This window comes from Oncorhynchus nerka, linkage group LG9b, assembly GCF_034236695.1.
Source record: "Oncorhynchus nerka isolate Pitt River linkage group LG9b, Oner_Uvic_2.0, whole genome shotgun sequence".
Taxonomy (NCBI): domain Eukaryota; kingdom Metazoa; phylum Chordata; class Actinopteri; order Salmoniformes; family Salmonidae; genus Oncorhynchus; species Oncorhynchus nerka.
Window position 1 is genome coordinate 23,102,599 of NC_088424.1, and position 205,526 is coordinate 23,308,124.

Below are 205,526 nucleotides of genomic sequence, written 5' to 3' on the forward strand. Positions count from 1 at the left end.
GACTCAACATGGGCCAGCATCCCTGTGGAAAGCTTTAGACACCTTGTAGTTTTGAGGCTGTTCTGAGATCAAAATGGGTTCATCTCAATATTAGGAAGGTGTTCCTAATGTTTAGTACACTCAGTGTAAATGTCTATGGCTGCGTTTACACATGCAGCCTAATTCTGATCATTTGACCAATCTCCTTTTTTCAATAATCTGTCAAATGATCAGAATTGGGATGCCTGTGTAAACGCAGTTTATGATACCTTTTTGAAGCCAGTTAAAGAATAACCAGCATTCTGTCTGCCAAGTGTTTCCCAAGAGAGTTAAGTCAGGGTTTACTAGGTACAGCCAGGATCAAGGTCGGCTGGGTTTCTGGGAAAAGGATACTTTCCATCTCAATAAGAAAGGGCAAATCCACATGATGTTTCAAAGAGGAATGATTATGGACTTTTACATAAGTTGTCAGCATAGTGCAGATAGAATGACCAAGGGAAAAAAACTACTGCTCTCTGTGTGAACTCAGAGGCAGAGGACAGACATCAAAAGGCTACAGCCATGGTCACACGCTGAGGAGCTGTTGAATTGGTGCTTTTCACAATCTGAGTACTTTATCCTGAAGGCACAGGGGTGCACGCTCACCAGACGTGACTGCTGCTGGGGTAAGAGGGATATCACCATGAATGAGAGAGAGAAAGAAAGAGTGATTTTATAATGTCAAGGTAAATGATACATGTGTCATCCTAATACACAAAAGGGTTCCCAAAAGGGTTCTTCAACTGTCACCATGTGGAAAGGGTTTTACCTGAAACCCAAAAGGGTTCTACCTGGAACTAAAAAGGGTTCTTCAAATGGTTATCCTTTGGGGACAGCTGAAGAACCCTTTTAGGTTCTAGATACACACTTGTAAAAAAAAAAAAGGTGTTATAGATACAGTTGAAGTCGGAAGTTTACATAGATTGGGAGTCACTAAAACTTGTTTTTCAACCATTCCAAATTTCTTCACAAACTATAGTTTTGGTAAGTCTACTTTGTGCATGACACAAGTAATTTTTACAACAATTGTTAACAGACAGATTAATTCACTTAGAATTCACTGTATCACAATTCAAGGAAATTCAACTCAATTCACATCAAGGAAACAGGTACAAAAGTATCTATATCCACAGTAAAACAAGTCCTATATCAACATAACCTGAAAGGCCGCACAGCAAGGAAGAAGCCACTTCTCCAAAACCGCCATAAAAAGCCAGACTGCGGTTTGCAACTGCACATGAGGACAAAGATCATACTTTTTGGAGAAATCTGGTCCTCTGGTCTGATGAAACAAAAATAGAACTGTTTGGCCATAATGACCATCATTATGTTTGGAGGAAAAGGGGGGAAGCTTGCAAGTTGAAGAACACCATCCCAACCGTGAAGCACAGGGGTGGCAGCATCATGTTGTGGGGTGCTTTGCTGCAGGGACTGGTGCACTTCACAAAATAGATGGCATCATGAGGTAGGAAATTAAGTGGATATATTGAAGCAACATCTCAAGACTACAGTCAGGTCGTTAAAGCTTGGTTGCAAATGGGTCTTCCAAATGGACAATGACCCCAAGCATACTTCCAAAGTTGTGGCAAAATGGCTTTAGGACAACAAAGTCAAGGTATTGGAGTGAACATCCCAAAGCCCTGACATAAATCCTATAGAAAATTTGTGGGCAGAACTGAAAAAGCGTGTGTGCGCAAGGAGGCCTACAAACCCGATTCAGTTACACCAGCTCTGTCAGGAGGAATGGGCCAAAATCCACCCAAATTATTGTGGGAAGCTTGTGGAAGGCTACCCGAAATGTTTGACCCAAGTTCAACAATTTAACGGCAATGCTACCAAATACTAATTGAGTGTATGGAGACTTCTGACCCACTGGGAATGTGATGAAAGAAATAAAAGATTAAATAAATCATTCTCTCTACTATTATTCTGACATTTCACATTCTTAAAATAAAGTGGTGATCCTAACTGACCTAAGACAGGGAATATTTACTAGGATTAAATGTCAGGAATTGTGAATAACAGAGTTTAAATGTATTTGGCTAAGGTGTATGTGAACTTCCGACTTCAACTGTAGGTGTAATGAAAACTATGTTCTCTGTCTCATCTAACACACAGGTTCTAGTCAGTAGTCTTTATTTAGAGGTTAAACTGTTCAGTACATAATCTCAATGTGCAGAATAGGTCCAATTGCCAGCATGAGGAGGAATTGTTTTTATTATTACAGTATTTCAATTACACTACTGCAACAATGTTGATACCAGAGCAAACATTCAATCGCCACCTGTTGGCTCGATGCGCTTTGCGATTTCAGCACCACTGACAGCTACCGAGTAGATCTGATTTTGCGGATTCAGGACCTTGGATAGCCACTGAATGAGTGCAACTAACATTCGCTTGAACAGGTTACTATAATATTGAACTAATTTATATAATATCATAACAACAATCAGTCACATTCAGCAATACAAATCACAACATTATAGCGCAGAATAATTTCATAATAAATGACCAAAACAGCCTACTTTATCTCATTCAGTTATACATTTCTTCATAATTAAAGTCCAAAGGGTGGCCAACGTCCTTGAATAAAATAAGGATCACTTGATTTGAGACTTAGAGTGGAAAAACCAAGAATCCAGAAAACGTAGAGTACCTCCATCCACCGATTAGATTTCCCCGCTCAAGCTTCAAGTAGAGTTTGTCCTCCCGTTCCATTTGCAGAAGAACTGAATTGCTCGCAGCCTCTCGAGTGACATCCTGGTCCCCAGCGAAAGCTGATATGATAGGGTATTCGTTGTGCATCAAGTTCACCTGCAGAATGCAATGCCATGGATATGTGATACAAAAAAACAAGTCCACAAGTCCACAATTGGTGTCTCAACTAAATCAAGACCTCTCTGTGCACTCACCTGTATAGTCTGCCGGTTGTAAACCTTCACCACATGGAAGCTGAAACTGTAAATGCCTCTTCTTGGTGCTTGAAATACACTTGCTTGCAGATCAAAATGGTTGCCAATGTTTACTAGTAACTGAAAAAAATACAATAGTACACACGTACATTATCAAAATTATGCTAATTTGTAAACACAAATAATAATGGACAGAATTAATCCCTGACCTGATCAAAGTAGATGGTCAGAGACGTATTGCTCATATCAGAAGGTTCGTGGTTGGTTCCTCTGAGCGCAGAGAAAGCCACTTTAGCGTCGCCTGCCCGGACAGATATCCCGAACGAAGAGGTGGACGCTCTCTCTGCAGACGGGTTCGCGTCACAAACCACCAGACACTTTCCCTCCAAAACAAGAGGCCCCGTGTCATTCTGTCCCAACGAAAAGGCAACGCCAAAACCTAGAAGGACCAATAGCAGCATGGCACAAGATCGACTGTTACAGTTTATGGGGTGCGACTGCTCTGCTTCAGGCAATCAGTCCCCCTTCACCCCTCTCTCTCCTTACACACACACACACACACACACACACACACACACACACACACACACACACACACACACACACACACACACACATACACACAGTGTCAATGCTGTGATATGAGTTGCACTTGCACCATCAAGTGGCTGACAAATGCAACAAACATGTAGGCCTGCAAGTTTCTGTCTATATAATAGGAGTTGACAATATATGGTAGTAACAGTCTGTTCTCAAACAACGTTACCCCTCAGTTTGGCCCCAGTCGGGCTCTGAATCCTTCATCCAGTCTGCAGACTTTCATTGTCTCTGTGTGTAGGTATAACACAATGTTCTGACATTCATAGAATGTCCAATGGAGACTGATCTGTATTATATCACATTTACTCTCAATATGACCTACCTTTTATTCTTAAAATGATTGCTTACCATATTGAAACAGATGGCATGTCTGGCAATCATTTTGTTTCTTCTCAAATCTCTGAAGTCTATTAAAACAAGACTTCAATCTCTGGTTTTGGATTAGCTCCATAATAATGTTTAGTGGGGAGAGTGGAGGGACTCCTGAAAGATACACCACACTTGCCCTGATAGTCCAAGCTTGCTGCAATTGCATGTGGCTCCTTAGAGATAATATTGTGTAATTACAGATGTGATACTTAGTGTACATGCAGGGGTCTCGGATTGGCTAGACTGTGCATGCAGGGGTCTGCACCAGCACTCATGGCTATTTTAGGTTGTACCGGTATATCAGATTAGCTCAATCACCAAGTGATCAGCCTCTGAGTATCACAGAAACACTTTGAATGATTAACAAAAACATTTGCATAACAATTGGCTATGGATGAAATTGAACAAATTAGCTGTTCAAAACATCTATAGTACCAGTCAAAAGTTAGAGAATACATTTGTTAGTTTAATAACAAAACAGAAGTATTTGCAGATAAATGATAACTGAAATTAATACACTGTATAAATACACACAACACCATGCAACAATAAAAAGCTAAACATTAAATCATAACAGGTGCAAACACATTTAGATTGACTGTGTACAAGAAACATATACAAGAGGTAATATGGATAAATTAAAACACTAAATATTCACAACATACATTAATTCAAATCAAGGGGACACCAGAGATCAAATCAGAATGTTATTTTCTTTTTACAAAAAATAATAATAATTCACAAACCACAATGATATGCCATGATATTACTTGTGTGAATCCAAGCAGAACAAAAAATATGTACAGTGCATTCGGGAAGTATTCAGACCCCTTGACCTTTTCCACATTTTGTTACATTATAGCGTTATTCTAAAATTGATTAAACAAGTTTGCCTTTTTTTTTGCAAATCTAGAAAATAAAAACGTAAATAACACATTTAAGTATTCAGACCCTTTACTCAGTACCTTGTTGAAGCGCCTTTGGCAGGGATCACAGCCTTGAGTCTTCTTGGGTATGACGCAACAAGCTTGGCACACCTGTATTTGGGGAGTATCTCTCATTCTTCTCTGCAGATCCTCTCAAGCTCTGTCAGGTTAGATGAGGAGTGTCGCTGCACAGCCATTTTCAGGTCTCTCCAGACATGTTCGATCGTGTTCAAGTCAGGGCTCTGGCTGGGCAACTCAAGGACATTCAGAGACTTGTCCCGAAGACACTCCTGCATTGTCTTGGATGTGTGCTTAGAGTCGTTGTCCTATTGGAAGGTGAACCTTCGCCCCAGTCTGAGGTCCTGAGCGCTCTGGAGCAGATTTTCATCAAGGATCTCTTTGTACTTCGCTCTGTACATCTTTCCCTCGATCCTGACTAGTCTCCCAGTCCCTGCCACTGAAAAACTTCCCAACAGCCTGATGCTGCCACCACGATGCTTCACCGTAGGGATGATTTCTGGCTCTCACAGACCTGTAACTTCGTCTTTAAGAGGCTCCTCTGTCCTCTACTCGTTACCTGTATTAATGGCACCTGTTTGAACTTGTTATCAGTATAATAGACACCTGTCCACAACCTCAAACAGTCACACTCCAAACTCCACTATGGTCAAGACCAAAGAGCTGTCAAATGACACCAGAAACAACAGACCTGCACCAGGCTGGGAAGACTGCATCTGCAATAGGTAAGCAGCTTGGTTTGAAGAAAACAACTGGGGGAGCAATTATTAGGAAATGGAAGACATACAAGACCACTGATAATCTCCCTCGATCTGGGGCTCCACGCAAGATCTCAACCCGTGGGTTCAAAATGATCACAAGAACGGTGAGCAAAAATCCCAGAACCACACGGGGGGACCTAGTGAGTGACCTACAGAGAGCTGGGACCAAAGTAACAAAGCCTACCATCAGTAACACACTACGCCACCAGGGACTCAAATCCTGCAGTGCCAGACGTGTCCCCCTGCTTAAGCCAGTACATATCCAGGCCCGTCTGAAGTTTGCTAGAGAGCATTTGGATGATACAGAAGAAGATTGGGAGAATGTCATATGGTCAGAAAAACCAAAATAGAACTTTTTGGTAAAAACTCAACTCATCGTGTTTGGAGGACAAAGAATGCTGAGTTGCATCCAAAGAACACCATACCTACTGTGAAGCATGGGGGTGGAAACATCATGCTTTTTGGGGCTGTTTTTCTGCAAAGGGACCAGGACGACTGATCCGTGTAAAGAAAAGAATGAATGGGGCCATGTATCGTGAGATTTTGAGTGAAAACCTCCTTCCATCAGCAAGGGCATTGAAGATGAAACGTGGCTGGGTCTTTCAGCATGACAATGATCCCAAACACACCGCCCGGGCAATGAAGGAGTGACTTCGTAAGAAGCATTTCAAGGTCCTGGAGTGGCCTAGCCAGTCTCCAGATCTCAACCCAATAGAAAATCTTTGGAGGGAGTTGAAAATCCGTGTTGCCCAGCAACAGCCCCAAAACATCACTGCTCTAGAGGAGATCTGAATGGAGGAATGGGCCAAAATACCAGCAACAGTGTGTGAAAACCTTGTGAAGACTTACAGAAAACGTTTGACCTCTGTCATTGCCAACAAAGGGTATATAACAAAGTATTGAGATAAACTTTTGTTATTGGCCAAATACTTATTTTCCACCATAATTTGCAAATAAATTCATTAAAAATCCTACAATGTGATTTTCTGGATTTTTTTTCTCTCATTTTGTCTGTCATAGTTGAAGTGTACCTATGATGAAAATTACAGGCCTCTCTCATCTTTTTAAGTGGGAGAACTTGCACAATTGGTGGCTGACTAAATACTTTTTTGCCCCACTGTACAGTGGGTGATGTCATCAGCCCTCATTATACCGTTGGAGAAAATATGCTCCTAGCGTGTGAGGAATGTGTTTCCTGGCCTCATAAATGCTAGTCAGCTAGCGAATATGTTAACCTGTTTGCTATACCTTTAGCGTTGCTTGCGAGTTTGGTGGCTAGCTACAGAGGTTACCTGGCTAGTTAGCTACTGCATTCAGTTATTGTTGTGTTATCATATTTTGCCTATTCCACCGTTTGTAGAGTACTTACTGGCATTTGAATATAGTGCAGGAATGGGAACCCGGACACGCTGTGGACACGGTAGACACCTTTAAATGTAGGTGTAGAGGCATGACGAGTTCAGAATTTCAAGATTAGAATTCTATTATCAGAATACTAAAGCTACATGAACTTTCAAATCTAGACATGGCCATAAATATGTTATCCATGAGTTCATCTGACTCTGGGTAAGTAGATAAATGGCTTCATTGCTAAAATCACGTAGTATCCCTTTAAGACACAACAGAGCCGGCATGATACATGGCTCGGGAAACGTACCTCAATCCAGGGATAAGAATTCTGTTGTACTCCAAATTGTCATATTATTCCAACTGTTACACCAAGAAGATGAAACTAGCAGTCGTTCAATCTTCTTGGTGTAACAGTTGGGATTATGAGACAATTCGGAGGACAACGCATTTCTCATCCCTGGATCGAGATACATTTTCCGAGCCATATCTCTCGCCAGCTCCACGGTGTCTCAATCTACATAGGAAGTCTGTCCGACCCTAGCTGTAAGCAAGAGGGTCAGATCTGCTGTCTAGCTAACATGCATTTTTTTTGTAAATGATGTACCCAGTGGTGGAAAAAGTATCCAATTGTCATACTTGAGTAAAAGTAAAGATACCTTAATAGAAAATAACCTAGTAAAATGCTACTTGAGTAAAAGTCTAAAAGTATTTGGTTTTAAATATACTTAAGAATTAAAGGTAGATGTAATTGAAAAACTATTCTTAAGTATCAAAAGTAAAAGTATCAATAATTTCAAATTCTTTATATTAAGCAAATCAGACAACACTATTTTCTTGTTTTTAAGAAAATGTAGCCAATACCCAATACAGGGAACAACTGTTTGGTCTTTCATTTATGGTTATGCCCTGGTTCCCAGTTCAGGTCAGTTTTGCTCAGTAGGCCTACTAGAATGTTGTCATATTTGGAGTACCTCAGATGGAGAGATTTGAACTGTTAATTCTTTGCCAGTCTTGATAACAATAATGGTAGTTTGTTATTTTGTAAATGCCACCATGCATGGCACTGCATCAACAATATGACCCTCAATAGGATGTTTGATTGTATGACTTCACAGATGGATCAATTGGAGGTCAAATTGCAGGCAGAACTACAGAGCGCAGCTAAAGTGGTGGCCTGCCATTTCTTCTTTCCCAACCGGGCACCTGATGGCACCACTGGAGAAGGAATAGGCACTGTGTGGGTATATGATGCAGTCGTTCAAAACAGAAAGAGGAACACATCAGGGACATATTGTAATTCCACAAACACCACAGCAGACCCCGGGCACTGGTGGCACTATCTAAAAGTATTTGGTTTTAAATATACTTAAGTATTAATAGTAAATGTAATTGCAAAAATATACTTAAGTTTCAAAAGTAAAAGTATAAATAATTTCTTATTATTTATATTAATCAAACCATAAAACACTCAGACATGATTTACAAAAAAACGTGTTTAGTGAGTCCGCTAGATCAGAGGCAGTAAGGATGACCAGGGATGTTCTCTTGATAAGTGTGTGAATTGGACCATTTTCCTCTCCCGCTAAGCATTAATTTACAATTTAGTCATTTAGCAGACACTCTTATCCAGAGCAACTAGGGTTAAGTGCCTTACTCATGGGCACATTAAACATATTTTTCTCCTATTTGGCTCAGAAACTCAAACCAGCGACCTTTCAGTTACTGGCCCACCGCACTTAAACGCTAAACTATCTGCAACCCCATTCGAAATGTAATGAGTACTTCTGAGTATCAGGGAAAATGCATCGAGTAAAAAGTACATTATTTTCTTCAGGAATGTAGTAATGTAAAAGCAGTAAAAAAATATATATAACTGGTAATGTAATGTACAGATACCCCCCAAAACGACTTAAGTAGTACTTTAAAGTATTTCTACTTAAGTACTTTACACCACTGGATGTAAATGTAAATTTAAAATAATAACAAATAATTGTGATAAAAATCTATGCAAATTCCCCTTCGTGCATTCGTCACTACCAACACAATTTATTTAATTTGACTTAATATGAACTAAAACTGTCCTAAAACGTATTTGTTGAATGTTTATTTTTGGAATAAAATTATACTCTTTTGGCGTATTTCAATACCGTAAGCATACTAATACTTGCTGTGCATTTCTGTTTTTAGCGGAGCTAGTCTAGCCTTCTAGCAGCAGTAGTAGTGCCATGATGAAGTGTGCCCAATAAATAGCTTCATTGTGTCACAACGGGGAATCAAATAGACAGGTTACATTGTATTCCGGGGATCGTTGGTGTTCGAATCGAACATCATTCTGAGATGTTATGTTTATTTTATTTCGCTGGCAGCTGGGCATTCCACCAACTAGTCAGACGGTGTTTCGTGTTGTGCTGACTGTAAAGAGGACAGTGTGCGTCAGTATTCAAGATGGACACCGCCGAGGAAGGTAGCTAGCAAGCTCGTCAACCCATATCGTTACATTTACGTTACAGTATTGGTTAACTTCCTGTTGTGACACACATTTGATTGACCCTCAAGGAATCTGTTTTGTGGACATTTAACAATAACTGTTTATTTCTGTCGATTCTGCTACCTGCGTGTAGTAGCTAACGTAATCGTCAGTTAGCTATGCTAGTAAGCTAACTAACTTAAGCTACATTCACTCACCACTAGGTCCGAGATATAGCTAACCAACATTCGTGACTGCTAGTTAACATTAGTGGTGCGCTAACTGCACTGCTACACGTTGTTGTTAAATGTCAATTCAATACAATAGTGGCGTAGTGCTCAATGATTACAATCAACATCGCTAGCTAGCGAACTAAAATAATAGCAACATGATAAAATGTTAATGTTTGTTTGCAAACCCTCCCAGTATGTGCCACCCACCCATTACATTAGTACTGTCACTCACTTGATTGGTGTCAGTGACAAGTAAAGCATGTGCACGATTAATTTCTGAATGTAATGTTAATCAAAACCCCCAGACTATTTACAAATGAAAGCCCTTACATAAAGAGTATTGAGATCACTGAAATATCTGCAAGGTTGTTATCATGCAGGTTTCTCATAACAAAGCCGGTCTGATTTTCTGCATACAGAATCAGCATCAGGCCTTTTTCTTTGTTGGTAGAACCCTGTTCTCTGTGATTTTGTCTAATTCGTGTCCTTGTTTTCTGCAGGGGATATATGCCGGGTCTGCCGGTCTGAAGGAACCCCGGACAAGCCACTATATCACCCGTGCGTTTGCACAGGAAGTATAAAATTCATCCACCAAGAATGGTATGTGGTGTTGGCAGTATACTCAAACACAGGGCCAGTGGCATTTCTTTAGAGACAGACTGTGTTCTAGCCAGAGCATGATGCATTCAAGATTGGGATCGAGCCAAGTATTACTAAGGAAAAGTAATACTTAGCAAGAGATGCACTCTGATACTAAACTCAGCAAAAAGAGAGATGTCCTCTCACTCTGTTATTTTCAGCAAACTTAAATATGTGTAAATATTTGTATGAACATACCAAGATTCAACAAATGAGACAAACTGATCAAGATCAAAAAGGTAAAAAAATAAAAAGTAACAGGTCAAAAGTAACAGTATCTGGTGTGGCCACCAGCTGCATTATGTACTGCAGTGCATCTCCTCATGGACTGCACCAGATTTGCCCGTTCTTGCTGTGAGATGTTACCCCACTCTTCCACCAAGGCACCTACAAGTTTCCAGACATTTCTGGGGGGAAAGGCCTTAGCCCTCACCCTCCGATACAACAGGTCCCAGACGTGCTCAATGTGATTGAGATCCGGGCTCTTCGCTGGCCATGGCAGAACACTAACATTCCTGTCTTGCAGGAAATCACTCACAGAATGAGCAGTATGGCTGGTGACATTGTCATGCTGGAGGGTCATGTCAGGATGAGCCTGCAGGAAGGGTACCACATGAGGAAGGAGGATGTCTTCCCTGTAACGCACAGCATTGAGATGGCCTGTAATGACAAAAAGCTCAGTCCGATGATGCTGTGACACACCGCCCCAGACCATGACGGACCCTCCACCTCCAAATTGATCCCACTCCAGAGTACAGGCCTCGGTGTAACGCTCATTCCTTTGACGATAAACGCGAATCCGACCATCACCCCTAGTAAGACAAAACCGTGACTCGTCAGTGAAGATCACTTTTTGCCAGTCCTGTCTGGTCCAGCAACGGTGGGTTTGTGCCCATAGGTGACTTTGTTGCCGGTGATATCTTGTGAGGACCTGCCTTACAACAGGCCTACAAGCCCTCAGTCCAACCTCTCTCATCCTATTGCGGATAATCTGAGCACTGATGGAGGGATTGTGCTGTGCGTTCCTGGTGTGACTCGGGCAGTTGTTGTTGCCATCCTGTACCTGTCCCGCAGGTGTGATGTTCGAATGTACCGATCCAGTGCAGGTGTTGTTACACGTGGTCTGCCACTGCGAGGGCGATCAGCTGTCCGATTTGTCTCCCTGTAGCTCAGTCTTAGGCGTCTCACACTACGGACATTGCAATTTATTGCCCTGGCCACATCTGCAGTCCTCATGCCTCCTTGCAGCACGCCTAAGGCATGTTCAAACAGATGAGTAGGGACCCTGGGCATCTTTCTTTTGGTGTTTTTCAGAGTCAGTAGAAAGGCCTCTTTAGTGTCCTAAGTTTTCATAACTGTGAACTTAATTGCCTACCTGTCTGTAAGCTGTTAGTGTCTTAACGACCATTCCACAGGTGCATGTTCATTAATTGTTTATGGTTCATTGAACAAGCATGGGAAACCGTGTTTAAACCCTTTACAATGAATATCTGTGAAGTTATTTGGATTTTTACAAATGATCTTTGAAAAACGGTCCTGAAAAAGGGATGTTTCTTTTTTTGCTGAGTTTATATCTCTCCCCGTGCTAGATGTACTGACCTTAGGCATGGTCAATTTATCTTTTGCATTGCTGCACATGTGACACTGCACTTATATAATCCGTCTATGTGTTTCACAGCTTGGTACAATGGTTAAAACACAGCAGAAAAGAATACTGCGAGTTATGCAAACACAGATTTGCTTTTACACCAAGTAAGTCATTCAATTTCTTTCTCTGTCTGTCTATGTGCCTTCTGTTTTAACATACTATTCAATTCAGCATATACTTCTCGTTAGAGTGATGCTGCGAGCTTGTCTGAAGACTCTCACTGAATTATTAGATTTTGGTCACTGTCAATTTATCCATTTCTCAATACTGCACCTTTCTGTTGGAGAATGAGCTAGCGCTCTGCTGATAATTTTTTTCAGATAGATTTTCCTCAGCATTGGGCCGTGCTCATGGCTCAGGCGGTGTGGTTGCTAGCATAGCAGCAGCTTATATCGGTCCGATATATCGGCTCGGATGATTATCGGTCGTTCTCTAGTCTGAATCTGCTATCGTTGAAGTTGTTTGTGGTGATGAGGGGCGTTGTACAAAACAAAGTTCTCAGCAATTGGATCGTCTAACCAATCCGAGTATCAAAGACAATAAAGAATTTTCAAAACTTTACCCATGTGTGTTCTGGCTTTGGGAGGGAGTCAAATCCAGGCTCATTGTGGCGAAGAAACAAATGTTTGCAGGCGTGTCGTTGTGGCGGAAACAATGAGTCTGGGTAGCCAGGCAAGCTGTGAGCTGCCCCGGGTCGTTATCATACAGTAAAGGTCTAGGGGACAGACACACAGCCCTGTTTAAACTAATCAATTTCTCTGGAAGTGTGGCTCAAGCTAATGTGCATGCAGCAGCCTGCTCTTACTGGAGTCTGTCTGCCATATTCATTCACATAGTGAGTGATTTAGCAAGCGATTAGCATGCTTCTTGTGTTTTGAGATTATTAATATCTTGTTTTTTGAAATATTTTTTGTGTGGTTTTCTCAGATGATTAGATTGTCTAAAGGACAAGGATAAACAGTCTGTCATGATACCAATAGAAAATGGTACGTTTTCTGACCAGGCAACAGCTGACAAATCTCAGGATAACCTCTAATCTGATCCAATGCAAGTTTTTGTTAGTTCAGAATGGACCCAATTAGGACCAGTAAAGGAGTGTTGGCATTTGAGGATGTGAAAATGAAGTAGCCTATTTGATCCTTTCTTTCCTCTGTTCTTTTCCAGTCTATTCTCCAGACATGCCTTCCCGGCTGCCTGTCCAGGACATATTTGCGGGGTTGCTGACGAGTGTAGGCACAGCTATTAGATACTGGTTTCACTACACACTAGTGGCTTTTGCTTGGCTGGGAGTGGTTCCTCTCACAGCATGTAAGTACAAACGTCCTAAAACAGACTGGTGGTACATGTTGTTCAGTAGGTTATCCATTGTTAGCCCTTTGTAACTGTTGCCCGACTGTCTTATTCCTGCAGGTCGCATCTACAAGTGTCTGTTTACCGGCTCTGTGAGCTCACTCCTCACCCTGCCATTAGATATGCTTTCTACGTACGTTTTTCCTTTTTCTTCTTCTCCCAGACCTGTACAAAACTTTACACTGTAAAAACATGAACAAATGTTGTTTTGTCATTTACCAGATAACATTCGGACTCATCGTGAGACAATTGTCATGTCCCTTCATCCACAGAGAGAACTTGCTGGCGGACTGCTTGCAGGGTTGTTTCGTGGTGACGTGTACACTCTGCGCCTTCATCAGTCTGGTGTGGCTGCGGGAGCAGATTGTTCACGGTGGCGCCCCCCAGTGGCTGGAGCAGAATCAGCAGCAGCAGCCTCAACATGCACCAGCTCCACAACCTAATGAGGTAGCCAAAAATGCCACTGTCAAGTCACTCTTTAAAGATATACTTCTCCTTAATGCAACCGCTGTGTCAGATTTCAAAAAAGCTTTACGGAAAAAGCACACCATGCAATAATCTGAGTACAGCGCTCAGAGACCAAAACAAGCTATGTTGTGGAGTCAACAGACGTCAGAAATAGCATTATAAATATTCACTTACCTTTTATCTTCATCAGAATGCACTCCCAGGAATCCCAGATCCACAATAAATGTTTTTTGTTCGATAAAGTCCATTTATGTCCAAATACCTCCTTTTTGTTCGCATTTAGTTCACAAATCCAAATTCACAAGGGGCAGGCACTTAAGTTCAGATGACAGTTCCATTACAGTTTGTAGAAACATGTCAAACGATCTATAGAATCAATCTTTAGGATGTTTTTATCATAAATCTTCAATAATATTCCAATCGGACAATTCCTTTGTCTTTAGAAAGGAAAAGGAACGCAGCTAACTCTCACGGGTGCGCGTGAGACTGAGCTCATGGCATTGTGCCAGACCCCTTAGTCAAACAGCTCTTATTATCTCCCCCTTCACAGTAAAAGCCTGAAACAAGGTTCTAAAGACTGTTGACATCTAGTGGAAGCCTTAGGAAGTGCAATCGGACCAAATTTCTACTGTATATTGGATAGGCAAAGACAGGTTTTTGCCTGCCATATGAGTTCTGTTATACTCAAAGATATCATTCAAACAGTTTTAGAAACTTCTTCAGAGTATTTCCTATCCAAATCTACTAATAATATGCATATCTTAGCTTCTGGGCCTGAGTAGCGGGTAGTTTACTCTGGGCACCTTATTCATCCAAGCTACTCAATACTGCCCCCCAGCCATAAGAAGATAACATAATGATATAATAATCGTAGCATTCATTTAGTGCAACTTCATAAGTTGAGTGTTTTGAAGCACTCAATACACTCTTTCTTAACCACCTATTCTGATGTTTTGGAGCTACCTGCCCCCACCTTCATGTCCCATGTCCTTTCCCTATCAGCAGGCCCCTGCTCCTGGGCAGGGGGCAGCTGAAAACCAGCCTGCTGCAGCTGAGCTCCCGGCGGACAATGGTCCAGCGGCTGAGGTCCCCGACATCCAGATGGACCCAGCAGAGGATATGGAGCTGGAGGACGAGGCTGGGGCTGAGGATGTAGCGGATGCCAACAATGGAGCACAAGGTACAAACCTCAGAATGGAAAGGTTCTAGCCTGGTCACAGTTATGTTGTGCTTTTGCCAACACCATTGCTCATTGTCAGTGACTAGGAATTGGTTTAATAGCACAAACAGACTGGCACTCGGGCTATAAAGGTCCAAGATGCTAAGCTAATACAGCCTTATTCAAAGGCTTATTAAGGATGTTGCATTTGCATTTAACAGTATTCAACATCATATTCTCTATATTTGATAATTTTTCATGGACTTTCATCTGTTGGCGATATCTGTTTGTTTGTCAAAGTATGTTCCACAGTTGGTGTCAGTGAGTGAGGTGATGCTTTTGTCTTTGTAGATGACATGAATTGGAATGCCCTGGAATGGGATCGGGCAGCAGAAGAGTTAACATGGGAGAGGGTGAGTCTGGCTTAGAATTCCCTCAGGCCTATTTGTGTTATACCCATTGGTCATTGTGTCTTTGAAAATTAGAGTGAATTATTATAATTTTTTAAATCACAGATGCTCGGTCTTGATGGCTCCTTGGTTTTCCTGGTAAGTAGCTCATTTTTGGAGGGGGAAAAATAGCATTTGAAGTTTTCCCATGTTTGATGAAATAGCACACCCTTTTGAGAAAGCCTTCAGTTTGTGTTCTTCCTTTTTTAGGAGCATGTCTTCTGGGTGGTCTCACTAAACACACTCTTCATTCTGGTGTTCGGTATGTATCATTAAACTAATACTAAGAGAATGTGCAATTGATTAATTAACAATATAAAGATACATATTCAAACACCTGACTTGTATTGTTAATTATTTTCAGCTTTCTGCCCGTATCATATTGGTCATTTCACAGTTGTGGGACTAGGCTTTGAGAAAAATGTAAGTATCAGCTTAAATTAAATGTTTCGATTTTCTCTCACCCGTGTAACCATATAGATTTTATTTAAAATCTATATGAATTGATTTTGTGAAGTTTGTTTTGGAATCTGAATGACTCGTTCCATGGAGCGCAGAACGAAGAAAATCCGATTATTTTGATTGTGTAATTTCCTGTTGCAGGTGCGGGCTTCCCATTTCGAAGGCCTCATCACCACCATCGTGGGCTACATCCTCCTGGCCATGCTATTAATACTGTGCCATGTATCCTCTGGTGTCTTTCACACAAGTGTTCTAGCCTAGTTTCAGTCTGTAATAGACATGTACTACCTGTGTTGTACAGTATGTATTCGTGTGTCTTCCTTAACAAAAATACCAGGGATTGGCAGCGCTGGTGAGATTTCAAAGATCCAGACACCTTTTAGGAGTGTGCTACATTGTTGTCAAGGTATCTAAAACGATGCTAATGATTTATCCCATGATTGGGAATGCAAAGCTATATGGTATATGGCTTTTTTTGTTTCTTATGGACTCAGAAGTATATACATATAGAATATTGTGTTTGTCGTCCATATGTTCTGAACTGTTACATAGCAATCGGGATTACATTCCAATCTGCCTTCTATTGCCATAAAATAAATACCAGTTATTATAACTATTGATATTATTATTAACCAGGTATCCCTGCTGGTAGTCGTGGAGATCGGTGTATTCCCCCTCATCTGTGGCTGGTGGCTCGACATCTGCTCACTGGTAAGCCAACCATGTTCTTCTGCTTCAATGATTCCTACTTTCGAAATAATAATTGATAAATCACTTAGAAACCAAGTTGTTTTCTGTGTTGCAGGAGATGTTTGATGCCTCTCTGAAGGACAGAGAGCTGAGTTTTGACTCTGCTCCCGGCACCACCATGTTCCTCCACTGGCTTGTAGGGATGGTCTACGTCTTCTACTTTGCCTCGTTCATCCTCTTACTGCGAGAGGTGAGATGGTATTCTCTCATACCTTCATAGCTGTCATTTGCCATGATATTTCTGCTGTAGAATTATTCTATATATATATATTATCTCCCCATGGCTGATCTGTTTCAAATTTTCGATCTAGGTGCTGAGACCCGGTGTTTTATGGTTTCTCAGAAACCTGAACGATCCTGATTTTAATCCTGTCCAAGAAATGATTCACCTGCCAATATACAGACATCTCAGAAGATTCATTTTATCGGTGGTGAGTCGCAGGTCGCAACTCATTTTTTTTCTTGTTTAATGTTAAATGCCATATCTGTGGGTGTCTGGACAGGACATTTACAGAACCAGTAACACTGGGTTTCTCCTGTCTTTCTCCACAGGTGGTGTTTGGCTCCATAGTTTTGCTAATGTTGTGGCTTCCCATAAGGACGATCAAACTCATCCTCCCAGCCTTCCTCCCATACAATGTTATGCTGTACAGGTACGTCTAGGGGCCTAGAATGACTTCACTTAAGATCCTGGCTCATAGTAATGTAATAAAGCTGTTATGGCCCAAGACTCCCATTTTGCATTTACCGGAGGACAAACCATGGGCCGCATTAATGCATGCCTCTTTAGTAATAAAAAAAGCCTCTTCAGTAACTAACGAATACCCCTCTAATGTACTTTTGTGAGTGATGGTAATGTCTCTGTTGATTGGATGATGTGTTGACGGTCTCCATCTCCCAGTGATGCTCCAGTCAGTGAGCTGTCTCTAGAGCTGCTGCTGCTGCAGGTGGTTCTGCCTGCGCTGCTGGAACAGGGTCACACACGCCAGTGGCTCAAAGGCCTGGTCAGAGCCTGGACCGTCACCGCCGGATACCTGCTGTGAGTGTCACACACAAACAACACACTGTAGACTGTGTGTGCGGTTTATCATTTACATTGGAAATCATTATTCTACTGTGATATTGTTAATGCAGGCTCTCATCGTTCTCCAAGGTAAAGACCCTGAATTTAGGTATTATAGACTGACACACATCCTTGGTCTCATCTCAGAAAGCCCCATGTTAACAGTGCTGTCTGTGCCACAGAGACCTCCACTCGTACCTGTTGGGTGACCAGGAGGAGAATGACGATGATGCAGACCAGCAGGCCAATAACAACCAGCAGAGGAGGAATAACAACAACGCCATCCCTGAGGGACTGCACGCTGCCCACCAGGCTATCCTCCAGCAGGGAGGCCCTGTGGGTGTCCAGCCCTACCACCGGCCCATGAAGTTCACCTTTAGGGTGAGACATGACTATCACTCTCACCTTTTTATCATACAGCGCATTTGGAATGTATTCAGACCCCTCTTTGATACATTACTGCCTTATTCTAAAATTGATTTTCCCTCATCAATCTAAACACAATAACCCATAATGACAAAGCGAAAACAGGTTTTTAGAAAGTAGTTTACATAAGTATTCAGAACCTTTGCTATGAGACTCGAAATTGAGCATCCTGTTTCCATTGATCATCATTGAGATGTTTCTACAACCTGCGAGTCCACCTGTGGTAAATTCAATTGATTGGACATGATTTGGAAAGGCACACACCTGTCTATATAAGGTCCCGCAGTTGACAGTGCATGTCAGAATACAAACCAAGCCATGATGTCGAAGGGATTTTCCATAGAGCTCCAAAACAGGATTGTGTCGGCTCAGTAAAAGGCACATGACGGCCTACTTGGAGTTTGCCAAAAGGCACCTAAAGGACTCTGACTATGAGAAACAAGATTCTCTCTCTGGTCTGAGGAAACAATGATTGAACTCTTTGTCCTAAATACCAAGCGTCACATCTGAAGGAAACCTGGCACTATCCCTGCTGTGAATCATGGTGGTGGCAGCATGCTGTGGGGATGTTTTTCAGCGGCAGGGACTGGGAGACTAGTCAGGATCGAGAGAAAGATGTACAAAGATATCCTTGATGAAAACCTGCTTCAAAGCACTCAGGACCTCAGACTGGGGGCAAAGGTTCACCTTCCAACAGGACAATGACCCTAAGCACACAGCCAAGACAACTCAGGAGTGGCTTCGGGACAAGTCTCTGAATGTCCTTGATGGGCCCAGTCAGAGCCCGGACTTGAACTCGATCGAACATCTCTGGAGACACTTGAACATAGCTGTGCAGCAACACTCCCCACCCAAGCTTACAGAGCTTGAGAGGATCTGCAGAGAAGATTGGGAGAAACTCTCCAATACAGGTGTGTCAAGCTTGTAGTGTCATACCCAAGAAAACTCAAGGGTGTGATTGCTCGCAAAGGCTCTTCAACAAAGTACTGAGTGAAGGATCTGAGTACTTATATAAATGTTTTTGCTTTGTCATGATAGGGTAGTGTGTAGATTGACGGGGGGGTCCATTTTAGAATAAGACTAACGTAACAATGTGGAAAAAGTCAAGTGGTCTGATGACGATCACTCTCTCCTGCAGCAGTAGACTCTTCACTTGTTTCCTCTAAGCCATCTTTGTCTTCTTTCTCAGAGCATGATAATGTAGTGTATTCTTGTTTTTCTAGATTGTGCTCCTGATCGTGTTCATGTGTGTGACACTGCTGGTGGCCAGTCTGGCGTGCCTTACGTTGCCAGGTGAGTTTTCTGTATAGTCCACACAACCCACTCACTGAATTACACTATCCACTCCACTGTCTTCCTCTTTCACCTACTGTCACCCTCTCTCCCTGTCTCCCTGTCCCCTGTCCCCTCCCGCCCCCTGCTACAGTATTCACCGGCCGGTACCTGATGTCCTTCTGGACAGGCAGTGCTAAGATCCACGAGCTGTACACGGCAGCGTGCGGCCTATACGTGTGCTGGCTGTCCATCAGGGTCATCACCGTGCTGCTGTCTTGGATGCCCCAGGGCAGGAGGGCCATTCTACTCAAGGTCCAGGAGTGGACCCTCATGGTAATGCTCTGCAACACGGTAATGACAAGCAACACCCACCGCCCACATCTGTCATGAGTCAATTGGTCTTCATAACTATTTTTGTTTTTCCCCACGTACTGAATTAGAAGGAGAATTATGTGATTTTTATACAACAAAATCTAGTGTGGGAAGATGGTTTAAAACAGATATATTGACATGTAAAGACCCATAGAGAGATTTAAGTACTGTATGTTCATATTGTTTATGCTGTTTCTATTACACTGTGCTTTATGTTAGTTTGCAAGGGCTCACCTCCTTTGTGAGTGCATGGCTCTGGGTGATGAATGTCCTCTACATAGGCTGAACCAGAATACAAATTCAAGATGGCTCAGTAAAATGACACCCACTAGGTGTGTAGGAGAGGCCTGTGTTTCTAGCCCGTCTGTGTTGCCTTGTACTGCACTGTAGATCCTGAAGACAGTGGTCGTAGCTGTGTTGCTGGCTGGCGCCATCCCTCTCCTGCTGGGCTTGCTGTTTGAGATGGTCATAGTAGCCCCTCTCAGGGTGCCGCTGGACCAGACACCACTCTTCTACCCCTGGCAGGTACTGTAAGGACCACTCATCTAACACCAGTGTCCATATACCGTTATGGTATTGCAGTACATTAGATGAAAATGGAAATCTTAATATTTGAAACTGTACCTAAAACATGTATGATGCTGTCGTTAGATTGCCTCAATTGGATCTACAGCCAACACTACTGTTTTGTGCTTTGTTTCAGGACTGGGCTCTCGGAGTGCTCCATGCCAAAATCATTGCCGCCATTACTCTGATGGGTCCCCAGTGGTGGCTGAAAACAGTGATCGAGCAGGTCAGTCCCACAAGATTGCATTTTACGATGATTATTATCACCTTAATTCCTCTGAAGATGCCATTCATGATATAGCTCAGATTCATGTTGAATACGTGTTGGCATCATTTTGACTTCCTTGTGTTTCCTCTTGTAGGTGTATGCTAACGGAATTCGCAACATTGATCTCCATTTCATCATCCGTAAGCTGGCTGCTCCGGTTATCTGTGTGCTACTGGTGTCTCTCTGTGTGCCCTATGTCATCTCTGCTGGCATCGTCCCCATCATAGCTCAGTATTCCCCAGGTACGGCAAATATCAGTTGATGAAAGTTGAATTCGTGATTTCAGGTGTGAGAGAGAGAGAGAGAGAGAGAGAGCTGTTATAAGTGAGCCAGTTAAAGGGATGATCCTCTGATTGCTCTCTCTGCAGGAGTTACCATGGAGATGCAGAATTTGGTGCAGAGGAGAATCTACCCGTTCCTGCTCATGGTCGTCATGCTGCTGGGAATCCTCTCCTTCCAAATCCGTCAATTTAAGCGCCTTTACGAACACATTAAGAATGACAAGTGAGCACCATGACATTAAGCTCAGCACAACCACACTTGTGACTTATACTTATTGCCAATGCTGACCTGACAAAATGTCTTCCGGATGTCTGACTGTCATCACAAAGTCTCCATTATTACAATGGACCACCATAGTTGCCAGTAAAATCATCAAATAACATCTCCAAGCCTCTGAGGATGTACTTGTTGGCATTTTTACACTTTTGTAGCCAGTATCCTTTCATGGCATGGTATTTCTCTCTGAAACTGTCTTTTTATTTCCCAGGTACCTGGTTGGACAGAGACTGGTGAACTATGAACGCAAGGCGGCAGGCAGAAGCAGTACAGCCACACACAGCAGCTCTTCCCAGGAGTAGGAGCTGTTAACACCTGATCTGAGAACAGCCTCTAGCTGTGTAGCCTCTCTCCTCCACTGCCTCCCTTTTGATGTTTCTTCACATTCATGACTCAAGCACTCGCCTCTCACCATGCCTTATTTCACTCCTTGCTCTCAAGCACAGCTGGAGAAAGGAGTGCGTTTTACTAAATAGATTAAAAGGCTAAATTACCTTGAAAGCCAACCAACATGGATTCAAAAAAGAATGTTTCATCTTTGTACATCTTGAAAGAAAATACATGTATTTTGTTAATTAAATCTAGATGTCACGTTATTCTTTTCCAGTTGTTAGGTCTAGATGCGTTCCTGTTGTTAGGCCTGGATGGACTACTACATTATTTGGCCAGGAGGAGGCAGAGTCCTGAGAGGCCTCTGTACAGCTCTATGGGGTAATCCCATTGGAACACATGACGGAGGCTCCGCTTTAGAGGAGTGATGAGCAAGTGACAAGTCAGAAGAACTTTGGGATCAGTTTTTGTAGTTTTTATTTATTATTTTGGATTTTCCTTTAAGGGGTTTAGTATTACAGTGTGTGGGTGAGAGGTTATCTGCAAGAAAGACAAGTTCCTATTGGAATGGGTGATTTACTCTTTCTGCAGCAGGGTTCAAAGCCAGGTAATACAGATTCATGCATTTCGGTTCACTGTCTGACTGACTGGCCACAGAGGAGCTGTTGAGTGTTTCAGGCTTCCCTGAATAGCTTTATACTGGCTTGATGGTCTCCTGTCTCAGGCTGGTGTTATTAATGAAATCCCAGCTAGCCAGCTATTAGTATCATGTAGCTCCAATATTTGGTTTCATTTGAGGGAACCCTGAAAGGCAGTCTGCTTTTTAGTTAGAAGTTACAAGATTGTAACTGTGCTCATGACATCTGTGTAATTTCTGCTCTACATTTCTTGCTACGCCTGTTGTACAGAGTAACATAGGTTGTTACATATGCATGAATATCAGTATGTTGCACTTAAGCTTTAACATAGTGGCAGTCATTCATTAACCATTTTAGTGAAATCAAGTCAGTATTTCAATGTGGTGGTAATGACACTACAATACAATGAAATATGATTAGCTTGACAGGAGTTTTGGATCAGGTTTGACACTTCTTCTTTTTTTGTCTGTGTTAATGATATTGGTACAATTTTTGTAAATAAAGCATTTCTATGGTTTGGATTGTTTACCATGGCAACAAAACCTATTTTCTTCTTTTCAATGTGTAAAATTGGCTGTGTCAGTTGCAGGCTTAAGACTGGATTTCTGACTGTTTTAGAGGGTATTAAATGCTGAGATTCTATGTGACCATATAGTATCTTAACAAAACTGGGTACTGTCGTTAGCCTGTTACCCGGACCCAATTTTTTTTTTTTTAAACATTTCCTATTTTTATATGTGCGTATAGTGTTTAATTGTGTAGGTCTTGTGTGTGTGCTTAGTGTTGTTTTTCTGAGTTAAGTGTGTATTGGTCATCTTAATAAATGGCTGCTTTCTTTCCTCACAGAATGTCACCTTGACCTGTTTGTCATATTCACAAGTTTCAGTTAAATTGGACTCTGGAGAGATCAAGCAAAAGCCAGCAGGCACATGACAGTCCGGGAATTGAATAGAAAAACGCAATGGTTGTGAATAGCATAAAATACATCCTCTTGTGTTGTATCATGAAAGTAAGCCTTGCTCAATCACCTCTCCCTATAGCATGTGTGGTTGATGGGGAGACATTGGTTATATAACAAATCCCTCCAGTACATGTGAGAATACACATTTTTATTTGATAAAAAATAACATTGTATGTTACTTGTGATAGGGAATTTTGGCGATGTGGAAATTTGATCCTCCAATGAGGAGCTACTTTTCACCTCTCACCACTTTTCCCTTAATGATGGCAGCAGTGGGTTCAGAACAGACCGTGATACTGTCATTTCATAGCCAATAACATAATCACACCTGATAGCAGCTGTATATCTACATTAATGCTGAATAATGCCAAGTTAATGGCACTCAAAACAACAGTTTATCCTATAGAGATATCCTGGTTGGCTAGTTCGTAAACCCTTAACCCTGATTGTCTTGTCTCATCCCTCGAAAGCATGCCTTGTCATTTTAACCAATTGATTACCATCCCATATCTTCCAAGAAATGTATGGCATGTTATTGTAGGCTGTGAAAACTAATGGTATGACATTTCCATCAACAGGTGTATAGAGCTCAAGTATGGAAATACAGTGAGCTCCAAAGTATTGGGACAGTGACACATTTTTTGTTGTTTTGGTTCTGTACTCCTGCACTTCATATTTGAATTGACTATGAGGTTAAAGTGCAGACTGGCACTTTAATTTGAGGTTATTTTCATCCATATCGGGTGAACCACTTAGAAATTAGAGCAATTTTATGTCATCAAAAGTCTTGGGACAAATGGACTTATATGTGTATTAAAATAGTCAAACATGAAGTATTATATTCATAGCATGCAATGACTACATCAAGCTTGTGAATAATGATGAGTAAGAAAGTTACAGAGGCATAAATATTATACCCCCCTAAAAAGCTAACCTCCCCTGTTATTGTAATGGTGAGAGGTTAGCATGTCTTGGGGGTATGATATTTGTGCGTCTGTAAATTTCTCACTCATTATTCACGATTCATTCAGGACTATCCATAATTATGGAAGCATCCATATTAATGTAGAAGAGTTTAGAAATATATTATATTCTTATTTACAATCAAATGCACCCCAAAATGACACAATACATTATTTACCATTAATTTCTATTGGGCACAAAATAATCTGAAGCACAACTAAACCAATCGGCAAAAGCATCCAACAAGTTTGTAGTCAAAAACTTGACATAATCATTGCGTGCTAGGAATATTGAACCAAATACTAAACTTTTGACTACTTTATTACACACATACAGTAACAGTCAAAAGTTTAGACACACCTACTAATTGAAGGGTTTTTCTTTATTTTTACCATTTCTACATCGTAGAATAAACTATGACATAACACATGGAATCATGTAGTTAAACAAATCAAAATATATTTTATATTTGAGATTCTTCAAAGTAGCCACTCTTTGCCTTGATGACAGGTTTGCACACTCTTGGCATTCTCTCAACCAGCTTTAAGAGGAATGATTTTCCAACAGTATTGAAGGAGTTCCCACGTATGTTGAGCACTTGTTGGCTGCTTTTCCTTCACTGCGGTCCAACTCATCCCAAACCATCTCAATTGGGTTGAAGCGTGGTGATTGTGGAGGCCAGGTCATCTGATGCAGCACTCCATCACTCTCCTTCTTGGTCAAATAACTCTTACACAGCCTGGAGGTGTGTTCGGTCATTGTCCTGTTTAAAAACAAATGATAGTACCACTAAGGGCAAACCAGATGGGATGGAGTATCACAGCAGAATGATGTGGTAGCCATGCTGGTTAAGTGTGCCTTGAATTCTAAATAAATCACAGTATCACCAACAAAGCACCCCCACACCATCACACCTCCTCTCCCGTGCGTCACGGTGGGAACCACACATGTGGAGATCATCCGTTCACCTACTCTGCGTCTCACAAGGAGACGGCGGTTGGAACCAAAAATCTCAAATTTGGACTCATCAGACCAAAGGACAGATATCCACCGGTCTACTGTCCATTGCTAATGTTCTTGGCCCAAGAAAGTCTCTTCTTCTTATTGTTGTCCTTTAGTAGTGGTTTCTTTGCAGCAATTTGACCATGAAGACCTGATTCATGCAGACTCCTCTGAACAGTTGATGTTGAGATGTGTCTGTTACTTGAACTCTGTGAAGCATTTATTTGGGCTGCAATCTGAGGCTGGTAACTCTAATGAACTTATCCTCGTCAGCAGAGGTAACTCTGGGTCTTCCTTTCCTGTGGTGGTCCTCATGAGAGCCAGTTTCATCATAGCGCTTGATGGTTTTTGCGACTGCACTTGAAGAAACTTTCAAAATTCTTTAAATTTTCCACATTGACTGACATTCATGTCTTAAAGTAATGATGGACTTTTGTTTCTCTTTGCTTATTTGAGCTGTTCTTGCCATAATATGGACTTGGTCTTTTACCAAATAGGGCAATCTTCTGTATACCACCCCTACCTTGTCACGACACAACTGATTGGCTCAAACGCATTAAGAAGGAAAGAAATCCCACTAGTTAACTTTTTAATTGAAATGCATTCCAGGTGACTACCTCATGAAACTGGTTGAGAGAATCACAAGAGTGTGCAAACCTGTCATCAAGGTAAAGGGTGGCTACTTTGAGGAATCTGAAATATACAATATATTTGAATTTGTTTAACACTTTTTTGCTTACTACACGATTCCATATGTGTTATTTCATAGTTTTGATGTCTTCACTATTATTCTACAATGTAGAAAAGAGTAAAAATAAAAATAATAAACCTTGAATGAGTAGGTGTGTCCAAACTTTTGACTGGTACTGTATGTTAATTTGTCCCAATACTTTCGATCCCCTAAAATTAAGGGAATATCTACTAAAAGTGCTGTATTTTCTAAAAGATTCCCCGAAATGAATGAAAATACCCTCAAATTAAAACTGAAAGTCTGCACTTTATTCTCATAGTCGTATAGTTTCAAATTCAAAATACTGGAGTACAGAGCCAAAACCACAGAAAATGTGTCACTGTTCCAATACTTTTGGAGATCATTGTGTGTTGAGATTGGAAATACTGTTGGCTGCATATCTAATGTTGATTGACCTGGGTTGCTGAATTCTTATTCTAACACCCTTTTCACGCTATAGTGCCGACCCAAACTTTAGTTTCAGAATATTGTCCCTTCCAACACAGTTCTAAGCCAGCACGGCTCAGCCCTATCTGGCACAATAAGATGCCTTCAGAAAGCCCTCATACCCCTTGACTTACAGTGCATTCGGAAAGAATTCAGACCTGTTGACTTTTTCCACATTTTGTTACATTACAACCTTATTTTAAAATTGATTAATACATTTTTGCAAATGTATTAAAAATAAAAATGGAAATATCACATTGACATAAGCATTCAGATCCTTTACTCAGTACTTTGTTGAAGCACCTTTGGCTGTGATTACAGCCTTGAGTCTTCTTGGGTTTGACGCTACAAGCTTGGCACACCTGTATTTGGGGAGTTTCTCCAATTCTTCTCTGCAGATCCTCTCAAGTTCTGGCACAGCTATTTTCAGGTCTCTCCAGAGATGTTCCATCGGGTTCAAGTCCAGGCTCTGGCTGGGCTACTCAAGGACATTCAGGGACTTGTCCCAAAGACACTCCTGTGTTGTCTTGGTTGTGTGCTTAGGTTCATTGTCCTGTTGGAAGGTGAACCTTCGCCCCAGTCTGAGGTCCTTGGTTTTCATCAAGCATCTGTCTGTATTTGTTCGGTTTATCTTTCCCTCGATTTTTCCTTCTCCCAGTCCCTACCGCTGAAAAACATCCCCACAGCATGATGCTGCCACCACCATGCTTCACTGTATGGATAGGTGCCAGGTTTCCTCCAGATGTGACGCTTGGCATTTAGGCCAAAGAGTTCAATCATGGTTTCATCAGACCAGAGAATCTTGTTTCTTATGGTCTGAGAGTCCTTTAGGTGCCTTTTGGCAAACTCCAAGCGGATGTCATATGGCTTTTACTGAGGAGTGGCTTCCGTCTGGCCACTCTACCATAAAGGCCTGATTGATGCAGTGCTGCAGAGATAGTTGTCCTTCTGGAAGGTTCTCCCATCTCCACAGAGGAACTCTGGAGCTATGTCAGAGTGACCATTGGGTTCGTGGTCATCTCCCTGACCAAGGCCCTTCTCCCCTGATTTCTCAGTTTGACATGGTGGCCAGCTCTAAGAAGAGTCTTGGTGGTTGCAAACTTTTTCAATTTAAGAATGATGGAGGCCACTGTGTTCTTGGGGACCGTCAATGCTGCAGAAATGTTTTGGTACCCTTCCCCAGATCCGTGCCTAGACACAATCATGTCTCGGAGCTCTACAGACAATTCCTCATTTTTTGCTCTGACATGAACTGTCAACTGTGGAACCTTATATAGACAGGTGTGTGCTTTTCCAAATCATGTTCAATCAATTGCATTTACCACAGGTGGACTCCAATCAAGTTGTAGAAACATCTCAAGGAGGATCAATGGAAACAGGATGCAGCTGACCTCAATTTTGAGTCTCATAGCAAAAGATCTGAATACTTATGTAAATAAGGTATTTCTAAAACTCTCTTTTCGCTTTGTCATTATGGGGTATTGTGTGTATATTGATGAGATTGACTTTGAAAAAATCTATTTTAGAATAAGTCTGTAACGTCACTAAATGTGGAAAAAGGGAAGGGTCTGAATACTTTCCGAATGCATTGTATTCTACATTTTGTTGTGTTACAGCCTGTATTCTAAATGGATTAATAAATCTTCTTTTTCTCTCATCTACACACAATACCCCGTCATGACAAAGTGAAAACACGTTTTTTGAAGTCTTAGCAAATGTATTGAAAATTAAATAGAGAAGTATCTTATTTACATAAATATTCACACCCTGAGTCAATACATGTAAGAATCACATTTGGCAACGATTACAGTTTTCAGTCTTTCTGGGTAAGTCTTTAAGAGCTCTCAAATTGGTTGTTGATCACTGCTAGACAGCCATTTTCAAGTCTTGCCATAGATTTTCAAGCCGATTTAAGTCAAAACTGTAACTAGGCTTCTCAGGAACATTCAACATCATCTTGGTAAGCAATTCCAATGTATAGTTGGCCTTGTGTTTTAGGTTATTGTTCTGCTGAAAGGTAAATGTGTCTCCCGGAGTCTGTTGGAAAGCAGACTGAACCAGATTTTCCTCTAGGATTTTGCCTGTGTTTAGTTCTATTCAGTTTATGTTTACCCTAAAAACTTGACTGCAGTTCCTACCAAGACACCGCCATAAGAACCGCTATGCGGATTTCGGCTAAAGTGGATCTGATGAATAGAGCCCAAAATCTCTCTGGATAAGAGTGTCTGCTATGAATAAAATGATGATTATGATTAAATAAGTACTGAACCAAACTCACTGGAAAGTGAGCGCAGTTTGGTTTGAGACAGTAACGGTGAAAAGGGTACACAGCCTCAGCACAGGATGAACCTTTTTCAGATAACGCTTGTGAGATTTCTAACTGCGTGCCAGGCTGCCAATCCAGACAGTAATCTGGCAGGAATTATGTTATAAAGTGATCCTGTTAAAGGTTAAAAAAAATGCCTGTGGCGTAGACCCTAAATACTGGTCCATACATGAAGCAACTGACCTAGTTCAATTCTATAACCTGGACTGACCAGAGCCTACTGTACTATTTGGTTGTTGGCAGAACTACTAATCTGCTCACCACCCAGATAACATAAAGACTAGGACGTTATCTTCAAGCCGATTTAAGTCAAAACTGTAACTAGGCCTCTCAGGAACATTCAACATCATCTTGGTAAGCAACTCCAGTGTATAGTTGGCCTTGTGTTTTAGGTTATTGTCCTGTTGAAAGGTGAATTTGTTTCCAAGTGTCTGTTGGAAAGCAGACTGAACCAGGTTTTCCTGTAGGATTTTGCCTGTGCTTAGCTTTATTCAGTTCCTTTATATCCTAAAAAAACTCCATAGTCCTTGCTGATAACAAGCATACCCATAATATGATGCTGCCACCACCATGCTTGAAAATATGAAGAATGGTACTCAGTGATGTGTTGTGTTGTATTTGCTCCAAACATACTGCTTTGTATTCAGGACTTAAAGTTAAATTCTTTGTCACATTTTTGGCAATTTTACTTTAGTGGCTAATTACAAACAGGATGCATGTTTTGGAATATTTTTTATTCTGTACAGGCTTCTTTCTTTTCACTCTGTCATTTAGGTTAGTATTGCTGAGTAACTACAATGTTGTTGATCAATTCATTAGTTTTATCCTATCACAGCCCTTAAACTCTGTAACTGTTTTTAAGTTACCATTGGCCTCATTGTGAAATTCCTGAGCGGTTTCCTTTGTCTCCGGCAACTGAGTTAGGAATGACGCCTGTATCTTTGTAGTGACTGGGTGCTACACCAGCCAATGTGTAATTAATAACTTCACCATGCTAAAAGTGGATCTGATGAATAGAGCCCTAAATCACTTTGAATAAGATCATCTGCTATAAAAAATAAAAAAGTCTGAATAATAATTAAATAAACGCTGAACCAAACTCACTGGTAAAGTGAGCTAAAAGAGCGCAGTTTGGGTTGAGACAGATATCTTCAACACAGGATGAACCTTTTTCAGATAACACTTGTAAGATTTCTACCTGTGTGCCAGGCTGCCAATCCAGACAGTAATCTGGCTGGCACTCTGTTATAAAGTGATCCTGTTAAGGTAAATATAGTTTGTGGTGTAGACCTTAAATACTGGGCCATACATGAAGGGCTGTACTCTTTTAAACAGCAACTGACCTAAGGTCAGTGTTTCAACCTGGACTGACCAGAGCCTACTGTACTATTTGGCTGTTGGCAGAACAGCTAATCTGCTCAACTCCAAGATAACATAAAGACTAGGACGTTATCTTCAAGCCGATTTAAGTCAAAACTGTAACTAGGCCGTCGTCTTGGTAAGTAACTCCAGTGGATAGCTGGCCTTGTGTTTTAGGTTATTGTCCTGCTGAAAGGTGAATTTATCTCCCAGTGTCTGTTGGAAAGCAGACTGAACCAGGTTTTCCTCTAGTATTTTGCCTTTGCTTAGCTTTATTCAGTTTTTTTTTATCCTACAAAACTCCCTTGTCCTTCCTGATAACAAACTCCTCTCTGGCAACTGAGTTAGAAGGCACCTATATCTTTGTTGTGACTGGATATATTGATACACAGCAAACTGTAATTAATAACTTCACCATGCCCTAAGCCGATCTGATCTTGTTGTTATTGATTTACGCTTCATAAGTGTTTTTAATCTTATTTTAACAGCCACTTATTTGAATGTTAATACATTAACTTTACTACATTATTTTGCATAAGGCCCTACTACACTATTTACTACATAGCAGATCAGGGTTGCCTGGTTTTAATTGTGTACTGATTTGATATTGGGAATGAAATGTTACACTCATAAGTAGTTTAGCATTGACCTGACATACAACATATTGCTAAAGGCTTACCAGTTCAGGGGCCTAATTCTGAGGCCTACTTCAGTTGACAGCATCAACTAATAGGAATCAACTACGGAAATGATGTATTGCTTAATTAAGATCAGGTCCAGGGTCTACCATACACAGTAAGCAATCAATCATTTCAAGATCTGTAGATTGCAGCTGGATTTGCATAGCCCCCGCCAGAACAATCTGTAAATCCAGCATTTGAACGTGCCATTATTTTTTACATCTGATTTTCTCATTATACTGAGATCTTGAGTTTGATTGTTAGAATTCTCACTGTGTAATAGAGTGGATAGGCGTGTGTGAGGAGCAATGAACAGAAGAGACTTTCAGAAGAGGGCTGTTTTTGCCACCCACATGATCACATACAGTACAAATCACTAAGACTTTGGCGCTCAGACAACGTGGGAACTGCACTGTCAAAAGGTGCATCGTAAAACTGACACATCCAAGCTACACCCAAGCCTTTAGCTGCTTCTAAAATAATGTCAAACAACAACCAAAATAATGTGAATTAGTGGCAAGAAGTGTAACTATACACTGTGAAGGAAAATGGGGGGGGGGGGGGGGGGGGGGGACGTATGTAAGAGGCCATGTTATTTTTGCTGAATCCAATTACCAGTCAGTTAAAACAGATCTAACAGCAGCCACATCCAACCGTAGATTAGGGTCATGGACAAATGTTGCACAACTCGTAAGGGTTGGAGGTAAGGAGGTAATGTCATGAAGTCACTTTTATGGGGGATACCCATGTTACTGTTGGAACCAGATTTAGGGTATGGGTATTGGATATGACGCAAAACCAGTATAGCATGAGACAGGAATGCAATGAAAATGTAGTTGATGTGGTTGCACAAAATCAAAGATATGTGGTTGTACAAATTCTAAATGATCTGTGAGTTGAGCTTTAGCTATGCAGACCAAGAAAAGTCAATGCAAACGATGCATTGTTCAACTATGCATTTTGGGAGAGAGAGAAAGAGAGAGAGCAGAGAGAGAAAGAGAAAGAGAGGAAGATAGGGAGAGAGAGGCAGAGAGAGAGAGAGTGAGGACTGATTAAAGGGATTAAGTAGCGTCAGTTTAGACAATTCTTCTCTTCCACATCGGTATAAGGAAACAAAATGATTTACAGCAGGGGAATAGAAGATTAGGGTATCAGCACAGCAGGACGTAGACACTATCTAAAATAATGAAGTGCCTTTTGTTGAACAGCATTTTGTGGGACAACTTTGGCAACAAATGCATTGAAGAGATGAATTCTGTCACACCGTTGTTGGTTGTTGCCATTTGGAAAGTGAGAAATAGAGAAGGCAAATGAAGAGCTAATGAGAACAAGAGGATCCTTTGAGGATGACAAGGTCTTTAATGTCCTTCTAATACTTCAGAGAACAAGCTTTATTGATGGATTAAAGGGGACATTCGGAGACATCCTCCTCAAGTGGCTTTTGAACCAGAACAAATGTTCGATCATGTTCCAGTTAGGGGTCATACTGACTTCTGCTTCCTCAACAAGACCTAGCTAAGTATTTACACTTTGAATGAGAGAGAATTGGTCAGATGAGATTGGGATTTTGGTGCCTTGTTCTTGTTGTTGTGGTGGATTTTAACCCGCAAGTTAAATGGTGCTGATCATAGAGGACTCAGGTGGAGGTGGAGGGACGTTGTTAAAAGTTCAGCAGAATGGGATCTCTGGAGGTCAGGCGGGGGCTGTCAGGGGTCCCATAAATGAGGAGTTGGAGACGGTCGCAGACGACAAAAATGAGGATCCTAATGTGGGAGACACTGAGGACAACAACTATTACGATGACGACGACGATGATGTCTATCAGGAATTTGAAGAGTTTGACTTTGACACATTGCCAGATCGGCCAGAGGATAGCAGGAGTATCGCCTCTGATGACTCCTTCTATCCACCTGATGAGTCTCTCAAATACAGGACTCCCAGCCCAGTCACCCCTGAACCGCTGTCTTTCTTCATGGCCTGCTCCAATAACAATTCCATCATAGTGAAGATTATGATAAGGCAAGGGGTGACAGAGGAGGAAGTGAGAGAAACAGATAAGAACAACAGAGTATGTTTGCATTGTCATTAAAGAGATGAACTAGTCAATGTTCTCTGTGATTTAGAGTATGTCCATATTATCAAGTAAAGGCTAACTGTACAAACTTATAACATGGTCTCTGTTTCAATGTCCACACGAACATCCTACTTAGAATTAAGCAATGTATAATGCTTTCTACATGGTATGCTAGTATGGACATTGGAATATAGATCTTTGTAAACGCCGGTTTCCGCAAGATGAGGAATAAGCTTTATGTTGATTTGATATGAAAGACAGCACACATTTGAGGCTTTTTGCTCCCGTTTCTGCATTTGTACTAGACACCCAAACTGTGTCATTTCTGTGGACAGTGACAATATCAGAGGAATACTCAGAGCGGTTGGTTAAGCCCTGGAACAGATGGGGGGGGGGGGGGGGGAGCGTTGAAGCAGCTCGTAATCATGGCTGAGCTTTTAAAAGGTTCACCCAAGATATCAGGGTGCAGCAGGACAATACTAAGAGCGGGTTGGTGCTTCAAATCCCTTATTCTCCACACCATTCATGACCATCATGGGTACCCAACAGGTGTCTACCATCATTGGGGTTAGGCATAATGCAATTTTGGTTGTGTTTCTCACTGCTGTATCCTCATCAGTGGTAAAGCAATAATACTAGGGATATAACATAGCAGCCTACACATTCAGTGACTACTATTGATCATCATATTCAAAAGGTGTTGCATGTAGATTCCATAGAGAGAAGTTCCGTGATTTTCCTCAGCATCTGATCAAGCTGAGAAACAAGGCTTACCCACTGACCTTTTAAATCCCTTCAACGTGTTGTGAAGAGACAGACTAATACAGTATAAATACGTGGAGAACTCTGCTGTCATGCTACACCTACAGTAACGGTATGTGTCTGGATGGATAAATGCAAATATCCTCAGTTGTTTCACGTACATCCAACACTGGCATGACATGAGCCCTAATGTGTGTTTGTATAGATGTTAACAAACACACACACAGCAGTGTTTTTAAATCAAACCCTCTGAATGCGGACTGTTTGAGCAGAGTAGAACCTTACTTTGGCAAATCTAAAACTGTACGTGTCTTTTTTCCAATTGACTCAGACAGATGATGTTCTCCCATGGTTTGTTTATACATGGGGTGTTGAATATGGAAACTTTCAGTTTTAATTCCTCTTTGGTCCCAAAGCTTTGGTATAGGCCTACCTCAGACCTTTACCTTAGAGTTGAATATGGAAGCCATAAGCAGTGGGAATACTGGAAGCTCTGCTGATCCTTCAGGTTTTCATGATTAGTGGGCAAAATTCTTTGTTTACGGTACACATTTTCTAAGGTATTTTCTTCAGATGGCTTAATCGTGATTTGTTTCACAGTAGCCTTGGTGACTGGGCATTTCCCCAAATCCATAAACCGGGTCATTGAGCCACCCTTGTATACTGTTACCTATACGTCATTATGCTATCTTACCATAGGGCTGGTGGACTGTGATTAGTACTGTAGGCAGCAGCAGGCAGATGGTTCAGAAAGCTCCAGAAAGACAATTAGCTGAGACTTAACTTGGAATTCCCTTGGGGATCATTAGGCCTGTCGGTTGGGGGATCATTAAGCCTGTCGGTTGGGGATCATTAGGCCTGTCGGTTGGGGATCATTAGGCCTGTCGGTTGGGGATCATTAGGCCTGTCGGTTGGGGATCATTAGGCCTGTCAATTGGGGATAGTTAGGCCTGTCGGTTGGGGATCATTAGGCCTGTCGGTTGGGGGATCATTAGGCCTGTCGGTTGGGGATCATTAGGCCTGTCGGTTGGGGGATCATTAGGCCTGTCGGTTGGGGATCATTAGGCCTGTCAGTTGGGGGATCATTAGGCCTGTCGGTTGGGGATCATTAGCCCTGTCAGTTGGAGATCATTGGGCCTGGCCGTTGGGGATCATTAGGCCTGTCAGTTGGGGATCATTGGGCCTGTCAGTTGGGGATCATTAGGCCTGTCAGTTGGCGTCTCTGGCTATAAGTCACCCTCCAAGCATATACGTTTATCAGTGTTGCTCGAAGTATTTGTTTATTTTGATATAGTTTCTATTCTACCGTGTCAACACAATTCTAACACCACACACCTAGAACTAGAATAGCTGTTAATGTGCCTCAAAGACCAGAGATATTGAGCACTGAGACCACGGCCTTAAGACCATAACGCTCCAGGGAGTGTAACAGTGGCAGAGTCTTGGGTTGGTAAGCTTGCCTTGTGTCCTTAGTTAGCTACATCGTCATTTGTAAGCACCAGCAGCAGTAACGCCTGAACTTTGAGATCTAATGTAGACAAGTGACGTACCGGTAGTTGTGTGATGTACTATACCTTATGTGCAAGGTCAAATGTTAGAGTTGAACAGTACAACACTGTGCGTTAACAGATTTACCTTAAGGGCAAATCTTTTTTGTTGTCATCCAAAAAGAGAGATATGTCATTGACCTTTGCATGTGGTTTGTGTTTTTCAGAATGGGCTGATAGTAGCCTGTTACATGGGCTGGGTGGATGTGGTCATAGCGCTCTCTCAGTGTCCCCACATCGACGTCAACTGGCAAGACAACGAGGGGAATACAGCCCTCATGACAGCTGCTCAAGCTGGTAAGAATCCACAGATGTTTTAAAGTTGAAGGTTTGTTGGTTCCTAGTACAGTATATTTTGGGAATGTGTCAACACAAATATGATTATTCTCAATGAAAACAGACAGATTAAGCAAACAGATAAATTGATCTGGAAACAATGAGTATAATTCCACGTAGTTCATTGTGAATAAGGTGAATAACACATTTGGTTTATTTTTCAATGCCAGGTCACATTATGATATCCAGCTACTTGATCAACTACTTCTCTAACCTGGACCTAGAGCGTAGGAACTGCCATGGATTCACCGCTATGATGAAGGCAGCCATGCAAGGGAGGGCAGATGTTGTTCGTTTGCTCATGTTATCAGGTAGAGCTAAAATATTTAGTATTTCTATGTCATTTTTTACAACGTTTTCATTGTCTCTATTTTGTTGCTGGACTGCCTTTATCTGTGTATTTCCTATAAAAGGAGCGGACGTGGAGGCGAGGGACTACGGGCGCAAGATGACCTCCAGGGAGTGGGCTTTGTTCACATGCCGCTACGAGACGGCCTACCTGATGATGCGTCTGATGGCCCAGCCATGCGCCGAGCAGTTCTGTGAATCCTACAAGCTGGAGTGGCCCATGCTGCAGGAGCTGGTGGCCCAACGCCAGGAACCCAAGAACTGCTGGCAGAAGGTGGCAGACAAAGCCTGCTGTAGGTTCTCCCTCCGCATGAAGACGGACCCTGTGGACGACGGTGTGATGGACCACATGGTGCGCATCACCACCGCCCTGTCCAGCCCATTGATCGCCACCGCCTGCCACACCGTGGCCCTGAGAAGCCCGCCCTGCATTGGGAAGCGGCGCTATGCTGTACCGGAGATCCTCAGGAAGCAGCGAGTGGACGAGCTGAAGCGCCTGGGGCCCGACAGGATCAACAACTACAAGAAGCTGTTCAATAACTCCCGGGTGCAGTTGGTTCCTAAGAAGACAGACCGTAGGGCCAGCCTGCAGACCCAAATGTTGCAGGAGGTTGCGGTGGCCGGTACGTCTGCCCTGAGGCGTGCCAGCTTGCTGCCCCTTAACATGATGAGGAGGAGCAGCGTCAGGCCGGGCATTGTAATCCCCAAGGTGAGGCTGTGCAAGGCCCCCTCGGGGCCTGCCTCCGAGAAGAGAAGGAAGAGCAAGGACGCTGCGCTCCTCCAGCTCCCCAAGTGGAGGTACAAACAGGCCAAGGAGGAGAGGAGGAGGCAAGAGGAGGAGGAGAAGCAGAGACGTTTTCCCACAGTGAGGAGGCGGTGAAAGAATTGAGCTATGAGGAGAGGGAAAAAATGTCAGGAGCCTTGGGAGGTGAGCCAACCTTTTATTACAATTGGTACTGAGCTGAAGAGTTGAAGTGATCACCTGCATTCGAGATTTTAAGGATTTTGCTACTAGATTATATTGTAGCCATGGAGCACCATGTCTTCCTGTCCTACATTTGGGTGCTCTGTGTTGGGATGGGAACAATTGGCTTGAACTGTGCACTCACTGTGAGGAATTAATACTTGAACTTTGATCCAGATTTATTTTTGTATGCATTCTTCAGATTATGACTATGTTTGATATTTCCATTGTGAAAGGATAACTCACGCTAACACAATATTACCTCTGCACATTGTTTATTGTGTCAACGTTTCAGTCAGACATCCCCTAAAAATACTGACACCTACTGCATATTTAGGTTTATCTGAATGTTAAGGATATTCTCAAGGCAGACAGTACACTAATCAGTTGGATGTTTCCTCAGCTGTTAATAAAGGATACATGTACGTGCACTCCCCTATGTGTACTCCAGCATTTTGGAACATAATGTTAGCTTTTATTTGAGGGTATTTTCATACATATCTGTTTTACCATTTAGAAATGATTGCACTTTATGTATCTAGCCCTGGCTGTCATAAATATTTGTACAAATTAGTGATGTGATCATGATTAGATATAAGGAGGGGGTATGGCCATTTCTACTGTAACACTGAAGGAGCAAAACCACCTTCTGCAGGGTAATGTGATTTCACAATACAGATATATCAGGACAGGTGGGGAATTATCCATTAAAAGAACACAGCGAGGGCTGTTAAAGCTATCCCAACAAAACACTGAGCGATGTGGAATGGGATGTTCCGGTACCAAATGAGTCTCAGTTTCCCAGTGGGTAGTCATTCAGGTAGATTCAGCTGGAAGAATGCAAATGGACCGTTTGACTGGACAATTAAAAAGGTGACTCAAGATTAATTCAATGCAATGAATAGGTGTTGTAGGTCTCTAACAGTCGGCTACAACTATTTGACTTCCTATCAGTCAGAAGGATATATTACGTAAAACAATGCTCCTTGTCTATGTCACAAAGGCAATCCACCACAGGATTCGCTGCCCCTCCACACGAATATCAGTGAATATTGAAAATGGTCCAGGTGATTATATAACTGCTCTAAATTCTCTGCAGCATCACATATTTGCATAATCACAACATTACATAATGTTAGCATTTTCACATTGAAGAAGAAATAAAATAATAAATTTCCTTTACTGTTCCAAACGAATATCAAATTCATGGGCCATGCGGTCAGTATCTTGAGCACATTTCTGCTTAGTTGCATCGGTATCTGTATCTGCTGTGTGCATGCAGTAGTACTAGGATCGTCACTAGTTACCACAGCCAAAAAGTCATAAACCCCGCCTATTTCTAAAATGTATCTTCTTAAAATGTGATTTTAAACCTAACCTTAATCACACTGCTAACTTTATGCCCAACCCTCACCTTAAATTAAGACTAAAAAGGTCATTTTAGTTTTCATTAACGCTTAGATAAAGCCAATGCTGACTTTGTGGCTGTGGTAAAGAGTGTAAAACAATACTAGACCAAAGACATGTATAACTAAACCAAGATAGACCACAGCCCAACGTTTCAAATGAGAACAAATGAGTCATAGTGGGCTGAACAAGCAAGGCCAAGCACGAGCTAGCGAGATCCCATTGGATCCCCGTTTCCGTTAGGGAACAGCTAGTCTGTAAAGTGCGCGAGTGCAATAACTCAAATCGCCTTTGCGCTCCTAAACAACGATTAAAAAAAAACGTTTTACTTTGGCAAGGGGTAAAGTCTACAAAACTTTGTCCACTCTGTTCGTAAGAGTTCTAGTTTTGGGAACAGAAAACTGTATTGATGTCAAATGTTTAATTATGAGAAAATTAGCAGAATGTCGGCCAAAATCCATCTCGTTCAATCTTATCCCACTGTCGGCCACTGGGCTTCCTTTCACTACCATGTTTGGTAGTGAGTGGAAAAGCCAAGCGGATGCATCACATTCATACATCCTGGGAAATTTCTGTTCTATCTGTAACTAGGCCTTGCAGAGTAAAATGGCAGACCCGACCTGCATGAGGAGAGTTGTCCCCAAGATACCCACTAGAGGGCACTGCAGACTGGTCCAAACAGTTGACATACAGTCAGGCTACACACCGCGTGCTCCTTCCCAGCACACAGGCCTCATAATGATGGATTCTCCCAGGATTAGCGAAGCAATTAAAAATTAAAGGGATACAATGGAATATTCAATCGCTTACATTCTAAAGTATAGATCGCTTCTTTTCAGATACACTAATGCTGTATCTGGCACACTGGTGAAAAATGTTAGCATTTTCACGGAAACAGCATAGGCCTTCTTGTGCCTTCATTCATCCATTCATAATCTATGTTCTTAGCTTTTAGAGTGCAGTTTTGGGAACTGTGATGATCCTAAGGCAGATGACAGAGAGAGGCCAGGCCACACATTTCAGATGGGCGCCACAGTGGCACGACAATGGATGGATGGTAACCTCGGATTTAGCATTACCCAACTAGGCCAGCAGCATGGCAATTAACACCTATCCCAGTGGTAATTTCACAAGGCTGCAGCTCACACAGAGCTGTCAGCATTACCTCCACTCAATGTCAAAGAGAAAACATTTAGAGAGAAACTGTAAGGGCACCCCTCAATCAGTCTGCTGCCCTCAATCCCCTGGCTGAGCTGGTTGTGGAGGATTTCTATCAGATTCTGATTGGCTTGAAACTCTTCACTAAGCCTTGAGAATAGGAACATGTGGATTGGAATAAGAAAACAAATTCTTTATACAATTATTATTATTATTTTTAAATACTCTCAAAGTAACTGTAACATGCTGTCGGCACATCTAATAAATATTGGTGTAATTTTTGAATTAGCGGAATGGAAGCTACAAAACAAAGCTAGGAGTTTTGTATGGTGGTTTTGACTTCTTAACAGTCACATTCCATTAGCAAAATGAGTTCACTGCACTGAAATCATTTGGGAAGTGTCTGGTTGGAATGTTAATTAAAATCTCACACTTTTTTGTTACACCGGTCTGTCTCCCTTGGTTACAGGGGAAGTTTAGGAAACACTATGTTCTGAATCTGGAACGTCACCTCATCAAACCACCATTCAGACACACAGGGCATTGTCTCATCCACAACCGTGTCTCATCCACAATGTGCTTGCAGATCAAACTTTCTATTTGAGTTGAGTTCGGTTACTTCAAAGAATCAAAATATTTTCTCTATTACTTAACTATATGCACATATTGATGTAGAGGAGTAAACATCATTCTTCTGGCTGAACCAAAAGTTTTCGAACACAGTGAGCACAGACAAACCACACAAAGAGTTTTTGGTAACGAACAAACAACCCCCAAAACAGTGACTCTTAGATGGTCAGTTTATATTTTTGTAGCAGTTTCAATCTGTTGAGGCAATAAAAAGTTTCACTTCTATAAAACACGTTGTCTAGCAACAAAAAGGTTACTGGCATAGTTCAATACAGTTTGTCAGGTATGTCTACTTTTCACAAGGACTGTGTCTGTTTTCAGATGCTAACTAATGAGAAGGGGTATCGTTTTAGGATATGTTGAACAATTTGGGTGTTTGCATCATTTATTCATTGTTCAAGCATCTGAAAGATAAGCCAGAAACTTCTAAAACGATATGTAGGGGAGACCAGAGCTCGTTGTCAACTTTTAACATACATTTTTTTCTCTCCTGCATTCAGTTTTAGTGTGTAGTCTACCACTATTTTAATTCACATCGACTTAAATAAGATTTGTTCATGCATTAGTGGGCAATGTCATATATTTTTCTCTATGTTGCCACATAACGTTATCGTAACATTTGATCAAAAGGAGGACTCACTATGAAACCGTGTGTCATGCTGGGGGGAAGGGCGCTACAGGGTTGGTAGAAAACGACCACTTTTGTTCTTTCACAGATAAACACACACACAGACTGGATCATCAGCTCCATTGTTGATAACTGTTCACCACATTGACACGTTTAAGGAAATACAACAAGGATAAAGGGGATCATTTTCTTAGTCGGTGATGAAATACATTCACCTGTGACAATTTCAATATTCAAAGCTAGGGACATGAAGTGGCAAAATACGTTCTATAAACACCAAAATACAAAGTTCTGTAGGTGTAACTTTTAGAACCTTGTCTTGTAGTTACGAGGTCTGTGACAACTTCCGTAAATTGTGGATATTCAGCCCCTGGTCTCCCCTATTTCTCATAGCAACAACATGTCTACAAAGTCAACATTTTAGTGTGCAGACCAGAAAATGAAGGTGAACAAAACCCTACATGTATTATGAAGTCTTTTCCATAATGTTGCTGCTTTAAGTGACATCCACGTCCCCACATAAAAAGTATATATTTATATATAATATATATTCATACTCTATTAACAGTTTAGTCTACCATTAACTTAATTCCCACCCATTTCTGAAGAAGAAAAAAAACGGACTTTCTTAAACATTGATTATCTTTCAACACAGATTCAACTAATTTGTACATATTTGGAGGGAATTAAGCTCTCAAAGATATTATCTCTGCCCCCTGGTAATGTTCCAGTCTTGTTACAGTGTATATATAGCTTTATTCCATTGAAACACATAAAAAAAAAGCATTTACAAACTGGCATCATTAGAACCAACAACTTGCTGTTGAATGTAAACTTCAACAGAAGTTCAACGTTACCCCTCAGCTTGGATATAACCATGTTTGGCACATTTTAAAAAACTGACAATGAGCACAATTCACTAGGAGGCTTGTGGAGGAAAAAATTTGTTTTCATGTAACAGAGCGTTTTAGGAAATAAAACGTATTTTGAGTATATCTACCGTCCATCCGTAAACTGTTTTAGGCAGTGGAAGAGCACCAAGGAAGTGGAATGATGCTGTTGAGCCGCTTAACTCATTTAGGTCCACCAATTCACATAATCAGATTAGCAATAACTTTGAAATCCGTCCTTCATTTCGCTGCGAAAACATGTTTCATTGCTTGTAGTGGTTTGCTTGTGTGCAGACATTGTACTCTCTATTATCCCCCAGAATGTAACAGACAGACTAACATTATGCTGAGACAATAAGGAAAGGGACACAGGCAATTGTGTAATATACACAATGCACATGTATCTCCGTAATGTACATCAAATATTTTACATCAGAATTAAGGATTAAAAAAGTAGAAATAAAAAAAGAATTATAACAAATCAAAAGATACAAAGTCTAGAAGCAATTATTTTGCCCAGAGATTATACTCCTTACACACAACACAGGTTGAAGCCGTACGTTAAAACCTAATAAGAGTTTGTGACTGACAACTATTCTCTAGCTTGTGTAAATGACACTTCATTTTCTTGTGCTTCACATACTAATCTCTTTACTATACCACATATTTACAGTTGTCTTCCTTCTAGAATACTGCTGATCATCTCCAAGATATTCCGTTCCTTACACTCCAACGCTCCAAGCTTTTGGTGGTGACCCCATCATTTAATACCTTCCTTTCGCCTTTTGTGAGTTGTTTCTTAACAATATCCTGCTCTTTCTTTCTTCCTGTCTCTTTCCCTCCTTCCTTCTCTCTTTCGGACTCTAATTCTATTCCTTCTGCTCTGTGACTCTCTCTCTCTCTCTCTCTCTCTCTCTTTCTTCAAAGACACATGGGCATGGGACCTCTCTCTCTAGGACAAACTAAACTCGCTGAAGAAATGTCTTGTAGTATGCATGCACATGCATGGCCTGTCTGTCTTAGACTCTCTCTCGGCTCCTCTCCCCCATCACAGCACACTGCTGACGACCAGTCCTTCCTCTATAGTCCACTAGACCCAGGAGTCCGGGGAGGCTGGGTAGTGACTGGTCTCATAGTTGAGTTCACTGTAGGGGCGGGATGCTGAGTAGAAGTCCACATAGTTTCCCGTGGACTTGAGGCCCAGGTGCATGTTTAAGTCTGTGGCCTGAGGAGGGCGCTGGTGCACCTGGTCCTCGTAGAACGCCTCCTCAAACTGTACGCCAGGAGGGTTCTGAAACGGGGGGTAGGGCTCCTGGCCTGGGTTGGGCCCCTGAGCAGAGACCTATGGAACACACAGAGGTTAGATCACTACTCTGCTACTGGAGAGAGAGTACCTAACAGTGAGTGTTGCTCTTATAATGATATCAAGTCATTTCTTCATTCCTTACCTGGTTGTGTTTGATGTCATCACTGGGAGAGACGTAGGCTCCTCGGAACAATGTTGAGGTTCCACTTGAGATTTCAACTATAGGTGGGAGAGAAACAGAGAGAAAGTATGTGGTCATTGTAATGAAGTTGATTATTATAAAATGACCAAAAGGCTTCACACAGGTTTTAGAGTACACCTTATCTGATGAAAACACACTGACTCCAGAAACGAAGAGGAAACTGACGGAGGCCTTGAAATTCCTTCCTACCTGCCATGGTGTCTTTCCTCGAAGTGTGCTCACCCTTGTTGCCATGGTAACTGGCATTGGTGCCCGTTGACTCGTAGTCTGTCTTCCTCTCCTTAAGGCTGATCATCTCTCGGGGAGAGGCAGGGGCACTTGCTGCAAACACACAGATGACACATCACGTACACCATTACCAGGAAAAGACGTTTGACATCCACTTGACTCCCTTCGTCATTATTAATCCTCCCACTCTCCTACATTGACACATTCTGTTGATACAAGGCAAGGAAGCTGAGAATAAAGCAGCTGATGACAACATCAGATAACGTTACTGTGCCATAAAACGGCATGAAGAAAACACGCATGTAATGAAAACAAATACATAACTAACTAGACGGGGATCTAACATCCAGAAATAGCTCTTCTATGAAATCTTTACTTAGAGAGTTTATTGCTTTCTAATAGGATCCATTAAGTTCAGCATTTCCAGTTTAAATTTAATTAAACTCCAATTAGAGCACCATGTAACCTTAATGTCCCGAACGGAATCGACAAACACCCTCTCGTCCAAGAAGATCCTCCTATAATCACCATTAAACGCAGCCAATGGCTGGCTACAGTACCAGGTTCTACGTTTTAATAACAGTAGTACCAATACCTCTTACATTTAAATTTGAGTCATTAAGCAGATGCTCTTATCCAGAGTGACTTAGAGTCAGTGCATTCTGACGACTATTCAGGTTTGTAGGCGTATTCTGCATTGGCCCTAACTGCCCCCGGAGCTAACTGTGCCTCCCAAGGTCTTTTCCATGAGGCTGCTGTGGTGACGAACAGAGACTCAGCTGTGGCATTCAAACCAGCCGTGAAGAAATCTGCTGGTGTATGTTATCCGAGTCATCCCTCCCTCCATCCTCCTCCTTTCCTCTCCTCTTCTTTCATCTTAAAGGGTAAGTGAGTAACTGGCAGTTGCTTATTAGTGTCTGTGCACCTCCGTGTCTAAGCAGATACCACCTCATTCTTCATTCATCCTATCTTTTATCTGAAATATTACTAAGCTTCCCAATTATTTTTGTCTGAAATTCATGGACAATTTTTGGGGGAAATGTCTGGCAATTAAAGCTCTAAAGCCTTGTGAGTTTGCAAAAAATGTCCAATATTGTAATACTATGGGGTAAAGATAGAATACACTAACCTGAGCGATTATTGGGAGATGTCCGTACAGGCGAGATGGATGGGGTGCGGGAGGAAGAGTATGGTCTTTGTCTATCTCTTTCTATTGTAGAGGATGAGCCAACAAAATGATACTGAAAATATCCATCCTGGGGAAAAAGAGATTCATAAGGGAACTACCGATAATGGACTGATCTATACTGCTTACTATGCTGTAGGATCATACTCTATGACCATACTGTAAGATTTAAGATAATCTGGTCAAATACACATGGGGTTGGAACTATACACACATGTAAATGAGGCCAAATCGTACAGGAGAACAATATGATACTGACTGGCTAACCATTAAAGTAAAGCATGCAACACCAGTCTTGCAGTTGATTTTTTGTCTCCCCCTCTCAAAGCCCTTAAACCTTCAAATTCTTAATCTGTCTTTCATTAAAGCATGTTTATCTACTCTCCTCAGGTCAACATTGAGAGATTCTTAATTCATTAAACTGCAGCCCAGAGGGATTCCAGCTTTACTTTCACTATCGATTCATACACTTAATGAGCTCGCTGAACTGTGTCACACATGACGCATGAACTGCTGTACAGCATACATTTTTGCCCTTTACCTCCTCTCCTTTACCCCCCTCTCTGGAGGACACTCCAGAGACTAATGCGTTACACTTCCAGCAGCGCCTTCGGCAGAGTTCTTGTGGTGGCAGCAAGTTCTTTTGTATTACACACCTTTTTGTAGAGGCTGCGAAGGTCTCTGTACTGCCACATACTGTTGAGGACTTGAGAGGCTGCCTTCACCACTTTGGGTGTGTGTCTGGGAAGAGAAAAACGACACTTTATTTTCCTTGGATGAACAGAACAAAATGTTCTAATCAAAAGGTATTGAATGCTCGCTGCTGGGTGAAAGGTCACGAGCACAAAACATTAAAAAACACTAATTCAATAACAACTAAAATCTAAGCCAACATTAAATGGAAACAAGGTCATTCTGCACTTCAGCACCATAGTCATTCTTGCAACAAAAAAAGAAACGAGAAAAATTGGAATGGATAAACGCAATTAGCAGAGACAAAATCCAATGAGTTTTGCATCAGAGGCCCCTCTCTCTCACACAGCACCCATCCTCTCCTCTATCTCAGCACAGCAACTCCACAAGCCACAAATGTCAGCGCTACAGGTGATTCAATTCACACCAGAGATATGGAATAATCATCAAGTTATTACATCATAGCACTGCAGATACTGTATAGCAACACTTCTCTTCTCTCAAGACTCAAAGAGTGTTTTGTAATTTCTTCTCAATGGGGCAATGCATTCTTACAGTTGTCCAGAGTCCCTAATCCTTGGCAACGTTGAGTAAGTGCATCACAGGACTATGAGGAGAGATAGCCAATTACAATACCCAATTACCTTGCTAATTGCAAACTAAAAGGTCCTAAGGGAGAACTGTTTTCATAAAATCCCAAAACAGAAAACCCACAATTAGCTACATTTAAAAGGCATGTCTTTACACTGGTGAGTTATAGGGAAAACATCAGAAAAACATCTACTAAAATACATTCAGAGGGAAACTAACAGAACAGTGCTTATGCCCGATCAGCAATTACATTCATTTACATTAGGGTTGAAGGTTAGGGTGAACAGAGTCTGTCTTGACAGTGGGATAACATGTTATATAAAGTAGCTGGCCAGCACGCATGCAGCATTTGGTTCCAGGTTAGAAGATGAGAGTGAACAAAGTATGACTTCTGGACACCTACTTGTCTCCTTTGCTCCTGGCGATACCGATGAGTTTCTCGATGCCTCCAGCGTCACGCAGAGCCTTGGTGTTCTCCATGTTCTTAGTGATGACCTCGTGCAGGGCACAGCAGATAGCCGTGATGGTGTCGTCTGACATGGTCTTCCCAATAGCACCGGCAGCAGTCCCACCACTGCTGTTGTTGTTGTTGCCCCCGGGCAAACGGTGGACCAAGTCTCTCATTGCGTACTTGCCTGTTGTGGAGAGAAAGAGACCTCATGGTTAAGTTCTACTGTACATGAACATTTAAATCTATGTGCTACCATTTAGGAAACAGATTATGAAAACCATGGGTGCAGAAAAACAATATTCTTCGATTTGATTTGAAATAAATATGGCAAACATGCTTTCCAAAAAGCAATGTTCTGTTTGTGACCAAAATACTTTGCAAGTCACAACAGCAATATAGGGGAAAGGGTAACAAATGGTCAAGATATCAGAAACGGATAAAGACACACAGTATTTACTAAACTTCACATGATATGACTGCTGTAATCAAACAGTAGTGGCTTACTGGCTGGTCTATGACCCCTTGTCTAACCTTGTCACCACTCTATGGACACTCGGGAGGAGAGCCTTCAAGATCAGAGATGTGCACAAGCCCCTTGTCCTATAGAGGCTACGTCCCCAATGAGCACTGAATGACTGAGCTAAAGTGGCCCTCTTGACTTGACAGGAGAACCATAAATACTGCACTTGACACTGAGGCATCTCACTTGAATCATTTTAAGAAGACAGTGCTCTAAAAACATTGGATATACTGTCGATAATAATGATGTTTCAGCATTTACAGTAGTACAGTACACCTATGGGGCTTTAGTCACAGACAAGAGATCATAAAATACTAGAAAAGACTAGATAGGAATAGAGAGAAGGATAGAATAAGAGAGAGAGAGAGAGTGGAAGGAACGATGGGTATCAGCATATGCGAAAGGCAGGAGAGAGAGAGAGAGAGAGAGAGAAGAAATTCAGAGCATGGTGCTTTTAATAATTCACAATACGGCCTCAAACTCCCTGCCTGACATTCACAGCTATATGATGAGGCTTTAATACATTGTCTGGTCAATGGGTCTTTTTTAAGATCCCGCTCAGCACTCCTACAAGACTGTAGGCCTGAGGACACTACATTTGCAGCTGGGATGGAAATGTCAATCCCCTCACGTTTAAAAGAAAGGCCTGGGAATGGGAACGACAGGGACGGTCTAGCCCTGCCAGGGCACAGTCACTATGCTGCGATTCATAGTAAAAGCATTAACAACTACAACAGATGTGTGTAATGTAGATAAACAAAGAAACAGACAATCCTTTGGAGCACATTCCATGATATTCAAATATAATATGCCCATTTTAGCAGCTATGACGTCAGAAAAAAATGTAATATGACAATTATTTTTAAGAAGCATCCCTCAATAAAATACTCTTCTAAACTAAAGCTATTAAAACTACAGTAAAAATCCCACCAAGTATACCCAATCATTGCTTTACAAAGTTCTTAGATGTGTCATATATAGCCAGACATAACATTGGTTTAACATGACTTAAGCATGTAAACAGATACTTGTGGGTTACTCTATTCTATCCACAGAGTAGGACGGCTGAAGGCCTGCGGCTCTACGACATGATGCACACGTCTACTTAACACAGAGCACCAGCCTGAGACGGCAAGAGCAGTTGCTATGGAGATGGAAGTTCCAACAGAAAACCAAGTTTATCAGAGAGATCAATAGTCTTTTAGTGCTGTTATGAGGAGAATTTCACCCATGTGAACACAGTCCACAAAGAGAGCTCTGCACACCCATCTCAGCAGAGAAAGATGCTTGTATAGCTGGCTGCAGAGAAATGCATGGATATTAGCATATGCACACACGCGCACTCACGAGCGCGCACACACACACACATACTTGTGCACCAAACACACAGCAAACACACACAGAGAAAAAAACATTTGAATGTTTTCGAATACTGAATAACTGACAGCCGAACTAACCGATGAGGTCTTTGTTTCTGACGTCTAAGGCCATGTTTCTTAAAGCTGTGGCCACGGCACACACCACCCTGTCGTTGTCAATCCTCAGCAGCTCCACCAGGATGGGCAGACCCTTCTCTTTCCTCACTGCCGCACGGATATACACAGACCACTGGAGAGAAGTGGAGACAGAGAGGTCTGATTCACACATGTTTATGTTCTATGCTATCAGTCAGAGTAGGATGACTATCTTATAGGACCTGGTATCTCTTTCTCAACTAACATTACAATAAGGGAACAGACCAATGACTTAGACCATATCTATCTGTAAGAGTTATGGCATCTTGGCAACGGCAGTTGGACAGCTCTGAGGAGGCCACAGCTTACTGTAGTGCTCCAGCTTTCTTGACTAATACAGTGAGTTAACAGTCACCAATTAGCTCTCTGGTTCAGGAAGTTCATTTACATGACAGTGTGAACAGTTAAATGACTGCCGTTGAGCAGCTCTAAGGAGGGAGACCATAGCTTACTGTACTGTGCTGTACCTTCCAGCTGCCTGCAGCCAGGTTCTGCAGGGCACCAGCCGCCCCCTCCAGGGTGTCTGGGTTGGAGCACTCCGACAGGAGAGTGAGGTAGGGTTTGACAATGGTGGGGTGCCACAGCATCTGAATGCCTTTGGGCGGGTCAGCAGAGTCCGGGAAGGGCCCCACACCATCCCACTGGGTGACACAGGATGGTGGAATGTTACTACTGGCCAATACTACAGGCATAATACGGGACATCAAACTGTTTGGCAACACTACTTAGTGCCACTGAAAATTGCTTAGTTATCACAAAACAGTGAAAAGGTGGAAACATTGAATATGGTTGAGACTTGAGTGACAAGTGAATTGCTTTTTGAAATATGAACTTATAGGATAAATATAATTAAGAATGAAGTAGTTAGTTAAAATCTCTGGGGCATATCTCACATACAAAAGCATCACCACCAAGCCAACCACATGAGCATCTAATGTATGCCAGAGTAGATGAGTTGTACAGTTAATAGCATAATCCAACTCAGATGATAATCAAATCTTGGCTTTTGCCTGGTTATTGTCCCAGACATGGCAGAGAAAACCATGACAAATCTCTCCTCTTCACATTATATTTATGTTATTTAGCAGACACTCTTATCCAGAGTGACTTACAATTAGTGTATTCTTCTTACGATAGCTAGGTGAGACAACATATCTACAAAAGTACATTTTCCCTCAAAGTATTAATCAGCAAAGTCAGTGCTAGAAGGAAAGGTAAATGCCATTTTTTTTAATGAAGGGCGTGTCAGGGGTGCCGTGAGATAGAGATACTGAAGATATATACTCTTCAAAGGTTTCAGACGTTTTCGGAAGATGGGCAGGGACTTTTGACTTTAGGGAAAAGCTTGTTCCACCATTGGTGTGCCAGGACAAAGAAGAGCTTTGACTAGGCTGAGTGGGAGCTGACTTCCTGTACTGGTAGAAGGGCCAAGAGACCAGAGGTGGCGGAACAGAGTGCTCGGGTTGGGATGTAGGGTTTGAACATAGCCGGAAGGTAAGGAGGGGCAGTTCCCCTTGCTGCTCCGTAGGCAAGCACCAGGGTCTTGAAGATGATACGAGCTTCGACTGGAAGCCAGTGGACTGTGCGGAGGAGCGGGATGATCTTAGGAAGGTTGAACAACAGGCGGGCTGCGGCATTCTCTTCAAGCCCCTCTTTCAGAACTAAACCCAGTAAATGAGTAATTACCCATAAGATAGACCCCCCTCCCTAGCCAGCTTCCAGCACCACTGCTCTAACACGCTGGCTAATTGCTAACAGCTGCAGTTGAGATGTAGAGAGGAGAGGATAGAAAGGAGATGAGCCCACCTGATCATGGGTCTTCTTTTTCTTCTTCTTCTTCCCCCAGCAACCTGAGCTCTCAGAATCCTTGCCGTTGGCATCGCCACAAAGCAATCCGTCAAGCTCATCCGTGCCTATCTGCTGTCCCTGAGATGTCTCTGCAGCTAGTCGATATGAGAGGTTCCTCAAAATGCACACACAGTTTTCAATGGTCTGCAAGGACAAAAGAGGGAGATGATGAGAGATGAAGGGAAGGAGTGGGTGAAAGGAGAGAGGGGGAGACGAACAGAGAGAGAGAGAGAGAGACAGAAAGAGAGAGAGGAAGATAAATAGAGAGCAGTATTTCAATTTGAGGAGTGCCATGAGATGCTTTGCTTGTCGGCCTTGTAGCGAACAAAGTAAAGTTGTGACTTTATTTCCTCCAATGTGAGCGGACAGGATGTTTTAGGGATGCTATAAACTGGGGCAAATGCATGAGTTGCTTTCAAATAGACAGAGCATGCAATGCAATAGACCATGACTGCATTTGATACAACACACACAGACCTTGTTACTAAATATTGCCTACTGTATGTTACACTGTTGACAGTCTATTATTTCATGACATCTTCCACAGCGAAATAGAGCAGATGCCAACCCTTCAATGGAACAATTAACAGAATTAAAGTATGGCTCTTTATCCAGTCTAGAAAGGCAATTCAATTGGAACATTAATTGACCAGTCTGTTAAATGCAATTGGTACAGTAAAGTCAGGTGCATCTCTTTCAGATGAATGACTAACTCCTTGTACTCGTTAGATTGCTGTGCTGGATCCAGGCCAGAACAGTACTGTAGTGACAATCCCATTGTAGTAAGCAGTGAGGCATTCAACACCATAGTGGGGGACTCTGATCTTGTAAAGAATTTTCAGTGGGATTAGGGCTGCCAGATCGCCTTCAAACTGGTTGGCAGAAAGTAGTCCAGACATAACAAAGGCCCTCGGAAATCAAACAAAATAGGCTTTACGGTACCATAACCTACTGCACATAGTTATGAGTGTGGTAGAGAGGACAGATATGGAAGGCATTTCAACAGGGAAGAACAGTTTGTCATGGTTACTGCTTGACATCAGAAAAATGTAGATGGGCTGCGCATCGCTCGAGGTTATCATGTACTGTATGTGTAACCGGTGTGAAATGGCTAGCTTGTTAGCGTTGGTGCGCGCTAATAGTGTTTCAATCGGGTGACATCACTCGCTCTGAGATCAATGCTTCCTAGTACCTAGTCCATTTTCTCTCAGATTCACAAGGTCTTCTACAAGCCATAAACAGGTGAACTTGAACCACATTGTCTGACATTGACAGTGTGTCAATTTCTCCATGCATGACCTGTGATTGAATCCTTCCAATAGTTGAACACTGACTAGTACTTATAGAGGATCAAATCTTAACATAATATACATAGGCTTTGTTTCAATTATACTAAATAATGCATTTCAAAGCAGGATAAAAACACTAGCTCCATAGACTTTGAGGCATTCATTCGCAGGAAATTGGACATCTGGTATGAGCTTTTGGGAAATGACCAGTGTAATCAGAGCTGTTGATGATCTGTGCTAGCGTCTAGCGTCTAGCCTGACTGCACTGTACTGTAGATCATCACCAATACCAGGAAGTCAGCGCCCCCTATCTCTCCATGCAGAGCACCAGCAAGGACAGGATAGGTGTTGAGCAGCTAAATCATGAATAAAGAAGGCCATTTACAGGGGATGATGAGGTGGAGAGAGCCAGGGAGGCAACCTTGACAACACACTGATCCAGATCCACAACATGGGACGTTCGTGTGTGTGTGTGTGCTGTAATGATGGGCAGCCCCTGTCTGTGATTCCCTCAGCGTCATGTTAAAGGGTCTGCTTTATGAAAGGAGATGAGAGGAACACAAAGTCAAACCTTGCTATCGATCTCGCTGCTGCCCAAGGCGGTCTGGATCACGTAGAGCAGAGCGTCGGTAAGGCCCTCGCACTCCCTCATCCTCCTGCGAGCCTCCTCCCCCGCAGAGCTCACATTCCTGCAACAACAGCCAGTCAGACATTTCTCTTCAGCATTGTATCACTGTCATATTGTACAGTCATATTGTAGTTAACCATCATCATGATTTTTCAGTTGAATTTCAGGACTAAATATTGTACTTCTTCAGTGCTTGCCATCATAGTTGGTTGAATATAGGATAACTAAATAATGTTAAAGATGTATAGTTTGACACCATGACAAGCCTGGCCCATCATGTACCCACTCTGGGTGCATCCCAAATGGCACCCTATTCCCTATACACTGAGTGAACAAAACATTAGGAAAACTTGCTCTTTCATTACATTTACATTTACATTTAAGTAATTTAGCAGACGCTCTTATCCAGAGCGACTTACAAATTGGTGCTTTCACCTTATGACATCCAGTGGAACAGCCACTTTACAATAGTGCATCTAGGTCTTTTAAGGGGGGAGAAGAATTACTTTATCCTATCCTAGGTATTCCTTAAAGAGGTGGGGTTTCAGGTGTCTCCAGAAGGTGGTGATTGACTCCGCTGTCCTGGCGTCGTGAGGGAGTTTGTTCCACCATTGGGGGGCCAGAGCAGCGAACAGTTTTGACTGGGCTGAGCGGGAACTGTACTTCCTCAGTGGTAGGGAGGCGAGCAGGCCAGAGGTGGATGAACGCAGTGCCCTTGTTTGGGTGTAGGGCCTGATCAGAGCCTGGAGGTACTGAGGTGCCGTTCCCCTCACAGCTCCGTAGGCAAGCACCATGGTCTTGTAGCGGATGCGAGCTTCAACTGGAAGCCAGTGGAGAGAGCGGAGGAGCGGGGTGACGTGAGAGAACTTGGGAAGGTTGAACACCAGACGGGCTGCGGTGTTCTGGATGAGTTGTAGGGGTTTAATGGCACAGGCAGGGAGCCCAGCCAACAGCGAGTTGCAGTAATCCAGACGGGAGATGACAAGTGCCTGGATTAGGACCTGCGCCGCTTCCTGTGTGAGGCAGGGTCGTACTCTGCGGATGTTGTAGAGCATGAACCTACAGGAACGGGCCACCGCCTTGATGTTAGTTGAGAACGACAGGGTGTTGTCCAGGATCACGCCAAGGTTCTTAGCGCTCTGGGAGGAGGACACGATGGAGATGTCAACCGTTGTCAACCGAGTTGTCAACTTTCAATGACATAGACTGACCAGATGAATCCAGGTAAAAGCTATGATCCCGGCAGGTAGCCTGGTAGGCAGGGGCATTGGGCCAGTAACCAAAAGGTTGCTGGATTGAATCCTCGAGCTGACAAGGTAAAAATCGATCATTCTGCCCTGAGCAAGGCATTTAACCCACTGTTCCCCGGGTGCCATGTATGTCGATTAAGGCAGCCCCTGCACCTCTCTGATTCAGAGGGGTTGGGTTAAATGCCAAAGACTTGTTTCAGTTGAATGCATTCAGTTGTACAACTGACTAGGTATCCCCTAATCAATGTCACCTGTTAAATCCACTTTAATCAGTGTAGATGAAGGGGAGGAGATGGGTTAAAGAAGGCTTTTTAAGCATTTTGTGTATGCGTGCCATTTCAGAGGGTGAATGGGCAAGACAAAATATTGAAGTGCCTTTGAAAGGGGTATGGTAGTAGGTGCCAGACGCACCGGTTTGAGTGTGTTAAAACCTGCAACACTACTGGGTTTTTCACACTCAACAGTTTCCTGTGTGTATCAAGAATGGTCTACCACCCAAAGGACATCCATCCAACTTGACACAACTGTGGGAAGCATTGGAGTCAACATGGGCCAGCATCCCTGTGGAATGCTTTCGACACCTTGTAGAGTCCCTGCCCCGACGAATTGAGTCTGTTCTGAGGGCAAAAGGGAAATATTAGCAAGATTTCCTAATGTTTTGGACACTCAGAGTTTATTTTTATTTAACTCTTATTTTACCAGGTAAGTTGACTGAGAACACATTCTCATTTACAGCAACAACCTGGGTAATAGTTACAGGGGATGAACAAGCCATTTGTAAACTGGGGATGATTAGGTGACCGTGATGGTTTGAGGGCAAGATTGGGAATTTAGCCAGGACACCAGGGTTAACACACCTACTCTTACAATAAGTGCCATGAGATCTTTAGCGAACACAGAGAGTCAGGACACCTGTTTAACGTCCCACCTGAAAGACGGCAACCCTACACAGGGCAATGTCCCCAATCACTGCCCTGGGGCATTTGGATATTTGTTTTTAGACCAGAGGAAAGGGTGCCTCCTACTGGCCCTCCAACACCACTTCCAGCAGCATGTGGTCTCCCATCCAGGACCAACACCGCTTAGCTTCAGAAGCAAACCAGCAGTGGGATGCAGGGTGGTATGCAGCTGACTGTAGGGTATAGTGCACTACATCCTGTCTCCTCTCCGCTGCCCTTTAAATGTCAGGTCATTAAAAGTCTGTAATGGTGCAGCCAGCCTGGTCTTATAACAGGCCTTTGTATGGACAACATGGCCTATCTGTGTCTCCTGTTAGAGGTTTGGCCCAATTGATAGGGAGATTATTCTGCCATACCAAGAAAAAGAGCAGTAACTGCACATTTGGTCAAAATTAGTTACTGACATTTTTGATACATTAAATACATGCTTATCATGTGGACAAATATCCTGCCTCCACTGTGTTGAGAAAATTGGGCTCATGTTTGCAGTAACTGAAAAGAGTTGCAGTGAAACCAGGGACAAAAGCAGTAACTGCCATCACTCACATCAGTTACTGCCTTTTACCTTGGTTTCACTGATCTTTGGGCTGCAGTGTCTACGGTTTACCTTGGCATTATTTATTGTCCTTTGCTGATACAAGTATCAAACTATATGACACTGACAGCCACATACAAATACATTTATGAACACAAGTTGTGTGTATTAAAATAAAATAAATCATAATGTATTCCAGTGGGTGTACCAAGCAAGAAGGCACTAACTGCCGTCTAGGGTCACAGGTCATGTCAGAAGTCAGGGTTAATATGAATAAAAAACTGCCTCATGTTAAGACAACAGATAACCACATTTCTAGTGATCTGCCTACAACTCATTTGGCTGGACAATTTAAAAACTATAAAACCATTTTTCTCAGTTCCACACTATGAGCAGTTAGGGCTCTTTTGCTTGGTAGGTCAGTATGGATGGCCTGTTTGTGACTCCGTCGGCACCTCCAGAACTGTGTAATGGGCCTGATAAACAAAGCAGATCATGGATCAATCTACCGGATCAGTATCTGTTCTGGAGGTGCTCTTTCTAGGTCAGTGATGAGTGACTTGACTGTATAAGTGAGAGACGGGCTCTGGTTAGATAGAGACAGGGTCCATTATCAGGTAGTTCCTAAAACACAGCAGTCACTGCCCACTGACCACCCCAGAGTGATACAAACAAGGAAACATGGAGCATCTTCAATAGGCTTGTTGACTCTATTGTGCATTGACAATCTAACGGTAAGGGCTTGTTGACTTTATTGTGAGTCTGATCGATAGTGATAATTAGTATATTCTCTTGCTGTCAAGGTGGGCTATGGTCCTTTTGACACTCTTCCTCCCGTTAGACACCAGCTGATCCCTGGCAGAGAGGCACCCTGTGAAGAATGTCAGTCAGCTAGCGTGCTGCGTTCGCTGTTAGCCATGGTGATTCTGTTCTGAAGACAGCCAGCGTGAGTGTCACAGGATGAGAGACAGGTGTGTGATGAGGCGGCAGGTGGCGAGGCATCTTAGTCCTGCACATTACATATTCAATCAAAGCTCCTGTTCTGTTGTTCCTTAACGACCGATGAAATTAGCCTGCTGAGCTCAGGGATTTAATGTACAGTCATTCATACCTGACAGGCAGGCATTAAGACTCAGCACATTTCACTTACAGTGGGCTTCCTCCCACTCCACGCTGCTGCAGTGCTGATTGGATGTGTTGCAGAGAACTACCTGTCTGATGGCCAATGGGAACGGGGGGGCGTGCCCACAAAAGTCCACCTCCCTTTCATGAATCACTTCCTGCTTTGACAAGGTAATGTGTGGGCATATTAATGGTTTCAACTATTAGCAGATAATACCACTAAAGAGAAGCGGTGACATATTGCACAGAGAGGGTAATGCACTGTAGGTAGAATGAATAAACCCAAAATTAACAGACAAGCAATGTATTAGCTAAGATCTCATTATTCTCCCTCTTCACAGATGCTTCTCTTGCTGGTACGCAGGAGACGAGGGCCCAGATATAAAAGAGTAGAAACACTTGACACATAGCCAATTTTCTTCCGGTGCCAGCGCTATAATCAGAAAGTCTTTGACAATATTCCAGAATTATAGAATGCTTTAATGGAATCCTGCAGGGAGCAGAGCAGACAGTTTTAAGCCTCACAGAGTGCTGACATGGCGTTTTCACACAACATCCCTCATAGTGAAGGTAATTATGGGGAAGAAGCATGTTACATGGGCTCCCATAATCAGTCTGACACTTGTGGCATTCACTGTCTGTGATAAAACTTCCTTCATCAATAACCCTCATTCGTCAAGTCAATACTCACAATACGTAGAAAGCTTCATGAGTATACTCTGTTTGAAAGAGCAATGTGTTACATCCTGCATCACCAACACAAAGGAACTGGGTGCAGGCAAGCCAGGCAGGGACAAAGCAGGGAGACATTCACCTGAAAGAAGCCGACCGCTCTGAGTGAAAGCTACACCAAGAAGAGGAATAGTCTCCAGAAGACACCTTTACAACCCAGTGCATGTAACCTCAGGTTGACATACACTGTCATGACTTGTGACTTTTAACCTCTAACCCTGCCACTGTGCTGTCATTTCTGCTTTGCTTGCACTTTGGGGTCTTGGCTGGGTAAATGTAAAGAACCTTGTGACTACTGCTGATGTAAAAAGCTAGCAAACTTTATTAAATACATTTGATTGATTGACCCGAGGGTCCAGTAACAGTACTGACCTGAGGCAGCCGGTGGCGTTGCGGAGAACCTGGGAAGAGTGCAGGTGCAGTTTGCGGTCCTCCTGATGGGGCGAGGTGTCCCAGCCCGAGTGGGGGATGATGACAGCGTTGGTCAGCACGGCCAGGGCATCCTGGATAATGGGCATCTTCAGGGCATCACACGACGACAGGTTCCACAGCACACCTGAACAGAGAACATCAGATAGGACAGGACGTTGACGAACAGTGATTTAACGTGGGAGAATGGTCAGCTGTAGAGATCCCGGGAAGGGAATGGTGATATATTGTTGGATTTTTTGGGGGAACAAAAGTTGAATATACTTCCTCTGAAATTAAAATAAGGATCATGTTGGACCAAAACTGTTCAAAACATTAAAAAGAAAATGGAAAACTGTAAGGCTCTATAACTGTTTAATAACTTGTCACAAAACAGCATATTTCAACCCTATTTTTGAATTAGTGAGAGGTTGGCGTGATTGTGCAATAAACTGGGCACCTGGGGCTTCATAGATTTATCTATTTTTCCCAGTAATTTAATGTGCAAACCAGCCAACCTAAAAAAATGAAGGAATTTTCTCTCGCCTACCAATTACATTCAAAGCCAGCGGCTTTGGCACAGGCTGTATGAGTAAACCACAAAGAGACAGAGGGAGGAAGCGCTCTCTCTCTGCAGCTGGGCTCTCCTCTCTCTTTAACCACACTGACTACGACTTCAGTCTTCCTCCTCAAGCTGGGGTGCTTTACTAAACACTGAACAGGGGCAATACGTGTCCACAGATAGTATACCATCCCAATTTACATATGACTTAAAAAGACAACCGACTCGTGTGTCACTATAAATTACTTTCAGTAGGATGTGGTCGGAACATGGTGACTCTGCCATGGATGGTATTAAGAAGTGAGCAGAAGCTGTCAGCCAAAGATCGAGATACACACACAGCACAAGAGCTGGCCGGTTATCTACAAGAGGACAGAGGAAGAAGAGGAAGGAGGAGAGGGTCCTTCACTCTACAACCCTTCATACGCCATAAAAAAAAAAATATATATATATATATAAATAAATAAAGCAACACCTCACGGCACAAAGCCTCTCGCCCATGTGACCTACTTGTTGTGTGTACTGACATGTACTGACATGTACGTGTAACTGATAGATGCACACACACACACACACACACACACATATACTACATGTTCATGTTTTTAAATGTATGTAAATTGTAAACTCTTTTGTTCTGTAATGTATTTTTAGTTCTTGTGTCAGACCCCAGTAAGACTAGCTGTCGCCACCGGCGTCGGCTAATGGGGATCCTAATAAATCACATCAACAATCAAACCAGAGGGCACACACACACAGACACACACACACACTCAGAGCACTGATTGTAATGACCTTGACAGCTGGCCCAACACATTATAATTCTTGTTGACCTTCACCACATCATGTCCCTCCTAGGACACCGTAGCCGTAGCATTTATGATTGCAATTACCAGTGGTGAGGCCGTCAGTCACTCTTCACCCGTTCCTCTCACAACAACAATGTAATTACATAGATCTACTTTAGTCTTATCAGCCACGTTGGGATGTTTTCCTTGTGGTCTGCTCTGCTCTAAATAACTAGCTGCGTGGCTCATGATTAGCGGAGACAGTAATCTTGCAGAGAGCATTACTTTACCGCGCTCGGGGCAGCGCACAACATTTCTGTTTTTTTTTTAAATGAAAGAGCTGCTGCCTATAGCGGTGGCGGCGTTGGGCTCGGCCGATAATAACCGCCTATAACATCATCTTGTTCCAGTGGGGAAGAAAAGATGGATGTTTTATTTCGCTGGATAGAGGAAAGAGGTTAATTGCCTCAGCCTTACATCATCAGGGAGGCGGGGGGTGCGAGAGCATCATTTCGTGGGGAGAAAGCAGGTCGTCTGCAGAACTAAATTATCTCTATGGGGGGTAGTGTAAGTTGAGGGCACTGTGCAGGTTGTCAAGGTGACAGAAATGGCATTTTAGGAGCATGACGTTTTTATGTGGTTCAAGTGAGGCAGCCGCTATGTCGTGAGCCGACAGTGATTCAGTGCAGATGACATTCCAATCAAATCAGGTCAAATCAGCCACTCTTTACAATGAGTCACTGTGGTACCGAAACAAATGTGAAGAAATAAACTACATCCCAGCTCTGATGGGATAAGACATATAGATAGATGTCTGTACATCTATGTTTGTAGATGGCTGTACATTTCTACCATTCTCCTCCAACTACTACTACTTTTAAATGAACCTACTCCGATAACTCCTATCCCTCCATCCCTCCACTAGATTAGAATCATTTTTTACCTTGGCTGTGTAAGAGCAGCAACAGGGGTTTCTGTTCGACATCACATGGAGTCCAGGATACAATCTACATCTTTAATCTCAGAAGAAATTTGCGATTAAAAATAGTTGTATTTTTCGGAATAATCGTCTTTGGCTCCTCTACAATGCAAGGGGGGCTTCTTAGAACAGCGGGGGAAACAACAACCTTGTTTGGCTAACTGTGATGTCATAAACCACCGCTGCCACCGCTGCCACCGCATGCCTAAGAAGGGCACCCCTTGGCAGTTGGTGACACGGGGAAGGCTCAGGGAAGGCTAGGAGACAGAGAGAGACTGGTAAATGGTCCCGTTAATCCATGCCCAGTCACAGGAAGGGGAGAGGAAGCTCAGGCGGCCACTGTGACTGATTTAAACAGCCAGAAGAGAAGATGTGAAGAGGCAGAATTCCTCTGGGCCGGGAAAGGTTTTCTGCAGCCTGATTCATTTGTGACAGGAGGGACTGTGTTCCAAGCGTTGAATTGTTTTCTAATTTATATGGTAATCTCCGTTAAGACAGTATCAGCACAAATCATATATTTCCTAAGCATTTCCTGTTTTAAAAACCTCTCTACAAAATACATCATAAAAGGATGCAGCAGCATGCTCTCTCTAAACATGACTAGGGGATATAACCTCTGACTTCTTATTTCCTTTTTGGCAATGTTGACTTTTAGAACATCGTCATTTAATAGATATCGGTGGTGCCACACCCCAATGAAGTTTCACATCATATTGTATGTCATCATGCATTTTCTATCCAGTCATGTCATTTGTGGATATTCGTGTTTTCATATTCAGTGTTTAACTAGCTGACTTATATTGATGAGTCACTACTATGGATGTTGATGTGACACGTCCCTTTGGGATTCTTTGCCTCTACAGCCTACCGTAGTTCACCAGCCCCCAGTAACAGTGACAGTTAAACATTAGATAACACGCCCATACGCATCCAGGTATAATCATTTATAACTTGTTTTAAATACTTTTTATAATATATAGCAAGGCTATGTTATGTCTCTCTATGTTATATATTGTCAACAAACTCTGTTTACCTGTGAGCAACTCCCTAATCTCCATGTCTGTGGTCTTCCTCAGCAGGCGGACCAGGGCTGGGATCCCCCCACAGTTCTTCAGGGCGATCTTGTTGTCATCGTTGGCCTTGCCGTACACCAGGTTCCTCAGAGCTCCACAGGCGCTGCGGTGCACGTCGGTCATCCTGTGGTCTAGCAGATCCACCAGCAGCTGGATCCCTCCTTGTCTCCGGATCTGGTGAGAGGAACAGCGAGAGGAAGGATGTAAGTGGATCCACTGGATCAAAATGAAAAGATAGAGCAAGAGCAGTACAAATATACATGCACTAGTGTAGCTACTGTTCTTTACTTTTCAATTGTCTACAGCAAAAGTCATAGTTAGTCATAGTTTTCAGCATTGACAACAATATCCCTAAAGGCATCCCTATATAAATACTATTCTTCAATAAACTAGAGCCATGTCAAACACGTGGCTGCACACAGACAGAAAGGCCCAGGACACACTGTCACAGTGTTCTGCCATATTAGTGACAGAGTGACAGGATGACCTGGCAGAGTGTGTGTGTGTGTGTGTGTGTGTGTGTGTGTGTGTGTGTGTGTGTGTGTGTGTGTGTGTGTGTGTGTGTGTGTGTGTGTGTGTGTGAGAATGCGAGAGAGAGAGAGAGAGAGAGAGAGAGAGAGAGAGAGAGAGAGAGAGAGAGAGACACACACACACACAAGAGGACTGGTGCCAACAGCAGATGTGTGCTGCCAGGTCCAACAGAATGGATCAGCATTGCTGCTGTTTCTGTACCTCTCAACTTCCATTAAACACAGAGGAGAAACATGATTAAAAATCAGAGACCCTGTTCATCTGGGTGCTCTGCTTCAATTTACTGACAATTCATTTAGTGACAAGGTTTACCCCATCATGGCTTCTGTTATTACACTACACGTGCCATTTTATGGCTGACTCATAATCAGTCAAAGCACAAACAAAGAGGTGTTGGCAAAGGCGATAGACACTGGCTCACTAGATTGCAGGCTACATGCTATCATTATTCAGTACATGCTGTACGCACAGTTGAAGTCGGAAGATTACATACACTTAGGTTATACAGTTGAAGTTTACATACGCTTAGGTTGGAGTCATTAAAAGTTGTTTTTCTACCACTCCACACATTTCTTGTTAACAAACTATAGTTTTGGCAAGTCAGTTAGGACATCTACTTCGTGCATGACACAAGTAATTTTTCCAACAATTGTTTACAGACAGATTATTTCACTTATAATTCATTGTATCACAATTCCAGTGGGTCAGAAGTTTACATACATTCAGTTGACTGTGCCTTTAAACAGCTTGGAAAATTACAGAAAATGATGTCATGGCTTTAGAAGCTTCTGTTAGGCTAATTGACATAATTTGAGTCAATTGGAGGTGTACCTGCGGATGTATTTCAAGGCCTACCTTCAAACTCTGTGCCTCTTGGCTTGACATCATGGGAAAATTTAAATAAATCAGCCAAGACCTAAGAAAAATAATTATAGACCTCCACAAGTCTGGTTCATTCTTGGGTGCAATTTCCAAACGCCTGAAGATACCACGTTCATCTGTACCAACAATAGTGCGCAAGTATATACACCATGGGACCACACAGCCGTCATACCGCTCAGGAAGGAGACGCATTCTGTCTCCTAGAGATGAATGTACTTTGTTGCGAAGACAAATCAATCCCAGAACAACAGCAAAGGACCCTGTGAAGATGCTGATATAACCTGAAAGGCCGCTCAGCAAGGAAGAAGCCACTGCTCCAAATAAAATCCCCACAAAAAAGCCAGACTACGGTTTGCAACTGCATGGGAACAAAGATGGGGACAAAGATCGTACTTTTTTGAGAAATGTCCTCTGGTCGGATGAAACAAAAATAGAACTGTTTGGCCATCGTTATGTTTGGAGGAAAAATGGGGAGGCTTGCAAGCCGAAGAACACCATCCCAACCGTGAAGCACGGGGGTGGCAGCATCATGTTGTGGGGGTGCTTTGCTGCAGGAGGGACTGGTGCACTTCACAAAATAGATGGCATCATGAGGCAGAAAAATTATGTGGATATATTGAGGCAACATCTGAAGACATCAGTCAGGAAGTTAAAGCTTGGTCGCAAATGGGTCTTCCAAATGGACAATGACCCCAAGCATACTTCCAAAGCTCTGTCAGGAGGAATGGGCCAAAATTCACCCAACTTATTGTGGGAAGCTAGTGGGTTGCTACCCGAAACGTTTGACCCAAGTTAAACAATTTAAAGGCAATGCTACCAAATACTAATTGAGTGTATGTAAACTTCTGACCCACTAGGAATGTGATGAAATAAATAAAATATTAAATAAATCATTCTCTACTATCATTCTGACTTTTCACATTCTTAAAATAAAGTGGTGATCCTAAATGTCCTAAGACAGGGAATTTTTTTAATTAATTAAATTAAATGTCAGGAATTGTGAAACGCTGAGTTTAAATGTATTTGGCTAAGGTGTATGTAAGCTTCCCACTTCAACTGTATGTGTATTCCCTACTGTTTATGAAAACACTTACTAGACTCATCTCCCTCGCTCTGCTGTTATCAAAATAAAGCACCCAGTTAGTCGTCATTCCGTTCACACAGCCTCCTGGTCCAAAAATAACCAAGATACCACTGTAAAGAACACGATGGGAGACAGAGAGCTGGTTTCAAGGGCAGGGCGCAGCAGGTGTTTATTGTAAAGAACACGATGGGAGGCAGAGAGCTGGTTTCAAACGCAGGGCGCAGCAGGTGTTTATTGTAAAGGACCACAGGAGGAGGCAGAGAGCTGGTTTCAAACGCAGGGCGCAGCAGGTGTTTATTGTAAAGGACCACAGGAGGAGGCAGAGAGCTGGTTTCAAACGCAGGGCGCAGCAGGTGTTTATTGTAAAGGACCACAGGAGGAGACAGAGAGCTGGGTCCAGGGGCAGGCAGAAGGTCATACACAGGGGGTCCAAAAAGGCAACAGTACAGGCAGGGAAAAGGCTAGTAACGTCGTCCGGGAGATCAGGCAATAGGTAGATAACAGGAAATCCGATAAAGTACAGGCAGGGAAAAGGCTAGTAATGTAGTCTGGGAGATCAGGCAATAGGTAGATAACAGGAAATCCGATAAAGTACAGGCAGGGAAAAGGCAAAAGGCGTCGTTAGTGAGGCAGGCAAAAACTATCATACACGGGAGGAGTAAATCACGCGAATAACATCGCTCCGAAAGAAGTGTGTCACAAAACAAACAATACCTCACAGTGACAGGGTGCAAAGAACTGAACTTCATAGTGTGTGATAATGACATACCTATGTGTGATCAGGTGATTAGAATTCAGGTGATTGGGATCTGGAGAGTGAGCTGCGTTCAGGGGATCTACGTGTTTGAGAGTGTGAGTTGGAAGCAGATGTTACAACCGCTAGGCGAGAAGGCACCATCATGACACACACAGCTAACGTGGATTGCCTTGCAGTACTCAGTACTATACATAGTGTGTGGGTGTGCCTGTGTGTGTGCATGCCTATGGGGTGTGTATGTGTGCAATCACGGATATGTGTGTGTGGGTCTGCCCATGTTGCCTGTGTGATGTATCTCATAGTCTGAGAGAGGCAATGGGATGAGCGTCAGCAGTGTTCCAGGGGAAGCCATCAGCTGACCTAATGACTTTCTTCCAATCCTTCCCAGAGGGCATCTGACCTGCAACTTATCCCTCCATCTTCCCATCCCTACATCTCCCCATCCTGCCATCTCCCATTCCTGGCATCCCTCCATCTCCCCATCCTTCCATCTCAACCTCTCCTCATCTCACCATCCCTCCACCTCACCCAGCCAAAGTCCCCACATATCACGCACACAACAAGCTATCCAACATCCCTGCATACAGGTGAGGCAAATCAAGTGAGGCAAGCGTAGGCAATACTATCTATCCACTAATGTGAGGAGAATTCACAATTCCAGCACCTGGAATTTATCTTGAGCTAGAATGGTGAACTATGAATTATTCTCGCAAAAGGCTTCACAAAAGGTATAAACTTTAGATAATGTACTGAACAGAGCAGAGGCATACTTTTCTATGTTTCATAGGTTTCAACTGAAGCAGGCCCCAGCTGCCCAGGGCCCTCCCACTGATATGTTAGCCACTGATTGTACAACTTCATGGGGCCTATACATTTCATAATGTATAAGCAGTGGATGCAGGTGTCCCAGCTAGCACACAGCAGTAGAAACTGTATGGATCCGGACCCAACCGGTGCATGGTTACCTCAGACTTGATCTTGTTGTCTCCGAAGCACAGGTGTTGGAGGTAGGCTGCAGCGTTGGACTGGACCGAGGGGAACTGGTGCTGCAGCATCTGGATCACCTCAGGCAGCTCTGGATCTCTCCAGCCAAACTCCCTGCAGAGGACCATGGGAAACACATGGATGAATACAGAACAGAACTGGATGGGTAAAAGGCTTCTGCGTCCCAAACGGCACCTTATTCCATGCCCTCATAGGGCTCTGGTCAAAAGTAGTGCACTATATAGGAAATAGGGTGCCATTTGAGACAGACACAAGCATAGAAATACAGTGCTAAACAAAACGATCACTCATTGTGTATTATACTGCAATCTTCAACCTATCTTTTCAGATGACTGCTGTATGCATGTCTTTGTGTTGTTTCATTTTCATGGTAGATTGACATAGCAGTTGTGGTGGTAATTCCTCTAAGTGGTGTTGTGGTATAATGCAATTTCTGCATTAGGCATCTCTGTTCTCTCTTTCTTTTAAATGCCATGCGTTTGGCTTATTGTGTGTAGCTATATTGATGTTTAATACTACAGTATGTTCAAATCAAATCAAATTGTAATAGTCACATGTGCCAAATACAACAGGTGTAGACCTTGCAGTGAAATGCTTACTTACAAGCCCCTAACCAACAACGCAGGTTAAAAAAAAATACAGATAAGAATAAGAAATAAAAGTAACAAGTAATTAAAGAGCAGCAGGAAAATACAATAGCGAGACTATATACAGGGGGGTACCGATACAGAGTCAATGTGTGGGGAAACCAGTTATTTGAGGTAGTATGTACATGTACTGTAGGTAGAGTTATTAAAGTGACCATGCATAGATGACAACAGAGAGTAGCAGTGATGTAAAGAGGGGGTGAGAGTGGGGCACTGCAAATAGTCCTGGTAGCAATTTGATTAGATGTTCAGGAGAATCTTATGGTTTGGGGGTAGAAGCTGTTTAGAAGCCTCTTGGACCTAGACTTGGCGCTCCGGTACCGCTTGCCATGCGGTAGCAGAAAGAACAGTCTATGACTGGGGTGGCTGGAGATATGACAATTTTTAGGCCTTCTTCTGACAACGCCTGGTATAGAGGTCCTGGATGGCAGGAAGCTTGGCCACAGTGATGTACTGGGGCCTCCATCTTGGACTCAATCATGGACACTCTTGCTGACAGTTATGGCTGCTTTGTGTGATGTATTGTTGTCTCTACCTTCTTGCCCTTTGTGCTGTTGTTTGTGCCCAATAATGTTTATACCATGTTTTGTGCTGCTACCATGTTGATGTCATGTTGTGTTGCTAACATGCTGTGTTATCATGTGTTCCTGCCATGCTATGTTGCTGTCTTAGGTCTCTCTTGATATAGTGTTGTGTTGTCTCTCTTGACATGATGTGTGTTTTGTCCTATATTTATGTTATTTTTAAAATATATATTTTTTAAATCCCAGCCCCCGTCCCCGCAGGAGGCCTTTTGCCTCTTGGTAGGCCGTCATTGTAAATAAGAATTTGTTCTTTGACTTGCCTAGTTAAATAAAGGTTCAATCAAAATAAAAATAAATAATAAACTGGGCCGTTTGCACTACCCTCTGTAGTGCCTTGGGATCAAGGGGCCGAGCAGTTTCCATACCAGGCAGTGATGCAACCAGTCAGGATGCTCTCGATGGTGCGGCTGTAGAACCTTTTGAGGATCTGAGGACCCATGCCAAATCTTTTCAGTCTCCTGAGGGGGAATAGGTTTTGTCGTGCCCCCTTCATGACTGTCTTGGTGTGCTTGGACCATGTTAGTTTGTTGGTGATGTGGACACCAAGGAACTTGAAGCTCTCAACCTGCTCAACTGCAGTCCCGTCGATGAGAATGGGAGCGTGCTCGGTCCTCCTTTTCCTGTAGTCCACAATCATCTCCTGTCTTGATCATGTTGAGGGCAAGGTTTTTGTCCTGGCACCACACGGCCAGGTCTCTGACCTCCTCCCTATAGGCTGTCTCATGTACTGTTGTGTCATCGGCAAATTGAATTATGGTTTTGGCCGTGCAGTCATGAATGAACAGGGAGTACAGGAGGGGACTGAGCACGCACCAATGAGGGGCCCCTGTGTTGAGGATCAGCATGGCAAATGTGTTGTTACCTACCCTTACCACCTGGGGGCGGCCCGTCAGAAAGTCCAGGATCCAGTTGCAGAGGGAGGTGTCTAGTCCCAGGGTCCTTAGCTTAGTGATGACCTTTGAGGGCACTATGGTGTTGAACGCTGAGCTGTAGTCAATGAATAGCATTCTCACATAGGTGTTCCTTTTGTCCAGGTGGGAAAGAGCAGTGTGGAGTGTAATAGAGATTGCATCATCTGTGGATCTGCTGGAGTGGTATGTAAATTGGAGTGTGTCTAGGGTTTGTGGGATGATGGTGTTGATGTGAGCCATGACCAGCCTTTCAAAGCATTTCATGGCTACAGACGTGACTGCTATGGGTCGGTTGTCGTTTAGGCAGCTTACCTTAGTGTTCCTGGGCACAGGGACTATGGTGGTCTGCTTAAAACATGTTGGTTTTACAGACTCAGACAGGGAGAGGTTGAAAATGTCAGTGAAGACACTTTCCAGTTGGTCAGCGCATGCTCGCAGTACACGTCCTGGTAATCCATCTGGCCCAGCGGCCTTGTGAATGTTGACCTTTTTTAAATGTATTTTTATTTAATCTTTATTTAACCAAGTAGGCCAGTTGAGAACAAGTTCTCATTTACAACTGGCACTTAGGCTACATTGCATTGAGATACACTTACAGAGCAGAAAAACAAAGTGACACGTGACATTTGCATTGTCCACAACCAGCCGTGGCCAGGAGCCCCATAGGCCGCGCACAATTGGCCCAGCATCGTCCGGGTTAGCGGAGGGTTTGGCAGGGGGCTTTACATGGCTCATTGCGCTCTAGCGACTCCTTTTGGCGGGCCATGTGCATGCAGGCTGACCCCAGGTGCCAGTTGAACAGTGTTTCCTGTGACACATTGGTGCAGCCGGCTCGCGGGGGTTAAGAGCACGGTTAGGCAGGTCATTTCTCGGAGGACGCATGACTCCACCTTCGCCTTTCCCGAGCCCGTTGGGGAGTTTCAGCGATGAGACAAGATCGAAATTGGGGAGAATTATTTTTTTTAAAGGTAACAAACATGTGTGACAGATTTGCCAAACAAACATAAGTTCTCTCTATCTGTTCCAATAGCACATGGCCTAGCGTTAAAAAAAACATTTTAATAAGATATATTAAAATCCAAAACAAGGTTGTTTTCTACACCCACAAGTTATGAATGAAATAATTTGGCAAAGAATGTTACAGACTAGTACTAGTACAAGAGTCCCTACTCTTGGAGAATGAGTGTGTTCATACAGCATTATCCTCTGGTGATGCAAGCTGTGGTTCTCCAGTGTGGTAGCCTGAGGCTAGCTAGGTGGCTGTCAGAGACCCCTGTCATCCCCACCATTATTTTCACCACCCCCACCACTATCACCCCCACCCCACGCAATTCTTATCGGCAACAAAGAGAGAGAGCAAGAGACACACACTGGTGTGAAGGCTGTGCTCTCCCTGTGTGTTAAACACCTACCAGCAACTGTTTAACCTCCAACCATCACAGCTGTCCGCAATCAAGCCTTTCAGTTTGTCAGCTCTCAAAGACTGAGAATCAATTATATTAACGGCTGAGATCACGTGTGAGAGAGAGAGAAATGTGAGAGAAAAGGAGAGATGTGTTATGAGAGCGAGAGAGAGAGCCAGCGAGAGAGGGAGAGGAAAACTAGGAACAGAGAGCTAATTCTGATCCATGGGGCCACAGTCAGTGATGTATACACTACGAAGGCTAAAAGTGCCTCAGGACCATTTAATCTCCCCACAACCCATCTCCCAACAACACCAACCATCACTAACATGAGCCAGGGAGAAATGGAGGAGGCCATGGCCATTTACAGAGAAAGAGAAACGTTAACTTTCAAAAATGTCAACAGAACGATGGGGCTCTAGCTGGGATTCTCTCTGACCTCAATCACATAAAACAAAACCCAGCGAAATAAAACAACAGGGAGCCCAGTTATGGACGTCTCTCCTGAGCCCCTTCAGAACTGTTACATAGAAAATGGAGTTTCACACAGTAGGTGGGGAGTGTACCAACCAAACACAGTGGGACATCATTCCATTTCCAGACTACACGGGCAGCTGCCAAGTCTTTCTGCACCCTTCTACCAAGCAGCAGAACCCCACACTAGTGGGCACTGGGCATGCTCAGTTCAGGCAGTAGCTAGGCTGCACTGAGCACGTATTGTTGAGTTATTGGAGCTGACTGGTGTGCAGTCGTCAGAAATGATTTCCTTGTGAATATAAGGCATCAAAGGGAACGAACACAGAGGAGCATGGAGGGATTGAAATCCTTTTGTTTCAGCAAATGGACCAATGGGAGAAAATATTTTTCAAAATGTTGTTTTTTCCCCTCTCATCGCTGATGATTATGAAGCTTGTTCACATGCTCTATGGTCTGCCCCTGTGAGGCATGGTTGCATTAGCAAAAACATTCATCCACAGTCATATTCATCTACTATAATGATGATCATAGCTGTGCATCTAAGTATTTGTAGATCAAATACAACTTCATAAAAAATTATCTAAAGATGATGTAACCTTGCATAAGTTACCTTTGGGTAATTGGGAAATCAAAATGCTCAATCAAAATGCTCAATCAAAATGCTCAATCAAGAATGCTCAAACAGTTTGTGCAAACTACTGTATGCTTAATCATATCCAATTCGGAAGTAGGTCGCTTGCTGAAACATCGCCTTTGGTCAAATGAAGTCGGAATGCATTACAGTACATAGGGTTTTAAGATATTTTCTCGCACAAACATTTCAGAGACACTGTTGTACATACTGTATTTTTGTGTTAGCTTATCAGTTAATGTATACCGAACAAAAATATAAACACAACATGTTGGTCTCATGAGCTGAAATAAAAGATCCCAAAAATGTTCCATGCACACAAAAAGCTTATTTCTTTCAAATGTTGTGCACAAATTGGTTTACATCCCTGTTGATGTCCTTTGCCAAGATAATCCATCCACCTGACAGGTGTGGCATATCAAGAATCTGATTAAACAGCAGGACCATTACACAGGTGCACCTTGTGCGGGGGACAATAAAAGGCCACTCTAAAAATGTGCAGTTTTGTCACACAACACAATGACACAGATGTCTCAAGTTTTTAGGGAGCATGCAATTGGCATGCTGACTGCAGGAATGTCCACCAGAGCTGTTGCCAGAGAGTTTAATGTTTATTTCTCTACAATAAGCCGCATCCAACATAGTTTTTGAGAATTTGGCAGTACAGTTGAAGTCGGAAATTTACATTCTCCTTGGCCAAATACATTTAAACTCAGTTTTCACAATTCCTAACATTTAATCCAAGTAAAAATGCCCAGTGGAGGGCATAGGCCCACCCACTGGGGAGCCAGGCCAACCCTTGGCTGTGCCCCTGCCCACTCATTTGAAATCCATAGATTAGGCTCTAATGAATTTATTTCAATTGACTGATTTCCTTATATGAACTGTAACTCAGTAAAATCGTTAAAATTGTTTCATGTTGCGTTTATATGTTTGTTTCTGTATATTTGGTGTGCATTCGAAATTGCACCCTATTTCCTATATAGTGCACTTCTTTTCACCAGAGCCCTTGTCCCTGGTCAAGGGATGCACTATAAAGGGAACAGGAAACCATTTCAGACATATGTACATATGTATAAAGTATGTCTGTGTTAGTTTAGCTGTTTAGTCCACATGTATTGGGGTAAATTGGGAAGCTATATGAAAGGGTCCCACAGTGGGAGCTCTCAGGTCCCACAGCCAGCCAGCCAAGCAGGCAGCACAGCCAGACAGACACTGATGCTGGGCAGATCGAGAGGCACTATGTGTCTGTAATGAAGTGACCACAAAAGGACCACTACAAGAGTGTCCAGGTCGAACCATTAAAATGGAGGTTATGGCTCTTATTTACAGCACCAGAGAGAGGGTAGGTCCCTGAATAGGACTCTAGCGGCTGTGTTCATTGTTGTAGTGTCTGAGATGTGGCCGATTAGGCCGGATTAGCTTCAGCAGGGGAGTTCTCAGGCCGACATCCCCAAGCACTGACACACACACACGCACGGACACTCATGCGCATTCACACAAACACACACACACACACACACACACACACACACACACACACACACACACACACACACACACACACACACACACACACACACACACACACACGCAAATATAAACTCAGCAAATATAAACTCAGAAAAAACGTCCCCTTTTCAGGACCCTGTCTTTCAAAGATAAATCTTCAAAATCTAAGTAACTTCACATATCTTCATTGTAAAGGGTTTAAACACTGTTTTCTATGCTTGTTCAATGAACCATAAACAATTAATGAACATTCACCTCATGAACAGCTTACAGAAGGTAGGCAATTAAGGTCAGTTATGAAAACGTAGGACACTAAAGAGGCCTTTCTACTGACTCAGAAAAAATCCAAAAGAAAGCTGCCCATGGTCCCTGCTCATCTGTGTGAACATACCTCAGGCATGCTGCAAGGAGTTCATGAGGACTGCAGATGTGGCCAGGGCAATAAATTGCAATGTCCGTACTGTGAGACGCCTAAGACAGCGCTACAGGGAGACAGGACGGACAGCTGATCATCCTCGCAGCGGCAGACCACGTGTAACAACACCGGCACAAGATCAGTACATTCAAACATCACACCTGCGGGACAAGTACAAGATGGCAACAACAACTGCCCGAGTTACACCAGGAACGCACAATCCCTCCATCAGTGCTCAGACTGTCCGCAATAGGCAGAGAGAGGCTGGACTGAGGGCTTGTAGGCCTGTTATAAGGCAGTTCCTCACCAGACATCACCGGCAACAACATTGCCTATGGGCACAAACCCACCATCGCTGGACCAGACAGGACTGGCAAAAAGTGCTTTTCACTTATGAGTCGCGGTTTTGTCTCATCAAGTGTGATGGTTGGATTTGCGTTTATCGTTGAAGGAATGAGCGTTACACCGAGGCCTGTACTCTGGAGTGGGATCGATTTGGAGGTGGAGGGTCCGTCATTAAAAAAAAAAAAATCTTTATTTATTTAACTAGGCAAGTCAGTTAAGAACAAATTCTTATTTTCAATGACGGCCTAGGAACAGAACTGAACTGCCTGTTCAGGGGCAGAACGAAAGATTTGTACCTTGTCAGCTCGGGGGTTTGAACTTGCAACCTTCCGGTTACTAGTCCAACGCTCTAACCACTAGGCTACGCTGCCGCCTGGGAAGGTGTGTCACAGCATCATCGGACTGAGCTTGTTGGCATTGCAGGAAATCTCAACGCTGTGCGTTACAGGGAAGACATCCTCCTCCCTCATGTGGTACCCTTCCTGCAGGCTCATCCTGGCATGACCCTCCAGCATGACAATGCCACCAGCCATACTGCTCGTTCTGTGCGTGATTTCCTGCAAGACAGGAATGTCAGTGTTCTGCCATGGCCAGCGAAGAGCACAGATCTCAATCCCATTGAGCACGTCTGGGACCTGTTGGATCGGAGGGTGAGGGCTAGGGCCATCCCCCCAGATATGTCCAGGAACTTGCAGGTGCCTTGGTGGAAGAGTGGGGTAACATCTCACAGCAAGAACTGGCAAATCTGGTACAGTCCATGAGGAGGAGATGCACTGCAGTACTTAATGCAGCTGGTGGCCACACCAGATACTGACTGTTACTTTTGATTTTGACAGTGAGAGGATGTTTATTTTTTTGCTGTTTATATATACAGTTAAAGTCGTTAGTTTACATACACCTTAGCCAAATACATTTAAACTCAGTTATTCACAATTCTGACATTTAATCCTAGTAAAATTCCATGTCTTAGGTCAGTTAGGATCACCACTTTATTTTAAGAATGTGAAATGTCAGAATAATAGTAGAGAGAATGAATTATTTCAGATTTTATTTCTTTCATCACATTCCCAGTGGGTCAGAAGTTTACATACACTCAATTGGTATTTGGTAGAATTGCCTTTAAATTGTTTAACTTGGTCAAACATTTCGGGTAGCCTTTCACAAGCTTCCCACAATAAGTTGGGTGAATTTTGGACCATTCCTCCTGACAGAGCAGGTGTAACTGAGTCAGGTTTGTAGGCCTCCTTGTTCGCACACGCTTTTCAGTTCTGCACACAAATGTTCTATAGGATTGAGGTCAGGGCTTTGTGATAGCCACGCCAATACCTTGACTTTGTTGTCCTTAAGTCATTTTGCCACAACTTTGGAAGTATGCTTGGGGTCATTGTCCATTTGGCAGACCCATTTGTGACCAAGCTTTAACTTCCTGACTGATGTCTTCAGATGTTGCGTCAATATATTCACATAATTTTCTCCTCATGATGCCATCTATTTTGTGAAGTGCACCAGTCTAGGACTCGTTTTACTATGGATATAGATACTTATGTACCCGTTTCCTCCAGCATCTTCACACGGTCCTTTGCTGTTGTTCTGGAATTGATTTGCCCTTTTCGCACCAAAGTACGTTATCTCTAGGAGATGAACCCACTGGAATTAGGATACAGTGAATTATAAGTGAAATAATCTGTCTGTAAACAATTGTTGGAAAAATGACTTGTGTCATGCACAAAGTAGATGTCCTAACCGACTTGCCAAAACTATAGTTTGTTAATAAGAAATTTGTGGTGTGGTTGAAAAACTAGTTTTAAGGACAGCAACTTTAGTGTACAGTATGTAAACTCCCGACTTTAACTGTATATGCAAGCATGCACGTACCTGTGCGCGCACACACACACACACACACACACACACACACACACACACACACACACACACACACACACACACACACACACACACACACACACACACACTGACATTTGACAATTGTCTCTCTCTACTTAGACCACAGACAGATACATGCATTACTTTACCACAAGAATTGTGCATGCCAATGCAGAGCAGCATATTAAAACATACTAATGCTGCTTAGCTTGTACCGTAGACTAGTGCTGGCCTGAATAGATGCACCGTATATTCTTTGTACTCATTTATTGCCCTCAGCAGAAGTCGTGTTTTTCAGCTACAATGACTGTTCTTCCTCAAACACATCTTTCTTTCAAGAGGGCATGGACGGAAGTACGATTTGCCCTCATCACTTCCTCCAGAGCCATATCGCCTCAGAGGATGGGTAGGCTCATACATTCCTCAGGGCTCCAGTGCTGTGTTGGCCATTTCACTTCTTCATTAGAGAATTACCCAAAGACAATTATCCATCCAAACGGCCGTGTGACCGCCCATGATAATGCCACTGTTCTCACATCTCATCTCGTCCTCCCTCTTCAATCCCACACCACAGCCCTGACCGCTATAAAAGGGAGAAGCATCGTTCAGCTCAGCTCAGTCAAATGACTTGAAAACATCATATGCCAAGTATGGGCAGTGGCTAGCAAATAATGTTTTACTCTAATTCCATATATTTATCTATTTGTCAAGGTTGGTACTGTAGATTCTTAACATTCTCTAAAGCTATTCTGTATGTATTCCCATCTCGGCGCTCTCAGAGCTTTAAAGCAGTAAAGAGCAGTTTGCATAACACTTCACATAATGAGTTAAGTATCTGGGTTCCAAATGGACTGGTTCACAGTGATGATTTCTCTCAGGATGCAACGACGGCCTGATCAAAGAATCTGCTGATTCACAAGCAAAATGCCCAAGACAATGAGCTCTTTCTGTATCTTTCTTTCTCTCTCTGTCCCTCCCTCTCCCACGGCACTTGGATAACATACTGAAATGTCTATAGCATGCATGCTAGAGCAGTGAAGTTTGCCTTTAGCCCTCAACTCCATAAGCTGGCCTTTCAACAGCCTTTCCTGAGGGCAAAAATGTCAGCTTTTAACTTTGAATGCCGCTCATTTTGGAAGATAGGAGGGTGGTCTTCTAGTCATTTTCACAAGGTCTCCATGTTATCTCGAAAAATCACACTGCACAAGGATCAAGGTTGGCAGGGGAGCTGAGCTGAGGTTAAATCCCCTCAGTAGAAAGTAATGTAGCATTTGGCGACTCACTGGATTGAAACTAACTCTCGGGGTTGCAGACGGATCGTCATTCAGGGCTTTGTTCAAGAGCAGCCAGGTGAACATATCTGTCGGCCCCATAGCTGGGAACATTTACACCAGAATACAGAGTGCCATGCTCGAGGCAATCAAACAATTCCCCCCTATAATAGAGTTATAAATGATGTATTCTAAATGCATGGCTCTGCATTCTAATTAAAGACCATTGGGGGTATACATTTTAACTGAGTATGTTGTTGACTAGTGCCAAAAATTATATTTACAATGACTCAAGGCTTGTACAATAGAGTGAACACAACACACAGGTCAAAACTGTAAGCAAACACTGCTGCCTCACACCACAAAGGAATGATACAGAGGGGAAAGAAGCATTGTTGATGACTCAGGCAACCAATCAAATAGACAGACAGACAGGGGCCTTTCAGATAGGAAGACACACACAGTCATTCAATGTGCATGACTTCATTCTTCAGCAGAAATTAACATCCGTTTCCGAAGTAAAAACAATATAGTGCTATTGTCAATGAGACACAATGATATAAAATCATCCAACAAACATTTTCGCAAACATTTTGGTTCAACTTCACAATAATCTGACAGACCTTTCCAATTTGAAAAAGATGGCCTTTCCATTTCAATACTAATTAGTGCCATTAGAAATATGTTAGTATCTGTAATTAACCACGTGTTAACTTGGCCACAATATCAGATGAAACCTGGTTGTGCAGAATGACAAAACTAGTCTGAAGAGCAGTTAGCGGCATCAACGTTGTACAAGGGAACACAGTTGAAGTGCAATAGTCCATGTAATTGCCCTCATTCAATGTTCTAGTTTAGTTTAGCCAGTCAAGTGTGGACGGTGTTTAAACAAACACTTTCATGAGCAACTTGTTTCTCTGCTTCCTTAAATGATTTAATTCAGCCTCCATCCACAGTCCACCTGTCTAAATACTATCCAATATTAGACACTCTCAATAAGCTCCAAAGACTAAGCTTTTAAAAGCACTGCAAATGCAGAGTGCAAAGGGTTAAATCCTGGACTTGTATGACAGATGTCAAATGTATACAGGGGCGTAACTTTGGTTTCAGAAGTGGGGGGGGGGACATAATATTATTATGATACCGTTACATGTCAAAAGTTTGGACACACCTACTCATTCAAGGGTTTTTCTTGATTTTTACTATTTTCTACATTGTAGAATAATAGTGAAGACATCAAAACTATGAAATAACACATATGGAATCATGCAGTAACCAAAAAAAGTGTCAAACAAATCAAGATATATTTTCTTCAAAAAAATAAAAAAAATAAAAGTAGCGACCCTTTGCCTTGATGACAGCTTTGCATACTATTGGCATTCTCTTAATCATGAGGTAGTCACCTGGAATGCATTTAATTTAAAAGGTGTGCCTTGTTAAAAGTTAATTTGTGGAATTTCTATCCTTCTTAAAAGTGTTTGAGCCAATCCATTGTGTTGTGACAAGGTAGGGGTGGTATACAGAAGATTGCCCTATTTGGTAAAATACCATATTATGACAAGACCAGCTCAAATAAGCAAAGGGAAACGACAGTCCATCATTACTTTAAGACATGAAGGTCAGTCAATAAGGAACATTCAAGAACTTTGAAAGTTTCTACAAGTGCAGTCACAAAAACCATCAGCGCTATGATGAAACTGGCTCTCATGAGGACCGTCACAGGAAAGGAAGACCCAGAGTTACCTCTGCTGCAGAGGATAAGGTCATTAGTTACCAGCCTCGGAAATTGCAGCCCAAATAAATGCTTCACAGAGTTCAAGTAACAGACACATCTCAACATCAACTGTTCAAAGGAGACTGCGTGAATCAGGCCTTCATGGTCAAATTGCTGCAAAGAAACCACTACTAAAGGACACCAATAAGAAGAAGAGACTTGCTTGGGCCAAGAAACATTAGCAATGGACAATAGACCGGTGGATATCTGTCCTTTGGTTTAATGGGTGCAAATTTGACATTTTTGGTTCCAACCGCCGTCTCTTTGTGAGATGCAGAGTAGGTGAACGGATGATCTCCACATGTGTGGTTCCCACCGTGAAGCATGGAGGAGGAAGTGTAATGGTGTTTTGCTGGTGACACTGTCTTTGATTTATTTAGAATTCAAGGCACACTTAACCAGTATGGCTACCACAGCATTTGCAGGGATACGCCATCCCATCTGGTTTGCGCTTAGTGGGCCTATCATTTGTTTTTCAACAGGACAATGACCCAACACACCTCCAGGCTGTGTAAGGATTATTTGACGAAGAAGGAGAGTGATGGAGTGCTGCATCAAATGACTTGGCCTCCACAATCACCCGACCTCAACCCAATTGAAATGGTTAGGAATGAGTTGGACCACAGAGTGAAGGAAAAGCAGCCAACAAGTGCTCAGCATATGTGGGAACTCCTTCAAGACTGTTGGAAAAGCATTACGGGTGAAGCAGGTTGAGAGAATGCCAAGAGTGAGCAAAGCTGTCATCAAGGCAAAGGGTGGCTACTTTCAAGAATCCCAAATATAAAATATATCTTCATTTGTTTAATACTTTTTTTGTCACTACCTGATTCCATATGTGCTATTTCATAGTTGTGATGTCTTCATTATTATTATACAATGTAGAAAATAGTAAAGTAAAGAAAAACCCTTGAGTGAGTAGGTGTCTCCAAACTTTTGACTAGTAGTGTATAGGGTTTATCCAGTCGATAAACCCTCCAAACAGCCTCCCCGACCGCTCGGAGGCCTTCGCATTGTCCTAAAGCACACCGTTGCCATGTTTTGTAACACATTCTAATGATAAAACTGGTGGGTTGCGCCCATGAATGTATCAGTGCATTCGGAAAGTATTCGGACCTCTTCACTTTTTCCACATTTTGTTATATTAATTACTTCCGGGTTGGAGCGAGCGGTCGCATCCGCGCTTCGGTCTGCTTCGGTCTGCAGGTTGTATAACTTTTCATTACATTTCATTACATTTCATTATAGTACAACGGTTTGATTTGTCTAATCTTAGCAATTTCTTCTTAGCTAGCTACATAGCCGTCTTTGTATCAAAGATAATTGCGTAATTATCGTATTTCGTCGTCCTCCTATCTGCCCAGCAGCTAGCCAGCTAGCTAACGTTCACCGTCTACCGTAGCACTGTAGTAACTATCACACTCAACTGAACGACTTGATTAGTGTAGTGTTAGCTAGCTACATAGTTGTCTTTGCTGTCTTCGTATCCAAGATAATTGTGTAGTTTAGAGTGTGTAGTCTTAGAGCGATTATCTTAATTTACCGAGGTTAGCTAGCCAGCTATTTGTCGTCCTTAACGTAGGAGTCACTCCTAGCTAGCCAACAGCTAGCCAACGTCTACTGAATAGAACTTTTGTTTCAAAGATAATTCCGCATTCCGGTAATTATCTTTCCATTTCATTTCATTACAGCCAGCTATTCCGCTTCGCTCCACAGGTAGTATCACATTTTCATTTCATTTCATTACAGTCCCAACGGTGTGATTTGTTTGATCGTAGCTAGCTACATAGCTAGCTACATAGCCGTCTTTGTTTCAAAGATAATTGTGTAGTCTAGAGCGATTTTCTAGGTTAGCTAGCCAGCTATTGTCGTTCTTTTAACGCAACGTAACGTAATCAACACTGCTAGCTAGCCAGCTAGCCCCGAATAGCAGCATTGTAGAAACTTTACACTCAACGGAACGACTTGATTAGTGTAGTGTCAACAACGCAGCCACTGCCAGCTAGCCTACAAAGTCAACAACGCAGCCACTGCCAGCTAGCCTACCTCAGCAGTACTGTATCATTTTAATCATTTTAGTCAATTAGATTCTTGCTACGTAAGCTTAACAAAATTTCAAAACATTCGAGACATTAATAATGTAGTCCACTTGTCATTCCAATCTCCTTTGCATTAGCGTAGCCTCTTCTCTAGCCTGTCAACTATGTGTCTGTCTATCCCTGTTCTCTCCTCTCTGCACAGACCATACAAACGCTCCACACCGCGTGGCCACCCTAATCTGGTGGTCCCAGCGCGCCGACGACCCACGTGGAGTTCCAGGTCTCCTGTAGCCTCTGGAACTGCCGATCTGCGGTCAACAAGGCAGAGTTCATCTCAGCCTATGCCTCCCTCCAGTCCCTCGACTTCTTGGCACTGACGGAAACATGGATCACCACAGACAACACCGCTACTCCTACTGCTCTCTCTTCGTCCGCCCACGTGTTCTCGCACACCCAGGTCGAGAGCTTCTGGTCAGCGGGGTGGTGGCACCGGGATCCTCATCTCTCCCAAGTGGTCATTCTCTCTTTCTCCCTTACCCATAACTGTCTATCGCCTCCTTTGAATTCCATGCTGTCACAGTTACCAGCCCTTTCAAGCTTAACATCCTTATCATTTATCGCCCTCCAGGTTCCCTCGGAGAGTTCATCAATGAGCTTGATGCCTTGATAAGCTCCTTTCCTGAGGACTGCTCACCTCTCACAGTTCTGGGCGACTTTAACCTCCCCACGTCTACCTTTGACTCATTCCTCTCTGCCTCCTTCTTTCCACTCCTCTCCTCTTTTGACCTCACCCTCTCACCTTCCCCCTACTCACAAGGCAGGCAATACGCTCGACCTCATCTTTACTAGATGCTGTTCTTCCACTAACCTCATTGCAACTCCCCTCCAAGTCTCCGACCACTACCTTGTATCCTTTTCCCTCTCGCTCTCATCCAACACTTCCCACACTGCCCCTACTCGGATGGTATCGCGCCGTCCCAACCTTCGCTCTCTCTCCCCCGCTACTCTCTCCTCTTCCATCCTATCATCTCTTCCCTCTGCTCAAACCTTCTCCAACCTATCTCCTGATTCTGCCTCCTCAACCCTCCTCTCCTCCCTTTCTGCATCCTTTGACTCTCTATGTCCCCTATCCTCCAGGCCGGCTCGGTCCTCCTCCCGCTCCGTGGCTCGGGACGACTCATTGCGAGCTCACAGAACAGGGCTCCGGGCAGCCGAGCGGAAATGGAGGAAAACTCGCCTCCCTGCGGACCTGGCATCCTTTCACTCCCTCCTCTCTACATTTTCCTCCTCTGTCTCTGCTGCTAAAGCCACTTTCTACCACTCTAAATTCCAAGCATCTGCCTCTAACCCTAGGAAGCTCTTTGCCACCTTCTCCTCCCTCCTGAATCCTCCTCCCCCCCTCCTCCCTCTCTGCAGATGACTTCGTCAACCATTTTGAAAAGAAGGTCGACGACATCCGATCCTCGTTTGCTAAGTCAAACGACACCGCTGGTTCTGCTCACACTGCCCTACCCTGTGCTCTGACCTCCTTCTCCCCTCTCTCAGATGACATCTCGCGTCTTGTGACGGCCGGCCGCCCAACAACCTGCCCGCTTGACCCTATCCCCTCCTCTCTTCTCCAGACCATTTCCGGTGACCTTCTCCCTTACCTCACCTCGCTCATCAACTCATCCCTGACCGCTGGCTACGTCCCTCCCGTCTTCAAGAGAGCGAGAGTTGCACCCCTTCTGAAAAAACCTACACTCGATCCCTCCGATGTCAACAACTACAGACCAGTATCCCTTCTTTCTTTTCTCTCCAAAACTCTTGAACGTGCCGTCCTTGGCCAGCTCTCCCGCTATCTCTCTCAGAATGACCTTCTTGATCCAAATCAGTCAGGTTTCAAGACTAGTCATTCAACTGAGACTGCTCTTCTCTGTATCACGGAGGCACTCCGCACTGCTAAAGCTAACTCTCTCTCCTCTGCTCTCATCCTTCTAGACCTATCGGCTGCCTTCGATACTGTGAACCATCAGATCCTCCTCTCCACCCTCTCCGAGTTGGGCATCTCCGGCGCGGCCCATGCTTGGATTGCATCCTACCTGACAGGTCGCTCCTACCAGGTGGCGTGGCGAGAATCTGTCTCCTCACCACGCGCTCTCACCACTGGTGTCCCCCAGGGCTCTGTTCTAGGCCCTCTCCTATTCTCGCTATACACCAAGTCACTTGGCTCTGTCATAACCTCACATGGTCTCTCCTATCATTGCTATGCAGACGACACACAATTAATCTTCTCCTTTCCCGCCTCTGATGACCAGGTGGCGAATCGCATCTCTGCATGTCTGGCAGACATATCAGTGTGGATGACGGATCACCACCTCAAGCTGAACCTCGGCAAGACGGAGCTGCTCTTCCTCCCGGGGAAGGACTGCCCGTTCCATGATCTCGCCATCACGGTTGACAACTCCATCGTGTCCTCCTCCCAGAGCGCTAAGAACCTTGGCGTGATCCTGGACAACACCCTGTCGTTCTCAACTAACATCAAGGCGGTGGCCCGTTCCTGTAGGTTCATGCTCTACAACATCCGCAGAGTACGACCCTGCCTCACACAGGAAGCAGCGCAGGTCCTAATCCAGGCACTTGTCATCTCCGTCTGGATTACTGCAACTCGCTGTTGGCTGGGCTCCTGCCTGTGCCATTAAACCCTACAACTCATCCAGAACGCCGCAGCCCGTCTGGTGTTCAACCTTCCCAAGTTCTCTCCGTCACCCCGCTCCTCCGCTCTCTCCACTGGCTTCCAGTTGAAGCTCGCATCCGATACAAGACCATGGTGCTTGCCTACGGAGCTGTGAGGGGAACGGCACCTCAGTACCTCCAGGCTCTGATCAGGCCCTACACCCAAACAAGGGCACTGCGTTCATCCAGCTCTGGCCTGCTCGCCTCCCTACCACTGAGGAAGTACAGTTCCCGCTCAGCCCAGTCAAAACTGTTCGCTGCTCTGGCCCCCCAATGGTGGAACAAACTCCCTCACGACGCCAGGACAGCGGAGTCAATCACCACCTTCCGGAGACACCTGAAACCCCACCTCTTTAAGGAATACCTAGGATAGGATAAAGTAATCCTTCTCACCCCCCCTTAAAAGATTTAGATGCACTATTGTAAAGTGGCTGTTCCACTGGATGTCATAAGGTGAAAGCACCAATTTGTAAGTCGCTCTGGATAAGAGCGTCTGCTAAATGACTTAAATGTAAATGTAAATGTAAAATATTACTGATTTGGCAAACTCCAGATCGCCAAATCAGCCAATAGATGGTATGGCCATACTTGTCTAGAACACATCCATCCATTTATATCCTCATGACAAAGTACAGATTTCGCTTAGATGTGCTCAATCTAAACAGTGTACCAAATTATTCAACTCCGTCACTCCTTCAAGTACCGTGTCGCAATGCGCCCTGTGTCTGTGGGAAACAGAGATGATACATAAAGGGGAGATAGGAATCCTATTGGCAACGAATGAAGAAACGCCCCACCCAACTGACTGTCGGCCCATCACATTCACGTTGTCATGCTGAGTCAAGTGGTTTCTTAGCTAATCGTCACGCAATCCCTTCTCAAAGTGAGGGTATGAGTCAAGAACCCTGCCTATTTTCCTCGAAAGTACGTAATGTCACGATTCCAAAGCTATACGATATTACAGATAACAAGTTAATAATCTCACATCTTGGAAAATATTTGCAATGCTATGCGTGTGGTATGCCATGGTAAGGTGAGGTGCGTTACCGTGCTTGCCGTTAATGCCTCATTCAAACCACCAGCGGGCATCGTTGAGCACATCTACTCCATTTATTAAGCAGGGCTTTTGAAGCCGAGCAAACAACACCATGCCATGCAATTGTGAATACGCATCATGACTAAAATGTAATTATATATTTCATTGTAGGCCTATAGGAAGAAAAACAAACTATCAGTCCCGATATGGGCCAAATATTGTATGAAATATTTGGATGGTTAAAGGCTGACATTTGATAGCACCCATTTGACTCCCATTCACTCATTGAAGGAGAGCTCTACTTGTCCCAGAATCATCCAAAATGCACCACGTGGCCCATTGACAACTTATGGGCAACATACACAATGTGCGTTAATACGATTCTAATGGAGTTGCCCTATCTCCTCAAAAGTACCTCTCTGGGAAAGCAACATTACTTTGCTCTCACTCTGGGCAGAGATGCCATTTCTTGCTCAGTGGCAGATACAAACTGCAAGTTGAACTAGTAAGACACCTAAATTGATAGTGCAGTTTGTTTAGGCAATTTTACAGCTAGCTAGCTACTTCACATGCTGATATTGACTTTGGTATTATTGTATGTGGCTATGTTTTCTAGCTAGCTACCTAGCTAGCTAGCCAGCCAGCCCAGAGAGAGAGAAAGCATTGCAGGTTTTTTAAGTCGTCTTAGCTGCAACAGATTTCCCAAAACTATTTTCACATGTTTCTACCAACCTTGTTATAACAATAAAATTAAACATGTTCACAGAAATGATTGTTTTCACATATTAGTGTTATTTAACACTGTTAATCATAGGACTTTGTGGTTTGGATTGGATTATCCCTTTAACATACTTCGAATGCCGGGCATCACTGTAGTCTTGGGGAAAAGACTACAACCTTGGGGCTTTAAAATCTCACCACTATAATACTGTATAAAACGTATCATGTGGTAATCGGCATGATTACCATTTGGTGAATGGGAATCCTATATTGTCTATGTAATGGCCTGTGTGGGCCATGGATGTCAGTGAGTTATACTATAATGACAGACAGGAAATACATAGAGCATTTGGGGGCTCCCGAGTGGCACAGCGGTCTAAGGTACTGTGTCTCAGTGCTAGAGGTATCGCTACAGACCCTGGTTCGATTCCAGGTTGTATTACAACCAGCCGGTGTATGCCGTCATTGTAAATATGAATTTGTTCTTAACTGACTTACCTAGTTAAATACAAAATTTATTTATTTATTTTTTTTGCTGACAGCAGCATATATATCCACACATATATTATCAGAAGTACAATCAGATAACACTGAGTTAAAGGGGTGACCCTTGTGTGACACCACATTGAGAATAGTGCTTTCTGTGTCTGTGAAAAGCCAAAGTGTGAAAATGCATGACTGCCCTTATGAGCCTCGTCTCTGGTCGGGTCAGGCTGTGGTAACGGTCAAGAAATGTCAGTCTTGGGCTTCCATTTCCATACACTATTCATCTGAGATACTTTAGGTATGGATGAAAAAGTTCAGTGGCTTGGTTGTTGGTATTTCGATATATATCATACAATTAAAACTTGTGGCGTATTGGTTGAGGTATGCTGTGGTATGGTAAAATGCGTTACGGTGCTTGCCGTTAATGCTCATTTGAACCACCAGCGGCATCGTTGAGCACATTTATTAAATCAGGGTTTTGAAGCCAAGCAAAGAGCACCATGCCATGCAATTGTGAATACGCTCCATGATTAAAATTAATGATATATTTCATTGAAATATTCGGATAGTTAAGGACATTTGGTAGTTTCAATTAAATCTGGTCGTTTCAATTCAAAATGTGACTCATTCCATTCTCCATTCTCTTGCTGATATTATATCCTGGCCTTTATTTTCAATTATTGTAATTGTAGCCCGTTCTCCGGTTCACAGTGCTGTATGGGTTTTGACTGACAGCCATTATAAACTTCAGCACTGTGTGCGACAAGAAGATGCCCTCATCCCTCCTGCTAATTGGGCTACTTTTGCACATTTGTTTTTGTCTGAGTGAGGGAAATGCTGATGCTTATTTCTATTGTCTCTATCTATTCGGTACCATTCCATAATCATTCATTCAGACGGTTAAAAACTGCTCTCGCTCCTATCCTCACTCAGATGACTGACCGCAGCATCTATTGGTAGCCTAAACTGTGGAACAAATTGGCTGATGTTCAGACCTAGCAGAGCTGTTAGATTATCCTTTTGTAAATTATTGGAGGTGTGAATGTTTCAGTCCGAGAGTCTCTCTCCTCTCGCACTATAGAGTCCTGGCGTGTGGAAGAATACTTGGGGATCTTGCTGATTTTCTCTATCGCTTCAAAGAGGCCACACTCGCCTTGGAGGCAAGCAAGCAGCCTACTCTTCACCTGGTAAGTGTGTGGTTCTAAAGGATAGAGACATAATTACAGCTGGATAGGCCTGGAGTATATCTACCTTTTTTTGAATCAACTGAAAACAATCTGTAATTCTGCTAAGCCTACAGACAAAGATGAACTTGTGAAGGCCATCAAAATGTTTTGGCTCGAGAAACTGACGATTCAACAATGCAACAAATTCATCAATAGATGTTTCTTTCTATTGGATATATATATATAAATCATTACCTATTATAAGGTTGATTTGCTATTTGCTATGCAAAGTCGAATCACAGACACGCAGTCTCCCTCCTCTCACGATAGCTCATCTTGTGTGAATTATTATGTGGATTCTAATAAATTGACATATTTGTAAGGGGTTGGTGCATTTTTCATTGGGGCAAATCAGGTCTGAGATATTGAGTTAGAAATGTAAAACTTTAGTCTTGTGTCAGGTGAGCTGTTGTGTCCTCACCTTTGGTCTGATAATTTCCCAATAATCTCCTAAGTGTTCTCTTTCAATTGCTACTTCAATATAAACCATTTATACAAAAGTATGTGGATACCTTTCAAATGAGTGGATTCGGTTATTTCAGCTACACTTGTAACAGGTGTATCAAATAGAGCACATAGCTATGCAATCTCCATAGACAAACATTGGCAGTGGAAAGGCCTTACTGAAAAGCTCAGGGACATGGCACTATGATAGGATGCCACCTTTCCAACAAGTCAGATCGTCAAATCTCTGCCCTTCTCCAACTGCCTCAGTCAACTGTAAGTGCTGTTATTGTGAAGTGGATACGTCTAGGAGCAACAACGTCTCAGCCGCGAAGTGGTAGGCCACACAAGCTCACAGAACGGGACCGCCGAGTGCTGAAGTACATAGCGTGTAAAAAATAATCTGTCCTCGGTTGCAACCCTCACCACTGAGTTCCAAACTGCCTCTGGAAGCAATGTCAGCACAATAACTGTTATTTGGGAGCTTCATGAAATGGGTTACCATGGCCGAGCAGCCGCAAGATCACAAGCCTAAGATCCCCATGCTCAATGCCAAGTGTCGGCTGGAGTGGTGAAAAGCTCACCGTCATTGAACTATGGAGCAGTGGAAACACTTTCTATGGAGTGATGAATCACGCTTTACAATCTGGCAGTCCGATGGACAAATCTGGGTTTGGCGGATGCCAGGAGTATGCTACCTGCCCCAATGCATAGTGCCAACTGTAAAGTTTGGTGGAGGATAATTAATGGTCTGATTTTTTTCATGGTTAGGGCTAATGGTCTGTTTTTTTTCATGGGTCGGGCTAGGCCCCTTAATTCCAGTGAAGGGAAATTTTAAAGCTACTGCATACAATGACATTCTAGACAATTCTGTGTTTCCAACTTTGTGGCAACAGTTTGGGGAAGGCCCTTTCCTGTTTCAGCATGACAATGCCACCGTGCACAAAGTGAGGTCCATACAGAAATGGTTTGTCAAGATCGGTGTGGAAGAACTTGACTGGCCTGCACAGAGCCCTGACCTCAACCACATCGAACACCTTTGGGATGAATTGGAACGCCGACTGCAAGGCAGGCCTAATATCCCAACATCAGTGCCTGACCTCACTTATGCTATTTTACCTGAAGTTCCCGCAGCAATGTTCCAACATCTAGTGGAAAGCCTTCTCAGAAGAGTGGAGGCTGTTATAGCAGCAAAGGTTGGACCAACTCCATATTAATGCCCATGATTTTGTATGGAGATATTTGTTTGTCTTGTCGTGGTCATGTAGTGTATATCAATCATTCATTCAAGCATTTTAGTTATAAAACAAAATAGTAGTGCACTTATAGTGTACTTTCCCTCCATTCTCAGCCTGACTCTCTACCAATGCCACCAGATGCTTCTATTGTTGTTATCTATTCGGTGACATTCCACTGGTAAATATAATACATACAACTAATCAATTAAATGACTTCCTGCGCCAGATGGCTGCCTCGCTTCGCGTTCCTAGGAAACTATACAGTATTTTGTTTTTTCCTGTGTTATTTATTACATTGGTACCCCAGGTAATCTTAGGTTTTATTACATATAATCGGGAGGAACTACTGAATATAAGAGTAACGTCAACTCACCATCATAACGACCAGGAATACGACTTTCCAGAAGCGGATCCTGTGTTTTGTCCACCACCCAGGACAATGGATCGGATCCAAGCCGGCGATCCAATACAATGACGCCGAAAAAGGGGCAGATGAAGCGGTCTTCGGGTGAGGATCCGGAGACGGGCACATCGCGCACCGCTCCCGAGCATACTACTCGCCAATGTCCAGTCTCTTGATAACAAGGTTGATGAAATCCGAGCAAGGGTAGCATTCCAGAGAGACATCAGAGACTGTCACGTTCTTCGCTTCACGGAAACATGGCTCACTCGAGCCTCGCTATCGGAGTCGGTACAGCCAGCTGGTTTCTTCACGCATCGCGCCGACAGAAACAAACATCTTTCTGGTAAGAAGAGGGGCTATGGGGGTATGCCTTATGATTAACGAGATGTGGTGTGATCATAACAACATACAGGAACTCTAGTCCTTCTGTTCACGACGCATTTAAGGCCCTCCCCCGCCCTCCTTTCGGAAAAGCTTACCACAAATCCATTTTGTTGCTTCCAGCCTATAGTCCAAAACTAAAACAGGAAGCTCCCGCTCTCAGGTCATTTCAACGCTGGTCCGACCAATCTGATCCCACGCTTCAAGATTGCATCGATCATGTGGATTTGGATATGTTCCGCATTGCGTCAAACAACAACATTGACGAATACGCTGATTCGGTGAGCGAGTTCATTAGCAAGTCAATTGGCGATGTCGTACCCAACGCAACTATTAAAACATTCCCAAACTAGAAACTGTGGATTGATGGCAGCATTCGCGTGAAACTGAAAGCACGAACCACTGCTTTTAACCAGGGCAAGGTGACCGGAAACATGACCGAATACAAACAGTGTAGCTATTCCCTCCACAAGGCAATCAAACAATCTAAGCGTCAGTATAGAGACAAAGTAGTCTCTCAATTCAACGGCTCAGACGCAAGAGGTATGTGGCAGGGTCTACAGTCAATCGAGGATTACAAAAAGAAAACCAGCCCCGTCGCGGACCAGGATGTCTTGCTCCCAGAAAGACTAAACAACTTCTTTACTCACTTTGAGGACAATACAGTGCCACTGACACGGCCCACTACCAAAAGTAAAACATTTAAAAGTGTTAACCCTCGCAAGGCTGCAGGCCCAGGCGGCATCCCCAGCCGCGTCCTCAGAGCATGCGCAGACCAGCTGGCTGTTGTGTTTACGGACATATTCAATCAATCCTTATACCAGTCTGCTGTTCCCACATGCTTCAAGAGGGCCACCATTGTTCCTGTTCCCAAGAAAGCGAAGGTAACTGAGCTAAACGACTTCCGTCATCATGAAGTGCTTTGAGAGACTAGTCAAGGACCATATCACCTCCACCCTACCTGACACCCTAGATCCACTCCAATTTGCTTACCAACCCAATAGGTCCACAGACGACACAATAGCAACCACACTGCACACGGCCCTAACCCATCTGGACAACCTATGTGAGACTGCTGTTCATCGACTACAGCTCAGCATTTAACACCATAGTACCCTCCAAACTCGTCATCAAGCTCGAGACCCTGGGTCTTGACCCCGCCCTGTGCAACTGGGTACTGGGCTTCCTGACGGGCCACCCCCAGGTGGTGAGGGTAAGTAACAACATCTCCACCCCGCTGATCCTCAACACTGGGGCCCCACAAGGGTGCGTTCTGAGCCCTCTCCTGTACTCCCTGTTCACCCACGACTGCGTGGCCATGCACGCCTCCAACTCATTTACATTTTACATTTAAGTCATTTAGCAGACGCTCTTATCCAGAGCGACTTACAAATTGGTGCTTTCACCTTATGACATCCAGTGGAACAGCCACTTTACAATAGTGCATCTAGGTCTTTTAAGGGGGGAGGGGAGAAGGATTACTTTATCCTATCCTAGGTATTCCTTAAAGAGGTGGGGTTTCAGGTGTCTCCGGAAGGTGGTGATTGACTCCGCTGTCCTGGCGTCGTGAAGGGAGTTTGTTCCACCATTGGGGGGCCAGAGCAGCGAACAGTTTTGACTGGGCTGAGCGGGAACTGTACTTCCTCAGTGGTAGGGAGGCGAGCAGGCCAGAGGTGGATGAACGCAGTGCCCTTGTTTGGGTGTAGGGCCTGATCAGAGCCTGGAGGTAGTGAGGTGCCGTTCCCCCTCACAGCTCCGTAGGCAAGCACCATGGTCTTGTAGCGGATGCGAGCTTCAACTGGAAGCCAGTGGAGAGAGCGGAGGAGCGGGGTGACGTGAGAGAACTTGGGAAGGTTGAACACCAGACGGGCTGCGGCGTTCTGGATGAGTTGTAGGGGTTTAATGGCACAGGCAGGAGCCCAGCCAACAGCGAGTTGCAGTAATCCAGACGGGAGATGACAAGTGCCTGGATTAGGACCTGCGCCGCTTCCTGTGTGAGGCAGGGTCGTACTCTGCGGATGTTGTAGAGCATGAACCTACAGGAACGGGCCACCGCCTTGATGTTATTTGAGAACGACAGGGTGTTGTCCAGGATCACGCCAAGGTTCTTAGCGCTCTGGGACGAGGACACAATGGAGTTGTCAACCGTGATGGCGAGATCATGGAACGGGCAGTCCTTCCCCGGGAGGAAGAGCAGCTCCGTCTTGCCGAGGTTCAGCTTGAGGTGATGATCCGTCATCCACACTGATATGTCTGCCAGACATGCAGAGATGCGATTCGCCACCTGGTCGTCAGAAGGGGGAAAGGAGAAGATTAATTGTGTGTCGTCTGCATAGCAATGATAGGAGAGACCATGTGAGGTTATGACAGAGCCAAGTGACTTGGTGTATAGCGAGAATAGGAGAGGGCCTAGAACAGAGCCCTGGGGGACACCAGTGGTGAGAGCACGTGGTGAGGAGACAGATTCTCGCCACACCACCTGGTAGGAGCGACCTGTCAGGTAGGACGCAATCCAAACGTGGGCCGCGCCGGAGATGCCCAACTCGGAGAGGGTGGAGAGGAGGATCTGATGGTTCACAGTATCAAGGCAGCCGATAGGTCTAGAAGGATGAGAGCAGAGGAGAGAGAGTTAGCTTTAGCAGTGCGGAGCGCCTCCGTGATACAGAGAAGAGCAGTCTCAGTTGAATGACTAGTCTTGAAACCTGACTGATTTGGATCAAGAAGGTCATTCTGAGAGAGATAGCGGGAGAGCTGGCCAAGGACGGCACGTTCAAGAGTTTTGGAGAGAAAAGAAAGAAGGGATACTGGTCTGTAGTTGTTGACATCGGAGGGATCGAGTGTAGGTTTTTTCAGAAGGGGTGCAACTCTCGCTCTCTTGAAGACGGGAGGGACGTGAGCCAGCGGTCAGGGATGAGTTGATGAGCGAGGTGAGGTAAGGGAGAAGGTCACCGGAGATGGTCTGGAGAAGAGAGGAGGGGATAGGGTCAAGCGGGCAGGTTGTTACGGCCGGCCGTCACAAGACGCGAGATGTCATCTGGAGAGAGAGGGGAGAAAGAGGTCAGAGCACAGGGTAGGGCAGTGTGAGCAGAACCAGCGGTGTCGTTTGACTTAGCAAACGAGGATCGGATGTCGACCTTCTTTTCAAAATGGTTGACAAGTCATCTGCAGAGAGGGAGGAGGGGGGAGGGGAGGAGGATTCAAGAGGGAGGAGAAGGTGGCAAAGAGCTTCCTAGGGTTAGAGGCAGATGCTTGGAATTTAGAGTGGTAGAAAGTGGCAGCAGCAGAGACAGAGGAGGAAAATGTAGAGAGGAGGGAGTGAAAGGATGCCAGGTCTGCAGGGAGGCGAGTTTTCCTCCATTTCCGCCTCGGCTGCCCGGAGCCCTGTTCTGTGAGCTCGCAATGAGTCGCCGAGCCACGGAGCGGGAGGGGAGGACCGAGCCGGCCTGGAGGATAGGGGACATAGAGAGTCAAAGGATGCAGAAAGGGAGGAGAGGAGGGTTGATGAGGCAGAATCAGGAGATAGGTTGGAGAAGGTTTGAGCAGAGGGAAGAGATGATAGGATGGAAGAGGAGAGAGTAGGGGAGAGAGAAGCGAAGGTTGGGACGGCGCGATACCATCCCAGTAGGGGCAGTGTGGGAAGTGTTGGATGAGAGCCACAGTGGTCGGAGACTTGGAGGGAGTTGCAATGAGGTTAGTGGAGGAACAGCATCTAGTAAAGATGAGGTCGAGCGTATTGCCTGCCTTGTGAGTAGGGGGGAAGGTGAGAGGGTGAGGTCAAAAGAGGAGAGGAGTGGAAAGAAGGAGGCAGAGAGGAATGAGTCAAAGGTAGACGTGGGGAGGTTAAAGTCGCCCAGAACTGTGAGAGGTGAGCCATCTGGAAAGGAGCTTATCAAGGCATCAAGCTCATATGAACTCTCCGAGGAACCTGGAGGGCGATAAATGATAAGGATGTTAAGCTTGAAAGGGCTGGTAACTGTGACAGCATGGAATTCAAAGGAGGCGATAGACAGATGGGTAAGGGAGAAAGAGAGAATGACCACTTGGGAGAGATGAGGATCCGGTGCCACCACCCCGCTGACCAGAAGCTCCTCGGGGTGTGCGAGAGCACGTGGGCGGACGAAGAGAGAGCAGTAGGAGTAGCGGTGTTGTCTGTGGTGATCCATGTTTCACAGAGCCAAGAAGTCGAGGGACTGGAGGGAGACATAGGCTGAGATGAACTCAGATCGGCAGTTCCAGAGGCTACCTGGAACTCCACGTGGGTCGTGCGCGCTGGGACCACCAGATTAGGGTGGCTGCCCATGCGGTGTGGAGCGCTTTGTATGGTCTGTGCAGAGAGGAGAGAACAGGGATAGACAGACACATAGTTGACAGGCTAGAGAAGAGGCTACGCTAATGCAGAGGAGATTGGAATGACAAGTGGACTACACGTCTCGAATGTTCAGAAAGTTAAGCTTACGTAGCAAGAATCTAATTGACTAAAATGATTAAAATGATAGAGTACTGCTGGGGTAGGCTAGCTGCGTTGTTGACACTACCCTAATCAAGTCGCACCGTTGAGTGTGAAGTTTCTACAATGCTGCTTATCAGCTAGCAGTGTTGGTTACGTCGTAGGAGAACGACAATAGCTGGCTAGCTAACCTAGAAAATCGCTCTAGACTACACAATTATCTTTGAAACAAAGACGGCTATGTAGCTAGCTATGTAGCTAGCTACGATCAAACAAATCACACCGTTGGGACTGTAATGAAATGAAGTGAAAAAAGTGATACTACCTGTGGAGCGACGCGGAATGCGACCGAATGCAAAGTTCTATTCAGTAGACGTTGGCTGGCTATTGGCTAGCTAGGCTCCTACGTTAAGGACGACAAAATAGCTGGCTAGCTAACCTCGGTGAATTAAGATAATCACTCTAAGACTACACACTCTAAACTACACAATTATCTTGGATACGAAGACAGCAAAGACAACTATGTAGCTATCTAATACTACACTAATCAAGTCAGTTGAGTGTGATAGTTACTACAGTGCTACGGTAGCCGGTGAACGTATGCTAGCTGCTAGGCAGATAGGGGAGGGCGACGCAATTATCACTCTAAGACTCCACACTCTAAGCTACACAATTATCTTGGATACGAAGACAGCAAAGACAACTATGTAGCTAGCTATGTAGCTAGCTAACACTACACTAATCAATCAGTTGAGTGTGATAGTACTACAGTGCTACGGTAGACGGTGAACGTGTTGGACAGATAGGAGATTTACCGATAATTACGCAATTATCTTTGATACAACGACGACTATGTAGCTAGCTAAGAGGAAATTGCTAAGATTAGACAAATCAGACCGTTGTACTATAATGAAATGTAATGAAATGTAATGAAAAAGTTATACAACCTGCAGACCGAAGCGCGGATGCGACCAGATCGCTCCAACCCGGAAGCAAATGTACACAAACAGTGAGTGCAGCCGAACTCTAAAACAGGCACCATGTACACACACACACACACACTTTGTTGTGTGTTTATAAGTGAGAGAGAGAGAGTGAGAGAAAGTGTGTGGAGGCTCATCTCATGGTCTGCACCTCTCCTTCCACTGGGGGTATGCGTCGAGTTTGCAGACGACAGTGGTAGGCTTGATTACCAACAATGACAAGACGGCCTACAGGGAGGAGGTGAGGGCCTTCGGAGTGTGGTGTCAGGAAAATAACCTCACACTCAACGTCAACAAAACAAAGGAGATGATCGTGGACTTAATGAAACAGCAAAGGGAGCACCCCCCTATCCACATCGACGGGACAGTAGTGGAGAGGGTAGAAAGTTTTAAGTTCCTCAGCGTACACATCACGGACAAACTGAATTGGTCCACCCACACAGACAGCGTGGTGAAGAAGGAGCAGCGCCTTCGGCTTGTCACCAAAAGCACTCACAAACTTTTACATATGCACAATCAAGAGCATCCTGTCGGGCTGTATCACCGCCTGGTATGGCAGCTGCTCCGCCCACAACCTTAAGGCTCTCCAGAGGGTAGTGAGGTCTGCAGAACGCATCACCGGGGGCAAACTACCGGCCCTCCAGGACACCTACACTACCCGATGTCACAGGAAGGCCATAAAGATCATCAAGGACAACAACCACCCGAGCCACTGCCTGTTCACCCTGCTATCATCCAGAAGGCGAGGTCAGTACAGGTGCATCAAAGCAGGGACCGAGAGACTGAAAAACAGCTTCCATCTCAAGGCCATCAGACTGTTAAACAGCCACCACTAACATTGAGTGGCTGCTGCCATACATGTAAAAAATGTATCACTAGCCACTTTAAACAATGCCACTTAATATGATGTTTACATACCCTACATTACTCATCTCATATGTATATACTGTACTCGATACCATTCACTGCATCTTGCCTATGCCGTTCTGTACCATCACTCATTCATATATCTTTATGTACATATTCTTCATCCCTTTACACTTGTGTGTATAAGGTAGCTGTTGTGAAATTGTTAGGTTAGATTACTCGTTGGTTTTTACTGCATTGTCGGAACTAGAAACACAAGCAGGTCGCTACACTCACATTAACATCTGCTAGCCATGTGTATGTGACAAATAACATTTGATATGAAATAGGTCAGGTCTTGAAAATGTGTAAAATGTGCGTAAAAGAGGCCCATATAGACGACTTGGGTTTTCCTCGCCGTACTCTCTTTCATTCAGTTTCTTCTTCACATCAGCAAAGAACGACTCTGCATTGTCTGCTTCATATGAGGCTTTAGTTTAGGAAGGTCATAAAAAACATCATACTAAGACAACCTATTTCAAAACAACAGAATAGCATGTTTTACGTTTTATTTATCTGGGCTTAGTAGCCGAGGCTATGTGGCTGCACCATCAACTTGTTCATTTAGCAGACATCACTCGTGTATATTCAGTCAACACATATGTTTAAAGATTATAATGGAATATAACAGAACATTTTTGTTTCTCTTAGGATAAAAACCTTACCGTGTAACAACAGTTATAGTAAGTAATGAACTACAGTCCAGTTACAGCTCCTTCTGACAGAATAGAAACAAAAAAAAGCGGTGTCTTATTCCGAAAGTGCACACGGGATAGAGGAAGAGCAATTCTTACACTATTGTTTTAAATTCAATCAGCTTCTTCTTCCTCATTCAGTTCATTCAGATTAAACCGTGACATCAGGTACACAATTATCTGTTTCTATCACCTGTTCATCAATTCACGTCATTCATTCAGTGATGTGAGAGACACATTAACGCCTCGGTACTAACGCTTTAGACTGAACCCAAAGGCATAACCAGCGTTCTAAACTCTCCCTTGCTGTGACACAATGTACTGCACTATATCACAATCTACCTCAATGCGCTGTGCCAAAAACTCAAAACGTTTAGTTGAGGAACCACTGTATATGTACTAAAATGTAACAGCTTATGAATCGGCAACATTATTCATGCGTAAATTGTCAACTACATCATAGATATCAGTTTGAGTATTACTTAAGAAAAATAGCATAAAGGTAGTATGATCAGATACTGCAAAAGTGACATTTAAGTAAATGGATTCTGCCCCTTAATTACTGCACATGTCACAGTAAATCTTGGGACGATGAAGCACATTTAGAAAATGATGAGAGACAAATGATGATGAATGATGTAAAATGAAGGAGAAAATGTATGATTTTTGGATAATGGATTCCTACTGTTGCTCTCCTCACACAATCAGCAAGTACCCGTAACCTACCCAAAAAGCTTCCAACTGCTGTCACTTTTAGAAAGCCATAAAAGCTTAACTAAAGAGTAACTTCACAACATCACATCTTACCTTTAATTACTAGACAACCTGAAGAGTAAACTTGAGAAATTTGGAGGCAAATAGATACATAACCTAATCTGTGAGAAGACACTGTATATAAAATTGTGGACAGCACCAATGGCACTACCTTTACTTTACTTTTCCTGAGGAAGTCACATGAAGCTTTCAGTGAAGTAGCTACTGTAAGTAAATGGGAATCAGAGGACAATGCAATGGAAAAAAGAACTGAACTATTGTCATTCATGCTCTTTCATTGGTAAGGAAATGTTCCTGGTATTTGTATAGTAGACATGAAGGACAGATTCAGTGAATGAGAGATAGAAATATGTAATAAATGCTGGATTACTTTGTCATTCTTTGCTCGGCTTGATTTTGATTCCAGACAAGGAATTCAGGGTCGTACCTATCAGGAGACAGGCAGAAAGGAAAAAAAGGTAGGTGGGTGTCTCCGCACAAAGGAGCTTGACAAGAATAAAAGAATACTCATTTGAATGTCTTTCTTTCTCAACAATTTTCCTATTACACACTTACACTGGATTCAGAACATGCACTAGATGATTTGATTGTGGTGGATGGGGATCTTTTAAAGAGGGGGTCTTACAAAACCAAGAAATATGGAGATCAATTTGCTATCAGCTAGGTCAATTATGGATTGTTCAGTCATCAGAACCATTATCATGGTTTGTGGAGAGACACATTCCAGTGAACTTGTCATTGTTTTTCTTAAATATGAATATATGTATTTAGGACTATGCTTTCCTATAATTTAGGACTCTGCTAAATAGTGACATAAATTATATCACGCAAACAACCATTGGACATTAGGACAGTTTTAACTTACAGCTACATAGCCAAATATAACAACCTTAATTGTGGTTGAGTATTTATTTTATAGAGTATTGTTTTGGTCGTTGACTTTGAACATGATTCATTAAAACATTTAATTAATCTCTTTCTAGAATTCCACTGATTTGCTACTCACAATACAGGCCTAGTGTTTCCACAATTAATTGAAATTAAGATCGATTGAAGACCTGCTTTGGTGAAACCCGCCCTTTAACAATAATGAATATGAAGTAACCAAAATAATAGGGAGTCATTTCTAATTTGGGGATTACTGTAATTGACTGTGCATGTTGTGAAGTTGGTTGCAGCCAGCAAATCAATGCATCACAAGTCAATCCACTGAAAGCGTGTACAAACGCCAAAAGTAATGCCAGAGCTACAGCAGATACAGTGCAATGTGGAAAAGGAAAGAAAGATAGAGAAACAAATAAATAGTACAGGGGATGGTGAATGAAGAAAACAGAATGGGATAAATCAAAAATAATGAACTTGTAGAGTATTGCAAACATACAGTTAAAGTCGGAGGTTTACATACACCGTAGCCAAATACATTTAAACTCAGTTTTTCATAATTCCTGACATTTAATCCTAGTAAAAATCCCCTGTCTTAGGTCAGTAAGGATCATCACTTTATTTTATGAATGTGAAATGTCAGAATAATAGTAGAGAATGACTTATTTAAGATTTCATTTCTTTCATCACATTCCCAATGGGTCAGACGTTTACGCTCAATTAGTATTTGGTAGCATTGCCTTTAAATTGTTTAACTTGGGTCAAACGTTTTGGGTAGCTTTCCACAAGCTTCCTACAATAAGTTGGGTGAATTTTGACCCATTCCTCCTGACAGAGCTGGTGTAACTGAGTCAGGTTTGTAGGCCTCCTTGCTTGCACACGCTTTTTCAGTTCTGCCGACAAATTTTCTATAGGATTGAGGTCAGGGCTTTGTGATGGCCACTCCAATACCTTGACGTTGTCCTTAAGCCATTTTGCGACAACTTTGGAAGTATGCTTGGGGTCATTGTCCATTTGGAAGACCCATTTGTGACCAAGCTTTAACTTCCTGACTGATGTCTTGAGATGTTGCTTCAATATATCCACGTAATTCTCCATCCTCATGATGCCATCTATTTGTGAAGTGCACCAGTCCCTCCTGCAGCAAAGCACCCCCACAACATGATGCTGCCACCCCCCGTGCTTCACGGTTGGGATGATGTTCTTCGGCTTGTAAGCCTCTTCCTTTTCCCTCCAAACATAAGGATGGTCATTATGGCAAACAGTTCTATTTTTGATTCATCAGACCAGAGGACATTTCTCAAAAAACTATGATATTTGTCCCCATGTGCAGTTGCAAACCGTAGTCTGGCTTTTTTATGGCGCTTTTGGAGCAGTGGCTTCTTCCTTGCTGAGCGGCCTTTCCGGTTATGTTGATATATGACTCGTTTTACTGTGGATATTGTCACGACTTCCACCGAAGGTAGTTCCTCTCCCTGTTCGGGCGGCGATGCCGACTACTAACCATCACCGATCCCTTTTTCCTTTTTTGTTTGTTTTGTCTTTGGTTCTTTTCACACCTGGTTTCATTTGCCTTAATTTCTGTGTGTATATATTTACACTGTTGCCTGCCTAGGTTTGTGCAGAATTATTATTTTATTGTGATGTAGCTCGATGAGGTTATGCCCTATTTCTTGTTTTCACGGATTTAATAAGAGTGTGTTACTGTCAGAGCTTTGTTTGTTCCTCTGTGCGTTTGTACAGGTTCTCTGTTGTCGAGGGATTTAACTTTTTTGATTGTGCCATACCTGTGTTGGTGGACTTGCCAATTAAAAAGTACGCTTCTCAGACATCTCTGCTCTCCTGCGCCTGACTCTTTCACCTACCTCCTAACGCAACATTATCACAGAATCCCGCACCACTTCGATGGAGTCAGCAGGAGCGGACGCGCTCCCAATATCAGGTGATGGCGACGATGGAAAGATGGGAGAGAGGTGGCCTTCCCACACCTCCATCAGCCACACTCCAACCAGTACCACAACCCTCTGCCTGGGTCCAGTGGTATTCCTGAGGGAGTACGATGGAACGGCGGCCGGGTGCCAGGGATTCTTACTCAAAATGGAGTTATACCTGGCAACCGTTCACCCGACTCCTTCGGGAGGTGAAATCGTGACGCCCTCGTCTCCTGCCTCTCAGGCAAAGCCCTAGAGTGGGCCAACGCGGTATGGAACGATCCTGACTCGGCGAGGCACCACTACCCAGAGTTCACCCACCACTTTCGGGCCGTGTTCGACCACCCACCTGAAGGCCGAGCGGCGGGTGAACAGCTGTTCCATCTAAGGCAGGAGAAGAGGGGTGCTCAGGACTTCGCCCTAGAGTTCCGGATCTTGGCCGCTGGTGCGGGATGGAACGACAGGACCCTGATCGATCACTATAGGTGCAGTTTGCGCGAGAACGTCCGTAGGGAGCTAGCCTGTAGAGACACCTCCCTCTCCTTAGACCAGCTGATAGACATGTCCATTCGATTGGACAACTTGCTGGCGACCCGCGGGCGTCCGGATCGGGTCCTGTCAGTTTCATCCCCCAGCCCCTCCACTCCAACGCCCATGGAGCTAGGAGGTGCTGCAGTGAGGGCAACCAGAGGAGGGGGCCTTTCCCGTACCAGCTGTGGTCGTAGAGGGCACAATGCTGACCGGTGCTGGAGTGGTCCTACAGGGAGTGTGTTATTGTCAGAGCTTTGTTTGCTCCTCTGTGCGTTTGTACGGGTTCTCTGTTGTCGAGGGCGTTTAACTTTTTTGATTGTGCCATACCTGTGTTGCCAATTAAAAAGTACGCTTCTCAGACATCTCTGCTCTCCTGCGCCTGACTCTTTCACCTACCTCCTAATGCAATATTATCACAGATATAGATACTTTTGTACCTGTTTCCTCCAGCATCTTCACAAGGTCCTTTGCTGTTGTTCTGGGATTGATTTTCATTTTTCGCACCAAAGTACGTTCATCTCTAGGAGACATAACGTGTCTCCTTCCTGAGCGGTATGACGGCTGTGTGGTCCCATGGTATTTATACTTGCGTACTATTGCTTGTTTAGATGAACGTGGTAACTTCAGGCATTTGGAAATTGCTCCCAAGGATGAACCAGACTTATGGAGGTCAAATACATTTTTTCTGAGGTCTTGGCTGATTTCTTTTGATTTTCACATGATGTCAAGCCAAGAGGCACTGAGTTTGAAGGTAGGCCTTGAAAAACATCCACAGGTACACCTCCAATTGACTCAAATTATGTCATGGCTTTAGAAGCTTGTGATAGGCTAATTGACATCATTTGAGTCAAAAGGAGGTGTACCTGTGGATGTATTTCAAGGCCTACCTTCAAACTTTTTCTGAAATTTTCTGGAATTTTTCCAAGCTGTTTAAAGGCACAATCAATTCAGTGTATGTAAACTTCTGACCCACTGGAATTGTGATGCAGTGAATAATAAGTAAAATAATCTGTTTGTAAACAATTGTTGGAAAAATTACTTGTGTCATGCACAAAGTAGATGTCCCAACTGACTTGCCAAAACTATAGTTTGTTAACAAGAAATGTGTGGAGTGGTTGAAAAACGAGTTTTAATGACTCCAACCTAAGTGTTTGTAAACTTCCGACTTCAACTGTAGATAGTCCTGTTTTCTCTGATCTTTCAATAGTATGTATTCCTAGTGATTAAACATGTTGTTGTTTACAGTATTGTTTTTTAAATATTTGCTCTAAAGGAATAAACTCCTTGATCAGACCCACACAAAAGCAACTCTGATAGTACAGCAATACAGCCATAAAGCTTATGACTCAAGGCCACTCCCAGTCAAACACTTTATGACACACACACACACACACACACACACACACACACACACACACACACACACACACACACACACACACACACACACACACACAACAGACAGCCCAGATAGACACACCCACACACACACAAGTAAAAGTTTAAACAACACAAGGTGAAGGAAGGTGAGGTTTAACAAGCTTCATGTGCCCTCCAGAAAACAGTGGCTGTGTCATTCAAGGCGTAGTGGTACCGACAGGCCAAACAGTGGCTGTGTCATTCAAGACGTAGTGGTACCGACAGGCCAAACAGAGGAGCGACTGGTAAGCAGTGATGTGGATGTGTGCTTCATATTCAGTGGTCTGACTGAAGGAGAGGTGAGGTGTTATAAATAACAGCGCTAAAGTGACACTCACCTGGGATCCTTCTGGATGCTGTCGACAGAAGGTGAGCGGGCCAGTGCGGCCTCCGGGGGCAGCACGGGGCCAGACTTGCTGTAGGGCAACTCGGTGGTCGGGCAGAACTGGAGGGTGCGGTACGGGTTGGCGTAGTCCGAGCCAGTGGCAAAGCTGCTTCTCTGGTAGGGCAAAGTGCCTGAGGCGTTCTGGCTGCCTGTACGCTGCAAGGGGATGGAGTCAACACCAGGGGAAGATGGGGCTACGGCAGGAGGGAAGTAGGGACAGAGCAGAAAGTTCAGGACCTCTTCACAAAACTGGTTTACTGGGTCTAGGCAGAGGAATGAGCGAGCACACAGTGAGAAGAGAAACAGAACAACCAAACACCAGAGAAATAAGAGGAGGGGAAGAAGAGGGTGAAAGCAAAATCAAAAGAAAGACAGAAAGGATCATTCATTTAATTAATGTTTCAATACTTCCCTTGGCAGCCTCTGCCAAGAACTATAAGGAAACAATACACAGAAAAACATACCGTGTCACAAAAGATTCCGGTAATTTTCAATACATTTCATAACTTTCAGTACATTTATCATGTATGAATTATGACGAATGCACTAAATGTCACTTTGTCAAATTACAGTTAGATAAACACAATTGACAAATGGCCAGAAGAAGAAGAAGTAGGCATTCTGTAGATGAATGATTATTTACTCCAATAGAACACAACAGATGTACCTCTCTCAGAACACTGAAAAGACCTTAGGCAGTCAGTTTATTGTGAAATGTATTTCTTTACTAACTTTGTGTTTTCATAATCTACCATGAGGAGCATTGAACATGATCTTAAACACAGAACACCTTAATTTCCACACAGTATTGTGTTGGTTAAAATGAATTTCAGAAGAATTCATGGAAGACAGCGGTGAATGGCTAACGATTTCATGTCAAACAAAGTCCAATGGAGGCTCCTGAAAAGTCATTTTTCTGTCTGAAAAGACTGCTTTTCAGGAAAAATGAATGACAGGTATTAGGTTAGAATCACTGTGAGGCCAACATAATATAGTGAAAAGTCACTGTTATTCTGAATATATACATATACAATTTGTTGATTTGAGCAAAGCCATGGAATGAGACACGATTCTTTCACTCATTGCCATTTATCTTTGAGGTATGTATCACTGTAGGGCTGCAGACTACTGTGCTGCATTCCCTGGTCAGGGCAGAGCTGCTGCTGCTACTGCTAATCGTGATCATGTGGAAGGCCTCTATACATCTCTAGGGAGCCCTGCCTGCCTGTCAGTTTAACACAGAGTGAGAGGTAAATAGAGTTACCGTGTAGCAGCTTTTACACTGCACCCGCCTCCCTGGCAGCCATGACCTAGGCTCCACACATGAAACTCCCACCTGGGCAGTTCTCAGTTGTACTATGGTCGGATAAACATTTTACACAGAGTGTACAAAACATTAGGAAGCTAATATTGAGTTTCACCCCCTTTTGCCCTCAGAAGAGCCTCAATTCTTTACAGACTTTAATGTCCCCGTGGGGAAATGTTGTTGCAGTGTCATGTACACATTTAAAGTGGCGTTTAAATAACAAAACAAATTGAAAATCCAACTTTCATAACAGTTACATGCCAAACTTCATTTGCCACATGCGCCGAATACAACAAGTGTAGACATTACAGTGAAATGCTTACTTACAAGCCCTTAACCAACAGTGCAGTTTAAGAAGAAGAAACATTTACCAAGTAGGCTAAAATAAAAAGTAATAATAAAAAGTAACACAATAAGAATAACAATAACGAGGCTATATACAGGGGGCACCGGTACCGAGTCAGTGTGCAGGTATACAGGCTAGTTGAGGTAATCTGTACATGTAGGTGGGGACGAAGTGACTATGCATAGGTAACAAACAAACAGCGAGTAGCAGCAATGTACAAGAGGGGGGAGGGTATTAATGTAAATTGTCCAGTGGCGATTTTTATGAATTGTTCAGCAGTCTAATGGCTTGGCGGTAGAAGATGTTGAGGTGCCTTTTGGCCCCAGACTTGGTGCTCTGGTACCGCTTGCCGTGCGGTAGCAGAGAAAACAGTCTATAACTTGGGTGACTGGAGTCTTTAACAATTTGATGGGTTTTCCTCTTACATCGCCTGGATGGCAGGAAGCTTGGCCCCAGTGATGTACTGGGCCGTTCGCACTACCCTTTGTAGTGCCTTATGGTCAGATGCTGAGCAGTTGCCATACCAGGCGTTGATGCAACCGGTCAGGATGCTCTCGATGGTGCAGCTGTAGAACCTTTTTAGGATCTGAGGACCCATGCCAAATCTTTTCAGTCTCCTGAGGGGGAATAGGTTTTGTCGTGCCCTCTTCACGACTGTCTTGGTATGTTTGAACCATGATAGGTATTACGGACTCAGTCAGGGAGAGGTTGAAAATGTCAGTGAAGACACTTGACAGTTGGTCCGCGCATGCTTTGATGACACGTCCTGGTAATACGTCTGGCCCAGCGGCTTTGTGAATGTTGACCTGTTTAAAGGTTTTGTTCACTTCGGCTACCAAGAACGTTACCACACAGTCATCCAGAACAGCTGGTGCTCTCATGCATGCTTCAGTGTTGCTTGACTCGAAGCGAGCATAAAATGAATTTAGCTCGTCTGGTAGGCTCGCGTCACTGGGCAGCTCGCGTCTGGGTTTCCCTTTGTAGTCCGTAATAGTTTTCAAGCCCTGCCACATCCAATGAGCTTCAGAGCCGGTGTAGTAGGATTCAATCTTAAATCTGTATTGATGCTTTTGTTTGATGGTTCGTCTGCGGGCAAAGTGGGATTTCTTATAAGTATCCGGATTAGTCTCCCGCTCCTTGAAAGCGGCAGCTCTAGCCTTTAGCTACATGCGGATGTTGCTTGTAATCTATGGCTTCTGGTTGGGATATGTACGTACAGTCACTGTGGGGACGACGTCATCGATGCACTTATTGATGAAGCTGATGACTGTGGTCAGATTTGCCAAATGGAGGGCCTGGGAGTGCTTTGTATGCATCTTTGTGTGTGGAGTAAAGGTGGTCAAGGATAATTTTTTCCCTGGTTGCACATATGACATGCTGCTAAAAATGTGGTTAAACTGATTTAAGTTTGCCTACATTAAAGTCCCCGGCCACAAGGAGCGCCGCTTCTGGGTGACCATTTTCTTCTTTGCTTATGGCCTTATAGAGTTGGTTGAAAGCAGTCTTAGTGCCAGCTTCACTTTGTGGTGGTAAATAGACGGCTACGAATAATACAGATGAGTACTCTCTTGGTAGATAGTGTGGTCGACAACTTATCATTGTCACGCCTTGGTCATAGTGTTTTGTGTTTTCGTTATATATTTGGTTAGGCCAGGGTGTGAATCATTACAGAATCACCCACCACACATGGACCGAGTGGCGTGGTAACAGGCAGTGACAGCAGGAGCAGCGAAAGGAGGATGAATTGTACGGAGAAGGACCCTGGGATCAGCCGGGAGAATATCGGGACTATACGACGTGGGAAGAAATAGACAGGTGGGCGGCCGACCCAGAGAGAGTGCCTGAGCCCGCCTGGGATTCACTGGAACAGTGCGAAGAGGGCTATAAAAGAATGGAGTCGAAGAGAAAGACACGGCGGCGCAGAGCGAAACCCGAAAGTCACCCCCAAATATTGATTGGGGGAGGGCTCAGAGGGAGAGTGGCTGAGTCAGGAGTCAGACCTGAGCCAACTCTCCCTGTTAATCGTGAGGAGCAGCTGCAGTGGGAGAGGCTGCACCACTTGGAGAATTGGACATGGGAGGAAGAACTGGACGGAAAAGGACCCTGGGCTCAGCCTGGTGAAAATCGACTCCCATGGGAACAGGTGGAGGCACTTAGGAGAGCAGAGGCAGCCGGAGACAGGAGCCGACGATACGAGGGAACACGGTTGGCAAGGAAGCCCGAAAAGCAGCCCCCAATAATTATTGGGGGCTTAAAGGGAGTATGGCTATGCCAGGTAGGAGACCTGCGCAAACTCCCTGTGCTTACCGGTGGGCTAGAGAGACCGGGCAGACACCGTGTTATGCTATGGAGCGCACAATGTTTCCAGTGCGGGTGCATAGCCCGGTGCGGTTCATACCAGCCCTTCGTATTGGCCGGGCTAGAGTGGGCATCGAGCCAGGTAAGCTTGGGCAGGCTCGGTGCTCAAGAGCTCCAGTGCGCCTGCACGGTCCGGTCTATACAGAGCCACCTCCACACACCAGTCCTCCGGTAGCAGCTCCCCGCACCAGGCTTCCTGTGCGTGTCCTCGCTCCAGTATCACCAGTGCCAGCACCACGCATCAGGCCTGCAGTGCGCCTCTCCTGCGCTCTCCTCTCAGCGCTGTCGGAGCCTCTCCCTCCTGCGCTGTCGGAGTCTCCCGTCTGTTCAGCGCTATCAGAGCCTTCCTCCTCTACAGCGCTGCCTGTTCAGCGCTAGCCTCCTGCCTGTTCGGAACAGCCTGAGCTGCCAGTCTGCAGGGAGCTGTCAGTCTGCAAGGTGCTGTCAGTCTGCATGAAGCAGCCAGAGCTGTCAGTCTGCAAAGAGCTGTCAGTCTGCAAGGAGCTGTCAGTCTGCAAGGAGCTGCCAGTCTGCAGGGTGCTGTCAGCCTGCATGGAGCAGTCAGTGCTGTCAGTCTGCATGAAGCAGCCAGAGCTGTCAGTCTGCAAAGAGCTGCCAGTCTGCAAGGAGCTGCCAGTCTGCAAGGAGCTGTCAGTCTGCAAGGAGCTGCCAGTCTGCAGGGTGCTGTCAGCCTGCATGGAGCAGTCAGAGCTGTCAGTCTGTATGAAGCAGCCAGAGCTGTCAGTCTGCATGAAGCAGCCAGAGCTGTCAGTCTGTATGAAGCAGCCAGAGCTGTCAGTCTGCATAGAGCAGCTAGATCCGCCAGTCAGCCATGATCTTCTAGATCTGCCAGTCAACCAGATTCTTCCAGATCTGCCAGTCAACCAGATTCTTCCAGATCTGCCAGTGAACCAGATTCTTCCAGATCTGCCAGTCAACCAGTCTCTTCCAGATCTGCCAGTCAACCAGAATCTTCCAGATCCGCCAGTCAGCCATGATCTTCTAGATCTGCCAGTCAACCAGATTCTACCAGATCTGCCAGTCAACCAGAATCTTCCAGATCTGCTAGTCAGCCTGAATCTTCCAGATCCGCCAACCAGCCAGGATCTACCGGAGCCTACTACCTACTTGAGCTTCCTCTCAGTACTGTGCTTCCTCTCAGTACTAGGCTTCCTCTCAGTACTGGGCTTTCTCTCAGTCCCGAGCTTCCCCTCAGTTCCGGGCTGCCCCTCAGTTCCGGGCTGCCCCTCAGTTCCGGGCCGCCTCTCAGTTCCGGGCCGCCTCTCAGTCTCGAGCTGCCCCTCAGTCCCGAGCTGCCCCTCAGTCCCGAGCTGCCCCTCAGTCCCGAGCTGCCTCAGTCCCGAGCTGCCCCTCAGTCCCGAGCTGTCCCTCAGTCCCGAGCTGTCCCTCAGTCACGAGATGCCCCTCAGTCACGAGCTGCTCCTCAGTTCTGTGGGGTTCTGGGTGAGGACTATTAGGCCATGGTCGGCGGCGAGGGTGGATTATCCCAGGACGCGAAGGGGAGGAACTAGGACATTAATGAAGTGGGGTCCACGTCCCGAGCCGGAGCCGCCACCATGGACAGACGCCCACCCGGACCCTCCCTATGGTTTTGAGGTGCGTCCGGGAGTCCGCACCTTAGGGGGGTTCTGTCACGCCTTGGTCATAGTGTTTTGTGTTTTCGTTATATATTTGGTTAGGCCAGGGTGTGACATGGTTTTATGTGTTGTGTTTTGTATTGGGGTTTTATAGGATTTGGGATTGCGAATGATTAGGGGTGTGTCTAGTTAGGCTTGGCTGCCTGAGGCGGTTCTCAATCAGAGTCAGGTGATTCTTGTTGTCTCTGATGGGAAACCGTATTTAGGTAGCCTGGGTTTCACTTTGTATTTCGTGGGTGATTGTTCCTGTCTTTGTGTAGTTTCACCAGATAGGCTGTAATTAGGTTCGTTCCGTTTGTTGTTTTGTATTTATCAGTTATTTCATGTATCGCTATTTCATTCATTAAAGAACATGAGTAACCACCACGCTGCATTTCGGTCCTCTCTTTCTACAAACGAAGAACGCCGTTACAATCATAAGGTACTCTACCTCAGGCGAGCAATAACTCGAGACTTCTTTAATATTTGACATCGCGCATCAGCTGTTATTGACAAAAAGACACACACCCCCACTCCTCGTCTTACCAGAGGTAGCGTCTCTGTTCTGCCGGTGCATTGAAAATCCCGCCAGCTCAAAATGGTCCATTTCTTAGTTCAACCACGTCTCGTTGAAACATTGTTACAGTTTTTAATGTCCCGTTGGTAGGATAATCTTAATAATAGAGTTGAAGTCGGAAGTTCACATACATACTCTATTATTGAGTGGCAGACGTCCAGGGATTTATTTAGGATGGCTCATAGAGAGAATCAGATCCAAGATGGTAGTGTCTCGACCAACTGATTTAGATACAGTTGAAGTCTTAGCCAAATATATTTAAACTCAGTTTTTCACAATTCCTGACATTTAATCCTAATAAAAAATCCCTGTTTTAGGTCAGTTAGGATCACCACTATTTGAAGAAAGTGAAATGTCAGAATAATAGTAGAGAGAATGATTTATTTCAGATTGTATTTCTTTCATCACATTCCCAGTGGGTCAGAAGATTACAAATACTCAATTGGTATTTGGTAGCATTGCCTTTAAATTGTTTAACTTGGGTCAAATGTTTCAGGTAGCCTCCCACAAGCTTCCCACAATAAGTTGGCTGAATTTTGGCCCATTCCTCCTGACAGAGCTGGTGTAACTGAGTCAGGTTTGTAGGCCTCCTTGCTCACATACGCTTTTTCAGTTCTGCCCACAAATATTCTATAGGATTGAGGTCAGGGCTTCGTGATGGCCACTCCAACACCTTGACTTTGTTGTCCTTAAGCCATTTTGACACAACTTTGGAAATATGCTTTGGGTCATTGTCCATTTGGAAGACTCATTTGCGACCAAGTTTTAAACTTTCTGACTGATGTCTTGAGATGTTGCTTCAATATATCCACATAATTTACATCCTCATGATGCCATCTATTTTGTGAAGTACACCAGTCCCTCCTGCAGCAAAGCACCCCCACAACATGATGCTGCCACCTCCATGCTTCACAGTTGGAATGGTGTTCTTCGGCTTGCAAGCCTCCCCCTTTTTCCTCCAAACATAACGATGGTCATTATGGCAAACAGTTCTATTTTTTTTCATCAGACCAGAGGACATTTCTCCAAAAAGTACGATATTTGTCCCCATGTGCAGTTGCAAACCGTAGTCTGGTTTTTCTATGGCGCATTTGGAGCAGTGGCTTCTTCCTTGCTGAGCGGCCTTTCAGGTTATGTCGATATAGGACTCAATTTACTGTGGATATAGATATTTTCATACCTGTTTCCTCCAGCATCTTCACAAGGTCCTTTGCTGTTGTTCTGGGATTGATTTGCACTCTTCACACCAAAGTACGTTCATCTCTAGGAGACAGAACGCGTCTCCTTCCTGAGCGGTATTACGGCTGCGTGGTCCCATGGTGTTTATACTTGGGTACTATTGTTTGTACAGATGAACGTGGTACCTTCAGGCATTTGGAAATTGCTTCTAAGGATGAACCAGACTTGTGGAGGTCTACAATTTCTTTTCTGAGGTCTTGGCTGATTTCTTTTGATTTCCCCATGATGTCAAGCAAAGAGGCACTGTGTTTGAAGATTGGCTTGAAATACATTCACAGGTACACCTCCAATTGACTCAAATGATGTCAATTAGCTTATCAGAAGCTTCTAAAGCCATGACATCATAATCTGGAATTTTCCAAGATGTTTAAAGGCAGAGTCAACTTAGTGTATGTAAACTTCTGACCCACTGGAATTGTGATACAGTGAATTATAGGTCAAATAATCTGTCTGTAAACAATTGTTGGAAAAATTACTTGTGTCATGCACAAAGTCCTAACAGACTTGCCAAAACTATAGTTTGTTAACAAGAAATGTGTGGAGTGGTTGAAAAATGAGTTTTAATGACTACAACCTAAGTGTTTTAAAATGTAAATAAATAAGTGCAAATAAATTTCACGTTAGCAAGGAGAATGGAAGGCATTGGGAGCTTACTCGCTCGCCTCAGCCTTCTCAGAAGGATCCCCTTTTCTGCCGTCTTTTCTTCACGCAAAAGGCGTGGATCTGGGCCTGTTCCAGTGAAAGCAGGATTTCCTTCTCGTCGGACTCGTTAAAAGGAAAAAATGTCTTCCAGTCCGTGGTGAGAAATCGCTTTTCTGATGTCCAGAAGTTATTTTCGGTCATAAGAGACGGTAGCAGCAACAGATATTTGTATTCCTCTACAATCTCTATGTTCTGACCTCTGATAGATGTTGCAGAGGTAGGTGCTGTATGCTTCCTGAAGTCTATGCACATCTCTTTGGTCTTATTGGTATTGAGGACCAAGTGTGATTCGTCACACCACTCTACAAAGTCATTTAGGACCGGGCCATGGTGTTCCTTGTCATCATGCAACAGGCTGATCAAGGCAGTGTCATCAGCGAACTTAACTTTCCCATCATCTGTCAGGATGGGAACTAGTACAACTATTAGTGTACAAGATGTACAGGCTCACCTGTTTGTCGGGACATGGACTACAAGGTGACGAAAGCGTTCCACAGGGATGCGGGCAAATGTTGAATTCAATGCTTCCCACAGTTGTGTCAAGTTGGCTGGATGTCCTTTGGGTGGTGGACTATTCTTGATACACACGAAAAACTGTTAAGTGTGAAAAAACAAACAGTTTTGCAGTTCTTGACACACTCAAACATGTGCACCTGGCCCATTATACCATAAACCATACCCCGTTCAAAGGCACTTACATATTTTGTCTTGCCCATTCCTCCTCAAAATCACACACATACACAATCCATGTCTCAATTGTCTCAAAGCTTAAGAGCTCAGTAACTTTCAACGCGGCACCATCATAGGATGTCACCTTTCCAACAAGTCAATGCGTCAAATTTCTGCCCTGCTAGAGCTGCACCGGTCAACTGTAAGTGCTGTTATTGTGGAGTGGAAACATCTCGGAACAACAACGGCTCAGCCATGAAGTGGTGTGCAACACAAAATTGTCTGTCCTCGGTTGCAGCACTCACTACTGAGTTCCAAACTGCCTCTGGAAGAAAAGTCAGCACAATAACTGTTCATCGGGAGCTTCATGATATGGGTTTCCATGGCCGAGCAGCACTACAGCATACAATGACATTCTAGACGATTCACTTTGGGGAAGGCCCTTTCCTGTTTCAGCATGACAATGCCCCCATGCACAAAGCAAGGTCCATACAGAAATGGTTTGTCGAGATTGGTGTGGAAGATCCCATTGGGATGAATTGAAACGCTGACTGTGAGCCAAGCCTAATCGTCCAACATCAGTGCCCGACCTCACTAATGCTTGTCACCCCAGCAATGTTCTAACATCTAGTGGAAAGCTTTCCCAGAAGAGTGGAGGCTGTTATAGCAGCAAAGGAGGGACCAACTACATATTTTGGAATGACCACACACTTTTGATCATGTGGTGTATATTCCCGTCACAAAATAATTGATTAAAACACACTGTTTTGCAATGAAGGTCTACAGTAGCCTCAACGGCACTCTGTAGGGTAGCACCATGGTGTAATTGGAGGACAGCTAGTTTCCGTCCTCCTCTGGATACATTGACTTCAATACAAAACCTAGGAGGCTCGTGGTTCTCACCCCCTTCCATAGACTTACACAGTAATTATGACAACTTCCTGAGGACGTTCTCCAACCTATCAGAGCTCTTGCAGCATGAACCGACATGATGTCCACCCAATGAAAGGATCAGAGAGTTAATCTAGTACTGAAAGCATAAGCTACAGATAGCAAGCACAGCAGTGCATAAAATGTGGTGAGTAGTTGACTAAAAGTGAGAGAAAGACAATAGTTGAACAGCTTTAAACAAATGAATTTCTTAAATTATGAAGGAGAAGCAAGAGAGTGAGAAAGAGAGTATTTCTTTTTTTTTGTTGCTTTCACTTACTTAGCTAACAAATGCAGCTAGCTAGTTTAGCCTACTCAAACACCCGGCTCAAACAGAGAGGGATGCTATGTTAGCTAGCTGGTAAGCTTATGGTTCTAAGAATTTATTGCCACGGGGGCCTGCCGGTGTAAGTGCTAAACTGCTTGATGACTGTACACTGTAATGCATGATTGTATCAGAGCGGATTTACTAACGCTTTAGTTCTAGTAGCTATGTTGACTTGGCGTTAGCTAATATGTTGACAAATGTAGGCGGTGTGTAGTTAGTGATTATGATATGAAGGTTTGGCTTGGAAAGGTTTTTTCGCCTGGCCACAGACAGCTGATGTGTTGTGCACTGATGTCCAAAAGCAAAGGAAAAAGGTGAGAGGAGAAGACTGCGTAGATGCGAAAAGGAATTATCCAACAATCAAAGGGAGATCATGCTGTTTATATATATATATTTTTTTTTTACCTTTATTTAACTAGGCAAGTCAGTTAAGAACAAATTCTTATTTTCAATGACGGCCTAGGAACAGTGGGTTAACTGCCTGTCCAGGGGCAGAATGACAGATTTGTACCTTATCAGCTCGGGGGTTTGAGCTTGCAACCTTCTGGTTACTAGTCCAACGCTCTAACCACTAGACTACCCTGCCGCCCCGGCTGTTACGAAAGTGAACTGTGTTTGAGTGTGATCAGGGGTGTATTCATTCCACCGATTCTGTTTCTTAAAACTTTCTTAAAAGGAAGCAAACGTAACTAAAACATACCTGAATTTGTCCAATAGAAACTCTTGTTTGCAACTGCTGGACTAATAATTAAACCCTAGATCAGCTAGATGCAGGCAAGATTGTGGAAAGCACTATTGAATGTGTCAATGTCTGTCACCTTGATTGCTCAAATGTGTCTTGACCTGTGCACCTATGTTGTAAACTTGAATTCATAGCCTAGGTTGTAGCAGGGAAAATCGAGTATCATGTAGTAGACTTAAACCTGTCAATGTTACTTTGAGCTGGGTGAATGGAATATGAATGACAGTCATCCAATATGCTGTAATATATAAAGCCATGCTCATAAAACAAATTCTCGTCCTCCCTCATCTTAAACAGCACTGACCGCCACAGCACACTGTGTATATCAGATCAATGAATGTTGGTTGACTGAAATAAATATTATCACAGAAACAACATTGTGGCACTGTCTGAAATGTGAATAGGCCTACAAAAAGGTGTCCCATTGCAATGTGTGATTTCATTATATATTTGATGTTGATGCAACATTTTTGGACAACCAAAGAGGCAAAAAACAACATTGAACCACCAGATGTGAAATGTTGCCCTGGGGGTTGCCTAAAGGCCCACACAAACTGTACAATTTTAGCCTTCTTATGCTACGACTTTACCACCTCAGACAAAATGTCCACATTGTGGGCAAAGTCTTAGGTCATAAACGATTGTTGGACATCTTGGCTCGTTCAGTGTGACAGGGTCTAGGTCTGTGGATTAAGTACCACTTTGTGCGGTCGTAGGCTTTGAAAAAGTTCTGGCACTGTCAGAAATGTTGAGCCTTTATCCGTGTAGTGTGGTTGGTGTTACGAGCCGATACCAGAAGGAACAGGTCTGGAAGGAACAGGCCCAATACAAACAGGTCCGGCACCTGTGAATAGCTAGATTAGTATAATAGTTTGATTTAAACGTTTACATGCTTTGCCAGAACAACGATTTCCCTAATAATCTTGTTTACATGGACATAAACCAAAATCAGACTACCTGATGGGATCGGCAAGAATGACCTTCTACCGCGTTATTTTTGGGAAGCCTCTGACATATTTATATGTGAAAACAATTTCTAAGGTGCATACTTTCAGTTTTTCCGAACTCACATGCTCATTAAAGAAAGCATTAGGCTAAATACTGTGGAGTGAATTTGACCATGGTGGGTGCCTCATACTCAGTTTTCAATGCTTGAGCATAAATCCTGTGAGATTAATTGAGATTAATTTCTGTCTAATATCTAATGATCTGTGACTACAAAACAAATTGCCATCAAGATACTAATCGGATTTGCATACCTGACCTGAAAAAATGTAGATAAGCTAAACAATCTGATGGAGCGATAAAAATTACGTTAAAAAAAAAAAATCATTAGTGTTATTTGCAAGAAAACCACAGTTTAAAGGCCCATCTTCTGAGTTCTACCTGAATGATAAGCTAAATGTGGGGCATTGACTGTTGAAATTCCTGCTTCCTTACCTTTTTGGCTTGTTGTGTTTGCTTGATTCCCATCTAATTCTGACATTATACAATTTTTTGTTGCATTGAGTAATTTCTCCTATCAAGGATGAATCCAGTGCTGACTCAGAACCTCAAAGAGCCAATAAAAGATTAGCAGCTATCTAAAAACGCTTTTTCCTCTTGAACCTCTCATTGAATGATAACCTACTGTGAAACAATAACACTTGGTTGGCTAAGAAGTGACAAAGCCACAAAGTTATAGTATAATATAAGGGGATGCCCAGTGCTGTGGGGCAAGGGCTCCGGACCAGCTGACTCACCCTGGTTCTGATTGAGATTCCTGAGAGAGGGCTTCTGGTAGACCCTGTCCTCGTAGATGGGGTCAATGTGGTGCTCAGGAGATTGGAGAGGTCGCAGCTCTGAGCCCAGGTGACTGTGTTGGCTGCTGTAAGAGCCTCTGGACCCTGACCACCACAACACAAACACAGGAAACATTGTTAATTGATTCCAAACATGGTTAATAACGACATCTAGTATTATCAAGCCTATTAACTACAGCATTTAAAACAATTTGAGAGAATATTTATTTATCAATATATAGACAGCTGAACTCATCGAAAACACAATTTTAGACATAATATATATAAAGATATTATCTCTCTGTCTGAACATGTAAACCCACCTGCCATGCTGCCAGGCCTCCCGAGGGTGGCGTTGGCGTAGAGCTCGTGGGAGATCTTGTACTGGTCAGAGGAGTGCTGCATGCGCTTGCTGGGGGACAGGGTGGCGTAGTTACCCACAGTGGAGCTGAACTGATGGAGAGGGGACGAACCCGAGGCATTGCCTGAAGAGGCCATGTGCAGTGGAGACGTGGAGGACAGCCCGGCAGACCCCACCACCATGTTTATGGGGGAGCTGGTGCTATAGGACTTTGCCAGCCGGCTGGGGGACTGCTTGGGCGAGGAGACCCTCTGCAGGGTGGCGTAGCTGGGCATGTCGGAGGCTGAGCCAAGGCGCTGGAGCTTGGTGGGCGAGCCCACGGCCTGTATGGAGTGGGGGGAGCTCACGCGTTGGGCGGGCAGGGTGGAGCAAGAGTAGTACATGGAAGGAGTGGGTGGGGCGTCAGGCATGTGGAAGGCGCTGCCATGGCTCTGGGCAAACAACTCTCTATCTCTGCACTGGGACTGGGAGGAGTCTACACTGGCAGCCAGCTGGGCTGCACGGCTAGATGTCACCTGGAGAAACACAGGAAGAACCTTATTATTGTTTCAACTGACATTTACTCTGTTCCCAGCCCCAAAAGGACATGTATCATTGTTACAGCTGTAAATATAGTGAGCTCTAAAGGTATTGGGGCAATGACACATTTGTTGCTGTTAAGGCTCTACACTCCAGTACTTTGGATTTGAAATGATACAATGACTATGAGGTTAAAGTGCAGACTGTCAAATTTAGTTGTAGGGTATTTTCATCCATATCATTTAGAAATTACATCACTTTTGTACATAGTTCCCACATTTTAGGGGACCAAAAGTACTGCGTAACTTGACACTTTTAATGTCAATAAGAATATAATATGTTTCTAACACGTCTACATTAATGTGGATGCTTCCATGATTATGGATAGCCCTGAATGAATTGTGAATAATGATGAGTGAGAAAGTTACAGACACACAAATACCATACCCCCAAGACATGCTAACCTCTCACCATTATAATAACATGGGAGGTTAGCAATTTTTGTAACCTTCTCACTTACCATTATTCATGATTCATTGAGGATTATCCGTAATCATGGTAGCATCCTCAAAGTGTTTGGAAACATATGATATTCTTATTTACAATAAAAATGACAATACATTATTTACCATTCATTTCTACTGGGCACAAAATAATCAGAAAAACAACCAGAACAACCAGCAAATGCATCCAACAAGTTTGTAGTCACAAGCTTGATGGGGGACTATGTACAAAAGGTGCTGTAATTCCTAAACGGTTCACCTGATACGGATGAAAATACCCTCAAATTAAAGCTGACAGTATAGGAGTTGCTGGAGTATAGAGTCAAAACTGCAAAAAATGTGTCACTGTCCCAATACTTTTGGAGCTAACTGTATGTATTTATTATTATTATTATTATTATTTTATTTTTTATTATTGTTTCATTTACATCTCTTTTTGACCTGCACTGTTGGAGCTCGGAGCTTAAGAATTTCACTGTACCCTGCAAATACATCTGCGAGTGCGACCCTGTGCATGTGAGTAATAAACTAAACTAATTTAATCTTCTACCTAGATCACATGCCATCTTGAAATCCAGACTATACAGCGAAAAGGCTAAATTATCTTTGACCGTGGCAATCTAAGAGCCTGTTCCAAATGGCACTCTATTCCTTATATAGTCCATTACTTTTGACCAGGGCTCTAAAACTAGTGCACTACTGTATATAGGGAACATGGTGCCATTTGGGACACACATTAACCTCACCCACCTGGTTGTAACTGTGGATTGCCCCTCCCACCTGACCCCCGCGGGGTGGGGCCTCTAGTGTCTGGTTGCTGTGGTAACCGGCTGGGTAAGGGAGTGTTCCATCCTGATTGTTGAGCTTAAGTGCACTCTGGGATAGCAGGCCTTGTCCTGTTTTGGAAGGAGAGTGGAGCTGAAATATTGAGACAATCTCTTACCCTCTGTGTCTGTATCCCCCATACTCTCTTTCTCCTCTGCCTCTCTGCGTCCATCACACTCTCCCTCTCTCTGCCTCTCTTTCAGCATCTCTCCCAGTCTCTCTTTCCCAGTCTCTCTGTACGTAACTACCTTTCTATCTACCAACCTCTATCTGCCTCTCTCTCTCTCCCTCCCTCTGTCTCCCTCCCTCTGTCTCTCTCCCTCCCTCTGTCTCTCTCCCTCCCTCTGTCTCCCTCCCTCTGTCTCTCTCCCTCTTTCAGACCCAGAGAGGGAAAGCATGTATAATGGATCAGGAGGAATTGGGAGTCACTGAGCACAAGTGGTGCAGAATGAGGCCGACAATAAAGGTAATCAGACTACAGAGTTGTTTGGGCCTCACTACTCTCATACGGGTAATTTCAATAGCATGCAGAAAAACTAACGCTGACCTGCATTTTTGTGCTTTGCCAGAACTCCTGTAAATAACAGCACAGTTAGCATTCAATTCAAATAGTAACACTAACATCAGCATTTTATTTCCATAGGCCTACATTTTCATTACATTATCCAAGCAATATTATGCAGTATATTGTATTATATACTGTATATAAGCCACAGTGTTGTAAATCAAAAATAGAATTACTGCACACAAAAATAAATACAATTTACTCCACACTACAGTATAATAGCACACAATCTTCAGCAACATAGCTGTGAGTACTGTGCGTGTCATTAAATAAAATGCTGTGAACCTGTTTCTGTGTGACCTGTTTTAGTGCTCTACACCGCTCTCAGGTCAGTGAGGCTTCCTGCATTGACTGCCTTCACACCTTCCTCTGTGTTTACTCTCACATCCATGTTGTTCTGGCAACACCCAACTCATTTTCACATTAGCGTGGAGTAACTGGCCCGATGACTGCCTTTGTCACACACACAAGCATCTCATCTCTCACCAACCCCCCCATCATTTTCATTCAGGAAAAGTGAGCTAGCTCACTATGAAAATTATGATTGTAACTAGCACTGAAAATGCTGTCGTAAGTGACTCTATATTATTTATCTTGTGACATTTATCTATGAGCGGCTATATGAAAATGACCACAGAAATGTTTCTGCAACAACTTCATACTGTTACATATGTGCACTGGAGCATTTAAGTAGTTGAGTATTTCATAAATACATAATCATGTCAATGGTATCGAGTTTTTGGTTGAGGATTTCTGGAATTTAAGTGAATACTACAGGGTCCTTCTTAGAAGAGTCCGTGTGCGTGCGCGTGCGTGTGGTAAAGTAAAGTAGTCCAGCAGTCCAGGGGAATATCCCTGGCAAGGTGGTCGCTCAGGGTGCTTTAAATATGCAGGGTGTGGCTCCTTTAATTCATCTAGTCTATAACACATTTCCATTTTTCATCAAGACGCTATTTTTAGCGTAACTGATAGAGAGGGAATGTAGAGTGCAGTGCACGTGCAAACACAGTCTATGACACACACGCATGTACGTACACACATAGAAATACAGACACACACACACACACACACAGACAGCATATACTATCTGCATATGTTCTTTCTTTCTAGCCCCAAAAACCTCTCTGCTCTTTTCAGCACATTGAATATGAATGTGATTGCTTTATAGTGGCTGATTTGAAACCATATTCCTCGTACACATGTGTACTCTGCTGTGCTCAAAGGAAGCTGACATCATTTCCATATCAAACCCTTGACATACGCTGAATCTCTCCTGACAGCTAATACTCTCTTAGTAGGTCATAGTAAAAAGATGAAGATCATTGCTTGGATCAAATGAAGTGAGGGCATTTGGGATCAGAAGAAAAGGGGAAACAACTGTTTTGAATGCAGAACGCAAACGTGATAAGAGACTTGAACACCTGCGGTATCTAGTTCCTGATTGAAACGTTCAAAGTCACTGACATCACTCAGTGCTAAAAGAGAAAGATCCTATCACCGAGCATTTCTGTATCTGGTTGATTTTGTATAGATCATTCTTGACATTCTTCTTGACATTTAGACTATTGATAAGCATTAAAAGTGTTGCAGTGAACTTATGCTATTTGTGTTGGCTTGAACAATATCTTCCTGCCTGTTTCATTTGGGACGACATGATATTTGTGAATTCATGAATCGTAAAATACACTATATATACACAAAACTATTTGGACACCCCTTCAAATTAGTGGATTTAGCTATTTCAGTCACACCCGTTGCTGACAGGTATATAAAATCGAGCACACAGCTATGCAAGATCCATAGACAAATATTGGCAGTAGAATGGCTTTACTGAAGAGCTCAGTGACTTTCAACATGGCACCGTCATAGGATGCCACCTTTTCAACAAGTCAGTTTGTCAAATTTCTGCCCTGCTAGAGCTGCCCCGGTCAACTGTAAGTGCTGTTATTGTGAAGTGGAAACGTCTAGGAGCAACAACGGCTCAGCCGCAAAGTGGTAGGCCACACAAGCTCACAGAACGGGACATTCACTACCGAGTTCCAAACTGTCCATGGAACCAACATCAGCACAATAACTGTTGGTGGATCATCATGAAATGGGTCTCCATGGCCGAGCAGCCGCACACAGCCTAAGATCACCATGTGCAATGCCAAGCGTCAGCTGGAGTGGTGTAAAGCTCGCCGCCACTGGACTTTTGAGCAGTGGAAAAATGTTCTCTGGAGTGATGAATCACACTTCACCATCTGGGCAGGCCGACCGACGAATCTGGGTTTGTCGGATGACAGGAGAAGGTTACCTGCCCCAATGCATAGTGCCAGCTGTAAAGTTTGGTGGATGAGGAATATTAGTCTGGGGCTGTTTTTCATGGTTCCGGCTAGGCCCCTTAGTTCCAGTGTAGGGAAATCTTAACGATACAGGATACAATTACATTATAGACCATTCTGTGCTTCTAACTTTTGGGGACAGTCCTAATCGCTCAACATCAGTGCCCGACCTCACTAATATTCAGCGATATTCCAACATCTAGTGGAAAGCATTCCCAGAAGAATGGAGGCTGTTCTAACAGCAAAGGGGGGGACCAACTACATATTAATGCCCATGATTTTGGAAGGGGATGTTCGACAAGCAGGTGTACACATACTTGGTATGGTAAGGATACAATGTCTTTCAGCTTGGAAATCAACATTTTGATTCACGTTTCAACTTTTGAAAAAGGTGACATTCAATGTATATCTAAAATTGTGTGAGATCTGTCGACGTGCCCTTGAGCAGGGTGTTGACCCTAGTTGCTTCTGTGGGTCGCTCTGGATGGGAGTCTGTTAGATCACTGAACGTAATGTAAATCGGCTTCACTGCAAGTAGATGGTACGTTTTAATATATAAAAAAATGTATCTGCACTGTATAACGTAAGGAGCGCCCATACTGTCACCCGTGGAGAATTCCTGGGAGTCAAGGATCCCAGATTCCTGGAGTGACCTAATGCAGGAGTCCACCAGCTCCAAGCCAGTCGTCAGTTCCTCCTCAATGTCCTTCTGTCCATCTGTGGAGACACAGCAATGAATGGAGAAGCAGGATTATTGTCCCGTTACCTCACAAATAGTAAAATGTTTACAAGCAGCTGAGGTTTACTACAGGCACACTGATGGCAAAGTGGTAGTGACCATGTTAGATAAGCCAAAAGCTATGTAGCTTCACTGTTTACTGAAACGTGTCTCTGCCATGCTGTACCGTCTCCTTGTCTATCTGTCTGTCCGTGCCTACAGAAACGGACATACTTGTCCTCTGTCTTCAGTTTGGCAAACAGTGCCAAGGGATAAAGCCTTACACAAGAGGGTTAAGATCAGCATTAATCTCTCTTCTACAGTGGCAGGCATGGAGGATGAAGCTACTAGCAGTAGACACTTAGTCCTCTACCGTATAAGGATGATTACTAGCGTTTTAACTCAAGGATAATTATGTTTGTGCAACCTCCCTAAACTCATCCCAAACATTTCTAAACTCATCCATCGGTCCTGTGTGGCTCAGTTGGTAGAGCATGGAACTTGCAATGCCAGGGTTGTTGGTTCGATTCCCATGGGGGATCAAAGCGAAAATGTATGCGTCGCTCTGGATAAGAGCATTTGCTAAATGACTTAAGGGTAATACAAATCAGTGGAACTTTCATAGAGTAGATGACTAAGGGGAATCAGAAACCTGAACATGACTTGCAGTCATAAATCTTTTAGCACTGCTTCAATCAAATCCTAAACTACCTGTGTTTGATACTTTAGAAGACAAGGTTGCGGTCTGTGGTTCATACTTTGCTCGAAGCTCATCAATCTAGTCTCAACTAGATGTGCATATTTCACACTGGACAGACAGCTCTGTTGCTGTTCTGTCTGACAAATTATGACAGCTGTCCAGACGTAGGAGCAAGGCATGGTCCACACCACTCCACCCCCAAGATGCACCTATCATTACAATATGTACACAATTCAATGGAGGGTTCCGCATGCTCTGTCACATAATATAGAACAAGATGCATTGGTGCAGGATTTAGTACAACGTACCTTGGTTATTCCAGCGAAACTTCTCATCTGCTGAACTGAAAGAGAGAAAGAAACAGATCATGGTCAGAATAGAAAAGCAGCAAACCTTCATTTTCATCTGCCGTAGCATCCTAATGCCCCAGACCTGAGCACTACCTGATGACTGGAACATTTTCATCCATTTGTCTGTCTGTCTCTGTGTGTGGTGTGACTAGGCTACAGTACTGTAGAGCAGAGCACAATGGGAGTGGGGATGACTAAAGGGATCCCTTCCTCCCTTCCTCTGGTCAACATGGGGTCATCTGTCAGAGCAGCCCAGCCAGCCAGCACTAAGCCTGAACAGGTTCTCCCTCCAGGTGGAGGTGAGGGGTGTGCACAACACACCTTCCAGAGAGACAAGGGACACGTGGTCTGGAGAGAACAAGCTTTCAGAGCCACCAGTGCACCCCTCTCCCCCTGCCCCTTCAGAACCGCCACCCACCCCTCCCCCGAAGCACTAGGTGGGTGACAAATATTAACAATGTAGCCATGAAAGCACCACCTAGCTAAAGCTTCTTAGGAATCGGCGTCCCGTCAAGGGGACAGTTGTAAATCATGCAACACCTTGTGTCATGATCGCAGATTTTAGAGAAACAACAAATGTCGGTACATATAAGTGTCTTATATCGGCTGAAAGCTTACATTTTTGTTAATATAACTGCACTGTCCAATTTACAGTAGCTATTACTTCAAAAAAAATGCCAAACTATTGTTTGAGGAGAGCTCCTAACCGCTATAGGTTTGATAAATTCACCTCTGAAGGTGAAATGTGTACTTACATTCTGAAATCTTGCACTGATTTCTCATCCAAAAAGTCCCAGAGATAACATGAAGTGTCGTTTTGTTAGATAAAATCCTTTTTCATATCCTAAAAAGGTCCATATAGCATGCACAATCGATTTTGTATTTCCACTCGTTCAATTTGCAAAGAAAGGAATCTGTGAAAATCTAACCCTAAACGTTGTTTCAACCGGTCAAATCACGTTCATATGTATTCCTCAGAGATCCTAGAACGTAACCAGACTTCACTATATCATTAGGGGTGTAGTATATCCTATAGGACACCATATTTGGTCAAAGATCAATGACGCGGGCATTCTTCACTTGAACGACTCTAACTTTGTCAAATAAGCACCAATCGGGGTCAAACAAAGCTAGTTAGATAGCCAATGAGCCGGGCTTTACGGGAGTATCCGGAATCCATGTATATGTCGTAAAATGTAGCTACTAACCTAGTACGACAGCATGCCTTTTCCTTTTGGACAAGAATTATAAGAATATTCAGAGTTATGAAGTTGTTGAACTTATAATATGGCTACTAATACTGGAAAAGCTAAATCAAAGTCCAAGTATACAGATTTGCCTATATTCTGAAAAATGTCATACGAACGCAAATGTCGCCTTCACGATTTGCACACATGTACCTGGGTGACTTCACACTAAATGTCATGTAGTTCGCTCATACTTCAAGTTATCCGTCTGAAACTTTGCACATACACGGCTGCCATCTTTTGTACACCATCGGAATTACAACCAGAGTGTTGGCTAGAACTGGGACCTTTCTCTTGCATTTCAAGGATTGTGGTAAGAAAACAATTTTTGTCTTTGTATTTTCTTCTACCAGATCTATTGTGTTGTATTCTCCAACATTCAATTCACATTTCCACAAACTTCAAAGTGTTTCCTTTCAAATGGTACCAATAATATGAATATCCTTGCTTCAGGGCCTGAGCTACAGGCAGTTAGATTTGGTATGTCATTTTAGGTGACACTTGACAAAAAAAAGGGTCTATCCCTAAGAAGATTTATTAACACATCACAATGAATTGCAACTCACTGCTGTTCATGGAGACCTGATTCTGCCAGGTTACAGCCAGGGGTGCTTAATTCTATACAGGCTATATTTCTAATTCTACATGAGTGGATGACTATTCCAGGTGGTAAAATGGCTCCCCACTGAGAAATCAACTGCTGCCCTCTCATCAGAGCAGAGTCTGGCACAGAGTGCTGCTTCTGCCAGCCAGCCTTTATCCTTTTCATGGGGCGATATGTTGACGTAGTCGCTAAGCCAGGGCCGTCACATGGACTCAGATAACCACACTGGGATCGATTGGAGATTATCTCTGATCTGGAGCACACAAACAACAATCATAATAACTATGGAGTCACTGGAAATGGGAGCTTGAGTGGAGTATCGGGATCTGCTGTCCCCCATCACATGATTAATGTGAGTGTCCCAGTGAAGGTCCGGCCCAACGCTAGCTGCCTCAGAGCTCAGCCGCCACTGTGATCACTAGACTAAATGGTCATTCACTGGCCCTTTGACCAAGTAGCAGCTGCTAAATCATCCTATTGATTTCTCCTTCACAGTTCCTATTGTGAGGCTGTCTCCGTTTACAGTGGGGTGACGAATTGCCAGAGAAAACAAAACTAATAGGGGCTCAACATCGGCCCGCAAGTGCTCATTCATCACCCGTTCTTTATTGAACAATAAACACATACAGCACCGCACCGGCACAGGGCAGGGGAGGAAGAGAGGAAAGGGAAGAGGGTCAGTGTGTTGGGCATGAGTGGCCTCTCACAGAGACACTCTGATGGTCTGAAAGGATTGATGATAATAACCAGTGCCTCCTATCTCACTCCTGTGTTTGCCTCAATAGTTTTCCCCTACTTTTTAAACTATAGCATGCCTGTAGGCCTACATCTCAGTCTACAAGTCTTAAGCTCTAAAACTACTAGGATATACAGTGACATGACTCGAGAGAAATAGAAGCAATTAAAAACTAAAAACTAAGTTTCAAAGATGCACTACGCAGAAATCGCTCCCCCATTTCCAGGTTGCTAAAATTCTAATAGTTCACCTAATTTCATTTTATGTGACAAAACAAGCAAGTACAGTGTAGAAAATCATTGTACCATCTAAACCGCTGTGAAATATATTTTCCATAACCAGCAATATTGTATTTTCAGCAGGTGTATAATAACAAAAGTAAAAGATGCAAAAACAAAACTTAAGAATTAGAAGCATATATAACAGTATAGCTTCCGTCCATCTCCTCACCCCTACCTAGCCTCAAACCAGGGACCCTCTGCACACACTGACAACAGCCACCCTTGAAGCATTATTACCCATCACTCCACAAGAGCCGCAGCCCTTGCAGAGCAAGGGGAACAAATACTTCAAGGTCTCAGAGCGAGTGACGTCACCGATTGAAACGCTATTAGCGCGCACCACCGCTAACTAGCTAGCCATTTCACATCGGTTACACATAGAAATAGTGCACATAAAACAGATCTACTGCCTCTTAGACTTGCTTTCAGTGAGAATGATCTATATTACGCCCAAAAACTTTCATATTGCAGCTTTAAGTGAGAGGTAGCCATTGGACTGAAGCCGAAAAATGAAGGAAATTCACATGAGCACTACAATGCATACTTCACCCATGCTCTACCAAGGTTTTCCAGCACACAGCTTCGACCTACAATAGTAGCTATGTTGGTCTATTGTACTTCCAACAATATGTAGGCAGGTTGCTTATGATTCAAACCTTCTTAAACAGCCTAATTCATACTCTTCAGAGGTATAATGAAAAGCCAACTGACATTTACTCCTGATGTGCTTACCTGTTGCATCCTCTACAACCACTGTGGTTATTATTTGACCCTGCTGGTCATTTATGAACGTGTGAACATCTTGAAAAACGATCTGGCCTTAATGACCATGTACTCTTATAATTTCCACTCAGCACAGCCAAAAGAGGACTGGCCACTCCTCAGAGCCTGGATCCTCACTAGATTTCTTCCCAGATTCCAGCCTTTCAAGGGAGTTTTTCATAGCCACCACGCTTCTACATCTGCATTGCTTGCTCTCTGGGGTTTTAGGCTCGGTTTCTGTATAAGCACTTTGTGACAACTTCTGATGTAAAAAGGGCTTTACAAATTAATGTGATTGATTGCTTGATAATGGACTTTACAGGGTACTGCTATTAAAATAATAAAGTATAGTCTCAACGTCAACAGTGAAGAGGCGTCTCCAGGATGCTGGCCTTCAAGGCAGAGCTGCAAAGAAAAAGCCATTTGTCAGACTGGCCAATAAAAATACAAGATTAAGATGGGCAAAAGAACAGACACTGGCCTTCCCGACTCCAGGAAGGCATGCATCCCAGAGTCGCCTTCATCACTGCTGACGTTGAGACTGGTGTTTGCGGGTATTATTTAATGAAGCTGCCAGTTGAGGACTTGTGAGGCGTCTGTTTCTCAAACTAGATACTCTAATGTACTTATCCACTTGCTCAGTTGTGCACCGGGCCTCCCACTCGTCTTTATATTCTGGTTAGGGCCAGTTTGCGCTGTTCTGTGAAGGGAGTAGTACACAGCGTTGTGCGAGAGCTTCAGTTTCTTGGTAATTTCTTGCATGGAATAGCCTTCGTTTCTCAAAACAAGTATAGACTGACGAGTTTCAGAAGAAAGTTCTTTGTATCTGGCCATTTTGAGCCTGTAATCAAACCAAACAAATGCTGATGCTCCAGATACTCAACTAGTCTAAAGAAGGCCAGTTTTACTGCTTCTTTAATCAGCTGTGCAACATAATTGCAAAAAAAGGGGATTCTAATGATCAATTAGCTTTTTAAAATTATAAACCTGGATTAGATAACACAATGTGCCACTGGAACACAGGAGTGATGGTTGTTGATAATGGGCCTCTGTACTAGAGGTCGACTGAATTAATAGGAATGGCCGATTAATTAGGGCTGATTTCAAGTTTTCATAACAATCGGAAATCAGAATTTTTGGCCGCCGATTTTTAAATTATTTATATACCTTTATTTAACTAGGCAAGTCGGTTAAGAACACATTCTTATTTTCAATGACAGCCTAGGAACGGAGGGTTAACTGCCTAGTTAACCCAGCTCGGGGGATCCAATCTTATCCAAAGTTAACTAGTCCAACGCTATAACCACCTGCCTCTCGTTGCACTCCACAAGGAGCCTGTTACGCCAATGCAGTAGAAGCCAAGGTAAGTTGCTAGCTAGCATTAAACTTATCTTATAAAAAACAATCAATCCATAATAATCACTAGTTATAACTACACATGGTTGATGATATTACTAGTTTATCTAGCGTGTCCTGCGTTGCATATAATCGATGCAACGCTGGGGGATGATTTAACAAAAGCTCATTTGCGAAAATAGCATAATCGTTGGACGACTGTACCTAACCATAAACAGCAATGCCTTTCTTAAAATCAATACACAGAAGAATATATTTTTAAACCTGCATATTAGCTAAAGGAAATCCAGGTTAGCAGGCAATATTAACCAGGTGAAATTATGTCACTTCTCTTGCGTTCATTGCATGCAGAGTCAGGGTATATGCAACAGTTTGGGCAGCCTGGCTTATTGCGAACTAATTTGCCAGATTTGTACATAATTATGACATAACATTGAATGTTGTGCAATGTAACAAGAATATTTAGACTTAGGGATGCCACCCGTTAGATAAAATACCGAACGGTTCCGTATTTCACTGAAATAATAAACGTTTTGTTTTCGAAACGATAGTTTCCGGATTTGACCATATTAATGACCAAAGGCTCATATGGGATAACTGCCTGTTCAGGGGCAGAATGACAGATTTGTACCTTGTCAGCTCAGGGATTTGAACTTGCAACCTTCCGGTTACTAGCCCAATGCTCTAACCACTAGGCTACCCTGCCAGCCCAGCAAGCAACCTGCAGAAGGACGAGGAGGCTACAATTCCCCATCGTTTATCAGTTCGGTTTTGATGGCCAACTAGCTGAAAAAGTTAGTAATGTTCCTTCGTTAGATTTGTGTAAAAGGTCTACTGTAGCTCTGATTGGCTATTGCGCATCGGTCTGTGTAGACTCTCGTTTTGGTTTAATTTACTGCAGTGTCTATCAATTGTCCAAACGCAAGGCCACTTTCCCAAATGCCCTAGTATAGTTCATTCCCAAATATTCTAAGAATTTATGAAAATGTGAAAATTACCATATCTAAGTGGTTGCTTGTCAGATATATATTTTTTTAAAGTGCCATATTCATCCTGGGGGTGTGGATCTGTGGCGATTCCGGCTGAGAGTCAGACTCGGCCGACGTCATGTGGCCCGAGTCTGTGCCGCCTTCGGCAGTATTTCTTATGGCTTGGATGCGGGGATTGAGCTCGGGCCGATTCTGGTGTGAGTTATCTGGCCCAAATGTATTACTTGGAGCTCGGGCAGATTCCGGTGAGAGAAAACTGGCCCAAATGTATTACTTGGGGCTCAGGCCCACTGGGGCTACTCTCCGGCAGATGATTACACGGGCTGCTTTATATAATTAACATTTCATTATCTATTTATTTTTCCATATTTTCCTCATTGTTTCTGTGATCAAAAAATACAATTAACATTTAAATGAAATTCTTAAAGAGTCCTGTATAGTATTTTAGCATTTTGATACTTTGTGCAAGGCCATTGATAAACATTAAAAACTTTGTAGATGGAACTTCCCGAGTGGTGCAGCGATCTAAGACACTGCTTCGCAGTGCAAACTGCGTTTCTACAAATGCTGGTTTGAGACCAGTGGGAGACCCATGAGGCGACGCACCAGCGTCGTCCAAGTTAGGGGAGGGTTTGGCCGGCCCGGAATGTCCCTGTCCTATCGCGCTGCAGCGACGCCTGTGGCAGGCTAGGCGCATGCACGCTGACACGGTCACCAGGTGTATGGTGTTTCCTCCGAGACAAAATTATTTTTTGTGGATGGGTATAATTTGTATGTATAAAATGTATAATAGTAATATTTTAAATGACTAAATCTGGTAATTTTGTATACATTTATTTAAATTTGCATCAGGCCGCTTCTGGGGGGATTCTGGTAAGATGCCGCTGAATTCTGGTAGACTGAAACGGCCGATGTACTTGGGCCAATTCTGGGCAGTCGTTCATTCTGATTCCGGGCCGAGTCCAACACCCAATTCCGGGTCGATTCAATCAGTTCCGGCTCCCCGGAAGAGCACCACTTCTGGGCCGATTCCTCATTGCTAACAGGGTATGAACAGATTTGAATAACATTCCATGTTGCAAAAATGCTGTCAGTTCCACTTTAAATGCAACAATTTTTCACATAAAAGTTATTTTCAAAGAGGTGGCGCACGCTGCATTAAAAAATACAGTTCCACTCATAGCTGGTACTCTGACATCAAAGCAAATTTAATCTAAAATCTAGTTAAACACTTCATGAGAACCCATGAGACGTTCTATAGGCTATGCAATTGTGTGAGAAAACAGAGTTTTGATTGACTCTTAAAAAAGGAGGACCCCATCAGTTTTCTATAGGCTAGGCCTACATTTATTTCATATTTTCATCGACACTGGTGTCATATTGGAATAGATATGATGGTAATATATTAATATATTAATATTTGAATTTAACATTTCGCTTCAAACAAATGCATACTGTAATGTTGTTATGTTCTGTTAATTACTGATGTCCCCTTTAAGGATGGAGCACCCTTGGTCATGCGCAGTATTGTTCTATGTTATTCTGGTACTAACTAGTTTGAGTAAATGTGAAGCTTCAGTTCAATTGCTTGTATTCCGAGTCTTTCTTATTACATAAATAAGTACTAAGTGTTAAGACACTACAATGGCGACGAGGATGATTACCTGCAGTGTGCATCATGAATACAGATGGAGTTCGTAGGAAGAGAGGAAGATTTTGACCCTGTAGCACAACAGCTAGCAAGCAGTGAAAACGAGGGGAGAGCTGACGAGAACGAGGCGGCAGATCAAAGACCCGTGGAGCCGGAGGTAAAGAGAATGGCTAGCATCGGGAAAATAGATGTGTTTGATGACACGCAAGAAAACTGGGCAACTTACATTGAACGACTGGAACAGTACTTCATTGCAAACGACATTGCTGATAACAAAAGAGTACCAGCGTTGTTGAGTTTAATTGGCCCAAAAACATACAGTTTGCTAAGAGATCTGACTGCCCCTCTGAAGCCCTCAAATAAAACATTCACAGAGATTGTGGAGATATTGCAAAATCACCTATCACCTAAACCACTCCTCATCGCGGAACGTTTTCGTTTCCACAAGAGAGATCAGAATGAGGGGGAGGGGGTTAGTACATATGTAGCAGTGTTGAAGAAACTGTCGGAACATTGCCAGTTGGGAGAGAACCTAAATGACACATTAAGGGATAGATTTGTTTGTGGACTGAAACATGAACACATTCAAAAACGTTTGCTCACAGAATCAGAGCTCACGTTTGCAAAGGCTGTTGAAATTGCTGTGGCTATGGAAATCGTAAAGATGCATTTGAGTTGCAAAGTAAAAGAAGTACTGACCTGTCACAAATTTCCCTGCACAAGTTTTCACGCAGTCGACAGCGCCCCCGTGTGGCCGAAAAATGCAACAGGTGTGACAGAGATGGTCACAGAGCAGAGGATTACCGTTTCAAAGACGAAATTTGTCACAAATGCAGTAGAAGGGGGCACATTCAAAGAGCATGCAAAGCAAAATTCAGTCACAACAGGAAAACTGAGAAAATTAAAGGGTCTGTGAATGCACTAGCAGAGAACAGTGGCAGTGATTCAGATGAACGATTAATTGGTACAATGGAGTTAAACACAGTGACTTCTCCCAGCAGTAGCATAATATGGGTGACACCAGATATCGAAGGCAAACCCCTCAAAATGGAGCTGGACACAGGATCTGCAGTGTCTATAATTTCCACTACTGTCTACAATGAGCATTTTAAGGCTATCAAGCTGAAGAACACAAATGTGTTGCTGAAGACATACTCAGGAGAGAGATTGAGCCCAATGGGGGCGTTGCAAGTCAGAGTGCATTATGGGGGCAAACACAGCAGTTACAGCTGTATGTGGTGCCTGGAACTGGCCCCCATTATTTGGCAGGGAATGGCTTTCAAAAATAAAGCTGAATTGGTGTGACTTGAAAATGCTCCACACGTTCCAGTCCAAAGAGAAAGGCACAGACCAAACACTGGAACACTTGCGGAAGAAATACAACACAGTTTTCAGTGATCAGATGGGAACAGTAAAAGGCTTCACAGCAAAACTTGTACTAAGAGATGATGCAACCCCAAAATTCTGCAAAGCCAGATCTGTTCCATACTCCCTGAGACCAAAGGTGGAAGCGGAAATCGATCGCTTGCAGGATACAGGGATCCTGACGAAAGTGGACAGAAGCGAATGGGCCACACCCATAGTTCCTATTGTGAAGAAAGACGGGTCTGTTAGAATGTGTGGGGACTTCAAGGTAACTGTGAATCCAATGTTGCATGTGGACCAATACCCCTACCACGTCTGGATGACATCTTTGCTGCACTAGCTGGTGGGAAACACTTCAGTAAAATCGATCTGAAACAGGCTTACCTGCAGCTACCGGTTGAAGAGAGTTCCAAACAGTACCTGACAATAAACACACACAAAGGTCTATACAGGTATAACCGCCTGGTTTTTGGCATTGCATCAGCCCCAGCCATTTGGCAACGAACTATTGACCAGATTTTGCAAGGAATCCCAGGAACCCAGTGTATCCTGGATGACATGATCATAACAGGACGCACCGACAAAGAGCACCTGGCTAACCTGGAAGAGGTCCTGAAAAGACTGAAAGAGTATGGTCTACAGGCAAACTTAAAGAAGTGTGAGTTCTTCAAAGACAAGATTGTCTTCTGTGGATATGAGATTGACTGCAATGGATTGCACAAAACACAGGACAAAATCGAGGCAGTGGTACAGGCACCACGACCACAAAATATCACAGAAGTGAGATCTTTCACGGGACTGATCAATTACTACAGAAGATTCCTCCCAAACCTTTCAGCAGTACTCCAGCCTCTAAATCAGCTCCTGGAAAATAATAGGACATGGCGGTGGACAGAGCAGTGTGACAATGCATTTCTGGAGGCAAAACGGCTCATAACATCTGAACAGGTCCTGATGCATTACGACCCTGAAATGCCAGTGAAGTTGGCTTGTGATGCGTCCCCTTAAGGCTTAGGGGCTATCCTTTCACACACACTGAAAGATGGGTCAGAGAGGCCAGTTGCATTCGCGTCACGAACATTGAATGATGCAGAGAAAAACTACTCACAAATCGACAAAGAAGCACTGGCACTAGTGTGGGGCGTCAAGAAATTCCACGCATACCTATATGGCAAGCGTTTCACACTGGTTACAGATCACCAGCCGTTGCTTTCCATTTTCAGTCCAAAGAAAGGCATTCCGGCAATGACAGCAGCCAGGTTACAGCGATATGCCCTGTTCCTTGCCAGTCATATGTATGACATTGAGTTTAAGCCGTCATCCCTCCACACAAATGCAGATGGATTATCCAGACTGCCGTGTACAAGAGAAAGACAAAGGAGGGTGGATGCAGTGGACATGTTCCATACCGCTCAGCTTGAGGCCCTACCAGTCACAAGCACAGTTATCAAACAGGAGACAAGGAAAGATGTGACCTTGTCAAAAGTGTACACCTACACCATGTCAGGATGGCCAGCTACTGGCAGAAAGGAGCTGACTCCGTATTTCCAGCGGAGAAACGAAATTACAACGTACCAAGGATGTTTGATGTGGGGAATGAGAGTCATGATACCCCAGAAATGCCAACATCTAGTCTTGCAGCAACTACATGAAGGTCATGTTGGAATTGTCAAAATGAAGCTGCTCGCAAGGAGCCACTTCTGGTGGCCAGGTCTGGACCAACAGATAGAAAATATGGCAAAGAACTGTAGTGGATGTTTGGAAACCCTTCACATGCCTGCTCCTGTCCCAGTCCACCCATGGGAATGGCCCGCAGAGCCATGGCAGAGAATTCATGTGGACTACGCTGGTCCCTTTGAAAAGCACATGTTTCTGGTTATAGTTGATGCCCATTCCAAATGGCCAGAGGTGTTTTGCACTGACTCCTCCACCTCAGCTCAGACGATAGAGTGTCTCAGAACAACGTTTGCACGCTTCGGTTTGCCACTGCAGCTGGTAAGTGACAACGCGCAAGCTTTTGTAAGTGACGAGTTTACAAGATTCATGTCAGTAAATGGAATCAAACACTCAACCTCAGCTCCGTACCACCCTGCCACCAATGGGCTGGCAGAACGCTTTGTGCAAACCCTAAAGCAAGGACTCCGTGCAGCAAAACGAGACGAAGGGACTTTGCAAACAAAACTGGCCAAGTTCCTGGCCTCCTACCGAAACACCCCACATGCCACGACAAATGAAAGCCCAGCCGCACTGATGTTCGGGAGGCCTCTCCGCACACAGCTGGACATCATGAAGCCAAACAGGCGTAATGAAGTGCTGAACAAACAAGCCAAGATGCTCTCCGGTGGCCGGGAGCGCCATCTCCAAACAGGACAGGAAGTGATGGTGCGAGACTACAGAAGAGGAGGAAATGGACAAGAGGGACCGTACACACACAAACGGGACCCAGAACTTACCAGGTTCAAGTGAGCCCAGACATAATGTGGCGGCGTCACATTAACCAAATGCATTCCACGGAAAACAGCACAACAAGAGAGAGAGAACAGGCACAGAGAGCTCCTGAGAGTGACACACAGGGAACTGTAGAGGACGGTGGGGCAGTAGAGAGACCCCAGGCTGAAAGAAGGGAACGTGTTGATGAAGGTGCTGCTATAGCAGACGCTATAATGGAACAAGCACACACTGAGGATGTTCAGGAGCCTCCAGACAATCCGAGGCGCTACCCAGAACGAAGGCACCGTCCACCAGACAGACTAGACTTATAAACAAACAAACAAAAACGAACTGTTCAAGTTCAAATTAAAAGATGCAAAATAACTACAAGAAGTTCTGGGAAATGTTTCAGTTGTGGTTTGGTAAAAGTAACTCTGATTGTATAAGAGAAGGAATGTTATGTTATGTTAATTACTGATGTCCCCTTTAAGGATGGAGCACCCTTGGTCATGCGCAGTATTGTTCTATGTTATTCTGGTACTAACTAGTTTGAGTAAATGTGAAGCTCCAGTTCAATTGCTTGTATTCCGAGTCTTTCTTATTACATAAATAAGTACTAAGTGTTAAGACACTACAAATGTAATGAAACGGGCAGGGAGCAAGCCTCGGACCTTCTAGACCGAAGTCCAGCGCGCTATCGACTGTGCCCCAAAAGCATGCTCAAGCGACAGTCGATATCAGCGTTTATAAACCCAGGGTCGTTACACTACTCCCTACTTTTCAAAGAGCGCGTCGTCGCGCTAGCTTGCGACTCGACATATTTTATAGGAACGCGTTCACCGGTCAAGCACACGCACGTTCGTGGATGCAAGGTCCGATCACTTCTGACACCAATGCAATGAAACGGGCAGGAAGCAGGCCTCGAACCTTCTAGCCAGAAGTCCAGCGCGCTATCGATTGTGTCCCAAAAGCATGTTCAAGCGGCATAGTCGATATCCGCGTTTATAAACCCAGGGCCGTTACAATAAGAGCAACCTACTTTCATCAGCGATCTGTTGCACCTACAATTCTTTATTCTATGATCTTGATACACACTACTCGTGTGTTACGACAGGTTATATTTCAGTCTATCTCTAAAGAGCTAGTTGAACTTTAGCTCAAAAGAGTTTCTCATAATGATTTACTACTACACAATCAATCCAATCTGTCTGGATAATAACTTTAAAAGAGAGCGTAATTGTTGGTGTGATTAACAAGTGCTGCAGCTGCAGGTCACCATCTGTAGACTCAGTTAATCACACTGCTGTTATCTCGATGTGCTGGTTATTGACAGATAATCGAATCTCAGGTTACATTCCCATGATGAGATCATCAATATTAACCCTCTCTCATATAATTAGGTTGGTGGAAATTAAGAAAATATGCATATATAAGCTACTATAATTGTAGCAAAGTGCAGAGCTGGTGTGTGTGTGGATATTGTGTGCTAAGAGCAGCACTATAAAGTGAGGACAAGAAGAGCAAGGTTGAGTTCAGAGTGTTAGAGCAGTTAAAGATATAACTGTAACCAATGGCTTATTAAACCGGAGGAGGTTATGCAGCATGGCAGCAGAACACTCTCCTGTTTAAACAACATAGCTATTTTATCACCATTGAGACCATGGTCTCTTTTGCAAGGGAACCCCCAAGGGAGCCCTGTTACAACACCTCTCCACCCCAAACAGTCTGCTCGTTCTCTACCACCAATTCTTACATCTTTTATTTACAATGGAATCATCTAGCAGACACTCTTATCCAGAGCAACTTACAGTAGTGAGAGCATACATCAAAGCAAAGTTCTCATGGCAAACCACAGTAAGACTTCGTAATGCAAGATGGCAGCCAATCAGTCTGTCCGTTTGTATGTCTGATCTTTCAGATTTGAGTTTTAATGACCCTGATCCTGTCTACAGAAGTAAACACTTTTGATGTGAAGGTGGATGCTGTACATAACAACTATTCTTGAGATGTATAGTTATGCTTTTATTGTTGATCTCTGGTAATGTGAGATGAAACTCTGGGCTGGTAGATACCATGCAATCTCTACCGACTCCCTATGATTTAAAAAACAGAGGAGGTTTTGGCCTTTTGCATGTAAATGTCTGAAGTCTATTTCCAAAAATAGACATGATTAGAACATGGGCCAATACGACAAATGCGGACATAATGGTTTTATCAGAAACTTGGCTAAAGAAATCTGTTGTCAAATAACTTGATTTCTATTGATATGTACACAGTTTTTAGAACGGATCGGATGAGTAAAGGAGAAGGGGTTGCAATATATGTGAAATCCAAGTTTAACACCTCTGGAATTCTCTCAATTACCAAAGCCAAACATTTTGAATTGCTTGCGGTTAAAGTGAACGTATACAGTGCATTCAGAAAGTATTCAGACCCCTTGACTTTTTTCACATTTGGTTATGTTACAGCCTTATTTAGAAATTGATTAAATCATTTTCCCCCCTCATCAATCTACACACAATACCCCATAATGACAAAGCTGGAAATGTTTTTGGGAAATACTGAAATATTACATTTACATAAGTATTCAGACCCTTTACTCAGTATTTTGTTGAAGTGCCTTTGGCAGTGATTATTTACATTGGAATCATCTAGCAGACACTCTTATCCAGAGCAACTTACAGTATTTTGTTGAAGTGCCTTTGGCAGCGATTACAGCCTGAGGTCTTCTTGGGTATAACACTACAAACTTGGCACACCTGTATTTGGGGAGTTTCTTCCATTCTTCTCTGCATATCCTCTCAAGGTCTGTCAGCTTGGATGGGGAGTTCACAGCTATTTTCAGGTCTGTAAAGCGATATTAGATCGGGTTCAAGTACAGACTCTGCCAGGGCCACTCAAGGACATTCAAAGACTTGACCCGAAGCCACTCATGCACTGTCTTGGCTGTGTGCTTAGGGTTGTTCTCCTGTTGGAAGGTGAACCATCACCCCAGTCTGAGATCCTTAGCACTCTGGAGCAGGTTTTCATCAATGATCTGTCTGTACTCTTCTTCGTTCATCTTTACCTCGATCTCCCAGGCCCTGCCGCTAAAAAACATCCCCGCAGCATGATGGTCCCACCACCATGCTTCACCGTAAGGATGGTGCCAGGCTTCCTCCAGATATGACGCTTGGCCTTGAGGCCAAAGAGTTCAATCTTGGTTTAATCAGACCAGAGAATCTGGTTTCTTATGGTCTGAGAGTCCTTTAGGTGCCTTTTGGCAAACTCCAAGCCAGCTGTCATGTGCCTTTTACTGAGGAGTGGCATCCATCTGGTCCCTCTACCATAAAGGCCTGAATGGTGGAGTGCTGCAGAGATGAGAGAACCTTCCAGAAGGACAACCATCTCCACAGAAGAACTCTGGAGCTCTGTCAGAGTGACCATCGGGTTCTTGGTCACCTCCCTGACCAAGGCCCTTCTCCCCGGATTGCTTAGTTTGGCTGTGCGGCCAGCTCTAGGAAGAGTCTTGATGGCTCCAAACTTCTTCCATTTAATAATGATGGAGGCCACTGTGTTCTTGGGGACCTTCAATACTGCAGAAATGTTGGTACCCTTCCCCAGATCTGTGCCTCGACACAATCCTGTCTCGGATCTCTACCGACAATTCCTTCAAACTCATCGTTTGGTTTTTGCACTGACATGCACTGTCAACTGTGGGACCTTATATAGACAGGTGTGTGCCTTTCCAAATCATGCTCAATCAATTGAATTTACCACGGGTGGACACCAATCAAGTTGTAGAAACATCTCAAGGATGATCAATGGAAACAGGATGCACCGGAGCTCAATTTCGAATCTCATATCAAAGGGTCTAAATACTTATGTAAAAATTAGCAAAAATGTTTTTGTTTTGTCATTATGGGGTATTGTGTGTAGATTGATGAGGAAAAACATTTATTCAATTTTAAAATAAGTTGTAATGTAACAAAATGTGACTACTTTCTAAATGCACTGTATAAGAACTCCCACATCACTGTAGTCAGCTGCAACAGCTTCCCTCAGCTTCGGGAGACACACTTAACTCTGTTTCTGATTTCCTACACAAGCTAAATGATTATGTATTGGACTCTTTTAAATAACTGTATTACTCTCTGAATCTCGGGCAAATTAATTAATGTGCCTACAAGACCGATTCCCAGAGCACCTAACAAATCAATGCTATTGGACATTCTTCTAACAAATACCCATGACAAAAACACATCGACTGGGATATTCTGTAATGATGTCAGTGTTCACTCAGGAGGCTGAAGAAATTCGGCTTGTCACCAAAAGCACTCACAAACTTCTACAGATGCACAATCGAGAGCATCCTGGCGGGCTGTATCACCGCCTGGTACGGCAACTGCTCCGCCCTCAACCGTAAGGCTCTCCAGAGGGTAGTGAGGTCTGCACAACGCATCACCGGGGGCAAACTACCTGCCCTCCAGGACACCTACACCACCCGATGTTACAGGAAGGTCATAAAGATCATCAAGGACATCAACCACCCGAACCACTGCCTGTTCACCCCGCTATCATCCAGAAGGCGAGGTCAGTACAGGTGCATCAAAGCTGGGACTGAGAGACTGAAAAACAGCTTCTATCTCAAGGCTATCAGACTGTTAAACAGCCACCATTGAGTGGCTGCTGCCAACACACTGTCATTGACACTGACACAACTCCAGCCACTTTAATAATGGGAATTGATGGGAAATTATGTAAATATATCACTAGCCACTTTAAACAATGCTACCTTATATAATGTTACTTACCCTACATTATTCATCTCATATGCATACGTATATACTGTACTCTACATCATCGACTGCATGCTTATGTAATACATGTATCACTAGCCACTTTAACTATGCCACTTTGTTTACTTTGTCTACATACTCATCTCATATGTATATACTGTACTCGATACCATCTACTGTATGCTGCTCTGTACCATCACTCACTCATATATCCTTATGTACATATTCTTTATCCCCTTACACTGTGTATAAGACAGTAGTTTTAGAATTGTTAGTTAGATTACTTGTTGGTTATCACTGCATTGTCGGAACTAGAAGCACAAGCATTTCGCTACACTCGCATTAACATCTGCTAACCATGTGTATGTGACAAATAAAATTGGATTTGATTTGATTTTAATTGATTGTGTTATAAATACAAAAATTGGGACTCCCAAGTTGCGCAGTGGTGTAAGGCACTACATCACAGTGCTAGAGGCGTCACTATAGATCCGGGCTGTGTCGCAGCCGGCCGCATGAGGCGGCGCACAATTGGCCTAGCATCATCTGGGTTAAAGGAGGGTGTGGGTGGCTGGGATGTCCTTGTCCCATCGTGCTCTAGCGGCTCCTGTGGCGGGCCAGGTGCATGCACTCTGACACGGTTGTCAGTTGGGCGGTGTTTCCTCCGACACGTTGATGTGGCTGGCTTCCAGGTTAAGCGAGCAGTGTGTCAAGAAGCAGTGTGGCTTGGCAGGGTTGTGTTTCGGAGGACGTATGGCTCTCGACCTTCGAGTCTCCCGAGTCTGTACGGGAGTTGCAGCAATAGGATAAGACTGTAACTACCAATTAAATATCACAAAGCAAAACCCCATTATATTTTATTAATACATTTTTGACAGTTTGATGAGCAAGCGTTCTTACATGATCTGTACTCGAATATTGACAGAGTAAGTCTGATTCCTGATGTTGACACTGCCTGGGACTATTTTGACATGAAATTTGTGTCCATTTGTGATAAGCATGCCCCTATGAAGAAATGTAAAATCAGTGGAAGGGACAATCCCTGGTTTTCAGATAACTTGGCAGAATTAATTAGAAAGAGGGCCTTGGGGCCTCCAGAGTGGAGCAGGTGCCTGTGCTAGCTGTGCCACCTATAGCTTCTGGGTTCGAGTCCAGGCTCTGTCGCAGCCGGCCGTGTCCGGGACACTCATGGGGTGGTACAGAATTGGCCTAGCGTTGTCCGGGTTAGGGGAGGGTTTGGCCGGCAGGGATGTTATTGTCCCATCACGTATTAGCGACTCCTGTGGCTGGCCGGGCAAAGTGCACGCTGACATGGTCGCCAGGTGTACGGTGTTTCCTCCGACACATTGGTGCGGCTGGCTTATGTTTTAAGTGGGCATTGTGTCAGGAAACAGTGTGGCGAGGTTGGGTTGTATTTCGGAGGGTGCACAGCTCTCGACCTTCACGTCTCCCGAGTTCGTACGGGAGTTGCAGCGATGAGACAAGACTGTAACTACCAATTGGATACCACGAAATTGTGGAGAAAACAGGGGGGAAAAAATAAGAAAAAGAAAGAAAGAGGGCCTCGATCAGAGCGCTAAGAAACAAATGTACAGGATTGATCAGGAAGTCCAAATCAGATTTCTATCTAAGTTCTGGAAGCTAATCAAATACAATCTAATCAAATCAGTGTCAGGATCTCATGTATCCTCTGTCCTTCCTGACCATTTAATGATGGATTCTAATGAAGTGAAGGATAAAGTTGATGTAAGTTATGTTACAGTAAACCATGATATAGGCCCTCATGTGAACCATTTTAACTTTGAGCCTGTTTCTTATGCTGAGGTCTATAAAGCACTAAAGGCAATAGACACTAAAAAGTCTGCAGGTCCAAACAACCTGGATCCCTACCTCTTAAAGATAGCAGCTGGTATTATTACTGAACTTGAGTCTCTTGATCCATTCCATACCCAGCATTTGGAAATCAGCTTATGTCCTCCCACTGCTAAAGGGTGGAGATCCCTCAGATTCTAATAACTATTGTCCTATCTACAAGCTCCCTATCCTGGCCAAAGTCTATTAATCCCTAGGGAACTCGCAGTTAAAGAACATCTTAATTGAAAAGAACACAACTAAGTGGGTTTCAGTCTGGCTTTAGTCTAGCTTTCTTGAGATTAATAGAGGTGTGCCCCAGGGTTCAAATAATATTTTTCTTCTAAAATGTGTATTAATTATTTGGGAAATGGGATGCAATTAGCAAAGTTACATCTATATACAGATGATACAGTCATATTAATGTGCTTTTTCTCTGATTCAGGCTGTTGAAAAGCTCCAGACTGCTTTCAGTCACTGCACACATCCCTTTAAGGTCTGAAACTGGTCCTGAATGTACAAAACACTAAATGTATGACCTTTACCAGAGTTCGCACTTAGACAGAGAAGGTTAGCATTGTCACATCTGGTGGCTTATCCATTGAAAATGTGTCATCCTACAAATACCTTTTATATGGTTGGATGACAAGTTGTCCTTTAAAGTTCATATGGATAATCTTGTGAGGAGGCTTAAATTGAAATTAGGTTTTTATTTTATTAATAAGGCCTGTTTCCCGCTTATGGCTGGAAAGAAGCTTGTTCAGGCCACTTTTCTCTCTGTAATTGATTATGGTGACTTGTTGTATATGCACGCAGCCTCATCGGTCTTACAGAGACTGGACTCTGTTTATCATGCATCCTTGTGCTTTATTACAAATGCCAAGTCAATCACCCAACATTGCATCTAGTACCAAATGGTGGGTTGGACCTCATTTTATATGCACAGAAAGCTACATTCGTATGTGTTCATGTACAAAGCCCTTTTGGGTAAACTTCCTCTTAACCTCTGTAGTCTTATCTCCTTCACCACCAGCAGTTACCATACCCGGTCTGCTAGGTGGTTGCTACTTTTGCACCAGTGGTATGGAATAGTCTACAATCCAGGCTTCATCTAGATATGTTAGCGCCACTGAATGGAAAAAAACATGTTGATGGGGGACTGTTACAGAGGATTGCTTTTTCTTAGGCTGGATCATGTTGTTGTATGTTTTAATTCTGTAATGTATTGATTGTTGCTGCTTTCTTGGCCAGGTCTCCCTTGAAAAAGAGACTCTGGAGCTGCAGTCAAAACACTTAAAATACACCCTATCCCCACTTCTGATGACGTATCATGACGCCTGACGAGAATACACTTGCAGGGCAAGGGGCGAGGGAGGAAGGAGTGATTTCTAAATGGCCCGCCCTTGCCCGGAAAATCGCCATCCTTCATCCCGCTATGATTGTGTTTTCAGCCACCAGTAGCTTGTGGGTGCTTTATATGTGCTACAGTCAATTATGATTTCATGTCTACTTACATTAAATATATAATTATTAATATAGCAAATTAATTAGCTTAATAACATTAGCCCGCCAAGCTGGAACTTCGGAAGAAGGAAAATGTTTTATTTTTACAATTTCCAAAAGATAACCAAACAAAAACATCATTACTTTTACGAGACATGTTTGTACCGTCATGTGCATTAGTAGCACAATTTCTAACTGATTTACATTCGTTTTTACTTACACTTGTATGTTGACTCCATATTGACGTTGAGGTTTTAATTTTTGGCTGAACATATGAAAGCTGGTGGTTCCTTTTAACATGAGTCTTCAATATTCCCATGTAAGAAGTTTTAGGTTGTAGTTATAGGAATTATAGGACTATTTCTCTCTATACCATTTGTATTTCATATACCTTTGACTATTGGATGTTCTTATAGGCACTATAGCCACGGCCCTTGCAGAGCAAGGGGAACAACTACTCCAAGTCTCAGAGCGTGACCGTCACTGATTGAAACGGTATTAGCGCGCACCCCGCTAACTAGCTAGCCATTTCACATCGGTTACACCAGCCTAATCTTGGGAGTTGATAGGCTTGAAGTCATAAACAGCTCAATGCTTGAAGCATTGAGAAGAGCTGCTGGTAAAACGCACAAATTTGCTGTTTGAATGAATGCGTACGAGCCTGCTGCTGCCCACCATCGCTTAGTCAGACTGCTCAATCAAATATTATCCAGAGCGACTTACAAATTGGTGCATTCACCTTATGACATCCAGTGGAACAGCCACTTTACAATAGTGCATCTAAATCTTTTAAGGGGGGTGAGAAGGATTACTTTATCCTATCCTAGGTATTCCTTAAAGAGGTGGGGTTTCAGGTGTCTCCGGAAGGTGGTGATTGACTCCGCTGTCCTGGCGTCGTGAGGGAGTTTGTTCCACCATTGGGGGCCAGAGCAGCGAACAGTTTTGACTGGGCTGAGCGGGAACTGTACTTCCTCAGTGGTAGGGAGGCGAGCAGGCCAGAGGTGGATGAACGCAGTGCCCTTGTTTGGGTGTAGGGCCTGATCAGAGCCTGGAGGTACTGAGGTGCCGTTCCCCTCACAGCTCCGTAGGCAAGCACCATGGTCTTGTATCGGATGCGAGCTTCAACTGGAAGCCAGTGGAGAGAGCGGAGGAGCGGGGTGACGTGAGAGAACTTGGGAAGGTTGAACACCAGACGGGCTGCGGCGTTCTGGATGAGTTGTAGGGGTTTAATGGCACAGGCAGGGAGCCCAGCCAACAGCGAGTTGCAGTAATCCAGACGGGAGATGACAAGTGCCTGGATTAGGACCTGCGCCGCTTCCTGTGTGAGGCAGGGTCGTACTCTGCGGATGTTGTAGAGCATGAACCTACAGGAACGGGCCACCGCCTTGATGTTAGTTGAGAACGACAGGGTGTTGTCCAGGATCACGCCAAGGTTCTTAGCGCTCTGGGAGGAGGACACAATGGAGTTGTCAACCGTGATGGCGAGATCATGGAACGGGCAGTCCTTCCCCGGGAGGAAGAGCAGCTCCGTCTTGCCGAGGTTCAGCTTGAGGTGGTGATCCGTCATCCACACTGATATGTCTGCCAGACATGCAGAGATGCGATTCGCCACCTGGTCATCAGAAGGGGGAAAGGAGAAGATTAATTGTGTGTCGTCTGCATAGCAATGATAGGAGAGACCATGTGAGGTTATGACAGAGCCAAGTGACTTGGTGTATAGCGAGAATAGGAGAGGGCCAAGAACAGAGCCCTGGGGGACACCAGTGGTGAGAGCACGTGGTGAGGAGACAGATTCTCGCCACGCCACCTGGTAGGAGCGACCTGTCAGGTAGGACGCAATCCAAGCGTGGGCCGCGCCGGAGATGCCCAACTCGGAGAGGGTGGAGAGGAGGATCTGATGGTTCACAGTATCGAAGGCAGCCGATAGGTCTAGAAGGATGAGAGCAGAGGAGAGAGAGTTAGCTTTAGCAGTGCGGAGCGCCTCCCTGATACAGAGAAGAGTTGCTCATGTTTCTTGGCCAAAGGAAGTCTCTTCTTCTTATTGGTGTCCTTTAGTAGTGGTTTGTTTGCAGCAATTCGACCATGAAGGCCTGATTCACGCAGTCTCCTCAAAAGTTGATGTTGAGATGGGTCTGTTAGTTGAACCCTGTGAAGCATTTATTTGGGCTGCAAGGTAACTCTGGGTCTTCCTTTCCAGTGGCGGTCTACATGAGAGCCAGTTACATCATAGTGGTTCATGGTTTTTGTGACTGTACTTGAAGAAACATTCAAAGTTCTTGAAAGTTTCCGGATTGACTTACCTTCACGTCTTAAATTAATGATGGACTGTCATTTCTTTTTGCTTTTTTTGAGCTGTGCTTTCCATAATATGAACTTGGTCTTTTACCAAATAGGGCTATCTTCTGTATACCACCCCTACCTTGTCACAACACAACTGATGCTCAAATGCATTAATAAGAAGGAAAGAAATTCCACAAATGAACTTTTAAGAAGGCACACCTGTTAATTAAAATGCATTCCAGGTGGCTACCTCATGAAGCTGGTTTAGAGAATGCCAAGAGTGTGCAAAGCTGTCATCAAGGCAAAGGGTGGCTATTTGAAGAATCTAAAATCTAAAATATATTTAGATTTGATTAACATTTTTTTTGGTTACTACATGATTCCATATGTGTTATTTCATAGTTTTGATGTCTTCACTATTATTATATAATGTAGAAAATAGTCAAAAGAAAAAAGAAAACCTTGAATGAGTAGGTCTGGCCCAACTTTTGACTGGTACTCAACATGCACATCGTTCATGGCACGAGGGATCATCAGAATCTTTCCTATTTTTTTCTGTGCAAATACAGTACAGATGAGAGCATCAATATTGCAGTGTGCCTTTTCACGTCTGGCATTTGGACACCGCAACTCACCTTCAAGGCAGATCTTGATCAAACATTCAAAAAATGGATACTGTGCTGGAGTAGTGAGGAGGAGTAGTATTCAACTTCCCAGCCACTGCCCCCATGATGTGTGAGAGGCTGTGACAGTGTATATAACAGAGGCAGGGAGACATCCATTGTTCTCCACAGATGAATGTGAAAGGAAAGAGCAGAGGAGAGTAGGGCCACACACTGATGGGGGTCACAGTGGCAGGCCCACACAGAGGACAGAGAGAGAGGGACGCACCAACTTGGAGTAGTGGAGCTAGACACTGACTGGAGATGTCAAATCTAGTACAAACTAGTCCCACACTATATATCCTATAAATACGGAGTAGCTAGTTACTCACTGACTGGAGTGACCAAATGTAGTTCAAAGTAGTCCCCCAATCTTTCCTATAAAAATCTTTCCTATAAAATATAGCACTTCTCATATAGCCTACCTTTTTATAGGATAGAGAGGGGGACTACTTTCACCTAGTAACACCTTGTGGTGGAAGTGGGCATAGAGTTCAAAATGATGTGATTAGATAGAAATAGCAATAGAGTAGCTAAATACATAATATTGTGTTGAACTAAATTGTTAGGATATCTATTTTTGCAGGTGTGGTTGCCCCTCTCATTTGATCAGAGAGCATGTTGCCACCAGTGAGAGGATTGTTAAGATGCTTGAGAGAGGGGTATGGTTTTACCTAATCACTTAGTTCCCCCCACTCAAAGTAACATCCACTCAATGGGCGATGCACTACACTGGTGTGGTCAGTGTCATGATGTGAGAGGGATTCCATGTCATAAATGAGTACATCCCAAAGGCACTCATCCGCTAAAATAACTGAGACACCCCCAGCATCCATTACAGGAGTGGGCGAGCGAGAGATCATGCTCATCATACCTCCCATTGTGCCCTCCTATCAGGACTGGGCACAATGGCGTCTGTATCCCTAGTGTGCATTAGTGCATTGAGATAATAGGTGGAAAAACACGAGTGAGAAGCTTGGTCTGTGACTGTGAGAAGAGGTAAATAGCCCTGATGGAAATGAATTCTCCCTCATTTAAATCCCAGGAGAAACAGATCAACTGTAGAGTGGGGAAATCTGCTGAGTCAAGGGAGAGGGAAGCTTCATTACAGTGAAGGTTTGCCAGGTAGCTCCTGTGAGGGAGGGGGTAAAGTAGCCAGGCACATCCCTGGATCGCCATAATGACTCTTAATTATTTGTTAACTGCACAGATAAAACACCCTGGCTGTGTCCCAAATAGCACCCTATTCCCTATGTAGTGCACTACCTTTCACAGGGTAGTTCAGTATATATATGAGATCTCTGATTAGGTGCTCAATCCTTTATTTCAACAGCCAAAACTAACAAAACTTCATGTCACACAGGCTTTGGATATTAGTAATAATAGGTTCTACGAAGGTCATAGGCCAGGCTTTGGATAATGTTCATGTTGATTGTAGTATCCTAGATGCTACAGTAGCCTTGTTCATGTCTCAGAAACACACACGGTCTGACTTAGGCATTATGATTCATCGGAATAGGATACAGCATAATGGTGTGGGAAACCTAAGCTTACCTCCATTGGAAGTTTGACCATTTTCTTTCTTCTACACTTTCACTGAAATTGGATTTCAGCTATTTGTCTCCCCTCATTAGCTTCAGTAAATCACATTTTCCTTTGTTAGGGAGCTGTCTGTGTTCCTGCTGTTTGATTCACTGTCAGGTTGAAAGGGTTTCTATTATCCTAATGTTAGTACGGAAGACACCTAACTGTCAGTGCGCCCAGGTCCCCCTGGCCAATTAGTTTTGAAACAAGACGACTTGGCCTGCGTGTCTATGTCACATACTCCAGGCATCGCATTTATAACTCTCATTGAAGTGGAGGTTGATGATTAGAGGCCCTGTATGACGAACGGTAGGAGGTCTGACCAAATTGTATCCTGTGAACCTTTAAATTGGGGAAAATGAATTAATATCCTGCCAATTTGGACCTTCTTTGTTGATAATGGTCCAAGAAGAACTGAGCCTGAATCAGAAGAGAAAACCCACGTTGGTTTTCACCATGAGATTCAAATCCTACTGAGCCACGACCCCTCCACTTGGCTGAGTCTGGTGTGACAGACAGACCCCTGGTTCCGGGCAGAGAGGGAAAGTCTCTCTAGCTGGCCCTGGCAGACACATGGAAGGAGGCTAAGCTGTCAGATGGTTTTGGGCCATAACTCTTTGCTCCATTAAGAGATCTAGGACATATTCGTTATCAGTAGTGATGAGCAACGGCCAACCTGTATTATTGAGTGGCAGACGTCCAGGGATATATTTAGGATGGCTCAGTGAGAGAATCAGATCCAAGATGGTAGTGGCTCGACCAACTGATTTAGATACAGTTGAAGTCTTAGTCAAATACATTTAAACTCAGTTTTTCACAATTCCTGACATTTAATCCTATTAAAAAATCCCTGTCTTAGGTCAGTTAGTATCACCACTATATTTTAAGAATGTGAAATGTCAGAATAATAGTAGAGGGAATGATTTATTTCAGCTTTTATTTCTTTCATCACATTCCCAATGGGTCAGAAGTTTATATACACTCAATTAGTATTTGGTAGCATTGCCTTTAAATTGTTTAAATTGGGTAAAACTTTTCAGGGGGCCTTCCACAAGCTTCCCACAATAAGTTGGGTGAATTTTGGCCCATTCCTCCTGACAGAACTGGTGTAACGGAGTCAGGTTTGTAGGTCACCTTGCTCGCACACGCTTTTCAGTCCTGCCCACAAATTTTCTATAGGATTGAGGTCAGTGCTTTGTGATGGCCAGTCCAATACCTTGACTTTGTTGTCCTTAAGCCATTTTGCCACAACTTTGGAAGTATGCTTGGGGCCATTGTCCATTTGGAAGAGCCATTTGCGACCAAGCTTTAACTTCCTGACTGATGTCTTGAGATGTTGCTTCAATATATCCACATAATTTTCCTCCTTCATGATGCCATCTATTTTGTGAAGTGCATCAGTCCCTCCTGCATCAAAGCACCCCCACAACATGATGCTGCCAACCCCGTGCTTCACGGTTGGGATGGTGTTCTTCAGATTTCAAACCTCCCCCTTTTTCCTCCAAACACAACGATGGTCATTATGGCCAAACAGTTGACCCAGAAAATATAAAAAACTATCGGCCTACATCGAATCTTCCATTCCTCTCAAACATTTTAGAAAAGGCTGTTGCGCAGCAACTCACTGCCTTCCTGAAGACAAACAATGTATACGAAATACTTCAGTCTGGTTTTAGACCCCATCATAGCACTGAGACTGCACTTGTGAAGGTGGTAAATGACATTTTAATGGTATCGGACCGAGGCTCTGCATCTGTCCTCGTGCTCCTAGACCTTAGTGCTGCTTTTGATACCATCGATCACCACATTCTTTTGGAGAGATTGGAAACCCAAATTGGTCTACACGGACAAGTTCTGGCCTGGTTTAGATCTTATCTGTCGGAAAGATAACAGTTTGTCTCTGTGAATGGTTTGTCCTCTGACAAATCAACTGTAAATTTCGGTGTTCCTCAAGGTTCTGTTTTAGAACCACTATTGTTTTCACTATATATTTTACCTCTTGGGGATGTCATTCGAAAACATAATGTTAACTTTCACTGCTATGCGGATGACACACAGCTGTACATTTCAATGAAACATGGTGAAGCCCCAAAATTGCCATCGCTAGAAGCATGTGTTACAGAAGTGGATGGCTGCAAACGTTCTACTTTTAAATTCGGACAAAACAGAGATGCTTGTTCTAGGTCCCAAGAAACAAAGAGATCTTCTGTTGAATCTGACAATTAATCTTAATGGTTGTACAGTCGTCTCAAATAAAACTGTGAAGGACCTCGGCGTTACTCTGGACCCTGATCTCTCTTTTGAAGAACATATCAAGACCATTTCAAGGACAGCTTTTTTCCATCTACGTAACATTGCAAAAATCAGAAACTTTCTGTCCAAAAATGATGCAGAAAAATTCATCCATGCTTTTGTCACTGCTAGGTTAGACTACTGCAATGCTCTACTTTCCGGCTACCTGGATAAAGCACTAAATAAACTTCAGTTAGTGATAAATACGGCTGACTTAGGCATTATGATTCATCGGAATAGGATACAGCATAATGGTGTGGGAAACCTAAGCCTACCTCCGTTGGAAGTTTGACCATTTTCTTTCTTCTACACTTTCACTGAAATTGGATTTCAGCTATTTGAGCTATTTATTAGAATCCTGACTAGAACCAAAACATTTGATCATATTACTCCAGTGCTAGCCTCCCTACACTGGCTTCCTGTCAAAGCAAGGGCTGATTTCAAGGTTTTACTGCTAACCTACAAAGCATTACATGGGCTTGCTCCTACCTATCTCTCTGATTTGGTCCTGCCGTACATACCTACACGTACGCTATGGTCACAAGACGCAGGCCTCCTAATCGTCCCTAGAATTTCTAAGCAAACAGCTGGAGGCAGGGCTTTCTCCTATAGAGCTCCATTTTTATGGAACGGTCTGCCTACCCATGTCAGAGACGCAAACTCGGTCTCAACCTTTAAGTCTTTACTGAAGACTCATCTCTTCAGTGAGTCATATGATTAAGTGTAGTCTGGCCCAGGAGTGGGAAGGTGAACGGAAAGGCTCTGGAGCAACGAACCACCCTTGCTGTCTCTGCCTGGCCGGTTCCCCTCTTTCCACTGGGATTCTCTGCCTCTAACCCTATTACAGGGGCTGAGTCACTGGCTTACTGGGGCTCTCTCATGCCGTCCCTGGAAGGGTTGTGTCACCTGAGTGGGTTGATTCACTGATGTGGTCATCCTGTCTGGGTTGGCGCCCCCCCCTTGGGTTGTGCCATGGCGGAGATCTTTGTGGGCTATACTCAGCCTTGTCTCAGGATGGTAAGTTGGTGGTTGAAGATATCCCTCTAGTGGTGTGGGGGCTGTGCTTTGGCAAAGTGGGTGGGGTTATATCCTTCCTGTTTGGCCCTGTCCGGGGGTGTCCTCGGATGGGGCCACAGTGTCTCCTGACCCCTCCTGTCTCAGCCTCCAGTATTTATGCTGCAGTAGTTTATGTGTCGGGGGGCTAGGGTCAGTTTGTTATATCTGGAGTACTTCTCATGTCCTATTCGGTGTCCTGTGTGAATTTAAGTGTGCTTTCTCTAATTCTCTCTGTCTCTCTTTCTTTCTCTCTCTCGGAGGACCTGAGCCCTAGGACCATGCCCCAGGACTGACTCCTTGCTGTCCCCAGTCCACCTGGCCGTGCTGCTGCTCCAGTTTCAACTGTTCTGCCTTATTATTATTCGACCATGCTGGTCATTTATGAACATTTGAACATCTTGGCCATGTTCTGTTATAATCTCCACCCGGCACAGCCAGAAGAGGACTGGCCACCCCACATAGCCTGGTTCCTCTCTAGGTTTCTTCCTAGGTTTTGGACTTTCTAGGGAGTTTTTCCAAGCCACCGTGCTTCTACACCTGCATTGCTTGCTGTTTGGGGTTTTAGGCTGGGTTTCTGTACAGCACTTTGAGATATCAGCTGATGTACGAAGGGCTATATAAATAAATTTGATTTGATTTTGATTTGAAACAGTTCTATTTTTGTTTCATCAGACCAGAGGACATTTCTCCAAAAAGTACGATCTTTGTCCCCATGTGCAGTTGCAAACCGTAGGCTGGCTTTTCTATGACGGTTTTGGAGCAGTGGCTTCTTCCTTGCTGAGCGGCCTTTCAGGTTATATCAATATAGGATTTGTTTTACTTTGGATATAGATATTTTTGTACCTATTTCCTCCAGCATCTTCACAAGGTCCTTTGCTGTTGTTCTGGGATTTATTTGCACTTTTCGCACCAAAGTATGTTCATCTCTAGGAGACAGAACGCGTCTCCTTCCTGAGCGGTATGACGGCTGTGTGGTCCCATGGTGTTTATACTTGCGTACTATTGTTTGTACAGATGAACATGGTACCTTCAGGTGTTTGGAAATTGCTCCCAAGGATGAACCAGACTTGTGGAGGTCTACAAAAAAAATTCTGAGGTCTTGGCTGATTTCTTTTGATTTTCCCATGATGTCAAGCAAAGAGGCACTGAGTTTGAAGGTAGGCCTTGAAATACATCCACAAGTACACCTCCAATTGATTCAAATATGTCAATTAGCCTATCAGAAGCTTCTAAAGGCACAACATAATTTTCTGGCATTTTCCAAGCTGTTTAAAGGCACAGTCAACTTAGTGTATGTAAACTTCTGACCCACTGGAATTGTGAAACAGTGAATTATAAGTGAAATAATCTGTCTGTAAATAATTGTTGGGAAAATTACTTGTGTCGTGCACAAAGTAGATGTCCTAACTGACTTGCCAAAACTATAGTTTGTAAACAAGAAATGTGTGGAGGTTTGAAAAACAAGTTTTAATGACTACAACCTAAGTGTATGTAAACTTCCGACTTCAACTGTATGTCTGCTATGTTTGAAATTTCAAGTTGAAACTTACACCAAAATGCTTTTCTTGCAAGCTCTAAAGCTGTGAGATTCCACAACAGCACAATGTCTGCTGGCATTTTATAGCATCTGTGGCATAGAGCCATGGTGATGCTGCATTACATGTTGGAGGAAAGAGCAGAGCAGCAACCGACTGGGTTTTTCTGGATTCATAGACCCACAATAAACCATTTGCCTCTTCTCTTTTTTTATTTTCTAATCCCAACCAAACCCAACTTCATCTGTTTCTGTATTGTGTTTTTTCAGTTCCAGCTAGCCTGACGGTTCTAGTCTCAGGGTTACCGTAAGACTATTGTCTTCCTGAATGCTGGATCTAGAGTATTTCTGTCAACAAGGCCGGTCTACAGACTTAAGCTGGAGTCATTCAGAGAAAGCCTTGACTGTCAGACTGGGGGTAGCTTGGAAGCTTTCATCACTGCTTTGGCATGACGGATTGGCAGGCGAATCAATACGCTCCGTCTTTCCTTACTGTACAGGGAAGGCAGTTAGTATGAGTCATTCAGACGCCCAGACAGCCTTAATAAGCCTAATACCCTTTACAATCAGACAGGGTCTGTCTGGGGCACTCCAGGGTAGACAGCAGACGGGGGGTGGAAGGGTGGTGGTGGTGGTGGTGGGGGGGGTTTAAAAGGCTTATTACTCCAGGAATTCATTCCATTGCCTTCAACTGCAAGAAGTCTTTAACCTTGCCACTTGTTTAGATCAATAAAGAAGACGTTATGGATCGTACCAGATGCTGTCATTTAGAATACAGGTGATGGCTTTGTTAGGAGAATAAACAGAGTCAATGGCTAGAGAGAGAAAAAGAGAGAGACTGGGGGAGCAGGGGCTGAGTAGCATCCATTATCGAGACCAGTCCCTTATAGTGTCATGCAGAAATATGAACTGAAATTGATCACAGTGTGATCCTTGATTCCATACAGTCCTTTGATGTCATGTCAAATCAACTTTTATTTAAATGTTTGGATGAAAATATAATGCAGTCCAGTCCATTCACCTGAACTGTAATCACAATTCAAAGCCATTGCCGTTGGGTGCCCTTTAATAAAATCCATCAATGTTTCATCAGAGCATAAAGTTGCCAGTACATTGTGAGCATGGCATTTAGAAGACTTAGAGTAGAATTTCATATGATGTCATTTAACAGGAAGGGGGGACTCCAAATGTCCTTATATATTTTTAAATTTAAATGTAAGACAACAGCCCAATATTTCATACAGGATTTTCAATACACCATAAGTGCACAATCAATCTGCAGTCTGATGCAGAACAACATAGATCTATTGTGGCAATTGCAATACCATTGTCCTGCTGTTATGTTGATTCTGAAACTGTTGTGAAACAGGCATTTCATGATCCCAATCCCAGTTTTCCACATTTCCATATCAAACCGTGTCAGTTGTCAAAATTCCAACATGATGACATTGAAAGCAACGAAGAGCCCAATACTAGACACGCACCATAATGTCTCTCACTCTCAGGATATATCCTAAATGAAAGCCTATTTCCTATATAGTGTACTACTTTTAACCAGGGCCCATAGGACTCTGGTAAAAAGTAGTGCACTATAAAGGGAATATGGTGCCATTTGGGACGTAGCCCAGTGCATTTCATACTGTAGAATGTGCTAAAGACACAGGCTAGGAGAGACTAAGCTGGCAGGCAAACGCTCTGACAGCTTTTGCTTAATACGTCCTCGCTGTGCCCGACAGACAGCATTTAGGAGGCAGACAAACCCACGCCCTGGGAAGTGGCTTGCTCCGGCCTGAACGGAGCAAAGAACCACCACCTTACCACAAGCAGCATCTGTTTGGGGGAGACACCTGGGCTCTGCCTACAGGAGCCCCTGTTGGACTATTAGATAAGCAGGTTGCAGTCCTATGAGCAAGGGCTCTCAGTTTAGCACAATGCTGTCCACCTGAATTCCTGAAGATACAGGACAAACATAGCCACTGCAATGAACCAGACCAGACTTGGCCCCAGGGAACGGTCTATCCATAATTTGTGCTGAGGCAAATATGGGGGGAAAAGAGGTGTGTGTGATGGAATGTCAGAGCTGCAATTGTCTATTTTATTCATTGAAGTGGATGTGATGCGAAATATTTAGGACACAAGATTAAATATAGCAGTGTGTAGAGTGCAATAAGCATAAAGAAGATGATGACCCCAGGCAATTGTTTTTCACTGTGCTTTCAGGTTCTGTGACACATTTCCTCTGGGATTTTGATCATTTCAATCACCGTAAAACACAGATGCATACTGAAAGTCTGATTCATAAATGTTGAATAAGAAACCAGTCATAAAAGATTTAATCAAATCACATACTTGATTGGCAGCTCACAGACACCACCTCAGGTCACGTAAAACATAGACACACAGATATTGACAAGTAGAATCCATTATTGGATTCTTTATTTGCTAACCCATAGGCCTGGCTGGTGTGGTCTTCCATGAATAAATGATCAGAGGGATAAGTGGGATCTGATCTCCTGTCTGTCAGAGGAGAGAACAGCTCCCCCAGTACTGACCCCACCCTGACCTTCACCGTGACCTTCAGTTACCTCAGGGACACAACGCTCAGGTTCAGTGGAGGAGGAGTGGGGAATGTCATTCAAGCTTCATACAACACTGATTCAGCAAGAAAATCAATTTGCATCCTCTTCTTTTGCATCAAACCTTTCTGACAGGTAAATCAGTCTGCCCTCCAAACTATCCATTTGAAAAACTTGAACAACCCATCTTAATGATATACACGGTCTGAGAGGAGATGAGCTGTCATGATGTAAGGGAGAATGTTTTTAAAGGTCAGTCAAATCAACTTTAATATTTCAGTCAACTGTAATCAATTTCTGAATGGGAAATGAGGGGAGAAAGAATCTGTTTTTGGAAGTCTTGAATAAGAGTTAACTGTGAGTACGAGCTTGCCTAATGGATTGACTGTAGGTGGAAACCTGTGATAAAAAATGATAAAAGTGTCTGGATGAAGTGCCATGGGAAATAGGCCCACTGCATCACACTCAAACAAAGACAAACACACTGGCTCCTCAGTTCAGTCAAGCTCACCAACATTTTCTATGAACAACTCTATGGACACTAACCACAAATGTAGATGCTTTGGGGTGCCTTATTGTCCTGTCTTGACAGAATAAACTAACAAAACTAACAACGTGAGGCCTGTGAATCTCACTCACAAGTCTTCAGACCCAGCAACAGCAAGCAGGCTGGTGTAATAATACTGTGGATGAGAGACGTTTGAGTTTCTTTGGATCCCCAAGAGAGGATGACTTTCACTTTAGCAGTGATAAATTCATGAACTTCTTTGAGGAAAAGATTACAGCGGAACCTTGAGAAGGCGAGTACAGCGACTGCAATTAGAAGGCATCATGTTAATGTTACTACTTAGCTTCGGCTGTTGGAGGTCCTGACGAATCGTGTCCAGATAAAGCGCCCGGAGTGAAAAAGTTGAGGAAAAAAAAATATATATAAATGGTAATTAAAAAGTAAAAACCGTAAAGTTGTCAGGTAGCAAAATAGGTTGGCAACAAAACGCACAGCAACTCGAAAACAAGTCTGCAAGTTGTGACCGGAAATGACGTCAGAGACGTAGAGAAAAGGCCAAACTCACTAAAAGTGGCAGTAATAAAGCCTCTCTTGAAAAAGCCAAACCTTGACCCAGAAAATATAAAAAACTATCGGCCTATATTGAATCTTCCATTCCTCTCAAAAATTTTAGAGAAGGCTGTTGCGCAGCAACTCACTGCCTTCCTGAAGACAAACAATGTATACGAAATGCTTCAGTCTGGTTTTAGACCCCATCATAGCACAGACTGCACTTGTGAAGGTGGTAAATCACATTTTAATGGCATCGGACCGAGGCTCTGCATCTGTCCTCGTGCTCCTAGACCTTAGTGCTGCTTTTGATACCATCGATCACCACATTCTTTTGGAGAGATTGGAAACCCAAATTGGTCTACACGGACAAGTTCTGGCCTGGTTTAGATCTTATCTGTCGGAAAGATATCAGTTTGTCTCTGTGAATGGTTTGTCCTCTGACAAATCAACTGTAAATGTCGGTGTTCCTCAAGGTTCCGTTTTAGGACCACTATTGTTTTCACTATATATTTTACCTCTTGGGGATGTTATTCGAAAACATAATGTTAACTTTCACTGCTATGCGGATGACACACAGCTGTACATTTCAATGAAACATGGTGAAGCCCCAAAATTGCCCTCGCTAGAAGCATGTGTTTCAGACATAAGGAAGTGGATGGCTGCAAACTTTCTACTTTTAAACTCGGACAAAACAGAGATGCTTGTTCTAGGTCCCAAGAAACAAAGAGATCTTCTGTTGAATCTGATAATTAATCTTAATGGTTGTACAGTCGTCTCAAATAAAACTGTGAAGGATCTCGGCATTACTCTGGACCCTGATCTCTCTTTTGAAGAACATATCAAGACCATTTCAAGGACAGCTTTTTTCCATCTACGTAACATTGCAAAAATCAGAAACTTTCTGTCCAAAAATTATGCAGAAAAATTAATCCATTTTGTCACTTCTAGGTTAGACTACTGCAATGCTCTACTTTCCGGCTACCCAGATAAAGCACTAAATAAACTTCAGTTAGTGCTAAATACGGCTGCTAGAATCCTGACTAGAACCCAAAAATTTGATCATATTACTCCAGTGCTAGCCTCTCTACACTGGCTTCCTGTCAAAGCAAGGGCTGATTTCAAGGTTTTACTGCTAACCTACAAAGCATTACATGGGCTTGCTCCTACCTATCTCTCTGATTTGGTCCTGCCGTACATACCTACACGTACGCTATGGTCACAAGACACAGGCCTCCTAATTGTCCCTAGAATTTCTAAGCAAACAGCTGGAGGCAGGGCTTTCTCCTATAGAGCTCCATTTTTATGGAACGGTCTGCCTACCCATGTCAGAGACGCAAACTCGGTCTCAACCTTTAAGTCTTTACTGAAGACTCATCTCTTCAGTGGGTCATATGATTGAGTGTAGTCTGGCCCAGGAGTGGGAAGGTGAACGGAAAGGCTCTGGAGCAACGAACCGCCCTTGCTGTCTCTGCCTGGCCGGTTCCCCTCTTTCCACTGGGATTCTCTGCCTCTAACCCTATTACAGGGGCTGAGTCACTGGCTTACTGGGGCTCTCTCATGCCGTCCCTGGAAGGGGTGCGTCACCTGAGTGGGTTGATTCACTGATGTGGTCATCCTGTCTGGGTTGGCGCCCCCCCCTTAGGTTGTGCCGTGGCGGAGATCTTTGTGGGCTATACTCAGCCTTGTCTCAGGATGGTAAGTTGGTGGTTGAAGATATCCCTCTAGTGGTGTGAGGGCTGTGCTTTGGCAAAGTGGGTGGGGTTATATCCTTCCTGTTTGGCCCTGTCCGGGGGTGTCCTCGGATGGGGCCACAGTGTCTCCTGACCCCTCCTGTCTCAGCCTCCACTATTTATGCTGCAGTAGTTTATGTGTCGGGGAGCTAGGGTCAGTTTGTTATATCTGGAGTACTTCTCCTGTCCTATTCGGTGTCCTGTGTGAATCTAAGTTTGCGTTCTCTAATTCTCTCCTTCTCTCTTTCTTTCTCTCTCTCGGAGGACCTGAGCCCTAGGACCATGCCCCAGGACTACCTGACATGATGACTCCTTGCTGTCCCCAGTCCACCTGGCCGTGCTGCTGCTCCAGTTTCAACTGACCTGAGCCCTAGGACCGTGCCCCAGGACTACCTGACATGATGACTCCTTGCTGTCCCCAGTCCACCTAACCGTGCTGCTGCTCCAGTTTCAACTGTTCTGCCTTATTATTATTCGACAATGCTGGTCATTTATGAACATTTGAACATCTTGGCCATGTTCCGTTATAATCTCCACCCGGCACATCCAGAAGAGGACTGGCCACCCCACATAGCCTGGTTCCTCTCTAGGTTTCTTCCTAGGTTTTGGCCTTTCTAGGGAGTTTTTCCTAGCCACCGTGCTTCTACACCTGCATTGCTTGCTGTTTGGGGTTTTAGGCTGGGTTTCTGTACAGCACTTTGAGATATCAGCTGATGTACGAAGGGCTATATAAATACATTTGATTTGATTTGATCTGCGGGTGTCTGACCCTCTTGGTTTGACTTAACTGATGAAGTAACATATGGTTCTCTGATTAGACAGACTTTCATAAACCCCACGCAACATTTTCCACTACTGATTCTATTAAAAACGTTTCTATGGAGAGACAGTTTCTTGACTATGTCCAACTCGCTAATAATCACTCAAATGAAAGCTTAGGGATTTTGAGGGGGAAAACAAACTCAATTTAATCAAAAATAACTAAAACCTAATCAAAACGGTGTAGAAATGATAATGGACCTACATTTATACAGTTTCTTGATTGTGTCCAGCTCACTTATAATCACAAAAAAGAAAGCTAGACAGTCAGGGAGCATAAAAAAAAAGATTTTTTGACTGCGAGGAAATATAACCAATTTTCAGTGAGGCCCTCCAGACCTCGTTGAAGGCGAGGGGCAAAATGAGTTTAACACCCTTGGTTTAGTGCTTAAGATTGGTTAACTGGAAATCAGAATCAGCGATATCAGGTGATATCTTTACATTACACGTTTTTGATATTCTAGAGAATACAGACCATTTCCAATGCATATTTTGAGGTTTGTGGAATGCACCATATACTGCCAAATTCAGAATCCAGATGTGTCTTTTAGACATATATGATATTGGGATTACTCCAAATATCACACATGGACATTTCCTATGGCCGGATATGGACTCATTCAATATCCTGAGATATGTGACATCATATTTCCTCTCATCGTGTTGACAAATACTAACTGTATACATTGCAAATGTGTTTTTTCAACGCATTCAAGATATTAAGCTATATTGATTCCAGATATGCTTCTCTTGGCTCAGGTCCATATCGGGATCTTAATATGCTTTTTGATATACTGAAAAAAAGGACAATTTCTGATGCATTTCTGAGTTTTCAGCACACGCTCAATAATTTGACAAAAGATGAAATCCATATTTTTCTTTCATGCACAAATCATTTTTGGATTACCTAAGTATATCATACATGGTATGGCTGGATATCGACTCGTTAGATATCCTGAGATAGGCCTATGTGAACATCTTATTTTCTCTATATGATGACAAATACTGACAGTAGGCCTACATAGTGTATGTTCTCAGCATATACAATGCATTTGATCTTGACTGAGGCCCATATCAGGATCTTGATTTTTGATATGCTAAATAAGGACAATTTCGGATGCTTATTTTAGTTTTGAGGACATACTCAATAATTTGACATATATTAAATCCATATAATTCTTTCAGACACTAGCTAAACATAAAAAAATGTTTAGGCTTATTGTATTACTGGTTAATATAAGATAGCTAGCTAACTAACTTAGCTAGCAACTTAGCTAGCTAGCTAGTTTTCTCATCATGAATGAAGCAGGTATTCCGGCGCCGGGCGAGATGGCCGCCTCGCAGGGCGCCGACAGAGTTGTATGCTTATGCAGAATTACAATATTTTCTTTAATGATTAATGATTTATGCATTGACAATATGGAGTGGATCACAGACCAACACTACCACCATGTCGGGTCTGGACTGCGAAGGACCGCCACCGCTGACAACCCATTCTGCACCCATCGCATCTATCATCCATAACACACAGAGCAGGCAGGGGTATTGAGGGTATGCAACTTTTATTTTCTGTTAAATAAACAAAATACGTTTTTAGCAAAGATTGATCTAGTTTGCATCTTTACAGGAAACGTGTAGTAATTGGAGCTCTGGATTTGCTATGCTGTATTTTTTAAACAGAAATAGCAGAGATGTACTTTGGATTAAATATGAAGATGTTTGCCTTTTCGTGCCTTGTAGCTTACTACTGAAAATGGTACAAATGCTCAGATATGCCATCTTCATGTGAAGAAGCACAATGATTTTCGCCGCCTGAACAGGTCAAATAATTTGGGCGCTGGACATTAATCATGAGTCGGATTTAGCCCATTTTTGATCAGACATATGGGGATGAATATTAAATATAAGGATATCTACTGAAATGGTATATAAAATAAAACAATATGGATCCATAAATGCTCAGGTAATGACTATGGATATGATACATTTCTGAAGGTATGTGGACTCGTTCATGCCTAACTATAAAGGCATGTTGACACATACCCTTTCCGGTGTTAAAATATTCAACAAGCATGTATGCGGGTGTACGCGCATCAGGTGCGTGTCTTGAGGAAATCTCAACCCAGATATCTCCCTGGACTCATACGGTAGCAGGGAGATTTCTGAGGTCTGGATTGGACATGGAAACTGTTCCATTACATAGAGTATCCTAGCTCCATATATGAAATTAAGGACATGGGTATCTGGAGGATGTGTACGCCTTATATCTAATAAAATGTCAGATATCCGTAAATATAAAGATAAAAAGATCCCCTGATATTGACGCTTTTCGCCCAGTGGTGTCTTTATTGTTCTGAGATTGGAAAGATGTGATATTGGTGGGGAAGGGGTAAAACAACTTGAATATGTTTTCTTTTCTCCAAAGTGAACAGCATTTTTCTCACTGGAGTCTGGCAACACTTGCACATCATCATCTACCTCCACATCATCACCTGCACATCTATCACTCCAGTGTTAATGCTAAATGGTAATTATTTCACCTCTATGGCCTATTCATTGCCTTACCTCCCTACTCTTCTACATTTGCACACACTGTACATACATTTTTCTATTGTGTTATTGACTGTACATTTGTTTATGTGTAACTGTGTTGTTGTTTTTGTTGCACTGCTTTATCTTAGCCAGGTCGCAGTTTTAAATGAGAACTTGTTCTCAACTGGCCTACCTGGTTAAATAAAGGTGAAATAAAATAAAAAAACACAAAACCTGGCTGTTAATTTCATATCTCTACCCAGGTTTTCAGCAACATCAATGCTGACCACCATATTGTTCGAAGTACTGTCTGTCTCTGATGGAAAAGCTACAAAATAGTTTTCAGCTAACTGAGCACAGCTAATGCAACAGACAGGTAGGGGGTCTGGGAGCGGCAGGTAGCCTAGCGGTTTGAGCACTGGGCCAGTAACCAAAAGGTTGCTAGTTTGAATCGCAGAGCAGACAAGGTGAAAAATATGTCCATCTGCCCTTGAGCAAGACACTTAACCCTAATTGCTACAGGGTCGCCGTCAATAATGGCTGATCCCTAGCCGTGACCCTCTTCTCCGAGGGTGTCTCAGGGGAAGTTGGGATATGCAAATAATAAATGTGAAACATGACAAATATAAGCACCCCCTATTTGAGGTAGAGCCAATCCACTGAACACACTTGATGAAAACAGGTAGGGGAGAGGATAGGGAGGGCAGGCTTGCATCACAGAGGAAAGAAAGAAAGAAAGAAAGAAAGAAAGAAAGAAAGAAAGAAAGAAAGAAAGAAAGAAAGAAAGAAAGAAAAAAAGAAAAGAAAGAAAAAAAAAAAAGAAAAAAGAAAGAAAGAAAGAAAGAAAAAAAGAAAAAAAAGAAAGAAAGAAAGAAAGAAAGAAAAAAAAAAAAAGAAAAGAAAGAAAGAAAGAAAAGAAAAGACAGAGTGAGAGCGAGCATGTGGTGCCACTCTACTGAACATACCTGATGCTACTCATGCTGCCTGTCTCAGATCCTAGCTTGCATCGCTCCAGTTGGGTGGCGACAATCTGCCGCTCGGCTTCCAGTTCTCGAGTCAGTCGCTCAAATTGCAGCTCCTGTAAAGAAATGAAAAAGTTATTGTCAGTAAGCCTATCTATATTGTGCCACAAATGATCTAGCTTACTGTATTCATGAATCTTTCTCAAATTGTTCTTATGAGGATTGTGACAATTCAAATGCTTCAAAACATCCAGTTATTGTAGCCTAACCACGCTCACCCTCAACACTGGTGTCCCTCAGGGGTGTGTGCTTAGCCCCCTCCTGTACTCCCCATTTACCCACAACTGTCTGGCCACACACGACTCCAACTCCATCATCAAGTTTGCTGACAACACAATGGTGGTAAGGAGGAGGTCAAAGAACTGGCAGTGTGGTGCCAGGACAACAACCTCTCCCACAACATCAGCAAGACCAAGGAGCTGATTGTAGACTACGGGAAACAGTGGGGAGGGGAAAATATACAGCTGCACCCTTGAGGGCATACTGGTTGTTACACCATCTGGTATGGCAACTGCACCACCCGCGACCGGAAGGCCCTACAGAGGGTGGTGCCAATGGGGGTAAGCTCCAAGCCATCCAGGACGTACAGATGTAGGATCTTAATTTGAGCCAGTTCGCTGCAGCAGGAAAATTATTCTGGAGCAACAGGAAATGTGAATTATTATATGGATTATAATCCATTGACATTTTGTAGGGGTTAATACATTTTTTGTTAGGGCAAATCAATTCTGGCATTTCAAAGTGGAAATTATCAACTTTAGAAGCCTTTTTAAAACTCAAATACACTACAAGTTTGCAGGAAAATTCTCAGCAACAAAAAAGTGATACAATTAAGATCCTACATCTGTATATGTCAGGTGGTGTCTGAGAAAGGCCCGAAAAATTGCCAAAGACTGTAGCCACCTGAGACATGGACTGTTCTCCATGCTCCTGTCCAGTAGGCGGTACCGGTGCATCAAGGCTCAGACCAACAGACTCCTCAACAGCTTCTATCCCCTGGCAATAAGACTGTTAAATGGCTAATCCCTAGTGCTCTCCCTCTCCCACTGACTATCCACACTGACTATGTCCATCCACTCAAACACAACCTACGCTGTTGCTAATTTGATTATTGATTAGATGTATTACTCCATTAAACTGCTGTCCATTGATTATTGATTGCCATTACCATTAGTATTTATCTATTTATCCTCTACTGGTCACTATTACTCCTGTTTACATGAACATTACCATTAATACATTACCCTAAATATTTATCTATTCCTACTACCAGTCACTTTTCAGCCTTGTTAACATATATATCCTACTACCAATCACATTATATGTATAAATCCACCTCAACCACATCAGTACCTCTGCACATTGAATAAGGTACTGGCACTAACCTTTATATACATGAATTCTCATGTTTCTAACTCACATCTTAGTTCTTTTGTTGGTTTAATTGTACTTTTTATTCGATTTTCTATGATTATGTATATTATTATTATCACCGCATTGTAGCCTAGTGGTTAGAGCATTTGACTAATAAGGGAAAGTTTGCAAGATCGAATCCCCGAGTTGACAAGGTCAAAATCTGTCATTCTGCCCCTGAACAAGACAGTTAACCCACTGTTCCTAGGCAGTCATTGAAAATAAGAATTTGTTCTTAACTGAATTGCCAGGTTAAATAAAGGTAAAATAAAATAAAAATACAATTGTTGGAAAGAGCTCTCAAGATAAGAATTTCACTGTATTGTTTTACACCTGTTTTACACTCTGTGCACGTGGCGAATAAACTTTGAAACTTGGGTAGCACTTTATAATAACTTCACATAATAAAGCATTTATAATGGCTTAGTAAATACTTTATTCATCATTTATTAATCATTAATCCAACATCTGTAAATGTTAGTAACCTAGTTATTCATACATTTATAAACAACTTTTAAAGTATTTCATAATGATTCATAAGATCATCCATAAAACCATTTATTAATCATTAGTTAAGTCTTTTTGCTTGGCCTCATCTAAAGTGTGGGCTATATATAATGTATAAATGTTTTGAGTGACAGGTGTAATTTCTCACAAAAAGATGGACATGCCATTGGTAGACATTGCAGCAGTACCTGATGCCTCAAAATGACCGAGAACATATCAATGGTTAAACAATAAGCACACAATAGAGGGGAAAATACATTGACAAAAACAGTCACACTGTTGTAATAGTGTGATGTGTAACTTCAGACACTCTCTATGCTGAGTAAAACATTTTAGTCAGAAAATGCTAACATAAGCGTTTCTTGGCAGTGACTTATGTACAAAAACCAAAGTGTGGATTGCAGTCACTCCTTAGAGCAGTCTAATCTTGGTTAACCCAGAATTAAAATCTTGCGTAATTTGGTCAGCTGCGTGACTAAGTTCTGGGCCATACATGTTAGAAATTGGGAGTTCCGGTTTGCAAAGTCTCCACCCTCGCAAAAGAAAACAGCCAAAGACCACTGCTTACGAGGTAAGGAAACACTGAATACATCCCATTATTTTTAAAGAGTTACTACCCCAGTTAAGGTGCCGCCATACAAACCATGTGTGAAAATAGTCTGCACTTAAAAGACTGAAGCACAGGAAACATTTAAAGGTTATACATACAGGTTATACGCAATTGCAAGGTTGAAAATTCGTAATAAAATGTGATATACAATGAGTGCACAAAACATTAGGAACACCTGCTATTTCCATGACATAGACTGACCAGATGAATCAAAATCAATCACATGCACCAAATACAACAGGTGTAAACCTTATAGTGAATGCTTACTTTACAAGCCCTTAACCAACAATGCAGTTTTAAGAAAATCCCTAATAACAATAGCGGGGCTCGGTACCAGTCAATGTGTCAATGTGTGGGGGGCACCGGTGTCGAGATAATTGAGGTAATTATGTACATGTAGGTAGTTATTATTATTAAATTATTATTAAAGTGGCATAGATAATGACAGAGAGTAGCAGCAGCGTGGGGGGGGCAATGCAAATAGTCTGGGATTAGTTAGCCATTTGATTAGTTGTTCAGGAGTCTTATGGCATGAGAGGTGAAGCTGTTTAAAAGCTTCTAGGACCAGACTTGGTGCTCCGGTACCACTTTCAGTACCGCTTGCCCTGCGGTAGCAGAGAGAACAGTTTATGACTAGGGTGGCTGGAGTCCTTGACAATTTTTAGGGCCTTTCTCTGACACCGCTTGGTATAGAGGTCCTGGACGGCAAGAAGCTTGGCCCCGGTGATGTACTGGGCCGTATGCACTACCCTCTGTAGTGCCTTGCGGTCGGAGGCCGGGCAGTTGCCATACCAGGCAGTGATGCAACCCGTCAGGATGCTCTCGATGGTGCAGCTATAAAACTTTTTTATGATCTGAGGACCCATGCCAAATCTTTTCAGTCTCTTGAGGGGGAATAGGTTGTCGTGCCCTCTTCACGACTGTCTTGGTGTGCTTGGACCATGTTAGTTTGTTGGTGATGTGGACACCAAGGAACTTGAAGCTCTCAACCTGCTCCACTGCAGCCCCGTCGATGGGAATTGGGGCGTGCTCAGTCCTCCTTTTCCTGTAGTCCACAATCATCTCCTTTGTCTTGATCATGTTGAGGGAGAGTTTGTTGTCCTTGCCCCACTTGGTCAGGTCTCTAACCTCCTCCCTGTAGGCTGTCTCATCTTTGTCGGTGATCAGGCCTACCACTGTTGTGTTATCATCAAACTTAATGATGGTGTTGGAGTCATGCCTGGCTGTGCAGCAATAAGTGAACAGGGAGCACAGGATGGGACTGAGCACGCACCCCTGAGGGGCCCCCGTGTTGAGGATCAGCGTGGTGGATGTGTAGTTACCTACCCTTAACACCTGGTGGCGGACCGTCAGGAAGTCCAGGATCCAGTTGCAGAGGGAGGTGTTTAGTCCCAGGGTCTTTAGCTTAGTGATGACCTTAGCTTAGCATCTTCTTCATCTGACCACTTTTTTTATAGACAGAGTCACTGGTGCTTCCTGCTTTTAGGTTTGCTTGTAAGTAGGAATCAGGAGGATAGAGTAATGGTGAGATTTGCCAAATGGAGGTCAAGGGAGAGCTTTGTACGTGTCTCTGTGTGTGTAAAGGTGGGTGAGTAAAGGTGGTCTAGAATTGTTAACCCTCTGTTGCACATTTAACATGCTGATAGAAATTAGGTAAAACTGATTTAAGTTTCCCTGCATTAAAGTCCCCGGCCACTAGGAGCGCCACCTCTGGATGAGCGTTTTCCTGGTTACTTATGGCGGACTACAGCTCATTGAGTGCAGGTTTTAGTGCCAGCCTCGGTCTGTTGTGGTATGTTGACAGCTACGAAAAATACAGATAAACTCTCTAGATAGATAGTGTGGTCTACAGCTTATCATGAGATACTCATCCTCAGGCGAACAAAACCCTGAGACTTGCTTAGATATCGTGCACCAGCTTTTGTTTATAAATATGCATAGGCCCCCGCCCCGTGTTAGGCCCCCGCCCCGTGTCTTACCAGAGGCTGCTGTTCTGTCCTGCCGATAGAGTGTATAAGCCGCCAGCTGTATGTTCTTAATGTTGTCGTTCAGCCACGACAGTTTTTAATGTCCCGTTGGTAGGATATACTTGCTTTCAGTTCGTCCCATTTATTTTCCAGCGATTGAAAGTTAGCTAGCAGAATGGAACCTATAGATTAGCCACTTGTCGCCTGATCCTCACAAGGCATCCTGATCTCTTTCCGCGAAACCTGTTTCCTTTTCCGGCAAATCACAGGGATTTGGGCCTGATCGGGTGTCCATAGTATATCCCTCACGTCCGACTCATTGAAGAAGAACTCCTCATCCAATCTGAGGTGAGTAATCCCAGTTCTGATGTCCAGAAACTCTTTTCGGTCATAAGAGATGGTAGCAAATCATGTTACGAACAACGGGAAAAAACAAACAAAATAGCATGGTTGGTTAAAAGCCGATAAGACGGCAGCTCTGCCCTTTGGCGCCATCTTGATAATCCACGTGAAAGCTATGATCCCTTATTGATGTCACCTGTTAAATCCACTTCAATCAGTGTAGATGAAGGGGAGGAGACAGGTAAAATAATTTTAAGCAAGGATTGTGCATGTGTGCCATTCAGAGGGTGAATGGGCAAGACAAAATATTTAAGTACCTTTGAACAGGATATGGTAGTAGGTGCGAGGCACACCGGTTTGAGTGTGTCAAGAACTGCAATGCTGCTGGGTTTTTCATGCTCAACAGTTTCCTGTGTGTATCAACAATGGTCCACCACCCAAAGGACATCCGGCCAACTTGACACAACTGTAGGAAGCATTGGAGTCAACATGGGACAGCATCCCTGTGGAACGCTTTCAACACCTTGTGGAGTCCATGCCTCAACGGTGTTCCTAATATTTTGTACACTCAATGTATTTCCTTTAACATCATGCGTTGTGTGCTTATTATTTAACCATTTATATGTTCTAGGCTATTTTGAGACCTTACGGAGCATTAAGTACTGCTGGAATGTCTGCCAATGGCATGTCCATCTTTTTGTGAGAAATTACACTGGTCACAAAACATTTATAAAGTATAAATTGCCCACACTTTAGACAAGGCCACGGAAAAATAATTAAGCAATTATTACTAAATGGTTTATGAGGACCTATATTAAACATCTTATGAATGGATTAATGATTAATAAATGATTCATTCAATATTTACTAATACATTATAAATGCTTTGTTATGTGGGGTTATTATGAAGTGCTACCAAAAATGTAAACTAAATCATATACAGTCACAGTTGGAAATGAATACTAGTAGCTTGTGTTGATGCAATTGGTAGATTTACACCAAAGTTCAATTTACAGTATGCCTATCAATGCACATTTTAAGTAATGATTAATTAAGTAAAGCACGTTTTAAGTAAAGAGCTAATGATTAAGAAATGACACTTGCCAAACCATACCCCAAATCAGTAACTGTTAGAATAGATATACCGCGTTGTATGAAATTAAGTGACAAACATGCCTGGGCTAAGAGAACAAAATCCCCAAGCACCTCTTAAGAATAATTACTGAGAATATCCCATCCGAGCAATGAGCCTCAGGCAACTCCAGTCAATACAAACTGTCCACTTTTTCTGTGACAAGGCTGAAATTAGTCCAGTGCCCACAAGGTCAAACACTCTCCCTGGAGCAGTTAAACTAAAGACTGCTACAAAATGTATCACCTTTATTTTGGGCAAGAGCCCAGAGGATCGAGGTCCACAGAAATATCCAATTAAACTCGATGAAGAAAGATCCATATACAACTGTTATTAAACAGACTTTGAGCTACTTGTATACTATCACAGTACATGAGTCAGTAGACTTGCATTCAAATGTACTTCCCTTGGTATAATAGTTGCATTTACATAACTTTGTACATGCAAGCAACTGTTGATATTGTCTGTCTTAGTTATCTAGATCTTCCAATATACATATTTTGCATAACTTGTAAATAACTCAACTTCATATTTTTCAGCACAAATAAACTTTGTTCTGAGAAGATGCAGTATTTTGGGATAGAAGAACAAAGGACCAACAAAGTTGACGTGCTTGTTTTAGTTTATGCGAGAGCAAACTAGCTATCTGACGCAATTCAATCAGAGCTGCAAACAAAACCACTGACCCACAATATTCCCTCCAAATGTAGCACAACAAGAAAACACCTGTTACCACTGACAGAGTATCAGAATGAAAGTTAACAAAGACATACCTTCACATGGACCATATTTCAGAGAAAGTGACAAACGCACAGAAATCCACTTTTTGCCCCATCCACAACATGTCTAGAAGTCCTTATTGAGAAACAGTCATTAGAAACCTGCAAGCCCAGTAGTGACTGCCTCCAAGCAGTAAAGAATAGGAGTTCAGCTAGGCACAAAGGTCTCCATGGCAACAGATAATTTAGAACCCCTTTGGCATTACTTATGCAACATTGCATCACAAAAGGACCCTCCCACCAGTCTGCCTGCCAAATCCTGCCGCTTTCCAATCACTCTTTTGACTGCTCCTCTCCTTAAACACCATCTGCACCCCCCACTGAAAAAGCAGAGGGGGTAGCTGGGTGGAGGTTGTGGGGGGAGCAATGGAGTGGGGGGAAGGAAAAGCTACAAAGACTGGAAGGATTGTGAGTGTAAGTATTATGGGGTTGAGCCAACAGAAATGTCTCCTCTCCCTCTCTTCTGGCCATAGTTTTGCATTGTGCTCTCCAGGGATACACAGTGACTGCTGTGCCTCGCTGAGAACTTAGGTAATACACGATACAGTCGCTCTTTAAATATAGCTCTGTAAAAAAGACAGGAGAGAAGAAGAAAGGGCCACAGAGGCTTGGGAAGTCACTATTTACTTCCTGTCACACCATAAACTCTGTACATTTATATCCTGTATGATGCATTGTAGTGAAGGAAGTATTTCAGGGGACCCAAGAAAGACAGTCATAAGATAATGAGGTAGTCAGTCTATACATGCGTAAATGACTCGGTCAGTAACTAAGCTACGTTACCAGTAAAAATACTGGTACCCCTAAAATAATGCATCTCAACTTGCAACTGTCACTAACAACTGTAACAATAGGCCTGAGAAAATATACATTTGGGTATGATTGAGAAAATGATTGAATGAAAAGTAATTTTGATCAAATGAAAACTGATAGAGCTGAGGGCAGCTGAGAGTGAATAGCAGCTGAGAGGGCCTCTAGAGTGAATAAACAAAGCTATCTCCTCCCAAACCATCTCTTTATTCAAATCGTCATTGGGCCAGTATACCAATTCAAAAACATGTTCAGAATTTGAATACCCAAAGCTTAACAAGACACCAGACATATGTCTGCTGGAACTGAAAGACATAGCTAAATTGGTTAGCAGGATAATTCCGTACACAAACTGTGGAACAGTGTAGAATACCCTGAATTCAAATGGGGGAGGGGGTGTATGCCCAATAGCTTGCAAACAGTACATCCCTGAAAACACTATTAAACGTATTAGTTGGTAGAATAAATGACTAGGGGAAAGAAGATGGAATTCTGCAGCTTCAGGAAACTATAGTAGCTGTGGTCCTCGAGTGGACATGCCTAATTGTGCCCTGTGGTACCGAGACTGACATTTAACTTCTTCAGAGGAGACAATTTGATTACAAAATGTCATCCTGGGTATGCCTCACACATTCTTTTGGGGGTTTCATCTGATTCCTAAAAACCAAGAGGTGAACTTAATCAGTAAAAAAACAAAGACAAGGAACACCCTGTAACAGAATAAGACTGTGCAGGGAACGTTGGCTGGAGAAGATAAAAAAGTGATGGAACTTTCAGTACAGGCCTACACAAAGTACACCACATTCATATGAAGCTAGGGGTGTCCTAGCAAATAACATTGAACTAACTCAAAACATTAAACATTGAGATACAGGGTAGCCTATTAAGCCTAGGATAATAGTATTGGCTGAACTTGAGTAGAGAACCTATGGGCTTTAAAATCCTTGGCTTAAAGACTCCCGTTGAGACAACATTTCAAAGCTTTTCCTGGGTTGACTGAGAACTCACCACTACTGCTGACTGTCTTCCCACTCCTCAGCTGAGTAACACAGTGCTGGATTTCAGATTGATCTGTCTAATGCCTCATTCAGATGTTAGAGCAACTGTATGCCTCCAAGCCACTCAAACTGCACTTCTACCTCTCTGCCATGGTTGTCTGATTCTCTCATTCAAGCCAGATGCAAAGCCAATTTTCCAAGTTTTCCCCCCTTGAGTCAACTGACAAAAAACCATGTCCTATATGCCAACACTTAGCAGTCTGAAACAAATGAATTGTAAAGAAATGAGAACTCCAAATCCCTGCCTTATTCCCCAAAAACCTCTCTTACTGAATAAATAGTGGATCCATTTTGAAATCCCTTCTTATAACAATACAGTACTATGGAATTATAAGCCCTGTTCACACAGTATCAGACATGATTGTGTCAGATGTATTGTTAATTGGTTGAGTTAATGTGGGCAAACAATTCGGCTTTGTAATATTACAAATGAGACACAAGGACCAACACTAACAAATAGCCTAATTGATGAATGTATTGTATAATTCAACAATGAACACAATTAACTATAACTGAGGGATCGAGAATTTATCACCCTGATTTAATGTAGCTAGGCCAGCCATGACACCAATCATCAACTTCAGTTTATTTCATGATGAACAATAAATTATAAGATGTGTTATTCCTAATATTGGCCCTGTCCTGCATGATCCTCATATACATCTTCAGTATCTGGGCTCGACATTCACTCACAGTTAAGTCATGAGTGACAGTCTCCATATTGAACCTTTTGTTCGACAAGACTGGTAAAGAGCAGCACTGTAATATTCTGAATTTGATTGATACGCTAAATGCTATTATGCACATAATTATGATATGGACAAAGTTGGGGGAGGGGATTGATGAAGAAACTACTCAATGTAATTTACTGATGATATAATAACAATATAGAGTAACAACATTAGATTTTCAAATTAAGTGACCCTTTTTTTCCACACACACTATTCAGTCTCTATAAGTTTATTTGAAAACGTCCTATTCATTATAATAGTCTCCTGTCCTCTATCAGCAAAGCAGCCCATATTCTAGAATGGTACAAATTAGAGTGACTATTTCACAAGACTTAATAATTCCCATTAATTATTTCAGGCTGCTGAAATGACATCATTTAGCAAAACCCATTTGTTTAAACATCCATTAAGTCTAAAGAGGTGACCATGATAAAAAATAAAAAAAAAGATTAGCATTCTCTCCCCAAACGAAATAACACGTCTGAATATTCTAGCTAAATGCATTCCTCACGTTGCTGTAGAAATGATTGCTAGATGTTTGATATGCCAGCGCTCTGAATAAGATGACACTGATTTGCATTCCCATCTTGCCCTCACGTGTAAGCTACTAATGGCTCCGGCTGGTTTCATTTGCTCACCCAGTTGCCTGCTGCTGATTTGATTCCTGATTTTAGAGCTTCCAATGTGAGAGGACAAAATGAGGCATCACACGTTGGCATTTACAGCACTACTTCAAACTATGGTCACTGGCAGATCTAAATGAGGCTCAATAATAACCAAGCATTGTGGAACATCCTTGGGGACAAAAAACAAAAACAAAGTCACACCATACAGTACTAGAACCACCCCAAGGTTACAGTAATTTAAAGACCAAGAAGTTAAATTTGAAGTTTCACCTCAACCCAATGCCGATAAACCTTTTCCACCAACACACTCCTCAAGCCCGACCCTATGACTGAAAAATGTAGTGGTTATTTGTCCTGGTAAATCCATTGGAGGGCTAAGCTGATGCTGTTTGCCATTTACTGATGTGGAAGTAAGCAACCATTGACCATTAACACTGCATTTCAAATGTGTATCACTGTTACACATTTGACGGTACAGTATATTGTAAGATAAACAAACATATCTAACATCAAACATGAAACGTGAAAACTGACAATACAAGAAGAAAAAGTTTGGACACACCTACTCATTCAAGGGTTTTTCTTTATTTGTCCTATTTTATACATTGTAGAATAATAGTGAAGACATCAAAACTATGAAATAACACATGGAATCATGTAGTAATCAAAAAAGTGTTCAACAAATCTAAATATATTTTAGATTTGAGATTCTTCAAAAAGCCACCCTTTGCCTTGATGACAGCTTTGCACACTCTTGGCATTCTCTCAATTAGCAGGTGTGTCTTCTTAAAAGTTCATTTGTGGAATTTATTTCCTTCTTAATGTGTTTGAGCCAGTTATTTGTGTTGTGACAAGGTAGGGTGGGTATACAGAAGATAGCCCTATTTGGTAAAATACCTAGTCCATATTATGTCAAGAACAGCTAAAATAAGCAAATAAAAACAACAGTCCATCATTACTTTAAGTCATGAAGGTCAGTCAATTCGGAAAATTTCAATAACTTTGAACGTTTCTTCAAGTGCAGTCGCAAAAACCATCAAGCTCTATGATGAAACTGGCTCTCATGAGGACCGCCACATGAATGGAAGATCCAGAGTTACCTCTGCTGCACAGGATAAGTTCATTAGAGTTTACCAGCCTCAGAAATTTCAGCCCAAATAAATGCTTTGCAGAGTTCAAGTAACAGACACATCTCCACATCAACTGTTCAGAGGAGACCGTGTGAATCAGGCCTTCATGGTCAAATTGCTGCAGAGAGGCCACTACTATAGGACACCAATAATAAGAAGAGACTTGCTTGGGCCAAGAAACACGAGCAATGGACATTAGACTGGTGGAAATTTGTCCTTTGGTCTGATGTGTCCAAATTGTAGATTTTTGGTTCCAACCGCCGTGTCTTTGTGAGATGCGGTGTGGGTGAACAGATGATCTCTACATGTGTATTTCCCCCCGTAAAGCATGGAGGAGGAGGTGTGATGGTGTGGGGGTGCTTTGCTGGTGACACTGTCTAAGATTTATTTACAATTCAAGGCACACTTAACCAGCATGGCTAGCACAGCATTTTGCAGCGATACGCCATCCCATCTGGTTCGGGCTTAGTGGAACTATCATTTGTTTTTCAACAGGACAATGACCCAATACACCTCCAGGCTGTGTAAGGGCTAGTTTAGCAAGGAGAGTGATGGAGTGCTGCATCACATGACCTGGTCTCCACAATACCCTGACCTCAACCCAATTGGGATGAGTCGGACCGCAGAGTGAAGGAAAAGCAGCCAACAAGTGTTCAGCATAGTTGGGAACTCTTCAAGACTGTTGGAAAAGCATTCCAGGTGAAGCTAGTTGAGAGAATGCCAAGAGTGTGCAAAGCTGTCATCAAGGCAAAGGGTGACTATTTGAAGAATTTGAAATATAAAATCATTTTTTGATTTGTTAAACAATTTTTTGGTTACTACATGAATCCATATGTGTCTTGATGTCTTCACTATTATTCTACAATAAAGAAAAACCCTTGAATGAGTAGGTATTCTAAAACTTTTGATAGTGTATATTCCTAAAATTCGTAGAGCTTTTCTTGCCCCAGTGGGTTTTGTGTGGTTGCTCACGCTTGAACTCCGTCCTCTCGCTGCTCCACAATGCACAAGAAGTAGACAAATCCCCTGAAAAGCATCAACAACAAAAACGTCTGCCTTTTATTTGTATTCAAACAACTATCCCAATGCTGTCAACAGAATAAAAAAACAAAGAGCCAGCCGTGACTGAGGTGCACCGGCTTGAATAAATGCAAGCTTGTGGAGGTCTGTTTATATATATATATACACACACCACACACACACACACACACACACACACACACGTAGGCTTTTATTTTTACCCTCCTGTTAGGGCCATTAGTATGTCCCAGAGCAGCCCCATGGGTCTGCGTTGCGGTGGCCCACTTTACCATTCCACAGCTTGTCCTTTTCTACCTTTTTCTTAAAAGCAGGAGGAGTGTCAGTGTAACCACTGTCATGATGCAGGGGATTGTCATGGTTCATTTCCCATCTACACACATGGACTTGGTTCTACTCTAAAATGGCTGCATGTGATAAACATAAATAGGCTATATCTTATTGCTGATAAGGAATATCAGTAGGATACTTCCATAATGTAACTACAAGCCAAATATATTATATTGAGCACAAACTCTTATACAACTGAACATAGTTTTACACCGCAAGCATGTATACAATGACAATGTGCAGAATTTATTTTCCAGGCCAACTTTCTCCATGTTCCGTACTACTGAATGACTAACTTTATTAGTTACTATATTATTACAGAGATATTCTTGTGAGAGATAAAATCTAATCAAATAAAAAAATGTGTAGCTGTTAATGCGAGGTTAGTGAAATGCTTGTGTTCCTAGCTCCAACAGTGCAGTAGTATCTAACAATTCACAACAATACACACAAATCTAAAAGTGAAATAATGGAATAAAGACGAGCAATATAGGAGTGGCATTGACTAAAATACAGTAGAATAGAATACAGTATATACATATGAGATGAGTAAAGCAGTATGTAAACATTACTTAAAGTGACTAGTGTTCCATTATTAAAGTGTCCAGTGATTCCATGTTTATGTATATAGGTCAGCAGCCTCTAAGGTGCAGGGTTGAGTAGCCGGGTGGTAGCTGGCTGGCTAGTGATGGCTATTTAACAGTCTGATGGCCTTGAGATAGAAGCTGTTTTTCAGTCTCTCGATCCCAGCTTTGATGCACGTGTACTGACCTCACCTTCTGGATGATAGCAGGGTGAATAGGCCACGGCTCAAGGGCCCTGCGGTTGCGGGCGATGATACAGTCCGACAGGGTGCTCTCAATTGTGCATCTGTAAAAGTTTCTGAGGGTCTTAGAGGCCAAGCCAAATTTCTTCAGCCTTCTGAGGTTGAAGACTTCACCACACTGTCTGTGTGGGTGGACAATTCAGATTATCAGTGATGTGTACACAGAGGAACTTTAAGCTTTCCACCTTCTCTATTGTGGTCCCGTCGATGTGGATAGGGGCATGCTCCCTCTGCTGTTTCCTTAAGTCCACGATCAGGTCCTTCATTTTGTTGACGTTGAGGGAGAGGTTATTTTCCTGGCACCAGTCCACCAGGGCCCTCACCTTCTCCTTGTAGGCTGTCTCGTCATTGTTGGTAATCAGGCCTACTACTGTTGGAGGTGTGATTGGCCACACAGTCATGGGTGAACAGGGAGTACAGGAGGGGGCTGAGCACCTTTGCACCTTTGTGGGGCCCCTGTGTTGAAGATCAGCGAAGTAGAGGTGTTGTTTCCTACCTTCACCACCTGGGGGAGGCCCGTGAGGAAGTCCAGGACCTAGTTGCACATGGAGAGGTTCAGATCCAGGGCCCTGAGCTTAATGATGAGCTTGGAGGGTGCTATGGTGTTAAAGGCTGAGCTATAGTCAATGATCATCATTCTGACATTGGTATTCTTCTTATCCAGATGGGATAAGGCACTGCTCAGTGCAATGGCCGATTGCATCGTCTGTGGATCTATTGATGTCTAAGGTGTCAAGTAAGGAGATGATATGATCCTTAACTAGCCTCTCAAAATTCTTCATGATGACAGAAGTGAGTGCTACAGGGCGATAGTCATTTAGTTCAGTTACTTTTGCTCTTTTGGGTACAGGAACAATGGTGGACATCTGAAGCAAGTGGGGACAGCAGACTGGGATAGGGAGATATTGAATATGTCTGTAAACACTCCAGCCAGCTGGTCTGCACATGCTCTGAGGATGCGGCTAGGGATGCAGCCTGAGAGGGTTAACATGCTTAAATGTCTTACATTGGCCACGAAGATAGCTACATTTCAAAGGAATAGCATAATATTAAAACGGGCCTACACAAAGTCTAGTCTCCCTATAGTCTCACCCGCTAATCAGAGTCAATGTTTACTGTCCTCTGCACCACACACTCACAGAATACAAATGGCACCAATTACTTATGTCTCTATACCTCACTGCACCCTGCAGAACACTGACACTTCGTCCTCAGAGAGCAACACAGAAGGGCTCAAAAGGATTTCAGGCACTGAAGAGGATCTGATGATGAAAAAAGTCATCTGACTGGCAGTAGCAATTCCACCACTTTTCAACCTAAATGTCATTATCTCCAGCACAATACCAGTGTCTACATATGTGAAGACGGCACCATTCTAAATTTTGTCGAAAAAATATGTATAGTTAAAAAGTTATTGCGGATGACATCATAAAAAGTTAAAACATTTTAACAACAGTGATTTTCATCACTATGAGACTTAGGGTGGCGAGAGGAGCAAGCAAATACCCTTGTTGCAGAATCTTTAAAATCACTGTTTTTCATACTTTAATCCTACCCTGTGATGTTACAGAGAAGCATTTTTTAGGACTTTTCTTCATATCTTTTTAACGACAGGTCATGGAAGTGCTCATTTTTCACATTATATAAAAACTGGTATGATGCTGGAGATAACGAAAATGAGGTTGAAAAGTGGAGGAATTGCCTGTTCAAGGCTGCATCAACCAAACCAAAAATATACTTCATATTAAGTTGCCATCAGTTAAAGGGGAATTTTACTTTAATGTATATTATTCATTAGTCCATTTCTTATAGTCACACAAAATTGTGCATTCAAATGTCATTAAAGTTTTCACAATATATTGCTTTCAATCTCCTGATGCCTAAAATCATGCAAAAGCTCAAATGTTCCTCTCATTATGACGTGTTTTGCATGGAGGGCCTTGCTCTTACTCTGAAAGTCACCCCTGTATGTTACAGAGTAAAACTTACCTGTTCCTTGACAGAGGCCAGTATAGCTGACGTTGTCTCCGTCTCGGAGACGTCTCCATTAGAGGCATTTAGAACTGGGCTCAGCATTGTGGAGTTCTCAGAGTCAGAGGCTGGTTCTGGAACTGGCATAACTCCTGAAAGGCAAAGGATAATGTTAGGTCAGCATTAACATGGGACATCCTCCACTATAGCATAAAATGCAGAAATTGTTCAGTTATGATATTAATCACTTAACTTTCATGAAACAGTTTGAAGTCTGTTTGACTTTTCTCATGTTGGTTCTTCACAAATCACAACATGATGTGATAGATTGCCATTGGGGGAGAGATCCTCAGCGAAATATATGACTGTATATTGTAGTTTCTCTCATACCGCTCACAATTCCTAACCCTTACTTTCTGTAAGTGGGTACTTTGCCTCGGTAGAAAATCTGGATACAAAGAGATTAATCTGGTTCAATCAGATTGTGAACATAGCTAAGACTTGTAAACTATATCAGTCATATCATAATCTGCTCAGTAATCATCTGGGCAAGAGCATGTACTAATGATTCCTCTGTGTGTGTGTGTGTGTGTGTGTGTGTGTGTGTGTGTGTTTGCGTGCGTGTGGCGTGGCGTGGTGTGGGGTATGTGTAACAATGACTCTACCGTCACCTCGAGCAGAAAGGACCTAAATCTCCAGATAATCCTAATGTAGTGAGAGATCAAATAATGGCCATGACAGCAACACAGATGGCAGCTTCTAAAAGCTGATGAAAGCTTGTCAAAATTGATCCTTCCCATCCAAGTCTCTGTGCGTGTATGGCTGTCACTAGATCCCCCAGTCAGTCGGGTTGAAGGTAAGGGGAAGTCGAGCGTAGCCTGGAAGCAGACTGGATCTAGACTATTCTGGGATGCTGCCAGGCAACAAGCCATGGACACTGCTAACATGGCAGACCAACATCCTTCCCTTGTCATCCATTTTAGTCTCTCTCTCTCTCTCTCCCTCTCTCTCCCACTCACTCACTCTCGAGATCGACCTAGTTCAGTGCTTCCTCTTATCTTCTCCAGTTTATGAGTTCTAACACTGGCCACTTATCTGAGGAATGTCTTCTCTTACCACTGTTTCCTCCCTCCAGGGTCACCACATCTAATGTCATCCTCATCTTTCATTAGCATGGCGCTCTGCCTCAGTTACATACTAGCATTTAGTGCTACACCATGACATTCATAGCAAGGAATTTTTTGAATTACAATAGGATTATCCAAATTGAGTTATTTTTGTAAATAGTGAAAACAAAATGAAACATTTTCCATATCCCAACCAGATGCTCTATTTTGCCATCTGTGCAGACAGAATGGATTGTAAGGAAGTATTAAAATTGATTATATATTATTATTACTATTAAGTCAATATGTCAACTAAACACTGTTAGTATCAAAAAGCTCTTAAATGAAGATGCTGCAGTCCATTCTAGGTTGAACTTCCAGTCTGTGACCAGTTCCTAAGAATTGACCTGTACAACACAGCTTCACCAGTAGCAGCCCAGCAACATCTGTGTCTGTACATATAGACAGGAAGTGAGGGTACAGATGAATTAGGGCCATATTTTGATGTTGAAGTAATCTTAAAATATGAATCTGCCTCTGGTTGATACAATCTGTGATGAAACATCAAGAATAAACCTAATTGCTTTATACTCTTATCAGTCGAAGATAAACAATGCTTTGAAAAAGGCATCAGCATATCTGTATATAATGTATAGTCATCACAATACTGTTGTCCAACTCATTCCAATTCTTTTACTTTTGTCAGACTTCTTTCTGCACAAAGTAAAGCAGTATTGATCGTAAGTTCCAAAGTTGTCAGTCAAAGGAACATTTTACAATGTACTGTATCTCTGTTCATTCAAAGCAAACAAAGATTAATTCCAATTCCCACTGCTTCAGACTGTAAAATCCAAACTTAAACTCTGTACATGATCACAAAGGATTTATGCTTATGGAGTGTATTTGTGTATTTGAAAAAGTGTTCCCTGCTGTCTCATTAAAACTTACTGCACAATTTATTTTGCATTGGTAGTCATCCATGGATCTGTCTAGACACAGGCTCCTGTCAAGATGTCAAAGGAGGCCCATTTAAGTAATAAAAAATAAAAAAGGACAGTAATGGACAGCTAACATGCAGACCACAACGCTCGAGTCACGTGTGCGAGCGTTGCAAAATAAATGTACACATACAGTATATGTCATTCAATCATTGCTCCCATACTTCTCACGCACATCAACGAGCGTCTGCGTAGCCAGGCTCTAAAATAGAACTTGGTTCTATTTGTGACGCTTGACGCGTTGCAAGTCCCGCCTCTGCAATATCTTCATTGGTTTTCAGGAGCATATACCCACGTGATTGAAAAATAAACTGAGGTTCACACTCCAGTCCAGTTGGTGGTGGTAATGCACCTTAAAGTTGGTTGTCAACTGCCATATAAAGTCCAAAGAGGTAGAAGAAGCCCGAAGGAGGAGAGATTACAAAAAACAAACTCAGTTTACCCTTTTAGCTGTGGATTAATTCTCGGAGTAGAGGACCTTGTGCATTTCAGGTAAAATAACAACCCAATGTTTCTATCCTTAGCAACAGCAAACTAGCTAGCTAAATTGCCATAAATGTTTAAAGCTTTTCGACCTGTCCCCAAATTAATATAGTTGGTTCAGAGTTTGTTGCGATATTTCAAATCAAATTATATTGGTCACATAGACGTGTAGCGAAATGCTTGTGTTTCTAGCTCCGACAGTGCAGTAATATCTAACAATTTCACAACATATACCCAAAACACACAAATCTAAGTAAAGGAATGGAATTAAGAATATATAAATATATGGACAAGCAATGTCAGAGTGGCATAGACTAAGATACAGTAGAATAGACTAGAATACAGTTTATACACTTCCGGTCAAAAGTTTTAGAACACCTACTCATTCAAGAGTTTTTCTTTATTTCTACTATTTTCTACATTGCAAAATAATAGTGAAGACATCAAAACTATGAAATAACACATATGGAATCATGTAAGGACCAAAAAAGTGTCAAACAACAAATCAAAATATATTTAATATTTGAGATTCTTCAAATAGCAACCCTTTGCCTTGATGACAGCTTTGCACACTCTTGGCATTCTCTCAACCAGCTTCATGAGGTAGTCACCTGAAATGCATTTCAATTAACAGGTGTGCCTTCTTAAAAAGGTAATTTGTGGAATTTCTTTCCTTCTTCATAATGTGTTTGAGCCAATCAGTTGGGTTGTGACAAAGTAGAGGGGGGGTGTACAGATAGTCTGACCAATCGGAATCCACCCTTGGACTGGGATATGTTCCGGATAGCTTGCGAAAATAATTTAGATGAATACACTGAAACGGTGAATGAGTTCATCAGAAAGTGTATAGGAGATGTCGCACCCACTGTGATTATTAAAACCTACCCTAACCAGAAACCGTGGATAGATGGCATGGTTAACCCTCGCAATGCTGCCGGCACAGACGTCATCCCTAGCCACGTCATTGGAGCATGCGCAGACCAGCTGGCTGGTGTGTTTACTGACATATTCGATCTCTTCCTATCCCAGTCTGCTGTCCCCACATGCTTCAAGACGGCCACCATTGTTCCTGTACCCAAGAAAGCAAAGGTAACTGAACAATATGACTATCACCCCATAGCACTCACCTCTGCCATCATCAAGCTCAACATTAAGGCCCTGGGTCTGAACCCCGCCCTGTGCAACTGGGTCCTGGACTTTCTGACGGGTCACACCCAGGTGGTGAAGGTAGGAAACAACACCTCCACTTCACTGATCCTCAACACTGGGGCCCCACAAGGGTGCGTGAACAGCCCACTCCTGTACTCCCTGTTCACCCATGACTGCGTGGCCAAGCACGCCTCCAACTCAATCATCAAGTTTGCAGACAACACAACAGTAGTAAGCTTGATTGCCAACAATGACGAGACAGGCTACAGGGAGGTGAGGGCTCTGGGAGTGTGGTGCCAGGAAAATAACCTCTCACTCAACGTCAACAAAACAAAGGAGATGATCGTGGACTTCAGGAAAGAGCAGAGGGAGCACCGCCCTATCCACATCGACGGGACAGTAGTGGAGAAGGTGGAAAGTTTTAAGTTCCTCAGCGTACACCACGGACAAACTGAAATGGTCCAACCACACAGACAGCGTGGTGAAGAAGGTGCATTAGCGCCTCTTCAACCTTAGGAGGCTGAAGAAATGTCACCGAAAACACTCAAACACTCACCGCCTGGTAAGGCAGCTGCTCCGCCCACAACCGTAAGGCTCTCCATAGGGTAGTGAGGTCTGCACAACGAATCACCAGGGGCAAACTACCTGCCCTCCAGGACACCTACACCACCCGATGTCACAGGAAGGCCAAAAAGATCATCAAGGACAACAACCACCTGAGCCACTGCCTGTTCACCCCGTTATCATCCAGAAGGTGAGGTCAGTACAGGTGCATCAAAGCTGGAACCGAGAGACTAAAAAACAGCTTCGATCTCAAGGTCATCAGACTGTTAAACAGCCATCACTAACAGAGTGGCTGCTGCAAACATACTGACTCAAATCTCAAGCCATTGGATGTAATAAATATATCACCAGTCACTTAAACAATGTCACTTTATATAATATTTACAGTAGTTTATGTGTCGGGGGGCTGGGGTCAGTTTGTTATATCTGGAGTACTTCTCCTGTCCTATTCGGTGTCCTGTGTGAATCTAAGTGTGCATTCTCTAATTCTCTCCTTCTCTCTTTCTTTCTCTCTCTCGAAGGACCTGAGCCCTAGGACCATGCCCCAGGACTACCTGACATGATGACTCCTTGCTGTCCCCAGTCCACCTGGCCATGCTGCTGTTCCAGTTTCAACTGACCTGAGCCCTAGGACCATGCCGCAGGACTACCTGACATGATGACTCCTTGCTGTCCCCAGTCCACCTGGCCATGCTGCTGCTCCAGTTTCAACTTCCACCTGACTGTGCTGCTGCTCCAGTTTCAACTGTTCTGCCTTATTATTATTCGACCATGCTGGTCATTTATGAACATTTGAACATCTTGGCCATGTTCTGTTATAATCTCCACCCGGCACAGCCAGAAGAGGACTGGCCACCCCACATAGCCTGGTTCCTCTCTAGGTTTCTTCCTAGGTTTTGGCCTTTCTAGGGAGTTTTTCCTAGCCGTGCTTCTACACCTGCATTGCTTGCTGTTTGGGGTTTTAGGCTGGGTTTCTGTACAGCACTTTGAGATATCAGCTGATGTACGAAGGGATATATAAATACATTTGATTTTATTTGATTTGACATACCCTACATTACTCATCTCATATGTATATACTGTACTCTATACCATTTACTGCATCTTGCCTGTGCCACACGGCTATTGCTCATCCATATATTTATATGTACATATTCTTATTCATTCCTTTACACTTGTGTGTATAAGGTAGTTGTTGTGAAATTGTTAGATTACTTGTTAGATATTACTGCACGGTCGGAACTAGAAGCACAAACATTTCACTACACTCACATTAACATCTACTAACTATGTGTATGTGACCAATAAAATATGATTTGAAGGCGAGGTCAGCACAGGTGCATCAAAGCTGCGACCGAGAGACTGAAACACTGCCATCACTAGCACGTTAGCGGCTGCTGCCTATATACATAGACTTGAAATCATTGGCCGCTTGAATAAATGGAACAATAGTCATTTTAATCATGTTTACATATTTTGCATTACTCATCATATATATACACTGTATTCTATTCTACTCTACTGTATCTTTGTCTATGCCGCGCTGACATTACTTGTCCATATATTTATATATTGTTAATTCCATTCCTTTACTTATATTTGTGTGTATTGTTGTGAAATTGTTAGATATTACTTGTTCGATATTACTGCACTGTTGGAGCTAGAAACACAAGCATTTCGCTACACCCGCAATAGCTTCTGCTAAACACGTGTATGTGACCAATAAAACTTGATCTTCCACGGTCTGCATGTTGATAGGTTAGGTTTGATCGCCTACACACCATAGACCTCAACAGCCCAAATGTAAACGGACCAGAGAAGACATCAGCACAAGCTGAAGCAATTAAAAATCTCCCGGAATAATGTTCTCACCAATGAAAAAGTGTAATTATGTGGGACTTGCTGTGATAAAGCAAGCCCCGGTGATTATTAACATGTTCTCTTACAAACTCTGTGCTGATTAGGTTGGAGTGCATTTTTTCCCCTAAATAGAATGCCAGTGTCTGCTTCAATTAATTGACTGGCTAATTTCATTAAACAAACAGATTTTTAAACGGAACAACACATACATAATAGAAAAGCTACCTGGCATTGCCAAACAATTCAATCAATCTCTTCATACATTAATTAAAACACCTGTTTCTTCAATTTACTACCTTAATCATTATTTAATCTTGATTTCGGCAGGGAGACAAACCATCAAACAGGCAAAGCATCAATACAGGACTAAGATCGAATTGTACCACATCGGCTCCGACGCTCGTCGGATGTGGCAGGGCTTGCAAACTATGACAGACTATAAAGGGAAGCACAGCCGAGAGCTGCCCAGTAACACAAGCCTACCAGAAGAGCTAAATAACTTCATGCTCGCTTCGAGGCAAGTAACACTGAAACATGCATGAGACATCAGCTGTTCCGGATGACTGTTGATCACGCTCGCCGCAGCCGATGTGAGTAAGACCTTCAAACAGGTCAACATTCACAAGGCCGCTGGGCCAGATGGATTACCAGGACGTGTACTCCGTGCATGCGCTGACCAACTGGCAAGTGTCTCCACTGACATTTTCAACCTCTCCCTGTCTGAGTCTGTAATACGAACATGTTTCAAGCAGAACACCATAGTCCCTGTGCCCAAGAACACTAAGGTAACCTGCCTAAATGACTACCGACCCGTAGCAATGAAATGCTTTGAAAGGCTAGTCATGGCTCACATCAGCACAATTAACCCAGAAACCCACTCCAATTTGCATACCGCACCATCAGATCCTCAGATGATGCAATCTCTATTGCACTCCACACTGCTCTTTCCCATCTGGATAAAAGGAACACCTATGTGAGAATGCTATTCATTGACTACAGCTCAGCGTTCAACACCATAGTGCCCTCAAAAGTCATCACTAAGCTAATGACCCTGGGACTGAACATCTCCCTCTGCAACTGGATCCTGGACTTCCTGACGGGCCGCCCCCAGGTGGTAAGGGTAGGTAACAACACATCTGCCATGCTGATCCTCAACACGGGGGCCCCTCAGGGGTGCGTGCTCAGTCCCATCCTGTACTCCCTGTTCACTCATAACTGCACGGCCAGGCACGACTCCAACACCATCATTCATTTAGCTGATGACACAACAGTGGTAGGCCTGATCACCGACACAGATGAGACAGCCTATATGGAGGAGGTCAGAGACCTGACCGTGTGGTGCAAAGACAACAACCTCTCCCTCAACGTGATCAAGACAAAGGAGATGATTGTGGACTGCAGAAAAAGAAGGACCGAGCACATGCCCATTCTCATCGACAAACTTCAAGCATTGATAATGCAAGAATGGGCTGCCATCAGTCAGGATGTGGCCCAGAAGTTAATCGACAACATACCAGGGCAGATTGCAGAGGTCTTGAAAAAGAAGGGTCAACATTGCAAATTTGGACTCTTTGCATCAACTTCATGTAATTGTCAATAAAAGTCTTTGACACATATGAAATTCTTGTAATTATACTTCAGTATTCCATAGTAACATCTGACAAAAATGGCAGCAGACTTTGTGACAATTAATATTTGTGTCATTCTCAAACTTTTGGCCACGACTGTACATGTACATAATTACCCCCCGCACATTGACTCTGTACCGGTACCCTCTGTATATAGCCCCGCTGTTGTTATTTACTGCTGCTCTTTAATTATTTGTTATTCTTATTTCATACTTTTTTAGGGATTTTCTTAAAACTGCATTTTTGGTTAAGGACTTGTAAGTAAGCATTTGACTGTTTCAAGAGAGCGCTGCATGACAAGACCAGCAGCAATTACAAAATAAAAGTTAAGAGGCATAGATATGACAATCTAATAGCAATTCGTTGTTATGGACTGTACTGTAGCATTAATATTTTTTTATGGCTTACGTATGTCCTCAAAAATAACTTCACTCCATCTCAATCACTTAGGCATCCAAGGTGCTGTGAAAGAACCTGGGCCCCATTATGACAGAGTGTGCTAAAGTGCCTCATGGGTGGTTCACACCTAATGTCATGCATAAGCTGAGTTCCTGTAAATACTGTGTGCTCCAGTGATGATGATGCTGGAGGGTTAGCTAGTGCTCCAAGGCTTTAACTGCTTGACCAACTGTACTACTACTACTGCTGCTGCAGCTGCTGCTACTACTACTACTTCTGCTACTCTGCAACAGAGAGAGCAGGTCAAGCACGACCACTGACTGTTCATGCATTAATGAACCAAACCAACCCTTGGCTATGTTGAAATTGAAGCCGTTGAGGGCTTAATCACCCAATGTGAGGTTGGGGATGTGAAGCCAGTAGTAGCTACAATAGTTGCATGGCCGGGTTTTCTTCTAGCCCAAGGCTCAGCTTCCCTGCTGAATGTTGACTTTACATGAGACTGTGGTGGCAGCAGAGTCCCTGCATATAATCACGATAACAGAAGAATACCCAATCAACGTTCATTAGATTGGTTGGATCTCTTACTAAAAAGGATATGCATTGTAACCCATATCAACCTTCTTGCATAAACTTCTTTATTATAGGACATGACAACACCATGCCTATCTATCTGCATGTTGAGATATGGTGATCAGTGACATGGCTGTGTCTACACAAGTGGTTGGAGAGAACGTTGCCAGAGATGACCCCTGCTGGTCAGCTGATGACAGGACAGCAGGAAATAGAAGACCAGACCTCGGGGCTGAGTCAGAGTGGGTAGGAGTGAGGTAAGCACAAAGCTGCTAACCTCCCTGTTGCAGTATCCACAGCACTGCCACATCCCCACACACCCTCCAGCCATGCACTGCATTGTACAGTAAATAAACTGACCTTGAAGCAGGGACACATTCGAAATCCACCCTGTTATTGATGGATATGCAGCTCTGCTCACCAAAGTCACTCTGCTCTGTGTTACTGACATGATTCCTTTGAATGTTCTTTTTCACATATGTAGCGTAAAACAGACCCTTATCGCAAAGCAATACCACAACAATCTAATGTTGATGTGCTGTTGTGAGCTGGATGTCATAAACTGAAGGGATTTGGCATGGGCCCTCAGATCCTCAAGAGCTTGTACAGATGCACCATCGAGAGCATCCTGACTGGTTGCATCACCGCCTGGTATGGCGACTGCACTGCCGGTGACCGCAATGCTCTACAGACGGTGGTGTGGATGTCCATCACATCACTGTGGGCGATCTCCAAGCCATTTAGGACATTCATACTAGGCAGTATCTGAGGAAAGCCTGAAATATTGCCAAAAACACCAGTCACCCTAGCCATAGACTATTCTCTCTGCTACCCTCCAGCAGGCGGTACCAGAACATCGGGTCTCAGACCAACAGGCTCAGAGACAGCTTCTTTCCCCAAGCAATAAGACTGCTAAACAGCTAAATTACAGCCGCCCACCCTCTCCCACAGACTATCTGCACGGACTCTATGCTCACTCACAGGTCTCTACCCACACACACCTATACTAACACTCTTGCACACCACACATACACTCACTCACACACACACACATCACGATGCACACACGCTGCTGCTATATTGATTATTATTACCATGACTATTTATCCTTCTACCAGTCACTTTTTAACCCGTTTGCATGTACATACCTACCATAATAACTCCAGTACCCCCTGCACATTGCAATAATGGTTCTGACACTGACCTGTATATAGCTTGCATTCTCATGTTGTTTTTTTTCATATTTCTTGTGTGTTTTCTGACCTATAGTATTACTTTAGATGATGTCCTTTATTTTCTCTCACCTTGATACTGAATAGTGAATACCGCCTTGTTGGGAAAAAGCTTGCAAGTAAGCATTTCACTGTACTGTTTCACAAACAAAAAGGCGTAACGGACCGTACTTAAAAAGATGTTGCATAAAGCTTACTTCATTATTAGATTGTTTTTTTCACTGCATCAGGGACAGCGTACACAGAGGTCTCGGCTTGACATCCTTCATTGTGTAGCTACAATTTTATTTTAATTCATAAAAGCATTTGTAAGGATCAACCGATGAGCAGCAGGTGCTTCTAATCAGGGTTGACACTCATCTGCCAATCAGGGATGTGGCTTTTCTGGTCTACCTGTGTACAAGATAGTCACAAAGAAATACAGAATTGTAGGCTATGGGAGAGGGCACGTAGGGCAATTCATGAATCAATTGGCTTTGGTGTCTGCTCATTTGGATACATTATATCAGTTCATGAGATAGCTTACCACAATGGACATCAGGCTCAGCCGTTCATAAATATATGGGGCTGACTCAAACGATGTGCAAAATCTGATATGGACAGTGTTCTTGTATAACAGTCTAAATTTGGCCTACAGGAAGGAAGTGATTCTTCGTTTAATCTAATTATTAATTTAAACCTCATGGAGATACAGAATTGAATTTATATATACACATGGCTGTACTATACTGTTTTACACCTGCTGTATCCTATGTATGTGACAAATAGACTTTAAAACTTGAACTAAATGGACATTGATCTCTGTATTTTGTCGAGATTGGAGAACATCTAGATCCAAATACACCATTGCAAAAATTCCTTAAATAAAAATGAGCTGTCATTACAAGTGAGTCTTCGTTATAATAATAGGTCCAGCCTTGTTTTAGGACACTGCTGTTGATCTAAATAAGATCTAAAAATATAATCAACATCATGGATTTCTACAGATGTACTGAGTGAGCAGGAGTGTTGCTGAGTGACTTCACCACACAAATGAAAGGTTGTGATCACACTGTAAAGACTCAACAGGTACACTGCCTGAGTGACACCCACACCCTACCATTGATGTTACATGGCTTGGCTATTACAACTTCCAAGTGGGACTTCACACTCGAGACCCCTGCAGTTAGGCCTCTAACCTATGGCCAGATTGGTAGACAATAAGATTTCAGTCATTTCCATGTAAGAGGAGCCATGAGCACCAACATGTGAAGTTCATAGGAACATGTCAAATTGGGTGTCAAATTAAAGCGAAGAGTATAATTTTTAGAAATGAAGGAGTATATACATTTTTCAACAATTTCCATCCTAAAAATGTGGAATACCCTAGCTGACACGGTGAAAAATCTGCTGATGTGCCCTTGAGCAAGGCACTTCACCCTAATTTGTTCCAGGGGCACCGTACTACTATGGCTGACACTGTAAAACAACACATTTCACTGCAGCTATACAGCTAACCTTTTTTACTGAACTATACTGTACTAAACTACACAGTTCTGTGCTCTACTCTTCTGTACTCTTCTGTACTCTACTTTACTTCTACAGTGCTGTACTTAGATGTCAAAACTTGTGAAACATATGATTGGTTCAGATTTGGTCTGGCCAGACCAACCAAATTTGGTCTTGTTTGGGGGCAGAGCTCACTAAAATAATTTCCAGTGTGTAGAATAATACCCAAATATTCAAAGGAGGATATTGCATATTTATATACACCTTTGTGTACGTATTTAGGATACATCACTATGAATTGAATGATATTCATATCCATAATTATGCATTTCTGTGTAGTACAGATCCGAAATTCTGTTACTGGGTGTAAATCCACTTCACTTACTGTAGTTTAATAACCAAAATAGATTTTTTCTAAGTTAATGTGTCATGTCATAGCTGACACCCCATTCGATCCCCATCATTGAATCTTAATTCAGAGCAGATTTGAGACTTTTGAAAAGTAAGACACAAAAAAACTGAAGGAGATTTGACCAACATTCTCTTAATAAATCTGCAGTTCTTCCAGTAAATGTATTTTTGTAAAATGTTCAGTGTAAATTGTTAAAAGTAGTCCTTGTGCATAGAGTTGTATGGTTTGTTAAACGTTGAAATCAATGGTTTTTGTTAAGCATACATTTTAAGTGAAAAATCTGAGTCTCAGTGCAATTTCGTTACCGTGGAATTACTACAGATGTAGAATGAAATTGCAAAAAAAACTAGAATTTATAATCAAGCAGTGGCTACATCCATAATAAATCCGATTTACTTTGAAGGTCCCAAGCAGACATGACGTCAATAGAAAATTCTCTGTGGTAGCATCAAAGCATAAAACTACACTATGGTACTGTTCACGCTTATACATAGGATATCATACAAGCATGATAAGAATATGTATGTTCCATATACTGGATTTTCATCATAAACAACAAAAGAAGACGGTGGTGTGGATGGCCATCACATCACTGTGGGCGATCTCCAAGCCATTTAGGACATTCATACTAGGCAGTATCTGAGGAAAGCAGGTACACATCCCCAACCTCACATTGGGTGATTAAGCCCTCAATGGCTTCAATTTCAACATAGCCAAGGGTTGGTTTGGTTCATTAATGCATGAACAGTCTGTGGTCGTACTTGACCTGCTCTCTCTGTGGCAGAGTAGCAGAAGTAGTAGTAGTAGCAGCAGCTGCAGCAGCAGTAGTAGTAGTACAGTTGGTCAAGCAGTTAAAGCCTTGGAGCACTAGCTAACCCTCCAGCATCATCATCACTGGAGCACACAGTATTTACAGGAACTCAGCTTATGCATGACATTAGGTGTGAACCAGCCATGAGGCACTTTAGCACACTCTGTCATAATGGGGCCCAGGTTCTTTCACAGCACCTTGGATGCCTAAGTGATTGAGATGGAGTGAAGTTATTTTTGAGGACATACGTAAGCCATAAAAAATTGTTGTGTTGATGACATGAAATATGTTGATGACATGACATATGGATGGAGCTCAGTATAAAGAAAGAGAAATCACATCAGACAGATCACACATGAAAAAGTAATGCTTCCTTCCAAACAACTACAGAGGGAAAAGTAGCATACAGCTACTATGTATGCAATAACAATAGATAGTAGAGGTCGACCGATTACGATTTTTCAACGCCGATACCGATTATTGGAGGACCAAAAAAAGCCGCTGCCGATAAATCGGCCAATTTTTATATATATTTGTAATAACAATTACAACAATACTGAATGAGCAATGAACACTTTAATTTTAACTTAATATAATACACTTAATGAACACTTAATATAATACATCAATAAAATCAATTAGGCGGCAGGGTAGCCTAGTGGTTAGAGCTTTGGACTAGTAACCGAAAGGTTGCAAGTTCAAATCCCTGAGCTGACAAGGTACAATTCTGTCATTCTGCCCCTGAACAGGCAGTTAACCCACGTCATTGAAAATAAGAATTTGTTCTCAACTGACTTGCCTAGTTAAATAAAGGTGCAAAAACAAAGTGTTGGAGAAGAAAGTAAAAGTGCAATATGTGCCATGTAAAAAAGCTAATGTTTAAGTTCCTTGCTCAGAACATTTGAAAGTTGGTGGTTCCTTTTAACATGAGTCTTCAATATTCCCATTTAAGAAGTTTTAGGTTGTAGTTATTATAGGAATATATAGGACTATTTCTCTCTATACCATTTGTATTTCATATACCTTTGACTATTGGATGTTCTTATAGGCACTATAGTATTGCCAACCTAATCTCGGGAGTAGATAGGTTTGAAGTCATAAACAGCTTCAAGCATTGCTAAAAGCTGCTGGCAAATGCAGGAAAGTGCTGTTTGAATGAATGTTATGAGCCTGCTGCTGCCTACCACCGCTCAGTCAGACTGCTCTATCAAATATCAAATCATAGACTTAATTATAATATAATAAACACACAGAAATACGAGCCTTAAGTCATTAATATGGTCAAATCCGGAAACTATCTTTTCGAAAACAAAAAGTTTATTCTTTCAGTGAAATATGGAACCGTTCTGTATTTTATGGATGGGTGGAAACCCCAAGTCTAAATATTGCTGTGACATTGCACAACCATCAATGTTATGTCATAATTATGTAAGATTCTGGCAAATTAATTATGTTTTTTGTTAGGAAGAAATGGTCTTCACAGTTAGCAACAAGCCAGGCGGCCCAAACTGTTGCATATACCCTGACTCTGCTTGCACTGAACGCAAGAGAAGTGACACTATTTCCCTTGTTAATATTGCCTGCTAACATTAATTTATTTTAACTAAATATGCAGGTTTAAAAAAATATATACTTGTGTATTGATTTTATGAAAGGCATTGATGTTTACGGTTAGGTACATTGCTGCAACGATTGTGCTTTTTTCGTGAATGCGCTTTTGTAAAATCATCACGCGTTTGGCGAAGTTGAAGTAGGCTGAGATTCGATGATAAATTAACAGCACCGCATTGATTATATACAATGCAGGACAAGCTAGTAAACTAGTAATTGTATCAACCATGTGCAGTTAACTAGTGATTATGTTAAGATTGATTGTTTTCTATAAGATCAGTTTAATGCTTGCTAGCAACTAACCTTGGCTCCTTGCAGCCATAAGGTCATTTTGATGCTGCACTCGCGTAACAGGTTGTCAGCCTGCCACGCCGTCTCCTCGTGGATTGCAATGTAATTGGCGTCCAAAAATGATGATTACCGATTGTTATGAAAACTTGAAATCGTCCCTAATTTATCGTCCATGCCGATTATCTGTCAACCTCTGATAGATAGTCCTCATAGTCCTAATTGTGGTAATGGAAGATGCAGTTAGTTGGGTATTCGCCTGATGTTTTTTAAACTTCATAAATGAAAAACTTATGATAAAAACATACCGTGTTTTTGGTGTGGTCAATATACAAAAACAAATGAGCGCATGATCACTGCTGTCATATTTCATGTGTCAGTGGATTTTATAATCAGAAGTGAAAATGGTATCTGAACACAGCATGTTTCTAAATCCACTCTACTCCACTAATTATAAGAGCCTATAGTCTGGGTTTCTAATGAGGTCATGTTCATCCTGCTTAAAAGCAAAAACTCTAACAGGAAGTACCAGTGACGCGTTCAATAAGGAAGTGGTATGATAAAACGGATGCTACCCTACAGGACTGTTTCGCTAGCAGACTGGAATATGTTCTGGGATTCAACCAATAACATTGAGGAGTTTACTGCATCAGTCACCGGCTTCATTAATAAGTGCATCGACGATGTCGTCCCCACAGTGACCTTACATACAGTACCAGTCATGTTAGGACGTTTTTTCTTTATTTGTACTATTTTCTACATTGTAGAATAACAGTGAAGACATCAAAACTATGAAATAATACATATGGAATCATGTAGTAACTACAAAAAAAAGTGTTAAACAAAGTAGCCACCCTTTGCCTCGATGACAGCTTTGTACACTCTTGGCATTCTCTCTAATTGCTTCATGAGGAATGATTTTCCAACAGTCTTGAAGGAGTTCCCACATATGCTGAGTACTTGTTGGCTGCTTTTCCATCACTCTGTGGGCCAACTCATCCCAAATCATCTCAATTGGGATGAGGTCGGGTGATTATGGAGGCCAGGTCATATGATGCAGCACCATCCCTCTCTTGGTCAAATAGCACTTACACAGCCTGGAGGTGTGTTTTGGGTTATTGTCCTGTTGAAAAACAAATGATAGTCCCACTAAGCGCAAACCAGATGGGATGGCATATCGCTGCAGAATGCTGTGGTAGCCATGCTGGTTAAGTGTGCCTTGAATTCTAATTAAATCAGAGACAGTGTCTCACAAAGACACGGTAGTTGGAACCAAAAATCTCAAATTTGGACTCATCAGACCAAAGAACAGATTTCCACCGGTCTAATGTCCATTGCTTGTGTTTCTTGGCCCAAGCAAGTCTCTTATTCTTATTGATGTCCTTTAGTAGTGGATTCTTTGCAGCAATTCAACCATAAAGGCCTGATTCACCCAGTCTCCTCTGAACAGTTGATGTTGAGATGTGTCTGTTACTTGAACTCTGTAAAGCATTTCTTTGGGCTGCAATTTCTGAGTTGCAATTAACTTCAATGAACTTATCCTGTGCAGCAGAGGTAACTCTGGGTCTTCCTTTCCTGTGGCGGTCCTCATGAAAGCCAGTTTAATCATAGTGCTTGATGGTTTTTGCGACTGCACTTGACTGACCTTCGGATTGACTGACCTTCTTGTCTTAAAGTAACGATGGACTGTCATTTGTCTTTGCTTATTTGAGCCGCTCTTGCCATACAGAGGGTAATGCGTACGGTCCAGTACATCACTGGGGCCAAGCTCCCTGCCATCCCGGACCTCTATACCAGGCGGTGACAGAGGAAGTCAAAGACTGTTCTCTCTGCTACCGCATGTATGTAACCAAAATGACCCTGATCAGCTTCTGATCCAAGCCATAAGTCTGCTAAATAGTTAACCAAATAGCTACCCGGACTATCTGCATTGCTCTACTTTGCACTAACTCTTTGGACTCATCACATACACTGCTGCTTTTGCTTATTATCTATCCTGTTGCCTATTAACTTTACCCCTACATTTGTACATGTCTACCTCAATTACCTCTGTACATCGGTACTGTGCCCCGTGTGTACTGTATAGCCAAGTTATCATTACTCATTGTGTATTTATTCCTTGTGGTTATCTTTCTATTATTTTTCTATTTTTCTCTCTGCATTTTTGGGAAGGGCCTGTAAGTAAGCATTTCACTGTTAGTCGACACCTGTTGCTTATGAAGTATGTGACAAATACATTTTTATTTGATCCTCGTGTAGAAATATGTTGTGAAAATAAAGAGGGAAGATTAGTCCGTGTCAGAGCAGCCTTTGGAGAGGGAGGCTAATGAAAAGAGAGATAAGTCCACACAATGGCTGAACTCATCTTTGATATCCATAGACCTGACTGCACTTCCTACTGCAGGGGTTCCCAAACTTTTTTTCGTCCATGATCCCATTTTGATATCTGAAAATGTTTGCGACCCCAACCACGTGAAAAAAAAATATGCAATTAACAGCCAAAGTTTACTTGGTTTACTTTTTCATTTGGGGCTATGGCAGTCAATTGCAAAACATTCTGACAGTATTTCTGATTGTCTTCTCAACTGTGGGGCTATGACAGTCAATTGCAAATGAATCACTGATGAGATGGGTGTGCTTGATATATGTAGCGTCCAAGCTTCTCAAAGTCAGGGTGCGTGATCAACAGTGCCTCACCTCACTGTCACATCCAACCATAGATCGATATTTGGTTTTAATTCAGACGAGAGCACTGCTGAATCCAGCTTCACACAGATGTGAGCTGGCAAAGGGTACCATGAGTTTTAATGCTCTGAGGGAGATGGCAGGGTATTCCCTTTGAGTCAGGAACCAAAACTCCTCCGTAATAAACTGTGAATGCTTTGTCTGCAGCATTCGGTCACATGACAGCTCGAAAGGCCACACTTGACTGCTGCACTTGAACCATTCCGATTCAAGCGCAACAGTGAAGTGCGGCCTTTTCCCACGATCTAAGGGCACTCTGATTTAATTTTATCTATTAGAATTCAATCATTTTCATTTCAATTTTATTTAGTTTTTGGAAATTCTTCCGCGATCCCATTTTCATATCAGGGGACCCCGCATGGGGTCACGACCCCTAGTTTGGGAACCACTGTCCTACTGGGTGGGTGAGAGAGAGATTGAGAGAGTGAGAGAGTGACCCAGCCCTGTGACACACTCTTGTTTCTCCAACAACCCAAACTGAGATATATATATTTTTTTAAATGAGAGGAAACAAGACCAGGACAGAGTGAACAAACTGTCCGAAAAGGAATAGTGTTCTATACAGTGCAGTATAATAACTGTCTTTTTCACTCCATAATAGACTAGGCTAAATCTACTGCAACTGACACAAACAACCAAAAGTCATCATGGCAACAATTTGGCAACCATTAAGGGGCATTGATTGATTGGGAAAGCAATACAGCGTGGCTTTGAGGCATGACCTACAATATGCCCACTGGGCTTACAGACACTGGTGTAGCGCAGTTTCTCTTGACCCCCACAAAGTCGGAATTTGCCTCCCCTCTCCTTAAAAAAAACATATATTGTTTCTATTTAGAATGCTGGCTGGCAGCAATAATGCATTTACTTGTTCAATAATTAAAGTGGGAAACATTTGCCACTAGGTCTCTGGCAGTCATCATCTTGGTTTTCTGGGAGAGAAGGAGGGCTGGCACTCTCACTAGAGGAACTGTCACTAGAGGAGAAAGAGCAAGGCCACTCTCATTACCGGGCCCAGGCAGTGAGGTCTCTGTCGGGACTGCTAGTGCTAGCTGCTGCATAAATAACCCTACTAGCTTCCACCTGCCATAGTGTTGCGTCATTCGAAGACGAGGTGGTAGCGGATGTGGTTATCTTCTGTAATTTTGCACAAGCTTGATCAGACAAAGCGTTTGTGTGCACCACTTGGTCTTTCCATTTGTTTATCCATCTTGAACAACGCACTCAGTCTCCATCCGAGTCCGACCTGATGAACCTAACTTTTTTTTAAACTTGATAGTTAATTAGATGAGGAGGCCAAGGGGGGCTGTCACCGGCGCCGCTGAGAAATTGGCTAATTAGATACATGACAACTATATTCTCTGTCTGTCTCACCTACTACCATGTAGAATGGACAACATAAACACTTCACTTGCTACATGTGAAAATTATAAAGGAGGGTTACTGTCAAAATGATTTATAAAAAATATTATTATAATAATTAGACATAGGTGTGCGATGACGAGCTTGTGGGCCCCTCCCCTCCAGAGCCGGGTTCCGCTACTCACAGAAAAAGCTGTGTGTCACAATCTGTGACATACATCCAAGCCTGCCACTTAAACTGAGAACACTGCAGACCAAAATACTGACTTATTCGTTTGATAGACAATGTGTCACTGTCTCTCATAACATGACAAACTGTTGTGCATGACACATTTTTTTTTTTTTTTACTAGGCAGGTCAGTTAAGAACAAATTCTTATTTTCAATGACGGCCTAGGAACAGTGGGTTAACTGCCTGTTCAGGGGCAGAACGACAGATTTGTACCTTGTCAGCTCGGGGATTTGAACTTGCAACCTTTTGGTTACTAGTCCAACGCTCTAACCACTAGGCTACCCTGCCGCCCCCATGCTGATTGAGAAAACTCATCTAGTCAGTGCAAGATTTCCTTTGGAGTTTAAATGATCCTTCACAGATAGACCCAGCCAGCCCTACCACTAATCAGCAGTAACACAGATGATACCATGAACAACTACTGGTTACTAACTCTCTTTTTTTAAACCAATCCTAATGTGGTAGATTCCGTGCACATGCAGCACTTTAATAATTAATGATAATAACGGCACTCTGCTAGTCTGAAACGTCAGATTTTTTTTTTACCACTACAGCCAATCATGGGATTGATGACCTAGGCCTATGTCCATTATCTTCCATCAACACAGGGAGGGCTCTGAGGCTGGGGTTGGGGACTGGGAGTTGGGCTGGGGCTGAGACAGACCATGATATCAATCTGCCGCTTGGATGATTGGAATATAGCCACCTGCACTCAGACGACAACTAATTTAACACAATTCCCTTGATGAAAAAAAGCTTATCATACAAGCTCATCAGGTCAAACAAAGGATGATTCAAATTGATAACAAATCGGGTGACACCGCTTTAAGACCCTATCTCCCAGTCAACTATAAGTTGAATGTCTTCCTTGTAATCGAGGATAGCAGAAAGATTCTGTTTGACCACCAATAAATGGGAACAAGCCCAGGAGAGAACAGAAAACTTACCATACTACCACCACAATCTAGTCTCAGGAATCACAGACTTAGGGAACATCAGTACATTGTGGGAGGCAACCCGTCTGTCTAGAGACTAACCACAACCCCTACTCTTGTGGCTTATGTCTCTAACCACTGTAAAAAAATACAATAAAAAACAGAATTGAATAAAACAAATAGGCTGGGAATAGTTGTGGCATTTCATATATCTGTGAGCCTACATTTCAGATATCTGTGAGCCAACATTTCAGATATCTGTGAGCCAACATTTCAGATATCTGTGAGCCAACATTTCAGATATCTGTGAGCCTATATTTCAGATATCTGTGAGCCTACATTTCAGATATCTGTGAGCCTACATTTCAGATATCTGTGAGCCAACATTTCAGATATCTGTGAGCCTACATTTCAGATATCTGTGAGCCTACATTTCAGATATCTGTGAGCCAACATTTCAGATATCTGTGAGCCTACATTTCAGATATCTGTGAGCCTACATTTCAGATATCTGTGAGCCAACATTTCAGATATCTGTGAGCCTACATTTCAGATATCTGTGAGCCTACATTTCAGATATCTGTGAGCCAACATTTCAGATATCTGTGAGCCTACATTTCAGATATCTGTGAGCCTACATTTCAGATATCTGTGAGCCTACATTTCAGATATCTGTGAGCCTACATTTCAGATATCTGTGAGCCTACATTTCAGATATCTGTGAGCCAACATTTCAGATATCTGTGAGCCTACATTTCAGATATCTGTGAGCCTACATTTCAGATATTTGTGAGCCTACATTTCAGATATCTGTGAGCCTACATTTCAGATATCTGTGAGCCAACATTTCAGATATCTGTGAGCCTACATTTCAGAAGTGCAGAGGGATGTCTAGTAGGCTATGTATTAGCCTACACTATAGTGTCTCTACAGTACACCATATATAACGATACCAGAGTTATACTCATTGAGTAGCCTACAGCCAATGAATGGTCTAGCCTCTCCGCACTGACTTGCCTATCTACAGCCTCTGCGATCATTCATCTAGCCAGCCCCTCAAAATCATAAGTCAAATGAAGGCGAGGCAATTGGATGGCAGCTCTTCGGACTTTAGCCCCCATTTTTCTCAATCCCTGAACCAGTAAGATCATGTATCAAATCATCCTGTCCATAACTGAGCCATCTCTAGTAGGCCTATATAAAGAACCCATTGGTAAGTCATGGAATAGGCCAAGGTTTCTGGGATACATATACACTGTATCATTGACGTTGATGACCCAGTGAGAGCCAATAGTCCCTTTTGTTGGTCCTAGGGAAACAAGCATCATAATTGTCTGACCAGAGGATGTGTCCTATTGAATATAAATTGTTTCTATCAGGGACTTATGATTTGAATATGATTTGTCCATAAAATATATCGCATTTTGACTGAGTTTTTTCTCCATTTACACACAAACAAGTCTGCAGAATCTTGAATTATATAAATGTCTAGCCATACCTATAGTCCTGGACTACCATTTATCAATAAATTCATGCATTCAATGATGTGTAATGGTTTCAACATGGCTTATACCTTCAACTTAAAATCACCAGTGTTATTATTCTTGATAGAGCAAAACAAGTGTTTGACAGCTTTTTATTAAGTAGCTACAAACCATGGGCTCAATTTTGGCCCCAAATAAATGGAAACAATTATATATATATGTAGCCTACTTTTTACAGAAAGCAACCCAAACGATGAACATGCTTAGGAAAAACATGACTGTTCTTGCAACATGCATGCCAGGCATTGCAGTCCATACACGATCAAACGCCGAGCATCACATGCAAATAAAAAATTAGGGCATTTTTATATGGAGTTGATCTAACTGCGGTAATGCATCCTATTCAGATAAATAAAAATGATGAAGATAGGCTACCTTTGGTGATGAAAGACCTGTTAGTCGTACAAGACATAACCATGCATAGTCATGGAAACCTAGAATAAGATGCTTATTCATAGGGGGTCATCATCAGCTATGAAAACGAGACATTAATCTCACCATTGTACCTTTTTTTTTTTTTTTTTACATCATTGCATTACAAACAAAAGAATGTCGGTCATCTGCGATCTGCTGTCGACCAGTATATTCTTATAAATATATCGTTGAAATGTAGGTCAACCATAAAGTAATAGTTTCTTCTTGTTTTGCATCCACGCCATTTTCAGTCAATAATCAATGCAACACCCTACATTTAACCCACAATAAAACAAAACATATTACACTTTCGTGTGCTGGAAAAACATCTGTCAGAATAACAAAAGGCAAAAAACAATGAATACAAAGGCAAGCCAGAACCAGCGATTTTTCCTCCCTTCCGAGACGAGTGTCAAATGCATGCTGTTTTGTAATTGTGCGGTGTGCATGGAGTGTATGACAGCTGGAAAAGCAACTGGAATGACATTGCGCTTACTGTAAAATATACCGGAGAACCGCGTTCTTCTCGACTCCCCTCGATTGGTACCCAAAATTCAAACCATGTAAAACATTCCTAACGAAGGGTCCGAAAACATTACGCTCGACGATGGTGTTTGCCGAAAAGACAGCATCCACTGAATGGTCAAGAGAGACCTCTGTAAGTGCGGGCAGGGTAGGGAGACCAATTCGCTGCGGTGTGCAGCAAATAAGGTAGCGGCGCTTGCTCTCTACCATCCTCCCCCGTCTGTAACATCCCCCTTGCTGTCAAACAACATTGTGCAGTTCAGGTACGAGTATAGGCAGCGACACCTGCTGGTGATGCACGGATGAGCATCTCTTTCTCTCCCACATTTCACGGCATCTGTAGACTAGTCTTGGCTACACAGCCATACATACAGTTAATAGGTATAATCTGATCTAACATGGTCTACTCTTCTCTTCTTAATAGTTCTTACTTTGAGCTGAATTTACTAAACTCAATATGTCCGTAAGCTATATCATAGTTATATAGGCTACTTACTGCTTCAATGGAAATTAAAAGTAGGTGTCCATCCATTTAGTCCATAGGACCTATTGATCTTTAAGTGTCCACTGTGCATATGATGTGATCGACAAAGATTACACTTAAAAAAAAAAAAAGTCTAACAAGGGTCTATTTCCCTCTCCACTCTCCTAGGCATCCCTCTATTGTCTCGCTCAACCTAGTTTAGATGACATCATCTGTCCCCCAGGCATAGAGCACCAATATGACTACTGTACAGATGTGGGCCAGTCGCCACCACTTCCTCTTTGTCAAATGGGCACACCACTGAGTCAGACAGCTACATAAGTAGGCCTAATGTTAAAAATATTTGTATTTGGGTTGGGGTGAGTGGATGGAGGTTTTGAAAGTTGATAAAAATTCCTACCACCCACTCGTAATTTAACCCCTGTTGAAATAAATAAATGCATAAATATGCATTACGTGGAGGTTTGCTATTCCTTCTGCACACACTTCCAAGGTGAATGGCCCTGAGGGAGCCTGTTTATAACACAATTCACATAAAGTAGCCAGGAGCACATATTTTGCACCTGTTTTTCTAACAAAAATAAATACTAAAAGGTCATATAAAAAGGAAATTAAAGTTCAAACAATGGTATACACAGGATGCAGGGAAAGCTTTGTGAAACACAATATCATGTTTTAGTATTTTGTGTACACCCCTAAACAGGTGCACATAAATACTAAAGTACATTTTACAGTAAACGATGTTCATCCGTATTGTTGAAGGTACCTATTTTAAGATATAGCGTTGCATAATAATTCAACATGGTGGTAGAAGGCACAGGTTCCCTGGCTGCTGCTCATTGTTTTTATCAGTCGTGTCATCCTGTCCCCAGGGACAATAAGAGCACAGCACACATGATCTCACTCTCTTCTCTCTGGTATCACACACAATGCACCACTCTTATAGCCCAAGAAATACCTGAATAACTTTGCACTGTGTTTTGTTATGGTGTGGAAAAATCCATACTCTGCAGCCACTGCTGCTGAGTTGAAAGGAGATTTGACGGCAAAGGTAGGCTCTACCTTTGATTTATATCTCACTTGAGGTTGCAGTATGTTTATTTTATTTACCTAGGCAAGTCAGTTAAGAACAAATGTGTATGCAAGTATTTATTCAAGAGCAAGATGTATAAACATTTTTTTTTTTTTTAATTCACCAGTCAAATTCCTCCATTTTCATCATCAGCACTTGGGATGCATGGGGAATGTTCAGCCAGTGTCAGAGGAGTAGTTGCATAGTCTCTGGTAAACCTTGAATGAGAAACAACACAGTGAGTGGACTCATTTCAACAATACAGAGTATGTTCCACAATTCATATCCCATAACACAAGTCAAACAATTCAATTGCTCACAAAATAGCATTGTGCCATAATTGCTTTCCTTGGTGAACCTTAGCAACAGAACAGCCCAGTAGACCATGCATGGGGTGGTGAAGTCATGTGAGCATTGCTCCCCCGTGCCCTGGCCTGGGGAGCGTTTACAATGGCACGCTATTCCCTACGTAGTGCACTACTTTTGACCACGGCCCATATAGGTTCTAGTCAAAAGTAGGGCACGCAATAGGGAATAGGGTGCCATTTGGGACGCCAACTGGTAGATGAAACCAGGCTATAATCCCCAGCTGAGCCAGTCTCCCCGGGCTCGGAGGCCTCCCCACAGAGACAACGGCAAAGTCTGAGCCCAAGTGCTTCCATTTTGGATCCATGTCCTTTTTCTGGTCGATATAGAAAACTAATTCGCTCGTGACCTTGAAGAGGAGATTATAGGATGAAAGGCCAGGGATTTAGCCCCCAATGCACATCCCCCCAACCCAAGCACAATCTAACTAAATGTATGAACAAGAGACTAGAGAGAGGGTGTGGGGCACCACTGCTCTATTGAAATGTAGCTCTCCCTTTTACTTAGGCAGCTTGAGTCACATAAGTATATTTTCAATCATTATTCTGACAAATGTGAATGTACAGCTTTTTGACAATGGACACTATTGGTATTTTACAGTGGAGCTCTGCTGTTGTATACAGTGCTACATTCTAGTTTACCAACTCTAGGTTTCCCCAGTGCCCAGCTTGGCAGTAATGTGATGAAATGCTATAATAATTTTAAAACACCTTGGTCATTTAATATGCTGTACTGAAAAGTTATATGACAATATGTTACCATCTAGTGGACTAATTGATTACTGCAGGGATGACTGATCATCCTTCTTTCACTCCACTCAAATTACACTGCTCAAAAAAATAAAGGGAACACTAAAATAACACATCCTAGATCTGAATGAATGAAATATTCGTATTAAATACTTTTTTCTTTACATAGTTGAATGTGCTTGACAACAAAATCACACACAAATTATCAATGGAAATCAAATGTATCAACCCATGGAGGTCTGGATTTGGAGTCACACTCAAAATTAAAGTGGAAAACCAGACTACAGGCTGATCCAACTTTGATGTAATGTCCTTAAAACAAGTCAAAATGAGGCTCAGTAGTGTGTGTGGCCTCCACGTGCCTGTATGACCTCCCTACAACGCCTGGGCATGCTCCTGATGAGGTGGCGGATGGTCTCCTGAGGGATCTCCTCCCAGACCTGGACTAAAGCATCCGCCAACTCCTGGACAGTCTATTGGTGGATGGAGCGAGACATGATGTCCCAGATGTGCTCAATTGGATTCAGGTCTGGGGAACGGGCGGGCCAGTCCATAGCATCAATGCCTTCCTCTTGCAGGAACTGCTGACACACTCCAGCCACATGAAGTCTAGCATTGTCTTGCATTAGGAGGAACTCAGGGCCAACCGCACCAGCATATGGTCTCACAAGGGGTCTGAGGATCTCATCTCGGTACCTAATGGCAGTCAGGCTACCTCTGGCGAGCACATGGAGGGCTGTGTGGCCCCCCAAAGAAATGCCACCCCACACCATGACTGACCCACCGCCAAACCGGTAATGCTGGAGGATGTTGCAGGCAGCAGAACGTTCTCCACGGCGTCTCCAGACTCTGTCACGTCTGTCACATGTGCTTAGTGTGAACCTGCTTTCATCTGTGAAGAGCACAGGGCGCCAGTGGCGAATTTGCCAATCTTGGTGTTCTCTGGCAAATGTCAAACGTCCTGCACGGTGTTGGGCTGTAAGCACAACCCCCACCTGTGGACATCGGGCCCTCATACCACCCTCGGAGTCTGTTTCTGACCGTTTGAGCAGACACATGCACATTTGTGGCCTGCTGGAGGTCATTTTGCAGGGCTCTGGCAGTGCTCCTTCTGCTCCTCCTTGCACAAAGGCGGAGGTAGCGGTCCTGCTGCTGGGTTGTTGCCCTCCTACAGCCTCCTCCACGTCTCCTGATGTACTGGCCCGTCTCCTGGTAGTGCCTCCATGCTCTGGACATTACGCTGACAGACACAGCAAACCTTCTTGCCACAGCTCGCATTGATGTGCCATCCTGGATGAGCTGCACTACTTGAGCCACTTGTGTGGGTTGTAGACTCTGTCTCATGCTACCACTAGAGTGAAAACACCGCCAGCATTCAAAAGTGACCAAAACATCAGCCAGGAAGCATAGGAACTGAGAAGTGGTCTGTGGTCGCCACCTGCAGAACCACTCCTTTATTGGGGGTGTCTTGCTAATTACCTATAATTTCCACCTGTTGTCTATTCCATTTGCACAACAGCATGTGAAATGTATTGTCAATCAGTGTTGCTTCCTAAGTGGACAGTTTGATATCACAGAAGTGTGATTGACTTGGAGTTACATTGTGTTGTTTAAGTGTTCCCTTTATTTTTTTGAGCAGTGCATATTTTTAAACCACATATATTTTGGATTTAACGCCAAAATAAACTATTTCTCATTAACCATGAAAAAATGTATTAGAGAGCCACTTGGGAGTGGGGACCACATCAAGTGCAATCACAGAGATGCTATAAACTTGTAAAGCTCAAATCAATCTGGATAAGTGCTGCACAAAATATATACAAGTCTGTTGAGGAGGGAGTGCATTGAAGACGTTTGTTTCTGACTTGGCTGATACCTCATGCGCTCTCATCCTTTTGTGCGCCCTAGCTAATGATAGCACTGATGTGCGTTAGGTTGCAGTTTAAAACAGCTGCTCCCCGGCCGCCGATGACATGTACGTCGATTACCCGTCTCTTTGATTCAGAGGTTGCGTAAATGCGCAAGACACATTTCGGTTGAATGCATTCAGTTGTGCAACTGGCTAGGTATCCCATTTCCCTCTATAAATGCTGTGTTCATGTGCTAGTCGGAACTAGAATAGTCGGACATTTTGACATGTTAACGGGTTATAGATACACGTGCCGCTTTCAACAAATCAGCAGGTGGGACATTTGAGTTTCGACTAGCATGTGAATGCAGTAAGAGTACCACAGTATGAATCATAAAAACTAGCGGTCAAACAGCGAAATGGTTCCAATTGTTTTTAAGAAACTTCAAATAGGGGCTGTTTTTCGTGTAGGCTCACTCTGGCATGACGTTTTGACAACCATGTAAATCTCTCTTAGACAATGTGATTTATATTAATATATTTGCCTGTATTTGCCCCCAACAAATGAAGTACTAATTAGCAGCTAATGTGGCTATCATAAAGAACCACATATGCCATGATGATCTGGAAAAGACTGCCGAATCGAGGCAAAGGTACGAATCTCTGGATGAACTATCGAATGTTAGCTAAATGTTCTAATGAATAAATTGGCCACATTTCTTTAAATTTACCTGTTAGCAAAGGTGGCAGACAGAGATTAAATGCAGGAGCTTGTAGGGATTTGTAGTCTTGCATGATGTCTACTTTGATGCTAATGAGCATTTTTCGAATCTAAGAGTGAATACAGCCAAATATATTGATAAAAGTCACCCTGTCCGAGAGAGATTTACACGGTTATCAAAACATCACGACAGGGAAAGTCTACAAACACAGACCTTGTTTGAAGTGGTTCTAAAATCCCCCCAAAAATGAATGGTGGAAAGAGTATTGGAACAATTCCGTTTGACCGCTAGGTTTTATGGGTATTATGACACCTCCACTGTGGGGCTCTTATGTGACTTGTTAAGCAAATCTTTGTCGGAGCTGAAGAAAACGGCAAGGAAGTTATGGGTTTGTACTGTAACCATGCATTCTATGTAAAGGCAATAGACCTAAGCAGATGTGAGTATCTAAATCCAGAAATGTTCACACGGTTTAGCGCAAATATTCCTGACCATAAAACCTACTCTACCTCGGTATCCACATTGAGTACGGTTTATCCATTTCATACTAGGCCTACGACTCGAATCCTCTTATATCACTCCCTCAAAAATGTAGCTCGGATTTTATAGTCAGAGGATGACAGATTAAGCTACTCAAGGTAGATGCCGGTATCGATTAACAACGGCTGGCTGGCTGCAACCAGAGTATAGCCCTATTCGCACAGGACTAGTAATACTAGAGAATGTTAGTCATGTACACTACCGTTCAAATGTTTGGGGTCATGTCCTTGTTTTTGGGGTCATGTCCAAGAAATGTCCTTGTTTTTTAAAGAAAAGCACATTTTTTGTTCATTAAAATAACATCAAATTGATCAGAAATAAAGTGTAGACATTGTTAATGTTGTAAATGACTATTGTAGCTGGAAACGTCCGATTTTTTATGGAATATCTACATAGGCATACAGAGGCCCATTATCAGCAACTATCACTCCTGTGTTCCAATGGCACGATCATTAGAAAACCCTTTTGCAATTATGTTAGCACAGCTGAAAACTGTTGTCCTGATTAAAAAAGCAATAAAACTTGCCTTCTTTAGACTAGTTGTGTATCTGGCCCATCAGCATTTGTGGGTTCGATTACCGGCTCAAAATGGCCAGAAACAAATTACTTTCTTCTGAAACTCGTCAGTCTATTCTTGTTCTGAGAAATGAAGGCTATTCCATGTGAGAAATTGCCAAGAAACTGAAGATCTGGTACACCGCTGTGTACTACTCCCTTCACAGAACAGCGCAAACTGGCTCTAACCAGAATAGAAAGAGGAGTGGGAGGCCCCGGTGCACAACTGAGCAAGAGGACAAGTACATTAGAGTGTCTAGTTTGAGAAACAGACACCTCACAAGTTCTCAACTGGCAGCTTCATTAAATAGTACCCGCAAAACACCAGTCTCAACGTCAACAGTGAAGAGGCGGATGCTTGCCTTCTAGTCAGAGTTGCAAAGAAAAAGCCATATCTCAGACTGGCCAATAAAAATTAAAGATTAAGAAGGGCAAAAGAACACAGACACTGAACAGAGGAACTCTGCCTAGAAGTCCAGCATCCCAGAGTCGTCTCTTCACTGCTGACGTTGAAAGTTGTTGACATTTATGCAGGTTGCCTTTTATTATTTTGTTCAGTATAAAAATGACTGACATGGCAGATTTGGACTGGACTTAAATGAAGAATGTTGTGATTTGTCCTCGTGCACATATCTCCCCCATTTACATTACATTTACATTACATTTAAGTCATTTAGCAGACGCTCTTATCCAGAGCGACTTACAAATTGGTGCTTTCACCTTATGACATCCAGTGGAACAGCCACTTTACAATAGTGCATCTAGGTCTTTTAAGGGGGGGGGGAGAAGGATTACTTTATCCTATCCTAGGTATTCCTTAAAGAGGTGGGGTTTCAGGTGTCTCCGGAAGGTGGTGATTGACTCCGCTGTCCTGGCGTCGTGAGGGAGTTTGTTCCACCATTGGGGGGCCAGAGCAGCGAACAGTTTTGACTGGGCTGAGCGGGAACTACTTCCTCAGTGGTAGGGAGGCGAGCAGGCCAGAGGTGGATGAACGCAGTGCCCTTGTTTGGGTGTAGGGCCTGATCAGAGCCTGGAGGTACTGAGGTGCCGTTCCCCTCACAGCTCCGTAGGCAAGCACCATGGTCTTGTAGCGGATGCGAGCTTCAACTGGAAGCCAGTGGAGAGAGCGGAGGAGCGGGGTGACGTGAGAGAACTTGGGAAGGTTGAACACCAGACGGGCTGCGGCGTTCTGGATGAGTTGTAGGGGTTTAATGGCACAGGCCAAGTGACTTGGTGTATAGCGAGAATAGGAGAGGGCCTAGAACAGAGCCCTGGGGGACACCAGTGGTGAGAGCACGTGGTGAGGAGACGGATTCTCGCCACGCCACCTGGTAGGAGCGACCTGTCAGGTAGGACGCAATCCAAGCGTGGGCCGCGCCGGAGATGACCAACTCGGAGAGGGTGGAGAGGAGGATCTGATGGTTCACAGTATCGAAGGCAGCCGATAGGTCTAGAAGGATGAGAGCAGAGGAGAGAGAGTTAGCTTTAGCAGTGCGGAGCGCCTCCATGATACAGAGAAGAGCAGTCTCAGTTGAATGACTAGTCTTGAAACCTGACTGATTTGGATCAAGAAGGTCATTCTGAGAGAGATAGCGGGAGAGCTGGCCAAGGACGGCACGTTCAAGAGTTTTGGAGAGAAAAGAAAGAAGGGATACTGGTCTGTAGTTGTTGACATCGGAGGGATCGAGTGTAGGTTTTTTCAGAAGGGGTGCAACTCTCGCTCTCTTGAAGACGGGAGGGACGTAGCCAGCGGTCAGGGATGAGTTGATGAGCGAGGTGAGGTAAGGGAGAAGGTCACCGGAGATGGTCTGGAGAAGAGAGGAGGGGATAGGGTCAAGCGGGCAGGTTGTTGGGCGGCCGGCCGTCACAAGACGCGAGATGTCATCTGGAGAGAGAGGGGAGAAAGAGGTCAGAGCACAGGGTAGGGCAGTGTGAGCAGAACCAGCGGTGTCGTTTGACTTAGCAAACGAGGATCGGATGTCGTCGACCTTCTTTTCAAAATGGTTGACGAAGTCATCTGCAGAGAGGGAGGAGGGGGAGGGGGAGGAGGATTCAAGAGGGAGGAGAAGGTGGCAAAGAGCTTCCTAGGGTTAGAGGCAGATGCTTGGAATTTAGAGTGGTAGAAAGTGGCTTTAGCAGCAGAGACAGAGGAGGAAAATGTAGAGAGGAGGGAGTGAAAGGATGCCAGGTCCGCAGGGAGGCGAGTTTTCCTCCATTTCCGCTCGGCTGCCCGGAGCCCTGTTCTGTGAGCTCGCAATGAGTCGTCGAGCCACGGAGCGGGAGGGGAGGACCGAGCCGGCCTGGAGGATAAGGGACATAGAGAGTCAAAGGATGCAGAAAGGGAGGAGAGGAGGGTTGAGGAGGCAGAATCAGGAGATAGGTTGGAGAAGGTTTGAGCAGAGGGAAGAGATGATAGGATGGAAGAGGAGAGAGTAGCGGGGGAGAGAGAGCGAAGGTTGGGACGGCGCGATACCATCCGAGTAGGGGCAGTGTGGGAAGTGTTGGATGAGAGCGAGAGGGAAAAGGATACAAGGTAGTGGTCGGAGACTTGGAGGGGAGTTGCAATGAGGTTAGTGGAGGAACAGCATCTAGTAAAGATGAGGTCGAGCGTATTGCCTGCCTTGTGAGTAGGGGGAAGGTGAGAGGGTGAGGTCAAAAGAGGAGAGGAGTGGAAAGAAGGAGGCAGAGAGGAATGAGTCAAAGGTAGACGTGGGGAGGTTAAAGTCGCCCAGAATTGTGAGAGGTGAGCCGTCCTCAGGAAAGGAGCTTATCAAGGCATCAAGCTCATTGATGAACTCTCCGAGGGAACCTGGAGGGCGATAAATGATAAGGATGTTAAGCTTGAAAGGGCTGGTAACTGTGACAGCATGGAATTCAAAGGAGGCGATAGACAGATGGGTAAGGGGAGAAAGAGAGAATGACCACTTGGGAGAGATGAGGATCCCGGTGCCACCACCCCGCTGACCAGAAGCTCTCGGGGTGTGCGAGAGCACGTGGGCGGACAAAGAGAGAGCAGTAGGAGTAGCGGTGTTGTCTGTGGTGATCCATGTTTCCGTCAGTGCCAAGAAGTCGAGGGACTGGAGGGAGGCATAGGCTGAGATGAACTCTGCCTTGTTGGCCGCAGATCGGCAGTTCCAGAGGCTACCGGAGACCTGGAACTCCACGTGGGTCGTGCGCGCTGGGACCACCAGATTAGGGTGGCCGCGGCCATGCGGTGTGGAGCGTTTGTATGGTCTGTGCAGAGAGGAGAGAACAGGGATAGACAGACACATAGTTGACAGGCTAGAGAAGAGGCTACGCTAATGCAGAGGAGATTGGAATGACAAGTGGACTACACATCTCGAATGTTCAGAAAGTTAAGCTTACGTAGCAAGAATCTAATTGACTAAAATGATTAAAATGATACAGTACTGCTGAGGTAGGCTAGCTGCGTTGTTGACACTACCCTAATCAAGTCGTTCCGTTGAGTGTGAAGTTT

The 205,526-nt window shown here is 43.2% G+C and overlaps 4 protein-coding genes across 8 annotated transcripts; 2 read left to right on the forward strand and 2 right to left on the reverse strand.

The window, feature by feature from the left end:
• Nucleotides 1-2,145: 2,145 nt before the first annotated feature.
• LOC115114459 (cerebellin-2-like) lies at nucleotides 2,146-3,463 on the reverse strand. Its single transcript, XM_029642706.2, has 3 exons — nucleotides 3,140-3,463; nucleotides 2,931-3,050; nucleotides 2,146-2,832 (listed from the first exon to the last, which is right to left on the reverse strand). The coding sequence occupies exons 1-3, from the start codon at nucleotides 3,389-3,391 to the stop codon at nucleotides 2,635-2,637; spliced, it is 570 nt and encodes a 189-aa protein (XP_029498566.1). The 5' UTR covers nucleotides 3,392-3,463; the 3' UTR covers nucleotides 2,146-2,634.
• A 5,669-nt stretch (nucleotides 3,464-9,132) lies between these two features.
• Nucleotides 9,133-22,929, forward strand: LOC115114458 (E3 ubiquitin-protein ligase MARCHF6-like). Of its 2 annotated transcripts, none has more exons than XM_029642703.2 (26): nucleotides 9,133-9,418; nucleotides 10,155-10,254; nucleotides 11,972-12,045; nucleotides 13,106-13,249; nucleotides 13,352-13,424; nucleotides 13,564-13,738; nucleotides 14,762-14,939; nucleotides 15,270-15,331; nucleotides 15,434-15,466; nucleotides 15,578-15,629; nucleotides 15,732-15,790; nucleotides 15,971-16,051; nucleotides 16,167-16,235; nucleotides 16,466-16,540; nucleotides 16,635-16,769; nucleotides 16,891-17,010; nucleotides 17,132-17,232; nucleotides 17,481-17,618; nucleotides 17,825-18,023; nucleotides 19,292-19,361; nucleotides 19,495-19,694; nucleotides 20,106-20,240; nucleotides 20,419-20,508; nucleotides 20,645-20,792; nucleotides 20,919-21,054; nucleotides 21,320-22,929. In XM_029642703.2, exons 1-26 carry the CDS (start codon nucleotides 9,400-9,402, stop codon nucleotides 21,408-21,410), a joined length of 2,757 nt encoding a protein of 918 aa, XP_029498563.1. In that variant the 5' UTR covers nucleotides 9,133-9,399; the 3' UTR covers nucleotides 21,411-22,929. The 2 variants fall into 2 exon arrangements, with proteins under 2 accessions (XP_029498563.1, XP_029498565.1); XM_029642705.2 differs by having other exon boundaries at nucleotides 19,495-19,676.
• Nucleotides 22,930-31,374: 8,445 nt separating this feature from the next.
• On the forward strand, nucleotides 31,375-37,009 carry LOC115113957 (ankyrin repeat domain-containing protein 33B-like). The gene is made up of 4 exons (XM_029641891.2): nucleotides 31,375-32,612; nucleotides 35,095-35,224; nucleotides 35,434-35,574; nucleotides 35,677-37,009. The coding sequence occupies exons 1-4, from the start codon at nucleotides 32,160-32,162 to the stop codon at nucleotides 36,489-36,491; spliced, it is 1,539 nt and encodes a 512-aa protein (XP_029497751.1). The 5' UTR covers nucleotides 31,375-32,159; the 3' UTR covers nucleotides 36,492-37,009.
• A 2,917-nt stretch (nucleotides 37,010-39,926) lies between these two features.
• LOC115114460 (catenin delta-2-like) lies at nucleotides 39,927-195,909 on the reverse strand. Of its 4 annotated transcripts, none has more exons than XM_065013443.1 (23): nucleotides 195,683-195,909; nucleotides 173,372-173,505; nucleotides 158,027-158,139; nucleotides 119,342-119,376; nucleotides 118,216-118,332; nucleotides 114,652-114,797; nucleotides 112,842-113,394; nucleotides 112,480-112,623; nucleotides 99,857-100,166; nucleotides 95,126-95,182; nucleotides 64,372-64,504; nucleotides 60,113-60,326; nucleotides 56,715-56,898; nucleotides 51,688-51,805; nucleotides 49,786-49,971; nucleotides 48,432-48,620; nucleotides 47,923-48,073; nucleotides 45,898-46,129; nucleotides 44,867-44,951; nucleotides 44,154-44,280; nucleotides 42,986-43,117; nucleotides 42,737-42,813; nucleotides 39,927-42,630 (listed from the first exon to the last, which is right to left on the reverse strand). In XM_065013443.1, the coding sequence occupies exons 2-23, from the start codon at nucleotides 173,498-173,500 to the stop codon at nucleotides 42,379-42,381; spliced, it is 3,684 nt and encodes a 1,227-aa protein (XP_064869515.1). In that variant the 5' UTR covers nucleotides 173,501-173,505; nucleotides 195,683-195,909; the 3' UTR covers nucleotides 39,927-42,378. The 4 variants fall into 4 exon arrangements, with proteins under 4 accessions (XP_064869515.1, XP_064869517.1, XP_064869516.1 ...); XM_065013445.1 differs by having other exon boundaries at nucleotides 99,857-100,097; nucleotides 195,683-195,908; XM_065013444.1 differs by having other exon boundaries at nucleotides 48,447-48,620; nucleotides 195,683-195,908.
• Between the last annotated feature and the right edge of the window lie 9,617 nt (nucleotides 195,910-205,526).

Excerpts from the sequence above, each read along its gene's own strand:
- LOC115114459 (XM_029642706.2), bottom strand. The coding sequence starts at position 3,391 with ATGCTGCTATTGGTCCTTCTAGGTTTTGGCGTTGCCTTTTCGTTGGGA. Across the intron at positions 3,051-3,139 it reads TGACCATCTACTTTGATCAG|TTACTAGTAAACATTGGCAA; the intron begins GTCAGGGATTAA and ends TATTTTTTTCAG. Across the intron at positions 2,833-2,930 it reads ACAACCGGCAGACTATACAG|GTGAACTTGATGCACAACGA; the intron begins GTGAGTGCACAG and ends TGCATTCTGCAG.
- LOC115114458 (XM_029642703.2), top strand. Across the intron at positions 15,332-15,433 it reads AAGAGTTAACATGGGAGAGG|ATGCTCGGTCTTGATGGCTC; the intron begins GTGAGTCTGGCT and ends TTTAAATCACAG. Across the intron at positions 15,791-15,970 it reads GACTAGGCTTTGAGAAAAAT|GTGCGGGCTTCCCATTTCGA; the intron begins GTAAGTATCAGC and ends TTCCTGTTGCAG.
- LOC115113957 (XM_029641891.2), top strand. The coding sequence starts at position 32,160 with ATGGTGCTGATCATAGAGGACTCAGGTGGAGGTGGAGGGACGTTGTTA. Across the intron at positions 35,225-35,433 it reads CATGACAGCTGCTCAAGCTG|GTCACATTATGATATCCAGC; the intron begins GTAAGAATCCAC and ends TTTCAATGCCAG. Across the intron at positions 35,575-35,676 it reads TCGTTTGCTCATGTTATCAG|GAGCGGACGTGGAGGCGAGG; the intron begins GTAGAGCTAAAA and ends TTCCTATAAAAG.
- LOC115114460 (XM_065013443.1), bottom strand. The coding sequence starts at position 173,500 with ATGCCAGTTCCAGAACCAGCCTCTGACTCTGAGAACTCCACAATGCTG. Across the intron at positions 95,183-99,856 it reads AGCATCCAGAAGGATCCCAG|GTACGACCCTGAATTCCTTG; the intron begins GTGAGTGTCACT and ends GTCTCCTGATAG. Across the intron at positions 42,631-42,736 it reads ATGACATCAAACACAACCAG|GTCTCTGCTCAGGGGCCCAA; the intron begins GTAAGGAATGAA and ends TGTGTTCCATAG.